The 243,793-nt window shown below is 44.2% G+C and overlaps 1 protein-coding gene across 2 annotated transcripts; it reads left to right on the top strand.

Annotated features, from left to right (window-relative positions):
• Positions 1-13,473: 13,473 nt before the first annotated feature.
• On the top strand, positions 13,474-199,749 carry zfyve27 (zinc finger, FYVE domain containing 27). Of its 2 annotated transcripts, XM_080205935.1 has the most exons (12): positions 13,474-14,216; positions 33,407-33,477; positions 35,115-35,301; positions 53,913-54,008; positions 58,148-58,260; positions 84,343-84,476; positions 88,799-88,870; positions 107,623-107,643; positions 116,435-116,579; positions 195,141-195,187; positions 196,442-196,523; positions 199,203-199,749. In XM_080205935.1, the coding sequence occupies exons 1-12, from the start codon at positions 13,891-13,893 to the stop codon at positions 199,265-199,267; spliced, it is 1,359 nt and encodes a 452-aa protein (XP_080062061.1). In that variant the 5' UTR covers positions 13,474-13,890; the 3' UTR covers positions 199,268-199,749. The 2 variants fall into 2 exon arrangements, with proteins under 2 accessions (XP_080062061.1, XP_080062062.1); XM_080205936.1 differs by lacking the exon at positions 107,623-107,643 and having other exon boundaries at positions 13,475-14,216.
• Positions 199,750-243,793: the final 44,044 nt, after the last annotated feature.

Below are 243,793 nucleotides of genomic sequence, written 5' to 3'. Positions count from 1 at the left end.
GGAGTAGGCCATCTAGCCCTTCGAGCCTGCCCCGCCATTCAATAAGATCATGGCTGATCTGTTGTGGCTCAGTTCCACTTTCCCGCCCTCTCCCCATAACCCTTAATCCCCTCTCTGATTTTCAAATTTGCTGATGACCTCAAACAATGATGAGACAGAGTACAGGAATGAGACAGAGAATCTGGTGAACTGGTGCAGCAACAATAATCTCTCCCTCAATGTCCACAAAACAAAGGAGATTGTCATCGACTTCAGGAAGCGTAAAGGAGAACGTGCCCCTGTCTACATCAACGGGGACAAAGTAGAAAGGCTCGAGAGCTTCAGGTTTTTTGGTGTCCAGGTCACCAAAAACCTGGCCTGGTAGCCCCCATGCTGACACTTTAGTTAAGAAAGCCCACCAACGCCTCAACTTTCTCAGAAGACGAAGGAAATTTGGCATGTCAGCTATGACTCTCACCAACTTTTACAGATGCCCCATGGAAAGCATTCTTTCTGGTTGTATCACAGCTTGGTATGGGCTCCTACTCTGCCCAAGACGGCAAGAAACTACAAAAGGTTGTGAATGTAGTCCAATCCATCATGGAAACCAGCCTCCCATCCATTGACTCTGTCTACACTTCCTGCTGCCTTGGCAAAGCAGCCAGCATAATTAAGGACTCCATGCATCCTGGACATTCTCTTTTCCTTTGGGGAAAAAGATACAAAAGTCTGAGGTCAGGTACCAACTGACTCAAGAACAGCTTCTTCCCTGCTGCTGTCAGACTTTTGAATGGACCGACCTCACGTTAAATTGATCTTTCTCTACATCCTAGCTAAGACTGTAACACTACATTCTGCACTCTCTCATTTCCTTCTCTATGAACGGTATGTTTTGTCTGCATAGTGAACAAGAAACAATACCTTTCACTGTATGTTAATATAGGTGACAATAATAAATGAAATCAAAATCCAGGTGCTCCGGTTTCCTCCCAATGTCTGAAAGACGTGCTGGATCGGTGCATTGGCCATGCTAAATTCTCCCTCAGTGTACCCCAACAGGAGTGTGGCAACTAGGGGATTTTCACAGTAACTTCATTGCAGCCTACTTTTGGCACCAATACATAAACTTGAAAAAAAAACTTTAAACATACGTCTGTCCATCCCTAATCTACACTCAGCTGAAGTGCTTTGGAACATTACTAAGTTAAAAGGTGCTCTATAAATATGAGTTGTTGATACATCTTATACTTTAAATTTTGCTTTGGTGCTGTTATACTTCAGTGGGTATTGTCTCTGAGTCAGAAAAGAACAAGGAACAAAGAAAATTACAGTACAGGAACAGGCCCTTCGGCCCTCCAAACCTGCACCAACCATTCTACCCGACTGAACTCAAACCCCCTACCCTTCTGGAGACCATATCCCTCCATTCCCATCCTATTCATGTATTTGTCCAGACGCCCCTTAAAACTCACTATCGTATCTGCTTCCATTGCCTCTCCCTGCAGCGAGTTCCAGGCACCCACCACCCTCTGAGTGAAAAAAAAACTTGGATGTTTGTGGATTCAAATCCCACTCTGGGACTCGAGTACTGAAATCAAGACTGACGGACGCTCCAATGCAGTACTGAGGGCTGCGTCGGTGAAATTGCCGCTTTGCAGATGAGATGACTGAGGCCCCATCCTTCCTTCTGCGTGGATGTAAAAGATCCCACTGCACTATTTTGTCCCAGCCAATATATATCCCTTAGTCAACATAAAAGGAGGTTATTTGGTCATTGCCACTTTGTTGTGTGTGGGAGCTTGCTGTGTACAAATTGGCTCCTTTGCAACAGTGACTGCGCTTCAAATGTACTTTATTGGCCATAAAAAAAAACTTTTTTGGGATGTCCTAAGGTCATAAAAGGCAGGGTGACAACTACAAGGTTACATTGGACAGGTTGTCCCCAAAAACTGGTTATTTGCTGCCATCTGCTGTTCTTTGAGAGAATGTTAAACAGAATAATTTACTCACAGTTGGAAAATCTCAGCAGGTCTGGCCGTAAAGTTTATTTATTAGTCACAAGTCGGCTTACATTAACACTGCAATGAAGTTACTGTGAAATTCCCCTCGTCGCCACACTCTGGCACCTGTTCGGCACAATGCACCTAACCAGCACGTCTTTCAGAATGTGGGAGGAAACCACAGCATCTGGAGGAAACCCCACACAGACACGGGGAGAACGTGCAAATAGACAGTGACCTAAGCTGGGAATCGAACCCAGGTCCCTGGTGCTGTGAAGTAGCAATGCTAACCACTGTGCTACCGTGCCGCCCCTGTCCTTTGACCCTTTGTCAAAGTCAAAGGGTCACCTGGACTCAAAACGTCAGCTCTTTTCTCTCCTTACAGATGTTGCCAGACCTGTTGAGATTTTCCAGCATTTCCTCTTTTTGGTTTCAGATTCCAGCACCCGCAGTAATTTATTTTTGGTTTCTTGCAGTTGGCACCCTCATTGCATTAACAACTCAATGTGGGATCTTTCATTCTGATGGACATCCAACATGGTGGAGGTGGGTGGGAAGGGGGGAAAGTGAGGTGTGGTGGTGGGAGGGCTCTGTGCTTAGCTGCATGTTATTTTCCAGTTCTACAATGCTGGAAGCTCATCCATGACTACACAAAAATGAGGGGACTGATTTGCTTTGCTGTGTTACGCGATGGGTTGCCTCTCAAAAATTGCAGAACCCCTCTGTTCTCTGCATAAAAACAGATGATATTGCTAACTTAGTCTCCACTCTTCAGAATTTAAGCTCAGATTCCTTGGGGCCATGCTCTGAAAGTGATGGAGCAAGACCCCACAATGTCCAAGACTTACATTGCAATGGCAAACTACTGATGCCTACAGGGGAATACTGAGGCTCCCTCATAATCTCAACCCCTTCCTTTCTTTCTCACCATTCCCATATCCCATGGACCCAACTGTAGCCATTCTTCCAGTTCAAAGCAGGTTCTGCAGATGCCACTTTCTGGTGGCAAAGCGGGTTGGCACCGCTTCCTCACAGCGCCAGGGACCCAGGTTCGATTCCCGGCTTGGGTGACTGTCTGCGTGGAGTTTGCATATTCCCTTCGTGTTTGCGTGGGTTTCCTCCAGGTGCTCTGGTTTCGTCCCACAGTCCAAACGACGTGTTGATTAGATGGATTGGTCATGGGAAATGTGTAGGGTTACAGGGATAAGGAGAGAGCCTGGCTAGGTAAGATAGTGTATCAGAGAGTTGGTGCAGACTCAGTGGGCCGAATGGCCTCTTCTCCACTGTAGGGATTCTATGATTTCACTCTGTGGAAGTCTGATTGTCCCTTAAAGACAGAGTGGCAGCTCTCCGGTACCGCTCCACTGGATATCCCAGCTCTTGTTCTCCACATTTTTCCCTTTTTATTCAGTCAGGGAATGTTGGTTTCGCTGGCTAGGTCAGCATTTATTGCCCATCCTGAGTTGCCCCTTGAGAAGGTGGTGGTGAGCTGCCTTCTTGAACTGTTGCAGTCCCTGAGGAGTAGGTACACACACAGTGCTGTTGGGGGGAGGAATTCCAAGAGTTTGACCCAGCGACAGTGAAGGAATGGCGATACATTTCCAAGTCAGGATGGTGAGTGGCTTTGAGGGGAACCTCTAGGTGGCGGTGTTCCGAGGTATCTGCTGCCCTTGTCCTTCTAGATGGTAGAGGTTGTGTGTTTGGAAAGTGCTGCTTAAGGAACCTTGGTGAGTTGCTGCAGTGCATCTGGTACAAATGATTGCCACTGTACATTGGTGGAGGATGTGAATGTTTAAGGTGGTAGATCTGGGATCACCATTGCAGATGTCAGAGCAGCGTTCTTGAAGGACAACCCATGGAAAGTGACGGGCCTGGATGGGGTACCCAGACATGCACTCAGATCCTGTGTGGATCAGCTGGTGGGGGTATTCACAGATACTTCAACCTCTCTTTACAATAATCTGAGGTTCCTATCTGCTTCAAGAAGACGATCATCATCCTGGTACCTAAGAAAAACCAAGCAGTGTGCTTTCATGACTTAAGCCGGCTGTTTTTCCCAGGTGGTGAACTTCTTGAGTCTTGTTGGAGTTGAACCATCCAGGCAAGTGGGGAATATTCCATCACACTCCTGACATGCGCTTTGCAGATGGTGGACAGGGTTTGGGGAGTTAGGTGAGGCAACGGCCTATTGGTATTATCATTAGATTATTAATCCAGAAACTCAACTAATGTGTTGGAGACCCGGGTTCAAATCCCGCCACAGCAGATGGTGGAATTTGAATTCAATAAAAAATATCTGGAATTAAGAGTCTACTGATGACCATGAAATCATTGTCGATTGTTGGAAAAACCCATCTGGTTCCCTGGTGTCCTTTAGGGAAGGAAATCTGCCGTCCTTACCTGGTCTGGCCTACATGTGACCCCAGAGCCACAGCAATGTGGTTGACACACAACTGCCCTTGGACAACTAGGGATGGGCAATAAATGACTGACCAGCCAACAACACCCATATCCCACAAATGATTCTGAGCCTCTGGCTTGCTCTTATAGCCACAATATTTAAATGATTGGCCCACATGCTTTTAATCCCAGCTGGGATTTTAAACGGTGGGTGTTGGGGGAGGGGCGTTTGTAAGCCTTGGAAAATGCCAGAAGGTCCTACATGTGCAGACATAATGCAAAGGTACAATGGTGTTAGCTGTGGCTCACTAAGTTAGGTAGTACTCTGACCCCTGAATCATTTGATTTGATTTATTATTGTCACATATATTAGTATACAGTGAAAAGTATTGTTTCTTGCACGCTATATAGACAAAGCATACCATACACAGGGGAAAAGGAAAGGAGAGAGTGCAGAATGTAGTGTTACAGTCATAACTAGAGTAGAGAGAAAGATCAGCTTTATATAAATGTAGGTCCATTCAAGAGTCTGACAGCAACAGGGAAGAAGCTGTTCTTGAGTCAGTTGGTACGTGACCTCAGACTTTTGCATCCTTTCCTGACAGAAGAAGGTGGAAGAGAGAATATCCGGGGTGCGTGGAGTCCTTGATTCGCGAGATGCTTTCCTAAGGCAGCGGGAAGTGTAGACAGAGTCAATGGATGGGAGGCTGGTTTCCATGATGGATCGGGCTACGTTCACAACCCTTTGTTGTTCCTTGCAGTCTTGGGCTGAGCAGGAGCCCATACCAAGCTGTGGTACATCAGTGGGCTCTGTGTGCAAGTCCCACTCCAGACTCTGGAGCTCAGACTGCAGGCTGAAACTGCCAGTGCGGCACTGTTGGAACGCTGCACTATCAGTAGTGCCGTCTTTCAGATGAGATATTAAGGCTAGAATTCTCCAGCTGCTCACGCTGGTGGGATTCTCTCATCCCGCTGGTGGCACACCCCTTGCCCCAGGATTCCTGGCAGTGTGGGATGGCTTCAATGGTAATTCCCATGACAGTGGTGGGACCAGCGGATCCCACTGCCAGCCGACATCACACTGTCTCCCCCCCACTGCCGAAAAACATGCTGAGGGGAGGCCAGAGAATCTCACCCTAAACCTCAGCTCTGGCTGCTCTCTCTCATACTATTGTGAAGAAAAGCAGAGGAGTCATCCTGACCAATATTTTTCCCTCAATGCACGTCACTAAAACAGATGATCTTGGTTATTATCACATTGCTGTTTGTGGGATCTTGCTGTGTATAAACTGGCTGCTGCGTTTTCTATCTTACAATTGGAATTTTAAAAAAATCTGGAATTAAGTATCTTCTGATGACCATGAAACCACTGTCGATCGTCGGGAAAAACCTATCTGGTTCACTAACGCCCTTTAGGGATGGCAATCTGCCATCTTTACCTGATCTGGCCTACATGTCATTCCAGAGCCACAGCAATGTGGTTGACTTTCATCTGCCCTCCAAAGGCAATTCAGGATGGGCAATAAATGCTGGCCAGTCAGTGCTGCCCATGCCCCATGCATGAATAAAAAAAAAATCTTCTTTACCCTGAGACCAAAGACAACAATAGTAACTACACTTCAAAAATACTTCACTAGTTGTAAAGCACCTTGGGACATCCTGAGATTATGAAACGTGCTACAGAAATACAAACCTTCTTTTCTCACATGCATTTTTTTAGTAAGCAGTTCCGACACCCATGTGCAGTAATATGCTCTTTGCTGTCCAGGTCTAATGGTTCTTGGGCAGTTTGCTGCCTCTGACTTATTCCCCAAGGAACCAACTAAAGACTATCCAAGACTCCTGTGTTTAAACCTCCAAAAGCAGAACAGATTTTTATTCCATCGGTACGGAGTCATCAATATTGTTTTTACTACAGACAAACTCGACAGAATCTGTCAAAAACCTACATGGAATTGCATTGAATTTACAACACAGGTCCAACTAGGGTGTGTACATTCCTTCAAATCTCCCCCCATAACATCATAAGACAAGATATAGGAGCAGAATTGGGCCATTCGACCCATCGAGTCTGCTGCACCATTGGATATAATGCACCATGGCTGATATAATTTTCATCCCCATTCTTCTGCCTTCTCCCCATAACCCTCGATCTCCTTATCAATCAAGAACCTATCTATCTCTGTCTTAAAGACACTCAGTGACCTGGCCTTCACAGCCCTCTGTGGCAATGAATTCCACAGATTTGCCACCCTCTGGCTGAAGAAATTCCTCTTCATCTCAGTTCTAAAGGGTCGTCCCTTCACTCTGAGTTTGTGCCCTCGAGTTTTAGTTCCTCCCTGCTAGTGGAAACATCTCCATGTCCACTCTATCTAGGCCTCTCAGTATCCTGTAAGTTTTAATTAGATCTTCCCATCTCACCTTGTTTTACCTTAAACTAGCAACAATAATCTATTTCTTCCTCTTGCTCATTGATTATCCAGATTCTCCTTAAATGTATCAATGCTATCTGCTTCAGCCACTCCCTGCAGTAGGAAGCTTTATGTTCTCTCTGTTCTCTGGATAAAGAAGATTCTTTGTTTTTTTATTCATTCATGGGACATGGGCATTGCTGGCTGGGTCAGCATTTATTGCCCATCCTGAATTGCCCTTGGAGAGAAGTTGAAAGTCAACTAAATTGCTGTGGCTCTGGAGTCACCTGTAGGCCAGACCAGGTAAGGATGGCAGATTTCCTTCCCTAAAGGGCATGAGTGAACCAGATGGGTTTTTCCCGACAATGGTTTCATGGCCATCTGTAGATTCTTAATTCTAGATTTTTTTAAATTCAAGTTCCACCATCTTCTGTGGCGGGGTTCAAATCTGGGTCCTCCAGGACGTTAGCTGAGTTTGTGGGTTAATAGTCTAGTGATAATACCATTAGACCATCGCCTTCCCTGAATTCCGTTGCATGGATTTATTAGTGATTGTAGTAAGTGCAAGGGTTAGCAGCTAGCAGTTAGTGTAAAGAACCAGACTGCTTACAAACACACACACATACAAAGTACATTCACGATGTTCTCATTTCCAACTCTAGGAGCCGCTCAAAAGCTCTGCCCCAAAATCCCCACACTCGTTCCCCATTGGGCGATTAGGTCACATGACCACTCTGATGTACACCACTAAAGGGCCAGCTGCTACAATGATGGTCTTATATTTATGGCCCGGGTTAGCAGCTCTGGCTGGTCATATTCCAGGGGAAGATGAACAGAAATGGGTTCATTTCTCTATGGGAACTGATTCTCCTAAAGAATGGAGCCATTGGACAGAGAGATAAAGAACACTGGCCCCATGCAGTTTGCTGGACATTTGCTGAAAGGTTTCTCCGTGAAATTTGGGATTAGTTTAATGTAAGGATTTTGAAGATAAACAGAATCGTGGACGTGGGATTTTGCCTTATTTAGTTTAGTTACCTGGTGAGTCAGTACCACTTTCCGAGCTGGAGTTAGAGGGGCGGCATGGTGGCACTGTGGTTAGCACTGCACCCTCACAGCGCCAGATAACCGGGTTTGATTCCAGTCTCGGGTCTGTGTGGAGTTTGCACATTCTCCCGGTGTCTGCGTGGGTTTTCTCCAGGTGCTCTGGTTTCCTCCCACACTCCAAAGATGTGCGGGTTAGGTTGATTGATGCTAGGTTGTCCCTTAATATCAGGGGGATTAGCAGGGTAAATATGTGGGGTTACGGGGATGGGATCTGGGTGGGGATTGTTGTCAGTGCAAACTCAATGGGTCAAATGACGTCTTTCTGCAAATGTAGATCCTATGATTCCAGACACAGACTCCTGCTTGCCCTCCTCACTGGAGTTGTCAGCTCAGCAATGGAGTGGCAGTGGCTCCCAGCCATGGAAACGGAGTGGGGCTCACATTTGGCTGCTACCCACATGGTAAAATGGATTCCCATTCCTCCATCACTCATCGGTCACTACTGCTGCAATGGGGCAGAGGCAGTGCTGCTGGTTCCCTCCCAAGGAGTGCGTGGCCTGTGTATGCTCCATCCCCGGACAATGGCCTTGCATCCTGCCTCTACTTCGTGCAGAAACGCCAACTCCCCCCGCCCGCACTCACCCCAATGGCAGCTGCTGAGGGGCCTTCCAAATCTCCCACTGAGCAAACCGTCAGCTGGATAAACGAGGGGCCCCACTACGCTACTCAGAATCACTTCTGCAGCGATTCCTGCTGCAACTGCTTCACCCTGCCCACCGAGGGAGCAAGGGGTTCACAGTTTGCACCAGAACATTATTATTGTCACATGTATTAACGTACAGTGAAAAGTATTTTTTCTTGCACTCTATACAAAGCATACCGTTCATAGAGAAAGAAAGGAGAGAGTGCAGAATGTAGTGTTGCAGCCATAGCTAGGGTGCAGAGAAAGATCAACTTAATGCGAGGAAAGTCCATTCAAAAGTCTGACGGCAGCAAGGAAGAAGCTGTTCTTGAGTCAGTTGGTACGTGACCCCAGACTTTTGTATCCTTCTCCCGACAGAAGAAGGTGGAAGAGAGAATGTCTGGGGTGCGTGGAGTCCTTGATTATGCTGGCTGCTTTTCTGAGGAAGTGGGAAGTGTAGACAGAATGAATGGATGGGAGGCTAGTTTGTGTAATGGACTGGGCTTCATTCACGACCTTTTGTCGTTCCTTGCAGTCTTGGGCAGAGCAGGAGCCTAACCAAGCTGTGATACAACCAGAAAGAATACTTTCTATGGTGCTGGATGTAAGGCAGACAAAAGGAGTTCCATCTGACTGAGAGGCAAGTTAATGTATTCTCTTCTCTACAAATACGCTTCGAAGAATCATCCAAACTTGAAAGATTGGCTCTATTCTCTCTTCACAGATGCTGTCATTCCTACGAGGATATTTCAGCATCTTCTGTTTTATTTGAGATTCCAGCATCCGCAGTAACTTGATTTATGGCCCCTGCCCTCCCAACACATTCAGCAATATCTTGGAGCAGGTGTTTCTTCTTGTAACATATTTGATAACTGGTGACTTTTGACACCTTACCATATCTTAGAAATCTCTCTCCTCGCTAACATTCCTTTTAGGATTTGAAACTTCAATAGATACTAGGCAGACCTGTGAGGGTTTTTTGTTGCAATACTGTATTTATATTGCAACCAGATTTTGCATATCGACCAGGATATATCACAAACCCACAAGATATTTGTACTAAGTCCTCAGAGGCAGAAGTTCCTTCACCAGAATTCCTTTATTTACAAGATCCAACAACACTATACAGAGCGCTCTCACTCTGCAGTCTACATCCAGAGGAACTGACACTCCTGTGTAAGTACAGAGCTTGGGGCTCCCTGATTAGACCATCAATTATGTCCTCAATCAGGGGGTTCAAATTCAAGCAAGCCAACCTCAACTGCCTGATTAAAATTGTTACAATATCACAAAGGCTTGTCTATTTTTAGCAGAAACAAAATTGAGTGAATCTCACTTTAAGTGTGTGAGTTGCAAGTGTTTGGTCTTTGGATTTCTGTATCCCTCTTACTCAGTTCCCCAAATTGAAGACTATCCTTTTAAAGGAGCACTTCATTTCCATATCCCAGAGGGGGCTTACCATGCAGGGAAAACAAACCGATTTCTTAATGATCTGAGCTGCTGTGTGCATTCGGAGGTCTTTCTTGAATTTGGAAGGTAGCTGAATAACAATTCACCAAACAAGTTTATCTAAACAATAATGGAAGAATAAAAATAACAGAAACAGAACAGATGTTTTATTGAAGCAGAGTTCTGACGATCAGCCATTGCCTTGCGGTGTTATCAAATATTTATTCCGTTTTAGTCCTTGAGGTGTTCTTTCCCTTTACCGGTGAATCTGCAACTACAAATGATTGGACTGGATTTTAGATGGGTCGGTCGGTGAAGTCCGTTCCCAACTTGCTGGATCCACCTGAGTAAAAAGTGCTCCGAGTCACAAGATATTTGCTCCAGGTTCTCGGATATGGATGAAACCGGGGTCGCTGAATGCACAAGCAGATGCCAAGAGGACATGAGGGCAAGCATGGGCAGCATGGTGGCGCAGTGGTTAGCACTGCTGCCTCACAGCTCCAGGGACCTGGGTTTGATTCCCAGCTTGGGTCACTGTGAGTGCAGAGTCTACACATTCTCCCCATGTCTGGGTGGGTTTCCTCCAGGTGCTCTGGTTTCCTCTCACAGTCCGGAAGACGTGCTGGTTAGGTGCATTGGCCACATTAAATTCTCTCTTAGTGTACCCAAACAGGTGTAAAAGTGTGGTGATTAGGGGATTTTCACAGTAACTTCATTGCATTGTTAATGTAAGCCTACTTGTGACTACCAATAAATTTTTAAAAAGTGACTAGTGAAGTGGGCTGATTAGACGGCTCACCTTTATTTTTTGAGGTAGTTGCTTTTGAAGATTCACACACCCCCCATCCCCCACGCCCCCCACACCCCTTCCCTGCCACCCCCATCCCATGGGCCATCAGGAGCCATCTGCAGGGGACAATAACTTCTAAAAATCTAAAATAGATCTCACCATACTATCGTGATCATAAAAATAATGCTCATTCATGAAAGTAACAAAGCTTATAAATGTTCTATACAAACAAACTCTTATACAAACAAACAAGCTTCTGTTCATACCCTCAATCCTTTAATAGCCTCTTTAAGCTGTTAATCAAACAGTGAGCTCAGAAACTTGTTCTAAGATAATTTTGGAGTTTGAAACTCAGCCAGATATTCATAATGAATAGCCTTAGGGAAATGTCAACAAATAACAATTTAAATTGCTCGAACCAGCTGGCCTGTCACTCAAAGCAGTCTAGCAGAGGATTTCTTTGTCACTGACAGCTGAAACCAGTTTTTATACAGTTTAAAGAATTTAAAAAACTTCAGATCATGACAGTTAAACAGACCTCATTCGCCCTTCAAGAATATTCATTTCTACTCCATCAAATTGCAAGTTCCAGACAGAAGAATCAACAGAGAAGACCCAGAATATTCTGCAAGACACAATACTTGGTTGTAATTTAGGGAGTGACTAAATTCTATTTTTGTTAATGAGTGGGAATTATATTTATTGGAACAGCATTCCTTCAGAATCTTGTTTTATTTGGGAATGGTTAATAGTTAGAAGGGATTTATTCGGTTTGTTAATAGTTGAATTTGTTCAGTTAATTAGATAAATAAATAGTTACGTGTTGATTTTAGAGTGTCAGAGATTTGTTTTGTATTTAACCACTAGGAGTTGCTGAAGAGCAGATCACACCACTCCACACACACTTTTTACAGGTTATAAGGTGAGGTATTCCTCTTGGGGTGTTTGGATGTTAGTTTCCAAAGGGGGGGAATCAACCTCTGCTTTATAATACAATTTATAAAATTTTGTGTGTCTTAATTTAGATGATATAAACTGGAAATTTAATTGGGAAGATGCGAGGTCAGAACTTCTTGAACCATGATTTGGATACCTGCACAAGATTGAGCAAAGGAGAGTTCACATTTTGGGCCGTGGAAAATCTGAATGTGTTTATCATTAGTATTCTTGGGTTCTTGATAAGAGAGGGGATTAAGGGTTATGGGGAGAGGGCGGGAAAGTGGAACTGAGCCACGACAGATCAGCCATGATCTTATTGAATGGCGGGGCAGGCTCGAAGGGCTAGATGGCCTACTCCTGCTCCTATTTCTTATGTTATTATGTTTATCATTCTCATATTTAACTGTATATTTCAGTAAAGCATTTGTATAATTTCATATTTAAATATTTGGTTTTGTTTCAATAAAGCATTGCTAGAATTTTGTAGTTTAACAGAAAGTATTTATTAACAAAAATAATGTGATAAATACAAAACTTTGATACCGTGTAAACATTTCACTTTAGCAGCTGGACTGACATGTTTAATTGCGTCTTTTCAAGTTTCTTACCAAATATATATTTCTCCAACAACAATCAACAAAATACTTATACATTAACACACCAATTCTGCTGTCTCTAAACAAGGAGGTGAGAGAGATATGATGAGGGGTAAGGAGGGATAGGGGGAAAAGGAGGGGGAGGGCAAAAGCAGGGAGAGGGGAAAATGAGGGGGGAAGGGGAAAAGGATGAAGAGAGAAGGGTTTGAAATTTACATGTAGCCTTAACCCCACGGATTTACCCCCTGACACTAAGGGGCAATTTAGCAGGGCTAATTCACCTAAACAGCGCATCTGTGGACGGTGTGAGGAAACCGGAGCACTCGGAGGAAACCCACGCAGACACAGGGAGAACGTGCAACCTCCAGACAGTCACCCAAAGCCAGAATCGAACCCAGGTCCCCTGGAGCTGTGAGGCAGCAGTGCTCACCACTGTACCAGCACTGTACACGCTGGTACAGTGGTGAGCACTGCTGCCTCACAGCTCCAGGGGACCTGGGCTAGTATGTGTGGTCACAGGGCCAGTAGGCTAGTATGTGTGGTCACAGGGCCAGTAGGCTAGTATGTGTGGTCACAGGGGTAGGGCGAGATTGTTATCTGTGCGGGTTCGATGGGCTGAATGGCCTCCTTCTGCACAGTAAGATGTCTCACAACACCAGGTTAGAGTCCAACCAGTTTATTTGATAGTAATCTCACAAGCTTTTGGAAATGGTGTTCACACCTGATGACGGAACGCCGTTTCCGAAAGCTTGTGAGTTTATTATTAAATAAACTGGTTGGACTTTAACCTGGTGTTGTGAGGCTCCTTATTGTGTTTACCCCAGTCCAAGGCTGGCATCTCTACAACATGACTCCTTCTGCACTGCAGCAATTCTATTCTATGATTAAATATTTCCTTAAAAAAAATCCTTGGAAGACATTTGTAAATGGTGTCTAATATTCCAGAGATGTGATGAGGACGGCGGGGGGGTGGGGGGGGAGAAGGGATGACAGCTCCCGGAATGCAGTCAGGCCGAGTTGGCAACTGCCCGGCCGCCCGCTGAGTGTGACGGAACGGGGCGAGCGTCTGCGCCTGCGCCTGCGCGTATCGAGCCGCCGGAGATCGACCCTGAGAGGGTGGGGAAAGGGGGCGAAGGATCGGAGCTCGATTAGCCCGGCCTGTGGTTCGGGGGGGCGGCCGTTGCCGGTGAGAGAGGAGGAAAGGGAGGAGAGGAGAGGAGGAAGGCCGGGAGGGTGAAGAGCAGCGCCGGGACAGTGAGGAGCAGCGCCCGGAGGGACAGCAGCCATCAGGAGGCCCGCCGGCACCGGGAGGCTGAGGCCGGCACTTACCGGAGCGTCCGACAGCAGCATGGCGGCCCCCGAGCCCGTCTCCTAGCAACGCCGTGACCCCCCCCTGACCCCCGGCCGCCCCCTGACCCCTCCCAGCATTGTCTTCACAGAGCATCCTCAACAGCTCAGTCCCATTTCAACCCCACTCCACACACACACACACACACACACATTGCCCTTGTCTTCATCTGCCCTGAAATTATTAAACCCTGGCTCTATCTGCCCTGGAATCTAGAGATTGGGTATTAATTTAGATTTATTTGGAGCTATGCAGCCTGCTCTGGCAGTCACCACTGCTCCCTGGGAGGCTGCAGGAGCAGCAGAGGCTGGGGGGGAGAGGAGGAACTCTGCTGGCAGCCCCCCCATCACCCTCACCAGCACCACCACCACCACTGCCACCTGCACCAGCAGCTCCCCCCTCAGTACCAGCAGCCCCCTCCCCGAAACAGAGACCAACCCCACGCTGGAGCTCAGGCCCAAACCCAAACCCCCCCAGACCTTCGACCTCCTGAGCCTGGTGGTGGCCTTCAAGAGGCTGGAGCTCTTCGCAGAGCCGCTGTATGACTTCTGGGAGATGGTGAAGTACTTAATCAGGTATGTTTGTTTATGGTTTTTTAAAAAAAATACATATTTAACCTGTTTTTATTACGACAGCTTTATGTTGTTTACTGAATGGTGACTTTTTTATCAGTTAATTGCAGGGCATGGTTTCTTGTGTGTGTGTGTGTGTAGGATTAGGGGAAAAGGTCAGACGTGTTCATGAGTTGTTTGTTGACATTTTTTAACAATCTATTATGTTGGCTAGCAGAAAATAGTTTGTCGAGCACCTTGAACTCAGTTAAACTTTCCGCTAACTTTGAGGAACGTATTTGATTGTCAACCGGTTTGACTTGGGAGTTGTGAGTCTGATCTGTCATCACGAGAATCAAATTTAGAAGCATTTTGTTATTGTATAAGAACATAAGAAATAGGAGCAGGAGTAGGCCATCTGGCCCTTCGAGCCTGCCCCGCCATTCAATAAGATCATGGCTGATCTGTCGTGGCTCAGTTCCACTTTCCGGCCCTCTCCCCATAACCCTTAATCCCCTCTCTTATCAAAAACCCATCAACCCGCTTCTTGAAAATATTTAGCAAGGCAGCCTCCACCACTTCAATGGGTAGAGAATTCCAGAGATTCACCACCCTTTGAGTGAAGAAGTTCCTCCTCAACTCCGTTCTAAAACGCCCCCCCTTTATCTTGAGGCTGTGCCCCCTAGTCCTACTGTCTTTTTTGAGCGGGAAGAGTCTCTCCACCTCTATCCTATCCATCCCATTCATCATCTTATACGTCTCAATGAGATCTCCCCTCATTCTTCTAAACTCCAACGTGTACAAGCCTAGTTTATTCAGCCTCTCCTCATAGCTCAACCCCCTCAACTCCGGTATCAGCCTAGTAAACCTCCTCTGCACTCCCTCCAAGGCCAAAATATCTTTGCGCAGGTGCGGCGCCCAAAACTGCACACAGTACTCCAGCTGCGGCCTCACCAATGCCCTATACAGCTGCAGCAAGACCTCCCTACTTTTATATTCAATCCCCCTTGCTATGAAGGCCAGCATCCCATTCGCCTTCCTGACCACCTGCTGCACCTGCAAGCTGGGTTTTTGCAACTCATGCACAAGGACCCCGAGGTCCCTCTGCACCGTCGCCTGCTGCAGTTTTTCGCCACGTAAGTAATAGTCCTTCCTACCATTCTTCCTACCAAAGTGGACCACCTCGCACTTGCCAACATTAAATTCCATTTGCCATTTCCTGGCCCATTCGCCCAGCCTATCTAGATCCTTCTGCAGACTCTCCACACCCTCCGCACAATTTGCCGTTCCCCCAGTCTTGGTGTCATCCGCAAATTTCGACACCTTCCACTCGGTTCCCTCCTCCAGATCATCTATATAAATGGTAAAAAGCTGAGGCCCCAGCACCGACCCCTGGGGCACTCCACTAGTCACCATCCGCCAATCCGAATAGCACCTGTTGACCCCCAGTCTCTGCCTCCTATTTGACAACCAATCCTCTATCCACGCTAACACCCTACCCCCAACTCCAAGTCCCCTGACCTTCTGCAATAACCTCTTATGAGGTACTTTGTCAAACGCCTTCTGAAAATCCAGAAAGACCACATCCACCGGCTCTCCTCTATCGACCGCCCTAGACACATCCTCGTAGAACTCCAGTAAATTTGTCAGACACGACTTCCCTTTAATGAAACCGTGCTGTGTCTGCTCTATCAAGCAATTCCCTTCAAGATGCCTCGCAATTTCCTCCTTAATGACGGATTCTAACATTTTACCTACCACAGACGTTAAACTAACCGGCCTATAATTCCCTGCCTTTTGCCCGGCACCCTTCTTAATATCATAGTGTATTCCAGAGTAAGATGTATAGCTTACTGGCTGGTAATGTTTTTTCAGCATCTTTCACTTGTTTGTGTCACATAGATCCATGATTTCTGTATCATTCATCTCTACAGATTCTTTAAATTGGCGTCTTTGGCAAGCCACTTAGTTTTTGAATTTGTTCAAGGATTATAAATTATAAGAGGTGACTGGAAGCATGTTTAATGTGGAAGTGCCTTTTGATTTTGAGAATAAAAGGGTGTCAACATTTAGAACTGGTTGGCAGGATGGAAAGAGCTTGTATTCACAAATCCTGAGGATTGTTTTACAGCCAGTGATGTACTTTTGACTTAAATTCAATGTAATGATATTTCAGCCAGTTTGGGCATAATGAGGTTCCACAAACAATAATGGGCTAAATACCGAATGATTTTCTCTGATGTTGGCTGCGGGATAAATATTGAATCAGGACACCGAAGGACGCTCTTCTTTGAAGAATGCAATGGGATCTCCTACATCCACCTGAGAGGGCAGATGGGACCTTGGTTTGACACCATGTCTGAAATGTGGTGCCTCGCTCGGTGCAACGTTCTTTCAGAATTGCACTGGCGTCTGAGTCTGGAGTTTGTGTTTCTGGTCTCTTCCAAGTGTGACTTGACCATGTGCTTGGTCACCTGCGTTAAAGGTGGGAGTGTTACCCATCAAGTTCAGGCTGGCATCCCAATGCTTGATGCATTTACATGACTGTTGGGTGCTTATGCATGTAATGGGTTTGTTATGCGTGATGATCGGTTTGTTACTTTGGGAGGCTGAATGAAATGGGCTAAAGGTTTTCTTGTTGAGAGTCAGAGTAGCCTTGCCTGTTTTAATCTCATTGCCATGTACAGCTAACTGCGAAATGGATCACAGTATGATTGATGCTATTGCTCTGTATATTGCAAATATTTAGTGTCCATTTTCGTGAGTGCTTCTCTAGGGCTTCCATCTAACCTCAGGGTACTGTTGGTCTGAACAGAACTCTGCTTGTTTGTGATGTCAGAATTGCATGATTAAATTTGTTCAGCGCGATTTATAAGCCACTTGTCCTTGTCCTGGGATGGTAAGAGGATTTGGATTCTGAAGTAGTAAGAGGATTTAGCTGCTGAGTGCGAGGTGGTGTTGTATGAGGTGTTTGAACCAAATGTGCTAGCTAGCACATGCAGCCTGGTCGTCACTGTGGATTCCAAAGGTGTACAGTGTACCGGGAAGCAGCATGAGCTTAAAGCACTTTAAATTTTCTTGAAGATGTGAAACATGCTAGATAAACAAATATTCAAAGTCACCAGAAACTGCAGAAGGACAGTGGGCGATAAATTTATGTGTTAAATTAGCTGGGAACACCCCTATCCCTGTCTCAATTATGGTATATTTTATACTGGTGATTCAATTGCAGAAAAATACTACAGTGTTGGAATAAAAGTTACCTGATAGCTGGGGAATCTAGAACACGTGGTCACAGTTTCAGAAGAAGGGGGTTCACCCTTAATGAAGGACGGCACAATGGCACAGTGGTTAGCTCTGCTGCCCTACAGTGCCAGGGACCATGTTCGATTCCCGGCTTGGGTGACTATCTGTGTGGAATTTACACTTCCTTCCGTGTCTGCGTGAATTTCCTCCGGGTGCTCTGGCTTCCTCCCACAGTCCAAAGATGTTTGGTTAGGTTGATTGGCCATGCTAAATAGCCCTTGGTGTCAGGGGGACTAGCCAGGATAGACACATGGGGTTGTGGGTATAGGGCCTGGGTGGCATTGTGGTCGGTGCAGACTCAATGAGCTGAATGGCCTCCTTCTGCCCTGTAGGATTCTATGATTTCGGACTGAGATGAGAAAAAGTTTCTTCACCCAGATGGTTGTACATCTGTGAATTCTGTACCCAGGGAGCTGTGGATTTGCAGCCCTTGAGAATGTTTAAGACTTGAGATCAATAGATTTTAGAGGTATAAAGAGAATTCGGGGATATAGTAATGCTGCAGAAAGATGGAATTGAGAAAGAAAAATCAGCTGTGAGCTTGTTGAATGTTTGAGCAGGCTCGAGAGGGCAAGTGGCATACTCCTCCTATTTCTCATTGTTTTGTCCTTCTGAAATTTATGGTAAAATAATTAATGACGTTCGTTCAATACTCACAAATAGCTCAGTGTTCTGGCAAGAATTTATAAAAGGCATTTCCTGAAATGAATTGTGCAACTTGCAATATAGTTTGTGATTGTCCGGTGAACACCCAGTTGGAGAGTTTTTCCATAGCTCAGTTTTGATGGGTAAAGGTCAGGACTATGTTGTCAGTCACGCTGATGAAGTTTGGTCTGTTCCACAACGTGTGAGAGTGTGGCTGATCACAGAGGAATAACGAAGGAGTAGATAACGAAGGAGGTAAAGGAAAGTGTTAAATTAAAAGCGGATGCGTTTAGAGTAGCGAAGAGTAGTGGGCGAGAAGAGGATTGGGAGAGGTTTAAATATCAACAAAGAATGACGAAGAAGTTGATAAAGAAGGGTAGGATAAACTATGAAGCTGGGCTAGCGCTTAATATGAAAAAGGATAGTAAGCGTTTTTATAAATATATAAAAAGGAAGAGGCTGACTAGGGTGAACGTTGGACCCTTAGAGGATGAGAGGGGGGACTTAGTGGTAGGGGATGGGGAAATGGCGGAGGCCTTGAATAACTTTTTTGTATCGGTCTTCATGGAGGAGGACATGAATAATTTGCCGGGTGTTAGCAATGGAAAGATAGTAGGAGTGGAGGGCCTGAATGACATTATTGTTACTAGAGAGGCAGTGCTCGAAAGACTGGAGGGACTGATTGTGGACAAGTCCCCAGGACCGGATGGAATGCATCCAAGGGTTCTGAAAGAAATGGCGGAGGTGATAGTGGATGCCTTGGTGATTATTTTCCAAACGTCGCTGGATTCCGGGGAAGTGCCGGAAGATTGGAAAACGGCTAATGTTATGCCGTTGTTTGAGAAGGGTGGCAGGCAAAAGGCAGGGAATTATAGGCCGGTTAGTTTAACGTCTGTTGTAGGTAAAATGCTCAAATCCGTGATCAAGGAGAAAATAGCGAGGCATCTTGAGGAGAATTGTTTGATAGAGCAGACGCAGCACGGTTTCGTTAAGGTGAAGTCGTGTCTGACAAATTTATTGGAGTTCTATGAGGATGTGTCTAGGGCGGTGGATGTGGTGTTTCTTGATTTTCAGAAGGCGTTTGATAAGGTGCCGCACAAGAGGTTATTACAGAAGGTCAGGGGGCATGGAGTTGGGAGTAGGGTGTTAGCGTGGATAGGGAGTTGGCTGTCAAATAAGAGGCAGAGAGTGGGGGTCAATGGGTGCTATTTGGATTGGCGGTTGGTGACTAGTGGAGTGCCCCAGGGGTTGGTGCTGGGGCCTCAGCTATTTACCATTTATATAGATGATCTGGAGGAGGGAACTGAGTGTACGGTGTCGAAATTTGCTGATGGCACCAAGATTGGTGGAATGGCAAATTGTGCGGAGGGTGTGGAAAGTCTGCAGAGGGATCTAGATAGGCTGGGTGAATGGGCCAGGAACTGGCAAATGGAATTTAATGTTGGCAAGTGTGAAGTTGTCCACTTTGGTAGGAATAATGGTAGGAAGGACTATTACTTACATGGCGAAAAACTGCAGCATGCGACGGTGTAGAGGGACCTCGGGGTCCTTGTGCATGAGTCGCAAAAACCCAGCCTGCAGGTGCAGCAGGTGGTCAGGAAGGCAAATGGGATGCTGGCCTTCATAGTGAGGGGGATTGAATATAAAAGTAGGGAGGTCTTGCTGCAACTGTACAGGGCACTGGTGAGGCTGCAGCTGGAGTACTGTGTGCAGTTTTGGTTGCCGCACTTGCGCAAGGATATTTTGGCCTTGGAGGGAGTGCAGAGGAGGTTCAGTAGGCTGATACCGGAGTTGAGGGGGTTGAGCTATGAGGAGAGGCTGAATAAACTAGGCTTGTACTCGTTAGAGTTTAGAAGAATGAGGAGAGATCTCACTGAGACATATAAGATGATGAATGGGATTGATAGGATAGAGGTGGAGAGGCTTTTCCCACTCAGAAAGGACAGTAGGACTAGGGGGCACAGCTTCAAGATAAAGGGGGGGCGGTTTAGAACGGAGTTGAGGAGGAACTTCTTCACTCAAAGGGTGGTGAATCTCTGGAATTCTCTGCCCGTTGAAGTGGTGGAGGCTGCCTCGCTCAATATTTTTAAGACGCGGGTTGATAGGTTTTTGATAGGCAAGGGGATTAAGGGTTATGGGGAGAGGGTGGGAAAGTGGAACTGAGACACGACAGATCGGCCATGATCTTATTGAATGGCGGGGCAGACTTGAAGGGCTAGATGGCCTACTCCTGCTCCTATTTCTTATGTTCTTAGTTCCATTCCTCTAATATAAGAACATATTTCTGTTCCTGTCCCTCCCTTTCCCTCTAAAAGCGTCAGAAAAATTTGATTTATTATTGTCATACTTATTAGTATACAGTGAAAAGTATTGTTTCTTGTGCGCTATACAGACAAAGCATACTGTTCATAGAGAAGGAAAGGAGAGGGTGCAGAATGTAGTGTTACAGTCATAGCTAGGTTGTAGAGAAAGATCAGCTTAATGTGAGATAAGTCCATTCAAAAGTCTGATGGCAGCAGGGAAGAAGCTGTTCTTGAGTCGGTTGGTACGTAACCTCAGAGTTTTGTAAAAAGCACTTTCACAGAGTGACCGACTTGAGAGAGACTCGATAGCGATGTTCCCTTGAACTTCTCTGTCCTAACTCAGCAAGTCCTGTTCGCCTAAAACCTCCCTGCTCGTTGACCTACATTGGCTCCCACTGAGTGACATCATGATTTTATAATTCTCATCTTTGTTTTCAAATCCTTCCCTCACTCTAATCTGTTTCAGGGCTTATCCAATGCTGGTCTCTTGAGCAATCCCAATCTTAATCGTTCCAGCATTGGTGCCGCACTTACAGTTTCTTAGGACCTAAGCTGTGAAATATCCTTTGTATGTCAGGTGCCTTCCTGATTCACGCTTGCTCAGCTGAGAGGGAGCATTGTACTTTTTGATTCCCAGGATGGTGACATGGCACATTAGAGGGTGATGCTGAGGGTATTGGATATACATGTTTAATTTTATTGGCTGGGTATCTCTCGGCATTAATCTAACATTAGATGCCATTGACTCCAAACTGGTCAGGTTGTGCGCACTTGAGCGTTACTGACAGGGACATCTGTTGTTGACTGTACGATGGTCCATTCCTGCAAGTGGACAGTAATGAACAGAGCAAAGTTTCACATCATAGTGGCACAGTGGTTAGCGCTACTGCCTTACAGTGCCAGGGATCCGGGTTTGATTCCCGGTTTGGGTCACTGTGTGGAGTTTGCATGTTCTCCCTGTGTCTGCATGGGTTTCCTCCAGGTGCTGTGATTTCCTCCCACAGTCTGAAAGAATACTAGTTAGGTACATTGGCCATGCTAAATTCTCCCTCAGTGTATCCGAACAGGTGCTGGAGTGTGGCAACTAGGGGATTTTCACAGGAACCTCATTGCAGTGTTAATGTAAGCTTACTTGTGACACTAATAAATAAACTTAAACTTGTCTAGCGTTTGTGTGCTCCTTGGCTTTATCAGAGGTTATGAAGTTTGAGACAATGCTCTGGTTTACCATGGCGGTACACTGGTGCTGTCCACTGGATGAAACCTTGAACCGATTCCTCATTCACCTGCTTAAGAAGACATTGCCGCTTACAAATTTCTGTTCACAGAAGAATGTGACATTATACTAGTGTCCTGTTCAACACTCGTCCTAGGAAACAGGTAAAGTAAGATCAGGAGTTGGCCTGCTCTGCTATTCAACTAGAATGTAGCTAATCTTTTACCTGAGCACAATTTTTCCGCACTGTCCCCAAATCCCTTGACATCTTTAAGATGCAGCAATCTATCAATCTCTGCCTTGAACATACTCAATGACTGAGCCTCGACTGCTTATGGTTATGAAATGTGTTCTTGAAAGTCAATTCTTCTCCCTTTATTTCCAACAGGAGCAGATTCACTTTCACTTTTCTGACATGCAAATCCCATGTAATCTGTGCAAGTCCACAGATCCTTAAAGGTGGCAGCACAGGTGGAAAAAGTGATGAAGAAGGCATATAGCATGTTTGCCTTTATTGGATGGGACGTAAGAATGTAAAAGCTGGCATATGATGTTGCAGTTATATAGAACGTAGGTTAGGCCACATTTGGAATACTGCGTCTAGTTCTGGTCGCCACACTAGCAGAAGGACGTTGAGTCTTTGGAGAGAGTGCAGAAAAGGCTTATCAGGGTGTTGCCTGGTGTGGAGGGTATTAGCTATGAGGTGAGATTGAGTAAACTAGGGTTGTTCTCCCTGGAAAGAAAGAGGTTGCGGGTACGACTTAATAGAAGTTTATAAAATTATGAAGGGCATAGTTAGGGTAAACAGTTGGAAGCTTTTTCCCGGGTCAGAAATGACAAACACAAGGGGTCACAAGTTCAAGGTAAGGAGGGCAAGGTTCAATACAAGTATTTTACACAGAGGGTGGTGAGGGCCTGGAATACACTACCAAGCAAGGTGGTTGAGGCAGACACGCTAGGATCATTTAAGACTTATCTAGATAGCCACACGAAGAGACTGGGAATAGAGGGATACAAATGGATAGTCTAGTTAGGAATACATGATCGGTGCAGGCTTGGAGGGCTAAAAGGCCTGTTCCTGTGCTGTATTGTTCTTTGTTCTAATCAATGTTCATGTACTCAGTTGTTCCTCTGTGTTTTTAAATAGGCCAGTTACAGTTAGCCTCAGTTTAGTAATGAAAGTCCTTTGCCACACTTGATTTAAGACCCTATTTCTTTCCATTGCAATATCCCCATGGCCCATCACTGCTCACCCATGTTGCTTCAGCCTTTGGGCTAAGATCAAGCCCAAGATGGGGTGCAGTGCCTTATCTTGTCAGCTTGATTAGAGTCATAGAGGTTTACAGCAGGGAAACAGGCCCTTCAGCCCAACTTGTCCATGCCGTCCTTTTTTTAACCACTAAGCTGGCCTCAATTGCCTGCATTTGGCCCATATCCCTCTATGCCCATCTTACCTCTGGCAGCTTGTTCTAGACACACATTACTCTCTGTGTGAAAAAATTGTCCCTCTGAACCCTTTTGTATCTCTCTTGTCTCACCTTAAATCTATGCCCTCTAGTTTTAGCCTCCCCTACCTTTGGGAAAAGCTGTTGACTATCTAGCTGATCTATACCCCTCATTTTATTCTAGACCTTGTTTGTCTCTCTTATGGGGCCCTTGAATTGGATTTTGGATTGGTTTTTGGAGCAAGCAAGAAATGGATTTGGGTTTGCCCAGTCCATTCTGAGCATTGGCTTTGGAACTTTAAGACTGGAGTAAAACATTTAAAAAAAATGTTGCTTAAGACTGGGGAGAGAATCAGGAACTGTGCTGGTGTATAAGCAGAATTCAGCGACTCGCTGGCAGAATCAGCTGACCATCAGGGGAAGCACAGTTGAGCCGAGTTTCTGTTGGTGGGGCTGGTCGCACTTGCAAATAAGTAGTTCAGCTTTTAAATTCAAGGGCTGAGAAGTTTTAAAAATTAGGAAGTCAGGAGTTGCAAGGGAAGTTGGGCAGACAGTTTTTAGTCACAGGCAAGTTTTGAAATAAATTACAAGGGCATGTCATTCAGTTGGATAACATCAGTGGTTGGGAGAGGAATTGAGGAAGTGTAGCAGCAGAAGTGTAGCAGGTCATTTAGCCCTTTCAAACTCTTCTGCTAGACCCCTAGATCATAATTGATCTGTACCTTTACACCATTCTGTAACCCGGAATACCTTGACAAACAAGAATCCTATCAATTTTATGGGGCAATCCGCAGTTGGATGGATGAGTTAAGATGGGCCGAATAGTCTTTTTTTATCTGTCGTCATCTTGTTTAAAAGTCTTCTCTAGATTTTAGTGGGCACAGTGGTTAACAGTGCTGTTTCACAGTGTCAGGGACTCGGGTTCAATTCCAGCCTTGAGTCATCGTCTGTGTGGAGTCTGCACATTCTCCCCGTCTCTGCATGGGTTTCCTCTGGGTGCTCTGGTTTCCACCCACAGTTCAATGATTGGTCATGCAAAATGGACGCTAGTGTCAGGGGATTAGCAAGATAAATATGTGGGTTTACGGGAATAGGGCTTGGGTGGGATTGTGGTTGGTACAAGACTCGATGGGCCAAATGGCCACCTTCTGTACTGTAGGGATTCTGTGAAATCCCTCAAGTGTCTTCACACTTGACCACTTTTCTTCAATGCAATGCCGTGGTCTCCTACTGACTTGGTTGTCAGTGGGGCACTAAGGCAGAGCTACTCAGAAATCCCCCAGTTTATCTCCGCCATTGGCCCATATCCCTTAATACTTTTGGTCCACAAAAATTGATCAATCTTGTATTTAAAATTACCAATTGACTTAGCATCAACTGGTGTTTGCAGAACAGAAGCATTCCTAACACTACAGTTAAAAATGCTTTTACTTTCTCAGAAGACTAAGGAAATTTTGCATGTCAGCTCTGACTCTCACCAACTTCTACAGATGCACCATAGAAAGCATTCTTTCTGGTTGCATCACAGTTTGGTGTAGCCCATGCTCTGTCCAAGACAGCGAAAAACTACAAAAGGTCTCTGGTAATTGTAGGCCAGTTAGTCTTACTTTGGTGGTCGGTAAGTAAATGGAAAAGGTCCTGAGGGATAGGATTTTTGACCATTTGGAATGTTGCAGCTAAATCCGGGATAGTCAGCACGGATTTGTGAAGGGTGAGTCTTGCCTCACAAATTTGATTGAATTCTTTGAGGAGGTAACTAAGTGTTTAGATGAAGGTAGAGCAATTGATATCGTATGCATGGATTTTAGTAAGGCATTTGATAAGGTTCTCCATGTTACGCTCATGAAGAAAGTAAGGAGGTGTGGGATAGAGGGAAATTTGGTCGATTGGATATGTAACTGGCTATCTCAGAAGACAAAGCGGTGGATGGAAAATTTTCAGATTGGAGACCGGTTGCCAGCAGTGTACCACAGAGATCAGTGCTGGGTCATCTGCTATTTGTGATTTTTTTATCAATGACTTGGAGGAGGGGGTTGAAGGGGTGGGTCAGTAAGTTTGCTGATGATATCAAGATTGGTGGAGTAGTGGATGAGGTGGAGGGCTGTTGTAGGCTGCAAAGAGACATTGATAGGATGCACAGCTGGGCTGATAAATGGCAGATGGAGTTTAACCATGTTGTCCCATTGTTTAAGAAGGGGAACAGAGACTTCCCCGGGAATTATAGACCGCTGAGTCTTACTTCTGTTGTGGGTAAGGTTTTAGAAAAAATTATTAGGGATAGGATTTATAGTTATTTGGAGAGTAATGAATTGATTGGAGATAGTCAGCATGGTTTTGTGGAGGGTAGGTCGTGCCTTACTAACCTTATTGAGTTTTTTGAGAAAGTGACCAAAGAGGTGGATGGGGGTAAGGCAGTTGACGTGGTGTATATGGACTTTAGTAAGGCGTTTGATAAGGTTCACCATGGAAGGCTTCTGCAGAAAATGCAGATGTATGGGATTGAGGGTGATTTAGGTAATTGGATCAGGAATTGGCTGGCGGATAGGAGACAGAGGGTGGTGGTTGATGGTAAGTATTCGTCATGGAGTTCAGTTACGAGTGGTGTGCCTCAGGGATCTGTTTTGGGGCCACTGCTGTTTGTAATTTTTATAAATGATCTGGATGAGGGTATAGTTGGGTGGATTAGTAAATTTGCTGATGACACCAAAGTCGGAGGTGTGGTAGATAGTGAGGAAGGGTGTCTTAGTTTACAAGGGGACTTGGACAAGTTGCAGAGCTGGGCCGAGAGGTGGCGGATGGAGCTTAATGTGGAAAAGTGTGAGGTAATTCACTTTGGCAGGAATAACAGATGTGTAGAGTATAGGGCTAACGGTAGGACTCTGAATAGTGTTGATGAACAGAGGGATCTAGGTGTACGTGTACATAGATCCCTGAAAGTTGGGAATCAAGTAGATAGGGTTGTTAGGAAGGCATACGGTGTCTTGGTGTTTATTGGTAGGGGGATTGAGCCGCAGCGTCATGTTGCAACTGTACAAGACTCTGGTGCGGCCGCACTTGGAGTATTGTGTGCAGTTCTGGTCCCCACATTATAGGAAGGATGTGGAGGCTTTGGAGAGGGTGCAGAGGAGGTTTACCAGGATGTTGCCTGGTATGGAGGGGAGGTCCTATGAGGAGAGACTGAGGGATTTGAGGTTGTTTTCGTTAGAGAGAAGGCGGCTAAGAGGGGACCTTATTGAAACATATAAGATGATTAGAGGTTTAGATAGGGTGGACAGTGATAGCCTTTTTCCTCGGATGGAGAAAGCTAGCACGAGGGGGCATAGCTTTAAATTAAGGGGTGGTAGTTATAGGATGGATATCAGGGGTAGGTTCTTTACCCAGAGGGTGGTGACGGATTGGAATGCCCTGCCTGCTGCAGTTGTAAATGCGCCTAGTTTGGGGGCGTTTAAGAGATCCGTGGATAGGTTTATGGATGGAAAGGGTTTGGTTTAGGTTAGAGGGTCTTTGCTTTTTAACTGGTCGGTGCAACATCGTGGGCCGAAGGGCCTGTTCTGCGCTGTAATGTTCTATGTTCTATGATAAGTACAAGGTGTTCATTTTGGTAGGACAAATTTTAATGTGGATTACAAGGTCCATGGCAGGGTTCTGAGGAATGTGGAGGAACAGAGAGATCTTGGGGTTCATATCCACAGATCTCTGAAGGTTGCCTCTCAAGTGGATAGAACCATGAAGAAGGCCTGTAGTGTGTTAGCGTTTATTAACAGGGGTTTGAGTTTAAGAGCCATAGGATTATGCTGCAACTGTACACGACCTTGGTGAGACCGCATTTGGAATATTGTGTTCAGTTCTGGTCACCTCACTATAAGAAAGATGTGGAAGCATTGGAGAGCGTGCAGAGGAGATTTACCAGGATGCTGCCTGGTTTGGAGGGTAGGTCTTTTCTCTTTAGAGAGGAGGAGTATGAGAGGCGACTTAATAGAGGTTTATAAGATGATGAGGGGGGATAGATAGAGTGGACATTCAGAGACTATTTCCTTGGGTGGATGTAGCTGTTACTAGGGGGCATAACTATAAGGTTCATGGTAGGAGATATAGGAGGGATGTCCAAGGTAGATTCTTTACTCAGTGAGTTGTTGGGGTGTGGAATGCTCTGCCTGTGTGATAGTGGAGTCGGATACTTTAGGAACTTACAAGCAGTTATTGGATTTGAACATGGAGCACATCAGAATGGTAGGGAGTGGAATAGCTTGATCTTGGATTTGGACATAGCTTGGCACAGCATCAAGGGCCTGTCCTGTGCTATACTGTTCTATGTTCTATGAATGTAGCCCAATCCACCATGCAAACCAGCCTCCCATCCATTGACTCTGTCTACACTTCCTGCTGCCTTGGCAAAGCTGCCAGCACAATTAAGGACCCCACGCAACCCAGACATTCTCTCTTCCACCTTCTTCCTTCGGGGCAAAAGATACAAAAGTCTGAGGTCACGTACCAACCAACTCAAGAACAGCTTCTTCCCTGCTACTGTCAGACTTTTGAGATGAGCAAGAGATGAGTGAGATCCTAAATTTTCTCATCCGTATCTACGGTTGAGTAAAGCATGGATGTTAGGGAACTTGGAGAAATAAATAGTGATGGCCTGAGGAGTGTACATATTACAGAGAAGGAGGTGCTGGAAGTCTTAAAGCGCATCAAGATAGATAAATTCCCGAGATCTGATGAAGTGTATCCCAGGATATTGTGGGAGGCTAGGGAGGAAATTGTGGGTCCCCTAGTGCAGATATTTGAATCATCGAGTTACAGGTGAGGTGCCTGAAGATTGGAGAGTGGCAAATTTGTGCCTTTATTTAAAAAGGGCTGCAGAGAAAAACCTGGGTCAATGAGCCTCACGTCTGTGGTGGGTAAATTCATAGAACCCTACAGTGCAGAAAGAGGCCCTTTGGCCCATCGAGTCTGCACCGAACACAATCCCACCCAGGCCCTACCCCATATCCCTCTAATCTACGCATCCCTGGATACTAAGGGACAATTTCTTAGCATGGCCAATCAACCTAACCCGCACATCTTTGGAATTGTTAGAAGGTATTTTGAGAGACAGGATCTACAGGCATTTAGAGACGCAAGGATTGATTAGCGACAGTCAGCATGGCTTTGTGAGTGGAGAATTTGTGTCTCACAAATCTGATTGAGTTTTTTTTTGAACGGGTAGTCAAGAAGGTAGATAAGGGCAGTGCAATTGATGTCTTCCTGGACTCTAGCAAAGTCTTTGACAAGGTACCGCATGGTAGTTTGTTGCATAAGGTTAAATCTCATGGGATCTAGAGTGAGGTAGTTAAATGGATATAAAATTGGCTTCTTGACAGACGCCAGAGGGTGGTTATAGAGAGTTGTTTTTCAAACTGGAGATCTGTGACCAGCGGTGTGCCTCAGGGATCAGTGCTGGGTCCACTATTGTTTGTCACTTATATTAATGATTTGGATGAGAATATAGGAGGCATGGTTAGTAAGTTTGCAGATGACACCAAGATTGGTGGCATAGTGGACAGTGAAGAATGTTATCTCTAATTGCAATCGGATCTTGATCGTTTGGGTCAATGGGCTGACAAATGGCAGATGGAGTTTAATTTAGGTAAATGCGAGGTGATGCATTTTGAGTAAGTCCTGCCCAATTGGACTAGGGCAGGACTTACTCAGTTAATGGTAGGGCGTTGGGGAGAGTTACAGAACAAAGAGGTCTAGGAGTACGTGTTCAAAGCTCCTTGAAAGTGGAATCACAGGCGGACAGAGTGGCGAAGAAAACATTCAGCATGCTTGGTTTCATCAGTCAGAGCATTGAATACAGGAGTTGGAATGTCTTGTTGAAGTTGTACAAGACATTGGTAAGGCCACACTTGGAATACTGTGTGCAATTCTGGTCAACCTATTATAGAGAGGATATTATTAAACCAGAAAGAGTGTAGAAAAGATTTACTAGAATGCTACCAGAATTTGATGGATTGAGTTATAAGGAGAGGCTGGATAGATTGGGACTTTTTTCTTTGGAGTGTAGGAGGCTGAGGGGGTCATCTTATAGAAGTCTATACAATAATGAGGGGCACAGATCAACTAGATAGTCAATATCTTTTCCCAAAGGTAGGGGACTCTAAAACTAGAGGGCATAGGTTTAAGGTGAGAGGGCAGAGATACAAAAGTGTCCAGAGGGGCAATTATTTCACACAGAGGGTGATGAGTGTCTGGAACAAGCTGCCAGAGGTGGTAGTAGAGCCAGGTACAATTTTATTTTTTAAAAAGCATTTAGATAGTTACATGGGTACAATGGATATAGAGGGATATGCGGACAATTGGGATTAGTTAGGAGTTTTAAAAAACAAAAGGGCGGTATGGACAAGTTGGGCCGAAGGGGCCTGTTTCCATGCTGTAAACCTCTATGACTATGACATCCTGGTGAACCTTCCTTGCACTCTCTCCAAATCTTCCACGCCCTTCTAGTGATCAGAACAGCACACAATATTCCAAATGTGGCTAACGAAGGTTTTACGTAGCTGCAACATGATTTCCCAACTCTTGTATTCAATGCCCCATTGTTCATGACTACTTTTACTTTCATCAAAGTTCTTTTGAGAGCTTATTTGACCCAGAAAGATCTGCTGATCAAGCACCCTCCCTGCCTGTTTCAATAATCTCTGTACTCTTAAAGAGCTTGCTTTTTTAAGACATCAGTACCAGGCGAGAAATGCAAAAAGGATAATGCTCTCAACCACATCCATCTGAAAGAGTTTCACTATTGTAGGAACAACTGGAGGATTTTAATTTGTTGAGGTAGTATAACTATGTTTTTTAGCACCACATTTGTATGCTGTTCTCTCCAATTCAATTTATCATCTACTTTGACACCTAGATGCTTCTAGCTAATAATATCCACATAATGAATCTTCACAGGAACATTATCATTAACTGTTTTTTTTCCTAAAGTTCGTAACTGGTTCTTTTCTCTTGTTTTTGTTCAGTTTAAGAGAATTGTTATCGCACCATGTTGCTGACTTCTCCATCGAGTTCCTGTTTATTTTGTTATTTCTTGTGAGATTCTTATGTACTATATCATCAGCATATTTCAGGATTGTTGTGTATTCTGACCGACAGCCATTTGTACAGGGGATAAAAAGTAAAGGTGACAGTACACAACCCCTTCTGAAGAAACCCAGTATTGTTAACTTGGACTCCAAGTAAATCCTGGAGACTAACACCAGTTGGATCCTGTTATGAAGGACATCACCAGTCCTTAGTCTGAGAGTGGGATTGATGTCAAAGTTTTTGCATTCTTCAATAAACTTGAGTAGTTGCACGGTATTAAAAGCTGAAGATATATTAACAAAGATATTGTGAGCATAGTTGCCTAATCTATCTGTGTGCCGTTGATGGACCAAGACCAGAACAGGTCATCCACTAACTTATGAGGTTGATAAGCAAACTCTAACTGATCAATATGTGGAACAGGAGGGTTTACAAAAACACTGACACAAAGTGCTTAAAATAATGTTCTTTAGGGAAGGAAGTTTGTCATCTTTATCTGATCTGTCCTACTTGTGACTCCAGAGCCACAGCAATATGGTTGACCTTGGCAGCGAAACACCATCCCATGAGAGAATAACTTTAAGAAAGGACTTCATTCAGCTCAACAGGATGTGATTTCTTGGCAACTGGGACGGTGATGGCTAATTTCCAACAGCAAGAAGCAGTATGCATGCCAAACAAAGACCAGAGGGACAAGAACTACCACCTGACGAGCACATTCCTTAAGAATTTTTCTGCTGACCAGATATGGGCCACACATTTTACATGGCTTCACTTGCTTGAATTGCTTCTCTATTTCCCATTTGTTGATAGTAACACAAAACCTTTGGGTTCCCAAGGTGAAGACTGCTACAGCTTGCCACTCAATTTGAAAGGATTTGTCCAATGCTGCCCTTCCAATGAGAATTAGTTATTTCAGAATTACCAATAAATTTGTTTTATATCTTTCTACTTAGCTTGAATGAGTTTTGTATTGCCTTGAACTCATTTTGTTTTAGACCTTGAAATGTTGAGGTGAAACTTGCAGAATGTTAGCCCGATGTCACAGTTCAAACTAACTTGAAAGAGGTCTGACCAGATAATCCAGCTTCACTTTGTAGATTTAGATTAGATCAGATTCTGGATTAACACTGCATTTATACTATGCAGTGTATACTATATATTGTAGTATAAATATATAGCTATAGTATAAATGTGCTATATAATATGTCACACAGCACAGAAGGAGATCATTTGACCCATCATGTCTGTGCTGGCTCTTTGAAAGACCTATCCAAATAATCCTACTTCCTTGTTCTTTCCCCACAGCCTTGCAGATTTTTTTTTCAATTGTATATTCAATCCCCTTTAGGAAGTTACTGCTTAATGTGCTTTCACCACCCTTTCAGGCAGCATATTCCAAATCATAACTTGCTGCATTATTAGGAATCTCTTCATTTACTCTTTGCCACTTTTTGTTGACGCTACACTTACAGCATGAATGCACATTTACTGATATAACCTGATCCAGCACCAATAGGATTATTAGATTGATTGACAAGATAATCACTGGAATTCCAATGCCCCGCCCACCACAGGAATTCGAACGAGGGGCTGGCAGTGTAAAGTATATTTATTTGTCACAAGTAAGTTTACATTCACACTGCAAATCCCCTAGTCACCATATTCTGGTGCTTGTTTGGGTACACTGAGAGAGAATGTAGCATGGCCAATGCACCTAACCCGCACATCTTTGGACTGTTGGAGGAAACCGGAGCACCCAGAGGAAATGCACACGCATACAGGGAGAAAGTGCAAACTCCACACAAATAGTGACCCAAGCTATGAATCGAACCTGGGTCCCTGGCGTTATGAGGCTGCAGTGTTAACTACTGTGCCACCTCAGGGAAGGTCCATTGACCTTGGGTGGGATTTTGTGGCCTCTGGTCGACTCAAAGTCCTGCCCCATAAGTGTATTGTACTCTAATTCAGGGAGGGAAGGAACATAATCTGAATGGTTTGTGTGATTAAAGTACATTCCAGAGATATCATCAGTAAATATGTTTTTTTATGAAAAGGAAGAGTCTAATTTTAATATTCAGCTGTAATAAATAGAAATACATTCCCCTCCCCCCCCCGGTGTTTCCCCAAATAATTTTAGATTTATAGTATTTTATGATATTTAAATTTTGAAGGCCTATATTTGTGGAAAAAAAAATCCAGAGACTGTTAAGGTAGGGTGACCAGAACAAGGCACTGGATAATTAGAATCTTTTTCTATTTTAAAAGTTTATTTGATGAGCAAAGTCCTTTTAGTTGAAAGTAGCGTATCTGCTGTTAAATTTTCTCCCATCTTCCAGCCAGATATCCCCATCAATGTAGTTTCTACTGCGGAATCGCGAGATGACAATCTGGAACCTTAACTGATCCCACATCTTCTTGGGAGCAGTGAATGTTGAGAGAAGTTTTCAAAGAAGTGTTTAAAGTTATGAAGGGGTTCTGTTTGAGTTTAAATATGGGGAAGTGGCTTCCAGCAGCAGGAAGGCTGGTAACCAGAGGGCACTATTTTTTTAATAGTTTATTTATTGGTCACAAATAAGGTTTATATTCACACCGCAATGAAGTTACTGTGAAATTTCACATTCTGGCACCTGTTCGGGTCAATGCACCTAACTAGCATGTCTTTCACACTGTGGGAGGAAACCCATGCAGACACAGGGAAAATGTGCAAACTCCACACAGGCAGTGACCCAAGCTGGGAATCAAACCCGGGTCCCTGGTGCTGTACTAACCACTGTGCCACCATGTCATCCGCAAAGATTTAAGGTAATTAACAAAAGAACTCGAGGGGAGGAGATGAGGATTTTTATTTTATGCAGTGAGCTTTGATCTGGAATACACTGCTTGAAAAGATGGTGGAAGCAGATTCGTTAGTAAGTTTCAAAAAGAATTTGGATAGGTGCTCCGAGGAGAAATTTACCGTATTACAGGGAAAGAGGAGGGGAGTGGGACCAATTGGATAGCTAATTCAGTGAACTGTCACAAGAACAATGGGCCAAATAGCCGCCTCCTGTGCTGTATGTATCTACGATTTGATAAGCTATATGTTTCCAACTTTGCTTCAATGAAACTGCAGCTCCCATTCTCAAGCAGGCAGCTACAGTCTACGTGTCCTCTGAAGTTAGCATGTTACTAAGGATTTTAGCTGCATGCTGCCAGAATTATTAAATCAAGCTTACTGTTTTGCAGGTGGAAGGCACCCAAATGCTCCATGTTGTGTTGTGTCACACTCAACGTTTTATTCCTGATGCTTACTGAAGGTAAGATTGGAATCATTAATATTAAAATTTAAAAAAATGTTTTTTTTCTCTCTTCAGTAATTTTCCTATTCATTCACTGGCTGGGCCAACATTTATTGCCTGTCTCTAATTGCTCTTGAACTGAACAGTTTTCTAAGCCATTTCAGAGGCCATTTTAAGAGTTAACTTATTGTTGTGGATCTGGAGTCACGTGTAGACCAGATCAGGCAAGGATGGTAGATTTCCTTTAGATAGCTTTTTGCAGCAATCAACAATGGTCACCAATACTGAGACTAACTTCTTTAATTCCAACTTCTGTGGTGGGATATGAACGCATATTTGGCAGAACATTAGCTGAGCCTCTGGATTACTAGTCCAGTGACATTACCACTACACCACTTTCTCTACAGATGGATGCAGTTAGACTGGTGTCCTAATCCTGCCCAGATGAATTGGCCCTGGGTCTGCTGTATTGGCTGTAAGATTCCAATGTGAATGAACATGAATGTCTGTTAACATGGCATTAAATTGATAATGTCATAATCGTAGAATTTTACAGTGGACAAGAAGGCCAGTCAGCCCATTGTACCAAAGGAGTTTTCCATTTAAGATGGAGATGAGAAGTTTCTTCTCTTAGAAGGTCATTAATCTTTGGACTTCTCTAAACTGCAGAGAGCAGTAAAGACTAGGTCATTTCAGAATATTTAAGGTTGAGTTGGACAGATTTTCAATCTACAAAGTCAGGAGGAAAGTAGAAATCGAAGCCACGATCAGATCTTAGTTAATGGTAGAGTAGACTCAAGGGCCTACTCCTGCTCCTATTTCTTGTGTTGTTATTGTGGCTTTTAGTTGGTTACTACCCCAGTCTGTTCTAGTTAATCGAAAATATCACAGTGGTGCAATAGAGGATGTTATTCCGTGCAAAGGAACATTGGAATCTCCTGCTGTGGCTTTGACGGAAGATCAATCAAAATTCTAAACTCCAGAGCAGTAGTGGGCAAACTGCAACCCCAGGGCCACATGTGCCCATCAGGATTTAGAGTTCCGCTGGTTTCCATCCATTTTTCTGACCAGTGTAACTGAAGCAGAGAGGGACACTGGTTGAATGTGAGAGCCGTACACTCCCTCTGCAACCAATCTGCTTCAATATTTATTTGCTTTTACACTTGAAGTTTTATTAAGATATGAATGATGAAGCATTTTCCATAACTTGTTCTGAAATATTCAGCGTATGTTAAATGTATTCAATCTTACTCAAGGGTCATGGTTAGTGAACAAGCTTGATTTTAACCTTGCAGCCCACTGGGATGAAGGCAAGCTACACACATGACCCACTCACTACCCTAGGTTACACATCACTGCTCCAGAACAACTCTGAAGTGGCTTCTTTTGACTTTTCTCCAAGAATCAGGGCATACGATCAGGAGAAGTTCTACTCATTTATTGGGCCATGTGCGTGTAACTTGTGCTCTACCCTATCTGCGAATGCTTGAATGGAGCACAAGAGGAAGCTTGGCTCCTCATCTAACCCATCTACTTGGTGCTGACACAGGTTGCCTGGAAATGTCCCCTATCCCACCAGTAAACATCCCTGCAATTTTTTCTTTGCAGTTTGTACTCAGTGGTCATTTATTGTCTTGTTTTTTTTCTCTCTACAGCTGGCTGGTTTATCCTGTTTGCAGTGTTTATCTCCACCCCTGCTGTACTTGGGTATTTGCAGGCTTGCTGCCAAGAGCAGCTGACTGAGCAGGCCATTACCAGACGGAAAAGTCACAGTGTCCGGAGAGAGGATCTTCAGAAAGTCAAAGTCACCAGGCAGGAAGCTCTGGTAGAAATCAAAACTTTGTGAGTTTGTCTCAGTTTGGTGATAGCGCTTGCAATGATGGTATTTATTTTGGACCTTGGGATATCTGGAGGTGGCACTACGGTTAGCATCATTGCCTCACAGCACCAGGGACCCAAGCTCAATTCTGGCCATGGGTGACTGTGTGGAATTCTGCGTGTTCTCCCTGTGTCGGTGTGAGTTTTCTCCAGGTGCTCCAGTTTCCTCCCACAGACCAAAGATGTGCATGTTGGGTGGATTAGCCAGGCTAAATTGCCCCTTAGAGTCCCAAGATGTGTGAGTTAGATGGATTAGCCACAGTAAATGTACAGGGTTAGGGTGGGACAGATGCTCTGTCAGAGGTGGTGCAGACTCACTGGACTTAAATGCTTCTTCTGCACTGCAGGGATTCTATGGTGATTCTCAGTCCCAAAGCAACTCATAGCCAATAATGTACTTTGGAAATGTAGTCAGCGTTGCAGTGTTGGCTGATAAGTGGAAGTGCTGCAGAGAGGTATGTTACTGGGCCAGTAATCCAGAAGCCTGGGCTAATAATCTTCTTACTGTGCTTACCCCAGTCCAATGTCAGCACCTCCACATCATGGCTAATAATCTGAAGACATGAATTCAAATCCCACCAGGGGAGCTGGAAAGTTTAAATTCAATTAATTAAATAAACCTGAAATAGAAAGCTAGTATCAGTAATGGTGAGCAAGAATTCATCAGTTTGTCATACAGGTTTGTAAATGTGCTTCAGGGAAGAAATCCTGCTATCTTTGCCTGGTCTGTGCCTAACTCTGATACCAGATCCACAGCAATGTGGTTGCTGTTTAAAGTTTCACTGAAAGAGCCTAGCAAACCACTCAGTTGCGTTCAAGAAAGCAGTTACCGCCACCTTTTTTGGGGTGGGGTGGGATGGGTGTAAATGCTGGTCTTGCTGGTGACAAACTATACCCCAGGAAAGAATTAAAAAAGTAGTAGCCAGCCAATAGACACACAGCAAGGTCTCACAGCGATAAGACAATGATTGGGTCGGCTGTTTTGATGATGCTGGCTGTACGGTGAATATTGGTCAGGGCAAACGGGAGAGCGCTCCCTTCTTCAAAGTAGTGCCTTTTACATCCTCTTTACATCTTTCACATCCACCTGAGAGGGTAGTTTGACAGCATCTCTGACAGTGCAGCATTCCTGCTGTACTGTCCTGGGAGCGTAATCGGCCTGAATCTTATAAGTTCGTAAGATATAGGGGCAGGATTAAGCCATTCGGCTCATCAAATCCATTCTGCCATTTAATTATGGCTGAAGTGCTCCTCATCCCCATTTTCCTGTCTTCTCCCCATAACCTTTCAACCCATTCCCAATTAAAAATCTATCTCCTCAAATTTACTCCCTCTCCCAGCATCCACCTCACTTTGAGGTGGCGAATTCCACAGATTCACAACCCTTTGGGAGAAGTAGTTTCTCCTCAATTCTGTTTTAAATTTTCTACCCCTTATCCTAAGACTATGACGTCTCGTCCTAGAATGCCCCACAAGAGGAAGCGTCTGCTCCACATCTACTTTATCCATACCTTTTGTCATCTTGTATATCTCAATTTGATTTCCCCAATTCTTCTAAATCTCAGAGAGTATAGGCCTAAACCATGCTTGTGTTCAGTTATCTGCAAATGGGGTTTGAACCCACAATGTTTGACCGAGTGTGAAGGCACTGTCTCTCCCCTTGTTATGATAGAAACACTCAAACTGCGTACCATGGATCAAAATCTAGAGATTTTTCTTTTAATTTATGCGGTCCTAAAAATGGTTATTCTTGAGGCTGCTGCCTCTTTGATGACTCAATAGAAATACCGTAGTTCTGTTAGCTTTTTTTATTCTTGGACTATGGACGTCATTGGCTAGGCCAGCATTTATTGTCCATCCTTAATTACCTTTGAGAAGGTGGCGGTGAACTGCCTTCTTAAACTGCTGCAGTTCCTGAGGTGTACGTACACCCACAGTGCTATTAGGAAGTGAGTTCCAGGATTCTGGCAACAGCGAAAGACGGTGATACGTTTCCACATCAGAATGGTGAATGACTTGGAGGGAATTTCCAGGGGGAGGTGTTTCTAGATGGTTGCGGGTATGGAAGGTGCTGTTTGAGGTGGATGTATCTTGAAGATGGCACACTCTGCTGCCACTCTCAGTTGTGAAGGGAGTGAATGTAGATATGGTGCCAATCAGTTGGGCTGCTTTGTCCTGGATAATGTCAAGCTTTGAGTGTTGTTGGAGCTGCACTCGTGCAGGCAAATGGCGGAAAGTATCCAAAGCTTGAAGTATCTGCAAAATAATGAATATTGACTGTAACCTCCTCAAGTAGCTTGAGAGGCTACTAACTATTTGCCTTGGCAGCCATTAAGACAAAATACTTGTTTACTTTGAGGATTTCTGTGCCAGAAGAGCAGCAATTTTTGAATATTCACCCTTTTTGTGCAAAATGTACTTGTAAAAATAAATTAGAGCATTACACAAGAGTTTTTCTATTCTAGTAATTGGAATTAAGCAATGTCGTTAACACAGCTGGGTAAGAGTGCAATGCCAAAATCAGTCATACAGAGAATTCAAATTAAGAGGAGGAGATGATATTGGTATTTGTACTGTGGACCATTACCAGTGTATAAAGGTTGCTGTCAGCCTGTAGTGAACTGTTCACATTGCATCCTAATTTCAGCTAGTTGAGGAAATGGATGTTTAATGATCTTTTGTTCCCAACTCCTCCCAGCCATTTCCTCTCAACGCGACATCGCGCTGGCAAATTCTCCAGAGCTGTGGTGGGGGGAGGAGAGGTTACTCCTGTTTGTTCATTGCATCTTTTGTTTCCACACCACGTGAGCCGCAGAGTGCTTGCTTTGACTGCCTGTTTCATCCTTCTCCAGTTCCACCTTTGTCCCCGCTCTATTGATTTTGTCTGTCTGTTGCTCCATAATGGAAACTGCGGATAAATGTAGAGTCAACACGATAGAAGAAACAATACTTCTTCGAACTCTTACAGCAAAGACTGACTTGGGACAATTACCACATCAATGACACTACATGAATACAACTTGTTTCCTACATAACAATGTTGCAAAGTAATTTGTAAAATTGTGATTCTTAGCATTATAGTTATCTACATAGGGCAGGCTGAGAGAGCTTGGGACTACACTCCAGAAACATTGACAGAAAGGTTAGAGTATTTCTATTGTGAAGATACCACAGTTGAGTGTGACAGGCTTTTTTAAAGTCAAAATTTATTAGTCACAAGTAAATACTGCAATGAAGTTACTGTGAAATTCCCCTAGTTGCCACAATCCCGTGCCCGTTCGGGTCAATGCACCTACGCAGCACATCTTTCAGACTGCTGGAGGATACCCACGGGGAGAACGTGCAAACTCCACACAGACAGTGACCCAAGCTGGGATCGAACCCGGGTTCCTGGCGCTGTGAGGCTGCAGTGCTAACCGCCGTGTCATGCTAACCTGGATAGACCGGAGCCTTTTCCTGCCTGTTATTGTTTGTATATATATTTAAAGAGCTTTGCGATATTAGCTCCAGATTTGACTATTGCAGTGTTCTCCTAAAGTTAAAATGTATTTATTGGTCTCAAGTAGGCTTACATTAACACTGTAATGAAGTTACTCTGAAAATCCCTGAGTCACTACAGTTTGGCAGCTGTTCGGATACACTGAGGGAGAATTTAGATGGCTAATTCACCAACCTTTTGGTCTGTGGGAGGAAACTGGAGCACCCAGAGGAAACCCACGCAGACATGGAGAATACATGCAAACTCCATACACAGTGACCCAAGCTAGGAATCGAACCTGTGTTCCTGGTGCTATCAGGTAGCAGTTCTAGCCACTGTGCCACCATGTTGCCCCTGTTCAACCTCCCAGCCTCTAGCTTACATAATTTTCACCTTATCCAGTATTCTGTAGGCTGTATTCTGTCCCATGCTATGCCCCAGTCACCTATCACCCCTCTCTACCTGATCAGCTTCCACTGCTGCAATATCTCATTGTTGTGTTCAAATTATTTCATTGCTTTCCCTCCTACAGCTACCCTCCCTAACTTGGTTCCAGCAATTCCAGCCTCTTGTACATCCTCCCCACTGTTGGTGGTTGTGCCTGTCATCTCCGACGCTCCATCTTTGAAATTTCTTCCCTTGTTTTGTATGGTTTGAGGAGCAAAGGAGTAATACAGCACAGGAACAAGCTGGTATAAGATAATAGTACAGCAGAGGAATGGGCGGCATGGCACAGTGGTTAGCACTACTGTCTCACAGCTCCAGGGGCCTGCATTCAATTCCAAGCTTGGATCACTGCCTGTGTGGAATTTGCACATTCTCCCTGTGTCCACGTGGTTTCCTCTGGGTGCATTGGCCGTCATAAATTGCCCCTTAGCGTCCTGGGATGCAGAGAGCGAGGGATTAGTGGGGTAAATATGTGGAGATACCTGGATAAAGTCTCAGTGGGATTGTTGTCAGTGCAGACTCGATGGGCTGAATGTCCTCCTTGTGCACTGTAGGGTTTCTGTCACTTATCAGGCTCTTTGGCTCTCCAAACCTGCACCGATCATGTTGTCCTATCTAGACCAGCGGCCTGTATCCCTCTATTCCCTGTCTGTTCATGTGTCTATCCAGATAATGCCATTAACGTATCCGCCTCAACCTTCTTACCTGGCAGTGCATTCCAGGCCCCTACCACCCTCTGTAAAAACAAACTTGTCCCACAGCAGAAACTGCTGTCACAGTGAGGAAACCATCAGGTTCCCTCACTGGCCCAAAGACCTGCTGGAGAGCACATGCAACTCCAGCACGTCTGCCTCAAACCTGACTGGGGGGTAAAATGTTATTGTGCTCCATGGTTTGGTCAGGGTTTCTGCAGTTACAGTCTGGCGGGGTCTTGAGATGCTACAGGTGGCCACACCGTCATATCCAATGGTATTGAGGGTTACCTACATGCTCCAGGGTGGAGGGGGTGAGATTGGAGCATGGTTGTTGAAGTGTTGGGTTTGAGACGGTGTGTTTGTCTGAGAAGGTGTTTGCTGCCAAAACTGCCCTCTAGGTTTCATCACTGTAATGGAGTTGGAGATATTTAACTTGTGTCCAAGGGAGACATCATATAGCCATATGATGAATTGAGAGTCTCAAAGGTCTCTATGGATGGACAGGCCCAGTTATTGCTGACATGAGTTATTTCTCTTTGCATTGCTGTATCCTGTCAAATGGAGGGAGGGGCGTTTATGAGAGGATCAGTAGCCACTAAGAAATATTTCTTCCCTAAACCCTTCTCTCTCTCTCTCTCTCCCCCTCCTTCATGCCATCTCCCTTTAAAGACCTTTCATCAACCTCCTATTTGTCCATTTCTAGTTTCCTTTTAGGAAGGTGATGCTGATCTTCCATTTGAATTGTTGCATTCTAAAGGTGAAGCTGCTCGTACCAATGCCCTTGGATCAGGAGTTGCAGAAATTTGTAACGATGAAGAGACTGATATATGACCAGGCTTTTGAAGGGTGGGGCTAATGGTGTTTGTGTGACTTGAAGAGGATCTTGTTGTCTTATTTGGAGTTGCCAGGTACCGGCTGTCCTTGTGCTTTTAGGACTGGCAGCGCCTGAGAGAAGCAGAGTCAATGTTTTAGGAATACCTGCTTGGGTAGCTTAGTGTTGAATTATATTTGATAATGCTTCTGTGAAATGTCTTTTGCTATTTTACAATGCTAGAGGTGCTTTATAAAACAGTGTTGCTTTAAGTGGGCAACATAATGGACGTGATATCATTAGTGCCTAGTGTGGGAAGCAGGCAGAGAAGAAACAGCAAAGTGAAAGGATATACACACTGTAAATAAAGCTCCATTATTTTAAACCCTCCCTACTCCCTAGCATCATCCTCCAATACACAACATAAACACTAGTGATGGGGATGATGAACGGTGCTTGTCAGCCACCCAGGGAGACCAATTCGCCGAAGAAAAAGTCGGGATCAGAAAAGTTAGAAATGAAGCTTTTCTCATGACCTGACAGGCTAGGTGGATGTGAGTAATGATACTCTGTGGTGGTTAGAGCTGAGTGTGTAAAAATCCTTGGGGTATTGCCTTGTGTGAAAGAAAACTCGAGGTAATTGCTGGAAATGCGTTGTGAAGTGTGCACAGGGAAATGTCCATTAGTAGAAGAACGGCTGGAATCTTTGGCATTTTGGAATCCTTTGAAAATGGGAAGTGAGGGAGCTCCTATACTGGATGTTTTGACTATTTTGCGCAGGTAAACAAAATAGCTGAAGGTATTGTTATAAAGCTGAGGTTGATTTTCCCCCCAACAAGGACTAACACTGAAACGCCCAAAGAAGAGTACCTCGCCTTATAGTTTGTAAAAAGTGTGTGTGCAGTGATGTGATTATTCTTCAGGAACTCCTAGTGGTTAAATACAAAATAAATCCTTGACACTCTCTAAAATCAACACACAACAATTTATTTATCTAATTATCAGTGAACAAATTAACTAAACTATTAACAAACTGAATAAATCCCTTAACTATTCCCGAATAAAACAAGGTTCTAATGAATGTTGTTCAAACAAATACAACTCCCGCTCATTGACAAAATAGAATTTCATCATTCTCTGAATTACAACCAGGAATGGTGTCTTCTGGAATATTCTGGGTCTTCTCTGTTGATTCTTCTGTCTGGAACTTCTTTCTTCTTTGGTACCTTTGCTATCTAGATGGTGCTTTCTCGAAGACACAGATGAAGCTCTGAGAGCTAGCGATTCTCTGTCTTTTTTGTCCCACTGCCCCCTCTTTTATACCTGTGATGACATATCAATATTTCCCACAATAGGATTGTGATTAATTTAGGGGTTTCAAACAAAAAAGGCCCAACTTGTCCAAGCCACCCTAAGGGCCTGTTTCTCTGCTGTAAACCTCTATGACTTTATGGTTCTAGGTTGTCAAAGGCATCAGATTTAAATTTAATAGGTTCTTGGTATCTAAATACTTAATTCAAATTGATTGGCTAAATTCAAAAGCCTGTTGTCTTGGTATCACTGCTGCTTGTTGTTTGATATAAATGTTTCATTTTGGGCTCTGTGTATTTTTTAAACCTTTAAGCACAGAAAAAGCACCACATTTTAAAAGGACCATGCAAATGCTACTCAACACCTCCCCCCCCCCCCCCCCCCCCACCCAGTATTTTACAATTTCACTATTCTTACAGACACCAAATTCTAACTTCCTACCTCGCAATCTATAATTGCTCTACCCAACATCGCAAAATATTCAGGTGCCCACTTTCCTGAGAGTGATTGGGGTGGGGAAGGGGGTGCAGGGAAAGGTTTAATTTCCTCTGTAGTTTAGTGTAACTGAAACATTTGCAAACCGAGGGTAACCTTACTCTGAAAGAGACCGTGGAAATTGCTGTTTCAGTGGAACTGGCTGCAAAGGATGCTTTGCAATTGAGTTTGTGTATTCGAATACACACCGTGTCAGCTGAATCGACACCCAAAGCTGTTGAGACTCGTACATGTTACTGATGTACAGAGCCAGGCCATTCTGCAGCTGAATGCTGGTGTAAAGACATGGTATATATCGAAGCTGTGACAAAGGACACATACAGTGTGCGTGCTGGAAATAAAAGCAAGTTCTAAGTAAAGATAAGAAACAAAAACAAATCAAAGCAACATTGAAACAAGATAGAAATGTTGTACAAAAGAGTCAAGAAAAACATAGCCAATCTCAGTCTGAGCAGGAATTACCACTGAATGTACAAACCATTGCTGATGCTACACACCGATACTGGGTCACTCCACTGTGAGTAAGGATGGAAGTTGACACTGGGGCAGCAGTCTTGCTGGTGCCAGAGACCACTTACAAGGAGAAATTTAAAAAAGTTTCCTTAAGGCCATCAGGGAGAGTGCTGACGACATATGCAGAAGAAGTGGCTCCATTGAACGGCTACGTCGAAGTAGCTGTACAAGTGGGCACGTTTGTCTCTACATGCAGGTTTGTCGGTAGGACACTGAAGAGTGTAGTAGAACAAGAGGGATCTTCACTGAACAGAGGGATCAGTGAAACACTGATACGTAATTCCCTAAAAGTGGCGTCACAGGTGGATAGGGTCATAAAGAGTGCTTTTTTAACACCAGCCTTTATAAATCAAAGTATTGAGAATAAGACTTGGAACGTTATGGTGAGTTTGTGTAAGACATTGGTGAGGCCGAATTTAGAATATTGTGTGCAGTTTTGGTCACCTAATTACAGGAAGGATATTAATAAAGTTGAAAGAGTGCAGAGAATGTTTACAAGGATGTTGCCAGGATTTGAGAAACTGAGTTACAGAGAAAGGTTGAATAGGTTAGGACTTTATCCCCTGGAGCGTAGAAGAATGAGGGGAGATTTGATAGAGGGGTATAAAATTACGATGGGTATAGATAGAGTGAATGCAAGCAGCCTTTTTCCACTGAGGCTAGGGAAGAACAAAACTAGAGGACATGGGTTAAGGGTGAAGGGGGAAAAGTTTAAAGGGAATATTGGGGTGCGGGGGGTGTTCTTCATCTGGCAGCTCATTCCACACTCCCACCACTCTGTGTGAAGTGGTAAATGCAGGCTCACTTTTAATATTTAAGAAAGACTTGGACAGGTACATGGATGAGAGGGGTGTGGAGGGATATGGCCCAGGTGCAGGTCAGTGGGATTAGGCAGTAAAGTGGTTCGGCACAGCCAAGCAGGGCTAAAAGACCTGTTCCTGTGCTGTAATGTTCTATGGTGCTATGTAATGAAGGACAACTATCCAGCACTGATGGGTCAAACATGGTTTGAGAAGATTCGGCTGAACTAGGCAGAAGTCAACATGGTGACCAATGGAGAATCGGGCCCCACAAACATTTTAAAGAAACACACTATTGTTTTGACAGAGAATTTAGGGAGCCTGAAAGATAATACAGTTAAACTGAAAATAAAAGAAGGAAGTGAAACAAAATCCTCGTGCCATGTGATTAGGCCGAAGATGGAAGCTGACTCGGAATGATTGGTGAAGATGGGGGTTTTGGAACCTGTCAGCATCAGTGAATGGGCTGCACCAATAGTCATCAATAAGGGTAGATAGTTAAGGATTTGCAGACTTCAAGATTATCATTAATCGTGTGTTATATGCAGAACGGCGCACATTGAAGAGCTGTTTGTGGGATTGGCAGGGGACCAACATTTCTGTGAAATTGGCCTGAGCCAGGCCTACTTGCAGACAAATGTAGACAAGAAGTCACAGGAACCTCTGATGATCATGGCACGCAAAGGCTTGTTCTGGCACAGAAGATTGCCATTTAGAATCACATCAGCTCCTGCTTGCTTCAGACAGCAATGGACCAGATCCTGAGTGGACTGAGCAGGTCCAGTCTAATTTGGATGACACTGTAGTCACTGGAGGAGATGAAGAGGAACAGCTTCAAAAGTTGGATGCTACTCTCCAGAGATTGGAAGACTGCGACCTGAGAGTCTGCAAGGACAAGTGCGAGGTCTTCCAAACTTCCGCTGATTATTTGGGACATGTAAATGATGCCACTAGTCTGCACAATTCTCCTTCTAGGGTTATGGTAATTTCAGAGGTGCATACGTCTTAGAAAATTAACCAGTTACATTCCTCCTTGGGATTGTTGAACTATTACGGAAGATTTGTACCAAACTTGGCAACCATTCTCAAATCATTACATAACCCTCGTGCCTGAAACAAGATGTGGAATTGGTCAGATCAATGCAATAATGTCTTCATGCAAGCCAAAGAAGCATTATTTAAGCCTGAGCTCTTATGGTTTTTGATCCTACTCTACCCTCATAGTTGGCATGTGAAGCATTCCCTTGTGATGAAGGACCGGTGGTCTCCCACGTTATGCCATCGAGTGAAGAAAGAGCCATTGCTTTTGTGTTTTAAGCCTTGAGCAAGGCTGAAAGTAACTGTGCACAGATTGAAAGGGAAGTGTTCGGAATCATCTTTGGAGTAAAGAAACTCCTTCAGTTTCTGTACAGAAGAGAACTTACATTGTTGATGGACCGTTGTTTGCTAACTACCATTTCTGGACCATTCGCAGTCATTAGCAGCAAGTAGAATGCAAATATGGGCATTGCTGTTGCCTGCATATTCTTAGATCGTTAACTATTGACAATTAAATCTACATGTAATGCAGATAGACTTTCAAGATCGCCACTACCAGGGAGTTCTTCAGACTGCTCAAGTGGGAATATCTTCTACTTTCAACACCTAGACAACACACCTGTCACTTCTAGACAAGTGAGGAAACACACACAGATTGACCCTGTGCCCTCAGAAATAATGGATCTGGTTTTACGAGGAAAGACTTCGGAGCTAACACCTAATCTGAAACCCGACTACCCCAGGAAATTAGAGCTGTTGGTAGTCAGGAAATCTTTGTGGGCTCAGAGTGACCATTCCACCACCATTGAGAAAGTGAGTGTTAGAAAAGTTACCTTTGGGCTATTGTGGAATCATGCGCATGGAGGAAATAGCCAAGTTAGTTCTGGTGGCCAAGACTGGATGCTGAAATTTGAAGAGAGAATCAAAGCATGTTCTTCTTATGCAAAGGTAAGAAACCTGCCACCCTTAGAACCGCTGCACCCATGGAATGGCCTGAAGTGGCTTGGCAATGAGTCAATGTGGATTTTGCAGGATTTTTCAAAGAGCATGTGTTCTTAGCAATGGTTGATGGTCACACCAAATGGCCAGAGGTTGCTCATCTGAGAAGGCCATTGAGAAGCTCAAGGAAGTATTTGGTAGTTTTGGATTCCCTGAACAATTGGTAACTGACAGTGGACCTTAATATGTCTCTCAAGAATTTGAAAGTTTCTTATAAGAGAATGGTATTCCACGTGTTAGGTCCATCCTGCTCCTAATGGACCAGCAGAACGGTTCTTCCAAACCATGAAAGGTACTTTCAGAACAACCAGGGAACAAGGTTCACTGATCAAACGCCTTATTTTATATAAGCGGAATATTATAGTCAGCTAGGCAATGCCACACAAATGGTTCAGGTCAAAGCTGTACCATTTCTGCTCACAAATGGTGGAGAACCATTTCAAAAATGAGAAGATTTTAAAATGCATTATTAATATGCATTTTATTATTATATGTTTAGGTTGTTCCATGCACATCCTCATCTTCAGTGAGGGTGAAACCTAACATTGCACTGGTGCAGAAGGCAAGACTGAGGCCTTCTTAGCCATGTACCCATTTTCAGCCAGAAGTACAGAGTTGATACACCTTCCCGGCTTCTTCATGAGGCTTCCATCATCACCAATGCTTCTAACCAATTTGATCCACTCCAGAAATTGCTGAATGCATAAGATACAGCAAATGCCATGAGTCCTGATCACATCGTCATCACAGTGCTGAAGATCTGTGCTCCAAATCTAGCTCATGGACCTTTCATGAAAATATTGGGATTGAAATCCACTGGAAAAGCCATAAGCCCCTTTCCTGACCCTTTTGTTTTACTTATTGTGATCTTGAAAGCCAGGCTCTTATAATTTAAGTTTGATGTGGAGACTCCGGCATTGGACTGGGTGGGCACAGTAAGAAGTCTCACATCACCAGGTTAAAGTCCAACAGGTTTATTTGTAATCAGGAGCTTTTGGAGCACCGCGCCTTCATCAGGTGATGAAGGATGAAATTTAACTTTGAGCCTGGTGCACTCTTCCTGTGACATTTTTGAGTACATTCCACTGCCTCTCTTGAAGCTTCAAAGGTGTGTGTGTGTGTGCATGTGTATGCTGTGCATTCTAATATCTCTGCTGTTAATTTGGTGTCTTACATGAAGAACGTGCCAGAGAGAAAGTATCCTTCGTATTTGATCATGTTTTCATTTAATTTCTTTGTGAGAGGGAAAGAACAATGGCCAATAATATGTCAGCGAGTGCTTCAGTCAGTTTGGTAACCATGCCTCCTATATCCTCATTCATGATTTGGATGAGAATTTAGGAGGAATGGTTAGTAAGTTTCCACATGACACTAAGATTGGTGGCATTGTGGACAGTGAAGAAGGTTATCTTGGATTGAAACAGGATCTTGATCAATTGGGCCAGTTGGCTGACAAATGGCAAATGGAGTTTAATTTAGATATATGCAAAGTGACGCATTTTGGTAGGTTGAACCAGGGCAGGACTTACTCAGTTAATGGTAGAGTGCTGGGGAGAGTTACAGAGCAAAGAGATCTAGGGGTATAGGTTCATTGCTGCTTGAGAGTGAAATCACAGGTGGACAGAGTGGTGAAGAAGGCATTCAGCATGCTTGGTTTCATTGGTCAGAACATTGAATACAGGTGTTGGACCATCTTGTTGAAGTTACACAAGACGTTGGTAAGGCAACACTTGGAATACTGTGCGCAGTTCTGGTCACCCTGCTATAGAAAGGTTATTATTAAACTAGAAAAAGTGCAGAAAAGATTTACTAGAATGCTACTGGGACTTGATGGTTTGAATTATAAGGAGAGACTGAATAGACTGGGACTTTATTCTCTGGAGTGCAGCAGGCTGAGGGATGATCTTATAGAGATCTATAAAATAATGAGGAGCATTGATCAGCTAGATAGTCAATGTTTTTTCCCAAAGGTAGGGGAGTCTGAAACTGGAGGGCATAGGTTTAAGGTGAGAGAGGAAAGATACAAAAGTGTTCAGAAGGGCAATTTTTTCACACAGAGGGCGATGATGTCTGGAACCAGCTGCCAGAGGTAGTAGTAGAGGCGGGTACAACTTTGTCCTTTAAAAAGCATTTAGACAGTTACATTAGTATGATGGGTACAGAGGGATATGGGCCAAGTCTGGGGAATTGGGACTGGTTTCGATGTTTTAAAAAAAAGGGCAGCATGGACAAGTTGGGCCAAAGGGCCTATTTCCATGCTGTAAACCCCTATGACTCTATCTATGTGCTGTGGAAATGAAAATGTTGGAAAGGTTGGTCACGAATCTGAGAGGGAAAGTTTGAGTAATTTTTGTGTGTGACCTTTGGTGAGAAACATCCTGCTTCTGCCGAGTGACTCCCATTGGGAGCATTCTTGCTTCTTGAATCAAAAATTTGTGGACTTTTAGCTCCTCCCACCGCTGGGACTTGAGTGTGTGAATTAGATGATGCACGATTGTGGTGCTGAGAGAGCGTTCACTGTCGGAGCACCCATCCTTTGTTTCAGGATGTTATAAGGTGGCGCCTGCCCATTTCGGATGTCATGAATGGCCCAATGGCAGTATTTGGTGGAAAAAAGCAAGTAACAGTTTTTTCCGGGTATCCGAGCCAATATTTTTGCTGGACCATAATCACCAATAACAAGCTTTAAATGACCATTAATTTCATTTGCAGAATGCTTTTGACCAAAGTCAGTTGAAGTATTTCTCCAAATTACTGTATTTTAGAAAATAATCTACATAATTCTTTGTCCAAGGAGATTGGCACATCTCCAGCAGTTTGTTTTTTCTTTAGATTTGTAGCATTTGTAGATTTTCCTTTTCTTTCCACCTTGTGTTTAGAGTGCGAGGCTGTTGGGATGATGGGTTTTTGATAAGCGAGGGGATTAAAGGTTATGGGGAGAGGGCGGGAATGTGGAACTGAGCCACGACAGATCAGCCATGATCTTATTGAATGGTGGGGCAGGCTTGAAGGGCTAGATGGCCTACTCCTGCTCCTATTTCTCATGTTCTTATGTATAAATAATGGAAAATCTCTACTTGTGTTCATAAAGAAAATGGCATCCCCAACATTAATTCAGGATGAACACACACTGGGTAAAGGCTTGTTTTCCCAGTGTCCATCATTTCAAGTTCCAATATTTATTTATTTTTTCTTGACACCTCCTGTTCTCAACATATCAAGTCAGCTGGATGTGGTTATATGAATGTTAACAGCCCTCTGCTACCTTGCCAGGCTGCACATGAAGCATTGGCCATTTGCACGCACTTGCTTTCTTGCTCCCCCTCCGTTATACTGTTATAGTTGCTGCAGCACTGCTCCACCTCAGATCAATGAACTCAAAACTAGAGAACTAATCATGCCATGAATTTGCTGATGTCCTTTATTTCTCGAACTGGACTGATTTTGTTTGATAAAAGAGTTTAAAAGAAAATTGATGATTTGAAATTGGGCATATTTAATACCTTGAGGAGCTGGGGAGTTGAGAACAGAGGTGCTCATCTATGGTTTCTCAAAGGGAAATAGTGGTGTGATTGTAAATGTCACTAGACAAATCCAGAACCCCGGGCAAATAGTCTGGAGACATGGGTTCGAATCCCACCATGGGCAGCTGGTAGAATTTGAATTCAACTAATGAGTTCAGTTGAATAATAAAACAATCTGAACTTGGAAGCTATTCACAGTAATGGTGCCATGAAACCATTGTCGATTTTGTAAAAATCCATCTGGCTCACTTTAGAGAGGGAAATCTGTTGTCCCTACCTATACTGGCCTGCTCGTGCCTCCAACACCCATAGCAATTTTGACACCAGTGGGACATGCACTCAAGAGTGGATTTTCACCAGAATCGCTTACTGTGAGCAAGTTGCTCCCAGTTATGGACATCTGTTTTTCTCCCTCTTTCAGTCATTGTGATGTAGAGATAGCGGCGTTGGACTCAGGTAAACACAATAAGAAGTCTCACAACAGCAGGTTAGAGTCCAACCAGTTTATGTGATAGTAATCTGACTAAGATTACTATCAAATAAACTGGTTGGACTCTAACCTGCTGTTGTGAGACTTCTTTCTCAGTCATTTTGAAGCAGTCTTTGGCCAGAATTCTTCTACCTCACCCGCCGCTGCAATTGTGGCAGGTGAAAGTCCATTGACAGTCGGGTGGGAATTTCTGGCTTTCAGATCAGTGCAGCTGGAGAATTCCGCCCTTTGTCTCTCTTGCTCACAATGAAAGTCACATCTCAGTTTGTCAGTGTGTCGCTAAAGATCTTTATTGGGAGTCATTCATCGGAAAACGAGGAGGCACAGAAGGAGGCCATTCACCCCATCATAATTTGAATCATTGGTAGTCACGGGTGAAGTGTCTGAAGATTGGAGAGTGGCAAATATTGTGCCTTTGTTTAAAAAGAGCTGCAGGGAAAAGCCTGGGACTACAGGCCAGTGAGCCTCACATCTGTGGTGGATAAGTTGTTGGAAAGTATTTTGAGTGACAGGATCTACAGACATTTAGAAACGCAAGGACTGATTAGGGACAGACAGCATGGCTTTGTGAGTGGAAAGTCATGTCTCGCAAATCTGAGTTTTTTGAAGGGGTAACCAAGAAGGTAGATGAGGGCAGTGCAGTTGATGTCCATATGGACTTTAGCAAGGCCTTTGACAAGGTACCGCATGGTAGGTTGCTGCATAAGGTTAAATCTCACGGGATCCAGCGTGAGGTAGTTAAATGGATACAAAATTGGCTTGATGACAGAATGTGGAGATGCCAGTGTTGGACTGGGGTAAACACAGTAAGATGTCTCACAACACCAGGTTCAAGTCCAGCAGGTTTATTTGGTAGCAAATGCCACTAGCTTTCGGAGCACTACTCCTTTGTCAGCTGAGTGAACTAGAGGGCATAGATTTAAGGTGGGAGGGGAGAGATACAGAAGGGCAGTTTTTTCACCCAGAGTGGTGAGTGTCTGGAACAAGCTGCCAGAGGTAGTAATAGAGGCAGGTAGAATTTTGTCGTAAAAAGCATTTAGACAGTTACATGGGTAAGATGTATATAGAGGAATATGCGCCAAATGTAGGCAATTGTGACTAGCTTTGGGGTGCTTTTAAAAAAATGGCATGGACATGTTGGGCCGAAGGATGTGTTTCCATGCTGTAAATCTCTGTGACTCTGTAGCTTGTGGCCTGATCATCAGAACTGTTTGTTCATGATCAGAACGCCATTAGCTATGCTCATCATGTCAGATGTCAGTGTGCATGGTCTAGTCTCGCCATCTGATCTTCATTAATTGTCTCGGACAGCTTAGGTAGAAATGATTCCATGTGAGTACAATAATATGGAAAGAATGCATCTTGGCTGGAGCAAGGTGACCCATGCGCATCCTCCTTCAACCAGCTTTTGATCAAGACATTCTTGTGTGAACCGTGGCTGCTTGATGAGAACTGCAGTTAACAAATTGAGGAGTTCCTGTTCCTCCAAATGAAACAATCTGCAAGCTTTGACATAGAGAACAGTGCTGTCCTATGATCCTGCTGACTGTCTGTGTTCCAAAATTTACCGCGATTCTGTAACTCCAGTCAATCTGGGAGGAATCTGTAACAAAATAAATAGTTTTTTAGATTTGTGTGCGTACCACAGCCAATTCCATGCGTGAATTGAATTGGACAGTTTTGAGGATTGTCTGATCATCTTTTTAATTACAGGAGTCAGTTGCATAACACCCCCGTGTCAGGACAGGAACTTGTCCATGTCTTTCTGGAAAAGTATTTGCATTCTCGGTACAAACTGTTTAGTTTAGGGGACCTTGAGCCAGTGTTCCTTTGGGTTTGCCAGATATAACTTTCAAAAAAGAACACAAGTCATTTACGATATGGGGATAAGGAATTCAGCAGATTCTTCTTTACCCAGGGGGTGGTTGGAATGTGGGGCTTGTTTTTACAAGGAATTGTCGAGGTGAATAGCTTTGAATCATTTAAGGGGAAAATGACTTGTGTTTATATAACGCCTTTTACAGGACAAAGTGCTTTGCAGCCTCGTCACTTTTAATGTCGGTATGAGGTTGCTGATTTGTGCACAGCAAGCTTCCACAAACAGCAGTGTGATGATCAGTTTTAACCTATATTTGTTGAGGCATCGTTACTGACCAGGGCGCCAGGAGATAGCTTTCCTGTTCTCCTTCGAAATAGTTCCTGGGATATGGGGTTAACTTAAATGGGCTTGATGGTTGGCTTGGGCCAGTTTAGGCCAAAGGGTCTGTCTCCGTGCCGTAGAGTGTAGAAGGGTCCTTCGTTTAACACCTTGCCTGAAAAATGGCACCTCCCACAGTGCAGGCCTACCTCAGTACTGCATTGGAGTGTCAGCTTTGATTTTCTCCTGTCTTGGAGTGGGACTTGAACCCAGAATCTCATGACTCAGATGCAAGAATGTCACCAAATGAACCATGGCTCGAAGGGAGAGATAGAAGGATATACACATAAATGTGGGTCAGTGAGTTGGCTGAAAATAGACTTGTGGATTGTAAACCAGATGGACAGAATGGCCTCTTGTGCTTTATATTCTATATAACAAACAAAATATGTCTAGGTAAGCTGGTCTCCTTTCCTAAAAACCTCAACTTTCCTGTACTTAAATTACACTTGTCTTGCCAATTCATCAGTTATTGAGTGTTCTGTTTCCCCTAATTTTTAATATACATGACTACTTCATGTCCAGTAAGAAGTCTCACAACACCAGGTTAAAGTCCCACTTGGAATCACGAGCTTTCAGAGCACTTCTCCTTCATCAGGTGAGTGGAGAGGTACATAAGAACATAAGAAATAGGAGCAGGAGTAGGCCATCTAGCCCTTCGAGCCTGCCCCGCCATTCAATAAGATCATGGCTGATCTGTCGTGGCTCAGTTCCACTTTCCCGCCCTCTCCCCATAACCCTTAATCCCTTCTCTTATCAAAAGCCCATCAACCCGCTTCTTAAAAATATTTAGCGAGGCAGCCTCCACCACTTCAACGGGCAGAGAATTCCAGAGATTCACCACCCTTTGAGTGAAGAAGTTCCTCCTCAACTCCGTTCTAAACCGCCTCCCCTTTATCTTGAGGCTGTGCCCCCTAGTCCTACTGTCTTTTTTGAGCGGGAAGAGTCTCTCCACCTCTATCCTATCCATCCCATTCATCATCTTATACGTCTCAATGAGATCTCCCCTCATTCTTCTAAACTCTAACGAGTACAAGCCTAGTTTATTCAGCCTCTCCTCATAGCTCAATCCCCTCAACTCCGGTATCAGCCTAGTAAACCTCCTCTGCACTCCCTCCAGGGCCAAAATATCCTTGCGCAGGTGCGGCGCCCAAAACTGCACACAGTACTCCAGCTGCGGCCTCACCAATGCCCTATACAGCTGCAGCAAGACCTCCCTACTTTTATATTCAATCCCCCTCGCTATGAAGGCCAGCATCCCATTCGCCTTCCTGACCACCTGCTGCACCTGCAAGCTGGGTTTTTGCGATTCATGCACAAGGACCCCGAGGTCCCTCTGCACCGTCGCCTGCTGCAGTTTTTCGCCACGTAAGTAATAGAGGTAGGTTCTACAAACCCGGCATATATAGACAAGGACACAATTGTAAGATGATGGTTGTAATGTGAGTCTTGCAATTGTGTCCTTGTCTACATATGCCAGGTTTGTGAAACCTACCACTCTATTCCCCTGATGAAGGAGCAGTGCTCTGAAAGCTTGTGATTCCAAATAAACCTGTTGGACTTTAACCTGCTGTTGGGAGATTTCTTACTGTGCCCACCCCACTCCAACACCAGCGTCTCCACATCATACCTCTTGCTAATTGTAAAATATTTGGAGTGAGCCTCCCAAGCCCCTCCCCATTCCATGATGACATCATGAGAGTTGATAATTTTGGATTTGATGATTATCACTTTGGTGCTAACGCTTCCATTTTGTGTGGGATTTTTCTCTCCATAGTTTAATTCATCTGGATGAGATGCTGAATAAGACGTGCAGCAGTTGTGAGGCTGTATATCGAGTCCTGTACTGGGAGGATCATTCGATGTCTGTCCTGTAAGTGAACACTCAGTTATGTTGGAAGCTATTAGTGCGAGGGGAGGATGATGTGATTTGGGGAAGGAAATTTGCTGTGAATTTTCTAGCCCTGACAAATATTATAATTAAAATAGAAATTTCAAATACAAAGGAACTTAGAATCGTAGAATCCCTACTGTGCAGAAGGAAGCCATTCGGCCCATCGAGTCTGCACAATCCCACCCAGGCCCTATCCCCATAACTCCATGTATTTACCCTAGCTGGGCCCCTAACACTAAGGGGCAATTCAGCATGGCCAATCTGCCTGACCTGCACATCTTTGGACTGTGGCAGGAAACCGGAGCATCCGGAGGAAATCCACACACACGTGGGGAGAATGTGCAAACTCCACATGGACAGTAACCTGAAGCCGCAATTGAACCCGGGCACCTACCCACACACACACACACACACACACACACACCCCCCCCCCCCCCCCGCCCACCCCCCACTCTGGCTTCCATAAGCTTTCTGCTGGTGGAATAGAAGAAAGAGAATCTGAATTTGCATAGCACCTTTACTGACTTCAGGATGTTCCAAAGTATTCTCCGCCCAACTTGTTCTTTTTGAAATATAGTCACTATATTGTAGGAAATACAGCAGCCAATTTACACATGGCAAGCTCCCACACACTTTTCCCTTCCCTATCCTTACCTTTTCCAACCCAACTGTCCAAGACCTCTGCTTCTGTAACCCTGGCTGACTGAACATCGCTGATTTTAATCACTCGTCCATTGTGCCCATGCCTTCAGCTGCCTACGCCCCAGGTTCTGGAGTTCCCTTCCTACATCTTTTTTTCTTCTCTGAGTCTTCATTCCTTTTAAGGTACTTTTTAAACCTCATCTGTTTGACCAAGCTTTTGATCATCTGCTCTAATATCTCCTATGCCGTTCAGTGTCAGGTTTTGTTTGAGGAATGTCCGATCGTTTAATTACAGGAAATTTTATAACGATCATAGGATCCCTGCAGTGCAGGGAGAGGCTATTTGATCTTTTGAGCCTGCAGTGACTATTCACTTGATTAATCAATGACTGAAATAATGCAAAAAAAGGAGCCATGCCTGTGGCTGGTAGCCACAGTGATTGGTGGCTTTGTAAATATTATAGGTGGGAGCATATCACTGTAAAAAGGACAAGGATAGAATAATTTAGCAACCAAAACTGTGTGTCAGATGAATTTCAAGGCAGGTAAGTATAAAGTCACTCATGTGCAGGCAACCCCTGAGTCTATGTTGCTCACTAACTGGTTTTCTGGTTTGGACATCGGTGGTTTCTAAGAAAGGACATCCTTGTTGTGGAGGCAGTGCAACAGAGGGTCTCTCCCAAGACTAATTCTTGGGATGGCATGACTGTCCAATGAGGAGAGATTGAGGCGACTGGGCCTATATCCACTACAGTTTAGAAGGATGCGAGGTTGGGGAGGAGGGGGGGTCTCATTGGAACTTAAAAAGTTCTTAAGGGGCTAGACAGGGAAGATGCAGAAAGGATGTCCTCTCCAGGCCATCACGAACCACAATAAGAGGTAGGTCACTTAGGGCTGAGATGTGGTGGAATTTCTTCACTTCAAAGGTTATGAACCTTTGGAATTCTCTACTCCAGGGATCTGTCGAGGTTTATTCGTTGAATATGTTCAAGACCGAGATTGATGGGTTTTTTGATACTAAAGACATCAAGGGATATGGGGATAGTGCGAGAAATTGGAGTTGAGATTAAAAAAAAGTCTTGTTCTAATTGAATGATAGAGCAGACTTGAGGGGCCGAATAGCCTACTTCTGTTCGCATAGAAAGTTAAGGGATGATTTGATTGAGATTTTTAGTGTTTTGGAAGGAGTTGATAGATAGAGAAACTGTTCCTTTAAGACCAACACAGCAGATCAATCATCACAGAAGCATTCTGCTACTGCTGGAAGGAAATCTTAGATACGGTGAAGATAACCTGAATTCTAGCCAATTGTTCAGGGCAGAAGTTCACGCAAGTTACCGCCTTTCGCTCCTTCACTCAATAGGTGGTCAGGTTGTGCAACTGTCTCCCACTAAAGGTAGTAAATACTAACTCAATTAATCTTAAGAGATGTTTACAGTTTTGTTTTGCTATGCAATGTTTTAAAAAAACAGGATTTGGAGCCAAGACAAGTGTTTGGGGTTAAGATATAGATCAATTAAAGATGAGATCGCAAAGTACTTAGAAGTGCATGATAAAGTAGGACTGAGTCAGCATGGCTTTCTCAAGGGAAGGTCATGCCTGACAAATCTGTTAGAGTTATTTGAAGACATAACAAGGAAGTTAGATAAAAGAGAACCAGTGGGCTTTATGTATTTAGATTTCTAGAAGGTCTTTGACAAGGTGCTGCATAGGAGACTGTTAATTAAGTGCCCATGGTGTTAAGGGTAAGATCCTGGCATGGATAGAGGATTGGCTGACTGGCAGAAGCAGAGAGTGGGGATAAAGGGGTCTTTTTCAGGATGGCAGCCAGCGACTAGTGGTGTGTCTCAGGGGTCAGTGCTGGGGCCACAACTTTTCACAATATACATTAATGATTTGGAGGAAGGAACTGAAACTGTTGCTAAATTTGCAGATGATACAAGTATGTAGAGGGACAGGTAGTATTGAGGAATTAGGGGGACTGCAGAAGGACTTGGACAGGTTAGGAGATTGTATTCCATCTGCCACTTCTTTGTCCAATGTGGAAAAATGTGAGGTTACGCGCTTTGGAAGGAAGACTGGAGTCATAGACTATTTTCTAAATGAGAAAATGCTTAAGAAATCAGAAATACAAAGGGACTTGGGAGTCATCGCTCAAGATTCTCTTAAGATTAACGTGCAGGTCCAGTCTTCAGTTAGGAAGGCAAATGCAATGTTAACATTCATGCCGAGAGGGTTAGAATACAAGAGCAGGGGATGTACTTCTGAGGCTGTATAAAGCACTGGTCAGACCCTATTTGGAGTATTGTGAGCAGTTTTGGGCCCCTTATCTAAGGAAGGATGTGTTGGTCTTGGAAAGGGTCCAGAGGAGGTTCACGAGAATGATCCCTGGAATGAAAGCTTCTCGTATAAGGAATGGTTGAGGTCTCTGGGTCTGTACCTCTTGGAGTTCAGAAGGATAGGGGGGGGATCTTATTGAAACTTAAGGATACTGCGAGGTCTGGAAAGAATAGATATGGAGAGGATGTTTCCACTAGTAGGAAAAAGTAAAACCACAGGCTAAAGGGACGATCCTTTTAAAATAGAGATGAGGAGAAATTTCTTCAGTCAGAGAGCGATGAATCTGTGGAAATTTGCCGCAGAAGGCTGTGGAGACCAGGTCATTGAGTGTCTTTAGACAGAGATAGATAGATAGATTCTTGATTAATAAGGGGATCAGGGGTTATGGTGAAAAGGCAGAGAATGGGGATGAGTAAAAATATCAGCCATGATTGAATGGTGGAGCAGACTCTATGAGCCCAGTGGCCTAATTCTGCTCCTATGTCTTATGATCTAAATTCAGGATCTCGGTCAATGACAGAACAGGCTTGAGGAGGTGAACAGTCTCCTCCTGTTCTTAAGCTCCTGGTGACCACGTAACATTGTATTTGTATTTATATTTGATTTGATTTTGATTTGTTATTGTCATATGTATACAGTGAAAAAAATTGTTTCTCGCATGTGATACAGACAAAGCATACTGTACATAGAGAAGAAAAGGGTGCAGGATGTAGTGTTACAGTCACAGTTGGGGTGTGGAGAAAGATCAACTTAGTGAGAGGTAAGTCCATTCAAAAGCCTGATGGCAGCGGGTAAGAAACTGTTCGTGAGTGGGTTGAAAAGTGACCTCAGATTTTTTCCTAATGGAAGAAGTTGGAAGAGAGAATATCTGGGGTGCATGGGGCTCTTAATTGTGCTGGCTGCTTTAGTGAGGCAGCGGGAAGTGTAGACAGTCAGTGGATGGGAGGCTGGCTTGCGTGATGGATTGGGCTACATTCACGACCTTTTGTAGTTTCTCGTGGTCTAGGGCAGAGTAGGAGCCATACCAAACTGTGATACAACCAGAAAGAATGCTTTCTATGGTGCATCTGTAAAAATTGTCTAAAATTCTGCAGTGCTAATGCTGGATATTTTGCCTTGCTTTCTATCTTGTTCAGGTTTTATGGAAGCCTGCTGGGAACGCTCTCTGTCTTTTACCTGCTTCCACTCTGCTGGGTCATGGTTCTCCTGAACAGTGTGTTATTTCTGGGGAATGCTGATTTTTACAGGGGTAAGTGATTGGGAATGTTGATGTGATGGGGCAACCCATGAAACGATGCTAAAGAAAGGGGAAATTAACACACTTGTTCCAAGTGCTGCAGCAGCATTTGTATAGAATTGTATCTCACTCCCCTTTGCCTCATGTTTCCAATTCAGAATAATTAGAACCATACAATCCCTACAGTGCAGAAGGAGACCATTAGGCCCATCGGGTCTGCATCACCTCCCTGAAAGAGCGTCTTACGCAAGCTCAACCCCTGCCCTATCCCTGTAACCCCACACATTTACCATGGCTAATCCAAATACCCTGCGTATCTTTGGACTGCAGGAGGAAACTGGAGCACCTGGAGGAAACTCACGCTGACAGAAAGCGTTAGTTATGAGCTCCACAGTTGCTCCAGAGCATTGGTTCATTGTACGTGCGTCACGCATCTGCCCTGAGTCCTCCTTGCATGGCTTGGTGACAGATTTATTATGGAAGTTGCTGCTGTGAAGCATCTTGAAAGGTTTTTCTACTGTGATGATGCTACGTAAATGTAGCTTGTACCACTATTGAACTGGATTGCTCTTCAGAGCAGCCTGTGCGGATTGGATGAGTCGAATGCTGCTGTATTGTACTATTGTATTTTTATTATTCCTACCATACTGTGGCCTTTGAATGAAATCTCCAATTTAATGTTTAATAAGAGATAGACCTGCACTGTGGAACTGACTTGTGACATTCTGAAGCTCAGTTATAGGGGAGGCGATGACCGAGTGGTATTATCACTAGACTTTTAATGCAGAAACTCAGCTAATGTTCTGGGGACCCGGGTTCAAATCCCACCACGGCAGATGGTGGAATTTGGATTCAATAAAAAATATCTGGAATTAAGAATCTACTGATGACCATGAAACCATTGTCGATTGTCAGAAAAACTCATTTGTTCTACTAATGTCCTTTATGGAAGGAAATCTGCCATCCTTACCCGGTCTGGCCTACATGTGACGAGACAGAGTATAGGAATGAGAGAGAAAATCTGGTGAACTGGTGCGATGACAATCTATTCCCCAGTGTCAACAAAATGAAGGAGATAGTAATCGACTTCAGAAAGCGTAGAGGAGAACATACCCTTATCTACATCAATGGGAAGAAATGGTCGAGGGCTTCATGTTTTTAGGTTCAGATCATCAATAACCCACCCTTGTCCTCCCATGCTAGCACTATGGTTAAGGAAGCCCACCAACGCCTCTACTTTCTCAGAAGAGTAAGGAAATTTGGCATGTCCGCTATGATTCTCACCAACTTTTACAGATGCAGCATAGAAAGCATTCTTCCTGGTTGTGTCACAGCCTGGTATGGCTCCTGCTCTGACTGCAGAGAACTGTGAGAACCTACAAAAGGTTGTGAATGAAGACCAGTCCATCACTCAAACCAGCCTCCCTTCCATTGACTCTGTCTGCACTTACTGCTGCCTTGGCAAAGCAGCCAGCATAATTAAGGACGCCACGCAGCCTGGACATTCTCCCTTCCATCTTCTTCTGTTGGGAAAAAGGCACAAAATTCTGAGGACACATACCAACCCAGTTGAGAACAGCTTCTTCCCTGCTACTATCAGACTTTTGAATGGACCACCTCGCATTAAGTTGATCTTTCTCTACACCCTAGCTATGACCGTAACACTACATTCTGGGCCCTCTCCTTTCCTTCTCTATGTACGGTATGCTGTGTCTGTGTAGCACGCAAGAAATAATACTTTTCGATGTATACCAAAACATGTGACAAATCAAAATGTGACTCCAGAGCCCCAGCAATGTGATGACTCTCAGCAGCCCTCTGAAATGCCCTAGCCAAGGGCAACTAGGGATGGGCAATAAATACTGGCCCATCCAGCGATGCTTATGCCCCATGAATGAATGAAAAACAAATTCGTGTGCTACCGTTGAAACCAGCAGAAATCCCTTCTCGCTAAATATTTTTAAGACGTGGGTTGATGGGTTTTTGATAAGAGAGGGGATTAAGGGTGATGGGGAGAGGGCGGGAATGTGGAACTGAGCCACAACAGATCAGCCATGATCTTATTGAATGGCGGGGCAGGCTCGAAGGGCTAGTTGGCCTACTCCTGCTCCTATTTCTTACGTTCTTATGTTCTTATGTTCTTCTATGGGTGCATTTTTCTGGGGGCAAGTTTAGCACTGCTGCAATTCTGCTTAGCGCCTGATGGTGGTAGCACTGAGCTTTCACTAGTTAATTTTCTCAACAGTGCTCTGAGCAGACACTAAATCACTCTGCAGACCCACTTCTAATTCAGAGGAAGATACTTGAACCAGAGTCAGAGAATCCAGATTCTTGGGGATGATTTTGCTGGGCATCAGTTTGTCAGAACGCTTGTTTTCAGGATAGAATCAGGAAACTCAGTTCGTCAAAATGCTACATAAAAATCCTGGAATCCCATGTGCTAAATTTGACCTGGATGCTGGTGGCTTTGATATTGGGCAGTAAAAGCTTCTTTGTGATCTTATAGGCAAGGGACAGTAGTTTCCTGCCCTCTCCACTAGGAGAGGAGAGATATTCAACAAGCTCAGTGATAGCAGTGGCTCTCTCACTCGCCTCTGTGTCTGAAAGTTGTCGGTTCAAGTCATACAGAGCACGTGGTCTAGACTGACATTCCAATGTCCCTTGTCTGCCCTAATTTACTTATTTTAAATATTTCTCCTAGTTTAGAAGTATAGGACTGGGGATACAATTTAAAAATTCGAGCCAGACAGTTAGGGGTGAAATCAACACTTCTAAACAGAAGATAGAAATTTGAAACCTTCTCATGCAAATGACAATTCATAGAATCCCTATAGTGCAGAAGGAGGCCATTCAGCCCATCAGGTCTGCACCGACCACAACCCCAGGCCCTATCACCATAACCCCATGCACTTACCCTAGCTAGTCCTCCTGACACTTAAGGGGCAATTCAACATGACCAATCCACCCAACCCGCACATCTTTGGCGTGCGGGAGGAAACCGGAGCACCCGGAGGAAACCCACGCAGACACGGGGAGAACGTGCAGACTCCGCACAGACGGTGACCCAAGCCGGGAATTGAACCTGGGTCCCTGGCACTGAGAGTCAGCAGTGGTAAACATTGTGCCACTGTGGCGACCCAAATTCCTGTTAGATTAGTTCATTTAAAATTGGAGATTGCTCGATCTTTGTTAGTTAGGGGCATTTGCGGACATTGAACAACAGCTCCATGTGTTGCAGATCAGCCGTGATCTTATTGACTCAAGAGGCCAAATGGCTGCTTACTGTTCCTGTGTTCATTTGCTATCATATGCTATCATTCATGTGCAGGTCTAGGGTGCTGGTGTTGACAGGCTCTTTAACTAATGTGTGAATGAGGATAGAAGGATCACAGTGGAGCTAACCCTACCACTGCCTTGTGTGAGCACTTTCCAGCTGGAGTCAGTTGGGTTGCAATCAGTGAAAGCTCTGACTAGTTTGGTTTGATTTGATTTATTAATGTCACGTGTATTAACATACTTTGAAAAGTATTGTTTCTTGTGTGCTATACAGACAAAGCATACCGTTCGTAGAGAAGGAAACAAGAGAGTGCAGAATGTAGTGTTACAGTCATAGCTAGGGTGTAGAGAAAGATCACTTAAATGCACGGTAGATCCATTCAAAAATCTGATGGCAGCAGGGAAGAAGCTGTTCTTGAGTTGGTTGGTACGTGACCTCTGACTTTTGTATCTTTTTCCTGACAGAAGAAGGTGGAAGAGAGAATGTCCGGGGTGCGTGGGGTCCTTGATTATGCTGGCTGCTTTGCTGAGGCAGCAGGACTTGTAGAGAGAGTCTACAATTGAATGGGAGGCGGGTTTGCGTGATGGACTAGGCTACATTCATGACCTTCTGTAGTTCCTTGCGGTCTTGGGCCGAGCAGAAGCCATACCAAGCTCTGATACAACCAGATGTTTTCTATGGTGCATCTGTAAAAGTTGGTGGATTTCTTTGCCTCTCTCTTGCCAAGGAGCACTGAGACCAGCTTAGCAGGGACTGTTCTCCACTCTTGGCTGACTTCACTCATTTTGCACAGAGCAGAGATTTATCCTGGGCTTTCCTGGCCTATTTGGCTTGAGTAGCAAGCGATCTTTACCAACTGTTTATTTTACAACTCCATCCCAAAGTTTTATTTCACTTCTGCTCGTTCCTGTTTACTCTTTGATGTACTTTTGTCTATTTATTTTCCAGTTGTCTGTTTCTCTGATTTTCTTGGGCCCCCTTTCCAATTCCAGTTAATTATTCTTTCCCTGCTGGTAACTTTTCTGTCTCTGTCTCCACTCACAACCGTTTATTTTACAGAAACTCTTAACATCTACTCTTTAGTTTATGTATAGCTCCAAGTAACGAGAGGACAGCCAATATCAATAGCTGTGTTTTATTAAAATCTGTATTACTTATTTTCAGAGGACTGAGCTATGAGGATAAGTCAGATTTGTTTTAATGACATCCATCAACTGGAATGAGGGACAACGAACTGGGAGAAATGATCTTCTGTGGATGCTTTTGATTTGATTTATTACTGTCATGTGTATTAGCATACAGTGAAAAATATTGTTTCTTGTGCGCTATACCGACAAAGCATACCGTTCGTAGAGAAGGAAAGGAGAGAGTGCAGAATGTAGTGTTACAGTCATAGTTAGGATGTAGAGAAAGATCAACTTAATGCAAGGTAGGTCCATTTTAAAAGTCTGATGGCAGCAGGGAAGAAGCTGTCCTTCAGTCAGTTGGTGCATGACCTCAGACTTTCATATCTTTTTCCCAGTAGAAGAAGGTGGAAGAGAGAATGATTGGGGTGTGTGGGGCCCTTAATTATGTTGGCTGCTTTGCCGAGGCAGCGGGAAGTGGAGACAATGTCAGTGGATGGGAGACTGGTTTGCGTGATGGATTGGGCTACATTCACGACCTTTTGTAGTTCCTTGCAGTCTTGGGCAGAGCAGGAGCCATACCAAGCTGTGATATAACCAGAAAGAATGCTTTCTATGGTGCATCTGTAAAAGTTGGTGAGACTTGTAGCTGACATGCCAAATTTCCCTAGTCTTCTGAGAAAATAGAGGCATGGGTGGGCTTTTTTAGCTATAATGTCAGCATGGGGGGAACAGGACAGGTTGTTGGTGATCTAGACACCTAAAAACTTGAAGCTCTTGACCCTTTTACTTTGTCCCTGTTGATGTAGACAGGGACATGTTCTCCTTTACGCTTCCTGAAGTCTATGACAATCTCCTTCATTTCACATTCTCTCTTCCATCATCTTCTGTCAGGAAAAAGATACAAACATGTCAACTAACTCAAGAACAGCTACTTCCTGCTTCTGCCAGATTTTTGAATGGATTTAACTCGCATTAAGTTGATCTTTCTGTACACCCTAGCTATGACTATAACACTACATTCTGCACTCTCTCCTTTCCTTCTCTATGAGTGGTATGCTTTGTATAGCGTACTAGAAACAATACTTTTCACCGTATACTAATACATGTGACAATAATAAATCAAATCAAGCCTGTTCCTTTCGTTCAGATTGTGGCTCATCTGAATCTTTGTCTTTAAAGTTTATTTATTAGTCACATGCAGGCTTACATTAACACTACAATGAAGTTTCTGTGAAAATCTCTTAGTCGCCACAGTCCGGCGCCTGTTCGGGTATACTGAGGGAGAATTTAGCATGGTCAGTGCACCTAACCAGCACGTCTTTCAGACTGTGGGAGGAAACTGGAGCACCCGGAGGAAACCCACACAGACACGGGGAGAACGTGCAACTCCACACAGGCAGTGAGCCCAGGCCGGAATTGAACCCGGGTCCCTGACACTGTGAGGCAGCAGTGCTAACCATTGTGCCACCGTGCCTTGGTTCCATAACAGGCAAATACTGCCCAACAAGAATCAATCAAGTTTCAGTACTTAAACCTCATCAACCCACAGGAGTCCTGGTGTGTGATTCACGTGCGACTTGGCATAGGGAGAATGGCGAGGAGAGGTTGAGGTTAACATTCGCTGTTTTGAGTGAAAATAAGAAGAAGGAATGCAACCAAATAGAAGGTTGAGTTTTTGGTGGAATTTTTTGTTTGTAATGCTGAGTCGTGTACTTTGACAGGCCAGTGCCTCGGGTGAGTTGCTGCTGCCAATCTGATTGAATTACACACCCTTTTACCCAAGCTTCTTATTCTAAACCTCTGCTCAAATCTTGTTGAGCATTCCTCTCCAAGGTCAGGGAAGGGCTTCCTCCTTCTCCTCCTCCCTTCCCATTCCAACACCCGTACCAGCACCTGCTCCCGTTATGCTTGTTGTTTGTATGTAAATGGCCGGAAAGGGGCTTAAACTGGATTCACGCTTAATATCCGAATCAAATGGAATCATTTGTACTGTATTACAGCATGAAATTCATTCCAGTGAGGGGATGAGGATGGATTCACAGCTGTGCTTTTTATATTTTCCTGCAAGGATCCGAAAATGTGAGCTGTTTCCACCCTGCGGCTGGTTTTTGGCTCAGCTTTCCCCAGAACCCGTTCCTGCCCAAATCCATTTTGTAGATCCACCTGTCGGTGGGTCTGTCAAGCTGGGGTCAGCAAGCCCGGTTTAGCAAGTTAAACAGTCATGATCCCTTGAGGAAAAAATTACTTGGTAAAGCTTATGTGCCTGCCACAATCTGTTTTTAACCCTTATACGGTGGACAAAGAACTGCGAGTCGACTTTGTGTTAATACCGTAATATTTGTTCATAGACACATTTAATATTAATCACCCACACAGTCAATACTAAATTACTTTACAGAATACTAAAGTTCAAGTTCAAGACTAGACCTTGACTTGACTTTTGCGTGACTGGCAAGTACCCAGACAGATATTGGCCTTTATCTGTGTGTTGGTCTCTGTAGACCTTGGTGTAGTCTGGTCTGATGCTCTGTCTTCCTTCTGTTGTTGGTGTGGTGACTTTCTTCATGGTGGCAGTTGCTGGTGGTGGTCACCGTTCTGTTCCTGTTGCATGAGCTCTTCCTTCCATTGTGCAGCACCTTTTATCCCTCATTTGGTTTCACGTCCTTTTGGGTGACTCTTGATTATTACCTATCAATCAATCAATCAGGGTTCAATCACCCTGATCGATAGAATCCAATCAGATGCTGCCACACCAATCTCTGGGTGTGTACCCAATGGCCATGCCTGTGGGTGCTGGAGGCACGTAGGTCACATCCCTCCCTCCCAAGTAAGGGGTTAAGGCTTCCCTTTGTCTGGTAAACAACCCGGTTTGACCAGAGAGTGCCTGTTGTCTTCAAGATGGCCTGTTTTCTGTGTAATCAGTAGTCCGGAGCTGCAGCCTATTCCTCTCTGCCCAATATTTATTTAAGGCTGCAGCCTGTCCGTTTCTGTGTTCGGCCAACTGTCCCAGCATGCTTTGCAAATTGCCATCTTAGATGGTCCATTTGGCCACACTAATGAAACTAAAGATTGCCAACCTTCTTGGAGCTGAGGATTGCAGTGAAAATGTTTGCAGAGAAGGGGATTGCATTGATTGTAATCTTCCCAAATTCCCTACATTCTAGAAAATTTCCAGCAGATTGGAACACCACCAATGTTAACACCACTATTCAAGAAAAGAGGGATGCAGAAAGCCGAAAACTTTAGACCGGCTAAGTTAGCATCTATCAGTGGGAAAATCCATTACTAAATCCGTTACTAAAGGGTGCAGTGGCTGGATGTTTAGAAAATCATAATATAATTGCGCAGTGAGAAAGTGAAATTATGTTTGACAGGTGTTAAGAGGTGATCTTATTGAAACATATATCCGATCCTAGTGGGCTTGACAGGCAAGATGCTGAGAGGATGTTTCCTCTTGTGGGGAAATCCAGAATTAGGGGGCAGAGTTTAAGAGTAAGGGTCTCCCATTTAAAGTGGAGATGAAAAATGTATTCTCTTGAAGGGTCGGAGTCTGTGCCATTCTCTGCCACAGAAAGCAGTGGTGGCTGAGGGATTGGATATATTCAAGGCTGGGATAGACTTTTCATCAACAAGGAAGTTGAAATGTCTGGGGGATAGGCATGAAAGTGGAGTCAAGGCCAGAGTCAAATCAACCATGGTCTTATTGAATGGTGGAGCAGACTCAGTGGGCCAAATAGCCTACTCCTGCTTCTATTTCTTCTGATCTTTTGACCTTATCATTCTGGTAAATCATTTTTGAACCTTAACCAGTGCATTGATATCCTTTCTTGTACACAGGAGTTCACAGCTGTGCACAGTGCCCTTAACTGTGTTGCAGCCAAGGTTCTGTGCAAGTTTAACATTAACTTGCCCGCTTTTCAAATCTTATCTGACTTTAGAAATAAACCCTAATGCTTTGTTTGTATTTTTTAATGGCCCCTTTAATCTGTGTTGCTACTTTTAATAACGGGCAACTGTGGACCACTGCTTCAAGTTGATTGTCGGACTATGTCCAGCAGTTTGTGCTGTTAACTGGGTCACAGTAAAGTAAACATGCTTGCTGAGGTTTCCTCCTTAACTACAGGAAATCTTGATCCAGAGCCGTGCTTACAATATGCATAATCATATTTCAGAAAAAATAAATAGCCACGGACCCGTGTCTGTTGTAAGAGTAACAAATGGGTCAGAGTCTCTGGGAGGGAGAATGAGTGATAGGAAGCAGGGCTTGCAGCAGGGTTGCATGTTTGTAGTGAGAACCCACATTTGAGAGTGAGAGTCACTACAACAGGAACTAATTTTGGAGACTGTGTAATTCTGTAAAATGACATCCTGTCTAGCCTGGAGTTCTATAACTTTCCCATTTTGCTTTAAATTGCAAGTCACATGCAAGTGGTTTCTTATCAGTTGGTGGTTCAGAGATCTGTGAACCCCGTACTTAACCATTCATTTGCCTGATCTCCAAACTGAAACAGAGAAGCATTAGTCGGCAGATCTCCTCCACCCTGTCCATCAGACCTCTGAATGGACCTACTTCTCTGCACCCCAGCTATGACTGTAACACTACATTCTGCACTCTCCCCTTCTGTATGAACAGTATGCTTTGTCTGTATAACGCACAAGAAACAGTACTTTTCACTGTAAACTAATACATGTGACAATATTGAATCAATTTTTAAAAAAGCAGCCCCTCACAATGTGCAAATACATGGAGTGATTGTAAAGTGGGCTGTGTCAACTTTTAACTCCTATTCCAACTTTCAGATTTGTGGCAGGGATTGAAGGTTTACTGCATCCGTTTAGTTGATGGATTTCGGTAGGTGAGGGGAATTGTCAGGCTGGAGTTACAGCTATGCTGGCCTCGGCTGCTGTCGATAATGGAGAAGGGGGCAGCACGGTGGTTAGCACTGCAGCCTCACAACGCCAGGGACGCGGGTTCGATTCTGACCTTGGGCAACTGTCTGTGTGGAGTTTGCACCTTCTCCCCATGCCGGCGTGTGTTTCCTCCCGGTGTTCTGGTTTCCTCCCATATTCCAGAAACATCTCAACTAACCTCCACTGCAGTAAGGTATGCTGATTCAGGGTGGAGCCTTGGTTGCAATTCTTAAAAGTTGTGGGATTTTTTCAGAAGATCTTTGGAGTAGGAGATGAAAGTACTCAAATTGTTGAGTTAAAGCCGGAAGTTCAGCATGTAGCAAAAGAGAGACTGCAAAGAGCTGGAAAGCAGTTATAAATCAGAAGTGAAAGGTTCTGAGGAGAAAAGAGACATGTGGCCAAAGTTTAGCATTAAAACCGGAGTGTCCACCATTGGAGAAGCGGTGGAGGTTGACTTGGCTGGAGGCCAGTGGAAGGATCCCAAAGAAGATCATATCTTGGAGGATAGCAGGAGCGTTGAGGAGAATAGATGTGGACCCCAAATTTTGGTTTGGTCCTGGGAAGCGAAGGAGTCTTCAAGAGCTTGATAGAAATAGTCAAGGACTTGGCGGGTCAAAGTGGAAAAGGGAAAGGTTCAGTTAAGGAGTTCAGTTTTAAAGTAAGGATGACTGCATGCATTGTTTTCTTTGCGTGTCAAGAATAATTGATAACCCAAGGTGGTGTTTAGTTAGTCGTGTTTGCTTTGTTTGACTCTTGCATAGAAAAATCATTTGTTTAAACCATGGAATCTTGTGGCTTTATTCTTTCAGTAGATAACAGGAACTTTAGCTTTCCCTTCAAATGTTAACAATCTTTAATGGGATTGTAGCAATTCTAAAACCTGTATACTTTTGATAAACAAAAATCTATCATATAATCAATACTCCTATTAAGCAGCACACATGCACGGCTGCCCAGGAGTCTGGAAGATGTTGTGGAGGCCTAGTTCAGTGTTAATGTGTGCCTGTGTGCGGACTGCACACTGAGAAAACTGGCAGCGCGCAACAACAACATTTTAAAGGGAACTTATAACCTTGTACAATGGATTTGCAGTCCCACTCTGGATGGATGAGGGGAAAGGGGCTGAATGACCTCCTTTTGTTCCGATCAATCTTGTTTAAAAGTCTCTTCTAGAAATTGATAGAAAGTGTCTTCACACTTCATCTTTCTCTTTAAATATGACCTGCATTGTGCTGGGTTAACCAATAGGAAGAATCTTCGAGACAGTTGCGAGACTGGTCATCTTGTATTGTGCAGAAATATGGGTCAAATCGAGAAGGCAGAATCAAATAATCCTTCACTGCAGAAATAGGCCATTTGGTCCATCAAGTCTGCATCACCCACAATCCCTCCCAGGCCCTATCCCCGTAACCCCATGTATGTACCTTGCTAATCCCCCTGACACTACAGTCAATTTTAGCATGGTCAATCAACCTAACCTGCACATCTTTGGACTGTGGGAGGAAACCGGAGCACCCGGAGGAAACCCACACAGGCACGGAGAGAACGTGCAAACTCCACATAGACAGTGACTCAAGCCGGGAATCGAACCCGGGTCCCTGGCGCTGTGAGGCAGCAGCGCTTGCCGCCGTGCCACCCACTTGTTCCTGAGGATCAAAGACTGGTATCTCACTCGCACCCAATGTTGAGGTGGATGTGTACAGTGATGAGAGGACAAAGTCTGGAACCAGCACATCGGGGGATCAGTGAAGAGTGGGTGGCACAGTGGTTAGCTCTGCTGCCTCACAGCGCCAAGGACCCAGGTTTGATTCCCAGCTTGGGTCACTGTCTCTGCAGAGTCTTCTTGTTCTCCTTGCGATTATGTGGGTTTCCTCCGGGTGCTCTGGTTTCTTCCCATGGTCCGAAAGAAGTGCTGGGTAGATGCAGTGGCCATACTAAATTCTCTCTCACTGTACCTGAAGTGTGGTGACTAGAGGATTTTCACAGTAACTTCACTGCAGTGTTAATGTAAGCCTACTTGTGCCGCTAATAAATAAACTGAAGACTAGAAACATTGAAGCAAGTAACTGAGAAGAGATTGAAATGACATGTTGCGAAGAGAGAGCAAATGTGGTGATGCAAGGGATGGAAATGGGACTATCAGGAAGAAGGAGAAGAGGAAGACTTGAGCTTAAGTTGAAGGATGCAATGGGAATAAATGCAATGGAATTGGAAGGGGAATGAGAAACAGACTGGAAGAGATGGAGGAGGGGAATCGTCCAACATTACTGTGACCCCCAAGTGAAACAGGAGAAGCCAAGAACAGATTGCCCTGCTATTGCAGTGGGACAGAGGCACAGCCATTGGGAGAGTTTCCAATGTAGTCCTGGCCTTTGCCAAGTTGTCTGCTGTCAGTTTGGGAGGCTTTGTTCTTGCTTGATGGATTAGGGAATGGGAGGGTGAACGTAATAGCAAGAGTTCCTACCCCATGTCATAATACAGTAACTGCTGATGGCAAGTACTCATTGCCTCGGCTCAGATGAAGAAAAACAATTGGGAAAGGGCAACTGTACACAAATTGAGCAAGTGGAGAAGGTTGCTGCCTTTTTAAAAGAAGCCTTACAACAAAGCAGAGAGGAGCGTAAAGGAGAACATGCCCCTGTCTACATCAACAGGGACAAAGTAGAAATGGTTGAGACCTTCAAGTTTTTAGGTGTCCAGATCACTGACAACCTTTTTTGGTTCCCCCCACCCCATGCCAATGCCATAATTAAGAAAGTCCATCAATGCCTTGAAATTCTCAGAAGACGAAGGAAATTTGGCATGTCAGCTAGAAGTCGCACCAACTTTTACAAATGCACCATAGAAAGCATTCTTTCTGGTTGTATCTCAGCTTGGTATGGTCCTGCTCTGTCCAAGACCGCAAGGAACTACAAAAGGTCATGAATATAGCCCAATCCATCATACAAACCTGTCTGCCATTCATTGACTTTGTCTACACATCCCGCTGTCTCGGCAAAGCAGCCAGCATAAGGACCTCACGCATCCCGGACATTCTCTCTTCCTCCTTCCTTTGGGAAAGAGATACAAAAGTCTGGGGTCACGCACCAACTGACTGAAGAACAGCTTCTTCCCTGCTGTCATCAGACTTTTAAATGGACTTACTTTGCATTAAGTTGATCTTTCTCTACACCCTAGCTATGACTGTAACACTACATTCTGCACTCTCTCGTTTCCTTCTCTCTATGAACGGTATGTTTTATCTGTGTAGTGCGCAAGAAACAATACTTTTCACTGTATGTTAATACATGTGACAATAATAAATCAAATTGAAAGAGTGTGAGTGGGGAGCATTGGGTTCATTTAAAACTGGCTGCTATTCTTTTCAGTCATAACACTTTAAAACCATTTGGGGGCAATATCTACCCTTTCCTGAATTGCAAGTAAAACCCAATCTAATATACACCTACCTGCGCATCACACTAACTACACAAAGATTAATGATTTGCTTCTCTAATCAGACCCCATGGTGCAAGATTCCTAATTTGCTAAATTTATTCTTTTTTCCTACTGATTGTCCTTTTGATGTCTTGGCTGTGTGGAATTATCTTTCAGCTCAAGGTTGTGTGGCATGAAAAGGAAAAGAATCTATTAAAATAGATATTTTGTTTTGCTGTTGCAGATTTAAGACAAATGAAAAATCACTTCTTGGTGAAGCTTCAAGCTGGGTGTTTATTGCGATGTGAATGATGACTAGCAGTGGGTGTGAGAAAATTTTCATAACTGTCCACTGGACTGTGTAAAAGAAAAAAAAAGCTCATCAGCACAATTGATATTTCCATTAACACTAGTGCCAAGCGCTAATGGTGTCAGCAGTGGAATCAGTTTGAAGCAATCGCGGAATTGTTATGGTGCAGGAGGAGGCCGGTTAGCCCATTGAGTCTACACCGGCTCTCCGAGCAAGCATCGTGACATACTGCCATTCCCCTGTCTTTTCCCCGTAACCCCTGCACATTGTTTCTATTCAAATAATCATCGAACGTCCCCTTGAATGCCTCAATTGAACCTGCCTCCACCACGCTTCCCAGGCAGTGCATTCCAAACCCAAACTACTTGCTGTGTGAAAAAGTTTTTTCTCTCACATCACATTTGCTTCTTTTGCAAATCACTTTAAATCTCTGCCCTTTCACTCTTGATCCCTTTACGAGTGGGAATAGTTGCTCCTCTGCTCTGTCCAGTCCCCTCATGATTTTGAACATCTGTATCAAATTTCCTCTCCGCTTTCTTCTCACCAAGGAGAACAGGCCCAACCTCTCCAATTTATCCTCATAATAGAAGTTTCTCACCCTTCGAACCATTCTTGCGAATGTCTTCTGCACTCTCTCTAATGCTTTCACACGTGGTGCTTAAAACTGTAAACAGTATTCCAGCTGAGGTGTCCAACCAGTGACATGTACAAGTTTAGCATAACCCCCTTGTTTTTATACTCTCAATTAATTTAAGAGCATTGTGCAAATAACACATATTCGTGGAATCCCACAATGTAGAAGGAGGCCATTTGGCTTATCAGGTCTGCACCGACTCCCTGACAGACTATCTTACAGGTCCTCTCCCCTGCCCTGTCCCGTTAATGCCACACATTTACCATGGCTAATCTATCTGGCCTACCTATCTGAAACACGAAGGGACAATTTAGCATGGCCAAACCACCTAACCTGCACATCCCTGGACTGTGGGAAGGAACCAGAGGAAACCCATGCAAACCTGGGGCGAATGTGCAAGCTCCACACAGACAGAGGCTGGGAATTGAACCTGTGTCCCTGGAGGTATGAGGCAGCCTGTGAGACTGTTTTATTTCCAGTGAGAATTTGGAACTGTTACCTGCCTGGCATGACATTTTCAATGGAACTGCAACGTACGTCCGAAAGATTGAAGCCAACACCAACAAAATTCGAGGAACTAAGTTCCCTTTATTTTTGACATCAACACCTTCATCTTTAAGATAGCAGGCCCCATGCATCAATCTCTGCTATTTCTATAACATAACCCCTATTGATGAACTTTTCACTGGACTCCCCAGACGGGCAATAGAGTATTTATACTTCTGTTGAATGATTTTGTTTTTCAAAATTTACATTCACTAAGTGAGCTTTTTGGAAGCTGAGGCTTGAAATGCTTATGCCTGTTGCTGTGTTAATTTAAAACGTAGTACAGAGGTATTTCCATCTGTGTTGGATTTGGGCGTGAGAAAATGTTTGAATTTTTTAACCCATAACCCTTTTCAAAGAGCCAGCACAAGCATGATGGATCGAATGGCTTTCCTGTGTGCTGTAAGGTTCTACAATTCAGCTGTTTAATGGCAACAGCACTGAGAGGCCCTTATCCTGTTCTCTAATCTCCATGTTTAAATGCGACTAGGCCTTGTTGCATCCATCGGCAAGTGCAGAATGACTTACAAAGAACTATTTATTTTGCATTCTTCCTCGGTTTGAAATTCTTGTGCAACTTAATAAAAGAAGCTTGTGGGAGCTCGGAAAGAAACAGTGCTTGTTCATTTTTGAGTAAGCAAAATATTTCATTTTGTACCAGCGACACTGAGAACGTGTGCACATTGAGCAATCCCTGATTGAGCGTAACTTTGACTGGCTATACTCAGCCCCTGAACTTGCTCCCTTGTTTTGTGAGAGCTACTCTTTCTTCTCCCAATATCTTTGAATGAGAAGACTAGCTTGTGTTGATTTAAGAGCATTCTGCCCATCTGATTTGATTTGATTTATTATTGTCACACGTATTAGTATAGAATGAAAAGTAGTGTTTATTGCGCACTATACAGACAATGCATACCATTCATTGAGAAGGAAAGGAGAGATTTCAGAATGTCGTGTTGCAGTCATAGCTAGAGTGTAGAGGAAGATCAACTTAGTGGGAGATGGGTCCATTCAAAAGTCTGATGGCAGCAGGGAAGAAGTTGTTCATAGAATCCCTACAGTGCAGAAGGAGGCCATTTGGCCCATCGAGTCTGCAACAAACAGCATCCCACCCAGGCCCTATAACCTGTAACCCCACCTATTTGCCCTGCTAATCCCCCTGATGTCAGGTCAATTTAGCATGGCCAATCAACCTATCTTTGGACTTGAGTCGGTTGATATGTGACTTCAGACTTTTGTGACCTGGGTTGGAGAAAGTGTGGAAGGATCAGAGCTTGTGGTTGAATCTTGCCCCTTTAGCCCTTGCCCACCCCCTTCCTTCCCTGACCATTGCAGAGTGCTCTCTTTAGGAGGTCTATTGGTTGACAGTGGGAGAAATTTGACTACTGGTGACCTGGCCAATTTGATGGATTGTCATTTGATCTGCGGATTTGTGTGCCTGCTTGCGAGTTCATACTTTCTCCGTTCCTTCAGAATGTAGAAAGGACTGCTCATCTGGAATTTGTTTGGTGCAGTTTGGATTTGCCCTTGGGGGGAGTCTGTGTGAAGCATGCAGTATTAGAAATATATTAATACAATGAAAAATATCCTGTTGCCTGATGATCACTCACTCTGGATTGCAACAGCTCAAAGCAAATTTAGTCTAACCACAGAATAACAAGCTACAGATTGTTCCTTGCTATCCATTGACTTCTGCTCGAAGTGTGTGCACACGTGGGCTTCAAAGAGCAGGCGGGGGGAGGGGGGCAGAGGCAGGGGCAGGAGCAATGTTGGGGGTCGGGGGGGAATGCGGCTCAACTCTGGATGTCAGCCCTGATGAGCAGCTGCCCACATAGACCAGCTAGGCTGACAAATAAGGAATGGCCCCTAGTGAAGTAAGTAGTCTCATAATACCAGGTTAAAATCTGACAGGTTTATTTGGTAACACGAGCTTTCGGAGCATTGCTCCTTCAGGTGAGTGAAGAGCTCAGTTCACACCAGGGCATATATAGACACAAACGCAATTACAAGATGATGGTTGGAATGCGAGTCTTAACAGGTAATCAAGTCTTTATAGACAACGCGAGTGGAGAAAGGGTTAAGCACAGGTTAAAGAGGTGTGAATTGTCTCCAGCCAGGACAGTTAGTGAGATTTTGCAAGCTCAGGCAAGTCGTGGGGGTTAGTGAAATGTCAGCGGTCTGCTGTCTGCCACGGACAACATTCGAAAGTGCCAAGTGAGACAATCCTAAAATAATAAAGCATGCTGGTGGGAAATAATAATTAGTGAAGGAATTCCTTTGTTCTCTGTAGAACATGAGGGTTGGAAAGTGTGTATTTAGCTGCTCTTCTCCTAGGCTATTCCGTTGGGATCAAGGGTGACTTGCTTTGCTGGTTTGATGGGTTCTGAGGTGGCTGACAAGCCCAGTGTGCGATCTCCAGACTCTGCCACACGTAAGGCAGGTAGTGCCTGAAGGATTCAGTAGATAGGTTGCATTTTGCCACTGTGCATTCGTGACGAAGTCTCTTCCTGAATGAATCCTGTCCTTTGTGGCTGGCCGCAAGCCAGGGTCTCCCATGAGTCAATGGGGATGTCTGATCTCTTCGGGTCAAGGTATTGAACTACCCTCTTGAATTCAATAATTAGTCCGTAGGCAGGAGGGCCTTTTTGATAACTGTACAAAGAGCTGGTTTTGGGCCCAGTGCCTTTTGATGTAGGCACAGTAATTAAAAGAAAGGATAGCTGGGTTGTGTACAATGCAGTAAATCAAGTGTTTGTTTTCACCGCTGTTTATTTACTGTTAATCAGTCTGGTAGTTTATCGCCTAAGCCACGTTTTGAACATTTTATTGTACTCCCTTCCTGTAGTCAATACAATTGTAAGGAAAGTGATAAGATTCATCCCATAACCCAGGTATAGTGACCTGGGTCAGTGCTTGAGTCTGACATCACAATAATCGATCTGATATTGTTGACATATCTAGTTTGTGACGTGCGATTTGTGCTTTTTGACATAGGAACGGTGTTGTATGGTAAACTTTCAAAACTTCTAGACTGACTAATGGTTTGGGTGAGGCAGTTTTATCAGAGCATTTTGTAGCAACTTTTTACTTGAGCTGCTTAGCACAGAATAATCGCTAACAGAATAACGGACACTCGACAGTAATAGGATTTTAATCTGATTTGAGCTTCATGAATCAGTACAAAGTCAGAAATGCTGAAAGATTGTAATCTAATCGAGTACCTCTTGATCAATGTTAGGCGACACGATGACACAGTGGTGAGCATTGCTGCCTCACAGCTCCAAGGAACCAGGTTCGATTCCCAGCTTGGGTCACTGTCTGAGTGGAGTTTGCACATTTCCCCTTGTCTATGTGGATTTCCTGCGGATGCTCCGGTTTCCTCAAGGATGTGCAGGTTAGGTTGCCTGGCCGTGCTAAATTGCCTTTTAATGTCCCGGGATGTGTAGGTCAGAAGGATTAGTGGAGTAAACGTGTGGGGTTGTGGGGACAGGGCCTGGAATGGCCGTGTGGTCAGTGCAGACTCTGAGTCAAATGGCCTCTTAAACTGTAGTGTTTTTATGATTCTATAAAGGTTTATTTGATTCCTTGGAAGGGCTGGTTGCCTAAAACAAGTGAACAACTCAAGTTTGGAGGAATGAGAGATCACAATGATGTCTTTAGAATTCTTACCCAGCTTGATCTGTTTCCTCTGTCTGGGCATCTATAACTGTGGGTTATAGTGTCAGGAGAAAGAATACCATCAGGAACTGAGATAAGGTGATTTTTTTTTCTGACTGTTGTGAATCTTTCAATTTCTCTACCCCAGAGAGGTGTTCAGTCATTGGGTATGCTTTCTTCAAAAAGTTTATTTCTTTGTCACAAGTAAGGTTTACATTAACACTGCAATGATGTTACTGTGGAATTCCCCTAGTTGCCAGTTTTGGATTATTAGATTGATGGACAAGATAATCACTGGAATTCTACTGTCTCGCCCACCTCGGGATTTGGAGGGGCGAGGGGCGGACATTGTAAAGTTTATTTATTAGTCACAAATAGGCTTATATTTGCACTGCAATGAAGTTACTGTGAAAATCCCCTAGTTGCCGTACTCTGGCATATGCTCGGATACACTGAGGGAGAATTTAGCATGGCCAATGCACTTAGCTAGCACATCTTTTGGACTGTGGGAGGAAACCGGAGCACCTGGAGGAAAACCACGCAGACACGGGGAGAACATGCAGACTCTGCACAGACAGTGACCCAAGCCAGAAATCAAACCTGGGTCCCTGGTGCTGTGAGGCAGCAGTGCTAAACACTGCTACCCCAACCTTAAGATTGGGAACAACAGACACTAAAGAACTGAGGGACAGTGCAGGAAAGTGAAGTTATTGGAGAAGATCAGCCTTAATCTTTGAAAATGAAATGAAAAGTTGCCACAGTCCCAGAGGACCATACTGATCCATACCACTTTGACAAAGAGTCATCTGGACTTGAGACATCAGCTTTTTTTCTCTCCTTACAGATGATACCAGATTGGCTGAGATTTTCCAGCATTTTCTGTTTTGCACGCAGATGACCATAGGCTGCTCTCCCCTTTTAAGAGAATGTTGACTGGTGGCGACTTCACTTGAGGGTCACCACACCTCAGGTGGGGGAAAGGTTGAGAAGGCAAGAGCCTTCATGAATAGCTAGCACAGAACACTTGCATCTGTTGTGTGGCCTACCCCTGCCTCTGTTACTCATGTTTCTAACTTCAGATACTTTACAGCATAATGAATATTTGAAAATGTTTGCAAGACTGATCAAATTGAGAGGTTTGTTGGCTCATAATGGATATATACACAAATGATTGCATGGCATAATCTAATCAAGAGTTTCAGATGTTGTAAACCACTTGAATGAATTCAACTATTTATAACCCTCGTATCTGAATCCCTGCATTAGATTGCAGCTTTGAAATTGCTTCCAGATACCTTTTGCTGCATTGAATAATGTTTACTGAGGGCTCAGATAGTAAAGCCGGTGTACAGCTCAGTCATACGTGCCAGGAAGTTGACCAACGCACGATGTGACCATTTGGCCAGTTGTGTTATCAATTTACTAGAAGCAAGTAGCTCTGTATTTCCTCCTCACTCAAATATTGATCTGTTTTCTAAAAAGGTGCATTTTGTGTTTTCAGCCATCTCCTGTTATGATAAACCATTATTGGACTAACAACCCTCGCCGTGAGGGGATGGTGGAATACTGATCCTGTTACTGGACTAATAACCCTGCTCCAGAATGACATGTTCAAATTCTTCCCATGACAGCTGGGAGGATTAAAAATAAATTAGTCAATAAATCTGGAATAAAATGTTTGTCACATTAAAAATGATCATGAGACTATAGGATTGTTGTCAAATCCCTCAAAGTTTGAAGGTTTCTTTTTTAAAAAGTTTATTTATTAGAGTCACAAGCAGGTTTACATTAACACTGCAATGAAGTTACTGTGAAAATCCCATAGTCCCCACATTCCAGGTACACAGAGGGAGAATTTAGCATGGCCAATGTGCCGAACCAGCACGTCTTTCAGACTGTGGAAGAAAACCAGAGCACCTGGTCTTTTAAAAAACAGTTAGACAGTTATATGGGTAAGATGGATATAGAGGGACATGGGCCAAATGCTGGCAATTGGAATTAGTTTGGGTCCAACTCGTCCATGCTGTCCCTTTTTTTTAAACCCCTAACAGCCTGTTTCCATGCTATAAACCTTTATGACTCTATGACTCACCCAGAGGAAACCCATGCAGATTAGGGGAGAATGTGCAAACTCCACATAGACAGTGACCCAAGTTGGGAATCGAACCCAGATCCCTGGCGCTGTGAGCCAGCAGTGCTAACCATTGTGCTGCCCCTTCTGGTTCACTAATGTTATTTCGGGAAGGAAATTTGCCATCTTTGCCCATTCTGGCCAACATGTGACTCCAGGTCAACAATGTTGTTGACTCTTAACTAACTGCCCTCTGAAACGGTGTAATAGCCACTTGATTGTATCGAGCCTACAGAATGAACTGCAACTATTGCAGAACATGGCTCACCACACCGTCTCCAGGACAATTAGGGTTGGGCAATAAACGTTAGCCTTGCTCATGGTGCACACATCCCAAGAACAAGTTTTTAAAAGTGAACACAAAATGCTTTTTATTCTCACTCTGTAGCTATATTACACAGCCAGAGGAAATGGGTTCTCACTGTCAAAGTGCTGCATAAAAGTGACCTGTAACTCTGATAGGTTGCAGTTGTAGAAGAATGTGTTTAGTTACTGCAGAATGAATCTGGAATATAGGAGAAACCTGCAGTGATCATCCTTCTGCTGATCATTCAGTTGTAATAATCCATTGAGTTTTTTGCAGGACAATGCAAAATGTTGCCTCACTGCAAAGCCCATCAGATTCCTTATTTGTTCTTTATCCTGGTTAACCAGGTTCTCTTACTGCTTGTACACTGCATGACTTCATTCCTTTGCCGAGGTAGTTGCTGCGTGACATGTACAAACCCAAAGTTTGGGGGTTCGATTATATACTGATTTCCGTTGCCCACTTGAGGGTCTCTTCCATAAAGGTGAGCTGGGCATCTTGCACTGCATCACTCGGCCCAGGAAAAGCCACCGAAAAGCAGATTGATTCAAGGTAACTGGTAATAGAATCAGAGGTGACATGAGGAAAACATTTTTTTTTAAAACACGGTGAGTTGTTATAAATCTGGAATGCGTAGCCTGAAGGGATTGCGGAAGCAGTTTCTATCGTAATGTTATAAGGGAACTGAATAAATAATTGTGGGGGGGATGCGCTGGGATCTCAGGGCTATGGGTGTTCTATTCTAGATGGCCAGGTTGGAGCTGGAATCTTACTTTGGCACATTCATCAGCTTTAATTTATAGAGACATGTCACAAACCTGCATATCCAAACCCAAAAACCACTATCAGCCTGCTTCCTCAATAGGAGCATAAGTGAATCTCCAGTTGATGCCCACTACTTGAATACAATTAAATACACAATTAATAAAAGGGAAGGGTAAAACAGCAAGTTAATTGAATTATAGAATCCCTACAGTACAGAAGGAGGCCATTCGGTCCATCAAGTCTGTACCAAACACAATCCCACCTTGGCCCTATTCCCGTAAGCCTGCACATTTACCTTGCTAATCCCGTTGACACTGGGGGCAATTTAGCATGGCCAATCAACCTAATGCTTAACCATCTTTGGACTGTGGGAGGAAACCAGAGCACCCGGAGGAAACCCACGCAGACACAGGAAGAATGTGCACATTCCACACAGTCACCCAAGGCTGGAATCAAACCCGGGTCCCTGGTGCTGTGAGGTAGCAGTGCCAATCCACTGTGCCACCCTAACTCTTTCACACAGCTAGCACTGGCGTGATGAGTCAAATGGTCTTTTGTCCTGCATTGTTCTATTAAGATGCCCTAAAACATCAATTTAATAAAAACCTGGAATGGCTATGCAGTGAATATTCCATCCTTCATGGCCTTGGTTATAGAACTCTCTGTAGAAATGATGTGAACATTTGGTTATTGGTGAGTCTTTAGAGACTGTTTGAGTGTAATCGTGTGAACGTGACTGACTGAGGACCTACGATTGTTAACACTCCTTATTACTATACTTTCCAGATTATATATTCCGATTTGTGGTTTTTTTAAAACGTGCTTTTGGTGCAGGCTGCGATCTCCTTCCTCTCTCTACATAAATGTTTCCATCTGAATGGAAAAATGTTATTTGTACTTTTGCATCTGCCTGTGTGCTATATTCCAAAAGGAATTGTGTGTGCCAACAGCATCACTTGGCAAATGCAAACGCTGCATTTTTCTATTCCTCACGTGGCTTTCTGCCGGGCCACACTTTTCCATTCTCTCTCCGCTCGCAGGTAAAGGAAGCGCTGGAGAGACAGTTGGCTTTTTCTGTGATAAGGAGGATAGTGTAGAAATTCAAAAGGACACTGACAGGTTGGTGGAATGGGCAGGCAGGTGTAGAAAAAATTTAATGCAGAGAAGTGTGAAGTGATTCATTTTGGTGGGAAGAGCACAGAGATATGATATTAAGTAAAGGGTCCAATTCAAAAGTCGGTGTCGGAGCTGAGAGACCTGGGTGTAACCGTGCATCGATCGTTGAAGGCGGTGAGAAGGGTTGAGCGCGTGGTTTATAAAACATTCAGCATTCTGGACTTTATTAATAGAGACATCGAGTACAAAAGCAAGCAAGATGTGTTAAACCTGTGTAAAACACAGGATTGGTCTCAAATGGAGTATTGTATCCACTTCTGGACACCATACTTTAAGAATGATGTGAAGGCATTTGAGAGGGCGCATAAAAAAGAGAAAATTCATGAGAATATTTCCAAGAATGAGAAATTTCAGTTAAGTAGAGACAAGAGAACAGTTGAGGCAGCATTTTCTTGGGTAAACATTGACAAGAGATCTGATAAAAGGTATTCAAAGTCATGAGGCAAATAGAGTGAACAAGGAGAAACTGTCCCCATTATTGGAGGGCATTGATTTAAGGCACTTAGCAAAAAAATGAGCCAAGACAACATGAAGAAGATCTTTTCAATGTAGTATTTAATGGGATCTGGAATGCACTTGCTGAATGTTATGGAGGTCGGGTGAATTGAGGAACCTTTCAAAGAGAATTGGATTAATACTTGAAAAGGGAAAAATCTGCATGGTTACGCAGAAAAGACAGAGTGTGATGCTAGGTAAATTGCTCCTTCAGAGGGCAGGCACAGATGTAATGGGCTGAATGCCATCTGTGCGATAATGATTCTATGGTAAAGGGACTGTATAAATGCAGGTTGTTGTTACCATGGGCACCCCTTTGTGAATACATTAAGCAGGCCTGTTAATCCAGCACAGGAACTTGAATTGTCTTTGTCCCCTTCGCTGGCCCAAAGGCACTGAGGCCAAAACCTCTAAGGATTCCATTCTCCTAACTTCCTCCATCTCTGGTGCATCTGTTTCTGCTGATGCAACCTTTGTCAATTGCCATCCCCTCATCCTGGTTGACAAAGCCCTCAACCGTGTCTATCACTTTCCCACGCTTCTCTTATGCCCCCCCCCCCCCCCGAATCATGACAGTATAGTATTCCCCTGTGCTCCCTGACCACCCCACCTGCTCCCATATTCAACAGATCATTTTCTGCCATCTCCAATGTAGTGTAGTCACCAAACACACCTTCCTCTCCCTTCTCCTTTCACCTTTCCAAAGAGATCATTCCCTCCATTATACACTATCACCCACAATATCCTATGCCCTTCCCATGGCACCCTTCCATGCAAAAGCAGGAGATGTAACACTTGCCCTTTTACCTCCTCTCTTCCTTGCCCTTTAAAGCCCCAAACCCACCTTCCAGGTGAAATGATGATTTTCATGAACTTCTTTCAATCTATATTACACAGCTGTATTCATTGCTGTGGAAAGGCTGGTGTTGGACTGGGGTAAACACACTAAGAAGTCTCACAACACCAGGTTAAAGTCCAATGGGTTTATTTGGTAGCAAAAGCCACTAGCTCTTGAAGTGCTGCTCCTTGGTCAGGTGAGTGGGAGTTCAGTTCACAAACCGGGCATTAAAAACACAAACTCAATTTACAAAATAATGGTTGGAATGCTAGTCTTTACAGGTAATCAAATCTTAAAGGTACAGACAATGTGAGTGGAGACGGGAATAAGCACAGGTTAAAGAAATGTGAATTGTCTCCGGACAGGACAGTTAGTGAGATTTTGCAAACCCAGACAAGTCGTGGGGGTTACAGATAGTGTGACATGAACCCAAGATCCCGGTTGAGGCCATCCTCGTGTGTGGAACTTGGCTATCAGTCTCTGCTCAGTGACTCTGCGTTGTCGTATGTCGTGAAGGCTGCCTTGGAGAACACTTACTCGAAGATCAGAGGCCGAATGCCTATGACCACTAGCGTTCCCTAACAGGAAGAGAACACAATTCCCTGTGATTGTTGAGCGGTGTTCATTCATTCATTGTAGCATCTGCATGGTCTCCCCAGTGTACCATGCCTCGGGACATCCTTTCCTGCAGAGTATCAGGTCGACAACGTGGGCCGAGTTGCAAGTATATGTACCATGGACCTGGTGGATGATCTCGTGACATGATGGCATCCATGTCGATGATCCGGCACATCTTGCAGAGGTTGCTCTGGCAGGGCTGTATGGTGTCGGGGTCGCTGTTCGCCTGAAGGCTGGGTAGTTTGCTGCGGACAATGGTCTGCCTGAGGTTGTGCGGTTGTTTGAAGGCAAGAAGTGGGGGTGTGGGGATGGCCTCAGCGAGATGTTTGTCTGCCCACCATGTGGTCTCTTTTACAATGTAAGAAGTCTCACAACAATAGGTTAAAGTCCAACAGGTTTATTTGGAATCACAAGCTTTCGGAGCACCACTCCTTCATCAGGTGATTCCCCATCTTTGACAATGGGTAGACCAAATGCAGATTAAATGGCTGCTTTGTGGAGCAGCTCCAATTCAGTCTGACCTTCTGGTGGCCGGCCATCTTAATCCTGCACTTTGCTTTTGTGCTCCCATCTCTGTCCTCGACCTTCTGTACTGCTCCACTGAGGCGGAACAGCACCTCATCTTTACACTCTTTTGGTCTTAACATTGAGTTCCCAACCTCAGCCCAGGATCTCTGCCCCATTTTCTCTGCATTTTTTGTTTCTCTTGTTTTTGCTTGTAGGAAGCAGCACACCTGCTTTGGGCACATCTTTTGTGTCTTCCTCTCTCCCATCACCATCCCCAGTGAATGTGCTCTTGGTGCCATTTGGATCTCTGATGTCGGTTATTTTCACATTTTAAGCTTGAAGAGATCAGAACTCTACCTTTTAGCTTGCCATGCTAACTTGCTTGAAGGGTTAATTTGAACTGGTTCAGTTACACATCATATCAGTCTCTAGTGCAACTGAAATGTGGCTCCTGGAACATTCGCACATAATTGTAAGCTCCTAGCTAATTAGTTCCTAGCTCTTACAGACATTTACAGATAATACAACAATGTGTCACACCTGGAAAACTTAACTCTTCTGCCAATCAACTGTCTTGTCTTCCACCCTACCATAGACCTTCCTTCTGGCCTTATTCTTTGTTCAAAACCTATTTCATTTCGTTGGAGGAGGCGATGGCTTCATGGTATTCTCGTTAGACTATTGATCCAGAAACTCTGCTAATATTCTTGGGACCCGGGTTGAACCCAAATCCCAGATGGTGGAATTTGAATTCAATAAAAAATATCTGGAATTAAGAATCTACTGATGACCATGAAACCACTGTGAATTGTTGGAAAAACCCATCTAATTCACTAATGTCCTTGAGGGAAGGAAATCTGCCGTCCTTACCTGGTCTGGCCTACATGTGACTCCAGAGCCACAGCAATGTGGTTGACTCTCAACTGTCCTCTAAGGGTAACTAGGAATGGGCAATAAATGCTGGCCAGCCAGTGATGCCCATGTCCCACAAATGTCTAAAAAAAACTCTTCACAGCTCTGATGAAAGATCACAGACTTGAAATGTTAATTCTGTTTTTTTTTCCCCACATGCTGCTTGAACTGCTGAGTGTTTCCAGCATGTTCTGTTTCGAATCCAGAACCCCTGTCATCGCTCTGCCTGGATCTCTTCTCCCTACCTCATATCCCAGTTTAAAATTGTGATTCTGTCCTTGGCCTGTGTGTAGCTTGAAACGAGACCAATGCATTTGTTTACCGGGCCATTCGAGCAGCCCCATCTTTCAGCTTAGTGTGTTGGTTTATGCAGCTTTTGGGTGAGGGCAAGAGGTGAAGAAACACTGTGTTTCCCAAAGATCATTTCATGATGTTTTCTCCTGTTGTGTTTTTTTTGTTTCTGCAGTTATAACCGATTACAAGGGAGCTTTACTGCAGAATTTTGGATCAAACCCCGAGATTGAAGCAGCAGTGGTTACAGTGCCAGAGTCGGAAGGTGGTTTGAACCAGGACATAACTCCAACTGCAAGCACACCGGAGGTAAAAAAAAACCTGCTTAGATTTTATATACTGGTGGGTATAAATATTGCTGTTAGGAAGCAAGCAATGAAAAACTTGGATATATATAATGCCTTTCATAACCCACAAATCAGATTCTGATCAGATAGTCTGTTTTAGTGATATTAATTGAGGGATAAGTAATGGACCCCAAGACATTGGAGAAAATTCCCCCACTCTTCCTCAACTAGTGGCTATGAGATCTTTTATGGCTACCGGAAAGAACACTTAACGGCCTTGATTTGATCTGTTGTCTGAGAGACGACATCACGGATGACGTAGCACTCCCTTAGTACTGGAGTGTCAACTTATATGATAAAAGATGATTCTAGCATGGGATTTGAACCCATAACTTCCTAACGCAGAGATGTGAGGGGCTTTCTTCTGAGCCAGGATTGACGCTACTGCTTTCTTACTCCGGGGTACATCTTCCTATTGTGTGTATGTGAGTGCTTGAAGCATATGTCCACATCTTTACTCTTTTGATCTTAATTCAGTTTTTTTTGCCTCTACTGCACCAAATAGTCAGTGTAGACAGACATTAGGCAAGTATTGTCTTAATTTTTTTTGTTCATTCATGGGTGTCACTGGCTAGCCAGCATTTATTGCCCATCCCTATTTGCCCTTGTTCAGAGGGCAGTTGAGAATCAACCACATTGCTGTGGCTCTTGAGTCACTTGGAGGCCAGGTCAGCAGATTTCCTTCCCTCAAGGACATTAATGAATATTTTGAGCAGAAGTGAGTGGTGTCTACAAGGCTAAAAAAAAGAATCTTAACTTCACCATAGGTTTTTGGAGATTCATCTAGTAGCCACTCTTGTGGTTTGGATTCCAATGTATAAGACACCCGTGGGTATTAATATTTCTATATATAAACTATCTGAGCCCTTCAGTTAGATTCTAATTTGAAAAAAATCTTCCTCAGTATTTTTTTCTTCTTTTTCTTTTCTCTCTTTCACTCACTTTTTCCCCACATTGAAACACTGCCGTGTATTCAGTCTTCGAAAGAATAGCTTTAGAACATAGAACATAGAACATTACAGCGCAGAACAGGCCCTTCGGCCCACGATGTTGCGCCGACCAGTTTAAAAAAAAAACAATGACCCACTAATCTAAACCAATCCCTTTTCGTCCATAAACCTATCCACAGATCTCTTAAACGCCCCCAAACTAGGCGCATTTACAACCGCAGCAGGCAGGGCATTCCAATCCCCCACCACCCTCTGGGTAAAGAACCTACCCCTGACATCCGTCCTACAACTACCCCCCTTAGCTTTGAAATACATTTTTTGGGAGTAGAGAAAAGAATGAGGTGAAACTAATGTTTGTTGAATATGGCCGAAAAGGGAGATTCACTGTTGAAGTTTTTCATATTGCACTCATCAGGACAAGAATGCCAAATTTTAAACAAGTTCAGAATTGATGTGAACATTTGAAGTTTGGTATTGTTGAGTTTGTCCTGATAAGTGCGAGCTGAAAAGCTTGGATAACAAGCCTCTTTTCAACAACATTCAAGCTCTGTATTGGTAAGTGACCATTAACTTGAGAAATTCCAGGAAATTAGGCACAGTCCCTGTGAGGATTCAGTGTTGAGGCATTTAGGTATCGTGTCAAACTCAAATATCTTGGACATAATTTTGAAATTAAAAATGAAATTTTTTTATTTGAGGTTTTCATTTTATTTATTTTATCTTTGATTTGATTTATTACTGTTATATGCATTTGTGTACAGTGAAAAGTATTGTCTCTATTGCGCGCTGTACAAAGCATACCTGTATCAGAAGGAAAGAATGCAGAATTTAGTGTTACGTTCATAGCTAGGATGTAGAGAAAGAGCAACTTAGTACGAGGTAAGCAGGGAAGAAGCTGTTTTGGAGTTGGTTGGTACATTTCCTCAGATTTTTGTGTCTTTCCTGATGGAAGAAGGTGGAAGAGAGTCTGTCAGGGATGTGTGGGGTCTTTAATTATTCTGGCTGCTCTTACACAACATAAGAAATAGGAGCAGAAGTAGGCCACCTAGCCCTTCGAGCCTGCCCTGCCATTCAACAAGATCATGGCTGATCTGAAGTGGATCAGTTCCACTTTCCTGCTTTCTCCCCATAACCCTTAATTCCCTTGTCTATCAGAAACCTATCTACCCGTGACTTATATTCAGCGAGGTCGCCTCCACCACTTCAATGGGCAGAGAATTCCAGAGACTCATCACCCTTTGAGTGAAGAAGTTCCTCCTGAACTCTGATCTAAATTGCCCCTCCCCCTTTATTTTGAGGCTGTGCCCTCTAGTTCTGCTATCCTTTCTACGCGGCGGGGAAGTGTAGACGGTGTCAATAAGTCGGAGGCTGGTTTGCGTGATGGACTGGGCTTTGCTCACGACCCTTTTGTAGTTCCTTGTGGCCTTGGGCAGAGCAGGAACCATACTAAGCTTTGATACAATCAGAAAGAATGCTTTCTATGGTGCATCTGTAAAAGTTGGTGAGAGTCGTAACTGACATACCAAATTTCCTTAGTCTTAGAAAGTTGCGGCATTGGTGAGCATTCTTAACAATAGTTTGGTATGGGTGGACTAGGACAGGTTGTTAGTGATGTGAACATCTAAAAACTTGACACTTTTGGCCATTTCAACTTTATCTGGCCCTTTCCTGTCTTATTTTGAATTTAGCCCAGAGTGAACAGCATTTGACATGTTGAAGCAAGCCATAGGTGACAGGTTGAGTTGGACAAAGTGAAGCAGTGCAGGAGACTTCTCCCTGAGTCTTGGCCTTTCACCAATAGCGTCTTGAGAGATGAACTGAGAGGTGTTATGACATGGCTGTTTACCAGACTTTGCTGTTTATGATTGGTCAGTGTATCTGCACAACAACAACTGGCCGCACTTCAAAGTATAATTTGTTCGTCTTGTGAAGCACTTTGGGATATCTGAAAAGCCAATTGGCATTGCATTAATCCAAATCTAACTCATCGTGTATTAAATAAAGATCCAACTTGTGGCCTATTTTCTATTAAATGAGCGTATGTGCTATGGCACATTTGTACCACAATGCGGTATGCGGTAAGTTGCATGATAAATAAGGGTTAGAAGTCTGGGCATGTGGCATATTACTTGAGGATATAGATCTTGGCAATTGTACATTAAATAAGGATATGGGTCTTGGCGTGCTGTGTGTTAGAAACAGCTGGAGTCCCAATGTAAGAGGTGCAAAACCGCAAATAGGTGCCAGACCTCCACAAGCTCATTTTGAATAAAGGAAAATCATAAACTGAGGGTTTACAGCTTAGAATTCAGAGCTAACGTGCGCTGTCTTTTTCACTTTCACATACTCATGAAATATTTCTCCTTCCCTTTGTCCCATTCAGTTGCTCTCTCTCTGGTCTGTCTCACTTCACCTTTCCCTGCTTGCACCTGCTCACTCTCCTTCTTTCCCTCCCTTGTGCTCCCTCGCCCCCTTGCCCCCTCTCCCTTGTGCTTGCTTCCTATTTGTGTTACCTGTGCCTCCCACCCACTTGTCACCCCTCCAGCCCGTCAACCCCATCCCCCTTCCCGGGTCTATTACCCCACCTACCCCCCTCACCCCCCATGTGGATGCACATTTGTGTGTCTGGTCAAAGCCACGTCTTTGAGTAAGGCTGACATGGTTTTGAGTAAGGCGGAAGGGTCATAGAATGGGAGTGGTGATGATTTTGGGGGAGAATCGAGCCTTGGCTCAAAATTGCATTGGGCAATGTGCCACTGCCCCAAAATTCAAGTTTAGGAGTGCCTTTTCCATGTTTGAACAAATTGTTGATTTAGATGCTGCTTATAAAATGTTGGTTGCAACCAAAGACTGAAAACGGCCTGTACGATAATGTTATCCAACATTTTGAAAGACTTCCCTTTTGGAGTTACTCACCATCCTGACTTAAAAGTATATCCCCATTCAAAGTCACTCAATCAAAATCCTGGAGCTAACTCCCTAACAGCGCTGTGGGTGTACCTACACCACATGGCCTGCAGTGGCTCAAGGTGGTGACTTAGCACCACCTATGCAAGGGCAATTAGGGACGGGCAATAAGTGTTGGTCTTGATAGTGATCCCCACAAACCATGAATGAACATGAAAACAATTTACTTGCTTGAAAACACCAGAATGAGGGATTTCAGATTTGTCTGAGAATATCACCATGTGATCTCCCACTTGGATTACACCACTTCCCCACTAAACTAGGCAATTGCAACTTGCTTTCCATCTGTAATGAGGACTGAATTTTCCCTAATTTCTTTCATCAATGATTCATTTAAAGTAAAATCGTTTTTGATCTTTCTCTGCAGGAAGTAACTCCAGGGAACCTCGAAGAGCCTGAGGAACAGGAGGTGGAAGATGAATTCAAAGATGCAATAGAGGTGAGCGGAACATCACTGGTGGAGAGTTTGTCTACTGTATTTACAGTTGCAAGCTTCTGGCTTGAATTTTGATGCCACCATCTTGAGAGACTTCTTTGTTTAATAGATCAGATAAGTAAATCGGGGGTTGGGATACTGGTGAGGGTCAGAGTCAGGAAAGTGCAATTCTTCCCCCCCCCCCCCCCCCCCCCTCCCAAAGACATAAGTTTTAAAAAAAAATTCCCACAATCATGCAGCTTTTCATAGGTTATTGATGAGGTGGCACAGTGGTTAGCACTGCTGCCTCACAGCACCAATGACCCACTTTCGATTCCCAGCTTGGGTCACTGTCTATGTGGAGTCTGCATGTTCTCCCCATATCTGTGTGGGTTTGCTCCTGGTGCTCCGGTTGCCTCCCACAGTCTGAAAGACGTGCTGGTTGGCCATGCTAGATTCTCCCTCAATGTACCCGAACAGGCACCGGAGTGTGATGACTAGGAGATTTTCACAGTAACTCCATTGCAGTGTTAACGTAAGCCTACAGAGGAACATAGATGATAGGATCAAGCTGTTTGGCCCTTCGAGCCTGCTCCGCCATTCATCATGATCATGGCTGATCATCCAACTCAATTGCTTAATCCTGCTTCCTCCCCATAACCTTTGATCCAATTCACCCCAAATGCTATATCCAGCCGCCTCTCGAATACATTCAATGTTTTGGCATCAACTACTCCCTGTGGTAATAAATTCCACAGTCTCATCACTCTTTGGGTGAAGAAATGTCTCCTCATCTCCGTCCTGAAATGTCTCCTCATCTCTGTCCTAAATTGTCTACCCTGAATCCTCAGACTGTGACCTCTAGTTCTGAACTTGTGACACTGATAAATAACTAAACTTTAAACAGATGCATTGCAATAAGGATTCAATCTTGCTGGGATGGCTAATCACTAAAATCAGAATAAGGTGAAATGCACAGGCCATTCACCCTTCGCTCCTTTGTTTATGCTCCACTGGAGTCCCCTGCCCTGCTTCATCTCACCCTGCCCTTTCTCCTTCATGTATTTATCTAGCTTCCGTCTAAATGCATCCACGCAATTCACCTGACTCCCTGTGAGTGGGGTGTTCCAAATTCCCACCACTGCTTGGGTATGAAAATTCACCTGAGTTCCCAGCTGCATTTATTAGGGACTATCTTCATATTTTGTCAGCCGGGTCAGTCTATTACTCCTGCCTTTTGAAGTCAGAAGGTTATGAGTTCAATGCTCACTTCAGTTCTAATTCTAATTGGGGGTCTGACTATCATTCTCTGTAACCAAAAGAGAAAATGCTGAAAAATCTCAGCAGATCTTCAGCATCTGTTAGGAGAGAAAAAAGCTGACGTTTCGAGTCCAGGTGACCCTTTGTCAAAGTTAAAAGGCAGATTGCAGCAGCTGCAGTAACTTGCTTTTATCATTCTCTGCAAGATCAGTACAAAGTCATCAGAAAACCAGGGAAAGTATTGCAAATGGTTTGTATACCTTGTTTTCTGGGTTTTCTGCAACTATTCTGCCGAGACATAAGAACATAAGAAATAGGAGCAGGAGTAGGCCATCTAGCCCTTCGAGTCTGCCCCGCCATTCAATAAGATCATGGCTGATCTGAAGTGGATCAGTTCCACATTCCCGCTTTCTCCCCATAACCCTTAATCCCCTTGCCTACCAAAAACCTATCTACCTGCGTCTTAAATATATTTAGCAAGGTAGCCTCAACCACTTCAACGGGCAGAGAATTCCAGAGATTCACCACCCTTTGAGTGAAGAAGTTCCTCCTCAACTCCATTCTAAACTGCCCCCCCCCCCACCCCCCCCCCCCCCCCCTCTTATCTTGAGGCTGTGCCCTCTAATCCTGCTGTCCTTTCTGAGTGGGAAGAACCTCTCCACTTCTACCCTATCCATCCCTTTCATCATCTTGTACGTCTCAATGAGATCTCCCCTCATCCTTTTAAACTCTAACGAGTACAAGCCCAGTCTTTTCAGCCTCTCCTCATAGCTCCACCCCCTCAATTCTGGTATCAGCCTAGTGAACCTCCTCTGCACTCTCTCCAAGGCCAAAATATCCTTGCGCAAGTGTGGTGACCAAAACTGCACACAGTACTCCAGCTGCGGCCTCACCAGTGCCCTGTACAGTTGCAGCAAGACCTCCCTACTTTTATATTCAATCCCCCTCGCTATGAAGGCCAGCATCCCATTTGCCTTCCTGACCACCTGCTGCACCTGCAGGCTGGGTTTTTGCGACTTATGCACAAGGACCCCCAGGTCCCTCTGCACCGTAGCATGCTGCAGCTTTTCGCCCTGTAAGTAGTAGTCCTTCCTACCATTATTCCTACCAAAGTGGATAACCTCACACTTGCCAACATTGTGTTCCATCTGCCAGGTCCTCGCCCACTTGCTCAGCCTACCTACATCCCTCTGCAGACTTTCCACACCCTCCGCACAATTTGCCGTTCCAGCAATCTTTGTGACTGTGGCAAATCATATGCTTTGTCTGTAAAGCACACAAGGAACAATACTTTTCACTGTATGCTAATACATGTGACAATAATAAATCAATTCAAAGTGTGGTCCTTCCTCAGTACTGCACTGTGTCAGCGTACATCTGAGATTGAACGTTCACGTTTTAGAACATAAGAACATAAGAAATAGGAGCAGGAGTAGGCCATCTAGCCCTTCGAGCCTGCCCCGCCATTTAGCCATGATCTTATTGAATGGCGGGGCAGGCTCGAAGGGCTAGATGGCCTACTCCTGCTCCTATTTCTTATGTTCTTATGTTCTAAAACGTGAACGTTCAATCTCAGATGTACGCTGACACAGTGCAGTACTGAGGAAGGACCACACTTTGAATTGATTTATTATTGTCACATGTATTAGCATACAGTGAAAAGTATTGTTCCTTGTGTGCTTTACAGACAAAGCATACCGTTCATAGAGAAGGAAAGGAGAGAGTGCAGAATGTTGCATTACAGTCATAGCTAGGGTGTTGAGAAAGATTAGCTTAATGCAAAGTAAGTCCATTTCAAAAGTCTGATGGCAGCAGGGAAGAAGCTGTTTTTGAGTCTGTTGGTACGTGACCTCAGACTTTTGTATCTTTTTCTCTATGGAAGAAGGTGGAAGACAGAATGACCGGGGTTCGTGGGGGCCCTTAGTTATGTTGGCTGCTTTGCCGAGACAGCGGGAAGTGTAGACAGAGTCAGTGGATGGGAGGCTGGTTTACATGATGGATTGGGATACATTCATGACCTTTTGTAGTTCTTGTGATCTTGGGCTGGACAGAAGCTATACCAAGCTGTGATACAACCAGAAAGAATCTAAAAGAGAAAACACTGGAAAATCTCAGGAGGTCTGGCAACATCTGTAAGGAGAGAAGAGAGCTGACGTTTCGAGTCCAGATGACCCCTTGTCAAAGCCTTTCATCCAGAAAGAATGCTTTCTACGGTGCATCTGTAAAAGTTGGTGAGAATAGTAGCTGACGTGCCAAATTTCCTTAGTCTTCTGAGAAAGTAAAAGCATTGGTGGGCTTTTTTAACTGTAATGTCGGCATGGGGGGAGACCAGGACAGGTTGTTGGTGATCTAGACACCTAAAAAAATGCATCATCTTGTGGTCAGAGGTCACCTGGCCACTATTTTCAGATTAAGGTGCTGGCTAGAGTGCGATCTCTGCCTGGCAGAGGTGTTAAATTGCGGTCCCGTCTGCCTGTTGAGATGGATTCATAGAATCCTACAGTGCAGAAGAAGGCCATTTGGCCCATCGAATCTGCATTGATGACAATCCCACTCAGGCCCTATCTCCATGGGATTGTTGTCAGGGCAGACTTGATGGGCCGAATGGCCTCCTTCTGTACTGTAGGGATTCTATGATTCTATGATTCTAATCTCCCTGACGTTAAGGAGCAATTTAGATTGGCCAATCCACCTAACCTGCACATCTTTGGACTATGGGAGGAAACCAGAGCACTCGGGGGAAATCCACACAGACATGGGAAAATGTGCAGACAGTAACCCAAACTGAGAATTGAACTTCAGTCAGTAATACTCTGAAGCAGCAGCACTAACCACTGTGCTGCCCACGGTAGACGGATGTAGCAAAAAAAATCTCATGACGCCACATTAAAAAGAGCAAGGAGTTGCCCTGGCCAACATTCTTCCTTCAAACGTCATCACCTTAAAAGAAAGTAAGACAAACAGTCCCATTCTTGTGTTTCAGGGACCTTGCTGAATGCAAATTGGTTACTGCTTTGACATTGCTAACAATCTGCGCACTTCAGGATGACTCTGTACGTGAGAATTTCTGAGAGCTGTAATGAGTCCTGCTCAAATACAAGCCTCTGTCTTTTGTTTCCACGTTGTGCCTGCTGTTAAGAGTCGATTTTAATTTGCTGTGTGGTCCAATGCTTCACGAAAGAGCTGCTTATCTGAATACATTGCTTGTTAATTTTTAAATGGGTTGCACTGCCAACTTGCAGCAAATGTTCTTGTTTTCTCCTCCCCCCTTTAACTGTGCACAGTGCTTTCCCTTGGTGTTTCTCTTTTATTCCTCCTCCATACAGTATGGGGACTTCAGGTGCAACAATGTGAAAAGTGCCGTGGAAGTGCATCTTTCATGAGGTGTTTAATGCCTCTTTTAAAGCTGCTTCTCGTGTTGGATCCATACTGTGCACTACCTTTGGCCAGCTCCTGTAACAGCCAACATCACACCTCTCCACTCTCCCCTCCAATAGTAAACCTGCGGGATTCACTAAATCCAGTGGTCTAGCCCTTTGCAATTAAGTAGCAGAAACCTGTTCCTCCCAGTGACACTGCCACCTCAGCAACTTGATATAAAAGCAGCTTTTCTAATTGCAGTGCTGCTTCTGCCTGCAGTGTGGTAGGGCTGCTGAATAAATTTGGCTATCTGCGTTGTGAATAGAGTTATCCTGCTCTCATCTATTATGTTGTATGTTTAAGAAAAAGGACACGTTCTGGAAGGCAATGAACACATGCACACACATAGCATAATTTTCCACATGCACACGCACATGCGCGCGCGCGCACGCACACACACAATAAACTGGTCATAGCAAAGTTTTCCTCGTTAGCTCAGTGAGCTGCCTCTTAGCAGAATTGGGTCAAGTCAAGCAGGAATGGTCTTGGTTTGCCAACTCAGGGTCAGGTGATTAGAACATAGAAAACTACAGCACAAACCGGCCCTTCGGCCCACAAGTTGCGCTGATCATATCCCTATCTACCAGGCCTACTTATAATCCTCAATCCCATTAAATCCCATGTACTCATCCAGAAGTCTCTTAAAAGACCCCAACGAGTTTGCCTCCACCACCACCAACGGCAGTCGATTCCACTCACCCACCACCCTCTGAGTGAAAAACTTACCCCTGACATCTCCTCTGTATCTACTCCCCAGCACCTTAAACCTGTATCCTCTTGTAGCGACCATTTCAGCCCTGGGAAATAGCCTCCAAGAATCCACCCGATCTATACCTTTTAACATCTTATACACCTCTATCAGGTCACCACTCATCCTTCGTCTTGCCAGGGAGAAAAGACTGAGCTCCCTCAACCTATCCTCATAAGACATGCCACCCAATCCAGGCAACCTCCTCGTAAATCTCCTCTGCACCCTTTCAGTAGCTTCCACATCTTTCTTGTAATGAGGTGACCAGAACTGTGCATAGTATGCCAAGTGGGGTCTGATTAGGGTCTTATAAAGCTGCAGCATTATCTCCTGACTCCTAAACTGAATCCCTCGATTGATGAAGGCTAGTACACCATGTGCCTTCTTGACCACATCCTCCACCTGCGAGGCCGAATTAAGAGTCCTGTGGGCCTGGACCCCAAGGTCCTTCTGATCCTCTACACTGCTAAGAGTCTTACCCTTGATATTATACTCCTCCTTCATCCCATTTGACCTGCCAAAATAGACCACTACACATTTATCCGGGTTGAAGTCCATCTGCCACTTCTCCGCCCAGTCTTGCATCCTACCTATGTCACGCTGCAACTTCTGACATCCCTCCAGACTATCCACAACACCACCAACCTTCGTGTCATCGGCAAACTTACCAACCCATCCCTCCACTTCCTCATCCAGGTCATTTAGGAAAATTACAAACAACAAGGGTCCCAGAACAGATCCTTGGGGTACTCCGCTGGTGACCGATTACTGGAAGTTCTATCACATGACTTCTTGTCACCAACCATCCTCCCTCAAAACTGAGGTCTGCCCACTCCTCTTTGAATAGCCTCATCTGTAAGATGTTCTTGACTTCATCAAACAACATTTTTTGCCCCCATCACTGATGTTTTGATGACTTTTAAGAGAAAGTGTTCCAAGAAAATCGGGGGAAGGAAATGCACTTTTTTTTAATGCCATTATGTATATTCTTCCTGGCAGCAGTGTCTTGGAGATTCATCTCCAACTCCTGGAGGTCTGGCAACTTCTAGAAAATAGCTCTACACAACAACAAGAACATAAATGTTAAGAAATGGGCCTTGCGGCCCATCGGGTCTGCCTCACCATTCAATAAGATGGCAGAATAGTGGTTAGCACTGCTGCCTCACAGCTCCAAGGACCCGGATTTGATTCCCAGCTTGGGTCACTGTCTGTAAGTTTGCAGGTTTTCTCCGTGTCTGCATGGGTTTCCTCCGGATGCTTTGGTTTCCGCCCCCAAATCTCCAAAGATGGATAGATTGGACACTGACTGGCAATTTCATTTAGCAATCCCCCTAATCTATACATTAGATATTCCATCAGGGAGTCTCTACTGACTCCCTGATGGAATATCTAACCTAGGACCCTCCCCTGCCCTATCCCCATAACCCACACATTTCCCATGCCTAATCCCCCCTAACCTACATATCTTTGGACACTGACTGGCAATTTCATTTAGCAATCCACCTAAAGATATGTAGGTTAAGGGGGATTAGGCATGGGAAATGTGTGGGTTATGGGGATAGGGCAGGGGAGGGTCCTAGGCTAGATATTCCATCAGGGAGTCAGTAAAGACTCAATAGGCTGAATGGTCGCTTCTGCTGTATAAAGATTCCATGATTCTAAGCTCAAGACTGATCTGACTGTGATCTCAGCTCCACTTACCTCTCAGTTTCCTATGGACCTTGACTCTGTTGTCAATCAAAATTCTGTCTCAGTTTTGCATATATTCAATGACTCAGCCTAGCCTGCTGTCTGGAGTAGAAAATTCCAAATATTAATGACCCTCTCTTCTCCACCCTAAATGGGAAACCCCTTCTTTTGAAACTCTGTCCCCTCCTTCTAGACTCCGCCACAAGGAGAAACTTCCCCTCAGCTTCTAACCCCAACAACTTGTATGATTCAATAAGATCACCTCTCGTTTTCCTTAACGCCGATGCTACAGGGCTAACCTGTTCAACCTTTCCTTACAAAGCAACACCTTCCTCCCATGAATCAACCTAGTGAACCTTCTCGGAACTACCTCCAGTGCAAGTGTTTCCCTCCATGAATGAGGAAAACAAAACTGTATGCATTACTCTAGGTCTGGGTGCACCAATGGCCTAACAGGTTAAAAATCTATCTCAACCTTTAAATACATTCAATAATGGAACATCCATCCTCCCCTAGGATGGAGAATTCTAAAGAGTCACAACTACTTGAGTAGATTCCTCCTGTCTCAGCCTTAAATGATCAACTCCATATCTCGAGGCTGTGCTCCTGTATTCTAGATCCCCAGCAAGGATGAATGAATATTTTCCCTGTGAAGCCTCTTCACGATCAGTGTGTTGTGTAGGGAATGATCCCAGTTGGGATGACGGGTGGAGATGATGCAATCTGCCTCCTAAATGAACATGTAGGGAAGGGTTTGCTAAGTCATTCAGGTAGCTGCTACTCCCTGTTGGAACACACATCTGGATAGCACTGTGTGAATAGTCAAGGCTGAGTCGTGATTGTTGATTTAATGAACTCTTACCTTGATGTTCAGAAAAGGATGGATAAGATTTGGGGGGAGGTATGAGGACTGGGGGGAATTTGTCTGCAGTATTAATCAGATAAAGAAGAAAGAGTTTATCATGCTTTAAATCCAGATTTCTCCCGCCACATGTTTCCAATTGAGATAAGTGGCCCCTGCACCCTGGATTAATCCGCCACCTGAAGACACAGTGCTAACTCTTCCTCCACACAATTGGCCTTTGTACTTGCTCTTATATTGAATATTGAACCTGTCAGGACTGCACACAGAGAAGAGATTGAAACTAAAGCAAGTATTAACATCCCATTCTGACTCTGGTTTATCCTATCATTCTGATGAAGTGGAGGGGATTTTGCAATATTTTGATAGATGTCAAATGACCAGGGTGGGGGGAGGCCACAAATGGATAGAAGTTGGACAACGTGGTGTGGGTAACTGACAGGTTAATGTGTTCATGTGAAATTACATTGTGTTTACAGCTCAAGCAGACCATTCGGCAAACAGATCAATGCCTGTTTTTATATTCCAAGTGGGCCTTCCCCACCTCCCCCCTCCCTTCCCCAGTCCTCCTCCTTGTAACCATATTGATTCCTTTCTCCCTGATGGACTTCCCTAGCTTTCAGTTAAATATATCTAAGCTATTGGTCTCAGCGACTCCATATGGTAGTGAGTTTGCCATTCTCACCACTCTCTCTATAAAGATACTTACTTTATGCATTCGTGGGACATGGGTGCTGTTGGCTGGCTAGCATTTATTGCAACAAGTCTCGCAACACCAGATTAAGGTTCAACAGATTTATTTGGTAGCAAATGCCAGTAGCTTTTGGGATTCTGCTGCTTTGTCAGGTGAGTGGGGAGGGCATATAAAGGCACACACTCAGTTTACAGAATGCTGATTAGAATGCAAGTCTTTACAGCTAATAATTAACCTGGGTGTTGTGAGACTTCTTACTGTATTTACCCCAGTCCAACGCTGGCATCTCCACAGCAGCATTTATTGTCCATCTCTAGTTGCCCTGGGTGAGCAGTTGAGAGTGAACCACATTGTTATGGCTCTGTAGTCATATGTAGACTGGGTAAGGTTGGCAGATTTCCTTGCAGTTTAGAAGGCTGAGGGGGCATCTTGTAGAGACTTACAAGGTAATGAAGGGGCAGGATAGGGTAGAGGTAAAGAGATCCTTTCCGCTTAGAAAGGAAACCAGAACTAGAGGGCAGAGCCTCAAAATAAAGAGGGGGGCAGTTTAGAACAGAGTTGAGGAGGAGCTTCTTCACTCAGAGGGTGGTGAATCTCTGGAATTCTGTGCCTGTTGAAGTGGTGGAGGCCACCTCGTTGAATATGTTTAAGTCACAGGTAGATAGATTTCCGATCGATATGGGAATTAAGGGTTATGGGGAGCAGGCGGGAAAGTGGAACTGATCCACTTCAGATTGGCCATGATCTTATTGAATGGCAGGGCAGGCTCGAAGGGCTAGATGGCCTACTCCTGCTCCTATTTCTTATGTTCTTTCCTCAAGGACATTAGTGCACCAGATTGGTTTTTGTGACAATTGACAATGGTTTCATGGTCATTAATAGATTCTGCATTCCAGATTTTTAAAAATTGAATTCAAATCCTACCATCTGCTGCGACGGGATTTGAACCTAGGCCCCCAGAACGTTAGCTGAGTTTCTGAATTAATAGTCTAGCGATAATACCACTAGGCCATTCCCTTCCCCAAATTCCCTTCTGGAATTTATTATTGACCATCTTTGTGTCCTCTTTTGCAAGCCCCTCTCCCTGCCACAACACCATCCTTCAGCCCTTGATGGTCTGTCTCCTATCCTTTTCACTGGACTGCTTTATGAACCCCTTCCTTCATGATCCTCTATCTATCTAAGTTGCACATTCCGAACTGTTTCCTCCCCTCACCCACCACAAACACTCCACCTCATTGCCTCTTTTTTAGATTTGCAGTTGTGTCTTTCATGACCACAGGATGTCCCAAGTATTTACAATCACTTTAGTACTTTTGAAGTATACTCACTATTGTAACCCCATAGTCATCTCCTAACCCTTTCCCATTGTTGCTCATGCTTGGTTATTTCCTCCTGCTAAAATACATTGGGAATATTTTATTATAAATCATTGTTTTGTTGTATTTCCAAGACACTATTAAATCAAAGGTGTTTCAGACAAATGGGCTGATGCCCTTTCTTTGAAATAGTGGACAAAAGAATTTCACATCAACACATTTGTTACTAATTTCACACACCACAATTTCAGTCCATAAAATCTTCAGGCCCAATTTTACGCCAAGTATGCATGTCATGTCTGGTTTTATTTGGCACAATGTCCTTTACAATCATTTATGTGCAATTTCCGGAATTCGTTTTTTGATTTGCTTTTGCTTTATGTTACTAGATGTGGACTTCTTGTGGTTTATTTTTATTATGTACCATGGAGATATTGCAGAGTTCACACCTGGGAGAACAAACTGAGCAGAATGATGTGTAATAGCCACTCTTCATGTGCAGTTAAATTCAAAGTCGAGAAACTTTTTGTCGTTGGGGAAGCAACATGCATGAAAAGCAAACAGCCAGGCATTGCTCTGTACATGCGCAGTGTGAAGGAGTTTGCACACTTTTGTGGTTCTATAGAGTTGAGGCTTGTGCATCTGACTCCTTACTGAGTTTATACTTAACCTCATCTGTTCCATCATGTGAAGGGAGGCCCAATGAACCTTAAACCATTTTGCCTCAGGGACTGATTTCAAAAGATATGAGTCATTATGGGTGGCATGGTGGCACAATGGTTAGCATTGTTGCCTCACAGCGCCAGGGCCCGAGTTCAATTCCTGCCTTGGGTCACTGTCTGTGTGGAGTTTGCAAGTTCTCCCCCTGTCTGTGTGGATTTCTTCTGCATGTTCCGATTTCTTCCCACAGTCCATAGATGTGTGGGTTGGGTTGATTGGCCATGCTAAATTGACCCTACTGTCAGGGGATTAGCGGAGTAAATATGTGGGGTTAAGGGAATAGGGCCTGGGTGGGATTATGATCGGTGCAGACTCGATGGGCCGAATGGCCACCTTCTGCACTATAGGGATTCTCTGACCCGCCTGTGATGATTCCCACAGTGGCAGGGCCGGAAGATTTAGGCCAGTGATTTAGTTGGGATTTTTTGACGATGCAACATCTTCATGCTCTCTCCAGATTTTTATTTCCAGATTGCTAAAGCTGAATTCCGATTCTCATACTGCCAAGATGGAATAGGGATGTAAATTTTCTGTTACTGGGGAGATGAAGGCATAATGGTAATGTCACTGGACTAATAATCCAGAGACTCTGGGAGCATGCGTTCAAATCCCAGAATGGCAACTGATGGAATTTAACTTCAATCAATTAAAACAATTTGGTTGGTTAATAAAAATCTGGAATTTAAAAACTAGTTTCAGTACTGGTGCCATGAAACACTCATTGGTTATTATAAAAACCCATCTGGTTCACTAATGTCCTTTAGGGAAGGAAATCTGCCATCCTTACCTGGCCTGATCTACATGTGACATAAGAACATAAGAAATAGGAGCAGGAGTAGGCCATCTAGCCCCTTGAGCCTGCCCCGCCATTCAATAAGATCATGGCTGATCTGTCGTGGCTCAGTTCCGCATTCCCGCCCTCTCCCCATAACCCTTAATCCCCTTGTCTATCAAAAACCTATCAACCCGCGTCTTAAAAATATTTAGCGAGGCAGCCTCCACCACTTCAACGGGCAGAGAATTCCAGAGATTCACCACCCTTTGAGTGAAGAAGTTCCTCCTCAACTCCGTTCTAAACCGCCCCCCCTTTATCTTGAGGCTGTGCCCTCTAGTCCTACTGTCCTTTCTGAGCAGGAAGAGCCTCTCCACCTCTATCCTATCCATCCCATTCATCATCTTATACGTCTCAATGAGATCTCCCCTCATTCTTCTAAACTCTAACGAGTACAAGCCTAGTTTATTCAGCTTCTCCTCATAGTTCAACCCCCTCAACTCCGGTATCAGCCTAGTAAACCTCCTCTGCACTCCCTCCAAGGCCAAAATATGCTTGCGTAAGTGCGGCGACCAAAACTGCACACAGTACTCCAGCTGCGGCCTCACCAGTGCCCTGTACAGTTGCAGCAAGACCTCCCTACTTTTATATTCAATCCCCCTCGCTATGAAGGCCAGCATCGCCTTCCTGACCACCTGCTGCACCTGCAAGCTGGGTTTTTGTGACTCATGCACAAGGACCCCGAGGTCCCTCTGCACCGTCACATGCTGCAGTTTTTCGCCACGTAAGTAATAGTCCTTCCTACCATTATTCCTACCAAAGTGGACAACCTCACATTTGCCAACATTAAATTCCATTTGCCAGTTCCTGGCCCATTCGCCCAGCCTATCTAGATCCTTCTGCAGACTCTCCACACCCTCCGCACAATTTGCCGTTCCACCAATCTTGATGTCATCAGCAAATTTCAACACCATACACTCGGTTCCCTCCTCCAGATCATCTATATAAATGGTAAATAGCTGAGGCCCCAGCACCGACCCCTGGGGCACTCCACTAGTCACCAACCGCCAATCCGAATAGCACCCATTGACCCCCACTCTCTGCCTCCTATTTGACAGCCAATCCCCTATCCACGCTAACACCCTACCCCCAACTCCATGCCCCCTGACCTTCTGAAATAACCTCTTGTGAGGCACCTTGTCAAACGCCTTCTGAAAATCAAGAAACACCACATCCACCGGCTCTCCTCTATCCACCGCCCTAGACACATCCTCATAGAACTCCAATAAATTCGTCAGACATGACTTCCCCTTAACAGAACCGTGCTGCGTCTGCTCTGTCAAACAATTCTGCTCAAGATGCCTCGCTATTTTCTCCTTGATCACGGATTCTAACATTTTTCCTACAACAGACGTTAAACTAACCGGCCTATAATTCCCTGCCTTTTGCCTGCCACCCTTCTTAAACAACGGCGTAACATTAGCCGTTTTCCAATCTTCCGGCACTTCCCTGGAATCCAGTGATGTTTGGAAAATAATCACCAAGGCATCCACTATCACCTCCGCCATTTCTTTCAGAACCCTTGGACGCATTCCATCCGGTCCTGGGGACTTGTCCACAATCAGTCCCTCCAGTCTGTCGAGCACCGCCTCTCTAGTAACAATAATGTCATTCAGGCCCTCTACTCCCACCATCTTTCCATCGCTAACACCCGGCAAATTATTCACGTCCTCCTCCGTGAAGACCGAAACAAAAAAGTTATTCAAGGCCTCAGCCATTTCCCCATCCCCCACCACTAAGTCCCCCCTCTCATCCTCTAAGGGTCCAACGTTCACCCTAGCCAGCCTCTTCCTTTTTATATATTTATAAAAACTCTTGCTATCCTTTTTTATATTAAGCGCTAGCCCAGCTTCATAGTTTATCCTACCCTTCTTTATCAACTTCTTTGTCGTTCTTTGTTGACATTTAAACCTCTCCCAATCCTCTTCTCGCCCACTACTCTTAGCTACTCTAAACGCATCCGCTTTTAATTTAACACTTCCCTTCACCTCCTTCGTTATCCACGGCTGATTATCTCTCCTCCTACAATCCTTTTTAACCATCAGAATAAATTTCTGCTGAGCACCAAAAAAGATCTCCTTAAAGATCCTCCACTGTTCCTCAGCAGACCTACCTTCCAACGCGCTCCCCCAATCAACATTCGCCAATTCCTCTCTCATCCTACCGTACTCCCCTCTGTTCAAACAAAGGACACATGTCTGGGAACCCACTTTCTCCTCCTCCATCTGCATCAGAAACTCCACCATACAATGATCACTCTTCCCAAGAGGATCCTTCACCACAAGGTCCCTAATTCTACCCGCCTCATTACATAACACCAGATCCAAGATAGCTCTCTCCCTCGTCGGCTCCAACACACACTGTTCGAGGAAACTATCCCGGCAGCATTCCAAGAACTCCTCCTCAAGCCCACCGCGTCCAACATGGGTCGACCAATCAATATGTAGATTGAAATCCCCCATAATTATCGCCGTTCCATTCCTGCACGCCGCATTTATTTGCGCGTTAACAGCCCGCCACACCTCCAGATCATTATTCGGGGGCCTATAGACAACACCCACCAGCGTCTTCCTCCCTTTGCTGTTCCTGATCTCCACCCACAACGATTCCACTTCCTGCTCTTTGGCTCCAATATCATCCCTTACTACCACCCTGATGCTATCCTTAATCAGCAGAGCTACACCCCCCCCTTTTTCCTCCCGCCTATCCTTCCTAAACACTTGATACCCCTGGACATTCAGCTCCTAGTCCCTGTCACCTTGCAGCCACGACTCTGTAATGGCCACCAGATCATATCCATTTGTGCTGATCAGCGCCACCAGCTCATCCACTTTATTCCGAATGCTTCATGCGTTCAGATAAAGTGACTCCAGACCCTCAGCAATGTGGTTGACTCTCAACTGCCCTCTGAAATGGCAGAGCAAACCATTCATTTCAAGGGCAGCTAGGGCTGGGCACCAAATGTTGGTCTTGCCAATGAGATCCTCATGCCATGAAAGAATAAAAGAGAAAAGCAAGGCATTGAAAATGCAGAATACTGGTATTGGTTATTGGTCACATGGCAAACAGGAAAACCTAATCATGGTTCTTAGAAATCTATGTTTTCTATAGCGAACATCCATTATCCAGTGTAGTCCATCCAGACCCAAGGCTCAGTGAACAGCCATTATCCAATGTAGTCCATCCAGACCTCAGGCTCAGTAGACAGTCATTATCCAATGTAATTCATAGAGACCATCCAGACCCCAGCTCTGTTCCTTGCTGACTCACTGTGTCAGCTGAGGTTCAACTGGCAACATCCTATCCTCTGAGTCTTGAGGGTTTGTGCTCATCAGTTCTGTGGGAGCACTGCACTGCTGAAGATGCCTTTCCAATAAGCTGTTAACTTGTGGCTCCATCTCAAGTTGAAAGCCAAAGATCCCACAGAGTCTTACTGTATAAGTTATTTTGAAGAAGAGCAGGGGAAGTCTCCTCTGGGTACTGGCCAATATTGGCCCTTTAATTAACATGCCTAAAATAAAACTGTATGGTTATCAAAACATTACTGTTTGTGGAAGCTTGCTGTGTGCAAATTGACTGCCACATTTCCACATTCAAAGATACTTTATTGGCTGTAAAGTATATCACAATGATGTGATCTTGAAAGGGGCTATGTAAATGCAGATTCTGATTTGCCAGTTGTTTGATCTCAGCTCAGTTGGTAGGCATTGTGTTCTATGATTGTCTTGCCTCTGAAATGCTTCTGCGTGGAGACTGGAAGGAAGCAGAATTGAGATGTGGCTTTTCCTGACAATCCTGTTATCGCAGCCCCATTGAATCAGAGATTTACAAACTGAATGTGATAAAACGGATAAAGATTAAGATTAGTTGTCCCTTGGCTGGCTGATCGGGATAAAGCAATGAGCCGATGTCAGTGAACTCATCGTGTGAGTTATCTTTTCCCGGGGCGGCATTAAGAAAGCTGCAGCTTGCTTAGGAAATGAAAACCGCCCAAGATTCATTCTGCTGGTGGCTAACCGGCAGCCCTGGCTGGAAAGAGCGTGTGTGTGAACATTGAGTAAGGGTAGGAAAGAGCGCTGCAGGAATGCACGTAGCATGCCAAAACTGACTGCCAGCACTCACTGGAGGAATGGATACTTGGGCAAGTTACTTTTCCCCCGGCACAATCCCTCAGCAAATCCTTCAGGAGCAAAGGGAGTTAAAAGCAATTCAGTAATTTGCAGGGGATTTTTACAGAGAAACTAAGCATCAGGCATGTGGTGGGCAGGGGTGGGTGGTGGGAGGATGCAAATACAGTCACAGAGATTGTATCTTTGGAGATTTGGGCAAAAGTATATAATTGAATGCTGAACTCTTTCTAACTGCCTTGGAAATTTATGACAGGGTAAGGGAGCTAACTCCATGCTGTACCTGTCCTGAAAGTGTTTGATGGGAACAGTGTAGAGGGAGCTTTACTCTGTATCTAACCCCACGCTGTACCTGTCCTGGGGGCATTTGATGGGGACAGTATAGTGGGAGCTTTACTCTGTATCTAACCCCATGCTGTACTTGCCCTGGGAGTTTTGATGGGAGTCATGATGTGGAGATGCCAGCATTGGACTGGGGTAAACACAGTAAGAAGTCTCACAACACCAGGTTAAAGTCTAACAGGTTTATTTGGTAGCAAAAGCCACTAGCTTTCGGAGCACCGTCCCTTCGTCAGGTGAGTGGGAGTTCTATTCACAAACGGGCGTATAAAGACACAAACTCAATTTACAAAATAATGATTGGACTGTGAGTCTTTACAAGTAATTAAGTCTCGTTTGTACCTTTAGGACTTGTTGGATTTTAGCCTGATGTTGTGAGACCTCTTACAGTGTTTGATGGGGCCAGTGTAGAGGGAGCTTTATGCTGCATCTAACCCCGTACCTGTGCTGTACCTGTCCTGGGAGTGTTTGATGGGGACAGTGTAGAGGGAGCTTTACTCTGTATCTAACTCCGTGTATACGTGTCCTGGGCATGTTTGATGGGATCAGTGTAGAGGGAACTTTACTTTGTATCTGACCTGTTCTTCCCTTTTCCAGGAGTGTGCCCAATTCTGACATTAAAAAATTAAAACTTGTTCAATTAACAATGATATTCCATATCTTGTTGAATTCAGAATTCTCCCTGGTGCAATTAAAACAAAAAACAAGAATATTATCTTCAGACAAAGAAGAATTCCAGCCTTGGACAAGAAGTAATTCAGAAATTGTCCAAAGATGTTTAGGTTAGGTGGATTGGCCATGCTAAACAGCTCCTTGGTGTCCAGAGATATGGAAGTTAGGAGGATTAGCGGGGTAAATACGCAGGGAAAGGAAAGGATGGGGGGTTGCTGGGTAAGATGCTGTTTTGGAGAGTTGGTGCAGGCAGGTTCAATGGGCTGAATAGCCTCCTTTGCACTGTAGGGATTCTGTGATTCTAAACACTACAAATGCAGGATAGCTTATAGTGTTGGAAGTACATGGCAGATCAATCAACATCAAGATTAAGAGGGTGGCATAGTAGCACAGTGGTTAGCATTGCTGCTTCACAGCTCCAGGGTCCTGGGTTCAATTCCCAGCTCGGGTCACTGTCTGTGTGGAGTTTGCACATTCTCCTCGTGTCTGTGTGGGTTTCCTCCGGGTGCTCTGGTTTCATCCCACAGTCCAAAGATGTGCTGGTTAGGTTGATTGGCCATGTTAAAAAATTACCCCTTAGGGTCCAGGGATGCTTAGGTTAGAGGGATTCGTGGGTATAATATGTAGGGATATGGAGGTAGGGCCTGGGTGGGATTGTGTTCGGTGCAGACTTGATGGGCCGAAGGGCCTCTTTCTGCACTGTTGGGTTCTATGATACTATGATTAACAGCAGCAACGACATGCATTTACATAGTGCCCTTAAAGCAATAAAATGTTCCAAGAGGGTTCAGAGAGGAGAGAATAAACAAATTTTGACAGCAAGTCACGAAATGATATTAGAGGAGATGAACAAATAGGGTAGGTTGTAACAAAAACTGAGAATGCTGGAAAAATGCAGCAAGCCTGGCAGCATCTATGGAGAGACAATATAAAGTTAACATTTTTAGTCTGTATGACTCTTTAGCTCTATTGCAAAGACTTCATTTTAAGATATTTTTGCCTTTGCAATTATATTTAAATGCTAGATTGTAGGGGTTAACTAACACCTGACTACATTTTAAAACTCAGAAGACATGCTGGGTTAGCGGAAAATTCACTGCATTCCTGAAAAGTACACAGCAAGCAAAACAAAGCTTGAGAACAACAGCTGCAAAACCTGTTTTCTGTAGTGAGAGCCAGACTGCAAAGAACACTCACAATAATGAGATAAGAATTAAGATATAGTTTGGAACTGTGTGTTTAACTGGCCGTTTTTGTTTTCGAGTTCAGTGTGCCTCAGTTACAGGATTGGCAGTAAAAGCCAGTCTTTCCAACTTTTCTCTTTTTGTTTCTGTAATGTTAATTTTAAGTTTTATTTAATTAAGAACTGTGGCATGATGACATAGTGGCCAGCATTGCTGCCTCAAAGTGCCAGGGACTAGGGTTCAACTCTGGCCTCCGATCACAGTTTGTGTGGAGTTTGCATGTTCTCCCCATCTCCTCCGGATGCTCCTGTTTCCTCCCACACTCCAAAGATGTGTGATATTTCAGTTGATTGGCCATGATAAATTAACCCTAGTGTCAGGGAATTGGCAGGGCAAATATGTGGAGTTACGGGAATAGGACCTGGGTGAGATTGTGGTCAGTGCAGACACGATGGGCTGAATGGCCTCCTGCACTGTACTGTTGCAGTTCTGTTGAATGTAATGGGTATAAAGTTAAAGTTTATTTATCAGTTTCAAGTAAGGCTTACAGCTGTCCCCGTCTATTCAAAGGAATAAGTGGACCTTACGGTAGGTTACAAATGGTCTTAATAAGAGGCGAGAGATAGAGAAACTCAGGGAGGGAATTACAGATCTTCGAGGCGAGGAACCAGTGCTGGAACAGTTAAAATCAAGGTGGCCAGTACTGGTGGTGTGATGACATCTGGAAACCCTGTGGAGCAGGGAAGCGCAGCAGAGATAATTAAGGCCATGGAGGGAGCTGAAAGCAAGGTTAACATTTAGGGCCGCAGAGCTTCATTCCGACGTCTTGTCAAAATGCATTTTTTTTTGAAACCCATATTCAATATTTCAAATTGTTCCTTCTCTCTCTTTTTGTGGCTTATTCCAAAAGGAGCATCAGCTGCTGGTGGTGGTGAGTAGCACATGCATGTTCAAAGGGAAACTCCCTTTCAATGTGTTAGCGTTAGCTTTTAAACTGTTTAAAGGGTAGGAGTTCTCATTTTCCTCAAGTTAATTGATGGCAATGTCCTCTTCAGGGAAGGGTGGCACGGTGGCACAGCAGTTAGCACTGCTGCCTCACGGCTTTAGGGACCTGGGTTTGATTCTGGCCTTGAGTGACTGTCTGTCTGTGTGAAGTTTGCATGTTTCCCGCCTTGTCTGCATGGCTTTCCTCCTCGTGCTCCAGTTTCCTCCCAGAGTCCAAATATGTGAAGGTTAGGTGGATGGGCCATGCTAAATTGCCCTTTCGTATTCGAAGGTGTGTAAATCAGGGGGATTAGTGAGGTGAATGCATGAGGTTACGGGGATAGGTCGGGGGTGGGCCTGAGTAAGATGCTCTCTCGGAAAGTCGGTGCAGACTGAATGGGCCTCCTTCTGCACTGTAAGCGTTCAATGAATCTGCTTTCTTAACAGGTTGTAAATTAAACCAGCCTTGCGTTTTCTAAGCCCATAGAATTTTGTCTAGTAGTTTGGCTGGGCTGGTGATAAGTTGCTGTTATAAATTGCTTCTACGTTTGCAGGAGTAGATACAGTTCTGTTGAAAGTAATGGGTATAAAGTTAAAGTTTATTTATTAGTCTCAAGTAAGGCTTACATTAATACTGCAATGAAGTTACTTGAAATTCCCCTAGTCACCACAGTCTGGTGCCTGTTTGGGTCAATGCACCTAACCAGCATGTCTTTCAGAATGTGGGAGGAGACTGGAGCACCCATAGGAAACCCATACAAATACAGGGAGAACGTGCAAACTCAACACAGTGGATATAGTAGCTTGTTGGTTTGCCTTATGATCTTCCACATCAAAATAACCAGAATCATTCTGGTTAGATTGCAGAGTCCTTACAGCTCGACTTCCTGTCATCTCCCAGTGACACTTCTTGTCATTATTTTCTAACTGCACTAGTGTTTCATTTCTTGGCTTGAGAATCATGCACATTTGGTCTTCATCATTACTCTCTACCTTTGTAATATAATGTTGGGTTTTTATCTTCCCATTGTAAATGCAGGTGTGGAAGACCTGGTGTGAAGCGGGCTAGAGAAATGTTAGGCATCAGAAGAACACCAAAGAAAAAATTGTTTACACAAATGCTGTTCCTTTTTCTCTTCTGAATCAGAACTCCTTACAAGGCCTCCTATTATAACTCATTCTTCTAAAATCTCCAATAAAGTCTTCATAGCTGGAATGCCTTACTCCTCACCCTGCCATCCTAGGAATGTTACTAAACATTCCAAAACTAAATGTGGGCTGCCTGGGTCGAGTTAATTTTAAACTTAGTAAATGTATTAGAATCCTACCCGTGCTAGTCTAATCTACCCATACCCATGACAGCACAAACATGACTGATTTTCCCAGACTGAAATTTGACCTGATGCCAAGTCTGGTGGTTTGGTGCCATGGCACCATGCCCACTTCTAGGTTGGATCACCCAAATTGATATTTGTTTCAGAGTTCTCCTACATTGCCCAAAAGAGAAGATCTTTCAGTGTGTTGGTCTCCTTTCCACCAGTCACAATCCCAATACGCTGTAACAAATGTGTGATGAAAGAAGCTCCCCTATGGGACATGGTGGTTTGACAGATCAGTGAACCTGTTTCCTTTGTGCTGACCCTGTGCCTCTCTTGAATAGTGCCCAGCTCTCCTGCATCTTGCAGAATATGATACTACTCCAGTAGAAGTTACCCTTCTGAAGGCCATGCATTTTGGTAGATCGAATCAGGGCAGAACCTACTCAGTTAATGGCAGGGCGTTGTGAAGAATTATAGAACAAAAAGATCCAGGAGTACAGGTTCATAGCTCCTTGAAAGTGGAGTCACAGGTGGACAGGATGATGAAAAAGGCATTTGGCATGCTTGGTTTCATTGATCAGAACATTGAACACAAGAGTTGGGGCGTCTTGTTGAAGTTGTACAAGACATTAGTAAGGCCAAACTTAGAATGCTGTGTACAGTTCTGATCACCCGATTATAGAAAGGATATTATTAAACTAGAAAGAATGCAGAAAAGAATTATAGTATGCTACCAGGACTTGATGGTTTGTGTTATAGAGGTTTACAGCATGGAACCAGGCCCTTTGGCGCAACTTGTCCATGCCGCCCTTTTTTTTAAACCACTAAGCTAGTCCCAATTGCCCATGTTTGGCCCATATCCCTCTTTACCCATCTTGGAACTATCTTTGGTGTCTCTCACTGGTTTTGGGATCTTTCTTCTCTTCAGTTTGGGACCTGCTCTCTACAATCACCCTTCATGTCCTGCTAGGAAGAACCTTAAACTAAGCCCTGTACCTCAGGGCGTAATCATCAACTGAACTTCAAACTGCTTTTGTCTCCCTGTGGCCTCTCCATTGCTGGACAACAGTCTAGTTTCTTGTACCCTGTGTTTGCTTTAGAGTAATAAAACCTCATTTAAATACTGGCATCTTTTAAAGTGAAAATAAAACTGAAGCTTGCGTAACACAATATAAGTTAAGCTTAAACTTAAAGCCATATATTGTTCCTAACACCCACAAATACAACTTAAAAGCTACCTCTGTTTCCTAACAGTAGGGTGTTTGTGACTTGCGTTATAGTGAGTGAAAGTTGTGCATCATCAGTCTCTTTCTCTCAGCCTGACCTATCTCGGTCCAGTAGCTAGACGAGTCTTGACAGCTGGAGATGGATCAGATGCATAGGGTGACCAGGACAACTTCTATGTCACGTCCAGCTCTACACATTTCACAACATGATGCTGACCCATATTTGAGACACTTGACCCTTTGATTAGTCTCATCAACCCAATCAACCCACCCAATTGACCAGAATCAGTCTTCGTATGCTAGGCTGGACAAATCTCTAAGTTGCTGAGAGGAGACCAGTTAGCTACCTTACCTGGTTTGGCCCGCCTGTTAAAGCAGTTTACTTGGATTTGGCCACTGTCGTGCTTGGAGCCACAGTTGAGGGCTGGGTGAAGGTGAGGACCTGTACAGTATACGTATCCCACCCTACCCTTACACCCCCATAAATACAAGTTGTTGACTGAATACAGAATCAAAAACAATTCTTTCTGGAATGGAGCTGAATCTTTGTAAATAACTTGAGGTCTTGTTAATGGAGATTGAAAGTACAACATGGAATATTGCTGAAAACAGTTCTTGTAGAATGCACGGTTGTGCTTTGCAGAAGATCAAAGAAACAGATGGAAATTAACTTGTAGAACAAGTATATTGAAGTAGAGATGGGGAGCAGTTGAATAGCACCATTTTTCCCTCATTGGAATGAGCAAGATCATCTGTCATCTCAACAATAGATTCACAACTGAGATGCTGAGCATTTAACTTGTGTCCAGGTTGCATTAGTGGCAGGTTGGGGTGTTGGTACAGAAAGAATAACTTGCATTGATATATCACCTTTCAAGATCTCAGGACATCTTGAAACACTTTGCAACCAGTGACGTACTTTTGAAATATTTTATTGTCAGGATCGAAAGCAGCCAATTTATGCAATGTTCCACAAACCAAGCCAACTATTTTCGGGATGTTGATGAAGGTTAAATATTGCCTGCAGGAGATGGGGGAGAAATCCGGTGATCACCTCCCAAATAGTGCCATGAGATCTGTTATGTCCACCTGAGAAGGCAGATAAGGCCGCGTTTTAACATTTCTGAAAGATGGTACCTCAGGTCGTGCAACACTCCTTCAGTACTGCAATATGAGTGTCAGTCTCAATTCAGTTTTTAATTAATTTAATTTTAATTTATTTATTAGTGTCACAAGCAAGCTTACACTAACACTGCAATGAAGTTACTGTGAAAATCTCCTAGTTGCTATGCTCAGGCGTCTGTTCGGGTACACTGAGGGAGAATTTAGCATGGCCAATGCACCCTAACCAACACATTTTCCCGACTCTGGGAGGAAATGGAATACCCGGAGGAAATCCACTCAGACACAGAATATGCAGGTTCCGTACAGATGGCGACCCAAGCTGGGAGTCGAACCCGGGTCCCTGGTGCTATGAGGCAGTAGTGCCAACCACTGTGCTACCATGCCGCTCTGAGTGCAACTCAGGTCTTGACCTATTGACTCAGAAGACAGCGTGTTTCTCTCTGAGCCACGGCTGGAGATATAAATGGGTCTAACCCAATGCTGATATCCTAAGGCATCTTTTCAAGGCTGATGATAAAATCTGCTCACTATCCTTGGCTGTAATGAAACATCATTAAACAAGTGGAAGGAGAGGGATTTCTCCTCCTTGTGTTGGGCTCCGAAATGACTAAGGGTTCCCAGTAACCTCCAGCAACAAAAGGAGAAATGGTGCTCTTGTTAGTATGACAAACATATGCAAACACTTACTTCAGCCACATGCCTGGAATTCTGTATTATCCGCATGATTGTACATTAGATTTTACAGACCGTGGAGATATTTCCTAAGCTCAATTTACAGGGCTGTATCAATTTGCTGGGAGCCAAATTAAGCCCATTTACAATCTAAATGTTTGTATCGAATTGCCCTTGTTGTAAACAGCAATTCACACAATACTGTTTACGATGGACTTGTTAGTACAGCAGTGATTTATCTCTGCTGTTGGTTGAATCAGGCTGCTTGGTATTGACCCTGAAACGAGCTTCTGCACCGTCACTGCCTATTTCACCTTTAACATCACCTGACTCTGCTTTGTCTAAACTTGTCTATTGACATCCTCATTCATGCTTTGTCACCACCTGACTGTTTCAGTGCAGTCCTAACCAGTGTCCTATCTTCTAGCCTTGAACTCATCCAACGCTCTGCTGCCTACATCCTAACTCACCCCAGTGCTCATGGTCCCGTGTTGGTTTTGACTACGCAATGCCTTGATTTAAAAATTCCCACAATTGGTTTCAAACCTTGTGTGGCACATTTCTCCCTGTCGCCGAAATCTCCTGCAACCCCACAACCCAGCAAATCTCTCCACTTCCCAGATTCCAGCCATTGGCTGTACCATTTGCCTTGCTTTCAGCTAACCAGGCTCTAAGCTCTGGCATTCCCTCTCTACACCTCTTCCCTGTCTATCCCTCTTTCCTCCTTTAAAACTTCCCTTAACATTAAGCTTCTAGTCACCTGTACCCTTAACTGGCATAATGCCAAGTTTTGTTTGCTAATGTTCCAGTAGATCATCCTGGGACAATTTATCCACACTGAAAGTACTGTACAAAAGCTGGTTGTTCTTGTGAGTGTCTTATCTGGCAAATGTTACCCAATGGAACTGGCAGAAGTTGAGGACCTGCGAAAATTAGCTGTGAGGGTGGGCTCAGTAAGGAGCTGAAAATATGGAGTGTGAACTAATATAATTCCAGAGCCAAGGTGGCAAGATGGAATTGAGGTACAGATCAACCATGATCTAATTGAGGGCTAGTGTAGGCTCAAGGAGCTGAAAGATCAACTGTGTTTCTATATTGTGGCACAGTGGTTAGCACTGCTGCCTCACAGCGCCAGGGATCCGGGTTCAATTCCAAATCTGTGTGCGGTTCGCATGTTCTCCCGTGTCTGCGTGGGTTTCCTGTGGGTGCTCCAGTTTCTTCCCACAGCCCAAAGATGTACAGGTTAGGTAGATTGGTCATGCTAAATTGCCCGTAGTGTCAGGGGGATTAGCAGGGCAAACGAGGGTTGCGGAAATAGGGCCTGGATTGTGGTTGGACCAGACTCGAAGGGCCGAATGGCCTGCTTCTGTGCTGCAGGGATTCTGTGATTCTTTATAATGGCCACACAGAGTTTTGCTGTACGTTCAGAAAAGCAAGGCTTCAGCATGGCTGACGATCCTTAGAGGAATCAAATCCGATAACCCATCTGTGGCTTTCATTGTGTTGATTGTGAATAAGTGCCGTTCGTCCAGCATATCTGATCCCCTGAATACTTCATATGTGAGTACATCTTCACAAGGATTGATTGTAATTGAAGGACCCTGCTGACACACTCCTGGCCAAAGGCTCCAGAAATAAAAATGATGTTGCTGCACTAAAAATGTGGTTTTAAGTAGTGGAGTTTGCTGGGAAGGCAGAATTCATTGATTTTTCTATAGCAGTAACCTGTTAACTCCATGTTTAGCTCCTCTGCAGCTAAATGTACAATCGATTCCCATTAAATAACCTTTCAACAGTAACTGAAACCTCCTATGTAGATTTGAATTCCACTTCAGAACTCAGACACGTAGCCCAGACTCATATGCTATATTGAGAGAGTGCTGCATTGTCAAAGGTCCTGTCTGTCTATAGTAGAGGGCATAAGGTACTGCATAGTCAGTTGTTGCATAAAGTTGAATCTCATGGGATCCAGGGTGAGGTAGCCAATTGGATACAAAATTGGCTTGATGACAAAAGACAGAAGTGTTGTAGAGGGTTGTTTTTTTTCAAACTGGAGGCCTGTGACCAGAGGTGTGCCTCAGGGATCAGTGCTGGGTCCACTGTTATTTGTCATTTATATTGATGATTTGGGTGGGAATTTAGGAGGCATGGTTAGTAAGCTTGCAGATGACACCAAGATTAGTAGCATAGTGGACAGTGAAGAAGGTTCTCTAGCATTGCAATAGGATTGCCAATGGGCTGACGAATGGCAGATGGTGTTTAGTTTAGATAGGTGTGAGATGATGCATTTTGGTCGAGTGAACCAGAGCAGGACTCAATCAGTTAATGGTATAACTTGGGGAAAGCTATAGAACAATGAGATCGAGGGGTACAGGTTCAAAGCTCCTTGAGATGGAATCACTGGTGGACAGAGTGGTGAAGAAGGCATTCAGCATGCTTGGTTTCATTGGTCAGAACATTGAATACAGGAGTTGGGACGTCTTGTTGAAGTTGTACAAGACGTTGGCAAGGCTGCGCTTGGAATACTGTGTACCGTTGTGGTCAACCTATTATAGAAAGGATATTATTAAATTAGGAAGAGTGCAGAAAAGATTTATTAAGATGCTACTGGGATTTGATGGTTTGAATTATAAGGAGAAGCTGGCTAGACTGGGACTTTTTTCTCTGGAGCGTAGGAGACTTAGGGATGATCTTATAGAGGTCTTAAAATAATGAGGGGCATAGATCAGTTAGATCGTCAACATCTTTTCCCCGAGGTACAGGAATCTAAAACTAGAGGGCATAGGTTTAAGGTGAGAGGGCAGATACAAGAGGGGCTAGAGGGGCAGTTTTTTCACACAGAGGATGATGAGTGTCTGGAACAAACAGGTAGAGGCAGGTACAACTTTGTCTTTTTAAAAAGTGTTTAGACAGTTACATGGATAAGATGGGTATAGAGGGACAAAGGTAGGCAACTGGGATTAGGACTAGGGTGGTATGGTGGCACAGTGGTTAGTGCTGCTGTCTCACAGCATCACGGACCTGATTTTGATTCCTGGCTTAGATCACTCTCTGCGCATTCTCCTAGTATCTGCGTAGGTTTCCTCTGGGTGCTCCCACAGTCCAAAAGATGTGTTGGTTAGATGCGTTGGCTAAATTCTCCCTCAGTGTAACCGAACGAGTGCCGGTGTATGGCGACTAGGAGATTTTCACAGTAACTTCATTGTACTGTTAATGTAAGCCTATTTGTGACAATAAGTAAACTTAATGGTAAAAACTGGATGGCATGGACAAATTGGGTTGAAGGGCCTGTTTCCACGCTGTAAACCTCTATGATCCTACAAAAGATTACATGTCGCAGTTTGAAAACGAGCTCTGTGTTCTGGACAACGTTCCTCCCTGAGATAAAGTCGCAATAGATCAATGAACTGTTCATTCAGTTCTGCTGTTTGTGTGATCCTGTTTCAAGCCAAGTAACAGCCACATTTATCTACAGCAATAAAACATCTGGAATTAAAGGTCTAACGATAACCACGAAACCATTGTTGATTGGCGTAAAAACCCATCTGGTTCACTACTGTCCTTTAGGGAAGGAAATCTACTGTCCTTACCTGGTCTGGCCTACATATGACTTCAGAGCCACAGCAGCGTGCTAGACTCTTAAATGCCCTCAGAAATGGAAGGTGGTTAGGATTGGGCAATAAATGCTTGACCCAACCAGCGATGCTCACATCCCGTACATGAATTTAAAAAATCAATTATCGCACTCCAAAATTGCAAGTGAAACAATTTAAATCATTACTGAACATAGACTCGTGTGTTGAAAACAGAAACCTTCCTTTCATCAACAAGAAGCATTTTTATGCCACTTCTCAGGCCAGAAAAAAATCTAATCTTCCAGTTAGTAGTTTGCAAACACGCCACCATGCACAGAATGCTACTCTTTTGTCTTATTGTATATTTGGACAAGTGCTTCTGTTAAAGAGAGGAAATGTTTTCCTGTCTAGAGGCCTCAATAGGGCCTTGGGTTGTGTAGGAATCCTGGACTGGGTGTGCATCTACTTAAGACTGGTCGTCTTGTGTTCTGTGACCCAACAGCTGCTATTGCTTAATGCAGGTTGGCTGAACCAGCCATAATCCAAGCGAGTCTGAGCACTCTGCTCCTTGTACAATGATAAATTCAACCCTTCATTTCCTTAGATCTTGTATTCATTTTTTTTCAGCGACTTAAGTGCAAATTAATGGGGACGTGTGCTTAATTATATGTGGCTGCATGGCAGTCCTGACATGGACAAAAAGCTTGGTAAACAATTATGAAGGCTACTGGCTTTTTCTCCCCAAATCATTTGGATTGGATTGAATGAACACTCGTGGGGACCTCTGATCTGATGACCTTGTTTTGTGCCTCTGTGTCTAGGAGGATGATGATGGTCCACAATGTGGCGGGGATTACGAACTGACCATGCAGGACAATGGATTTTTTAACAAGAACGAGCCCATCAGAAGCAAGGTATCCAAGCTGACTGAGAAACTGCGCAAACGTTATCCCACCAACAATTACGGTAAGTGGCAATCACATTACTCAGATTTGAGCTCGCTATGCAAGGCATTGATGAGGTCGCACCTGGAGTATTGTGCATTGTTTTGGTGCTCTTGTTTGAGGAAAGATGTAGAGGCAGTTCAGAGGAGGTTCATTAGATTGATTCCAGAGATGAGAGGTTTGTCGTATGAAGAGAGATGGAACAGTTTAGGCCGAGACTCTGGAATTTACAAGAATGGGTGGAGATCAGATTGAGGTATACAAGATGATAAAAGGTATGGATAAAGTAGACATGGAGCGGATGCTTCCTCTTGTGAGGCATTCTAGGACGAGAGGTCATACTCTTAGGATAAGAGGTAGCAAATTTAAAATAGAGTTGAGGAGAAACTACTTTTCCCAAAGGGTTGTGAATCTGTGGAATTCACTACCCCAAAGAGCGGTGGATGCTGGGACAGTGAGCAAATTTAAGGAAGAGTTAAGCAGATTTTTATTTGGAATGAGTTGAAGGGTTATGGGGAGAAGGCAGGAAAATGGGGATGAGGAGCATATCAGCCACGATCGAATGGCGGAGCAGACCTGATGGGCTGAATCGCTTAATTCTGCCCCTATCTTTTATGAACTATGCAGGTTAAGCAGCAAGAGTTTAAACAGTGAGAATTTAAGCTGAAATTGTACAATGATATGGTAAATTAGGCATTAATGATCGTCAGTGACATGGGTTGAAGAAATGTAAAATAAAATTGTATTTTCTCTCTTTCTATAATGTTTCTCTGCCTGCTCTCTCTCTCAATTTTTATGTTTCATTCCAAAATATTGATGAAGCTGCTACTGCACCAATTACAAGTTTCTCTTCTCTTCAAACACAAATTACCATCAAATTAACAATAGATACCTTCCATTATATCTAGATTTTTTTTTACTGGGGTCTTCTGGAAATGATTACACTTTGAATTCCAGGTTTGGCTCGCCGTCGAATCCTCAGAACACACAATGATGTTGGAGCCTGGTAGCATTAAATGTGGGAGTCTAATATCCCAGCAGCACTGGAAGGGTGTTCTGGACGTGTTTCAGAATGAGAACTGGGCAGAAAATCAAGACTGCCCCAATCTTCTTGTTTCACAAATCCCTCCAACTTGTTGCATTCAGCCTGTGCTAGAATTCTAGATTTCTCTCCTGTTCTCTTTGTTTCCTGCCAGCATTGCTTTGGTCTTGGATCAATTTGCTTTCCCGACCCTGCCAGATTCTGGGAACTCCTCAGTGAATGAACCTAACTTTCCAGTTGACAGTTCTGAAGAAGACCAGGTTCTCTCTCCGCACTGGTGTCGATCTAAAGGACCTCTGCTAGTCTTTTCAAACCCTCGGCCTGGTTCCAATTACAACAAGATGCAGGACCACCCTCTCAAAGCTGTCAAATTCCTGGGACCTGTTCCACATCACTTATCAAACAGCACAGGCAATCTCATATTGCTAATAAACTGCAGTATCGTCACACAATGTACTGCTAGATGGATGCCTTCGGTGCCAAACCTCTGCATCTACACCAGAGTTTGACTAAAATACAGGGCCACTTGCCCCTACACCCTGTCTAGGAACGTCCAGTCTCCACCATCGCTGCTAAAGCCCATATTAGCACTCCTGCCCCATGGCTATTCATACCAGATACTGCCCTGTTGTCATCTTGTTGTGGTCATGCATTTCAGAGGACACAAGATAAACAATAGAAAATTTAGTACATAAATCTCCTCAAGTACCATTTATTGCTTCATTGTCATAGCTTTGGAACTTCCTTGAGTGTGTGGCTGATTTAGATTCATGTTGTGGGTCCCAAGAGTGGAAAAAAGCAACAGTGCACCTGTTCTGCGAAATAAACTTGAGTGTTTTGATAACCTCTTCACATTGCACATTCTGTTCTTTGTTTTACAGCTCCCAGTCTTGTTGAGAGTTTTGTGAAACAATTTTTCTAATAGAGGGTTCTGTCTTGTTACTTGGCACTAAGATGAAAAATATATTCAGATTGCATGCCATTTCAAGAGGAATCTTTACCACCAGACTCCTTTTAAAATTACTAAGAGGTTGTGTGCATTGGGTCTGCCAGAGCTGAGCCATATCCTTAATGCAGGCAGAGAGCACTTCAATCTACATATAACACCTCGGTGTCTGACTAAGTGTTTAATGGACAGTATAAAAGGAACTTCACTTTGCTTGAGCTATGACTGCTTGATCTAATAGTGTAGTTTTACTCTGTGTTTAACCCCATGCTGCACCTGTCCTGGCAGTGTTTGATGGGGACAGTGTGGATGGAGCTTTACTGTGTCTAACCCTGTGCACAAGTTGCTGCACTTTGCTGAACTGCAGTGGTAATCAAAAGTAAAAATACTTAGTTGTGAAACTCTTGGCTTCGTCATGGGATTTGAAAGATGCAATATAAATGCAATTTCTTGCTTTGCTTGTTGTAATACAAAGACCGTGCAGCTTAACTAACTGTGCAGGAATCCCAGGACAATGCTTTTTCTCTGTCATGCAGTGCAGGAGGGACTGCCATTTACTTCTCACTCCAGACCACCGTATGTAAGGACTGAGAGCTCTTTGTTCTGTCTGCAGTCCACTCTGAATGAATTGCAGCCTTCAGATAGCGACTGCTTAAAGAATCACAGGGGTTAGATGTTTTAAACAAGCTGACACACTTGGTAAGCATAGTTAGAATTATAATGCATGCGACAGTGGTGTATACCATTTGAGCCAAGTCAGCCAGCGCCCTGATTGAATGTGGCACCACCATTTAATCTGGTGAATTAGGGAAAAGTAGTTTGACATGAACCAACCCTATAGTCCACTGTTTCCAATTCAGCTGAAGCTTGTGTCCAGTTTATTGCAAGGTGGGAAGGCATCATGTTCTGTTTTACAAATGTTACTGTCAAGCTGTCTCCCACAGCTTAGTGTTTTCTTTGTTTCATCAAATGTCTCCAATCTTTGGTAAATGACAGGAAACCATTAAATTCAAACTCTTGTTTCCTAGGATTAAGGAGTTGTGGGTGAAAGATGATTGAGGTGGTTGGTGGCTAGGGGGGGGTTGTGTGTCATGAACATTCAGCACAGGTGGCACTGTTTAGTAGGATTCAATCTGTATCTTGAGTGTCGTTTCAGTCAATAAAAGTTTTGTATTTATGTCCTCGCATATTGCTCTTGACTCAAGTGACACTTTCGTCAATGATTAGTGTTGTTTTCCATCAACACGCTCTGCCACAAGTCAGGACGTGGGTCCCTCAGTCATCCCTGCCCAGCAATTCCAATGCTAGATTTTTCAAAGCAGGTGGTCACGACCCATGGGTGGGTCACGGGTGCGTGTAAAGAGGGTTGTGGTGTTCCCCAAAGATTGCCTGATTTATGCACTCCCCTAAACACAGCCAAACCCCACTGTCTCAGTGTTTGACCCCTTTGGAAATTCTGTTTATGAGCCATACAAGGGATGAGTAGAGTGAAGCACTGAGACCATTGGGTCTCAAGCAGAGGTAGAAGACATTTTGTAACATATCTTGGCTGGGGAAGTCAACTTCTGTACGTTGAGAGTTGAAATAAACATCACTGCTAGCAGTCTGCAATCATAAGAGGCAACAATGAGCAGGTCAGCGCTCCCTGAACATACACTTGGCACCAAGCATCTTGTGTGTACATGAATTCACTTGGAGGTGAACTTCTTCCCATTGCGAGCTGTATAAGGGAACTGTGAACATGGATCGCGTTGTGACGGGAAAGAAACAGTCAGAGACACTAATGGGCAGTGTATCTTCAGCATATTTTCATGGTAAGTTCATTGCAGTGTTAATATGAGCCTACTTGTGACACTAATTAATAAATAAATAAATCTACTGGCCAGATTTCACATCGGAATCTGCTGGAGAGTCCATGGCAGGGTAGAGGAGTGCTACTCTTAGCTCTGTCCAGAGCACCAGGGTCTCCAGTGAACAGCCCACAAAGGGGAAATTAAAATCAGGAACAAAGCAGTATAAAGATGATTCTTGAGGTATGGTTTTGCTAATTGTACCAAAGCAAAGCCCATGTGTTGTTATATGCAGGGAAATATTGGAGAATGAGAGTTTTAAATCCTTAAAACTGCAAAGATATCTGAAGACCATCAAATGGTGATCTGGAGAAAAAATGGATGTTTTTCAAAGGATACAGCAAGAAGTGAAATCAGCAGCTCGGAATCTTAGCAGAAATTCAACATTGAATGACAAAGTCCAATTAGCCTCCTACGTGGTAGCTTAGCACTTTGCTAAAGAGAAAGTGTTGTGAAGTGATTGATTCTCCCTGCAGCATTAGACCTGGCTTGCACAGTCCCAGATGGGAAGGTCAGCTGAAAAACTGAAATGTCTCCTACAAGGTGACAACGCAGTGGTGTGCCGAATTAGTAATGTAACTGAGAATTTAGCTTATTTCTCATTTCATGTTAGCACAGGACTTCTCAATACAGTTGGATGAAAGTACAGACGTCACAGAATGTGCAACCTTGCTCGTTTACTTTGGGTATGTTTGGCACAGTGAATTGTTTGAGGATATGTGTGCTGCTTGATATTACCAGCCAACACTACTGACACACTGGTCTTTGGAACATGGAATAGTTACGTGATTGGAAAGGTGCATTCACCTTATGAAGGAACAGTGCTCTGAAACCTCGTGCTACCAAATAAACCTGTTGGACTTTAACCTGGTGTTGTGAGACTCCTTACTGTGCCCACCCCAGTCCAATGCCAGCTTTCTCCACATCATGATTGGAAAGCATGAGCTCAACTGGGTTAATTGCAGATGAATCACAAGCGAAGGGACTGCCAACATGGAGTGGGGAAAAAGCAGTGGAGTTACATTAAGGAAGCAGCTGGTCAGGACATTACCTGGAATCATTGCTTCATTCACTGCAAGTATTGGCATTGAAAGGAATTACATCCAATCTTGAAATGGTAATGGAAGGAACTGTGAAAGTCGTGAATTTCATTAAACACAGCGCACTCAGTACCGGCTTTACAAGTCTCTAAGTTCTGAAATGGAGGCTGAGCACACACATTTATTACTCTACTTAGAGGTACGTTGCCTGTCAAGGGCTTGGATGCTTGGCAGAGTTGGTGAACTGAGGTATGCAATCCACACTTTGCTCCTTGAAAAATTGTCCTCTCCGACTGATTCGCTTGGTGGTGAATGTTAAATACTAACTCTGTTTTAGAACCCTACAGTGCAGAAGGAGGCCATTTGGCCCATCGAGTCCACCAACCACAATCCCACCCAGGTCCTATCACCGAAACCCCATGCATTTACCCAAGCTAATCCCCCTGACACTAGGGTCAATTTAGCATGGCCAATCCACCTAACCTGCACATCTTTGGAGCATGGGAGAAAACCAGAGCACCCGAAGGAAACCCACCCAGACACGGGAAGAATGTGCAAGCTCCACACAGACAGTGACTGGAGCCAGGAATCGAACCCGGGTCCCTGACATTGTGAAGCAGCCGTGTTAACTGCTGTGCTACCATGCTGCCGATGTCACAGAATGTGCAACCTTGCTCGTTTACATTGGGTACATTGGCACAATAAGTTGTTTGAGGCTATGCGGTACTGCTTAACATTCCCAGACATCTTTTTAATTCTAAGCGAACTGAACCTAAAATCGCAATGAAAGGATGATGGTTGTCTTCAGCACTGGGCACGATTAGGTACTTTCCAAAAGTCATGGAAAGTTTGGCAAGTGTGAGTAAAAAGTCAAAACTATTTCACATTCTGAAAGGGAAGAAGTGGGTGAAAAATCCCTTTGAGTTTGAGACCCCAGAGTCAGTTATTTCTTTACAGATGACTCCAAATGAGGAGACTGAACTGTGACAGCATGATAAACATGTCACATGTCCATTCTGGAATAGCGTCTGTTGTGGAATCCTGCTTTGTACAAATTAACTGCCTACATAATAGTCACTGGATCTTCATTTAATTTGTTTGGGTGCAAAAGGTTTGGAGGCTATGGTAAGGTGCTATATAAGTGGTAATACATACTTTCTGAACCAGCTGTTTGGATGCCCATTTGGTCTAAAATTGTGAGCAGGGCTGATATGATCTTTTTTGATTTGATTTATTATTGCCACATATTTGTATTCAGTAAAAAGCATAGTTTCTTGCATGCTTTTCCTCAGATGGTGTTGGCTAACACGAGGGGACATAGCTTTAAATTGAGGGGTGATAATTATAGGACGGATGTCAGAGGTAGGTTCTTTACTCAGAGGGTAGTAAGGGCGTGGAATGTCCTGCCTGCAGCAGTTGTGGAGTTGCCAACTTTAAGGGCGTTCAAATGGTCAGTGGATAGGCATATGGATAATATTGGAATAGTTTAGGTTAGAGGGTCAATAGATTCATTCCAGTGGTTGGCGCAACATCGAGGGCAGAAGGGCCTGTATTGCGCTGTAATGTTCTGTGTTCTATACAGACGGAGCATACCGTTCATAGAGAAGGAAAGGAGAGAGTGCAAAATGTAGTGTTACAGTCATAGCTGGGGTGTAGAGAAAGATCAACTTAATGCGAGGTAGGTCCGTTCAAAGGTCTGACAGCAATAGGGTAGAAACTGTTCTTGAGTCGGTATAGTGCAATGTGGTGTCAACCTGGATTGTATGCTCAAATATCTGCAGTGGGATATTGGAAGTGAGGGCCTTTGTCAACTCCAGTTCAGAATTCCCCCCAAAATGATCGAGAAAAGTGAAAAATATTGAAGGAAAGTGGAGTGAATTCAGGCGACTTTTTTTGTTTATGAAAGGACGATTGTTCCAAGAATTGCAAAATACCTTGTGGAATCACTACAGGATGTAATCAAAAATATTAGCATCAAGTCCAATTAGAATCTGTAGCTGAAAGCTCGGGCATCAGGCGTACCAGGAGAAGAGGTCGTTGTGGTTTTCTCAATGTTGTGTGTCCACTGATTTTGTCGGCCAGGCTGCAAATAAGATTGGAATAGGAAGGCTCAAAAATAAAAAATATGCTGTAACATTTTGGAGGGAAAGTGAAGCACAAAAAGAGAATAGTCTAATTTCTGTTATTCTGAACTGTTTTCCTGTGGTTTAGACACATTCCTTTAGCTTCCTTGAATTCTAGCACTGTACCCTAGTCTCTTTGGATTCGGTGGGCATCATTATCTGCTCTGAGCCAGAATTGTTGTGAGGGGTGACATGGTGACACAGAGATTAGCACTGTTGACTCTCAGTGCCAGGGACCCAGGTTCGATTCCTGGTTTGGGTCACTGTCTGTGTGGATTTTCTCCGGGTGCTCCGGTTTCCTCCCGCAGTCCAAAGATGTGCAGGTTAGGTGGATTGGCCATGCTAAATTGCCCCTTAGGGGTCTAGCTGGGGTAAATGCATGGGGATAGGGCTGGATGGGATTGTGGTCGGTGCAGATTCGATGGACCGAATGACCTCCTTCTCCACTGTAAGATTTTATGATTTCAAATCTCACTGCAAATAGTTGAGTATATAATCCAGACTCACACCACATTAACACGACACAGCTCTATGCTCTGCTGTTCTAAATCAAGGTCCTACCCGTCCTTTTGGGTGCACATAAAGGATTCAGTAGTTTACTTGCTGCACTTCCAATATCAATCATTTCCCAACATGCATCGATTCTTTGCAATCTTTATTTATTTTCCTATTTTGTTGCTTGTTATTAAGGTTACTTTTCTCATTCTTTCTAATCTCCAAGTATTTTGTCCTACACATCATTCTCACTCTATCTCATTTCTTTAAACTCTTTTTCTCTGTCAGCAGCTCTGAACGGCAGACCTCTTTACTTCCCGCAGTGGTTCCTTTTTTCCTTCAAGCTACTGGGTTTTACAGAACCAAACCCTGTGGCGCCTAATCATTACCATGTGACTCGCACCACCTTTATAGATCTCTTCTACCTTCGGATGGCACCTTGCACTATGCACTTTGCCCTCCAGATAGTAAATTGGAGCTGAAATAGACCATTTGGCCCTTCAAGCCTGCTTTACCATTCAACAGATCTGGCTGATACCCTGCCTCAGCTTCACCACCTTGTGCTATCCCTGTATTCCTTTATTGCCTTGGTACGACCTTATGTTAGAACATAGAACATAGAACATAGAACATTACAGCGCGGAACAGGCCCTTCGGCCCACAATGTTGCGCCGACCAGTCTTATTTTTAAAAAAAAACATTGACCCACTAATCTAAACCAATCCCTTTTCGTCCATAAACCTATCCACCAATCTCTTAAACGCCCCCAAACTAGGCGCATTTACAACTGCAGCAGGCAGGGCATTCCAGTCCCTCACCACCCTCTGGGTAAAGAACCTGCCCCTGACATCCGTCCTATAACTACCCCCCCTTAATTTAAAGCCATGCCCCCTCGTGCTAGATTTCTCCATCCGAGGAAACAGGCTATCACCATCCACCCAATCTAAACCTCTAATCATCTTATATGTTTCTATAAGATCCCCTCTTAGCCGCCTTCTTTCCAGTGAAAACAACCCCAAATCCCTCAGTCTCTCCTCATAGGACCTCCCCTGCATACCAGGCAACATCCTGGTAAACCTCCTCTGCACCCTCTCCAAAGCCTCCACATCCTTCCTGTAATGTAGGGACCAGAACTGCACACAGTACTCAAGTGCGGCCGCACCAGAGTTGTGTACAGTTGCAACATGACGCTGCGACTCCTAAATTCAATCCCCCTACCAATAAACGCCAAGACACCGTATGCCTTCTTAACAACCTTATCTACTTGATTCCCAACTTTCAGGGATCTATGTACACATACACCTAGATCCCTCTGCTCCTCCACTCTATTCAAAGTCCTCCCGTTAGCCCTATACTCAACACATCTGTTATTCCTACCGAAATGGATTACCTCACACTTCTCCACATTAAACTCCATCCGCCACCTCGCGGCCCAGCTCTGCAACCTGTCCAAGTCACCCTGCAAACTTCGACACCCTTCCTCACAATCTACCACACCTCCGACTTTGGTGTCATCAGCAAACTTACTAATCCACCCAACTATACCCTCATCCAGATCATTAATAAAGATTACAAACAGCAGTGGCCCCAAAACAGATCCCTGACGCACACCACTCGTAACTTGTTCCTCAACAAATCTGGCAATTTGCCTATTAACCTACGTATAAAAGAAGGTAACGGAAAATATATTTTCTTACGTGCATCTTAGAGTCCTTTACATTTTCAGATGGTGAAACATTCACGTAAGTGATACCCAGGGAGGAATATCATTCTGTAGTATTAAGAGGTCCATTGGCTTTTGGCTAAAAACAGAAGGACTGTTCCCATTATGCCTGTCTTCTACATGGCTGTAAATCATGGCTTCCCACCGCTTTCCAAGACCTCCTAAAGAGTGGGACTTGGTCAGGATAATGGGTTTGAGCTTCAGACTCCCAACAATTAGTACTGTGGAGGAGAAGGGCAAGAGGAACAGTCTTTTTGTCTTTACAATGAAAAGTCTCTCTAAACCAGGTTAAAGTCTAACAGATTTATTTGGAATCACGAGCTTTTGAAGTGCTGCCTCTTCATCAGATGGGTGGAGGTTAGTTCACAAACATGGCATATATAGGCAAAGACACAGTGGCAAGATAATTACAGATTTGAATGTGAAGAATGATGTCTTTGCTAGTATATGCCGTGTTTGTGAACTAACTTCCACTCACCTGATGAAGGAGCAGCGATTCCAAGCAAACCTGTCGGACTTCAACCTGGTATTGTGAGACTTCTAACTGTGCCTATCCCAGTTCAACGCCAGCGACTCCACATCATTTTTGTCTTTAGACAAAGTCAGTGAATCTCACAATACTACAGAATGATACTCCTTCCCAGGTATCGTTTGGGTGAATTTGTCACCACCTGAAAGTGTAAAAGACCTCAAGATGCATGTAAGGAAATGTATTTTCCACAAACTTCTTGCATAGATTAATGGCAAATTGTCAGATTTGTTGAGAAACCTAAGGTGGTGATTCTTCCAGTGAAGTTGAGGTAGATCAGCCAGATCTGCTGAATGGCAGAAGGACCAAATGGCCAACTTTGGCTCCTATTTCTTTGGAGCAGTAACAACAACTCTTGAGGCATATTTGGATGATCCCTCTCCTCATCAATATCTTGATGACTTGAGTCATCCACAAGGAATGACTGCTCAAACTAGGATGGTATTCCCTGGAATTGAGAAGGACGTGGCTGATTTGATTGATATTTTGATATGAAGTGGGTGGGTAGGAACTGTTTCCATTGTTTGGGGAGCCTAGCACCAGGGGGCAGAGGAAGAATCAGTCCATTCATGAGTGAAATTAGGACACGCTGTGGCACACAAAGGGTGGTAGGCGTAATGCTGGATCACTTGTTAGTTTTAAGAATTAGGGATATTTGTTCCCCAAAGACGTAAGGGGATTATGGGACAAAAGTGGGTCTATGGCAGTAAGCCATCAACCAACCTTGATCTCACAGAACAAGTAGGACAGACTTGAGGGACTAAATGTCTATTCCTATTTTGAAAAAGTAAAGTTTATTAATTAATCAAAAGTAGGCTTATATTAACACTAGGCCTCGGCATCTCCGTCTGTGACTGGATGCTGAACTTCCTAACTCGCAGACCACAATCAGTAAGGATAGGCAACAACACCTTCTCCACGATCATCCTCAACACCGGTGCCCCTCAAGGTTATGTTCTCAGCCTCCTACTATACTCCTTATACACCTATGACTGTGTGGCCAAATTCCCCTCCAATTTGATTTTCAAGTTTGCTGATGATAACATTGTAGTGGGTTGGATCTCAAACGATGACAAGACAGAAGTTACTGTGAAAATCCCTTAGTCGCCACACTCTGGCGCCTGTTTGGGCACACTGAGGGAGAATTTAGCATGGCTAATGCCCCTAACCAGCACGTCTTTCGGACTGTGGGAGGAAACCCACCCAGACATGGGGAGAACGTGCAAACTCCACACAGATAGTGACCCAAGTCGGGAATTGAACACAGGTCCCTGGCGCTGTGAGGCAGCAGTGATAACCATTGTACAATAACCAAATAAACTAAATTAAGGAGCGACTCCTTAAGGGTACTGCCTCAGATTGAAGGGTGTACTCCTGTTCCTTTGTTCCTAACCTAAACTCATAGAAATATAAAAAGTAGGAGCAGGAGGAGGCCATTAGGCCCTCCACGCCTGTTCCACCATTCGTTATGATCATGGCTGATGATGCAACTCAGTAGTCTGATCCTGCCATCCTTCCCTTATCCCTTGATCCCCTTCACCTCAAGTGCTATATCTCACTGTTTCTTGAATACTTTCAATGTTTTGGCCTTATGCTAACTGATAATACTTAATCAGGTTATTAATACTGATGGCCATTTTTTGATTTACCTCATCGTTTCTCATTGCTTTTCCGGGGATGACCAACCCTGGTCCTTCACGTGGCCTTTTTCTTCCCAATTAAGAACAAAAGCAACTGTTAGCTCTGTAATTGGTGTCACATTCTTCACAGGGAAGGCCAGAACACTCTGACATTGGAAAGCACGCAAGCATTTCCCTCCCTTGCCTCCTCCTCAAGTCCAGCCAACACAAACCAGCATAAAGATCAGGAGCCGTTCTGCAGGTGACCAGGAATTTTAATCCTCTTCTCACTGGAAACCCTTCAGTTAATAATTACCAAGCACTTAAAAGCTGAATTGCTAGGGAGATCGTTCCAATTAAATCTTTATTTCACTCCAGATAAACGTTCCAATAAATCCTTCACTGAATCCGCACTCCCAGACGGGACAACAGAATCTTGTTGTTTCCTTTTCTATGAAAGGATGGAGTTCAGCTCTGATGGCAGTGTGGGGGGCAGGGATGGGTCACCACAGTTGACCTCAATGTTCCAACGTAACAGGGAGATAAATGACCCAGTTGTGAATCTGTCTGATGATAGATTTTAACCACAAGGTTCACATTGTATCTTCAGTGGGTGAGGGCGGAATCAGACTGACGGTAAAAGAGCTGATTTACTCTTGAGGAATGCATGTTCCTCCTGTCCCCATCCCGTCCCTTGATATGGAGATGCCAGCATTGGACTGGGGGTGGGCACAGCAAGAAGACTCACAACACCAAGATAAAGTCCAACAGGTTTATTTGGAATCAGAAGCTCTCAGAGCATGGCTCCTTCATCAGGTGAGTGTGATTCACTTGAGGAAGGAGCTGTGCTCCGAAAGTTCGTGAGGCTTCTTACATTGGTCGTAGTACCTATTGGTGGATTGTGCCTGGAATAAAATGAAGATTTAAGCTTGTTATGGGCAAGGAAATCGATAAACAAGCTGCCAAAAAAGAAAGATTTGGACTGGGGGAGAGCGGATTTTAGTAAAATAAGACTGGATCTGGCCAAGATAGACTGGGATCAGCTACAAAAGGAAACATCTACAGAAAAGGAGTAGGGGAACATTCAAAAAGAAAGTGGAGAGGGTGCAAGCCCAGCATGTTCCCTCTAGGGTGAAAGTTAGGAATAACAAACTCAGACAACCGTGGATGATCAGAGGTATTCAGGATGCAATGAGAAGGAAAAAACAGTTTTTAAAAAATACAAGGGGATTAAATCAGTGGAGACATTAATGAGGTATAGAAAGTGCAGGGTTGAGCTTAAGAAAACAATTAGGAAAGCAAAGAGGAGATTTGAGAAAGTATGGCTGGTAAAAGTAGGGAGAATCCCAAGATATTCTGTAAGTATATCTATGGGGAGAGGATAACCAGAGGAAGAGTAGGGCCCATTAGGGGCAAAGGGAACATTGGTAGAGTGTTGAATGAATGCTTCACATCCGTCTTCACCCAAGAAAATGAGGACAAAGGTATGGAATTCAGGGAGAGACTGTAAGGATCTTAAGCAAATTGATATGGGAAAGTAGAAGACTGGCAGCCTTAAAAGTGGATAAATCTCCAGGTCCAGATGAATAGTGACCTAGGCTGCTTTGGGAGGCAAGGGAAGAAATTGCAAATTTTCAATTTCTCTCTGGCCATGGGGGAGGTGCCAAATGACTGGAAAACAGCTAATGTGGTTCCACTATTTAAGAAGGTTTGTAGAAGTAAACCAGGGAACTACAGACCAGTGAGTCTCAACAGTAATGGTAGGGAAACTGTCAGAGAAACTTCTGTAGGAGAGCTTCTATCTCCATGTGGAGAGGCAAAGTTTGATCAGGGATAGTCAGCATGGCTTCATCCAAGGGAAGCCATGCCTAACAAATTTGATTGAATTTTTTAAGGAGGTGACCAAGTGTGTAGATGAGCGTAGTGCAGTCGATGTAGTTTATATGGATTTCAGTAAAGCCTTTGACAAGGTTGCACGTGGAAGTGACAGATGGAATTTAACCCTGAAAAGTGTGAGGTGATGCATTTTGGAAGAAGTAATTTGATGAGGAAGTACTCAATGAATGGCATGCTGCTAGGAAGTTCTGTGGAACAAAGGGACCTTGGCGTGTTTGTCAATAGATCTCTGAAGGTGGAAGGGCATGTTAGTTGAGTGGTGAAAAAGGCATATGGGACACTTGCCTTTATCAATTGAGGCAATTACAAAAGCAGGGAAGTCATGCTGGAGTTGTGTAGAACTTTGGTAAGGCCACAGCTGGAGTACTGTGTGCAGCTCCGGTCGCCACATTATAGGAAGGACGAGATTGCACTGGAAGGGGGTGTAGAGGAGATTCACCAGGATGCTGCCTGGATTGGAACATTTCAGTTACAAAGAGAGGTTTGGCAGGCTTGGGTTGTTTTTACTGGAGCAGAGAAGACTGAGGAGAGACCTGATCAAGATGTACAAGATTATGAAGGACATGGACAGAATGAATAAGGAGCAGCTGTTCCCCTTAGTTGAAGGATCAGTCATAAGGGGACATAGGTTCAAGGTGAGAAGCAGTCATTTAGTGTGGGATGTGAGGAAAAATCTTTCTACCCAGAGGATGGTAACTGTCTGGAATGCGCTGCCTGGGAGGGTGGTGGAGGCGGGATGCCTCACGTCCTTTAGAAAATATATGGATGAGCACTTGGCACATCATAACGTTCAGGACTATCGGCCAAGTGCTGACAAGTCGGATTAGGTGGGCAAGTCATGCCTTTCATGCGCGGTGTAGACTTAAAGGGCTGAAGGGTCTCTTCTGCGTAGTATGATTATATGACTCTCTGAAAAAATATTGAGAGTGGGTTATTATATATTTTTGAATGATCTTAATCAACCTTCTATTGCCTCCAAATAGTAGCAAGATTTCCCTAATGGGGCTTGCTTTGAGGACGATTATTTCAGAATCATAGAATTTTACAGCACAGGCTTCCAAATTATTCTTTTTCAAGTATTTATTTAACTCTCCTTTATAAATTACCACTGAATCTACTTTCATCCTTTAGACAGTGTGTTCCAGGTCATAAGTACTTGCTGTGATTAAAATAAACTTCCCTCCCTAGTGATTTTGCCGTTATAAATCTGTGCCTTTGGATTACTGATTGTTGTGAAATAAATTTCTCCATGTGACAACCCTGTATGATTTTGAACATATTTATGTAATCTCTTCTTCGCCTTCTCTGCCGTAAGAGTAATTACACTTTTTTTAAGTTTATTTATTAGTGTCACAAATAGGCTTAGATTAACACTGCAATTAAGTTCCCATGAAAATACCCTAGTCACCACACTCTGGCACCTGTTTGGGTACACTGAGGGAAAATTTAGCACAGCCACTCACTTAACCAGCACGTCTTTCGGACTGTGGGAGGAAACAGGAGCACCCAGAGGAAACCCACGCAGAAACTTGGGGGGGGGTGCGTGCAGATCCACTCAGGCAGTGATCTAAACCCTGTGCCACTGTGCCAACAATGCTAGTTACTCTGCTGTCTCTGCACTAGAACTGAAGTCTGTTCCTGGCATCATTTTTGGATACCACCTGCACACCTTCTCCAAAGCTTTTATTTTTTATTCATTCTTGGGGTATGGGTGTCGCAGGCAGGCCAGCATTTATTGCCCATCCGTAGTTAGCCTTGGAAGGCAGTTGAGAATCAACCACATTGCTGTGGCTCTGGAGTCACATGTGGGCCAGACCAGGTAAGGATGGCAGATTTCCTTCCCTAAAGGACATTGATGAACCAGGTGAGTTTTTCTGAAGTGATTTCATGGTCATCAGTAGACTCTTAATTCCAGATATTTTTTATTGAATCCAAATTCTACCATCTGCTGTGGTGGGTTTTGAATCTGGGTCCCCAAGAACATTGGCTGAGTTTCTGGATTAATAGTCTAGTGATAATATCACCAGGCCAACACCTCCTCACTTTGACATACTTCTTTTTAGCGTGGTGCCCAGATTTGGACTCAATACTGCAACTGAGTTCCAATCAGCAATTTATAAAGGCTTAGTGTAACTTCCTTGTTTTGTGTCTGTTTAATGCCTATGCTCAAAGCCAAGAATTCATCCGTTGTAATGACCATACTAACGTTTCCTACCACCTCCAGGAGGTGTGGTTCTATTTCAAATGGTGCCCAAAATGATTTAAGTTCATCCCCTGAATGACTGTGTATGGTTCCTCTCTTTGATCAGCCTGTTCTGTTTTAAGCCCCATAATCTTCCATTACAGCTGCTCCTAATTCAGCTGACTCCTTGGGAGATAAATGAGCTGATCTTGCTGAGTCCAGAAACACAAAGCACCATTGTAGCCCATTTGACTATTTACACGAGCAAAATGCAAGAGCAATCCAACATCAGCCACCATGCTCTACTTTTCCATACTTTCTTCTCATAGCTCTTTATCTCACTGTACTTCAATTGCTTATCTACTGATAATCGACAGCCTGGCTCTGTTATTTGACCCTGTGAACCTCTGACTCAGGGGCAAGTGCACTATCAACAAAGTACTGGAGCCACTTTAGGGTGGCACAGTGGTTAGCATTGCTGCCTCACAGCACCAGGGACCCGGGTTCAATTCCTGGCTTGGGTCACTGTGTGGAGTTTGTGTGTTCTCCCCGTGTTGCATGGATTCCCTTCAATACTCAAAAGATGTGCAGGTTAGGTGGATTGGCTATGCTAAATTGACCCTTAGTGTCAGGAGGACTAGCTAGGGTAAATGCATGGGGTTATGGGGATAGGGCCTAGGTGGGATTGTGATCGTTGCAGACTCAATGGGCTGAATGGCCGCCTACTGCACTGTAAGATTGTATGATTCCTACTCGGCAGGCCTACAGCATCTCTGGAGAAAAAGAAGTTATCTTCTTGAGTCGAATGTGAGTCTTTGGAACTGGGGTTCCAGGGCTCTGAAGAGGAGTTGACTCTGTTTCCCTCGCCACAGGTGCCGCCAGGTCTGCCAAGTATTTCCAACACTTTCCGTTTTCATTTGAGACTTTCCACCACCCATTGTGTTTTGTTTTTAGTTCATGTTCACAGGTTCAAACCCCATTCCAGTAAATAATCCGAGTTGATCCTGCAACAACAGCAACTTGTTCTAACATATGCAACTTTAACATAGCAACCAACTGCAAGATACCTCATGGCAGCATTATAAGATGAGATTTGGCACAAGGAGATAGTAAAACATCCATATGTGACCAAAAGCTCGGCTGTGAAAAAGTGGGTTTTAAATAGGATCTTGAAAGCAGAGAATTTTTTTGGGATTGGACAGAGAGAGCACATGTCCTCTTTTTTCTTCGTGCTGTGCCACTTTTCTTTCGGCTCATGTCCAAAGAACAGTACAGCACAGGAACAGGCCCTTTGGCCCTCCAAGCCTGTGACGCTCATGCGCCCAACTAGACCATTCGTTTGTATCCCCCTATTCCCAGTCTGTTCATGTGGCTGTCCAGATAAGTCTTAAACGATCCCAGCGTGTCCGTCTCAACCATCGTACATCAACCAGTGCATTCCAGGCCCCCACCATCCTCTGTGTAAAATACGTCCTCCTGACATCTGTGTTGAACCTTGCCCCCCTCACCTTGTGACCCCTTGTGTTCCTCACCTCTGACCTGAGAAAACTTCCCACTGTTCACCCTATCTATGCCCTTCATAATTTTATACACCTCTATTAGGTTGCCCCTCATCCTCCGTCTTTCCAGGGAGAACAACCCCAGTTTACCCAATCTCTCCTCATAGCTAAGACCCTCCATATTAGGCAACATCCTGGTAAACCTTTTCTGTACCCTCTCCAAAGCTTCCATGTACTTCTGGTAGTGTGGCGACCAGAACTGGACGCAGTTTTCCAAATGTGGCCTAACCAACGCTCTATATAGCTGCAACATCATATGCCAACTGGTTATACTCTGTGCCCTGTCCAATAAAGGCAAGCAAGCCTTATGCCTTCTTCACCACCCTCTCCACCTGTGCTGCCACCTTTAAGGATCTGTGGACTTGCACACCCAGATCCCTCTGTGTGTCTATACTCCTGATGGTTCTGCCATTTATTGTATAGCTCCCCCCATGTTAGATCTACCGAAATGCATCACTTCGTATTTATCTGGATTAAATTCCATCTGCCATTTCTCCACCCAATTTTCCAGCCTATCTATATCCTGCTGTATTCTCAGACAATGTTCATCACTATCCGCAACTCCAGCAATCTTCGTGTCATCCGCAAACTTACTGATCACACCAGCTGCATCTTCTTCCAAATCATTTATATATTATCCAACCCTTGTTGCTCCCCGTGATGCCTTGCCCTTATCTTGTGACTTGTTGTCTTCTTGCCTCCTGGGTCTTTATCTTCTTAAAAATTATATATTATTGTTCATGTTAGTTGTTTCTTGCGTGGGGTGGTGAATGGGAGGTACCCTCATGTGGCAGAAGAGGAAGAATGTCAGAGAGGTTTAGGGAGGGAATTCTTAAGTTTGGGGTCCAGGCAGCTGAAGGCATGGCCACCAATGTTGGAGCGATTTAAAATTGGGGATGAACCAGATTTGGAGAAGCGGAGAGATCCCTGAGTGTTTTAGGCAGGGGGGTTACAAAGATAGGGAGGGTGCATGGAAGGATTTGAAAACAACGTTCAGAACTTTAAAGTTGGGGAAAAAGATACAAAAGTTTGAAGTCACGTACCAACCAACACAAAAAAAGCTTTTTCCCTGCTGCTGTCAGACTCTTGAATGGACCTACCTTGCATAAAGTTGATCTTTCTCTACACCTTAGCAATGACTGTAATACTACATTCTGCACTGTCTCCTTTCCTCCCAAATGAACGGTATGCTTTGTGTAGCGTGCAAGAAACAATACTTTTCACTGTATGCTCATACACGTGACAATAATGAATCAAACCAAACAAATGTAGATCATTGGTCATCGGGGTGATGTATGAATTGGGTGTGATGTAAGTTGGGATAATGGAAGAATATTTTAGGAAGGACTGCTGGTTTCAGAAGTGCCATCGTTTGGATGGGATTTTACTGGAACCCCATTTGGGTGTGCACATGTGTGTGCATGCGCGTTGGTACATCTGACTCTTAACACCAGTACACACACCTCAGAAGTACTCTGACCCTCCCAAGGGTGTCCCATTCCAAGGTAGCAAGTTCAACCACTCAATACTCTCACAGCACTTCATTGAAATGTCAAGCTAGTTTGTGCACGTGCAGTCCTGCAATGGGATTTAAACCCACATCTTCTGACTCTGAGGAAAGTGTGCTACCACATGGCTAAACTTTAATTTAAAATTAAATTTAAAAAATAAACCACGTGTTGTTCCACCTCCTCCCAGGAGGAAACAAAAGCAGCCAGGGAATCATAAGGAAAATGTTCAAGAGAGTATGTGAGTGAGCATGTACACATGTGTATGTGTGTATATTTATTTGTGTCTGAGTAGAAATGTAACGCAGTGAGCACCACTTGTCCTGCGGCATTGAACTATGAGGAATGTCTCCTACTCTACCCTCTTGACTTTTATTAAGCTTATACAGTCTCTAGTGAGTTATTGGGCGGGAGTCCACTGCAAATAAACTTAAAGGGTTTAACTAGGATATCCTATGTCAATAACTCTGAGATAAATAAACGGCGCCTCCTGAAAGGAGACTGTGTGCATGTGTTGAAACGGTTTGTACGTCAGGATTCCAACAGGAAGGGCACAGGGTTGGTTCCAAACTCCTGCCCTATGAATCCTAATCGAGTAATCCTGTTTCAGAAAGTAATTCAAAACATTCGGTCATATCAAAAAGCCTGCTCTTGAGATGGTTAATTTGGAGAGTCTGGGAAAGCACCCGAGAACAAGGCAAAGCCCTTTGTTTTAAGAGGGAATTATTGCGCGATAAGGAAGTCAAGTACTTCCAGATAAAAATACAAAAAAGCAATAGTTCCCTTGATTTTAAGATCTGCATTCAGTCTCCTTTTAATCTTATGCATATAAATTTCAATGCCCTGTAATTCCCAACATCCTGACTATGTTTAGTTGTGGAGATGAACATGTCATGCTGACCCAGTTCTGTTTCATTTGATGGGGTAGGAAAAGTTCGGACTTGACTGTTTGACAATCTCTCTTGGAATGTTCAATGTTGAAAATTCAGCGTCCATCCCTCTGTCCCCAAATGACAAAACCCACCACATCTCCAGCCTTGCTTATCCCTCACTAAGAGTGGATAATTCTGTTTACTCATTGCTAATTGTGGAAACATCCTGTGCTCACCTTGGCTACCATATTTCCTCTATTCATTCAGTTAACACACTTTGAGTATTTTATTGGTGGTGAAGCCATGATGAAAGCTGCTATCAAAATGCAAGTTCTCTAATGACATCTCCTTGAAATAATTGGAGTTGAATCTCTCTTTCACTTTGACTCCAGGCCTACCCCCATCTGACACATTGATGACTAGGCCATCTGTCCAAAGACAGCCTCTGATGGCACACCAAGGATCAGTACTCTAAACAGGCTTTGAAGCTGTCCTCACATGCTTGGTCAGTACCACAGCACACATTTTCCTTCTGAAGACTCTTCTTAGATTTAAAGTTTAAAAGGTTGAAGCTATCTTGTGATGTTCCCTCTCTTTGTCTCCTCTCTCTCAGGTTTGACTCCAGCTTTGGGTCACTGTCTGCGTGAGTTTCTTCCAGGTACTCCAGTTTCTTCCCACACTCCAAAGATGTGTAGGTGAGGCCAGTTGGTCATGCTAAATTGCCCCTTCCGTGCTCCAACATGTGTAGGTTAGGGGAATAAATATGTGGTGCTAGGGCCCAATTCTGTGTTGGAGAGTTGGTGCAGTCTTGATGAGCTGAATGGCTTTGCTCTGCACTGTAAAAAGATTCTGTGTGTTGGGCAGCCCTGGAGTATAGATTGTTAGAAATAGAATGAGGTTCACTTTACTCTCTGCCAACAATGTGGTCCCACGCTGTGCAAGAAGTACAATAGTGTAGTGGTTATGTTACTATTCACACAAAGAACATGCCTTCACATTCCATCTGAATTTAGTTATTTAAAAAAAATCTGGAAATAAAAGCTGGTTTCAGTAAAAGCAGCCAGGAGAGCCATAAAAGACAACTGCTTCACTGGCCTTTTGGGGAAGACATCGACAATTCTTTCCTTTCCTGACCTGTCTTTGTCTTGTAAGTTACTCCTTGTCAGGGCACCTAAGGATGGACAATAAATAGCAGTCTTGTCAGCAACACCACTGCTCCTGGAATGGACTAGGAAAAAGGTAATTTAAATACCTGCCTGTGTTGTTATTGCTGTAATTGGCGATGGCCAGTTGCTATTTGTGTCAGAGCCTCATACACACACAAGGAACTGGATTGAGTCTGTCTGAATTAATTTCACATTGGATCCATACAGCCAACTGAAGAGCTTTCATCTCCTTGTTCTGACCTAGGTTTGAACTCCTGTGAAAGGATATTGTATTTTGCAGCAGATTGTATCTACATATATATAGCAATTAAAATCTATATGTTCACGTATCGTATGGATTCTATAGAAATACCTCTCTCTCACACACATCCCTCTCTTTCTTGCTGTCAGTTTCCTATTTCTATATATTGGTCTTCATAGAAATAGAAATCATAGAACCCTACAGTACAGAAAGAGGCCATTTGGCCCATCAAGTCTGCACTGACCGCAATCCTACCCCCACATCCCTACATATTTTACCCACTAATCCCTCTAGCCTACACATCTCAGGACACTAAGGACAATTTTTTTAGCACAGCCAATCAACCTAACCCACACATCTTTGGACTGTGGGAGGAAACCAGAGCACTCAGAGGAAACCCACACAGACACAAGGAGAATGTACAAATTCCACACAGACAGTGACCCAAACCAGGGATCAAACCCAGGTCCCTGGCACTGTGAGGCAGCAGTGCTAACCACTGTGCCACCGTGCTGTCCCATAATCCAGAGGCCCTGGTCGAAGTTGCCACGGCATGGGTTCAGATCCCACTTTGGCAGCTGGTGGTATTTAATTCAGTCAATAAACCTAGAATGTAAAGCTAGTCTCTGTGTAATGATGACCATTGATTGTTGTTAACCGATCTGGCTCACTAACGTGGAAAATAGGAGCCGTGGGAGGTAGTCCTGGCCTTCAGGCCTGCTCCACCATTCATTATGATCATGGTTGACCATCCTTTCAATAGCCTGATCCACTTTCCCTCTATATTCTTTGAACCCCTTTTCCTCAAGTGCTATATCTAACTCCTTGAAAGAATACAATGTTTTGGCCTCAACTACTTTCTGTGGTAGCGAATACCACACACGCTCTTAACATGGGATGTGGATGTCATTGATTAACATTTATTGCCCATGTTTAATTGCCCTTGAGAAAATAGCTGCTTTCTTGTACCGCTGCAATTCATGTGATGTAGTTATATCTTTAGTGTTATTCGGAAGGGAGTGCCAGGGTTTGACACAACGACAATGAAGGTATAATATTTCCAAGTTAGAATGGTGTGTGGTTTGTGGGAGCTTCTAGGTGATGGTGTCTCCATGTGTTGGCTGCTCTTATCCTTCAAGGTAGTAGAGGTCATGGGTTTGGAAGGTGCTGCTGAAGGAGCCTCGGTGAGCTGCTGCAGTGCATCTTTTAGATGGTACACACAACTGCCACTGTGTGTCGGCTTGGAGGGAGTGAATGTTTAAGGTTGTGGATGGGGTGCTGATTAAGAAGGCTGCTTTGGCCTGGATGATGTCAAGCTTCTTGTGTTATTGGTGCTGCACTCATCAGGCAGATGGAGAGTATTCCATCACATTCCTGACTGGTAGATGGTGGACAGGCTTTGGGTAATCAAGAGTTGAGGTACGTTGCAGAATTCCCAGCCTCTGACCTGCTCTCATAGTCATATTACAGGAGAACATCTGCCATCCTTGCCTCCTCCAGACCCCCAGTAAGATAGAGTCTTAACTGCTCCCTGCAATGCCCTCGCCACAAAATCTGGAGGGAGAGAAATTCCAGAGCTATTGAGAAAGTGAACTAAATTGATCTGTGGGAAGTTGGCATGGGCTGAATGGCCTCCTCCAGTGTTACACCCATTCTATGATTCAGATCAGACATGGGCCTGTACTTTTTGGATGGCACAGAACAGTTCGCTGCCAACTCAGAGTGCCCCACAGCCATTTCATGCTCGACTGAGCATCAGTTGGCTGCAGGCGGGACCTCTGCTCTCAGAGGAATTCCCGCTGTAGAGAGTCAACTGGCTGGCAGCTGATTTGTCGCTGTAGTGACACGCTACATGGATAGAAGAGGAAGATTCCGAATCTCGGGCTGTGGAAACCAAGGTAAATTTAAGGGACCCTAAAGTGTGGCCTCTTTTAGGTAAATGAAAGTTCAACGAAAATTAAAGTGTGGAGGATAGTGAAAGCCTGAGAGGGCACAAATCGGGCAATTGTGGTGTCAGGGTTGTAGGGACAGGGGGGTGTCCACAGACCACCAGATCTTCAGTGAGCTTCTAAAGGAGGTGCCATTTCTAAACCACACCCCTCCCGCCTACTCTGATTTCCTCCCACAGTTCAAAGATGGTGTGGGTGAGGTTGATTGACTGTGCAAAATTGACTCTAGTTTTGGGGGGATTAGCAGGATAAATATGTGGGGTTACGGGGATCAGGTCTGGATGGGATTGTTGTTGGTGCAGACTGAATGGGTTGAATGGCCTCCTTCTGTACTGTAGGGATTCTGTGATAGAATCACAGAATCCCTACAGTACAGAATCATTCTATCCCTTAGGTAGTCAATAATTGCCTGCTTCATAAGCCTCAATTAGGGCAAGGGAGAGCTTCTCGTCCGAGGCCTTGCCCACCCCAGTGTAAACTCTCTACGAGTTCAGGATGAGGGGAAACCCAGAGGGAATCTCGTTCTTTCAATTTCGTGCTGCTTACCGCCAGCTGATGGGGGAAGCATGAAATTCTGGCTATAAGCTTGAGCAATTGTTTAATATACATATATCTCCTTTCCACCAGGGATCACTGTGGGTCATGAAATCTGATGGCCTTTTTTGCCCTCCCATTAGTCACCCTTTGAGATGCAGTCACAGTATTTGCATAGCAAGCTCCCACAAATGTGTAATTAGCAGATCATCTGTTTAATGTAAGTTGAGGGACAAGATACCAGGCATTGCTTCTCTGCTTCTCTTGGAAATAGTGCTGGAGTAAAGTGTGCCAGCCTGCACTCTTGTGCTCCAGCTTAGTGAGCGAGTTGCCAACCCTGCCACAACAGACGTGGCCAGCAGTAATTCAGTGCAGAAGCTCACTCTGCACCGAGGGCAGGGAACAGAAAATCAGCCTGCCATGCACATAGTTTGAATTCCCAACCTTCTGTATGAGTTAATTTAGCCAGCTTGTTGTCATGCCATCACCGTGGTGAAGACGCACTTAAGCCTAGTGAGGTGACAGACAGGCCAAGTGACAGCAGAAAGAGTGTTATGTGACTGTGTAGTCTGGCCATCCACTTCCAGCCAATTGTTTCCTCGTGCTAGTTATCTGATAACATCTGACAGGTACGCACCACTATTAGTCAGCAACAGGTTATACAGTGACAGCAAGAGGAGAAGGTGATGAATGAACTAGCAGTGTGTGAGGCTATATAAATAGTTTCTTATCAGCTCTGTTTAGAGTCTCATAAGCTGTTTTGGAATCCAACAAGGGCTCTGATTAAACCAATAATCACTTGCATTGCAAGTTGCAGAGTTCCATGAAGCAATATTTCGCTTTGAAATTTAGTTCTGTCAGCCATTTAGTTTTTGGATTTTCTCTCCCTTACACTTTTTGTAACAGTCCCTTCACAATGTTCTCCTGGTCAACCTGCAACTATGCACTCCATGGACTCAAACTCATTAAAATTCTGCCATTATTACACGCACCAAGTCCCATTCATCCATCAGCTATGTCCTCACTGTCCTACATTGGGTCCCAATCTAGCAACACAATTTTAGTATTCTCATACTTGTGTTCAAAACTTTCTTGTAGCCCTGCCCTTTCCTATCTCTACAACCTCCTCCAGTCCTTGGACAGTGCCGTACAAAACCAGCAAGATCTTTCACAACTGGATCAGCCATGGGTGGGTGGGGGGGGGGGTGAGCTTATTCCTCAGGCTAAAGGGACGACCCTTTAAAACAACCAGAGAGTGGTGAATCTGTGGAACTCTTTACCACAGAGAGCTGTGGAGTCCAGGTCATTGAGTGTCTTTAAGACAGAGATAGATAGGTTCTTGATTAATAAGGGGATCAGGGGCTATAGGAAAGAGGCAGGAGAATAGGGATTAGAAAAATATCAGCCATGACTGAATGGCAGAGCAGACTCAATGGGCTGAGTAGCCTAATTCTACTCCCATGTTTTATGGTCTATTGATTGGTGGAGCCTGTTCAAAGGGCTGAATGGCCTACTCCTGTTCCTAAGTCCTGAGTTCCTGTTGGGCTGCAGTTTCCTACTGAACAGACACCCTGCTTGAGACCAGATAGGAAGTGCTTAGACCCTGGTAAGGCATCACAGACAAACACCATCTTATTCTTGTTCCACGTCTATGCAAATGTACTGTGTAGCAGGGACCTTAGGTGGTGCTCAGACTCGGAACCATGACCAGTTGAGTTTATAACAACAAACGGTGGCAACCCACAAATTTTGCTGGGATTTGAACCCATGACCTGTACATTGCTACTGAAGCACCTAAAGCTATCATGGTACAGTATGTTATATACCAATGCTGGACCTTCTATTGTTCTGTTCGCCTTGCCTCATTTACTGTTGAGTTCTGTTCTACATGAACGTCAGTACACTGCAGAGCCAGTGAGTGCAGCAGAACACAAGACCCAAGATTCAGGCCCCTCAATTTTATGTTTCTGGATTCTCTCAGTAAGAAGAGCATTGTCCTGCTCACAGGCACCTGCAGTTTTGTGATACCTGAGCCCCCCTGAAGCCAGCAAACACACCATCCAGATAGAGAATGCTCAGGTTTCCTTCCAAGCATGGAGTAAGTTAACTGCGAAGTCTCGAGTTTTGGTTTCAATATCTCTCAATGAGAGGAGAAGAAGAATATATCAGTCAGGATTCCCATTGCAGATTGCTACCTCCTCTTCCCCTCTGGGAATGTGCACGCTCAGATGTCAGGCAAGGACAGTTGGATTGGCCTTTATTTCTTTCCATTTTTAAATTCATTCTCTGAATGTGGTTTTGCTGGCAAGGCTGGTATTCAGCATCCATTAGGAATTTCTCACAGGTGTTGGTAATGTTTAAAGTTCTAAAGTTTATTAGTGTCACCAGTAGGTCACATCAACACTGCAATGTGAAAATCCCCTAGTCGCCACACTCTGGCGCCTGTTCGGTTACACTGGGGGAGAATTTAGCATGGCCAATCTGCCTTAACCAGCACGTCTTTCAGACTATGGGAGGAAACCAGAGCACCCAGAGGAAACCCGTGCAGACACGGGGAGAATGTGTAGACTCCTCACAGACAGTGACCTAAGCCAAGAACCGAACCCACGCCCTTGGCACTGTGAGGTAGCAGTGCTAACCACTGCACCACCATGCCACTCTCCCCCCACCCTTTGCATGTAGCAGTTTTGTTAACAACTGCATGGGTTTGTTAGGGCACCACCAACATGTATTTATAAAGCTTCCTTCATGCCTCAGAGCTTAGTGAGAGTTGTCCATGATGGAAGATGGTGGAATGGCCTGCCTGCAAAAGCTGTGCGGCCAACACAATGACCAGAGAGGATCATCAGCTGTTGTGTAATCTTCTGAGCTTTCTGAAGTAAGAAAGTGAAGTTGATTGCGACACAGCAGTTTGTGCAGGACAGATTATAAAGTTGGGAATTGCGACAGGGTGAGCTGCTACCTTTGGGATAGCTTTAATCACAGCATGGTGTGTTTACACAGTGACCTCCATTCTAAATGAAGTCATGGGAATTGTAATGGGGAAAGGTGACAGAAAGGTATAACAGAACCAAATGGGAGGATTAATCGTGGCTAAAATTGTGGAAACGATGGTGGTTCCATTTATACAGCTAACCACATCCTGGAACTCCCTGAAGTTTTAGAGTAAAGCTTACTTATTTGTATCACAAATAGGCTTATATTTACACTGCAATGAAGTTACTGTAAAAGTTCCCTCGTCACCACACTGCAGTGCACGGAGGAAGAATTTAGCATGAGCAATGCACCTAACCAGCACGTCTTTTGGACTGTGGGAGGAAACCGGAGCATCCGGAAGAAACCCTCACAGACACATGGAGAATGTGCAGACTGCACACAGACAGTGACCCAAGCCTGGAATCAACCCCAGGTTCCTGGTGCTGTGAAGCAGCTGTGCTAACCACTGCGCCGCCTAGTTAAAATGTCAGTGGCTACTGCATTTACACCACGGAGCCTAAGCATTTAAAATCTTAATTGAAAATTCATTTATTTTTGCAGAGGCATTAATTCACTTCTTAAGCAAACTGAGGGTGCAGAAAGGAATTGCAGATTGTGTATCCCACAGCTTCATTTCATATGAGGCTTTTTTCCATTCAAAAACCAGTGCTTTTCCGCAATTTATGAAGAATAAAGACCACAGTAGCACCTTATCTTTTAGTATACCTTATTCATCTCTTACTTTGCTTTGATGTTTTATCGTTATTCCTTTTTGAATGTGTGTGGGGCATGATAAGACAATCATGCCTCACACCTGTCTGTCTGGGCTTCGTGTGCCTGGCGTTTTGGTCTGGGTTCCTGCCAAACTTTCAGATATAGAACCAAGTTTCATCCAGTGATGGTAATGATTATAACCTCCTTGTCTGCATTGCTAAGCAATCTAATCTGCACCAATGGGCTGTGTATCTGACAACTCTCCAACTCGTGCAGAGCTGGTTTATAGTGGAAGCGTAAGAATTACATGGAAAGACAAGGGGAGCGGGGTAGGGAACCTTGGCTTCAGTTCAACTGCATCATCGCTGATTCAGATGAAGCTTAACTCAGCACTGCCCAGACTTGGAACCAGATGAATTAAAGAAAAACTCAAATATATTTAGCACCTTTCAAAAACCCTTATAGTGCTTTACAACTACTTAAATGCTTATTGTAATTTAGTCATTGTTATAATGTTGGGAATGTTGCTGCCAATTTGTAGACAGCAAGCTCCTACAAGCAACGATGACATAAATGACTAGATAATCTCCTTTTACTGATGTTGATGAAAGATAAAGGTTCAGAACACCGAGGAGAACTCCCTTGCTCCTTTTCAGAGAGTGCCCAGGGATTTTTTTTTTAATGCCCATCTGAGGGGGAGAAGGGATGTCTTCTCTGATAGACAGCACCTCCAGTTAGAGCAGCTCCTGATGGACCACAGCTACACTGGGAATGTCAGCCTGGATTGTGTTCGCCCCTGAAGGATAGGACCTGAACCCATTTCCTTCTGATTCTAAGGTCAGGGTTGTTGCTGACACTTACAATGGAAATGTAAGGTTTGTTTAGAAAGATGCTGCAGAATTTTGACTTTAGATAAACTTTCCCAGGCCACTCCATGTTCATGTGCAATTTGATTGGGCCTTTCCGAGACTTGAAAGCAAATAAATTAATTGATTAAAATTAAATATTTGAATTTTAAAAGTGAATCAATGGGACTCTGAAATTAAACTGTGGGATAAGAACGTATAAGCATTTAACATGTTTGTCTAATGTTCACTCTGTAGTTTGAACTGTGGTATTAACTTATTTAAAGTAGAAACATAAAGCAATTTCAGATTAAAGTAGCATTTATATGCATATTTCTGTAGGATGCATTCATTCATTCGAATAGACAAGGGGGTAGCACTTGATACACGATTTAAAATGGTTTTCTTTTATTGAACAAAGCTTAAAAAAACATAAGAACATAAGAAATAGGAGCAGGAGTAGGCCATCCAGCTCTTCAAGCCTGCCCCGCCATTCAATAAGATCATGGCTGATCTGTCGCTGCTCAGTTCCACTTTCCCGCCCTCTCCCCATAACCCTTAATCCCCTCTCCTATCAAAAACCCATCAACCCGCGTCTTAAAAATATTTAGCGAGGCAGCCTCCACCACTTCAACGGGCAGAGAATTCCAGAGATTCACCACCCTTTGAGTGAAGAAGTTCCTCCTCAACTCCGTTCTAAACCGCCCCCCTTTTATCTTGAGGCTGTGCCCCCTAGTCCTACTGTCTTTTTTGAGCGGGAAGAGTCTTTCCACCTCTATCCTATCCATCCCATTCATCATCTTATACGTCTCAATGAGATCTCCCCTCATTCTTCTAAACTCTAACGAGTACAAGCCCAGTTTATTCAGCCTCTCCTCATAGCTCAACCCCCTCAACTCCGGTATCAGCCTAGTAAACCTCCTCTGCACTCCCTCCAAGGCCAAAATATCTTTGCACAGGTGCGGCGCCCAAAACTGCACACAGTACTCCAGCTGCGGCCTCACCAATGCCCTATACAGCTGCAGCAAGACCTCCCTACTTTTATATTCAATCCCCCTCGCTATGAAGGCCAAAACAATTAACGTGCAAGAAGAGAGTGAACTTGGGGACTGGATTTGCAGCCAGGTCCTGTAATAAAAACATGTACTGAAAAGAGTAAAATCTGAGAATTGAACTAAACATGTACTGAAATTAAACTATATTCCTCATGTCATTATCAGAGGTGTTTTTCACATCCTGTCTCTCTCTGCAAAAGTAGTCCTTGTAGCTGGTATTATGAAAAGCCTGTTTTGCCTGCGTAGTTTACCCTTTTGGAATGCGAACAATTTCTAGCTAGCCAGCATGCCTTCTGAGTTTTAAAATGTAGTCATATTAGCAGTCGATTTTTTTAAGCTTAGCAGAGTTAGTTCCATAGGCAGAAATATCTTAAAATGAAGTCTTTGCATAGACTGAAGCAAACAGGACTAAGCATACGTAGGATCTCTGACTGTTTCACTGTGTTCTTTGAACTGAAGTATCAACTTACTTCAAATTGAAGTAGCGTTTATATACATATAGCCCAACACTTAAATTCTTGGATTTTGGTGTACAAGTCTTCTGCCAAACCCCAGTTACTGCAATCAAGTGGAGTGCAGTGTTTTCTGAGATGCTGTGACATGTCATATCATGGCAGGCACTGTATAGATTGTAGCATACAATCTGACAAAGGATTGTGCCTGAATCGTTCACTTTCCTTTTGTACCTATGTTGCCTGACCTTGCTCTGTGTTTCGTGTTTTGATTCGGAACCAGGGTTTCAGTTGGTTTAGTTTGGGCTGAAGTGCGAAACTTTAGAGAAGGAACTCTTGGTGATGAAGTGTTTGGCTCAAATCTGGTAAAGAATTATATATGTGGAAGTGATAGGCTTAATGGCAAGAGTGGTGTTTTACCTGCTCTGTGTTTTGGTTAAAGAGTTTTACAGTAAACTTTCAACAGGAATCCACCTGTGATGAAGGAATGTGTTTGTAGTTCTTCATTTGTAATGGCTTTACTGCATCAGTGCTTTGATCCATTTTAACAACTTGGAATTTTATTGTAATAGAGACTTATCTTTGGGATGTTCTGCTTGCAAAATGAATAATTCCTTTCTGTCTTAAATACTGATCACCCGTTGAAGACAGGTGAGAACATTTTTTTCACTGAGGGTCTTGAATCTTTAGAAGCCTCTTCCTCTGAGGGCCGTAGAAGCAATTTTTTAATACATATAAGCGGAGTCAGGTTAATTTTTGATAAGCAAGGGAGTGGCACAGTAGTTAGCACAGTTGCATGTCAGTACCAGGGACCTGGGTCCAATTCCAGCCTTAAGATTAGAGTCAGTGTGGAGTTTGCAAGTTCTCCCCAGGTCTGTGTGGGTTTCCTCCGGTGCTCCGGCTTCCTCCCACAGTTCAAAGATGTGCTAGTTGGGTGGATTGATCATGCTAAATTGCCTCTTAGTGTCTCAAGATGTATAAGTTACATGGATTAGCAGTAGTAAATGTGCGGGATTATGGGGACTGGGGTAAGATTCTCTGTCAGAGATACTGCAGACTTGGTGGGCTGAATGGCCTCTTTTGCACTGTAGGGATTCAATGACCGATTATAAGGGATAGAAATGTAGAGTTGATGTTACAATCAGATCAGCTGTGATCTTCTTGAATGCAGGGCAGTCTTGCAGTGGCAAGTTGTTTACTACTCCTAATGTACCTGTTTATAGGTCTAATCTTCCACCTCTAGTGCACAACACAGGTGCATGCGGTGGAATTCCAAGGGCTACAGCACTGAGACTAGCCATTCACCCAAGTGGTCTATCTTTCCATTTCTTATAATAAGCAAAATACTGCTTGGTCGTTGGAATCTGAAACAAGAATAGAGGATGCTGGAAAAACTCAGCAGGTCTGGCAGCATCTAACAAGAGAGGAACAGAGTCTGACGAAGAATCAGGAGCTCAAAATATTAATGCTCTTTATCTCCTGCTGGCAAATCTGATAAGTTTTTCCAACATCCTCTGTTCTTGTTTCTACTCCTTTCTGTCTCATGTCCATATCTGCCTTCTATTAAATGTATTTATCCTTTCACCTCAACCATTCCTTGTGATGGTGAATTGCACATTCTACCCACTCTTTGGCTATAGATTTTTTTTTTAACTCCCTATTGGGTTTAGTGAAGATGATTCCTTGTCCTGTCTCTGTCTACACTTCCCGCTGCCTCGGCAAAGCAGCCAGCATAATTAAGGAACCCATGCTCCCCAGATATTCTCTCTTCCACCACCTTCGGTCAGGAATAAGATACAGAAGTCTGGGTCACATACCAATCGACTCAAGAACAGCTGCTTCCCTGCTGCTGTCAGACTTTTGAACGGACCTGCCTTGTGCCAAGCTGATCTTTCTCTACACCCTAGCTATGACCGTAACACTACATTCTGCACTCTTTTCTTTCCTTCTCTGTGAACGGTATGCTTTGTATAGCATATAAGAACCAATGCTTTTCACCTCTTACTAATACATGTGACAATAATAAATCAAATCGAAAATACACGCCCATCAAGTGGATACCTTTCTGTTCCTCTAACTTATTACTCTCTTCTGAAATTCTATTGAGTCCCCTCAGTCTGCCCTTGTCTAAAGAACAGCAGCCTTTCAAGTAAAGTTTTAACCTGTGTTCCTGTTAATTTATAGATACCTCACATTGACAAGAGCAATAGATCTTGACTTTCAGGTTTATTATTTATTCACCACTGAGGGAGCTGAACTAAAATTAGTCCTTTACACAATTCCAGGCTGGCTATATTGAAACCAACAATCAAACATAAATCCAAGTAGGACTGAGTGGCTGGAGATTTGAGGGTGTGGTCAGGACAGCACAGTGGCACAATGGTTAGCACTGCTGCCTCACAGCACCAAGGTCCTGGGTTTGATTCCGGGCTCAGGTCACTGTCTGTGTGGAGTCTGCATGTTCTTCCCCTGACTGCATGGGTTTCCTCTGGGTACTCTGGTTTCATCCCACAGTCCAAAAGACATGCTGGTTAGGTGCATTGATTATGCTAAATTCTCCCTCATTATACCTGAACAGGAGTACGGCGATCAGGAGATTTTCACAGTGACTTCATTACAGGGATAATGTAAGCCAACTTATGACACTAATAAATAAACTTTTAAAACCTTTCGGGGATTGCCTGTGACCCACAGATCACCATGTGAGCACATAATTACATCCATCCCTGCTGCCTCCCCAAGCAATCTATTCCAAATATTTAGCACCATAAAGTGGTTAAAACATTATTATCTGTTCACATTCTCACCTCTGAACCTCAGTCCTTGGACTTCTGTTGTAGTTGTTGATAATGTTGACTATTATTAGGATTGAGTTTACCTGAGCCCCTTGTAAACAGGGCAGCATGGTGGCACAATGGTTAGCACTGCTTCTTCACAGCGTCAGGGACTCGGGATCAATTCCTGGCTTCGGTCACTGTGTATGTAGAGTTCTTGTGCTCTCTCCGTGTTTGCGTGGGTTTCCTCTGCGTACTCCAGTTTCCTCCCACAGTCCGAAAGACGTGCTGATTAGGTGCATTGGCCGTGCTAATTCTCCCTTAGTGTATCCGAACAGGCTCCTGAGTGTGGCGACTGGGGAATTTTCACAGTAATTTCATTGCAGTGTTAATGTAAGCCTATTTGTGACTAATAAACTTAATTTAAAACTTAAACTTCAATGTTCCATCACAGTCTTTCCTGAGGCATTTTTTAAATGTCCTGTGTATTTCCGGCTCCTGTAACATTTCCTCATTGCTCACGTTGAATTATATTTTATTTTAAAAGAAAATGAATATCCTTCTTGGCTAATGTGAACTGAAATGCAGTGGCTGATGCTTGGTGCTGCATTTGGAACGATTTAGTCATTGCATTGCATCTGGGAATGTTAGATGAAGGTTGTATGAGGGAACATGTGCTATGAATGTCTTATCAGAGTTTGTGGCAACGGAGAGCTTCAAGGGTTTTTAAAAAAGCATGGCCTTGGTATCATCACACTCTGCTTGAAGTGGCGATAAACTTGTGTTTCACCTTGTAAGTCTGTTGGCGTGTTCTTGAGATGACATGCAAGCTGGTTGAATTTTTAGTTCTTTATCTTTTCTCTCAAGCATTGTCACTGCAGATTCTCTCTATCTCGGATTGTTGCAGAGTTGGGCAATAAATACAGTGCAGCGAGTCCCTGTGTTCCAGTGCCTGAGTCAGGTTATTGTATAGTAAGAAATCTCACAACATCAGGTTAAAGTTCAACAGGTTTATTTGGTATCTCAAGCTTTTGGAGCGTGCTCCTTCATCAGGTGATGATCACTTGGACATTAGGTGATAAGGGAGCAGCACTCTGAAAGCTTGTGATACGAAACAAACCTGTTGGTCTTTAACTTGGTGAGAATTCTTAATGTGCCTACCCCAGTCCAACACCAACATCTCCACATCAGGTTATTGTGGGTATCACCACAATCACAAATGTGTCAACCATGGCTCAGTTGGTAGTGCCCTCAACTCTGGAACCAGAATCTTGCGACTCAAGGCCCACTCCAGTACTTGAGCAGAAAATCAATGCCGACACTCCCTGGCAGTACTGAGGGTGTACAGCTGAACAACAGAGAAATAGTTAATCTGGTCATTATCACATGACCATTTGTGGGAGCTTGCTATGTGCAGAATTGGCTGGTATGTTTCCTGCATTATAACAGTGACTGCACTTGAGAAATACCCCTTTGGCTAGAAAGCCTTCTTAGGCATCCCATATCGTGAAAAGTGCTATATTAATGTCAGTCTTTTCTTCCTGATAAAAACAGCATGAAGACGTGAGCTAAACGCCACATTTTGTGGTCGTGTGTGTAAATTGAGTAAAGAAGCAAGAAATGCACAGTTACTTGATCATATCTTTCACATCCTCACTGGGTCCCAAAGCACTTAGCAGCTGAATTCGTAGGGTTGCAATACTGGAGGAGATTGGAGATAGAGAGGGCTGATTTCTTGGAATGATTTCGAAAAAAGATGATGAGAAATTTCAAATTGAGGTGTCGCTTAACTGGAAGTCAGATGTGACAACTATGAGGTTTGTAAGGTTATCATATTTTGGGGTAATTTGAGTAAAATGAAGGACATTACCCGAGCTTTCCTGAAGCCAGCCAGGCAGCATTCCTGGTTGTTAGAGATTAAACAGGGCCCAGATTGTTTTACTGGGAAGATGATGCAAAGTGTTTACACTTGAAGGCATTGGCAGCAGCTGTGTGCTGACAGTTAGTAGACTGTAAGTCTCCAAAGTCCCAGAAATGTGTTCAGAATGTCAGGTTGTAAACAGTTGTACTGCAAACAACCTGTTTACATCCAAGATAGATGAGAGTTTGGATTTTAAGAATAGTTAATCTGTGTTTCAACCTGGATATGATGTCTATGTGATTATTGTTGCCATTGAAATTGAGGGGGGGGAAGGCTTTCTGAGATTTTGCTGAAAACTCACAGGCGCACTCGCCTGTTGGGATCCAGAGAACTGAGAGTGACATGCAGCTAGAGGTCGAAGGTTTCTTTGGTTCATGGAACGGGAATGTGGGTGGGAACTTGTACTCTAATTTGAAGGACCAAATTCCCAAGGAGTTAAGATGAGACTGGAAGATCTGCCTAGCTTTAGCTAGGGGAAGAAGTCTTCAGGAAAACTTGCACCGTGAAAGACGGTTCTAGAGTTATAGGTTTAATGGCTGGGAAAGAGAATGATCAAAATTAAATCCGTGGGGAGCTAAGAGTTATTTTGGACTGGCTCCAGGAGAATTTAATGACTGCTTAAAGGACTGTGTAATGTATTCTGATAATGGACTTTTTGATTTGATCAGCAGTTCTGTTCTGTTGTTTGAAGTAAAAATTCCCTATAAGTATGGTGTTGAGTAGTAGCACTTATATTTGTTACAGTATTTGTCTTGAAACATGAATCTTGTTGTCATCTCTTCAACTATTAACCAGATGTTTGGATTTCTTTTTAAATGTTATTGGTTTCCAGGTGATTGCAACAGCATAGATCAGTGACCATATGGGGGTGGGTGAACGGGACTTGGTGTGAGTTAAGGCATAAGCAGCAGAGCTTGAGATGACTTGGGTCTGCTAAGGGTAGAACATGGGGGTCTGGTCGGGTTGATGCTGAGAAGTGAACCCTGCTCCTGTTCTCCCAGCTGTTGGCTGACCCTGTTGTATACTTATATTGTGTCAATGCTTTTACTTCCAATTTATGGTTGCCTTTCTATTCTCTGCATTGCTTCTCTAAGGTTCTGCTTCCCGATTCTTCACCCCACCCAGAAAAGGAACATTTGCTTTTCATTGATGTATACGTACATTGTAGGCCAAGTTGGATAATGCCTTTATTTACCAGAGCTGGGAGCATTTTTCACTGGTAGAATAACAGTTTTGACAGTCAACACGACCTCAGCAGGTAGGAAAAACACGAGTGTTCATTAATCAAATCTGCTCAGCCGATGAGGTGAGAAGTCCACTGGGCTGGAACATGCTTAAGAGTAGTGAAGCAGCGCTGATGGAATATGATTAATTGTGCTGATTGAAAGGAGCACACTACACTGAAGTGAATGGGCTTTTTTAAAACACACCCCAGAGACTGGTGCAGAATAAAACCATGTTGAACCACACAGCATCTCTGGATTGTAGAAGGATTATTGCACCTGCCAATGATGATAAACAGACACCGTCGGTTGGTTGACAAAAGAATTTTTTCTTGAGGTACTGGATTTTTTTTGTTCTTCTCTTTGCAAAATGTACTGTAGGTTATATTTCCTTTTACTCTACCACAGGAATAAGAAACACCTGGCGGTAGGTGTAGACTGAGATGAGGAAATACTCTGGGACATGGAGATTCCTGTGTGGCTGGAGTCATTGTCTAAGGGCAGGAGGCCAGGGTTGAATAGTGGATGTGTGGGGGATGGTGTTTTGATCCTTTTTACCAGTGTGATGCTTAATGTGTTTGTGAAAAATCCTTTCCTGTGCTACTTTAATATGGTCAAAACTTACTAACTTGGCGTAGGGAATCATAGAAAAGACCTGCAGAAAAGATCCCACAGCCTATCATGTCTGCACCGGCAATAACTAACACTAAAGTCCCCATTTTCCAGCACTTATCATAACACTCAAGGATATGGGACAGTTCAAGTGCTCATTTAAAGATTATATGGTTTCCGTCCTCCACTACCTTCCCGGGCAGTAGATTCCAGATTCCCACCACCCTCTGAGTGAAAAAAATGTTTTCTTGAATCTCCCATCCCTCAACCTAAACTTTGCCCCCTCGTGATTAACCCCTTAATCCAGGGGAACAGCTGCTTCCTATTCAGCCTGTCCATCCCCTTCATAATCCTCAATCATGTCCCCTCTCTGTCTTTTCTGTTCTAGAGAAAACAATCCAAGCCTGTCCAGTCTCTCCTTATAGCTCAAATACTCCATCCCAGGCAACATCCCCCATCCAGAGATTCTCCTCTGTACTCCCTCTAATGTAATCATGTCCTTGGTGAGGTGACCAGAACTGCACATTACTCTAGCAATAGCCTAACCAACGTTCTGTACAGCTGCAACATTACCTCCTTGCTCTTGTAGTCTATGCCACGACTGATAAAATCAAATGTCCTATATACCTTCTTAATTATCCTATTTGCTTGCTCTGTCCCCTTCAGGAATCTGTGAATAAGTACCACAATATCCATTTGTTCCTCTGAGCTCCCTATTATCCTACCATTCATTAAATACTCCCTTGCCTTGTTACTTCTTCCAATGTGGATCACCACTCATTGTGGTTAAATACCAACTGCCGCTGCTCTGCCCATCTGACCAACCCATCTATATATTCCTGTAATTGATGGCACTTCCAGGGTGGTGATAGATTCAAGCCACACCCCAGAGATTTCAACATGTAATCTAAACTGAAGCTTCAATGCATTACTGGGGGAGTGCTGCACCAACATGTGGTGCAGTCTTTCAGAAGAGACATTACTTCCATCTGAGCAGCCTGGTTTAAAAGTTGTCACGAATTGAAGCTGACTAGGTTCCTTGTGTCCTGATCAATATTTACCCTTCAACCAACATCTGCAAGACCAAATAACTGTTTGTTTATTTTTCTGCTGATTGTGGGATCTTTCTGTGCAGAAATTGGCTACTATGCTTGTCTACCTTATACAGTGACTACTCTCAAAGTAAACTTGTTTCATGGGAAACCCCTTTGGATTTCTGAAGGATGTGGACAGCACAGTGTATTCATCAGTTCTTTATTCTTTTTGTCATTCTTTAGGGGGAGGCGATGGCTTGCTGATATTATTGCTAGGTTATTAATCCACAAACTCAGCTAATGTTCTGGGGACCGGGTTCAAATCCCCCCACAGCAGATGGTGGAATTTGAATTCAATAAAAAAAACCTGGAATTAAGTATCTACTGATGACCATGAAATCATTGTCAATTGTTGCAAAAACCCATCTGGTTCACTAATGTCCTTTAGGGAAGGAAATCTGCCACCCTTACACGGCCTGGCCTACCTGTGACTCCAGAACCACAGCAATGTGGTTGACTGTCAACTACCCTCAAGTAGCTAAGGATGGGCAGTAAATGCTGACCAGCCAGCGACTCCCATGTCCCATGAATTAACTTAAAAAAAATAGATTTTCTAAGTAATGAGTTGAAGGAATCAATATAAAACTATTTTTGGATCATTAGAATCAGAGCAGTTTCCTATGGGAAGAATCAGAACTAAAATCGTAGCAAGCAGGTTGCTCGGCCTCTGAAAGAAAATTGGTGGAAGTTTTACATTTGATATGAACTTGTCTTTTTTTTTGTCAAAGACTAATCTGTCAGTTTCCAGCTGTTTCTCTTTTTTTAAAGGTGGTTTGTTTTTGCATTCTTCGTGGTTAATGATGAGTTATTACAGCTGAGGGCCAATCTGAGTCTTTTTTTGTGAATTTACATTGAAAAGACAGCAAGGCTACTGCTTTGGAAGCAGATGAAAACGGACCAAAGGGTTTTCATTCAAAGCTAGCATTCGAGATAAGGCATACCTCCCATTTCCAATCCTTTGATTTGATTTATTATTGTCACATGTATTAGCATACAGTGAAAAGTATTGTTTCTCGCATGCTATACAGACAAAGCATACGGTTCATAGAGAAGGAAAGGAGAGAGTGCAGAATGTAGTGCTACAGATATAGCGAGGGTGTAGAGAAAGATCAACTTAGCAGCAGAGAAGAAGCTGTTCTTGAGTTGGTTGGAAGGTGACCTCAGACTTTTGTACCTTTTTCTCTATGGAAGAAAGTGGAAGAGAGAATGTCCGGGGTGCGTGGGGTCCTTGATTATGTTGGCTGCTTTGCTGAGGCAGTGGGAAGTGGAGACAGTGTCAATGGATGGGAGGCTGGTTTGCATGTTGGATTGGGCTACATTAACAAATTCAGCTTTTGTAGTTTCTTGCAGCCTTGGGCAGAGCAGGAGCCATACCAAGCTGTGATACAACCAGAAAGAATGCTTTGTATGGTGCCTCTGTAAAAGTTGATGAGAGTCATAGCAGACATTTCAGCTGCCCAGACCCCAAGCTCAAGAATTCCCTGCCTAAAACTCTCTCACACTCTCTGCTTTTCAAGTTGCTGCTTGAAACTTATCTCTCTGACCAAGGTCACCAAGCCTATTACCACCTTGTGTATCGGTGTCAGCCTGTGACGCACATTTGGAATATTTAACTATGTTAACGTGTAAAATGTAATTGTTGTTTTATTGGATGGAACATTCCCAGGTCACTCAAGACAGCACAGTTGGTTTCAGAGGAAATTGAAAGATGTGAGATTTGTGTGATTTCCATTCGCTCAAGCGCATTTTGATGCTCTGGAGATTAACTGAATGAGGCTGTGCCTGTGATCGGATCAATTCTCACAGGATCTGTAGAAGGACGGACCTTGATAGGTCAAATGACTTGCATCCTTGTCTTGTGACCCTATGCATGGTGCACCTTTTTAGTTTAATATTACTCCCTCGTGTAATTTCAATCTTCACTTTTCAATGACTCTGAATCCTATCAGAAGATGAGCTTTTCCACAGTCCATGTGGTAGTAATTATCAACAGTCAAAATGGTAATATTCTTGAGAGAGATTTTATTAGCACATCACCAAGTTTTTAACTATGCAGAATTACAGAGAATTATTTGTTTGTGTGTGATGTTCTGAATCTAATTACAGGTTATAAGTGATTTCCTCATGGATGGAATATCATGTAACGGACAATTTGGCCTAACTGGTTTTACTGCTCCTGACAAGCCCCTTCCCACTACTTTCTCAGCCTATTACTGCCTCCTTCTATTCCCTTCTCCCTCACATACCTATCTATTTTCCCATTAACTGCATTTATACTATTCACCTCAGTTACTCCTTGTGGTAACACACAAATTGTAGAATCCCTACGGTGCCAAAGGAGGCCATTCGGCCCATCTAGTCTGCACCAACTCTCCGTCAGAGCAACTTGCTCAGGCCCACCTCCTTTCTTATCATGTAGCTCCACACGTTTATCCCATTAACACCCCTAACCTACACATTCTTGCACGGTAAGGGGCAATTTTTTACTGCGGCCAGTGCAGGTAACCTGCGTATCTTTGAAGTGTGGGAGGAAACCAGAGCACCAGGAGGAAACCCACGCAGGCATAAGGAGAATGTGCAAACTCCACACAGACAGTGACCCAAACTGGGAATTGAACTTGGGTCTCTGACACTGTGAGGCAGTGCAGTACTAACAACTGTGCCGTCACTCTCTGATATAAAGATGTTTCTGCTGAATTCACCATTGGATTTATTGGCGGCCATTTTATATTTATTGCCCCAACTTCTGAACTCCCCCCACAAGTGGAATGAGCTTTTCTTCGCCTATCCTATCAAACTCTGGCATAATTTTTTGACAACTTTTATCGGGTTATGTCTCAGCCTTCTCTTTTCCAGAGTAGAGAGCCACAGCCTTTTCTGTTATTTCAACAACACAGCATGCCTCACTTTGGCAGTCACGCTCTGTACACTTGTACAGATCATTAGACTACACTGGAACAAGCAGTTGGAATGCTCGCTTCACATCCAGGAGGTGTTTTTCTTTGCTCGACCAGTTCTGTGGCAATGAAGGAATGTTTGTATGTGTATTGTGGAAATTCTAACCACCAGCACCCACCCCATCGCCACCATCATCTGGCAAAAACCAGATAGAGTGAGAAATAGAAGTATAGAATTGCAGAGACTGAATAGCACAGAAGGAGTCTATTCAGCCACTATGCCTCTTGCTGACTCTATGAAAGAGCAGTCATGTTTTTGCCCCGCAGCCCATTTTTCTGCCAATAATCCTGTAAATTCCTGATTGTTCCTGAAATCAGTTTCTGTCACCTTTTCACAAAGGGAGATTGCGATTCCAACAACTCTTCTCCTCATCTCCCCTCTAGACCTTTAGTCTAAGTCTATTACCACAACTAATGACCCACTTGCTAGAAGGAAGAAACATCCTTTCTCCAACTGCTCTATTAAAGCTCACCAGGCTCTTGAAAAACTTCTAAATCACTTCTTAATCATTCCTCATCCATAGAGAACAGACATAAATTGTCCACCCTCTCATAATTGTAATGATTTCAATCACGCCATTGAAGTTGGCCTATTGAGTATGAACTCCCTGATTAAGGATCCAATTGTGGGCCAACCAGGGAATCTTTGCCTTATATTTAACCAGAGTGCCAGTTCCTCTGACACCCTGGAGGTAGACTGCTAGCACTCTGCGTACTGCTGTTAGAGCTTGTAAATAAAGGAACTTCTGCCTCCTCATCCTTGGTAAAGAATGGTTCAAGTAGTTGGCCAATTGCAGTTTTCTTGCCACTCTGTCACATCAGAACCATAGAAAAGTTGTGGCACAGAAAGAGGCCGTTCAGCCCGTCATGTCTGCACCACCCGAAAAATGAAAAGCTAGTTGCCCCGTTCTAATCCCACCTTCCAGCACCTGGTCCATAGCCTTGTAGGTTCCAGCACTCTAGGTGCAGATTCAAGTACCTTTTCAATAAACTGTGGTTGTCTGTCTCCACCACCAAACCAAGCAGTGAATTCAAAAGACCCACCACCCTCTGTGTGAACAAGTTCTCCCTCCTGTCACCTCTAATCCTTCTTTCAATCACCTTAAATCCGTGCCCCCGGGAATTGACCTCTCTGCTAGGAGAAACAGGGCTGCTCTGTCTTCTCTATCTAGGCCCCTCACCATCCAGTACACCTCAATCTGGTCATCTTTCAGCTTCCTTTATAGAATCATAGAACCCTACAGTGCAGAAAGAGGCCCTTCAGCCCATCGAGTCTGCACCGAACACAATCCCACCCAGGCCCTACCCCCATATCCCTACATATTATACCCACTAATCCCTCTAACCTGTGCGTCCCTAGACACTTAAGGGGCAATTTCTTAGCATGGCCAATCAGCCTAACCCGCACATCTTTGGACTGTGGGAGGAAACTGGAGCTCCCGGAGGAAAGCCACGCAGACACGAGGAGAATGTGCAAACTCCACATAGACAGTGACCCGAGCTGGGAATCGAACCCAGGACCCTGGAGCTGTGAAGCAGCAGTGCTAACCACTGTGCTACCGTAAGGAAAACAGCCCCAGCCTCTCCAAACTCTCCTCATGGCTGCAATTTTCAACATTCTTTGAAATCTCCTAAGCACCCTCTCCAGAGCAATTATGTCCTTCCTGTAATATGGGACCAGAACAGTACGCACAATTCCAGCTGTGGCCTAGCCTGTTTATACACTTCCATCATTACATAACTGTTATACCATATACAGTCAAGCCAACATTCCGTATGCTTTCGTTACCACCTGATTCACCTATCCTGATGCCTTCTGGGACCTGTGGACGTGCACGCCAAGGTCTCTCACTTCCTCTATCCTTTCAAATAAATTCCCGTTTACTGAATATTCCTTTGCTTTGTTTGCCCTCCCCAAATGCATCACCCAGACTTGTCTGGATTGAATTCCATTTGCTAATTTTCTGTCCTCTCAACCAAGCCATTGACTTAATTTTGGAGCCACCAGTTATCCTCCTCACTGCCAATGGTTCAGCTAAATTTTGTGTCATTTGCAAATGTCCTAACCATGCCACATTTAATTCCAAATCATTAATATGTACAACAAACCCCAACAAACCGTTGAAGTGGTGGAGGCTGCCTCGCTAAATATTTTTAAGAAGCGGGTTGATGGGTTCTTGATAAGAGAGGGGATTAAGGGTTATGGGGAGAGGGCGGGAAAGTGGAACTGAGCCACGACAGATCAGCCATGATCTTATTGAATGGCGGGGCAGGCTCGAAGGGCTAGATGGCCTACTCCTGCTCCTATTTCTTATGTTCTTATGTTCAAGGGCCCCAATACTTCAGCCCCGTGGAACACCACAGAATCACAGAATGCTGCAGTACAGAAGAGGCCCTTCAGCCCATTGAGTCTGCACCAAAGCATGAAAGGCCCTGACCTGCCCACCTAATCCCACTTGCCAACACTTGGCCCATAGCCTTGAATGTTATGGAAACTATATTTGCGAAAACATCCATCCACCATTACCCTTGGTTTTGTCTCACTGAGCCAATTTTGGACCAACTCGCTACCATCCCCGGTATCCCACACACTTTTGTTTTTTGGACCAGTCTGCCATTTCCATATTGTCTTGGGCACTTGAAATGTCCACCTGAGAATAATGTGGCGAAATGTGTTTGTTTTGATAAGAAGAATTGAAATACATAATTCTTTAAATACTGCCAAGCTGATAACTATTTCCTTTGGGAGAGATTTGGATTTTATTGGACACACAAAGTTAATGTGCAGGTACAGCAAACAATTCGGAAGCCAAATGCAACAGGGTTTGAGTACCAGAATAAGGATATTTTCCTGAAATTGGATAGGACTTTGTTGAGACCAAACCTGCAGTAGTGTGTACAGTCTTTGGTCTGCATATCTAAAGTTTTTTTAAGAAAAGTTTTTCTCTTGTTTCTGCTGGTTTTTCTAACTTTGATGACCGCATGTTTTTTGCCATGAACAAGAGCCAGTGATTTATAATTGGCTGCCAGGTTGTGGAAAACTCTGCTCAATATCTAATCTTGGTGTGTGGCTGTAAGTGGACTCTATTGTCACAGCAAGTCTCTAAGCAATGACCTTAAGGGGAACAGTCCAACTGAAACTCATCCCTGTGAGTGGCTAAATGTCACATGCCGTCCCACTCCCCAGGCTAAAATAAAGAACGACTTGCATTTATATCACACCTTTCTTGATTCTACATTCAACAAAGTAGGATATTATTAATAAGGATATTATTAGTGCAGAAAAGATTTACAAGGATGCTACCTGGATTTATTGGTTTGAGTTACAAAGACAGGCTGGATAGACTTTTTTCTCTGGAGCATAGAAGGCTGAGGAGTGATCTTACAGAAGTCTGTAAAATAAAGAGGGCACAGATCAGCTAGATAGTCAACATCTTTTCCCAAAGATAGGGGAGTCTAAAACTAAAGGACACAGATTTAGGGTAAGAGGGGAGAGATACAAAACGTTCTAGAGTGGCAACTTTGTTCACACAGAGGGTGGTGAGTATCTGGAACAAGCTGCCAGAGACAGTAGTAGATATAGGTACAATTTTGTCTTTTAAAAAGCATCTAGACAGTCACATGGGTAAGATGGGTATAGAGGGATATGCGCCAAATGCAGGCAATTGGGACTAGTTTAATTTTTTTTTAAAAAAAGGGCGACATGAACAAGTTGGGCTGAAGGACCTGTTTCCATGCCGTAAACCTCTAAGTACTTTTCAAAGCATTGTATTATAGTGTAGACTAGCTATGAGCAATGACACAGATGATCAACTAATATATTACCTGCTGATAAGAGCTGGTTTTTGACTCAAAGGCATGTGATGATGTAAACTACTTGGGTTTTGATTTCAATGCTTATTGACATAATTAAAACCCCCCATCTTGATAGATGTCAACCATCTATTATCCTGTGTAAAATCTGTACCATATGTTTCACACAAGATGTATGTGTTGAGCAGGTTGGCTATTTTCATTTCTCACATCTGCCTTTCTTTGTGACCTTTCGAAGTAAGATTGACAGTCTAATGCCGGTTGGTGCTGAAGTGTGGGCTTTTTAATGTGTTGTCTCTCGGGAGCCTGACTGAGAGTGCCTCACATTCAGTTCACTTGGGAGCTTTGCTACCTCCAAAAGAGACTTTCATTCCCATCAGTCTGGTGTAGATTGAACCCAGATCCCGGAGGATTGTCCACTCCATTGTGGGATGCTGCTGTGTGCAATATGGCTGCCATGCTTCCCCCATTGTAGCATCACCCACAATTGAAGTGTTATAAAGAGTCATCTTTGAGGTGAATTATTATTGGATGTCTGTTGGTTGCAAGATAGACATACTGTACAGACGAGGTTAAAGTTAAAGGTAAAAGTTTATTTGTTTGTCACAAGGAGGCTAGCATTAACACAGCAATGAAGTTACCGTGAAATTCCCCTAGTTGTCACACTCTGGCACCTGTTTGGGTACATTGAGGGAAAATTTAATTCGTTTTTTGGACTGACAGAAAACCGGAGCACCCGGAGGAAACCCATGCAGACATGGGGAGAACGTGCAGCACAGTCTGCACAGACGTGATCCAAGCTGGGAATCGAACCAAGGTCCTTGGCGCTGTGAAGCACCAATGCTAATAACCGTACTGCCCCAAGATAGAGTTTATTCTGGACAAATGTGAGGTGATAAATTTTGGAGGATCAAATTTAGGTGTGAATTATACTGTAAATGGCAGAACCCTTCGGAATATTAACAAAGGGGTCTGGACGTGCAAAGTGGCAACACAGTTGGTCAAGGTGATTAACAAGGCATAAAGCATGCTTGTCTTCCTCAGACGGGGCATTGAATAAAAAGTTGGGAAATCATTTTGTTAGCTATATAAAACCTTGATTAGGTTGCATTAGAAGTATTATGCACAGTTCTGGCCACCACACTAGCAGGAGGACTGGATTCTTTGGAGTGAGTGCAAAGAAGGTTCACCAGGATGTTGCCTGGTCTTGAGGGAGTTGACTATGAAGAGAGGTTGAATATGAGGATTATTTTCACTGGAAAGACAGAGACTGAGACTGACAGAGGTCTACAAAGTTATGAGAGGCATAGACAGGGTGGATAGTCAGAGGCTTTTTCCCAGGGTGGAAATATTAATTACAAGGGGTCACAGGTTCAAGATGAGAGGGGGGAAGTTTAAGGGAGATGTGTAGGGGAAGTTTTCCATGCAGAGAATGGTGGGTGCCTGGAACACGCTGCCAGAGGAGGTGGTGGAAGCAGGCACATTAGCAACGTTTAAGAGACTTCTGGATGGGTACATGAATAGGGAGGGAATAGAGCGATATGGATCGAGTAAGGGCAGAAGATTTTTTTTAGTTTAGATAGAGCATCATGATCGGCAGTGGCTTGGAAGGCTGTTCCTGTGCTGTACCTTTCTTTGTTCGCCCATTTATAACATCAGCTGGGATTGTAACGCTTAGAAGAAACTAAATTCTCTTTTGGATTAGATGGGAGTTACACTAATTTCCACTCACTGCACTGTAGGCAAGGGCTGCTTAGGGCATGGTACTATTACATATCGGCAGTGGTTGGTGTGGAGAGATGTTCCTCACTATAGCAGCTGTGTGTGTCAGGCCTTCTGTGAAGTACTGTGATTTCAGCTTATCAGTAAGCAATGGAAAACTGTCTGTTAACTGCACTCTGTCAACCTCTGCATTGAGGGGCAGGGAAGAAATAGTGAATCTACCTTCACAGGTGAAGGTTTTAGATGGTGCAAGACAGCTTGGTACAGTAATTCAATTCCAAGCATTGAAGGTGGTTAAATTAAATAGTGGGATTTGAGACTCCGCACTGAGTGGAGCTGAAATAAAGCACATTTCGTTAAATAACCAAGTCCCAGAAGCTGGCAGGTATTTGTAGAAAAGTGGTGTGCTGTGCAAGTCTGCTGGCTCAAACAATGCATATCGTGCTTGTTTAGATATCTAACTCCGAACCACCCAGGCAGTTAGATCTGTATCCATTACTTGTGTTTGTGTAGAAAGGAGCAGGACATCCAAAATATACACGCATGAGCACACATCAAGGATTAAACTCTCACAATCAGCTTGTTGGGTGGAGTGATGTATTATTCAGTCAATCAGAAAGAACACAAATGTGTCATCTGGCAAGTGCTTCCCTTTATATTGTTGTTGTTTCCAAGTCATGGGGTCCTGACAGTCAGTGACATTGCATTTTCTAGACAATTAGAGTTAATACTTTTTTTTTAAGTTTTTTTATTAGTGTCACAAGTAGGCTTACATTTAACACTGCACTGAAGTTACTGTGGAAATCCCCTAGTCGCCACAGTCCGGCACCTGTTCGGGTACACTGAGGGAGAATAGAGCAAACCAGAGCACCCGGAGGGAAACCCACGCAAACATAGGGAGAACATGCAGACTCCGCGCAGACAGTGACCCAAGTCAGGAATCGAACCCGTGTCCCTGACCTGGTGTTGTGAGATTTCTCGCTGTGAAGCAGCAGTGCTAACCACCGTGTGTGCATGTGTGCACTTGTGTGCGTACACTTGTCTGCGCTTGAGCATACATATGGGAATACTTAGTTACAGTGACGTAGAGGTGATTTCTATACATCATTCCTAGTGTATTATTTGGCGAGCAGTTTGCATAAAGGGAAACAAATGCCTAAAATGGAACATTTTCTTCACTTTACGTCCCCATTTATTTAAAATAAAAATGTTTTAACAAGTTCGTTTTTAGAATAATTCCAATCTTTTGTTTAAGCAAAAGGCGATCTTTCATGTTGAAGTTCCGTGTTTCCTGGAATCTCACTAAGAAGAAATGGCAGTCTCTTTCCTGGATTAGGCTAGCTGTTGCCACCAGCCAAAGACATTGTGTCAGTCTTGGCACACCTGAACTGAGGCAAAGAAACGGTAGAATCCTATAAACAAGAATCAGATTGGGTTAGGCAACAGTGACCTTCTTAGTGGGTTAGTCTGCCTGCTCTATGGATGGGGAGGGAATGGTAGAATTGTAGTACCTGGGAGCCTTATCCTAGGTGAAGTGGTGACATTTAGAGCAGGGGTGAAGGTTTGGGAAGCATTGGTGGGAACCTCAGTGGCCCCACCACAGGGTTTTAAATCCAATTGGAGTTTTTGGGGGATTTGTTTTTTTGCTTTTCTTTTGTAAATCATTCTCACATGTATAGATTGTGACATGAAGGGACGCCGTTGCTCTGAAGATAAATGAATATTTATAGAAAGAGACGCCAAGAAATGATTTGGTTCACATGTGCAAGACACAAACAAATTCTTTGAATAATTAATACACATAGCTGGCAAGCCAGCTGAAAGGATAGAGTGCCCGAGTCAGCTTTTGATATGCTAAGTGATTCTTTTTCAATTACAAATATACAATGCCTTCCTTGCAAGGCTGGCAAGGATATCACATCCATATTACAGAGCCTGCTCTGGCTTTTCTCGAAATTTACTACGTTGTCAAGAAAATAAATACTTTTTATTTCAACAAGGAAAGCTGACCAAGAGGAAATGCTTGCAACTCAGTCAAGCTTCTCACGTAGAAAGAACGCAAAGAGGTTCACATGATAAGTTGCTATTCTTTCAGAGAGCGGAGACTGTCATTATGTAGGTAAACACTACGTCCATTCCTGAGCTAATAACATGCGCGCACACGGCTGTGAGGCTGAGTGTCCAGCTGTTGTGTAAAAAAAACAAACTTGTGTAAAAAAAACAAAAAAAAGACAAACTTCCTGCCCTTTTTCTCAAAGTGCCATGGGATTTTTTTCTACCCAAACAGCACAGGGTCTCGTTTTTACGCCTTGCTTGAAGCAAGCGGGACCCTCAACTCCATGGCAATCCATGGGTATCGCACTGGCCCACCAGCCTGGATCAATGCTTTCTTTTATTCGTTCATGGGAAGTGGGCACCACTGGCATTTACTGCCCATCCCTAATTGCCCTTGAGAAGGTGATGGTGACTAGCTTGCTATGTCATTTCAGAGCGCAATTTAGAATCAACCACATTATTGTGGGTCTCGAGTCACATGTAGGCCAGACCAGGCAAGGATGGCAGATTTCCTTCCCTAAAGGACATTAGTGAACCAGATGGGATTATCCAACAATCAACAATGGCTTCATGATCATCAATAGATTTTTAACTGCAGGTTTTTATTTCCCAGATTTTATCCAAGTGTGATCCTATTTTAATACCTCAGGTTTCATGTGATCCATGGTGAAATTTATTGGGGGAGAGGGGTATGAGAGTTGGGGGCTGGGGGGGAGGTGTTAGAGGGAGTTTCAATTCCTGAACAGGATAGTAGTGGAATGCTTCCATTTTTGAATGGTAAGTGATGCTTTAGTTTAGTGTTAGGATGTGAGAACAGGAGTTCAGTGAGTGGGGAGGTGATGGAAAGGCCAGGCCTCTCGACATAAAGCAAACGCCTATTTGCAAGCTTTATTTTTACCGCAGCAGCACTCGGACCTTGGAGAGCAGGCTAGCAAATCATGACCACCAACAAAACTCTGTGAGGAAAGGAGCTCCACACTGTGAGAAACCAGACCCAGCTCCATGGTCGAACTGCTATTCCTGTGTTGGTGCTCACGACCCCAAAATCCTACAGATTGGGGGTGAGTTGATATAGATGATGTAGTTGGTATTGGCTAGATGGAATGCCCAAATTCCACGCTGGGATTTGAACTGGCCAGCTTCTCAATTCAAAATAGGAGAGTAACTAGTTGACTCAGGATGATATTGGATTAGGAAAGGGTTTGGATGTATGGGGAAGAACTGCACCAATTACAGGTTTTTTGGGCAGAAATTAAACAGAAAGAGAAGGCAGTGAGATTTTTTCCTGGCGTAAATACTTCCATGCAAATATTGAGCAAGAGGGAAAAAGCTGGCCATCAGATCTTGGATGTTTAGCAATGTTTCTCTGTCACTAACACAAGTAGCATACATTTATTGCCAAAGGGACATCGAGACTCAATGTTGGCTTTATTCTCTCTCCACAGATGCTGTCAGACTGCTGAGGTTTTTCAGCATTTTCTGTTTTTGTTTCCGATTCCAGCATCCACAGTAATTTACTTTTAGCTAACATTATGATTGGCCCCGTAGTCTATTTCGTTTGCTGGCTTACAATTTAAACCTTTGCTGACTTTCATTTTGGAGGGAGAGAATATTTTATATTATTTGAAATTCTATTATTTTGCTCACTGACCTACGTTGTCTACACCTGATTAATTTTAATATTTGCATCCTTGTTTTTTAATCCCTTCTTGGCTGTGGGGTTCATGTGCATGGATCTTTGATGGGATATATTAGAGGGTAGCTAGCAAAACATGTGGGATCTTGGGCTTTATAAATCAAAGGGGAAAGCAGAGAGTTATTGCAGAATTACTTATAATGTTCGGGTTAGGCCACAACATGTCACCACACTTTAGGAAGAAGATGAGGGTCCTTGAGAAGGTGCAGAGGAGAATTTACCAGAATGGCTTCAAGGATAAGACGTTTAAGCTGCAAGGTTAGGTTGGAAAAGTTGTTTTTCTTGGAGCAAGGGAGATTTAAAAAAAAGTACAAGATTGTGACAAGTTTGGGTCAGTTTTCATAGCACAACAGACTAAATGGCATTCTCGCTCTTTGAGAAACCTATCCCCTGCTCTTTCTCTGTCATAAAATCATAAAATCCCTACTGCAGGAAGAGGCCATTCAGCCAATCGAGTCTGCACCAACCACAATCCGACCCAGGCCCCATCCCTATAACCCCACATGTTACCCTACTAATCTCCCTGACACTAAGGGACAATTTAGCATGGCCAATCCACCTAACCTGCTCATCTTTGGACTGAGAGAGGAAACTGGAACACTGGAGATACGAGGAGAATATGCAAACTCCACACAGTCACCCGAGACTGGTGTCAAACCCAGACTTCTGGCGCTGTGAAGCAGCAGTGCTAACCACTGTGTCACCGTGCTGCCCTACCAGCCTGCTGATTTTTCCTTTTGAAGTATCTATCCAATTCCTTTCTGAAGATTACTGTCGAATTTGCCTCCATCACATCTTCAGCCAGCAATATATTCCAGAATGTAAATTCTCCTGATTTCCCCTCCGGCTTTTTTGATAATTATCATAAATCTGTATCTGCTTGCTTCTTTCCAGGGAAAGAGCTTTGCCTTAATCTCTCTATCAAAGTTTTGAACACCTCTATTAAACCTCCAACTTTCCCTACTCCTGAGGACAACAATGCCAACTTCCCTACACCCCACACTCGACTGGACTCTCCCAACCCAGGTACCATTCTGGATAATCTGCTCCGCATCCTTTGCAAGACATTGGGAAGTTTTCTTTTTATTTGGCCTTGGGTTACGGGCGATGATGCTGTCAAGGTTATACGCAGTGGCTGAGGGGAATACTACGGATATTGTTAAGGGAAAATAAGGTAAACACTTGAGGGAGAAAGAGATAGAAGGAAATGTTTATAGGAGGAGGAGGCTCATGTGGACCCTAAATGACAGCACAGGTAGTTGGGCCGAAAAGCCTACTTCTATACTATAAATACTGAGAGATTATTGACTCTTAACTTCAGGCTTTGAAGCTGGAACAATTGATCAGTTGAAATAACTGACTCTAGATATTACAGCACATACCCGTGGCTGTTCTTGCAGACAGCTTGACTTGACATTCATGTTACAGTATATTAATGGGATTAATGTTGACCTGAATCAGTGTATTCGAGTCCGGCAGCGAGAGATTTGATGCGAGATAGTGTGAACTGTGCAGCCGTTCCCTTTCAAGTGCCCTGAGATTTGCTCTCCCCCTTTGACACCCCCATTCAGCGAGCTACATGTGGAATGTCTGGCAGGAGGGAAACGGCTAGAAATGTTTTACATTGGAAATAACACAACATTGATCACTGTGAGAGTGTAGGGCACCACTTATTTAGATACATATTCTCACACTTGCTTGTTAGCACTCACTTGTTATTCCAGACATATGTTTCTTAAAACTTTTGAAAGTGCAGGATTGGCGTGAGTGCTTGCTGAGTTTGACTGTCTAGAATGCACACCATCTCCACTGGCTATTCTTCTTGCTTTTCTTTTCAGGCTTTGCACTTGCGACGAGGCACGGAGGCTGACAATAATAATCCCACAGCAGACAGAACAAGTTAAAAGATATTTTTTGGCAAAATGAATTGTGTTAGGGGCAGGCAGATAGTCTGAATGGGTGTTGTATTTGTCAGACCTTTCTACACCAGGCATCACCTGTGACCAGAGACCACAGATTTAAAATCACTTGTGAAAAGATGATGAGTGAACAGGATAGATGAGAATTTGTTTTACTGTCCTGTAAGACCATAAGAAATAGGAGTGGGCCATTCAGCCCCTCGAGCCTGCTTTGCCATTCAGTAGGATCATGGCTGATCGGACATTCCTGACATCCACTTTCCTGCCATTTCCCCGTAAGCCTTGATTTTCTTACTGATCAAAAATCTATCTCAGCCTTAAATATACACTAGGACTCTGCTTCCACACCTCTGTGTGGTAAGGAGTCCCAAAGACTCAACCCCCTGAGAGAAGAGCGCTGAGAGACAGCACCCCGTTATTCTGAGACTGTGCCCTCTGGTCCTAGACTTTCTCATGAGGGGAGACAACATCTTAGCAATTACCCTGCCAGACCCTTAAGAATCCTGTATGTTTCAGTGAGATCACCTCTCATTCTTCCAAATTCCAGTGATATGTGACGTAAGGGCATGAAAGGATTTGAAGGAAGTGTGAAATTTGTGATCAGCTTACTGAGGCAGCAGTGGTTATCGGAGCCCGGAGGTGATGCTGGTGAGGCCAAGGGCTGCCACGCTTTGGGTGAGGTGAATGTTTGAGGCGTGCATGTAGTTTGAAAATCAATTTGAACAAAAAGTTGTGTTTGAGCTGAGGCAATTAATTTCTGTGACCGATACAGTTCCTCTGAATTGTATTCCATTATGTCGGTGATGGAGTTGTACATTTTAATTTTCTGTCAGCATCCATTGTACCATTTTCTCTGTGACACATGGTGCTTTGGGACAGCTTAAATATACACTAGGACTCTGCCCACAGCAGAGTCAAGAACCCTGTTCTTGAGGGTTGTCATCAACTGTATGTTTCTGTAAGAAATTTCTCCCTGATTGCATTGCAAAAGTGTCAGAGAACGTTGAGTAACAGAGCATTTTCAAAAGAACTGTGTGAATTTGTTTACTGCGGAAAACCAAAATTTATGTCCTATTTCTAACATCAGTAAGGCATCTGAAATTTCTCTGCAACCTGCTTGAATGTTTGAAGTGTAATCATTTGTACTGCAGGAAATGCAAAGTCAGAGGGAGCAAGCACTAACAGCTGTGTTTTTTTTTACAGTGGTGTTGACTGAAGGATAAATATCAGTCTGGCACTGGGGAGTGCACCCCTGTTCTCTTTGAAATAGTGCCACGGAATCTTTTACATTTGCTTAAGAAGGGTGGTAGGGAGGTGATGGCCGAGTGGTATAATCGCTAGACTATTAATCTAGAATCTCAGCTAATGTCCCGGGGACCTGAATCCGAATCCAGCCACGGCAGAGGGTCGAATTTGTATTCAATATAAAATATCTGGAATTAAGAATCAATTGATGACAGTTGGGGCGGCATGTCGGCACAGTGGTTAGCACTGGTGTCTCTCAGTGCCAGGGGCCTGGGTTCGATTCCCGGCTTGGGTCACTGTCTGTGTGGAGTTTGCATGTTCTCCCTGTGTCTGCGTGGGTTTCCTCCCACAGTCCAAAGATGTGCTGGTTAGGTGCATTAGCCACGCCAAAAATTCTCCCTTGGTTTACTGAACAGCTGCCAGAGTGTGGCGATTAGAGGATTTTTACAGTAACGTCATTGCAGTGTGAGTGTCAGTCTACTTGTGACTAATAAATAAACTTTACTTACTTACTCATGAAGATATTTTCGATTGTCGGAAAAACCCATCTGGTTCACTAATGTTCAGTAAGTGGGGGGGTGGGTGTGCATAAGAACATAAGAAATAGGAGCAGGAGTAGGCCATCTAGCCCTTCGAGCCTGCCCCGCCATTCAACAAGATCATGGCTGATCTGTTGTGGCTCAGTTCCACTTGCCCGCCCTCTCCCCATAACCCTTAATCCCCTTGCCTGTCAAAAACCTATCAACCCGCGTCTTAAATATATTTAGCGAGGCAGCCTCCACCACTTCAACGGGCAGAGAATTCCAGAGATTCACCACCCTTTGAGTGAAGAAGTTCCTCCTCAACTCTGTTCTAAACCACCCCCCCTTTATCTTGAGGCTGTGCCCTCAAGTCCTACTGTCCTTTCTGAGCGGGAAGAGCCTCTCCACCTCTATGCTATCCATCCCATTCATCATCTTATGTGTCTCAATGAGATCTTCCCTCATTCTTCTAAACTCTAACGAGTACAAGCCTCGTTTATTCAGCCTCTCCTCATAGCTCAACCCCCTCAACTCCGGTATCAGCCTAGTAAACCTCCTCTGCACTCCCTCCAAGGCCAAAATATCCTTGCATAAGTACGGTGCCCAAAACTGCACACAGTACTCCAGCTGCGGCCTCACCAATGCCCTATACAGCCGCAGCAAGACCTCCCTACTTTTATATTCAATCCCCCTCGCTATGAAGGCCAGCATCCCATTAGCCTTCCTGACCACCTGCTGCACCTGCAGGCTGGGTTTTTGCGACTCATGCACAAGGACCCCGAGGTCCCTCTGCACCGTCGCATGCTGCAGTTTTTCGCCATGTAAGTAATAGTCCTTCCTACCATTATTCCTACCAAAGTGGACAACTTCACACTTGCCAAAATTAAATTCTATTTGCCAGTTCCTGGCCCATTTGCCCAGCCTATCTAGATCCTTCTGCAGACTTTCCACGCCCTCCGCACAATTTGCCATTCCACCAATCTTGGTGTCATCAACAAATTTCGACACCATACACTCGGTTCCCTCCTCCAGATCATCTATATAAATGGTGAATAGCTGAGGCCCCAGCACCGACCCCTGGGGCACTCCACTAGTCACCAACCGCCAATCCGAATAGCACCCATTGACCCCCACTCTCTGCCTCCTATTTGACAGCCAATCCCCTATCCACGCTAACACCCTACCCCCAACTCCATGCCCTCTAACCTTCTGTAATAACCTCTTGTGCGGCACCTTATCAAACGCCTTCTGAAAATCAAGAAATACCACATCCACTGGCTCTCCTCTATCCACCGCCCTAGACACATCCTCATAGAACTCCAATAAATTTGTCAGACACGACTTCCCCTTAACGAAACCGTGCTGCGTCTGCTCTATCAAACAATTCTCCTCAAGATGCCTCGCTATTTTCTCCTTGATGACGGATTCTAACATTTTACCTACAACAGACATTAAACTAACCGGCCTACAATTCCCTGCCTTTTGCCTGCCACCCTTCCTAAACAATGGCGTAACACTAGCTATTTTCCAATCTTCCAGCACTTCCCCAGAATCCAGCGATGTTTGGAAAATAATCACCAAGGCATCCACTATCGCCTCCGCCATTTCTTTCAGAACCCTTGGATGCATTCCATCCGGTCCTGGGGACTTGTCTACAATCAGTCCCTCCAGTCTGTCGAGCACTGCCTCTCTAGTAACAATAATGTCACTCAGGCCCTCCACTCCTACCATCTTTCCATCGCTAACACCCGGCAAATTATTCACGTCCTCCTCCGTGAAGACCGAAACAAAAAGTTATTCAAGGGTGCAGTTTAGATCAGAGTTGAGGAGGAGCTTCTTCGCTCAAAGGGTGAATCTCTGGAATTCTCTGCCCGTTGAAGTGATGGAGGCTACCTCGCTTAAATATATTTAAGTCACGGGTAGATAGGTTTTTGATAGACAAGGAAATTAAGGGTTATGGGGAGAAAGCGGGAAAGTGGAACTGATCCACTTCAGATCAGCCATGATCTTATTGAATGGCGGGGCAGGCTCGAAGGGCTAGATGGCCTACTCCTGCTCCTATTTCTTATGTTCTTATAATGTCCTTTAGGGAAGGAAATCTGCCGTCCTTACCTGGACTGGCTTACATATGACTCCAGAGCCACAGCAATGTGGTTGACTCTTAGCTGCCCTCAGGTAACTAGGGATGGGCAATAAATGCTGGCCAGCCAGCGATGCCCATGTCCCATGAATGAATAAAAAAAATGAAGGCAGAAGGTGCCTGTGTTTAACATTGCAGCCATATGGTGACGCGTCTGATAGTGTAGCACTCCCACAGTACTGCACAGGAAGTGGTAAATGTGATTTTGTGCTTTGGAATGGGGCTCAGGAACTCTTGAGCCTCTGTCCCTGAGCAAGACTGTTAACTTGACTGACTACAATGTATTTGAACTGATTATTCAAGATAGCTTTAAGACCCATAGCTGATGTGAATGATTGATTAGGGGGTGGATAGGTATCACTATATTAAAATAAAAGCAAAATATTACCGATGCTCTCATGAAGGGTCATCCAGACTCAAAACATTGGTTCTATTCTCTCCCTCAGATGCTGTCAGACCTGCTGAGATTTTCCAGCATTTTCTGTTTTGTGTTATTCCATTACTTCTATTAACTGCAGTGATGGACTTTCCCTCCACCGGCTCCACATAGTAGGCATTCAAAAGTAGATTGAGTGAATGAAGCACAGGATGAATCCAGTGAGATATATGTTCAAATTAAATGACTATCTGCAGAAAAATATTGCTCACGCACAACTATCAAGGAACATGTGACAATTCTATATCCGTTTTGGCAGTCTGTAAGATTCTGAAGGCAGAAGGTCACCCATCCAAATTGTTAAATTCAAATGGACTTAAAAATAATAAGTGGCCCACTTTCCCAATAAACCAATTCTTAAAGGCTCTGTCCAAGGGTAGCACTGAGTTTTGTTCTCATCTGCACTGAGTTTGTTGTTAAAACAGAACAACAAACATGTTGTGCACTTTTGTCTGTAGCTCCACGGGGAGCGAAGAGTCAGCCAGGGTTTCTGAATGCTCTGTAGTGAAATGACTGGGAAACGTGTATGCTCCTGCATTGGGCTCTGCTTCACTCGTGTACGCAGACAGTTGAATAATGGCGCCCTCGGTATGGGTCAATGAGTTGTACTGAATGAGAGAAAAAAATAAACCTTTCCTTGCCAATTTGAAAAATGGTGCATCTTTATTTTCCAGAACTCTAGATTTGGGGAGAGTGAAAACATTAAAACGTTGTTATTTTCTTTTTGTAAGAGTTTAATGTTTGCTTAGTATCAGATTGTCCGAGTATAAAAAGAGGACTCAACAGGTAAGCAAGATTAAATTCAATGGTTTGTGGGGAAAAGCAGCGGACACTATCCTGATCATCTGTATGGACAATGGCCGTGATGGCACAGTGGTTAGCATTGCTGCCTCTTAGTGCCAGAGATCCAGATTCGATTCCTGGCTTGGGTCGCTGTCTATGTGGAGTTTGCACAGTAAAAAGTCTGACGACACCCCTGACGAAGGGGCTAATCCGAAAGCTAGTGAATTTACTATCAAATAAATCGGTTGGACTGAAACCTGGTGTTGTCAGACTTTTTACTGTGTTTACCCCAGTCCAACGCCGGCATATCCACATTATGTGGAGTTTGCACATTCTTCCCATGTCTGTGTGGGCTTCTTCTGGATGCTGCAGTTCCTGCCCACAATTCGAAAGACGTGCTGGTTAGGTAGATTGGCCATGCTAAGTTCTCTGTGTACCCAAACAGGCGCAGGTGTCTGGCAACTGAGGGATTTTCACAGTAACTTCATTGCAGTGTTAATGCAAGCCAACTTGTGACACTAATAAATAAACTTTAAAACTTTAAAAAACTTAAACTTTATTTCTGTACAACAATATTCAGTTGCTCTCAACTTCTAATGAGGTTAAACTGTGCAGTGTGCCATCAATTTACAAACTGGTGCATTCCTACTACACAAGCTCACTGATCCTCTGTATTAAAGCCCACAAATTGCTCTCAAGTGGCTCGTCAAAAGGAGATTCTCTTCAAAAAATTATTTGGCATGTCAGCTATGACTCTCACCAACTTTTACAGATGCACCATAGAAAGCATTCTTTCTGGTTGTATCACAGCTTGGTATGGCTCCTGCTCTGCCCAAGGCCACAAGAAATTACAAAGGTCGTGAATGTAGCCCAATCCATCACACAAACCAGCCTCCCATCCGTTGACTCTATTTATACTTCTCACTGCTTTGGAAAAGCAGCCAGCAAAATTAAGGGTCCCGCGCACCCCGGATGTTCTCTCTTCCACCTTCTTTCGTCGGGAAAAAGATGCAAAAGTCTGAGGTCACGTATCAACCAACTCGAGAACAGCTTCTTCCCTGCTACTATCTGACTTCTGAATGGACCTACCTTGCACTAAGTTGATCTTTTTCTACACCCTAGCTATGACTGTACACTACACTCTGCACTGTTTCCTTTCCTTCTCTATGAACGGTATGCTTTGTCTATATAGAGCGCAAGAAACAATACTCTTCACTGTGTACTAATACATGTGACAATAATAAATCAAATCAAAATCAAAGATATCTTGCATGGTCATATAGCCTGTCTAGTCCTCCAAGTATAAGTTCTTATGTTTGTATTTATAATGGCTGCGTAGACTTGTCATGTGATTATTTTCTTGCCTCACTCCAATGGAGGCGTTGCAAAGCCTTTACTGGATAAGAGTGTGATTACAGTGTGGCAGCTTACATTGCTAGTGTGAATATTGGGGTTGTATTTTGGACTTTGGGTGTTTGATTCAATTTGTTTATTTATCTGTAATGCTCAACATCAAAATATCAGTTTCCTCCAAGAATTTATCACGTTTCGCCCTTGTTTTTATATTTGTCTGGTCTCACAATAATGACACAATTATGCCTCAATTATTCCCTTCCCTCTTAGCCCGCTTCACCCGAAAAATATATCTCCTCCTGACTCCCCCACATGTAAATTAATGGGAGATCAACCACTGATTCTTATTAAATAGAGACTGACAAAGTTTTAAAATTGGAAGTGGTTTCTTTTTGTCATATTGAAGGAGCAATGTTTACGCAGTTTCGTGCACTCTACCCAGTGGCACAATGGTTAGTAGTGCAGCCTCTTAGTGCCTGGGACCTAGGTTCGATTCTCGGTTTGGGTCACTGTCTGTGTGCAGTCTGCAGGTTCTCCTCGTGTCCGTGTGGGTTTCCTCCCGGTGCTCTGGTTTCCTCCCCCAGACTGAAAGACGTACTGGTTAGGTGCATTGGCCTTGCTTAATTCTCCCTCAGTGTGCCTGAACAGGCATCGGAGTGTGGCAACTAGGGGATTTTCACAGTAACTTCATTGCAGCGTTAATGTAAGCCTACTTGTGACAATAAATAAACTTTAAAAACTTTTACATTATGCCAGACCTGAAAGATGGTTCCTAAGCAATAGCTGAAGAGAAAATCATTTGTTATGGTGGAATTCAGCAATGTGTGTATGTTTGAGATTGCCAGATTGAGATAGTGGAAATATTTATTTCGGTTGACATTTCAGCGGCTGTTGCAGTTACCTAAACATGTCCCAAGGGTCCACTATACATCATCTGGTAAAAGTATTTAAGGGGTGGATAAGAGCTTGAGATTTGCAGCTGAGAATCTTACTATATAAGAGGGACAGTTTATAGAAAAAAAATCTAGTTTGTTCCAGTGAAAGACATTCAGATACAAAGTTTTAGACTTCACTGATAACTATTTTTAGTTTGATATCTTATTATATTGAATTTCTTCCACTGTTGCTCCCTCCAACTCTGTAACCACCTTCTACCTCCGTTTCTCTCATGGTTGGCAGTGCTGTCTGCTTTTTTGTTTGAAGCATCCGTCTACCATTGCCTTGACCACCCTCTCTGCCCTGCCCTTCAGAAGCCTCCTCACTCTTCTGTACCCTACCTCATTGCAATGTGAATGTAACCCCGCTTGTGACTAATAAATAAACTTTACTTTAGAACGCTTTGATCATGGCCCTGTATCCTTTCTCCTTTTCATAGAATCCCGACAATGCAGTAGGAGGCCATTTGGCCCATCAAATCTGCATCGACTCTCCAACAGGCTGTCTTTCCCAAGCCCACACCCCATTATATCCCTATAACATCACGCATTTACCCCACTAATACTCTTAACCTCCACATCTTGGGACATTAAGGGGCAACTTCACAAGGCCCATCCACCTAACCTGCACACCTTTGGGCTGTGAGAGGAAACCCACGCAGACACAGGGAGAACGTGCATACTCCACACAGACAGACAGTCACCCAAGGCTGGAATTGAACCCGGGTCCCTGGGGCTGTGAGGCGGCAGCATTAACCACTGTGCCACCTTTTGTGAACTGCCTTGTGCTGATTCCTACATTACGGTGTTGTCAATTGTGGGCATTCCCTCCAACATTGCCCACCTCCTGGGTATGATCTAGCATGACTTTCACCCAAGCTGCCATGAATATCTGCTCAGAGCTGCAGCTAGGTAGATTCACTCTCATTTTTTTCCCCTTCTGTCTCTGCTTCAGTTTTACTCAACAAACCCAACAGTTGTTAAATGTGCAGTCTCTTCACAAACCGGAGAGTTGTGGGGAAGCTGTAAGTGGTCTCCAGGCCGTTGAGATTCAGTGCAAAAGATCACCAGCATTTCAGTTTCCAATGACATTCTGGGAAATCGGACTGGAATATGATCAGACTTGGCTCTGCTTACACTTCCACTCCCAAATGACATTTCAGCTCACAGACAAACAGTGACTGCTCAGGAGGTCATGAATGTAGCCCAATCCATCATGCAAACCAGCCTTCCATCCATTGGCTCTATCTACACTTCCTGCTGCCTCAAAAAAGCAGCCAGCATAGTTAAGGACCCCATGCACCCTGGACATTCTCTCTTCCAACTTCTGGACCCAAGCAGGTGCCAGAGTGTGGCGACTAGGGGATTTTCACTGCAGCGTTAATGTAAGCCGGACTTGTGACTAATAAATTTTGACTATTTTTGTTCTGTTGGGAAAAAGATACAAAAATCTGAGATCATATACCAATCGACTCGAGAGCAGCTTCTTCCCTGCTGCCATCAGACTTTTGAATGGACCTACCTTGCACTAAGTTGATCTTTCTCTACACCCTAGCTATGACTGTAATACTGCATTCTACACCCTCTCATTTCCCTCTCTATGAACGATATGCTTTGTCTGTATAGCGCGCAAGAAACAATATTTTTGACTGTATACCAATATATATGACAATAATAAATGAAATCAAAAAAACATCAAATCAGATTAGAGGGTACATCTGGGACCCTAACTTGGAGTTGGTGCCTGTAGGAGAGCAGGTAAAGGATGAGGAAAGGATGTTGAGAAAATCAGAAAAGAGGGTGATTTTGTTGCTGTCACTTCAACCAAAGTGGCCACAGGCTTCACACCACAATTTCAAAAATCCTTGCCTTTGACTGCAAACCATCCCATGGCTCCAACCCAATCTCTCTCTGCTCTCCACCAGGCAATTTCACTAGGTCTCTGGTCTCTTTTGTGTCAACCCTCTTACTCCAGCCTTGGTGACACAGCCTTGCTTTGCCTCGGCCTGGTCCCTCCCTTATCCTGCTCTTTCCTTTCCTGCACACTAACACACTCTCGTGCTTTTCGGGGTTCCTGAGGGTGTCCTTTGAATAGAAGAGAATTTAAATAAATGTTTGAAAAGGAAAAGATTTGAAGGGCCAACGGGAGAGCGTGAAGGAGTGTGATTAATTGAATGGCTCTTTTAAAGAGCCGGCACCAGCATAATGGGCTGAAGGGTCACCTCCTGTTCAGTGTAGTTATATAGATCTGTTTTCTGCACTATCTTTGTCAGTGTCCACTCATTCTCCATCTTGTGCTTGATGTCATTAAATGTGAGTTTCTCTGCTTTTGATATTTTTACCAATACGCTTTTGTTTTAGAAACATTTCTATTGCCAGGAAATTCAACAATATTTACAGCTCAAGATTTTTCTGCAGTTGTGATCTTTTTTAAAATGTGGAATGAATTTAGCTGAGGTTAGCGCATCGACTCAAACTCACATGGACACAGCTATTTCTTGTAATCTGAGCTATATCAAAATAAAAATTGATGAAATGAGAGCAACATCTCACTATGCACAGAAGCAGCTTTCAAATTTTCAGAGTTAGTAACCTGTCCCTGAGGGGAGCCTTCTCCTCCTCTGAGCTTGCTAACCTTGTCAATGGTGTCAGGGCCAGTAATCAGAGGAGACAGATTTCTGATGATTGGCATTAAAATCAGAAATAAGATGAGATGTTTTTATCTTACACAGAGAGTTGTGATTTGATCGGCTGGCACAGTGGTTAGCACTGCTGCCTCATAGCTCCAGGGAGCTATGTTCGATTCCCGACTTGGGTCACTGTCTGTGCGGATTTGCACGTTCTCTCCGTGTCTGCATGGGTTTTCTCCGGGTGCTCTGGTTTCCTCCCACAGTCCAAAGATATGCAAGTTAAATGAATTGACATGCTAAATTGCCTTGTAATGTCCCGGGATGCGCAGATTAAAGGGGTTAGTGGGGTAAATATGTGGGACTACAGGGATAGTGCCTGGGTGGGATTGTTGTCACTGCAGACTCGATGGGCTGAGTGGCCTCCTCCTGCACTGAAGGGTTTATATGGTATGATTTGATTTATTATTGTCTCATCTATTAACATACAGTGAAAAGTATTGTTTCTTGCACGCTATACAAAGTATACCATTCTTTTGCCCTTCATAGAAAAAGAAAGGAGTGTGCAGAAAGGAGTGTTACAGTTATCGCCATAGTGTAGAGAAAGAACAACTTAATGTGAAGCAGGTCCATTCAAAAGTCTGATGCCAGCAGTTAAGGATCTGTTCTTGAGTGGGTTGGTACATGACCTCAGACTTCTGTATGTGGATCTGATAATCAGCAATGCAGTGCGTGAGAATGGTGAAAGCAAGTTTGGTAATTCCTTGGGAAAGGGAATGAGTAAGTACTTGACGGGAAATTTACAGGGTTAGGACAAAGAGCAGGTCATGTGGAGACTGATTGGATTGCTTTTTCCAAAGATCCCGCTTGAATCCATACTGTGCTACTTCTTGTGTTACATCCATATCCTACAGTGCAGAAAAAGGCCATTCAGACTTCACCCACTCTCTAAAAGGGCCTTCCCCTCTGCGCTATCCCATGACTCTGCACATTTAGCGCAGCCAATCCACCTAACCTACACATCTTGTAGGTGTGAGGGAGGGAATCAGAGCACCCAAGGAAATCCATGCTGACACAGGGAGAAGGTGCAAACCGCACACAGGCAGCGACCCAAGGCTGGAACTGAACCCAGGTCCCTGGTGCTGTGGGCAGCAGTGCTAACCACTGTGCTGCATTCAATAGTTCTGTTCCATCGGTTTTAAGAATGTTTTGGACCATCCTAAGGTTGTGAAAGGTGCTACGCAAATGCAAGTCTTCCTTTTAACTGAGCCGCTAGCACTTTGCACTTGAGCTTGGAGTGAGTAGTTGGCCTCAAGGACTGCTGCAGTGGGAAGCAAGAAGAGGAAATGAGTGGCAAGTTTTCTTCTCTCTGTCACGGCTCTGACTGATCTGGGTGGAGTGTTGAGGAAACCAGTAGTCCTGGAGTCCAATAAATGCTGCGAAAATGGTGGTGGTGAGGGGAGGAGTTTAAAAAAAGCGATCATCATTAAGGAAAATGGTTGCATTACATCCCATTGGCCTGAAGCTGTGCTGATTCAGCCCAACTGATCTGTCCAATGTTAATGCTTTATACCAGTGTTTCTTCATCCCTCCATATCTATATATATCTTTATATTCATTCCTCCCTCATCTGTTTATAGAGTTATAGAGGTCCACAGCGTGGAAACAGGCCCTTCGGCCCAACTTTTCTATGCTGCCCTTTCCTTTTAATCACTAAGCTGGTCACAATTGCCTGCATTTGGCCCATATCCCGCTATACCCATCTTACCCATGTAACTATCTAAATGTTTTTTAAAAGACAAAATTGTACCCGCCTCTACTACTACCTCTGGCAGCTTGTTCCAAACACTCACTACCCTCTGAGTGAAAAAATTGCCTCTCTGGATCCTTTTATCTAGTTTAAAGCCTTTGTTATCCACCTCAACTACTCTCATATGATAGTGAGTCCCACATTCCGACCACACTCCTCATTAGAATTAGTAAACTATGACCCTGAGTTTTCTTTATTGATAAAATTGTACATAAAGCTATTAGTTCAGTCTGCAAACCTTGCGTCAGTTTTTTTTTTAACCTAGAACTTTACGGCACAGCAACAGACCATTCAGCCTAATTAGGTTTGGGTATACAGGAATTAACTTCAAAATTAGCAGATGGTGCTAAACTGACACATGTAATAAACAGAGGTGGGCACTGCGAGCATAACACACTGGGGAAATGGGCAGACACATGGCAGATGGCATTTCACACAAAGAAATGTAAAGTGATATGTTTTGGTAGGGAGAATGAGGAGAGGCAATTGTAGATGGCACAATTGCTTTAAATTTAAGTTTATTTATTAGTGTCACAAGTAGGCTTACATTAACACTGCAATGAAGTTACTGTGAAGATCCCTTAGTCCTCACACTCCAGCACCTGTTCAGGTACACTGAGGAAGTATTTAACGTGGCCAATGTACCTAACCAGCACGTCTTTCGGACTGTGGGAGGAAACCGGAGCATCGAGAGGAAACCCACGCAGACACGGGGAGAAGGTGCAGACTCTGCACTGATGGTGACCCAATCTGGGAATTGAACCTGGGTCCCTGGCGCTGTGAGGCAGCATTGCTAACCACTGTGCCACCGTACATTGTACCATGCAAATGTTACAGTATTGAAGGTGGTGCAGCAGCAAAGTATTGGCGATGTATATGCACACATTTTTCAAGGCGTCAGCACAAGTTGAGTTGGTGTTAAGAAATTAAATGAGATCATTGGCTTTGTTATTCAAGAAATAGGGTATAAAAGCAAGGAGGTTGTGATAATCCTCTTTAAAGCTCTCAGCTAGTCGTCAGCTGGTATTGCACATTTTCAGAAGGATGTAAGTGCCTTGGAGAGGATGCAGAGGAGATTTACACAAACTGTCTTATAGTGTGGCCTCGGTGTCTGTTGTTAGCTTGCTTTAACTCCTTATACTGCCCTTTTTCTCCAGCCTGGTTTAAAATTCAAAGCATACTCGGAGGGAATGCAGGATTATTATACTTTCATCACCTGCGTCTTTGGTCTGTTTGAGTCTGAAATACCAGGACTCCTCAGTGGCAGCTGCAGTTAGTTTCCTGTTTATAGTACAGGTCCGTGTTGCACAATGAATTTACACCACGCTGGAGTAGCATTGAGATTTCCTAAAGACAGAGGAGAAAGCGCCTTCCGTTAAAATTATGGTATCTCTCCATTGCATGTGCTGCAGTCTGAACCTGAAAGAAAAAATTACAGATCCCTCAGAGGAAGGTTAAACCCAGACTGAAAGTTGGGAGGCAGGTGTGATCTCTTCACCTTCCTACTCTTCCCTGTGTTCACAGTGTTGCAGCTGTGAGAGGAGAGGCATCCCTGTCCCACAGCCCCTGCCGTGAGCTGTACAGGTTGCAGCCAAGAGCAGGGTGACTATTAGAAAGAAAAGCGTTTTTGCACTCGCAAACCTTTGACCTTTATCACTTTTCTTGAAGAAACGTGCTGTTCCCTGGGAGACATAGCCCAGAAAGAAATAGGTACAGCGATCTCTATCTTGCAATTTTCAGAGGATGACTAGTTGCGTAATCTACAATGATGCATTACATTGGCCTCTTGTATAATTTACTTATGATTTGACTGTTGCTAGGGTTACCGCCCTCCAGAATGTAAAGATTAATCACCAGGCCATTCTGTGAGCAATGGGGATTGCGGGGGGAATCATTGTGGTAATTAAAATAAATACTTTTTTCTGATTTTCTCTGGACGTTTTTGTTTGGGAGTTGTAGAAATTTTGGAGATTGGGGGCACTGAGAAAGACTGCTTGACAATGGAAAAGCATGTAGAGTCTTTTTACTTTCCAACTGGCCATGAATAATGGTGGGAAGAAGCCACATGATGGAATCTCCAGGAAAGCACTGGACCAGAGTTATCAACCTTCACCATTCCTCGGCCAGGAGACCAGGCCTCAGAGCAGCCAACCCTTTCAGAACCTTCCTTCTCCATCAACCTCCTGCAGATCTACCCAGCACCTGAGCAACTTGCCGGAGCCCTGTCAGTTCTCCTCTGTTTGCACCCCTGCCTCCCATTCCTGCTTCAATGGTATGGGCCTGAAATTTGGAAAACAGCTGTCCTGGCACTGTTGTCTCATCTCTGGATAAATCCTGAATCAGAACTCCCAAAATCAGTTGGCATCGGAAAGGAAGAATTTGCTTTCTACATAGCAGAACTCTCAATCTCAGAATGCCACAGAACATTTCACTGCCAGTGGAGGGCTTCCTTGACATTTAATCACTGTTGTAATATAGGATAACACAGGATCTAATTTATACACAGCAAAAACCCCCCCAACAGCAATAAATGTCCAAAAAAAAGGATTTTCTTTGTAAGAGATGTTGGTTGAGGGATAAATATTTGTCGGGATACCTGAGAGATTTCCAATAGTGTGTCTAGCTTAGGAGCCAGACAATGACTTGGTTTAGAGTGTCATCCGATTGGTGGGGCCTTCAACTCTCACTTGGTGACTGTGCGTATTGATTGAATTATGGGATCTAAAATTTTCGAAACCCTGTGATTAGCACTTAAATCACCCCATGGAGATTAAGAGTTCGGGTACTGTTGCTTTATAAGGTTTTAACATTAAATCATGTGACTATTCTATTAAATTTAAAACTTAGAATCTACTTTGCAGAAGGAGGCCATTCGGCCCATTGAGTCTGCACCGACATCAATCCCATCCAGGTCCTATCCCCATAACCCCATATATTTACCCTCCTAGCCCCCCTGACATAAAGTGGCAATTTAGCATGGCCAATCCACCTAACCTGCACATCTTTTTTGATTTGATTTGTTATTGTCACATGTATTTACATACAGTGAAAAGTATTGTTTCTTGCACACTATACGGACAAAGCATACCGTTTATAGAGAATGAAATGAGTGCAGAATGTAGTGTTACAGTCATAGCTAGGGTGTAGAGAAAAAGCAACTTAATGCAAGGTAGGTCCATTCAAAAGTCTGACAGCAGCAGGGAAGAAGTTGTTTTTGAGTCGATTGGTGACCTCAGACTTTTGTATTTTTATCCCGATGGAAAAAGGTGGAAGAGAGAATGTCCGGGGTCTGTGGAGTCCTTAATTTATGCTTGGCTGCTTTGCCGGGGCAGCGGGAAGTGTAGACAATGGATGGGAGGCTGGTTTGCATGATAGATTGGAGTATGGGAGAAAATTGGAGCACCCCCCAGGAAACCCAAACAGACATGGGCGAATGTGCAGACTCCATGTAGTCGCCCAAGACCAAAATCGAACTTGGGTCCTTGTCGCTGTGAGGCAGCAGTGCTAAACACTAAAAATAATTGAGAAAAAAGTTAGGAATTCTGATGGTAAGGAGTTTTTAATTTTATTATCCAGTGTAAATGATGTAGATTGAAAGCATACTATGGAGCATTTCTTTGTTGATGTGATTTAAAAGAGTAGTAAGGGCGTGGAATGCCCTGCCTGCAGCAGTTGTGGACTCACCAACTTTAAGGGCGTTCAAATGGTCAGTGGATAGGCATATGGATAACATTGGAATAGTTTAGGTTAGCGGGTCATTAGATTTGTTCCACTGGTCGGCGCAACATCGAGGGCTGGAGGGCCTGTACTGCGCTGTAATGTTCTGTGTTCTAAAACACATCAGACTGTGCAATGAGGAAAGGCCATTCAGCCCATCATATTCTATTTGTTTCATTGGCCAGGTATGTTCTGAACTGTTTGCAGAAATTTGGCTTTGCTTTCACCTCTACATGCGTGACCGTAAAGGAACAAGTACAGCGAGCCAACTTGCTGAGTCTTCAGCTCTTGTTGGCATGAGGCAACTGGGTCCTGTAGCTTCAGCAATATTCCACCCAGAAGGCACAAACATAGGACATGAATCCAAGCCATGTCTCTGCCTCCTGGACGGTATTAATGTTGTTTAGATGTGACATGTTGGAAGGGGGAGGAGGTCCAGTCCACAAAGTCGGTCTCCAGCGTATCCGCAAGACTCGAAGATTCGGCCAACCCCATCTGTCTTGCGTTCCCCACCAGGGAATGCTGGCTTTCTCTGCTCCAAGGAAAACAAAACGGCTTGAGCAACGTTTGAGGGGCTATTAAGAAACAACTGCAGCCAGCAGATTCTTTGTGTCTCTGCGAAGACTTGGCAGGGTTAGATTCCCAGGATTTATGCCCTGTGTATTTGGAAGGTGGGGGGGAATGTACTCAAAAGTCATTTTTTTCCTTTTTGTTGATACAACACCCAACCTATTACTGTCTATCCAAATTTCATCATACTTATGCTCTGTAAATACATTGATATGTGATGTATCACCAAAAAGCCATAGAAACATAGAGGTTTACAGCATGGGAAGAGGCCATTTGGCCCAACTTTTCCATGCCACCCCTTCTTTTAAGCTAGTCCCAATTGCTCACGTTTGGCCCAAATATCTGTATACTTATCTTACCCACGTAACTGTCTAAATGCTTTTTAAAAGATAAAGTTGTACCTGCCTCTACTACTACCTCTGGCAGCTTGTTTCAGAACTCACTACTCCCTGTGTGAAAATAATTGCCCCTCTGGACTCTTTTGTATCTCTCCCCTCTCACCTTAAACCTACGCCCTCTAGTTTTAGACTCCCCTATCTTTGGGAGAAGATATTGACTATCTAGCTGATCTATGTCCCTCATTATTTTATAGACCTCTATAAGATCACCCCTAAGCCTCCTATGCTGCAGGGAAAAAAGTCCCAGTTTATACAGCCTCTCTTTATGACTCAAACCATCAAGTCCCAGTAGCATCCTAGCAGATCTTTTCTGCGTTCTTTCTAGTTTAATAATATTATTTCTATAATAGGGTGACCAGAACTGTACACAGTATTTAATTTGTGCGACAATGGTTTCCCTGCCATCAGTTGGAGAACCACTAAGGGCCTTGATACAATTTAAATACAACCAGGCAGTTATTTGATTTATTGTTGTCACATGTATGGGAAACAGTGAAAAGTATTGTTTCTTGCGTGCTATACAGACAAAACATACTGTTCACAGGGTACATAGAGAAGAAGGAAAGGAGAGGGTGCAGAATATAGTGTTAGAATTCTAGCTACAATACAGAGAACAAGAGTAAGAGACAGAATTAGAAGGTATGCTTGGGACAGCAAGAGTTGTGTTGTGAGACTTCTTACTATGTTTACCCCAATCCAATGTTGGCATGTCCACATCACAGCATTTATTACTCACCCTAGTTGCCCTTGAGAAGGTGGTGGTGAGCTGACTTCTTGAATCACTGCAATCCACTTGCTGTGGGTTGACCCAGAATGACATTAGGGAGGGAATTCCAGGATTTTGACCCAGCGACTGCAAAGGAACAGTGATACATGTTCAAGTCAGGATGGTGAGTGGCTTGGAGGGAAACTTGCAAGTGGTGGTGTTCCCATGTATCTGCTGCCCTTGTCCTTCTAGATGAAAGTTGTCATGGGTTTGGAAGGTGTTGTCTAAGGGTCTTTGGCGAATTGTAGATTATACAGTGCTTTGGGCAGACCACAGATACTGCATCCAGTGTGCGACGAGATACAAGGATGTTGTGATTAGTCTGTTTATTGTGTCCCACACATCCCCAGTCTTCAACCTTGGCCTGCTTCTCTCCACTTGTTGACTCGGGTTAAGGATGCTACCAGCCAAATTGGCCTGACCGTCTCGGTGGCCTTCATTTGTTTGGAGATGTATCCAACCCCAGGTTTCCAAGTCTTAATGCTCTGTGCCTTGACCCTCTGCCAGACCCAACATGCCTCCAAATCTCCCTTTGTGGGGGGAAGGGGATAAAATAAAAATCAGTAAATCCAAACTTTTACTGTTTACGGAATTGGCTCAAGAACTGATAAAGGACGCGTTTAACGTGTTCGTCTTTTAGCTCAGGGTGCAACCTAACTACTCGTTGACCTGTGTTTTGATAACCTCAGCACTTTTTGTTTCGCGTGTTCAGCAAATGTTGCTGGGAACCTTAGACACAGAGTCGCATTTAAACAGATGGAGCTTTCAGAATATAAACACGCTTTCTGTCCAATTACATCTGGAAAAATGATTCTCTGCCGAATTCTCTTCCTCTGCATTATCAGTTGGGATAAGTGGTATTCTGCAGGGAAGTACTCGCTTCACTTAACCCAGTCGCTGCTGCAGCACCTGCCTCACGCCTTTGTGCACACTGACTCTCATTGGTGAGACACTTTCTCAATGATTTCCAAGGCATGAGAATCAAGATCTGGGGCCGTAGCAGAGGGTAAGTTGATCTTGATGGGATGGGGGTAACCCGCTTTCTCAGAGTACTGATAAAACATCTGCTTGGCTCCATTGGGAGGACTCTCACCTCAGAAGCTAAGTGTTTGAAACCTATACTAGTTCTCACACCCCTGGCCTATACTAATACTCCAGTACAGCATAGAATCCCTACGGTGCAGAAGGAGGTCATTCGGCCCATCGAGCATGCATCGACAACAATCTCACCCAGGCCCTATCCCTGTAACTTCATGTATTAACCCGCTAGTCTCCCTGATACTAAGGGGTAATTTTAACACGGCCAATGTATCTAACCCGCACATCTTTGGAGGTGGGAGGAAACTGGAGCATCCGCAGGAAACCTATGCTGACACGGGAAGAACGTACAAACTCCACACAGACAGTGACCCAGACCGGGAATCGAACCCAGGTCCCTGGCGCTGTGAGTCAGCCGTGCTAACCACTGTGTCACCCGTAAACTGAGGGTGATTTCATCTTTCAAATGAGATATTGAGGCCAGGCTCTGTTTATCTGTTCAGGTGGGCACTGGAACTTTAACAGATAGACAGTAGGCTTGGTTACTTGAAGGATGAGTTCACACTGGCCCAATCAGCCTTCGTTCAAACTCATCCAAAGAGTTTTTTCAAATGTTTTCAGGTTATAAAGTAGAGGAGAGGAATTATTCTTGATTGTACTTCTCTTCCATATTGTTGGAAGGCTAAGCAATACCACTCAACTTCATTCCTGCAACAGCAGTTGTATTATACATTTCTGTAGCAATATTAATTCACTGTTGAATTCCGGGGACACAGTGTAGTGGGGCCAGCACATTTCACAGGGAACTGGATCAGTATTTAGCAATGATTTGATTTAATTTTGATTTGGTTTATTGTCATGTGTATTAGGATACAGTTAAAAGTATTGTTTCTTGCGTGCTATACAGACAGAACATACCTTTCATAGAGAAGGAGAGGAGAGAATGCAGAATGTAGTGTTGCAGTCAGAGAGAAAGATCAGCTTATTGCGAGGTAGGCACATTCAAAAGTCTGAAGGCAGCAGGGAAGAAGCTGTTCTTAAGTCGTTTGTTACGTGACCTCAGGCTTTTGTATCTTTTTCCCAACGGAAGAAGGTGGAAGAGGGAATGTCCAGGGTGCGTGGGGTCCTTAATTATGCTGGCTGCTTTTCCGAGGCAGTGGGAAAGGTAGACAGTCAATTGATGGGAGGCTGGTTTGCGTGATGGATGGGGCTACATTCATGACCTTTTGTAGTTCCTTGCATCTTGGGCAGAGCAGGAGCCCATACCAAGCTGTGATACAATCAGAAAGCATGCTTTCTGTGGTGCATCTGTAAAAGTTGTTGAGAGTTGTAACTGACATGCCAAATTTCCTTAGTCTTCTCAGAAAGTAGAGGAATTGGTGGGCTTTCTTAACTATAGTGTCACTATAATGCTGTGTCAAACACTATAATGGATGTGAAACAAGTTCCATTCACCAAGACCTTTCTGTTTGTTGACTTAGATTGGCTGATTTTGAATCATGCCTTCTCCTCTCACTATGGGTGTAATTCCCTCCAGCCCTGCAACCCTCAGAGAACTATGCATTCCACCAATTCTGCCTTTGGGTTCAGTCTGACTCCTTCGTAGCACCATTGGGTAACCTTGTTTTCAGCATCTTGGCAAAGAGCTCTGCAAATCCCTCCCTAAATCTCTCTACCTTTCTCTCATCCTTTAAGACCCACTTTAAAACTTACTCCTTGACCAAGTTTTTGGTTGCTAGTATAAAAGCAAATTACTGCAGATGCTGGAATCTGAAACAAAAAGAGAAAATGCTGGAAAATCACAACCAGTCTTGACAGATGATGAAGGGTCATCCAGACTGGAGACGTTAACTCTGCTCTCTCCACAGATGCTGTCAGACCTGCTGAGGATAGAACATAGAACATTACAGCGCAGAACAGGCCCTTCGGCCCACGATGTTGCGCCGACCAATTAAAAAGCAATGACCCTCTAACCTAAACCAATCCCTTTCCATCCATAAACCTATCCACGGATCTCTTAAACGCCCCCAAACTAGGCGCATTTACAACTGCAGCAGGCAGGGCATTCCAATCCCTCACCACCCTCTGGGTAAAGAACCTACCTCTGACATCCATCCTATAACTACCACCCCTTAATTTAAAGCTATGCCCCCTCGTGCTAGCTTTCTCCATCCGAGGAAAAAGGCTATCACTGTCCACCTTATCTAAACCTCTAATCATCTTATATGTTTCAATAAGGTCCCCTCTTAGCCGCCTTCTTTCTAATGAAAACAACCTCAAATCCCTCAGTCTCTCCTCATAGGACCTCCCCTCCACACCAGGCAACATCCTGGTAAACCTCCTCTGCACCCTCTCCAATGCCTCCACATCCTTCCTAAAACGTGGGGACCAGAACTGCACACAATATTCCAAGTGCGGCCGCACCAGAGTTTTGTACAGTTTCAACATGACGCTGCGGCTCCTAAATTCAAACCCCCTACCAATAAACGCCAAGACACCGTATGCCTTCCTAACAACCTTATCTACTTGATTCCCAACTTTCAGGGATCTATGTACACATACACCTAGATCCCTCTGTTCATCAACACTATTCAGAGTCCTCCCATTAGCCCTATACTCTACACATCTGTTATTCCTGCCAAAGTGAATTACCTCACACTTTTCCGCATTAAACTCCATCCGCCACCTCTCGGCCCAGCTCTGCAACTTGTCCAAGTCTCGCTGTAAACTATGATGCCTCTCCTCACTATCTACCACACCTCCAACTTTGTTGTCATCAGCAAATTTACTAATCCACCCAACTATACCCTCATCCAGATCCTTTATAAAAATTACAAACAGCAGTGGCCCCAAAACAGATCCCTGAGGCACACCACTTGTAACCAAACTCCATGACGAATACTTACCATCAACCACCACCCTCTGTCTCCTATCTGCTAGCCAATTCCTGATCCAATTAACTAAATCACCCTCAATCCCATACATCTGCATTTTCTGCAGAAGCCTTCCATGGTGAACCTTATCAAACGCCTTACTGAAGTCCATATATACCACGTCAACTGCCTTACCCCCATCCACCTCTTTGGTCACTTTCTCAAAAAACTCAATAAGGTTAGTAAGGCACGACCTACCTTCCTCAAAACCATGCTGACTATCTCCAATCAATTCATTACTCTCTAAATAACTATAAATCCTATCCCTAATAATTTTTTCTAAAACCTTGCCCACAACAGAAGTAAGACTCACCGGTCTATAATTCCCGGGGAAGTCTCTGTTCCCCTTCTTAAACAATGGGACAGCATTCGCTATCCTCCAATCTTCCGGCACTATACCTGTGACCAACGACGACCTGAAGATCAGAGCCAGAGGCTCTGCAATCGCCTCTCTTGCCTCCCAGAGAATCCTAGGGTAAATCCCGTCCGGCCCAGGGGACTTATCTATTTTCAAACCCTCAAGAATATCTAGCACATCCTCCTTATCAACTGCAATACTATCCAGTTTACAACCCTGTAACCCAGTGTTCTCCACAGCTACATTTATGTCTCCCTGCGTGAATACCGAAGAGAAATATTGGTTCAATGCCTCTCCAATCTCTTCTGGTTCCACACATAACTTCCCACTGCTGTCTCTAACTGGCCCTAATCTTGCCCTAACCAATCTTCTGTTCTTAACATACCTATTAGAACGCCTTAGGATTCTTCTTAATCCTATCAGCCAAAGTCTTCTCATGTCCTCTTTTAGCCCTTCTTAACTCACTCTTTAACTCCCTCTTAGCCAATCTAAAGTTTTCCAATGCACTACCTGAGCCCTCAAGTCTCATCCTGACATCAGCCTCCTTTTTCCTTTTAACCAGCTAATCAACTTTTTTAGTGCACCACGGTTCCCTAGTTCCTCCTTGCCTGACAGGGACATACATATCAAGGACTCACAGTAGCTTCTCCTTGAAAAAACTCCACATTTCGGACGTTCCCAGACCCTGTAGTCTCCTAGTCCAACCTATGCTTCCTAATTCTCTCCTAATAGCCTCATAATTACCCTACCCCCAGCTAAAACTACTGACCCGAGGTTCATGCCTATCCCTTTCCATCACTAAGGTGAACGTAACCGAATTGTGGTCACTATCACCAAAATGCACACCAACTTCCAAGTCTAACACCTGGTCTGGCTCATTTCCCAGCACCAAATCCAATATAGCCTCACCTCTAGTTGGCCTATCTACATACTGAGTCAAAAAACCTTCCTGCACGCTTTGTGCAAAAACTGACCCCTCTAATGAGCTAGAGCTATAGCTATTCCAATCAATATTAGTAAAGTTAAAGTCCCCCATAACAATTACCCTATTACTTTCACTCCTATCCAGGATCGTCTCTGCAATCCTTTCCTCAACCTCTCTAGAACTTTTAGGAGGTCTATAAAAGATTCCCAACAGGGTGACCTCTCCTCTCCTATTTCTAATCTCAGCCCATACTACCTCAACAGACAAGTCCTCATCAAACTTCCTCTCTGACACTGTGATACAATCCTTGACTAATAATGCTGCCCCTCCCCCCCCTCTACCTCCTTCTCTACTCCGACTGAAGCATTTGAACCCCGGAACCTGCAACAACCATTCTTGACCCTGATTTTCCAGCATTTTCTGTTTTCCTTTTGATCTCGAGTATTGTCTTTTTAATTAATTTTTATTTGATAACATTCCTAAAATGTGCTTTGGGATACCCTGTGGGTTAACCATGCTATTTAAATGTGGGTTATGGAAGTTTTTAGCATGGAAACAGGCCCTTCAATCCAACTTGTCTGCGCTGTCCAGTTTTTACCTGCGTTTGGGCTTGTTGGGCCGAAGGGCCTGTTTCCCGTGCTGGGTTGTTCTTTGTTCTTTGTTCTTTGTTTGGCCCATATCCCGCTATACCCATCTTACTCATGTAACTGTCTAAATGCTTTTTAAAAGGCAAAATTGTACCCGCCTCTACTGCCAACTCTGGCAGCTCGCTCCAGACACTCACCACACTCTGTATAGAAAGAATTGTCCCTCTGGACACTTGTGTATCTCTCCCTTCTCCCCTTAAACCTATGCCCTCAAGTTTTAGATTCCCTTACTTTTGAGTGTGTAGTGTATCATAGAATCCCTACAGTGCAGAAGGAGACCATTTGGCCCATCGAGTCTGCATTGACAACAATCCCACCCAGCCCTATCCCCACAATCCCACATATTTACCCCACTTATCCCTCTAACATACACATCTCGGGACACTAAAGGGCAATTTAGCATGGTCAGTGTAACATGCCACACATCTTTGGACTGTGGGAAGAAACCAGAGGAAACCCACCCATTGTTTTTGTGGAAAGACAACATTGAATTTTCCAAAGATCAAGATGACCAGAAATTGCCTTTCTGGTCCTTTACGCTAGCAGAGTGACTGAAGGGAAGCTTTCCTCTGTGCTCCTACACGCCTGAAAATTAATCTCCTGCATGGCAACAGTGCTCCTTACATTCTGGACTTCTGATTGGCTGTGCAGCAATCCCATTGAGCAGATCTAAAACAATTAAAAGTGTATTTGAAAGTGTGTCGCTGATCTAAAATAGAGAAGGGGAGACAGGAGGGGGCAGGGATCTCAGCAATAACTTTTACACTGGTTTTAAAAGGAAGTTTTCTTTGTTTGGACAAAGAGTGAAATTTGAGTTATAGAAAGAAAATGTGACAGGGAATTGGAGAGTACAGTAAAGTCGAAGGGAGAAGGATAAAAGAAGGAACAGAAAGAAAGCGCTTAAAAGTTTTATTATTTTTTAATTAAAATTGGATTTTAAATGCTTATTTCCATTGTGGTTACTCACCCTGTAATAAAGGTAACCCTGCTCTTTGAGAGGTTTCATTATGAACAGTGTGAGAGCTGGAAGGGGGTTGACCCAGGGAAGCGAGTCATTTCCCTGGTTATGAAGGGTTAAAGTCACAGTCATAGAATCCCTTCAATACAGAAAGAGGCCATTCGGCCCATTGAGTCTGTACCTATCACAATTCCATCCAGGTCTTATTCCCATACCTCACACATTTACCCTGTTAATCCCCCTGACACTAAGGTCAATTTAGCATGGCCAATCAACCTAACCCGCACAGTGGTTAGCACTGCTGTCTCACTGCACCAGTGACCTGAGTTCAATTCCCATCTTGGGTCACTGTCTGTGTGGAGTTTGCACATTCTCCCCATATCTGCATTGGTTTCCTCCCACAGTCCAAAAATGTGTAGGTTAGGTGGATTGGCCGTGCTGAATTGCCCTTTAGTGACGGGGGACTAGCCAGGGTGAATGCTTGGGTTATGGGGATAGACCCTGCATGGGATTGTGGTCGGTGCAGACTCAATGGGCTGAATGGCCTCCTTCTGCATTCGAGGATTCTGTGATCTTTCAGACTGTGAGAGGAAACCAGAGCACCCAGATAAAACCCCCACAGACACAGGAAGAATGTGCAAATTCCACACAGACAGTGAACCGAGGTTGGAATTGAACCTGCGTCCTTGGTGCTGTGAGGCAGCAGTGTTAACCACTGTACCACCATGCCATCCGGATAGTCAATTACAATAAAAAAAAACACAAGTTATGACTTACCACTACTTGAACTTTTTTAAAATTGTGAGTAGGAGTTCATTTAGGTTAACATGCTGATTATTTATGGCATTGTAAAATATTACAATGAAAATTCACCAGTGTGTGAGAACTTGTGAATGTTGAGACTGGCTGGCTTAGAATGTGATTAACCTGTTGTCTTTGATGTCAAACAGTTTCCTTGCTTTTCCAAATCCCTCCAGGGCCTTGCCTCTCCCTATCTCCGTAAACTGTTCCAGCCGCACAATCTTGGTGAGATATCTGCATATTTCAATTCTGGCCTCCTGCAAAAACACACACACACTCACACACACATTCTCTCTCTCTCTCTCTCTCTCACACACACACATTCTCTCTCTCTCTCACACACACACATTCTCTCTCTCTCTCACACACACACATTCTCTCTCTCTCTCTCTCACACACATTCTCTCTCTCTCTCTCTCACACACACATTCTCTCTCTCTCTCTCTCACACACACATTCTCTCTCTCTCACACACACACATTCTCTCTCTCTCTCTCACACACACATTCTCTCTCTCTCTCTCTCTCACACACACACATTCTCTCTCTCACACACACACACACACACACATTCTCTCTCACACACACACATTCAAGGGAATCAAGTAGATAAGGTTGTTAAGAAGGCATACGGTGTCTTGGCGTTTATTAGTAGGGGGATTGAATTTAGGAGTCGCAGCGTCATGATGCAACTGTACACAACTCTGGTGCGGCCGCACTTGGAGTACTGTGTGCAGTTCTGGTCCCCACATTACAGGAAGGATGTGGAGGCTTTGGAGAGGGTGCAGAGGAGGTTTACCAGGATGTTGCCTGGTATGGAGGGGAGGTCCTATGAGGAGAGACTGAGGGATTTGGGGTTGTTTTCGCTAGAAAGAAGGCGGCTAAGAGGGGATCTTATTGAAACATATAAGATGATTAGAGATTTAGATAGGGTGGATAGTGATAGCCTTTTTCCTCGGATGGAGAAAGCTAGCACAAGGGGGCATGGCTTTAAATTAAGGGGGGGTAGTTATAGGATGGATGTCAGGGGTAGGTTCTTTACCCAGAGGGTGGTGAGGGATTGGAATGCCCTGCCTGCTGCAGTTGTAAATGCGCCTAGTTTGGGGGCGTTTAAGAGATCCGTGGACAGGTTTATGGATGATAAGGGATTGGTTTAGGTTAGAGGGTCATTGTTTTTTAACTGGTCGGTGCAACATCGTGGGCCGAAGGACCTGTTCTGCGCTGTTATGTTCTATGTTCTATGTTCTCTCTCTCTCACACACACACATTCTCTCTCTCTCACACACACACATTCTCTCTCTCTCACACACACACATTCTCTCTCTCTCTCACACACACACATTCATTCTCTCTCTCTCTCTCTCACACACACATTCTCTCTCACACACACACATTCTCTCTCTCACACACACATTCTCTCTCTCTCTCTCACACACACACATTCTCTCTCTCTCTCTCACACACATTCTGTCTCACTCACACACACATTCTCTCTCACTCACACACACATTCTCTCTCACACACACACACATTCTCTCTCTCTCTCACACACATTCTCTCTCTCTCTCACACACACACATTCTCTCTCTCTCTCTCTCACACACATTCTCTCTCTCTCATACACACACATTCTCTCTCTCTCTCTCACACACACACACACACACACACATTCTCTCTCTCTCACACACACATTCTCTCTCTCTCACACATTCTCTCTCTCTCTCTCACACACACACATTCTCTCTCTCACACACACACATTCTCTCTCTCTCTCTCATACACACACATTCTCTCTCTCTCTCATACACACACATTCTCTCTCTCTCTCTCACACTCACACACACATTCTCTCTCGCTCACACACACACACACTCTCTCTCGCTCACACACACACACACATATACATTCTCTCACACACACACTCTCTCTCGCTCACACACACACACACACACACACACACACACACACACATACATTCTCTCTCACACACACAAACACACACACACCCCCAGCCCACTACCACCACCACCAATTCTCACTGCTCCACCATTGTTGGTCCTGCCTCCAGTTGCCAAGGCCTAAAACTCTGGAATTCCCTCTCTAAGTCTCTCTCCTCCTACCCATATCGCAAAGTTCAGGTGCACAGTCGATTATTGAGGAGCTGCAGCACTCTCACACCTCTCACCAGCGTATTTTCTTTCCCTCTGCTATGCATTGTCAAGTTCACTCGAATTCTCAGTGATTTTTGTACTGTGTTTCTCTGAGAAACGTAACCCTATGATTTTTATTTAATTGAGGCAGTCCGGCAACGATCCCGAATGGAATGACCAAGCGAGAACCCCATTATGTCAACTGCATTTCCAGTGAATTAATATTTAATGATTGTTCCACAGCATGCTGTGGCAATCAAGAATGCAATAACAGAAGTGGAATGCAGGGTCAATATGGAAGAAGCTTTGTTTTAATAGCTGTGCTTTTTAATTTATGTTTTTATTACACTTTTTTTCCTCCTTTATTTCAGGAAATTGTAACAGCTGCAATGCCACGTTTTCAGTCCTGAAGAAACGAGTGAGTTTTTTTTAAGTCATTCATTCCTTTGTTAAGTCATCAAGTCTGATGTCTATCTTTATATATTAAAAAAGAGATGGAACAGTTATATACCAATGTTAGCCATGGCTCAGTGAGTATCACACTCACCTCTTGAGTTTGGAGATTGTCGGCTTAAGTCCCAGAAACTCGAGTAACAAGAATCCAGGCTGACACTCCCAATGGTGTACGTTCATAGAGAGGGTCATAGAGCAATACAGCACAGAAACAGGCCCTTCAGCCCATGCCGGCCATGGTTCTCTCCCAGCTGGTCCCAATTGTCCATTTTTGGCCCATATCTCTCTAATCCTTTCCCATTCACCTACTTATCTAAATGCTTTTTAAATATTGCTATTGAATTTGCCTCAACCACTCTCTCTCGTTCCATACACGCACCACCCTCTACGTGAAGAGGTTGCCCCTCAGGTTCCTTTTAAATCTTCCCTCCTCACCTGAAACCTGTGCCCTCTTGTTTTCAATTCCTCTTGCCTAGGGTATGTTCACCCTGTCTGTGCCCCTCATGATTTTATACACCTCAATAAGATCACCCATCATTTTGCGACATTCTAAGGAATAAAGTCCTAGAGTTGTTTACCACTCCTTATAACTCAGGCCCACTGGTCTTGGCAATATGCTCCTAAATCTTCTTTTCACTCTTTCCAGTTTATCAATGTCTTTCCTATAACAGGGTGATCAAAACTGTACACAATACTGCAAGTGCAGCCTTGCCAATGACTTCTACAACTATAACATAATGTTTCAACTTCTATATTCAGTGCCCTGACTGATGAAGGCTTGTGTGTGCAACACCTTCTTCACCACTCTCTCTTCCCGTGATGCTGCTTTCAATGAACTTCGTACTTGTACTCCTAGGTCCCTCTGTTCCTCACCACTCCCCAAGGCTTTACCATTCACTGTATAAGTCCTACCCTGGTTTCACGTTCCAAAATGCAACAAACTGGTTATTGGTGTTATTGCTGTGCGCAGACTGGTTATTGGTGGTTAATGCTTTGTGCAGACTGGTTATTGATAAGGCTGTGCGTGGTCTGGTTACTGGAATTAAGGCTTTGTGCAGATTGACAAATGGTGCTAAATAAGGATTGTGCAATGCATCAATCACTTTTTGGTCATTGACATTGCATAGGTGATATCTTGGTGTGCAATGCTGCAAATAAACTGGGTGTGTATTACGTAATTGCTCCTTTCATCACAGTTTTTGTCTTCTGTTTGTCTTAGCGTAACTGCAGCAACTGTGGCAACAGTTATTGTTCGAGATGCTGTTCATTTAAAGTTCCCAAGTCATCAATGGGAGCAACTGGTAATTATGACTCTTGCTATTTCTCTCATGTCATAAGCTTTTGTGTCTTCCGGTGATTTCCTTTCAGTTATGTGTGCAAATATAAAAGCAATATACTGCGGATGCTGGAAATCTGAAATACAGAAAACGCTGGAAAACCTCAGCAGGTCTGGCAGCATCTGTGGAGAAAGAAACAGTTTCAAACTGCAACTGGGGTGGTCACAGAGTAAGAGTCCTGCAGCCTCCTCATCCCAACTTGAGATCACAGAATCCCTACAGTGCAGGAAGAGACCATCCGGCCCATCAAGTCTGCACTCACTTTCCAAAAGAGTATCACACCCAGGACCTCCCCTGCTATCCCCTTAATCCCACCCATTTTTGCCATGGTCAATCCACCTAACCCGCACATCTTTGGAATGTGGGAAGAAACTGGAGCACCTGGAGGAAACCCACGCAGACACAGGGAGAATGTGCAGACTCCACACAGAGAATCACCCAAGGCCGGAATTCCTGGGTTCCGTGCCGTGAGGCAGCAGTGCTAATCATTGTGCCACCATGCCGCCCAGGAATATAAAAACAAGTCTTTAGCTACTCAGTCCCATTCTGCCAAAACAATCAGATCGTAGCTAATCTACCACCGAATTCCAATTTTGTCTCCCTCCCCTTTATATCTTTAATCTATTAAACTTAGATTTAAAATCAGCACCATTTGCCATTTGTGGAAGAGAGTTCCAAACGTCTACCACCTTTTGTATGTTAAGTGTTTTATAACTTCTGGAAGGCCTGGCTGTAATATTTAGGCTGTGTCCTAATTCATGATTTGCCAACCAGCTCAGTATCGACCCTGTCTGTTCCCCTTGATATATTGGAAACTTTGATCCGACCTCTCCTTAATCAATGCTAACTTGTATAATCTTGCCTCGTACTTTAATTTTTGGGATGTGTGGATCATTCTGGTAAATCTGTACTGGACATGCTGAAGGTACAATATATGCTTCCTAAGGTGTGATGTCCAGAACTGAAACACAGCAGTCCAGATGTGATCCAGTCAGATGCTTTGCATAGCTATAAGTACACTAAATTGATTTGAAAATTGGCACCAAGGCACTCCACATCAAATATTGTGCAGATCAATGCTCCCTTTATTCATGTGCCCCAGCAGTGGACTGCAGAATACCTACTGCAGAATTTGTTTTCCATTCTTGTCTTCTCTGAGTGAGGCTATCTATGGCCTTTGAATAAGGGTCAGTTTTGCTTTGCCTGCCCATTCAGTACTCCATTGAGTGTCATTTCTCATGAGGTTCATCCAGAGATGACTTTCTGTCCCTCCAGGAGTCTCTGTTTTTCTTCAGTTTGGAGTTTGCCTGTTGAGATGTCAGATTGTTATTAATCAGGTCAGAAACACAAAAGTGTTTTATGAAGTTCTCCAGGATCATAAGTTTTGCAAGTTGAATTTGACTGGAGTAAGCATGAGATGTTTCACTTCAAGTACAATTCAAATGATCCATTAGGGAGCTTTTATCAAATAAAGTTTACTTAAGAGTACGGCTAACATTACTATAAACAAGAAAAAAAACATGATATTGTATAAACCTTAGCAACTATATGAAATGTTCCAATCAAACAAATCTTAGAACATATCCTTGTCACCAGTTTAGCACAGAAAATACGACTGCTCACGTGATGCTGGAACTTAGTCCTTTGGTTGGAGAATTGAAACTTTGACTTCCCAGCCTCGTAATTTCCAGCAGCCATCTTGACACACACACAGACCAGTGTGAAGTCAGATCAGCTTTCCAAAGCACCAGGGAGACAGAGACTCTAGTTACTAGCTAGCAAACCACCAGCAGCAGAATGGTCACACCAGGAAGGCCAGAAGACCTGCTTGCAGCTAGGCAGCAGAATTTACAACACCAGAGAGAGTGAGAAACACTGCTTTTCAGTCTGAAGTCCAAACACCTTCTAAACTATTCATGATTTGCCAACCAGAGGGTTGGTAACCCTCAGAGAGTAGTTGGTAACCCAACCAGACGGTTGGTAACCCTTTACTCAGAGGGTAGTAAGGTCGTGGAGTGCCCTGCCTGCAGCAGTTGTGGACTCGCCAACATTAAGGGCGTTCAAATGGTCTGTGGATAGGCATATGGATAACATTGGAATAGTTTAGGTTAGAGGGTCATTGGATTGGTTCCACTGGTCGGCGCAACATCGAGGGCCGAAGGGCCTGTACTGCGCTGTAATGTTCTATGTTCTGTGTTCTATAACTAAAAGCAGCCCAAACACAAAGTGAAAGAACTTCTGTTGCCTGATCTGTTGCTCATTCTTCCTCCAACAATTCATAAAAAAAATCCTAGAAAGTATGCGAGGTGCAGAATGAAAATAAACAAAACCCCATTCAAACCATTGAAGCAACAATAAAAGGATTTCTTGCAGACAGTCCGGCAACAATGAAAACAAGCCTGCTTGCAAACTGCAGAGAACATGATTTTTTAAAAATTTCTTAAAGGCATATTAGCGTCACAAGATGCAGGTCACTTTGTCCATCTCCTCCCATGTGTGAACAGAACTGCCTACATTCTGTATATTGTAAATACGGTCTTCAAGTTATCATTTTGGTTGAATGGGAGGAAGCGATGGAACTTGCAATTCTGCTGCCCATCGGTTGTATTCTGGTATAACTGTTTACCTCTCTCTCTCTTTCAGCGCCAGACGCCCAACGGGAAACTGTCTTTGTGTGCGCACAATGCCACTACATTTTGAGCAAATAGAACGAGGCATTCATTCTTTCCTGTCTCCCTCCCCTTTTAAATGTAAATTTTATTTTTACATTTTAAATAAAATGTACTGTATCAGAAAACTGGAGAGGACGGAGAGGTGGATGCGAGAAAAATCTGTGCTTGTACAATGGGTTCTCCGGTGCTAAGGGATTAGGGCTGCAGTGTAGCTATCAGAGCAAAATTTTCTGGAATCAATGTTTGTTTGTCATATAAAATAATATATAATATATAGATATATGTATGTTCACCGCTAAGTGCTGCCTTCTACTGTATATATTGTGGGATTAGACCTTTGCATTTTTTTTTGTATAGAGTGCATTGTCAAACACTATTTAAAGAGCTGGCAAAGCTCTCCGAATCCTCCTAAACCATGTTTCTTAAGATTGCATTTTATGCTTATCCTTTAGTTTGATATCTGTAATGTAAGTCAAATACTTTCTAAATAAAAATGACCTATTGTTGACAAATCTCAACAGGGTGCCACAAGATTTGTGATATTTTCGATAGGAGTTTTTCTGGGCGGTGGGGTGTGTGATGTAGTCAGGATCTCAGATTGTTATCCATAATTTTTTTAAAAGTTTATGTTCCTTTTTGTTATAAAGCAGAGGTAGATCCCCCTCTGAGAGCTAACACCAAAATACCCAAAGAAGAGTATCTTGCCCGCTATAATCTGTTTAAAACAAAAGTGCGTGAGAAGTGGTGTGAGCTGCTCGTCAGCAACTACTGGTGATTAAATACAAGATAAATATCTGACACCCACTCTAAAATCAACACACAACAATTTATTTATCTAATTAACAGTGAACAAATTAACTAAACTATGCACAAACCAAATAACTATTAACTATTCCTGAATAAAACAAGATTCTAATGGAATGTTGTTCCAGTAAATACAATTCCCACTCAATAACAAACAGAATTTAGTCACTCTGTAAATTGGAACCAGACTTTGTGTCTTCCGGAATATTCTGTGTCTTCTCTGTTGATTCTTCTGCCCGGAACTTCTTTCTTCTTTGTTACTTTTGTTATCTAGATGGTGCTGTGAGCTCTGGCAGGTTGCTCTCCTTTTTGTCCCACTGCCCTCTTCTTTTATGCCTGTGATGACCTTTCCCACAATAGGATTGGTCCTAGGTTGTCAAAACCATCAGATTTAAATTTAATAGGTTCTTAGTATCAAAGTGCCTGATTCAAATTTATTGGCTGAATTTTTGTTTAAATTTCAAAGCCTGTTATCTTGTTAAAAACTGTTGCTTGGCCTTTTGACACAAATGTTTCAGTTTGACCTCTCTGTGCATTTTCATGTATTTAACGCTAAGCACAGAAAAAGCACCACCTTTTAAACAGACCATGCAATGCTCTCTCTCCCCCCAACCCCCGGCAGAGCATTTGATAATTTCACTAACACCAATCTACAATTACTCAACTTCACAACACTCCAAGATTTTTTTTTTCAAAAATGGGTAATTTTTTTAAAGTTTTTTTTTCCTCCAACTCAGTTCATTTTTTTCTTGCTCTCTTTCTCCCTATGCCTCTGGTTGAAGATACACTCTTGGCTCACTCTCTAGGCTTCTCCCAGGCTCGATCGTGTCTTCCAAGTGTGACATCTGGCAGCAAGGTGTGGGGCAGGATGTTGAGTCTTTAGCTTGCAGCCCATCACAAAGTCAGATGGTGCAAACCCACTATGTACAGGCAACCTTCAAAGATGCAAAGCAATGTATGAAAGAAATCAAAACGTAGAATCCCTACAGTGCAGAAGGAGGCTGTTCAGCCCATTGAATCTGTATCGACAACAATCCCATTCATGCTCTATCCCCGTAATTGTAATGACTTCATTCAAGCCATTGAGGTTGGCCTCTTGGAGTATGAACTCACTGATTAAAGATCCAATTGATAGGCCAATCAGGGAGTCTTTGCCTTGCACTTAGCCAGGTGTGTCAGTTCCCCTAACACCCCAGAGGTAGACTGCTAGCACTCTGTACTGCTGTGAGAATTTGTAAATAAAGGGATTTTGGTGAAGGGACTTCTACCCCTGCAGACTTATTACCCCACATACTTACCCTGCTAAACCCTCTAACCCATGCTACATTCTGAACCTTTTGATCTCTCGTGCGTATATCCTTCTGTTCCTTTCTTTCTCACGTGTTTGCCCCCAAATGCATCACTACTCCTTTAGTGTGGCTGGTTCCATGGGAAGTACATTAGCTATGGGATAGCAAAGGAACACTGAGGGGCAATTTAGCATGGCCATTGCACCTAACCTGCACAGCTTTGGACTGTGGGAGGGAACAGGAGGAAACCCATGCAAACACGGGGAGAACGTGCAAACTCCACAAGCCTGGAATTGAACCCAGGTCTCTGGAGCTATGAGGCAGCAGTACTAAGCACTGTGCCACAGTGAAGCCAGCGTGGAAGAAAGCCATTCAGCTCATCTTGCTGTCAGTCCTTGGAAAGAGCAATCCAATTACTGCAACTGTTCTGCTTCTTCCCTACAGCCCTGCAATCATTTATCCTTCATGTATTTATTTAATTCCCAAGTTGCTATTGAATCTGCTTCCATCATCTTTTACATTCATCTCACTTTCTGGCTTCTTTGCTAATTATCTTAAACTTGTGTCTTCGGTTGTTGATCCCCCCCGTCAGCTAGTGGAAACTGTTTCCTCCAACCTACCGTATCAAACTGTTCTTAAAAAATGAACTGATTTGGTAGATTTTTTTAAAAAACTGTTGTAGATACTAACTACTCTCCCACTGTTGGTCTGGTCTCTGAAAAACAGCTTGTACTTTACTGTCCCGTTGCTGAATGTATTCCCTATGGAACCTGCTACCTAAAGGAGTAGTTGCAGTGAGTACCATTGATGCATTTGGGGGCAAACACATGAGAAACCAAGAAACGGCAGGATATACTCACGAGAGATCAAAAGGCTGTGAATGTAGCCCAATCCATCACGCAAACCAGCCTCCCATCCATTGACTCTGTCTACACTTGTAGCTGCCTAGGCAAAGCAGCCAGCATAATTGAGGACATTCTCTTTTCCACCTTCTTCCGTCGGGAAAAAGATACAAAAGTCTGAGGTCACAGTTCCGACCGACTCAAGAACAGCTTCTTCCCTGCTGCTGTCAGACTTTTGAATGGACCTACCTCGCATTAAGTTGATCTTTCTCTACACCCTAGCTATGACTGTAACATTCTGCACTCTCTCCTTCTCTATGAACGGTATGCTTTGTATAGCTCGCAGGAAACAATACTTTTCACTGCTAATACATGTGACAATAATAAATTGGATCAAAGAGAGGTTTAGGAAGAGATTGAACATCGGTATGGACCAGTTGGGCCTGTCTTTATGCAATAAATTAATGGATTCTGTGGTTAATTTAAACTGAAATTAACATTGATGTTTCTCAAGATTAATGACTGGCCTTCTCTCAGTAACCAGTTTAGGTTATCCTGCGATCGAGTTAAGTGGAGGAAATGGCTGTCTGGCTTTCTTGCTTCATTTTGCTTCCTTATTTTTATTCTGTGAATGAGGTGGAGATGTCCCTGGTTAAAAATACACTCTTGGCTCGCTAGGCTTCTCCCAGGCTCAATCGTGTCTTCCAAGTGTGACATTTGGCAGCAAGGTGTGGGGCAGGATGTTGAGCCTTTAGCCTGTGGCCAATCACAAACTCGGATGGTGCAAACCCATTATTGTACAGGCAACCTCAAAAGACGCAAAGCAATGTATGAAAGAAATCAAAACACAGAATCCCAACAGTGCAGAAGGAGGCCATTCGGCCCACCAAGCCTGCAGCAACCACAATCCCACCTAAGCCCTATCCCAGTAACTGTAATGATTGGGGTGAGCACAATAAAAAGTCTGAACATCACGGGCTTTTGGAGTGCTGCTCCTTTATCAGATGAGTCTGACCTGATGAAGGAGCAGCGCTCTGAAAGCTCGTGATTCCAAACAAACCCTGTTGGACTTTAACCTGGTGTTGTGTGAGACTTTTTACTAATTCCCTGAAGTAATTTGGGTTTGACACAGTGTGACATCTGAAATGGGTATTTTCAAACCCTTATCAAAGGCTAAATTCAAAAACAATTTCCAATGTGACCCACAAGGCCTGGAGTGCTCCAGATTATTTTCCCCAGCGGTATCTTGCACTTATACACTGTCTTCAACATAATAAAATATTCCATGGTGATGCTGAATCACATAGGACCATTTCTTTTATTCATTCATGGGATGTGGGCATCGCTGGCTGGCCAGTATTTGTTGCACATTCCTAGTTGCCCCTGGACTGCATATCTCACTGGGCCATTTCAGAGGACAGTTGAGAGTCAACTACAGTGCTGTGGTGCTGGGGTCACATACAGGCCAGACCAGAGAAGGACAGCAGATTTTTTCCCCGAAAACGAAATTAGTGAACCAGATAAATAAAAACCCGTTTATTCATACTCCCTGTTTTTTGCCAGCTGTTGAATCTTCTATCCATGTTAATATGTCACTCCCTACACCATGGACTTTTATTTTCTACAAGAGCTTTTGAGATGGCACCTTACCAGCTGCCTTCTGGATAACCAAGTACAGCACGTCCACTGGTTCCCCTTTATCCATGGTGCATTTTATTTATTAGTCACAAGCAAGGCCTACATTAACACTAAAATGAAGTTACTGTGAAAATCCCCTAGTTGCCACACTCCAGCACCTGTTTGGGTACACTGAGGGAGAATTTAGCATGGTCAATGCACCTAAACAGCACGTCTTTCAGACTGTGGGAGGAAACAGAGCACCCTGAGAGTTTAGAAGAATGAGGGGAGATCTCATTGAGACGTATAAGATGATGAATGGGATGGATAGGATAGAGGTGGAAAGACTCTTCCCACTCAAAAAAGACAGTAGGACTAGGGGGCACAGCCTCAAGATAAGAGGGGGGCGGTTTAGAACGGAGTTGAGGAGGAACTTCTTCACTCAAAGGGTGGTGAATCTCTGGAATTCTCTGCCCGTTGAAGTGGTGGAGGCTGCCTCGCTAAATATTTTTAAGAAGCGGGTTGATGGGTTTTTGATAGGAGAGGGGATTAAGGGTTATGGGGAGAGGGCGGGAAAGTGGAACTGAGCAGCGACAGATCAGCCATGATCTTATTGAATGGCGGGGCAGGCTCGAAGGGCTGGATGGCCTACTCCTGCTCCTATTTCTTATGTTCTTATGTTCTGAGGAAACCCATGCAGACACGGGGAGAATGTGCAAACTGCACGCAGACAATGACCCAAGCCAGGAATCGAACCTGGGTCCCTGGCGCTGTGAGGCAGCAGTGCTAATCACTGTGCTGCCCCAAAAACTCCAATAAATTGGTTAAACATTATTTCCCTTTCACAAAACCATGCTGACTTTCCTGGTTACCTGGGGTTTTTCCAAGTGCCCAACTCCAATCTCCTTAATGACTGATTTTTTAAATTAATTTGTGGGACATGGGCGTCGCTGGTTGGCCAGCATTTATTGCCCATCCCGAGTTGCCCTTGAGAAGGTGGTGGTGAGCCGCCTTCTTGAATCGCTGCAGTCCATGTCCAGTGGGTTGACGCTCAATGCCGTTAGGGAGGGAATTCCAGGATTTTGACCCAGCGACTGAAGGAACGGCCGATATATTTCCAAGTCAGGATGGTGAGTGGCTTGGAGAGGAACTTGCAGGTGGCGGTGTTCCCATGTATCTGCTGCCTTATCCTTCTAGTTGGAAGTGGTTGTGGGTTTGGAAGGTGCTGTCTAAGGATCTTTGGTGAATTGCTGCAGTGCATCTTGTAGATTCCAACACCATTCCTAAGACAGATGTTAAACTGACTGGCCTGTAGTTTTCACAGCTGGAGCTACTCTCTGAGAGGCCTCCCACTCATCTCCTACCAGTGAGTAACATCGCTGTTTCATAGCTCCTTATGCACATGCTCAGTGGTTATCATTAGAGTTAACCCTTTAGACAGTTCACCTCAGTGACTGAATACTGAGTCCCGCACTCTCACCACTCTGACTAAAGAGGTTTCCTTTGACTTCCCTGTTGGATGTAGCAACAACTATCTTCTATCTGTGTACTTACCTTCCATTGGTTTTTGAATGTTGGGCAGTGAATGTTGTCGATATTTCTCTACACAGCCCAGGTTCTGAAGAAAATACATGGTCAAGACAAAGAACTAGGATGAGTTTCTCCTAAGCTTATGAACATGTAGACACAGTTATCCTAAAACCACTGCTAACTTGTATGCCATTTTCACACTGATACAGAATATCATAGAAACCAAACTGGGGAAGAGTCAAGGTGGGAGTAAGTCAAGTTGTGGTGATTCCACACTTGGAGATTATTGGAAGCTGGAGCTTGAGTTGTTTCTTTTCCCCTTCCAGTAGTTTTAGTAAGTCTACATGGACATTCCTGGAGATCTTACCCCAGCCTCCTGCTTTAGACTGTGTCACATTTCTTCCAATCTATCTTCCAGGCAGACAGCCAATTGGAAAGGGCAACAACCTGATTGGATTAATCCTGACTGTTTGTGAAATAATCCTCCTTCCATCTCCAAAAACCCACCTGGTTCACTAATGTCCTGGAGGAAATCCGCTGTCCTTACCCGGTCTGGCCTACATGTAACTCCAGAGCCACAGCAATGTAGTTGACTCTTAACTGCCCTTGGGCAACCAGAGATGGGCAATAAACACTGGCCCAGCCAGTGAAGTCCGTGTTCCATGAATGAATAAAATTTTAAAAAACATTATAACTATTAAGTATTTTTTGTAGAACTCAAATAAAAAACAGTCCCATTTGCAAACCTTTACAGTTTTTCTCCTGGGTTGCTTGAAGAGGCAGTAGCCTGATGAAGATTCTCCACAATTGAGAATTACTGTGTGGAATGGCAGCACAATGGTTACACATCAGACTAGTAATGCTGAGGTCTGGACTGATGACACAGACACATGAGTTCAAATCCCAGCATGGCAGCTGGGATTAGAGAATTTATGTTCAGTTAATTGAATGAATCTGGAAAACATATTGGGGATGGTAGCCAAGTAACATCTGGTGTACAGATGACCCTTTAAGGAAGGAAATCTGCAGCCTTTGCCAGGTCTGGCCTCTGTGTGACTCCATCGCCCTCCAAAACGGCCCAGCAAGTCACTCAGTAGTATACCCAGGGTGTTTAGAGATAGGGCAATAAATGTTAATCCTGTTGCTCATGGCCACATCCCATGAAAATTAACTTAAAACAATTCCTGATTATCCATTATCACCCTGGAGGATTTTAAACCTTGTCTTCTGCTGTGCTATGCTGAGTACTGACCTGCTTTGAGCACACGGTGACATAGTGGTTAGCGCTGCTGTGTCTGACAGCGCAGGGACCCGAGTTCAATTCCAGCCTCGAGTGTCTGTATAGTGTTTGCACATTCTCTCTGTGTCTGTGTGGGATTCCTCCCACAGTCCAAAGATGTGCAGGTTAGGTGGATTGGCCATGTTAAACCACCCCTTGGTGTCCAAAGATGTGTTGGTTGGGAGTATTGGCCATACTAAATTGTCCCTTGGTGTCCAAAGATGTGAAGGTTAGGGAGATTGGACATGCTAAATTGTCTCTTAGTGTCCAAATTTATGTTGGTTAGGGGGATTAGCCATAGTAAATTGCCTCTTAGTGTCCAAAGATGTGTGGGTTGGGGGAATTGGCCATGCTAAATTGTCCTTTGGTGCCCAAAGTTGTGTTGGTTAGGGGGATTAGACATTGTAAATTGTCCCTTGGTGTCCAAAGATGTGTAGGTTAGGGGAATTGGCCATGATGGGTTCATGGGGATAGGGTGAGGGGGTAGGCTTGGGTAACGTGATCTTTTGGAGAGTCGGTGCAGTCTCAATGAGCCAAATGACCTCCTCTTGCACTGTAGGGATTCAATGAACCACTCCAGGATTTAACACAGAAGCATGCACGCACTCTCAGACCCACCTGGTACAGTTTGACATCTGGAGTCTTGGGTGCTTTGATCGGCAACTGCCGAAAGCAAACACAGCCTTTGAACTTGCTGCTGTTAAATTGCTATTTTATTTGAGGATTTATTTTTCTTGTTGGGGAGAATAGCATCACTGGCTTTAGTGTGCAAGACTGGGAGTTGTACATGAATCACTGTGCTGCTGACATAGAGGGGATGGAGTGAGGTGGAAAGTGAGAGTATTTATGCTCACGGTGGATGCCCAGTGGGGAAGTGGGGGGGTTTAGAAAAACAAACAGGCCAATCAACACAGTCATGGAGATAAATGTATAAAATCAGGAAGATATTCCTTTTTACAAATACTGTTTATTTGACACACGACTTTTTTTTCTTGGGGTGTTCCACAACAAAATATTTTCACACGGAGAATACTCTTAAAATAAACTCAGGTTGTTTTGTGTTAAAGAACATCAGAACTAGGAGCAAGAGTTGGCCATCTGGCCCCTCGAGCCTGCTCCGCCATTCAATAAGATCAGGGCTGATCTTTTTGTGGATTGAGCTCCACTTACCCACCCGCTCACCATAACCCTTAATTCCTTTACTGTTCAAAAATCACACATTCAGCTAGGTAGCCTCAACTGCTTCACTGGGCAGGGAATTCACAACCCTTTGTGTGAAGAAGTTTCTCATCTACTCAGTCCTAAATCTGCTCCCTCTTATTTTGAGGCCATGCCCCCTGGTGCTGGGAAAAATAGAACTAGCTTGCATTTATATAGCACCTTCCCATGACGTCAGGGCATAATCAAAGGACAGTGCAGCACAGTTACAGGCCCTTCGGCCCACCAAGCCCGTATCGACACATGGCGTCTTTCCAAACTAAAGACCTTTTGCCTCTATGCAGTCCATGTCTCTCTATTCCCTGCCTCTTCACATCTCTGTCCCCTAGTAATTGACATATCTACCCTGGGAGAAAGACTCTGACTAGCCATCTATCCATGTCTCTGTTGTAATATTGGCAGCCCATGTAGGCACAGCAAGGCCCATGAACAGCAATGAGATAAACGTCTAGATCATCTGCATTTATTGATGTTGGTTAAGGGATAAATATTGGCCAGGACACTGTGAAGATCTTCCCTAAACCTTTCCCTGATAATGTCATGGGCTCATTTACATTCACCCGAGCAAGCAAACTAGGCCTCAGTCAGCATTCACAGGGAACCAATGGCCAATGGTATTATCACTAGGTTAGTAATCCAGAAACTCAGCCAAATGTTCTGGGGATGTGGGTTCGAATCCCACCACTGTAAATGGTGGAATTTGAATTCAATAAAAAAAATCTGTAATTAAGAATCTTTGGATAATCATGAAACCATGGTCAATATTTGATTTATTATTGTCCCGTATATTAACGCACAATGAAAAGTATTGTTTCTTGCATGCTATGCAGACAATACTGTTCATAGAGAATTGTCGGGAAAACCCATCTGGCTCACTTACGTCGTTTAGGGAAGGAAATCTGCCGCCCTTACCCAGTCTGGCCTACATGCGACTCCAGATCCACAGCAATGCGGTTGACTCTCAACTGCCCTCGGGCAACTAGGGATGGGCAATAAATGCTGGCCAGCCTGCGACACTCATGTCCCACGAATGATTGTGAAAGATCGTAGAGCTGGCAGTACAGCGCTCAGGTCTCTGGAGCCAGGATTGAACCCACAAAGCCGGTGACTCAGAGAGAGGAGCGCTGCTCACCATCCCATCAAAAACAAATCTGAGAAGTTGAAGTGCTGGCTGTGTATTTGAGGATGGGCAGCATAACCTATAGCACGCTCCCTCAGTGAATTCTCAGTTTGTGTATATCTGTGGGTGGACCTGAACAGCCTGTTTAATATCAGCGTGAGTCTCTTATCAACTTTGCACGGACACTGAATTTGATCTTATAACTAGGTATCAGCCCTCTTCTCTCACTGTATGTCTGCGGGAGCTAACCTGTCCCTCATTAAAAGCTCTGCGACATTTTCTGGCCATGAGTTGAAGCTTCTGAATGTAAGTTCTCCAAATCCACACGACCCAGATGTCTCATTGCAAACATTAGTGTGTATTTTCCCCACAGTTCGCTTGGAATGTCCACCGAAAGGAACTGTTTTATTAAACAATACAGACCCTGGGCTATTTCCTCATTATTTGAAATGTTATTATTAATCTGCAGGATAACTCTGATCCAGCTGGCTTGTTTGTTTTCTTGTTAATATAAATCAGACAGGAAATTAATCGAGCAGTTTCTTGCAATCTTTTTGGCAGCCTCTAGTTAGCGAGGGAGGGGGTTCAGATGCGGTACAAATCAGGCTGGTTCCTGCAGGTGCTTCAACTCCCCATATACACTGTAGAAATCATAGAATTCCTACAGTGCAGAAGGAGGCCATTCGGCCCATCGAGTCTGCACCAACAACAATCCCACCCAGTCACTATCCCCATCACTCCACATACTTACCCCACTAATCCCTTCCAATTGACGCATTCTGGGACACCACGGGGCAATTTAGAATGGCCAAACTACCTAACCTGCAGATCTTTTGGAGTGTGGAAGGAAACTGCTGCCCTGTAGGTGTAGAATATCTCAGTTTTCTCTCCAGCCCCACCTCCACAATGAACAGAAGGCAGACTGGTCAATGGGTGCCACTCACAGTCCCATAGACTAACCAGGGGCGATGCAGTGGCACAGTGGTTAGCGCTGCTGTCTCACAGTACCAGGGACTTGAGTTCAATTCCCAACTTGGGTCACTGTCTGTGTCGAGTCTGCACGTTCTCCCCATGTCTGCATGGGTTTCCTCCGGGTGCTCTGGTTTCCTCCCACAGTCTGAAAGACGTGCTGGTTAGGTGCATTGGCCGTGCTAAATTCTCCCTCAGTGTACCTGAACAAGAGTGTGCCGACTAGGGGATTTTCACAGTAGCTTCATTGCAGTGTTAATGTAAGCCTACCTGTGACACTAATAAGTAAATTTAAACTTAATAACCTTAAGCTGTTCCACCAGACCGTGGTACACAAGGTATTGCTGATGTTTCCATTTATGCATTCGCAACTGCACACTTTTTAATTCACTTCAAGATTCAGATGTCATTGGCAAGACTAGCACTTACTGATCATTCCTCATTACTCCTAGGAGGACAAGGGCAGCATTTACCTGGAAACATCACCACTTGCAAGTTCCTCTCCAACTTACAGACCATCTTGACTTGGGAAGATATCACTGTTCCTGCTTCATAATCCTGGAACTCCCTCCCTAACATATAGGATTCTTAAAGGGCTTGAAGCTGAGAGGGTGTTTCCCATCATGGGCAAGTCCAGGAGCACAGGACAATGGCCGGAATTTTACTGCCCTGCCCGCCTTGGGAATCGGAGCGGGCGAGGGGTGAACCATGGAAAGATCCATTGATTCCGGATGGGATTTTACGGTTTCGGGATGAGCGAGGCCATAAAATTCCACCCATGGTCTCAGAATAAAGGGGCATCAATTTAAAACTGAGATGAGGGGGAATTTCTTCTCTCAGAAGGTTGAGAGTCTTTGGAACTCCTTACCACAGAGAGCTGTGGGGGTGGGGGGGTGGGGGGTGGCGGGGGGCAGAGTCCTTGTGTATATTTAAGGCTGAGGTAGATTTTGGATCAGGAAGTGAATGGAGGGTTATGGTGAAAGGGCAGGAAAATAGACATGAGGAATGTCGGATCAGCCATGATCCTATGGAATGTTGGAACAGGCCCTAGGGGTTGAATGGCCTACTCCTGTTCCTATTTCTCATGGTTTTATGGCACACTGTGGGTGTAGCTACACCACATGAACAGTAATGATTCAGGAATGTGGTTCACATTCAGCAGGCGACGGTGCAGAGGGACCTGGGGGTCCTTGTGCATGAGTCGCAAAAACCCAGCCTGCAGGTGCAGCAGGTGGTCAGGAAGGCGAATGGGATGCTGGCCTTCATAGCGAGGGGGATTGAATATAAAAGTAGGGAGGTCTTGCTGCAGCTGTATAGGGCATTGGTGAGGCCGCAGCTGGAGTACTGTGTGCAGTTTTGGTTACATGTGTTTTGGTTACAACTGTTACATGTGTTGCTGTTTGTCTCTTTTACTCCACAGGCGTGTCGGTCCACCTTGTTGTCTAACGAGGGACACGCACACGATGGGTCGTGCATGGGCTGCTCTTGGATGTTTCGAGAGTGGCCTAGTACTTTGCGTTGTTTGTGTGTGCTTAAAACTGGACCAGCAGATGGGCACCACAACAGCTCAGTGACTATCACTGCTCGCTGTGCAGATACATGGATTTGGACCAGTGGGAGTTTGCGCATTCGCCCCGTGCTTGTGTGGGTTTCCTCCGGGCGCTCCGGTTTCCTCCCACACCCCAAAGATGTGCTCTTAGGCTGATTGGTGTAACGAATTGTCCCGAAATTATTCTCCCCTCAACCTGGTTTCCAATGTGGAGTGCCGTAAGCATAGACATGGGTCAAGGGTGGAGGAGGAAAAGCACACTGTTAAGATGGCGGCGCGGGCTCGTTGGGCTGAAGGGCCTGTTTCCCGTGCTGTGTTGTTCTCTGTTCTTTGAAGTAGAACCTTCCCCTTTGTGTTAAAGGTTGACACAGAGGGTGGAATTCTCTTAAACAGCCCATCACGGGAATCATCTTGGGATGAGCGTGGTTGGAAAATCCCTCCCCCAGTCATGGATTAACATAGAAACTAGGAGCAGGAATAGGCCATTTGGCCCTTTGAGCCTGCTCCACCATTTATTTTGATCATGACTGATCATCAAATTCAATTTCCTGATCCCCTCTCCCCCCGCTTATCCCTGGATTCCTTTCAGAGCTATATTAAGTGACGTGGTGTTGGCTCGAGAATATTGACATATAAGTTCAGCCTTTATCTTACTGAGCGGTGAAACAGACTCGAGGGCTCACTGACTGGTTAACGTTACTGGTTTAAAATTAAAGTATTAAAGTTAAAATTTAATTTTATTAGTGTCACAAGTAGGTTTACATTAACACTGCAATGAAGTTACTGTGAAAATCCCCCAGTCGCCACACTCTGGCGCACGTTTGGGTAACACTGAGGGAGAATTTAGCACAACCAATGCACCGAACCAGCACAGCTTTCAAACTATGGGAGGAAACTGGAGCACCCAGAGGAAACCCACGCAGGCACGGGGAGAATGTACAAACGCCACACAGACAGTGACCCAATTCCTCATGGTGAGAAGTGAACCCAGGTCCCTCTGGCAGCAGCGCTAATCACTGTGCCACTGTGCCACCCCAGATCAGATACATGACATTTAAACAAAAGTTTGTTAGATTTGATTTGATTTATTATTGTCACGTAAGAATATAAGAACATAAGAAATAGGAGCAGGAGTAGGCCATCTAGCCCTTCGAGCCTGCCCCGCATTGTTTCTTGCATACTATTCAGACAAAGCATACCGTTCATAGTGAAGGAAAGGAGAGAGTGCAGAATGCAGTGTTACAGTCATAGCTCGGATGTAGAGAAAGATCAACTTAATGTGAGGTAGGTCCATTCAAAAATCTGAGGGCATCAGGGAAGAAACTGTTCTTGAGTCAGTTGGCATGTGAGCTCAGACTTTTGTATCTTTCTCCCAATGGAAGAAGGTGGAAGAGAGAATGCCCGGGGTGCGTGGGGTCCTGAATTATGCTGGTTGCTTTGCCGAGGCAGTGGGATGTCAATGGATGGGAGGCTGGTGTGCGTGATGGACTGGGCTTTGTGGTTTTTTGTGGTCTTGGACAGAGCAGGAGCCATACCAGGCTGCGATACAACCAGAAAGAATGTTTTCTATGGTGCATCTGTAGAGTCGTAGCTGACATGCCAAATTTCCTGAGGCTCCTGAGAAAATAGAGGCGTTGGTGGGCTTTCTTAACCTAACACGGGGGGACCAGGACAGGTTGTTGGTGATCTGGACACCTAAAAACTTGAAGTGAAGCATTGAGTTGAATCAGGACACGGGTTTAAAGCTTACCCGGGGCTTTGTGTACACAGCACAATCCATATTACACAGGCAAAGGGACTGAGGCCAGCAGCCACTGAGAACGATGATTTAAAAGACAACGCTTTGGTGAAAGGGTTAGATCTCAGAGGGATTTTGGAAGTCGAGTCTAACTGAACCCTCTCTCTTCCTCTGCGGTTTTCATTTCAAGATCTGGCAGTTTTCCAGAAATTAGTGGCATGTTTCAAGCACTAATAATGAGATATTATGTCACAGGCTTTTAAACTAATGGGACCTCTTGGCATTTAAGAGATTAATGAGGGATGTAATACAATTAAATCCTGATAAAGACCCTTCAAATTGTGCCAACAAATGTTTCGTTTGGATGAGAATGTTTTATGTTGCTGCATTTATACAAATGCTGTCTTTATTGAGAGAGAGAGAGATGCTGCACTTCATGTTTCATTATCATCCATTTCATTTGCCAGTAATTCTGCAACATCTGATTGCAAATCAGTGAATAAGGATGAAAGAGAGTGAGTTACATGAAAATTATTCACAATTGGATAACATTACACACTGTGCTTGTAGATTAGGAGGAGACGGTGGCATAGTGGTAATATCACGGGGGTGGTAATCTATAGATCCAGTCTAATGCTCTGGGGACACGGGTTCAAATCTCACCACGGCAGCTGGTGGAATTTAAATTAAATGAATAAATCTGGAATTATAAAGCTAGCCTCAGTAAGGGTGACTGTGAAAGCATCATCAGTTGTTGTAAAAACCCAATCTGTGCCAGGGTGGTCAGCGCTGCTATCTCACAGTGCCAGAAACCCGGGTTCAGTTCAGCCTGCGCATTCTCTCCATGTCTGTGTGGGTTTCATCCAGGTCCTCCGGTTTCTTCCCACGCTCCAAAGATTTGTAACTTAGGTGGATTGGCCATGCTGAATTGCCCTTTAGTGTCCAAAGATGTGCAGGTTAGGTGGATTGGTCATGCTAAATTGCCCCTTAGTATCATGGGGACTAGCAAGATGAGTACATGGAGTTCCAGGATAGGTCCTGGGTGGGATTGTGGTGAGTGGAGGCTTGAGGGGCCAAATGGCCCTCTGCACTGTGGGGATTTTATGATTCTAATGTCCATTAGGGAAAGAAATCTGCCACCCTTACCTGATCTGGCCTACATGTGACTCCAGATCCACAGCAACGTGGCTGACTCTTTGGGCGAGATTTTACAGCCTCGTTCGTCTCAAAAACTGTAAAATTCCACCCAAGGTCAACGGACCTTCCCGTGGTCCGGCCCTCGCCCAGTCTGATTCCCGTGGCGGGTGGGAGAGTAATAATTCCAGCCTTTAAGTGCCCCCTGAAATGGCTGAGTGAGCCACTTAGCCATCTGTTAGGTGACTACCCTTTGGCTATCTTGGCTACATAAGCATTATGCCAATCGGAAGCTGAATCTAAGTAGAAAACATTTCTAATGACACGGGGAATAGTTTGATGTAGATGGTGCGGCACTCACACATACTCCTGGAACAAACCCATCCGTTGATGTCCTGGGACAGGGAAGTGGCAATGTCTAATAAACGAAACAAATTTAGTTGAGATTATTATTATGTGAAGTTCTCCAGTCTGGATGGGGAGCTCCTGCTTCCTTGGAGGAAATGGGATATGATTTTAGTCTTTTGGAATTCCAAACTTTGGGTTGGGATTGTACTGGGATATGGTTTATACAGACTTGATTGTTGTTGAAGTGGGAATGTATGTATTTAATTAAATGATTATGTTTTATAGAAGGGTTGAAAGGGCCATTTTCTTCTTTATTGCAACGTATGTTACGGACGTGCAGTTTGGATTTGATTTGCGTCTTTTCAAGGGACAAAATCTTTCATCTCATTTCGTTAAATCTGTTTTTATTTTCAAACTAATAGTGGGATTATTTTTTTGAAAGAGATAACTCAAATGGGATGGGGGCGTGAGGGAAGAAAAAGAGTAAATACATTTCAATATAAAGTGCTTGCCGCTTTGATGGATTCCATGTGGGCTTTTCAATTCATCCAAGATATTTCCTCTGAAAATAATATTTAAAGGACTTCTCTGTAGAGCTCAGTGAGGGTCCATTAAGCAAACGAATGAGACAGGCAGATGTGGCCAAGTGGTATCATTGAGGGTGGAATCCACGTCGAATACCCAGAGCATCGTTCTCCTGTAATCACTTTGAGCTGGACCACCGTGTAGCGTGCTTCCCAACGTTCCGACTGCTTGAACCTTCGCGAGTGGAGCCAATGTTCTGAACAGTTTTACACAAGCTTGAACTGATACCGTTAACCGACTCACTGCTACAGCGTACGCGGGCAGAGGCAGCAAGGCCTTCTCTGCACAGCATGATCCCACAGTGAGCTAGCCGTTCAGTCACTTTGGTGGTATCGATTGAAGGTGGAGTAAGCCCAGCTCTTTGCATTGTGTCAAGTGCTCTTTGATGCCTATTTGAACAGTTCACCAAACCTGTCAGCCTCCAGCACCAGGTATCAGTTCACAAGATATAGGAGCAGAATTAGGCCATTTGGCCCATCAAGTCTGCTCCGCCATTCGATCATGGCTGATATTTTCTTCGTCCCTGTGTTACTACCTTTTCCCCATAACCCTCCAACCCATTACCAATTAAAAATCTGTCCAACTCCCCCTTAAATTTACTCACTATCCCAGCGTCCTTTCGGGTAGCGATTTCCACAGATTCACAACCCTTGGGGAGAAGTAGTTTCTCCTCAACTCTCCAAGGCAGCCTTCACGACACACGACAACACAGAATCACCGGGCAAAAACTGATACCCAAATTCCACACACATGAGGACGGAACTTGGGATCTTGGGTTCATGTCACACTATCTGTAACCCCCACAACTTGCGTGGGTTTGCAAAATCTCACTAACTGCCCTGGCTTGAGAACATAAGAACATAAGAAATAGGAGCAGGAGTAGGCCATCTAGCCCTTCGAGCCTGCCCCGCCATTCAATAAGATCATGGCTGATCTGTTGTGGCTCAGTTCCACTTTCCCGCCCTCTCCCCATAACCCTTAATCCCCTCTCTTATCAAGAACCCATCAACCCGCTTCTTAAAAATATTTAGCGAGGCAGCCTCCACCACTTCAACGGGCAGAGAATTCCAGAGATTCACCACCCTTTGAGTGAAGAAGTTCCTCCTCAACTCCGTTCTAAACCGCCTCCCCTTTATCTTGAGGCTGTGCCCCCTAGTCCTACTGTCTTTTTTGAGCGGGAAGAGTCTCTCCACCTCTATCCTATCTATCCCATTCATCATCTTATACGTCTCAATGAGATCTCCCCTCATTCCTCTTTAACCTGTGCTTAACCCTCTCTCCACTCACATTGTCTTTACCTGTAAAGACTTGATTACCTGTTAAGATTTGCATTCCAATCATTATTTTGTAATTGAGTTTGTGTCTATATATGTCCTGTTTGTGAACTGAACTCTTGACTCACCTGATGAAGGGGTAGTGCTCCAAAAGCTCGTGCTACCAAATACACCTGTTGGACTTTAACCCGGTGTTGTGAGACTACTTACTGTGCCCACCCCAGTCCAACACTGGCATCTCCGCATTATTATCTACTTGTCAGAGAGTCGGTGCAGAATCGATGGCCTCCTTCTGCACTGAAGGGATTGTAAAGTTGAACAGTTTACCATTGGTCTTTTCTTGACCATCTCCAGCACTTCCAGCAAGTCTGCTTTAAAAAGAATCATTTGAACACAAATTGGGTGATTCATTAATGAGATTATTGTGCATCAGAATTGAAAGTGGGAAAGTGGAACTGATCCACTTCAGATCAGCCATGATCTTATTGAATGGCGGGGCAGGCTCGAGGGGCTAGATGGCCTACTCCTGCTCCTATTTCTTATGTTTCTTATCCTCTAACAAACCTTAACATCCAGTTTGTTAATCTGAATCTGATTCCTGTTCCTCCTCATTTTTATACCTGGCTGATCTGTGTATTTAACAGGATGCCCAGTGGAAGTGACATTGGAACTGTAACTGTGATAGGGAACTCGAAACCTCTGAAATATCCCGGGTGGGTATTCTTTTAAATGGAATTGTTGATAGGGTTGAGAGTAAAAGTGTAAACTGTATCATTTTCAAATACCATAAATTAGCATTTTGTCTTGAAGACATTTTCAAAGAGATGCAACTGTGTGAGGCTACACTAGAGCACACAGAATGGCAGCAATCTGAGGGGAAAAGCTCACAGCCTTGAAAACTTGCAGGATGCAGAATTTCAAAGCTGATAGATAACATGAAACAAGGAAATGCTGAGGTCAACAGAACAGATCTCAGGAGATTGCCTCTGCAAAGCAGCCAGCATAATTAAGGACCCCACGCACCCTGGACATTCTCTCTTCCACCTTCTTCCGTCAGGAAAAAGATACAAAAGTCTGAGAACATGTTTCAACCGACTCAGGAACAGCTTCTTCCCTGCTGCCATCAGACTTTTGAATGGACCTACCTCACACTAAGTTGATCTTTCTCTACACCCTAGCTATGACTACATTCTACACTCTCTCCTTTCCTCCGCTATGAATGGTATGCTTTGCCTGCATAGCACGCAAGTAACAATACTTTTCACTGTGTACTAATACATGTGAAAATAATAAATCAAATCAAAATGGGCTGATAACTGGCAGATTATATTTGGCCTTGGTTTGCAAAATCCCACTAACTGGCTTGAGAGCTGGATTGAGACAATTCACATTTCTTTAACCTGTGATTATCCCACTCTCCACTCTGTACCTGTAATGACTTGATTACCTGTAAAAACTCGCGTTCCAACCATTATCTTGCAATTGTGTCTATACATGCCGTGTTTGTGAACTAACCTCCACTCACCTGATGAAGGAGCAGTGCTCCAAAAGCTCGTGATTCCAAATAAACCTGTTGGACTTTAACCTGGGGTTGTGAGACCTCTTCCTGTGCCCACCCCAATCCAACGCTGGCATCTTCACAACATGGTAAAATTTAGCACAGTGATGTGTGAAGAGATCCATTTTATTAAGGAGTATGAGGAGAGGGAACTCGAATTAAATAGTAGAATCGTCTAGGGGGTATACAAAGACAAATCTTACAAAGTGCTCGGATATGTTGAGACAGCTATTAAAGAAGCAGACAAGGCCCTTTTTTTGTTAATTTGCTTTGATCATTTTCCTCTCAGCTGCAGAATCATAGAATCATACAGTGCAGAAGAGGCCCTTCAGCCCATCGAGTCTGCACTGACACAATAGAAACACCTGAACTCTCACCTAATCCCACTTGCCAGCCCATAGCGCTGACTGTTATGGTGTGTTCATCCAGGTACTTTTTAAAGGCTGTGTGGTAACCCGCCTCCACCACCCTCCCAGGCAGCACATTCCAGACCCTCACCACCCTCTGGGTTATACCTCACATTCCTCCTAAACCCCCTGCCCCTCCCCTTGAACCTATATCCCCTTGTCACTGACCCGTCAACTAAGGGGAACAGCTGCTCCTTATCCACCCTGTCCGTGCCCCCTCATAACCTTGTACACCTCAATCAGGCTGCCCCTCAGTCTCCTTTTCTCCAATGAAAGTAACCCAAGCCTTACCCAACCTAATTTAGTTTTTACATCCCAGGCAGCAAGTAGTGAATCTCCCCTTCACTCCCTCCAGTGCAATCACATCTTTCCTATAAAGTGGTGACCAGAACTGCACACAGTGGCTGCGGCCTCACCAAAGTTCTATACAAATCCATCATGATTTCCCTGCTTTTATAATCTATGCCTCGATTGATAAAGGCAAGTATCTCGTATGCCTTCTTCACCATCCGACTAACATGTCCTTCCGCTTTCAGAGATCTGTGGACAAAGGTTCCTTTGTTCCATAAGATTTCTTAGTGTCCCACCATTTATTGAGTACTTTCTTGTCAAATTACTCCTTCCAAAGTGGACCACATCATACTTTTCAGGGTTAAATTCCATCTAGTATTTACCTGCCCATTTGGCCATTCCACCTATATCTTCTTACAGCCCAAGACACTCTGCCTCACTGTTGACCATCCGGTCCAATTTTTGCGTCATCCGCAAACTGACTAATCCCCCCCCCCCACACAGTTATCAATATCTTTTATCGAAATGACAAATAAAAGGGGACCCAACACAGATCCCTGTGCTACGCCGCTGGACTGGCTTCCTGTCACTAAAGCAACCTTCTGTCATCACACTCTGTCCCCTACAACTGAGCCAATTTTGAATCCACTTTATCAAATTACCCTGTATCCCATGTGAATATACTTCATCAGTCTCCCATGTGCAAACTTGTCAAAGGCTTTGCTGAAATCCATCTATGCACTACCCTAGTCTACACACCTAGTCACCTCCTCAAAAAATTCAATCAAATTTGTTAGGCATGACCTCTCTCTAACAAAGCCATGCTGCCTGTCCCTGATCGAGCTTTGCCCCTCCAAGTGGAGATAGGTTCCCTCCTTCAGAAGTTTCTCAAATAGTTTCCCTGCCACTGACGTGAGACTCAATGGTGTGTAGTTCCCTGGTCACGGGGGAGGCCGATAGTAGTCATGATGTGGAGATGCCGGCGTTGGACTGGGATAAACACTGTAAGAAGTCTGACAACACCAGGTTTAAGTCCAACCAAATAAATTGGTTGGACTTAAACTTGGTGTTGTCAGACTTTTTACGGGGGAGGTGTCAGGAGAACAGCTAATGTTGTTCTGCTATTTAGGAAGGGTTGTAGACCTAAACCAGAGAGGTATTAAAAAATTGGGTCAGAGCCTTTGCAATCTCCTCCCTTGCCTCCTACAGCAGCCTAGGGCACAATTCATCTGGATCTGGAGATTTATCTACTTCTAAGGCTACTACCACCTGCAGTATCTTGTCCTTTCCTACATCAATTTGCTCTAGAACCTCACCGTTTCTCTCCATGAATTCCATATCATCATCCTCATTCTCTTGGGTGAAGATGGAACATCCATGAAGTGAATAATGTGAACACATTGTAGTTAGGGAGACTGAAGGTCATTGCATCAGCTAATGGTGGTTCCGTGATATTGCTCAATTGGCCGCAGGGTGGACAGGTACCCTTCGGGGTAGGAGTGTCGAGTGACCAATGGGGAAGGCCAGACAGGAAACCACAGGAACGAAATCTCCAGGAACCACACCAATCAGAAATAAACTCAGAGAAAATACTCAGCAAGTCTGGCAGCATCAGTGGAGAGAGAACTTGCGCAAGGATATTTTGGCCTTGGAGGGAGTGCAGAGGAGGTTCACTAGGCTGATACCGGAGATGAGGGGGTTAGACTATGAAGAGAGACTAAATAGACTGGGTCTGTACTCATTAGAGTTTAGAAGGATGAGGGGGGATCTTATAAAGACGTATAACATAATGAAGGGGATGGATAGGGTAGAGGTAGAGAGATTCTTCCCGCTTAGAAAGGATAGCAGGACTAGAGGGCACAGCCTCAAGATAAGGGGGGGTCAGTTTAGAATGGAGTTGAGGAGGAACTTCACTCAAAGGGTGGTGAATCTCTGGAATTCTCTGCCCGTTGAAGTGGTGGAGGCTACCTCGCTAAATATATTTAAGTCACGGGTAGATAGGTTTTTGGTAGGCAAGGGGATTAAGGGTTATGGGGAGAAAGCGGGAAAGTGGAACTGATCCACTTCAGATCAGCCATGATCTTATTGAATGGCGGGGCAGGCTCGAAGGGCTAGATGGCCTACTCCTGCTCCTATTTCTTATGTTCTTATAGAAACAGTTTCGAGTTACAGTGACCCTTCTACAGAACTGAAAAGGAATAGAAATGTGATGAATGATATACCTGGGCAAAGGGGGTAGAACGGAAAGTTGGAGTTAAGGGGAGATTGACCAAGACGGCAGGGACATAAGACAAAGGGGTTGTTAATGGTGCCATTAAAGACTGAAGGGAATTAATAGTGGCAAAGATGGGAGAACAGAATGTATTAATAAGAAACCAGAAGTCACTGGGAGCAAAACTGAACAATGGACGGATGGGCTTTTGCAGGGTGAGACAGGGGGTGGGGGCAGGGGTGGTTAATGTTGGGACAAGCCTTGGAATCCGAATAACAGAAAACAAAAACTGGGAAGTGAAGGTGGAGGGGAAAGTATTGGATAAAGAGCAGGTCTGTAAAAGGGTACAGGATGGGATCAGCCTGATCCCTATCCCTGATCAAGTTTCACCCCTCCAAGTGGAGATAGATGCTCCCCATCAGAAGTTTCTGTAATAGTTTCCAAACTACTGACGTGAGACTCACTAGTCTGTAGTTCAAATAACAAAGGGTTAGTTGTGCCAAGAGGAATGGCCATGGGACACGTAAAGAAACAAATGGCGCGTCCAGAAGAGGTGTGAATGGCAGAATAATGAATGGCTGGTGTCCAAAAGCAAAACAAGATCCTGACCAACATGTGCAAAGGAGACAAAGCGATTCCATTCTGAAATTGCTGAACTCAGTATGGAAGATTGTAAAGTGCCGACTGGGAATGTGGAGCGGTTTTTCCCGCATCCAGCTCGAGTTAGCAACGGATGAGCCCCGATGAGTGAAGTGCCTTGTTGGCTTGTGAATTTAAAATCAGCTCAAAGCAATGCTTAGGAGATTGGGGGGGGGGGGGTCGGGGGGATGGTGCAGGGTGGGTGGTGGTGGGGGTGGCGCAGCTGGTGGTGGGGGGATGGCTGGGGGCGGTGTGTGTGTGGAAGGTGATGGGAAAGATTGAAAAGTTGGAAGCAGGGTCTAAAAGAGATTGCTTTGTAAGCCTCGGGCTATCTGAAGAAGATTTTATCGAGTGAGATAGATGCATTCATGCATTTAATTTACACCAGAGAGAATAGTTTGCTGAACCTCCTTAAGTTGAAAGAATTTCACTTATCCCAGGCCCAGACAGGGTCAAGCAGTGAGGCCTGAGTAGGTACTCAATTAGATTAAAATGACATATTCATTCCTTCCTATCTTGATATTAAGTTGAAAGAAACCTTTCAGGATAAATGTCTGTCCAATCTTTAACAGCACGTTCAGTGGCTGTGTAGTAGGAAGAAAGGGGAGATCAAATGAAAGGTATTATATTCCTGGCTTTAGACTTCACCGTCCAGCCTCATTCTTTAAGTATCACTTATTGCAGGAACTTTAATCCTTTATTATTCACACACCGCCATCTCTGCTGATGCAAGCAATTCTTATAGAATGGGCTTGCGGGCGATGGCGAAGGAGCCATTCCGCCCATCGTATCCATGCTGGTTCTCTGCAAACGGTCAACTCGTTCCACAGCCTGTCCTCCTCTTCACAGTCCGACAGATCTTTCTCCGCTGAGATAGTTACCCAAGTCCCTCATGAAGATGACAATTGGACTTGCCTCCATCACTCTTAGAGGCCGTGCATTCCAGATCCGAGCAACTCACTACGGGAAAAGGTTTCTCCTCATGTCACCTTTGTTTTTTATGCCAATCTCCTACAATCTGTGCTGTCTCATTCTCTACTCTTCTGCCAATGGGAACAGTTTCTCCCTATCTATTCTGTCCATGCTCCAAACACCTCCATCTATTCTCCTCTTAAACTTCTCTTCTCCAAGAAGAACATAAGAAATAGGAGCAGGAGTAGGCCATTCAGCCCCTCAAGCCTGCTCCACCTTCCAAATTGATCATGGCAGATCTGTTTGTGTTTCCACATTCCCAACTACCCCCAACTGATTCTTTTGTTTACTGGGAATTCATTGACCTCTGCATTAGAGATAGTCAATGATCCCCATCTCCACTGTCTTCTGAGGTAGGAAGTCCCAACTCCTTCCCACTTTAGTTCCTCATCCTTGAACCATTCTTGTGAATCTCTTTTGGATTCTCCCTGAAGCCTTCATACTTTTCCTCAAGTGTGGTGCCCAGAAGTGGACACAATCCAGAGGCAATGGCATAGTGGTAATGTCACCGGACTGGTAATCCAGAGACCCAGGGTAATGCTCAGAAGATCTGGGTTTGAATCCCACCAAGGCAGATGGTGAAATTTGAATTCAATAAAGAATAAATCTGGAATTAAAAGTCTAACGATGACCATGAAATCATTGTTACAGAAATCCATCTGGGTAGCTCATGTGCCTTTGGGGAAGGAAATCTACTGTCCTTTCCTAATCTGGCCTACATGTGACTCCAGACCCATCGCAATTTGGTTGACTCTTAACAGCCTTCTGAAATGGCCTGGCTCTCAAGAGCAATTCGGATAGGCAATAAATGCGGATGTTGCCAGCAATGCCCATATCCCCTGAATAAATTTTTAAAAAATGGAGACTAGAAGCAACATTTTGTAAAAGTTCATTCTTGTTTTTGTGTTGTGCATCTCTATTTAAGAAGCCCACATCCCCTTATGCTATATTAACTACTTTATTTTTGTTTCTTTAACTTATTAGTTTCACGAGTAGGCTTACATTAACACTGCAATGAAGTTACTGTGAAAATCCCCTCGTCACCGCACTCCCGCGCCTGTTCGGGTACACTGAGGGAAACTTAGCATGGCCAATGCACCCTAACCAGCACGTCTTTCAGGCTGTAGGAGGAAACCAGAGAACCTTGAGGAAACCCACGCAGATACAGGGAGAATGTGTAGACTCCGCACAGACAGAGACCCATGCCAGAAATTGAACTTGGGTTCCTGCCGCTGAGATGCAGCAGTACCAACCACTGTGCCACCGTGCCACCCACCCTGCTACCTTACATGAGTTATGGATGAATACTGCAAGGTCTCTCTGTTTCTGTAACACATTTGTAGATGTACCCTTTATTCCATGTTGGATCTCCTCATTGTTCTCATCTCAATATATCATTTTGCATTTCTCTGCATTAAACTTCATCTGCCCCTTGTCTGCCCAATGTTTATGTTTATGTCATAGTGTCATAGAGGGTTTACAGCATGGAAACAGGCCCTTCGGCCCAACTTGTCCATGCTGCCCATTTTTTAACCCCTAAACTAGTCCCAGTTGCTGCGTTTGACCCATATCCCTCTATGCCCATGGTACCCATGTAACTGTCTAAATGCTTTTTAAAAGACAAAATTGTACCCACCTCTACTACTGCCTCTGGCAGTTTGTTCCAGACACTCACCACCCTCTGTGTGAAAAACTTTCCCCTCTGGATCCTTTAATACCTCTCCCCTCTCACCTTAAACCTATGCCCTCTAGTTTTAGATTCCCCTACTTTTGGGAAAAGATATTGACTATCAAGCTGATCGATGCTCCTCATTATTGTATAGGCCTCAGCCATTACCCATCAGCCTCCTACGCTCCAGGGAAAAATGTTCCAGTCTATCCAGCCTCGCATTATAACTCAAACCATCAAGTCCTGGTAGCATCCTAGTAAAACTTTTCTGCACTCTTTCTAGTTTAATAATATCCTTTCTGTAATAGGGTGACAACGGCTGCACAGTATTCCAAGTGTGGCCTTATCAATGTCTTGTACAGCATCAGCAAGACATTTGAGAAGTGTGTGTGTGTCGGGCAGAGGATCACTCTTTAGAGCACTGTGAATTTATATAGGAAAGGACATGGGCTCAGAGTCCATCCTCATGTTTCGTTGCAAAGGTGCATTTTGGGGAAATTCAATGCTCCTGTACACAGAGCAAGCATTTTTTAAAAATACTGCAGACTCTTTATTTTCAAAAATTTAAAGGACCAGACTTTTAAATGCCTTGGCAGCTTCCTTTGACAGGTCCCTTTGACAGGTGCTTCTGACAGTTTTGGCAGTTGATTTTGACAGGTCTGTTGACAGCTCCAGAGAGCTTTTTGGTAATGAATTTATGTACGTTTTATGTACATTGCTGCCTACTTTTAACAATTCCCAAAAACACCTGACCTACCCCCAAAGAGTGCCTTACCTCCCCAAATGGGGTTCTGGGACTGTGGGTTAGCCAGATTATTGTGAAGTTGAGTTTGTAAAGATGTAAAAGAATTGTAAAAACTGCTACAGGTAAAAACAGTGTGTGGTCCCTTTAAAAGCTGGTTTTGTGTTCCATGCTGGAATGTTTAAAATTCAGGTATACAGAGTACCCAGATGGCAACATTTTTTGCAGAGACCAAAACATCAGGGTTGCCTTGGTAACAGACGATTGGAGGTTTTTGCATTCTGACAGCCTATCAGTTTTAAGAGGAGATTTGGCTATCAGGAACCTAAGCCAGAACAGAAAGATATCTCTAGGGCAGTTCTCCACCCTGCCAGCTAAAGAACTAGCTCTGAAAAAAATTCTCCATCTATCTAACGAAAGGGTATCAAGTTAGAAAAACCTTACAGATCGAGAAATCACCGGAAAAACTCTAAAAGCTTCTGAAAGCCATTGGAGCTGGTTGTATATTTTCTTTGAGAGTGACTAAAATTCTGTTATTATTGTTTCGGTAATGAATGTTCCTTGTATTTATTCAAACAACATTACAGTTGAATCATCCTTTAATTAATATGTTACTTGTTCTGTTTAAGTTCCAGTCAGTTAAATAAAATAACCTATTAATCATTCACGTAAAGGGAGTGTCAGGTCTTTTTATTAATGAACATCTAAACATTAATGTAGAACAGTTAACACCTTCCCAAACACTTTTACCAGATTATGAAGTGAGGTAAAGGGGATTAACGTCTGCGTCGTAACAAGATGAATGCACCAAGTTCACAGCAGTTCCCTTTGACAAGTACCTTAACCCCTTTGTTTTCATTTTATTTCTTTTTTTACCTGTTCTCCACCTTTTATTTCTTTACAATCTTTCTTTATTTTTCTTCCCCTCCACTCTTTCTTGATATTTTATCCACCCTTTTCTTACCTTTTCTCCCCCTTTGCTTTCTTTTTCCCCCTTTTTCTCAATTCTACCTCTCTCCCACCCATCTTCCCCCATATCTTCATTTGTCCCAGTTTACCCTCTGATTTCAGCTTCTCTGCCGTTTGGCCATTCACACCTTCTATTCTCTCTGTGTGCTGCCATTAGCAGCCTTTCTCCTTGTTTTTGTGGCTGTGATTCATCTTTCATTCCCTCCCCCTTCAGTATAAATACCTCCCATTTTCTACGCCTTTTAGCTTTGACAAAGGGTCACCTGGACTCGAACCCTCAGCTCTTTTCTCTCCTTACAGAGGCTGCCAGACCTGCTGAGATTTTCCAGTGTTTTCTCTTTTGGTTTCAGATTCCAGCCTCTGTGGTAATTTGCTTTTATAATCTGTACGTGTCATGTTTGACACTCTTGACCGTAACAAAACCCCACCTCAGTGGAGGCAGTTGATGATTTAAATGGCCAGTTGCTTCCACAAGTTGCTCAAACCCGGAACCAACTCCATTTTGTCTCTGCGAAAATAGGAAGTTGATGTGTTCTAGTACAGGACTTCCGATGTATGGGTTCATCCGCCATTTTCACTGCGATGGAAAGGTTCTCTACCCTGATAAAAATACAGGCCCCGATCTAAATCTCAGCTTTTCTTGAAACAATGTGACGAAAAACCACAGATTTTATGGGAATGGGATCAAAGGTTATGGGGAGGAAGCAGGATCAGGCTATTGAGTTGGAACATCAGCCATGATCGTGATGAATGGTGGAGCAGGCTTGAAGGGCCAAATGGCCTCTTCCTGCTCCTACCTTCTGTGTTTCTATGTTTAAACATGAAGGATTCTTCACTCATGTCATTCTTACTATTATTCTGTAAGAATCTTAAACCAAAAAAAGTCATGGAACTCTGGCCAAGAAGCTAATCAAGAACGTTGGCTTTCTCTAGTCTCTTGGCAATGCACTTCTGATGCTGGCCCCTAGGAGGTGCCTGAGAGCATTAGGACCTGCCTCGTACACAAGGCATTAGGATGAGCTGAAAATAAACTGATCGGAGCTACAGGATAAGAGAAACTTTTGTAAACCAAATACTTGGCAAATCGCCAAATGTCTCGAGTAGAATTTATAAATAGAACACATCCAATTTATGTATCACTAGGATAGAAAATTGAATTTAAAATAGACTTAATTCTGAATTATTGTGTTTTTGAGTCTTTTTTGATTTTTTTTCTCTTTCTAATCTCCAGTGTATACACATTCAGGTACGAAAGATTACAATGAGAACATAGTGCTTATTTATCTTGCCTTCATTTTGTTTCAGACATTTTCCAAGTCTCTGCAATCCGGTTTAAAAGTTTGGAGGGGAAGATGAAGTTTTAAAGAGTCTGAATTGATTTCAGAGATGAGGGCCTTGTCTTACGAAGAGAGATTGGGCAGTTGTATGTTAAAACATAGAAGATAGGAGCAGGAGGAGGCCATTTGGCCCTTCGAGCCTGCTTGGCCATCCATCACGATCGTGGCTGGAGTTTAGAAGAATGAGAGATCTAATTGAGGTGTACAAGATGATGAGGGTGGAAATGGAGAGGATGGTTCCTCTTGTGGGGCAACCTAGAATGAGACGTCTTAGCTTTAGGGTGGGGGGGTGGGGGGGGGGCGACAGATTTTAATCAGAGACGAGGAGAAATTATTTCTCTCTGAGGGTTGTGAATCTGTGGAATTCACTACCCCAGAGTGCAGTGGATGGCAGGACATTGAGTACATTTACGGAAGAGGTGGGTAGATTTTTAATTAGTAATGGGTTTGAGGGGTTATGGGGAATGGACAGGAAAATGGAGTTGAGGGTGAGTTGAAATCAGCCGTGATCTGATTAAATGATAGAGCAGATTGGAGGGGCAGAATGGCCTACTCCTGCTTTTAGTTCTTCTGTTCGTATGTTTGGAAAAGCAAGTTGCTCTTGATCTTTGAGTTAGGATAGCAACAAGCAGGATAGGTGCAGAGAGTCAAATAGTCCCTGGTTTCCTCTGCGGTAGAATGCCGAATGATGGTGTTGATGTGGGTGGGGTTATATATAAGAAAAAATTAGTGATACATTGAAATGTCTTACTCATAACCAGTGTTAATCAGGACCTCTCTCCAGAAGGCTGAGGATGTAATGGCTCGACTGAAGATTTCTTTCAAGAACACACAAAAAAAGGAGCAGGAGTAGACCAGATGGCCTGTCAAATTTATTCTATCATTCGGTATGATCATGGATGATCTTGGGGTTCAACTCCACTTTCCTGCCCCTCCCGCATGGGCTGAATTTATATATAATTGGGGTAGTTCTATGGAGGTGTGAAAATGGTGGCTGGATCCTGATTCCAGGATTCCGGAGTCTGTTCCTGAGGGTTCTGCTTTGCAGTAGAGCTGGTTTAGGTTGTGAGCCTGTGTCCTTCACTCCCAGCCTGGCCAGCTCTCTTGTGGGGGCAGCCATATCCTAACCTCCCCCCCCACTATTTTCATAGAATCTGGCCAGATTTCCAAAGAGTCATGGTTAGAGGAGTTACTTCTTTTCCTTTTATAGACATAATTTTCCCTTCCCGCCTGCCACAGGAGTTATAGTGGGTGGACAGGACCATGCAAATATCTATTGACCTTAGGTGGGGTTTTCTGGTTTCAGGGTGAGCATGGCCAAAATATCTCGTCCTGTGGGTTTCATTATTGTTAAACCTTTGATAGTGACATACAGGTCGTTCATGAAGGAGTCTTGGTGTGTTGCTGTAGTGCATTTTGTGGATGTACACACTGCTGCCACTGTGTATCGGTCGTGAAGGGAGTGAACAGTGAAGGAATGTGTTTGCATTGTCCTGGATGGTGTTGATTTTCTTGAGTGTTGTTGGAGCTGCACCCATCCAGGCAAGTGGGGAGTATTCCATCACACTCCTGACTTGTATTTTGTAGATGGTGGACAGGCTTTGCAGGGTCAGGAGATGAGTTACTCACTGCAGTATTCAAAGAACAAAGAACAACACAGCACGGGAAACAGGCCCTTCGGCCCAACGAGCCCATGCCGTCATTTCAACATTGTGAGTTCCTTCTTCCACCCATGACCCTTGTCTATGCTTAAGGCACTCCACATTGGAAACCAAATTGAGGGGAGACTAATTTAGGGACAATTTGTTACAACTTGTTATTCCTTGTTTCTAACCTGTTCTTGTAGCCATTGTGTTAACGCGGTGAGTCCAGTTGAGCTTCTGGTCAATGGTAAACCCAAGGATGTTGACGATGGGGGATTCAGTGATGGTAACAACATTGACTGTCAAGGGGTGGTGTTTAGAGTGTCTCTTATTGGTGATGGTCATTGCCTGGCATTTGTGTGGCACGAATGTTATTTGCCACTTGTCAGCCCAAATTGTCTGACCTTGCTGCAGTGGGAGCATGGCATGACTGGCAGGCTTTGGGGAGACAGGAGGTAAGTTACCCACCTCAGCACTGCCAACCTCTGACCTCCTCTTATAGTCACAGTATCTATATGGCTAGTCCAGTTGTTTCTGGTCAATAATAGACCTCAGGATGTTGATAGTGGGAGATTCAATGATGGTAATGCCATAGAATCTCAAAAAGAGATGTTGGATAATCTCTTGTTGGAGATTGGCATCGTCTGGCATTTATGTGGTGCAAATATTATTTGCTATTTGTCAGCCCAAGTCTGGATATTGTCCAGGTCTTGCTGCATTTGGACATGACCCGCTTCCTTAACTGAGGAATGGTACTGAACAGTGTGAAGTCATCAGTACGATGGAAGGAAGGTCATTGATGAAGCAGATGAAGATGGTTGGACCTCAGACACTAACCCTGAGGAATTCGAGCAATGATGTCCTGGGGCTGAGGTGACTGACCTCCAATCATCACAACCATCTTCCTTTATGCCAGGTATGACCCCAACTAACGGAAAGATCTCCCCCTGATTCCCATTGCTCGGGCTCCTGGATGCCACACTCAGTTTCTTACAAGAACACAAAAAATAGGAGCAGGAATAGACCAGATGGCCTGTCAAATTTAGTCTATCATTCAACATGATCATGGATGACCTTGGGGTTCAACTCTACTTTCCCGCCCCTTCCCCATGGGCTGAATTTATACATAATTGGGATAGTTCCATGGAGGTGTGAAAATGATGGCCGGATCCCGATTCCAGGATTCTGGACTCTGTCCCTGAGGTTTCCGCTTTGCAGCAGAGCTGGTTTAGGTTGTGAGCCAGTGCTCTTCACTCCCAGCCTGGCCAGCTCTCTCTTGTGGGGGCAGCCATATCCTAACTCCCATCTATTTTCACAGAATTAAACGTAGACACTTTCATTGACGTGTCAAGTGCGGTTCAGCTGATAGCAAATTCACCTGAATTGGAAGATTGTAGATTCACCTCCCTCACGCTCCTCCAACACACCCCACTTCAGAGACTTGCTCTCAAAATCTAAGCCAATATTTCGGTTACTGTATTGAGGGAGTGCTGCATTGTCAGAGATATCTTTCAGATGTGAACTGAGCTTTGTCCGCTGGCACATCTTTGTGCTGGCCTGCACATCTCCCTTAAACTTTCCCCCTCTCACCTTTGATCCGTCCCCCCCTTGTAATCAACACTTCCACCCTGGGAAAAAGCCTCTAACTGTCCACCCTGTCTCTGCCTCTCATCATTTTGTGTAAGGTACAATAAAAATACTTTAACAAAGAGTGTGCCGTGAAAATGGAACTTATTATCATGTGGGCTAGTTGAGCTGAGTAGATTCGAGTTGTCTGATCAGAACAAAGAACAAAGAAAATTACAGCACAGGAACAGGCCCTTCGGCCCTCCAAGCCTGCACCAACCATGCTGCCCCAGTGAACTAAAACCCCCTACCCTTCCAGGGACCATATCCCTCTATTCCCATCCTAGTCATGTATTGGTCAAGACATCCCTCAGAAGTCACTATCATATCTGCTTCCACTACCTCCTCCAGCAGCGAGTTCCAGGCACCCACCACCCTCTGTGTAAAATCTGCCTCGTACACCTCCTTTAAACCTTGCCCCTCGCATCTTAAACCTATGCCCCCTAGAAATTGACTCTTCTAACCTAGGAAAAAGCTTCTGACTATCCAGAAAAGAGGGAATAGCAAACATTTGTGACAGGGTTAGATGGGAATAGGCTTGCTCAGAGCAAAACCCTCCTAGTCAGGGCCCAGTGCACAGCCATCTTGGTCTCTGAGTCACAATGTTGTGGGTTCAGCACCCCAAAGACTTGAGAATGGCAATCTAGCCTGGCACTCCAGCACGGTACTGCCCGCTTGGCTGGAAGCAGCAGATACCAGGGCACTGCTTTGAAGCTCTTTTAGCTCTTGGGCCTAAAGGGATCAAGGGATTTGGAGGGGGAAGGAGGGATCGGGATACTGAATTTGATGATCAGCCATGATCAAAATGAATGGCAGAGCAGGCTCGAAGGGCCAAATGGCCTACTTCTGCTTCTAGTTCCTATGCTTATGTGTCTAAGTCCAGGGCAGTCAACCCCAGTGTCACGGACAATATTGATTCCCCCAATCAACATGACAAAATCCCATTACCTGGACATTGCCAAGTTGCTGTAGTGGGAGCTTGCTGGCAAATTGGCTGCTGCACTGCCGGCAGGGCTGGCACGGTGGCACAGTGGTTAGCACTGCTGCCTCACAGTGCCAGGGACCCCGGTTCAATACTGGCCTCGGCTCACTGTCTGTGTGGACTTTGCACGTTCCCCCTGTGTCTGTGCGGGTTTCCTCCGGGTGCTCCGGTTTCCTCCCACAGTCTAAAAGATGCGCGGGTTAGGTTGATTAGCCGTGCTAAATTGCCCCCTTAGTTTCACTAGCAAGATAAACAGTCTGAGGATTCAGGGTGGACCATTTAGGATGGAGATGGGGAGATATTTCTTCACCCAAAGAGTGGTGAGCCTGTGGAATTCATTCCCACAGGAAGTAGCTGATGTCAAAACATTGAATGTATTCGAGAGGCAGCTGGATATAGCACTTGGGATCAAAGATTATGGGGAGAAAGCAGGATTAGGCTATTGAGTTGGATGACCAGCCATGATCATAATGAATGGCAGAGCAGACTCAGAGGGCCGAATGGCCTCGTCCTGCTCCAATCTTCCATGTTTCTATATGTGGGAATAGGATCTGGGTGGGATTGTGATAGGTGCAGACTTGATGGTCTGTAGAGATTCTATGATTATGATAGTGGCTACACTTCAGAAGCAGTTTGGGTCCTCCGGTGATCGCGAAAGGCGCTATAGCAATGCTGTTTTCTTTTCCATGAACCGGTTCAAGATCTAATCAAATCCCTTAGCCCGCTGAAAGGAGAGGGAGAAGAAAAGTATCTGTCGGTGAAGGAGTTACTCTGAGAGCTGATGGCATTTACCCAGCAGGGGCCACAGTGGTTTGGAGTGAGTGGCATTTGCCACGCTGCTAGAACAGAGAGAGGGTTCCCCTGAAGCTGGAGGCACTGTTTGACATTGCTCCTTGCCTCTGACCTGTGTGTGTTCCAGATGGGGAATGTCCTTGGTGCTAGCTGAGTGTCAACGTGGAAACTGTTTCATTCTCCCTGACTCTCATTTATCAACATGGAACATAAACAGACAGAAAAAGAGTAAACAGACTGGGACCCCCTAGTGAGGACAGAGTGAGAGCGTACCTCCGTTCGCACTTTATCCACCAGCAATACCTAAACTCTGCAGCCTTTCCCTTTAAAACTGAAGCGTTCCAGCTGTTTGGGAAGCATCTGGACTTTGGAAAACTGAAGAAGGAGCACAATCCTTCAACAGGAGGCAGATTTATGGAGAATTCAGAGCTGCCCTTGCACTTAGCCACCCGAGCGTTGGCCTTTTGCAGAACGCCTGCCTGCGATTTATAGTCCCGTTTGTCTCAAACCGGGAATGACAGCCGCCTATAACTTGTTACCGACTCATCCATCCATCTCGCAGAGATCCTGTGACAAGAGTTGATGCACTCCTGTGTTTGCACTGGCTCCTTAATCAACAACCCCCAAAGCAGGCAATTAATCAGGAGGTACTTGTGTTTGTCACTGGAACATGGTGAGGGAGAATAGCACTGATATATATGTACAAGTCACGAGGTGTGGGGGGGGAAGCAGATCATAGAGTCCCTATTGTGTAGAAGGAGGCCCATTGAGTCTCCGCCAACTCGTCAACAGAGTATCTTATCCAAGCCCTCTCCCCGTAACCCCACATATTTACCCCACTAATTCCCCCCGACACTTGAGACACTAAGCAGCAATTCAGCACGGTCAATGCACCTAACCAGCACGTCTTTGGGAGGAAACCGGAGCACCCGGAGGAAACCCACGCAGAGACGGGGAGAATGTGCAAACTCTGCACAGGCAGTGACCTGACCCAGGAATCGAAGCCGGGTCCTTGGTGCTGTGAGGCAGCAGTGCTAACCACTGTGCCGCCGTGAAACAGTTTGGGTCCTCCAGTGATTGCGAAAGGCGCTATAGCAATGCTGTTTTTATTCATGAACTGGTTGGTCTGCGCTTCAAGATCTAATCAAGTCCCTCAGCCCGCTGAAAGGAGAGGGAGAAGAAAAGTATCTGTCGGTGAAGGAGTTACTCTGAGAGCTGATGGCATTTACCCAGCAGGGGCCACAGTGGTTTGGAGTGAGTGGCATTTGCCACGCTGCTAGAACAGAGAGGGTTCCTCTGAAGCTGGAGGCACTGTTTGACATTGCTCCTTGCCTCTGACCTGTGTTCCAGATGGGGAATGTCCTTGGTGCTAGCTGGGTGTCAACGTGGAAACGGTTTCATTCTCCTGAAAGAAGGGGGTGGGACGAAATATTGATCATCAGTTTTTGCTCTCTCTCACCTTCTCTCCTCCGCTATTGTCACTCCAATTCTGGCCTGTTCCAAACAGGCAGCTGGTTTGAGGTGTAAGCATTTTCACAGTATGTGCTCCTTCAACACACAGCGAAACAAGGGACTGCTCTTAGCCAATGTGTAGCTGCACCTTAAGTACCATCATCCTCCAGTCCACCTACAAACTGACGAATCTCACCTTCATTAGCCTTATGAAGATAGCAAAGAGAATAACCAAAGAATATCACTTCATGATAAACCCCTGTGACACAACAAGAAAGGATTCTCCAACTGGGAGAAAAGAAAATCCATCCAATGCCATTGGGTTGGGTACATGAGGCTTGTATTCCATTGAACACAGAGGACTGTTGACTGTGTTTGAGGCAATTGAAAGACTTAGGGGGAATTTTCCCATCCTACCTGCCACGGGAACCATAGCGGGTGGGGTGGGTAGACACGGGGGGCAGGGTAGATCATGTATAGGTTCGTTGACCTCGGGTGAGATTTTCCAGATTTTGGAGAGCGCAGCAGGAAAATCCCACCCTTGATGTTGAGAAGCTGTTTCCTCTTCTGAAAAATAATCTTATAATTAGACCAGGGTGGCACGGTGCCACAGTGGTTAGCACTGCTGCCTCACAGCACCAGGGACCCGGGTTCGATTCCCGGCTTGGGTCACTATGTGGAGTCTGCACATCCTCCCCATGTCTGTGTGGGTTTCATCCCACAGTCTGAAAGATGTGCTGGTTAGGTGCATTGGCCGTGCTAAATTCTCCCTCAGTGTACCCGAAATTCTCCCTCAGTGTACCAGTTTGCACATTCTCCCCGTGTCCGTGTGGGTTTCCTCCGTGTGCTCTGGTTTCCTTCCACAGCGCAATGATGTGTGGATTAGGTTAATTGGCCATGCTAAATTGACTCTTACTGTCAGGGGAGGTTAGCAGGGTAAACACTTTGGGGTTGCAGGGATAGGGCCTGGATGGGATTAGTATCAGTACGGTCTCGATGGGCGAATGACCTCCTTCTGCACTGTAGGGATTCAGTGATCTGGTGTCTGGCTTCAAATACGACCGGTGCACATTTGTAATTCCCCCAAAATGTTCTGTGATTGGAGAGGAATTGAAATTGTCAAAATGGAGATGGATAGGTCTTAGTCCGGTAAAGGGTTAAGGGGGGGGGGGGGGGTAGTTATAGGATGGATGTCAGAGGTAGGTTCTTTACCCAGAGGGTGGTGAGGGATTGGAATGCCCTGCCTGCTGCGGTTGTAAATGCGCCTAGTTTGGAGGCGTTTAAGAGATCCGTGGATAGGTTTATGGATGGAAAGGGATTGGTTTAGGTTAGAGGGTCATTGCTTTTTTAATTGGTCGGCGCAACATCGTGGGCCGAAGGGCCTGTTCTGCGCTGTAATGTTCTATGTTCTATGTTCTATGTCTGGAGGCTGGGATTGAGATATTGAGTGGCATAACAACTCATGGGGTTCCAATACTTGGAATGGGCTTCCAAGTAGTGAGAGGTGACAAATGCCCAGAATTGTAATGGGATGGGGAAAGGACCCATCAAAATCAATGCTTGCCCAAAATTTAGGCCTTCAATGGGATTGTTCCCCAGCCTCTATCCCTTCCTTTCCTGATCTTCCTCAGTATTAACTTGCCTCCAATACTACCCTTGGCCCTAAACCCCACTTACCTTATCTTGCAAGAAGTTTCTGGGCCTCCCGTTCCTCCCCTGTGACCATTCTCCCCTCTGTCCACTTGCCGGGGTGACGGAAAGCTTCTAAAGTTAAAGTTAAGGTTTGTTTAATAGTCACAAGTAGGCTTACATTCACTGCAATGAAGATAGTGTGAAAATCCCCTAGTCACCACACCCCGGTGCCTGTTCGGGTACACGGAGGATGAATTTAGCATGGCCAATGTACCCTAACCAGCGTATCTTTCGGACTGTGGGAGGAAACCCACACAGACACGGGGAGAATGTGCAGATTCCGCACAGACAGTGACCCAAGCCGGGAATCGAACCCAGGTCCTTGGCGCTGTGAGGCAGCAGTGCTAACCACTGTGCTGTCCCAGCAGTCCTGGTGAAAATCCTGCAAGGTCAGGCCTTGGATTCTCAATATGAACTGGGTGAGTTTTCAGCCCTGGGTCCTTTACGCTTCCCACAAAATGGCAGCTTGGTGGCCACAGCTTTTGCTGTCCATTTGTCTCCATTTGGCCTCAGTTCAGGACTGCAAAATCCAGCAGCTGGTTTCAAATGTCAGAAGCACGCAAACAAATGAATGAAAGGGATTTTTCCAAAGATCTTTCTATTTCTAGCACGTGGTGGCTTGAATTACAGGACTAGAATGGATTTCATTGATTGAGTGTTTCCATACACAATCGTAACATCCTACATAACAGAGAGAGGCCATTCGGCCCATCACACCAATGTTGGCTATTTGAAGGAATTATCCAATGAGTCAAACTGCACCCTCCCCATCACTGCTCCTTCCCCATTGGCCTGGAAACATTTCATTTCTGTTTTCTTTAGATCAGAGAAGGTCCAGAGGAGATTTGATCGAGGTGATTAGAACCATCAAGAGTTCAGATAAATGGATAATTTAGATCATAAATAACTCCTCAGAGGCCAGTGCCCCTCACCAGATTCACTTTATTTATAAATGTATCTCCATTGCTAACAGTGCCTCAGGTACAGAGTCAGAATCCGCAGTGTCAGTCGCCCTGACATTCCTCAACATATACACACAGATGGGACTCCCTGATCATAAAGGCAATCATTGCCTCAATCAGGGAGCTCATACTCCAAGAGGCCCACCTCATGGGCCTCACTGAAGTCATTCACAGAATCATGGAGTCCCTACAATGCAGAATGAGGCCCTTTGGCTCATTGAATCCACACCAACAATAATCCCACCTAGACCCTATCCACGTAAGCCCATATATTTACCCCACTAATCCCTCTAACCTATGCATTCTGGGACACTAAGGGGCAATTTAGCGTGGCCAATGCTCCTAACATGCACATCTTTTGACTGTGGGAGGAAACTGGGGCATCTGGAGGAAACCCACAGAGACACGGGGAGAATGTGCAGACTCTAAGCAGACAGTGACCCAAACTGGGAATGGAAACCAGGTCCCTGGAGCTGCGAGGCAGCCACCGTGCCAACATGCCACCCATTACAGTATAATAAACAAAGAGAAACTGTTTCCAATGGCTGAAGGCTCAATAAATAGAGGCATAGATTTAAGATCTAATAGAGAATTTTGGATAAACTCAGCAAGTCCGGCAGCATCTGTAGGGAGAGAGAAACAGAGTTAACGTTTCTGAGTCTGTATGATTCGCTCTTGATGCTAATGTTATTTGGGTGAGAAGCGTGCCAGCAGCAGTAACACTGTGCTGTTATACGATTTGGGAAGTTGGGGAACCGACAGCCCGTACCAAATGGTGGCAAATGGAATTTTGTCCTTTATTGCTCAAGGATGGAGTTTAAAGACAGCGAGGTTATGTTGCAGCTGTATAAGGTGCTGGTGAGGCCACTCCTGGAGTACTGTGTACAGTTTTGGTCTCCTTACTTGAGAAAGGATGGAGGGGGTGCAGAGGAAATTCTCTAGGTTGATTCCAGAGTTGAGAGGGTTGGCTTACGAGGAGTAGACTGGAGCTATACTCACTGGAATTCAGAAGCTTGAGGAGCGATCTTATAGAAACATATCAGATTATGAAGGGAATAGATAAGATAGAAGCAGGGAAGTTGTTTGCACTGGTGGGTGAAACTAGAACTAGGGGGCATGGCCTCAAAATAAGGGGGAGCAGATTTAGGACTGAGTTGAGGAGGAACTTCTTCACACAAAGAGTTGTGAATCTGTGGAATTCCCTGTCCAGTGAAGTAGTTCAGGTTCCCTCATTGAATGTTTTTAAGGCAAGAATGGATAAATTTTTGAACAGTAAGGGAATTAAGGGTGAGTGGGCGGGTAAGTAGAGCTGAGTCCACAAAAAGATCAGCCATGATCTTATTGAATGGCGAAGCAGGCTCGAGGGGCCAAATGGCCTACTCCTGCTCCTAGTTCTTATGTTCTTATGTACCTCAAAGCACTGGAGACGTAGCACCAGCGATGCTGGCACATGATTCTCTAAATCTGGTGGCAAGAAAGACAGTCCAACAGCAACGCCCCCTCCCAAACCAATTTGCTCACCATTGAGACAATAATCTCTCAAATCCTGCTCCACTGGGTGGGACATGTCACTGTGTGCCTGACACAAAACTCCTGAAGCAACTGCTCTATCTGGGACTCACTCACGGCAGGAAATCCTCAGGTTCAAAGAACATTCAACGCCTCAAAGAGGTCAATAAAATAATGAGGGGCAGAGATCAGTTTAGATAGTCAACATCTTTTCCCAAAGGTAGGAGAAACTAAAACTAGAGGGCGTAGGTTTAAAGTGAGAAGGGAGAGATACTAAAGGGTCCCAAGGGGTAAATGTTTCACACAGAAGGTGGTGGAACAAGTTGCCAGAGGTAGTAGGAGAGGCAGGCACAATTTTGTCTTTTGTAAAGTGCTTAGATAGTTACAGATGGGTACAGAGAGTTATGGGCCAAATGAGGGAATTGGGACGAGTTTAATTGAGTTTTTTGAAGGGGTAACCAAGAAGGTAGATGAGGGCAGTGCAGTTGATGTTGTCTACATGGACTTTAGCAAGGCCTTTGACAAGGTACCACATGGTAGACTGTTGCATAAGGTTAAATCTCAGGGGATCCAGGGTGAGGTATCTAAATGGATGCAAAATTGGCTTCTTGACAGAAGCCAGAGGGTGGTTGTAGAGGGTTGTTTTTCAAACTGGAGGCCTGTGACCAGCGGTGTGCCTCAGGGATCAGTGCTGGATCCACTGTTATTTGTCATTTATATTAATGATTTGGATGAGGATATAGGAGGCATGGTTAGTAAGTTTGCAGATGGCACCAAGATTGGTGGCATTAGTGGACAGTGAAGAAAGTTATCTCCAATTGCAAGGGGATCTTGATCAATTGGGCCAGTGGGTTGATGAATGGCAGATGGAGTTTAATTTAGATAAATGCCGAGGTGATGCATTTTGGTCGATTGAATCAGGGCAGGACTTACTCAGTTAATGGTAGGGCGTTGGGAAGAGTTACAGAACAAAAAGATCTAGGAGTACATGTTCATAACTCCTTGAAAGTGGAGTCACAGGTGGACAGAGTGGTGAAGAAGGCATTCGGCATGCTTGGTTTCATCGGTCAGAACACTGAATACTGGAGTAGGAATGTCTTGTTGAAGTTGTACAAGACATTGGTAAGGCCACACTTGGAATACTGTGTGCAATTCTGGTCAACCTATTGTAGAAAGGATATTATTAAACCAGAAAGAGTGCAGAAGAGATTTACTAGGATACTACCGGGACTTGATGGATTGAGTTATAAGAAGAGGCTGGATAGACTGGGAATTTTTTCTCTTGCGTATAGGAGACTGAGGGGTGATCTTATAGAGACCTGTAAAATAATGAGGGGGACAGATCAGCTAGATAGTCAATATCTTTTTCCAAAGGTAGGGGAGTCTAAAACTAGAGGGCATAGGTTTAAGGTGAGAGGGGAGAGAAACAAAAAAGTGTCCAGAGGAGCAATTTTTTCACACAGAGGGTGGTGAGTGTCTGCAACAAGCTCCCAGAGGTGGTGGTAGAGGCGGGTACAATTTTATCTTTTAAAAAGAATTTAGACAGTTACATGGGTACGATGGGTATAGAGGGATATGGGCCAAATGCGGGCAATTGGGATTAGTTTAGGGGTTTAAAAAAATAACGGCGGCATGGACAAATTGGGCTGGAGGGCCTATTTCTATACTGTAAACCTCTCTGTATGACCTTATGGTGATACATAGAATCATAGAAACCCTACAGTGCAGAAAGAGGCCATCTGGCCCATCGAGTCTGCACCGACCACAATCCCACCCAGGCCCTATCCCCATATCCCTACATATTTACCCGCTAACCTACACATCTCAAGACACTAAGAGACAATTTTAGCATGGCCAATTAACCTAACACGCACATCTTTGCATTGTGGGAGGAAACCAGAGCACGCGGAGCAAACTCACACAGACGCGAGGAGAATGTTCAAACTCCACACAGACAGTGACCCAAACCAGGAATCGAACCCAGGTCCCTGGAGATGTGAATCAGCGGTGCTAACCACTGTGCCACCATGCAGTCCTGACGGCACTGTATTTACAGAGCATAAGTATGAAGAAATTTGGAAAGACAGCAACAGGTTGGGTATTGGATCAGCAGAAAGGAAAAAATGACTTTTGGGTACAATCCCCCCTGTAAACCTCGATGACTATGTTTCCTAAAGAAGTCAAACATCCCCACCCAGTCATGGGAGATCCTGGTTTCTGACTGAATAAAGTGGGGAAGGTTCATTGGGAAATCACACAGAGAGGTTTGTTGGAGGTATATAGAGATGAGGCTAAGGTGTCGGAGGGAGCACACAAAACCCCAAGCACGTCAGGGTGGACTCAGTGGGCTGAAGGGCCTCTTCTGCATTGTGATTCTGCGACCTATACAATCATAGAATCATAAGAACATAAGGACATAAGAAATAGGAGCAGGAGTAGGCCATCTAGCCCCTCGAGCCTGCCCCGCCATTCAATAAGATCATGGCTGATCTGTCGTGGCTCAGTTCCACTTTCCCGCCCTCTCCCCATAACCCTTAATCCCCTCTCTTATCAAGAACCCATCAACCTGCGTCTTAAAAATATTTAGCGAGGCAGCCTCCACCACTTCAACGGGCAGAGAATTCCAGAGATTCACCACCCTTTGAGTGAAGAAGTTCCTCCTCAACTCCGTTCTAAACCGCCCCCCTTTTATCTTGAGGCTGTGCCCCCTAGTCCTACTGTCTTTTTTGAGCGGGAAGAGCCTCTCCACCTCTATCCTATCCATCCCATTCATCATCTTATACGTCTCAATGAGATCTCCCCTCATTCTTCTAAACTCTAACGAGTACAAGCCTAGTTTATTCAGCCTCTCCTCATAGCTCAATCCCCTCAACTCCGGTATCAGCCTAGTAAACCTCCTCTGCACTCCCTCCAGGGCTAAAATATCCTTGCGCAGGTGCGGCGCCCAAAACTGCACACAGTACTCCAGCTGCGGCCTCACCAATGCCCTATACAGCTGCAGCAAGACCTCCCTACTTTTATATTCAATCCCCCTCGCTATGAAGGCCAGCATCCCATTCGCCTTCCTGACCACCTGCTGCACCTGCAAGCTGGGTTTTTGCGACTCATGCACAAGGACCCCGAGGTCCCTCTGCACCGTCGCCTGCTGCAGTTTTTCGCCACGAATCATAGAATCCTACAGTGCAGAAGGAGACCGTTCAGCCCATCGAGCCTGCACCGACAACAATCCCAACCAGACCTTATTCCCATAACCCCACCCTAGTTAGACCCCTGACACAAAGAGGCAATTTACCGTGGCCAATCCACCGAACCTGCACATCTTTGGGACCAGGATGGAAGCAAGTTGCCCTCAGTTCCCAGGGGCTGCCTAAGAAGAGGATATGAAAGGCATGATGAGCATCAGCACCAGTATGGCCCAGCTGGGCAGAATGGCCTGTTTCTGTGCTATAATGTTGATGTAATTCGATATTCCTTCACACCCTCACCTGACAAAACCGTCCCAGGTTTTGACGTTTTCTGTTGGCCCATTGCTTCGATAATGTTTCGGTTCGGGAATCCTCCAGGGGTCCAGGCCCCGAACCCGAAACAACATTCCCTTAAAACAAGAAATAGGTTAATTCCCAATGAGGGGAGACAATTATTCCTGGAATTTCGGTTGATTTCCTGACTTTTTTTTTGCTGAGGAACAGGAGCCTGGATAATGAAATGGAATTCTCCAGATCATAGGGGACTGGTTGTACAAACATTTGAATGGAGACTGTTAAAGGCATCATTCACTGAACAGCTAACATTTTCACTCTCAATATTATATAATGAAAGACTTGGTATTGCAGCCAGGCTGATATGTAACAGGCCTGCCATTCTCTGCTTCACAATGCACAACACAATTATACTGCGGCAACGTACAGTCTGCTATCCTGCAGTTTGGCAAGGGGAAGGGCTATATTTCCCTTTGGATTATCTGCTGCTGAAACTGCTATCCACGCCTGTGTTAGACTCGAGATTCTGCCATTTACATCCACTCTTATCCGGCCCCCCAGTCTCCACTCTTATTGTTCATTTCAACCATCCAAATCTCTGCTGCCTGGGTCATAAAAATCGGCATGGTAGCACAGTGATTAAAACTTCTGCCTCACAGCGCCAGGGATATGTGTTTGATTCCCGGCTTGGGTCACTGTCTGCCCGGAGTCTGCACGTTCCTGTGTCAGTTTCCTCCGGGTGCTCCGGTTTCCTCCCACAGTCCAGAAGATGTGCAGGTTAGGTTGATTAGCCGTGCTAAATTGTCCCCCGAGTGTCAGAGGGATTAACAGGGTAAATACTTGCGGTTATGGGGATTCTTGTTTGAGTAGGCACGATGCCCTGAATGGCCTCCTCCTACACTGTAGGGATTCTATGAAAGTCCTGTTCACCCTTCACCCCCTTCCGGGTGCTGGGGTGGTATAGCGGGTTAGCACTGCAGCCTCACAGCACCAGGGACCCAGGTTCGATTCTGGTCTTAGATCACTGTCTGTGTGGAGTTTGCACATTTCCCCATGTCTGCATGGGTTTCCTCTGGATGCTCTGGTTTCCTCCTATAGTCTAAAAGATGTGCTGGTTAGGTGCATTGGCCATGCTAAACTCTCACTTAGTGTACCCGAACAGGCGCTGGATTGTGGCGATTAGGGAAATTTCGCAGTAACTTCATTGCAGTGTTAATATCAGCTTACTTGCGACACTAATAACTAAACTTTAAAAAAAGCCAATCCTCATTGATCAGTTTGCTAATGCCTCAATTTTTAAAATTTTCATCCTTGTTTTTAAATCCCTCTATAGCCTCAACCGCTCTCATCTTCATAATCCAAAACCACAATGGCAAATCCAGCCCTGTCGACCCTGCAAAGTCCTCCTTACTAACATCTGGGGGCTAGTGCCAGAATTGGGGCAGCTGTCTCCCAGACTAGTCAAGCCTGACATTGTCATTCTCACCGAATCATACCTTACAGATACTGTCCCAGACACCAGCACCATTCCTGGATATGTCCTGTCTCACTGGCAGGACAGAGCCAGCTGAGGTGGCAGCTTGGTGGCAGGGAGTCGCCCTGGGGGTCCTCAATATTGAGCCTGGACCCTCATGAGGTTTCATGGGTCAAATGTGGGCAAGGGAACCTCCTGCAGATTACCACATACCGTTTCCCCCTCAGCTGATGAATCCGTACTTCTCCATGTTGAACAACGCTTGGAGGAAGCACTGAGTGTGGCAAGGATGCAGAATGCACTCTGGGTGGGGACTTCAATGTCCGTCACCAAGAATGGCTCAGCAGCATCACCACAGCCTGAGCTGGCTGGGTCCTAAACGACTGGGACTGAGACAGAACATAAGAAATAGGAGCAGGAGTAGGCCATGTAGCCCTTCGAGCCTGCCCCGCCATTCAATAAGATCATGGCTGATCTGAAGTGGATCAGTTCCACTTTTCCACTTTCTCCCCGTAACCCTTAATTCCCCTGTCTATCAGAAACCTATCTACCCATGACTTAAATATATTTAGCGAGGCAGCCTCCACCACTTCAATGGGCAGAGAATGCCAGAGATTCACCACCCTTTGAGTGAAGAACATCCTCCTCAACTCCGATCTAAACTGCCCCCTCACTTATTTCGAGGCTGTGCCCTCTAGTTCTGCTATCCTATCTAAGCGGGAAGAATCTAACTATCTACCTGTCTAGCCCTGGCTACAGGTGGCGAGGGAATCAGACAGAGAGAAAAACACATACTTAATCTCGTCCTCATCAACCCGTCTGCTGCAGGTAGATCTGTCCATGACAGTATCAGTCGGAG

Source organism: Carcharhinus amblyrhynchos, chromosome 17 (assembly GCF_965287045.1).
Source record: "Carcharhinus amblyrhynchos chromosome 17, sCarAmb.v2.hapA, whole genome shotgun sequence".
NCBI lineage: Eukaryota > Metazoa > Chordata > Chondrichthyes > Carcharhiniformes > Carcharhinidae > Carcharhinus > Carcharhinus amblyrhynchos.
The sequence above is the reverse complement of the archived record's forward strand: the minus strand, read 5'-3'. Positions and strand labels throughout refer to the sequence as shown.

Coding starts and splice junctions, on each gene's coding strand:
- zfyve27 (XM_080205935.1), top strand. CDS start 13,891: ATGCAGCCTGCTCTGGCAGTCACCACTGCTCCCTGGGAGGCTGCAGGA. Junction 195,188..196,441: donor TTTCAGTCCTGAAGAAACGA/GTGAGTTTTTTT, acceptor TGTTTGTCTTAG/CGTAACTGCAGCAACTGTGG. Junction 196,524..199,202: donor GTCATCAATGGGAGCAACTG/GTAATTATGACT, acceptor TCTCTCTTTCAG/CGCCAGACGCCCAACGGGAA.